This window comes from Columba livia, chromosome 3 (assembly GCF_036013475.1).
Source record: "Columba livia isolate bColLiv1 breed racing homer chromosome 3, bColLiv1.pat.W.v2, whole genome shotgun sequence".
Lineage (NCBI taxonomy): Eukaryota > Metazoa > Chordata > Aves > Columbiformes > Columbidae > Columba > Columba livia.
This window is the reverse complement of record NC_088604.1, coordinates 60,264,594-60,496,296: the sequence shown is the minus strand read 5'-3', so window position 1 is coordinate 60,496,296 and position 231,703 is coordinate 60,264,594. Positions and strand designations below refer to the sequence as shown.

Sequence of the window (231,703 nt, the reverse complement as noted above, 5' to 3'; positions counted from 1 at the left end):
CATCAGTGGTGACAACTATTTCTCACTTAGAAATACTTATCAGTCTAGAATGTCAATACTTCCCATATTTTCAATTAAACGTCACAAACATTTGTCATATTGCACATAACATAACATGGTCTGCAACTGAGAAATGAGAAAATGGAGATTAGAACTGACCAATAATATTAAGGAGAAGCAGTTACTGGAACTCAAACAATAGTAAAAGACAACTCCATCTTCTTTAAATACTTACACAGAGAAATGTTTTCCCTGGGGTATGAAAATTCTTCTGCTACATACTTAGGAGAAATATAGGGAAAGACTTTCCTTGCTGGTAACTCCAATTAAATTCCTACAGGAAGGCTAAAGGTAAATTTAGATAAAAGTTCTTCTCGGAAACAGTCCCCTAGGAAAGTGACTGTTGTTGGTTGGAAGGAGAGGCAGTGGGAGGATGGATGCAGCAGGACTTTTGCTGCCTTGTCAAAGCAGAATGTGTTCTGCAAACTAAGGATGTGCTTTCAATGAACTCGCTCGACAACAGAACTTTGGACACTTCATTTTAATTTTTTAATTTTTTTATTAGTTGTCATTCTTTGACATGATGAATACTTACAGCAGTATGTTAAAAAAGATACAGTTAAGTCTCTTGGCATTACTGCATAGCAGTCACAGCATTTTCACACAACCTAGTGCTTCCTTTCAGAATGATGCATATGGCATATATACGCACATATGGGGGCTGATTCTTGGTCCCGGTGAAGTTGGTGGGACCAGTGTTTGGCCCATAGAGTTGTATAAGATATATGAATATGTATATATAAAATGCTTTACAATAAACATGACATATACAATCTTGAATTCAAAGATAAGCAGAATATATTTTACATCCAAGTCAAACTTATGCTCTGCACTTAAAGTTTATGTACCTAAAATACTGAATGGATTATAGAAACAAACTATAGAATAGTAATTTGCACCAATCAAAGTAATTTGCATACATATTCATGGCATGAGCTTGCCTTGGGTTTTTGTTTGTGTTTTCAGGTGGCTTTTTTTGGATCTTAATTCAAATTTAAGTATTGTTTTTCTTCTTTTTGTGGGCCATGAGAGGGGATGGTGGCAGTGGCATCAGGAGGCAGATGGGAGTACATTATGGACAACTCAGCTGAGTGACTTAAAATAGAAGGCTATGAATCATGGCTGGTACCCTGACTGGTACCTGAAAATAACATTATGACTACTTGAGTGTTTCTCCTTTCCCAGGATAGTCCATTTGGAAGGGCTGGTTTGTGTTCTATTTTCTTGGAAACTTTTAATAGAAATTTCAACCAGAGATTGGAAAAGCTGGTGAGATAGCTATGCAGTGTGAAAAACAGGATTAGCTCATTTACTGTGGTAGCAGCCTTCTTACTGATCATTCAGGAGACTTTGATTTTCTTAATGAAAACCAATAGTTTATACAAAAATAAGTGACCCATGTGGTAGATTAGGTTAGATACAACTGCTGATCATGTGGGGTTTCTTTTCCTCCATAGACTCTACTTAATTTCTGCCACTCCTCTCTCTGTTCCTGTTTTTCAAAGGTACACGTTTTCAATAGTCCCTTTTTCCCCGTTTCAGCTGGTGGCTGGAACATTGACCCTTAAAAACCCAAAGGTAAGTAGGAAAAATGCGTATGTATGCATTATTTTAACCAGCCTGAAAGTTTCACTTATCACCACTTTCTTTTATTATTATTGTTATTGTCGTTATTTACATAGAACTTGCCTCTTTGATGGCATGAAATCTGCATTTAAAGAAACTAGAGTTTAGTCAAATGAATTGTATTTGTGGGCCATAAAAGCATTTAAACTCCCGCTTTTAGCAGCTTTCTCCTTCTTTCCTTGTATTAAAATCGTCAATTTTAAAGCTTCAGAATGTTTTAGCCGCACTGGCATAATAAGAAAGAAAAGTCACTTACAACGGCTTTCTGTAAAGTGGCTAACACGTCTGACATGGCAGAAATCTGTATTATCTGTGTAACGTTTTTCTGTGCATCTTGTATTCTGTTGGCATCATGAGGAGAAGCCCCAGTGCAGAAATGTTCTAGACAATACTAAATATGTATCTTAACTGCAATTACTGAGCAGTGGTGCTGTTGGGTTGGCTGTATTGGGTGCAGTTTGGCTTCTTCTATGGGAAATTAAAGGGTAGCATTTTGCATTACAGGCCCCAACGTTTGCCTAGAGCACCTGAGGCAAACCAGCCCCGACCTGAACTTGTGTAAAGGGTTTGGCTTCTGGGTACAGAAGCATTTGTGGAGCCACCCTGAGCCTATATCAAGCATTGTTTCATTAAACAAGGTGACTGAAGTCTAGCAGGTATGTTCAGTGCACCAAAAAACCCCACAACCTGTTCATTTTAAGAGCAGCTTTTCATGGCTGGGAAGTTCTAACTTGGTAAGAGCAAACTTGTAAAGGACTCTGTAGGCTCTGGTTACAGAACAGGTCTTGCTTCTCTTGGTTCTCTTGGCTCCCACCTCCACCATTGGGTGGTTAAAAAGAGATTTACAGTCTGTAGTTAGAAATAATTTTATTCTACTACAACTCTCTCTCTTTGCTTGTGATGGTACTGCTACTATGCGAGTCTCATTTAGAAGAGGAAGAAGAATGTTTTTTGCTGCTTATAGCTTAGGAAATGCTAGAGAAGAAAAACACCATTCTCAGGATGCTTTATGTTCTCACAGTGATTTCCACCTTCCTACTTCACTGGGTTTCAGTCTTTTTCTCTGAAGATACATGTCCAAGGAATTAGTAGAGTAACACATCCTTTACTTTTTATTTTCCTTTAAACATATTAGTCACCATATGAACACGAACACTTTAGCTAATCGAGTCGATATTCCCTGTAACTGAGAAAAATTCTATATCTCCCTTTGCGCTTTTATGAGTAAATATTCTCTTTCTCAAACACCAACTTAAACAGCTCTTTGTTGGCCTCTCCAAGGTATTCACAGCCAAACATGATTATATGGTCATATCTGCTAGTTCTTTTGGAAAATACCTATACCCATTCGATGTACTGGGGGTTTGCAACAACATTATACTTTACCTCAGTCCAATTAATTTTTCTAGGGGCAGAGGAGAAGGGGACAATCACACTGGTGCAATAGAGTAGTGGCAGAGAATACAATCTCATTGAAATGATGGGAACTTAAGTAAAGTTTTATAAAGACTATCCAAACTGAAGTTGTTTACGGCATAGACGAGGCCAGGTATCTTTCACAAACATGAGACAATAGAAAATCCCTCAGCTACTATGAAAAGAGGTTTTTTCTTAATAGCCTGACTACAACACATTTTTTTTTTCCTTCATTGAGTGAGACATCTAAAAGTCAATTGAAGTATTTTTTTCCTAATGAAAAGAAAAATACAAATGTGTTTTGATCCTGGCTAAGGAGGGAATGTGGGGGGAAAGAAATCAGCTACACAGCAACATCACTCAACAAAACAACTGGACTCCAGAACTATTAGAATGCCGAGCTTTGTAGATCACTAAGCTATTTAATAAAAATTCACACACTTGAGTAAATGGTAATCAGGTTGAACTGTCAAATTATGTGGTGTTGCTGTGGGTTTGGTTTGGTTTTGAACTTAAAACTTCAGGTTCTGTGAAGCATTTGCCTAGACTGAATGTGCAAGGTGCCATGGATTAACAACACGGACCCACATGGAATGTGCTTGAAGTTTTCAAGAAGTTATCCTGTCAGACTTAATTCCTTAATGACCTTTGAAACACCTTGGATAGTGGAAAGGCAGTTCAGAATCGTATTTTGTGACTGTATGATTTTGGCAGCTATCAGAAGATGAAGGATGCTAGAAGTTAAGGCTTTTATCCACAAACAATGGTGTATATTAATAAACTCTATACCATATTTACAAATGCTTTCTCTTGTATTAAAACTAACAGTATTCTGTTCACAGTGCCAATGTTTTTACAGGTAGCAATCCCACAGTACTCCAGTATTTTGGCATGGGAATCAGTAGCGCTTTGTATTTACAGAAAATGTACATAAATGAATATAAACATGTTACTTGAAACAGTACTCAAAAGATAGATCTGTTCGTGTTTCAAAGGTTTAGACTGTACAACACCTTCCCTTTCATTTGCGAGGGAATACTGTTCCTTGCAATGAGAAGATACCCATCTTTTATCCAAAGTGGCATAAAAACGATTACCAAAATGCGCCTTGTTACACTGGAGTTGTGTATACGGAGAGTAACTTCAGTCCAGGGTTTATAGATCTGTTGTTTAGTGCACAGAATACAAAAGTTAAAAAGGTTTTTGTTTTAGTTACTAAAATAACCAGACTCTCTCTGCCCTCTGTGAGCGCTGTCTCACTCAGCCACTGTCCTCTGGATGCTGAAGATGCTGGTGGTTTAATGTGTAGCCCAGCTGCCCACCTGGAAAGCGTATGGCGCTCTGGGCTGATACGCGTATGTCACAGTATGACTCGTGGTAAATGGATATATAACCAGGAGTGCCTCTCTCTCCTCTGTTCTCTCGGGAATCTCCCCTGCTCCCTGGCAGCCAAAACCGGCCCAGCTTCAGTACTGCTGGCTGGGACTCTGCGTCCAGGCAGTTCATGGCCAGAAGTGACAAATGGCGTCAGGCATGTGCAGAACAAAGAGAGGGGAGACGGGCGTGAAGCAGATCCGGAAAGAAACCCAGCAGACCCGCGGGCTTCTTCGCGAGGACCCTTACAGCTTCTGCTTTGCCATTTCCCCCCTTTTCACAGTCTTGACAACAGGCTCCTCGCTCCCCGGGATTTTGTTTGCTGCTGTGATCGAGACAGAGATAGCAGTGCTATAAGGAAAAGTGCAAAGCTGCCACTAAGGAGTCTCTTCTTCATTATAAGTCTGTTCTTGGCTGCCAGTCACTTGACCTGAGTGGTCATTGCTCCTACTACTGCTGTGTTGCTTGTGGAGCAAACTCCTCCACTTGGCCTTGTTCCTCCTGAGATGGTTTAGCATATTTTCAGATAGAGGAGTATCGCCTGTAAACTGGGCCCACCTCTCAAAGAGCGGCTCTACGATGTACGTCATGAACCCTGCGGAAACACACAAAGGACAGCAGGTGAGGAACAAATTCATTCCAGGAGCGCACTGCCCCAGCGTGCCTTGAGAGAATGCAGCAATTTGAGTGGCAAAAGCCCTGATGAGAAGTAACAGCAATGCCTCAAGCAGCCATCAACTCCTTTTGAAATGCACAGCTTTTCACTAGTGTACGTGACGAGATGTGGCTCTGTCTGTATGCCTAACAGTAAAACCTGTAAGAGACAGCATCCTTCCCTGATGAGATTTCAGACTAGAAAGTAACTGGTGTGTAATCACACGTGTTGGCTGCAATTTTTCTCCACAGATATGAAAATTACCCCTTTTTTCTCTATGCAATGACTCCTCTGTCTTTCTATTGAATGTATGGCTTGGATGGTTTTCTTTTTGAACATTTTAATTTAGAATGTGAATGGTGACTCTTATGACCCCTATCATTCTTATTGTTAAACCAACTAGAATGGGGGGTGAGGGGGTAGAAAAGAGAAAAGTTTCTCTTTGTGCCATACTGAGATCAACATGGTGAGAAGAGAATGAAACTCATACTTACCAATCTGTATGCTTGGTATTGTATCCTTCTGTTGATTACAAAGGGGGCTTATTTCCAGTTCAAATTTTTGTTCCAGGTCACCTGAAAAAAAAGAAAATAAAATAATTTGCTGCCACTTAATTCTTCTCATTCTTCTCTCCATACCTACGCCAGCCCCTTACAGTGACTGCAACTGTGTGGATCTGAGCAGATGGACTCTTGCACCAATGACGACCACGTTAAATGTCTAAATACCTTCATCTTTTGAACTCTTTCTTTTCTTTTAGGTATCAGGGACACTGATTATGCATACAAAGAAAATCTAAGGAAAGGTGACTTTGGAATGTATATTAAATCTGAGCACTTCCATGTTCTGAGCACCTTAATTTTTAAAATAGCTTCTCTCACATGAAAACTTTTAAGACATTCTAGTTCATCTACTCACTGTTCAAATGTTTTCCACGGGAAAACTGCAGAATATACATTTTAGCAGAAATGTATCATCATCTCCATTAGCACTGTAGTGTGAGTTGCTCCTGTCTGCTTGTGGAAATTGCTGTTAAAGGGCAGTGTGATGGAACCTGGCAAGTTGGCAGATGTGTCTGCACTAAAAAAACTAATAAAGGCCAGGGCGTGGGCTTGGGCAACGCAGGTTCATGTGTCAAGAGCTATGGAGTTCAAGTTATAAATGTGGAAAAAGGCAGAAATTAAGTTTGTCTTCTAATTGTGGTGTAGCTGGCATTAGGGCTACGCCTGTGCTTCTGCGCTGAAGTTAAATCACTAACTCCCCGGGTGGTCTGGGAAGTCCCCAGAATCATCTGCACAGGAAAGACAAGGCAGCAGACAGACCTGGAACAAAGAGATTGACCAAACTCCTGGTCATCTTCGCAGCACCGTATTTCACTAAGTGGAACAAGAGGTCTGCAGGTGCAAATCTGGGATGGCCCTGAAGGCTCCTACAGGCAGTTCCTGCTGTGACTGGCCCTGGGGTCTGTTTCAAGTTGTTGAAGAACAGCCTGAGTGGAGGATCTGCTCACTCCGGATGCCACCTCAGACTGATCCTGCTGCAGAATTGACTAAATTTGGCATCGAGATGATGCTTATGAACAGTCAGTGGAAACAACTGATGCGGAAATAGTCATGCAAGACAGTCTTCTGTACACAGGTAAGACAGTTAGGAGATGGTTTTATGTAGTTGAAGAAGATCAATAGCAATGATCATGCATATGCTGGAGTGGTCACAGCGGGCCACAGGCCAGCTGGATATAAGAATTCAGCAGAAAACCAGGTCAGGAAGTCTCAGCAGCGCCCTGTCCTGCTGGAGAGGTTGCATGTCCCCGTGCAATCAGTGTGAAGGTGGTGGTTTTCTTTTTGTTTTGTTTGTTTTTTAAACAAGCACTCCGTGAGTGCAATGCATTCATCCTTGTGATTGTTCTCCTTCTCCGAGGCACTGCCAGGGTACAGTGCTGGTCACTGCATGAGGTGCAGGCCCTTTCCTGTCTACAGTACTGGAGGGAAGGGAGACAAGCTGTGTGCCCGCCAAGCTGCACACTTGCCCTCAGGCAATAAAACTTCGTATATTTGATTTGCTAATAAGGATGCAGTGAGGGGTGGTTAGAAGAAACATTCCCATAAGAAAGACTGACCTGCTAGATCAGACAAAATGTTGTTTTCAAACCAAAAAGAAACATTTTGCTTTAAATCCACTGCTTTTGTTTAAAAGCTTTTTTCCCCACTAATAGACAGTTTTGACTTAAATGCTATTGTGTCACTCAGGCTCTGTAGCCCCATATAAAATACTCTGTGCATTTTTAAGCTTTGCTTTTCTTCTATCTGCAGCTTGCAATTGCTTCTTAAATGCAAGTGAGGGGAATATTTTCAGTTTTAATTAGATATTAGAAAATACCAGGGAATTATTTTTAGCTTCACAAACAACCAAAAGGAACAATTCAGCAAAGCTGAGACAAAATAACAGTTTACTATGTGTTCAAATGTGTGATTTGCCTATTCTCTTCTTCCCCTCTATCCCCTCCCAAAATCTTTGATCAAAAAACGAATGTCTGTCTCCAGTGATGTCCTCTCTACAGGTATCCCTGATGGAAAATGGTTGACCTTCCTGGCTTGAAATGTATCAACATGTTTCTAATCTCTGACAAGTCATCTAATTCACAAAAATAAGATTTTCCTTTGCACAGTACGAACTTAAATGATGGTCAATTTTCACGTTTCAAGTTGTTATAAAAGTAACTGCATGAATTAGTTGCTGAGAACCCACATGCTGGGGAATTGCTTCTAAGCAATTCTAAAATGTCTCCAGAGAAACTGATCATTAATGTTGCTTAAACATTAGCCATTTTCTTGAAACTCATTTCTTGAAACTCATTTCTTGCCAGTTCCAGTTTCATGTAAACAAATCAAGTTGTATTATTTACCCTGTATTCCTCTTTGACTTTTAAAATGCTCATCTGAGAACAAGTTGAAGTTTTTTCTAGGAAAGGGTCATGTTAGGAGCTGCAGGTACTCCCTGAAACGTACCTGAGTTGTATATTTTATTTGCTAACAGATGTAGTGTAGTTGCACCAGATGACTGGAAGATCTGAGTTTATTAAAATGGCATTAGAAACACTTGGTACAAACATTCTTAAACTTTGTATCCATTACAGGAGGACTATTAAACACGGCACTAATTCTGATATTATTTATCGGCCTCATGTATAGTAAAAAATTAAACCATAAACCTATGGTTTTCAAATGCTAACCTTAGCGACAAAAAATATGTTCAAGCCTCAGAACCATATGTAAGAAAGTAGAAAGGTCTGTAATAACATTCTTAAGTGATAATAGTATCTAAATACATGGCAGTTAATATCATCTTTTTCTATCACTTACCAGGACTATACAGCCATCAGTGACAGTCAGACCAGTGTCTGTACATTCTCCCACATGAAATTCTCTTTTTCTCCCTGTTACGCTTCTAACTGGTCTCATATGCTCCAGTGTCCCCTTTCAGAAGTATATTTTAGATGTTATATTAATAATTTTTGAGTCTTGGGGAAAAACCTTACGTTTGTAAGAGCTGAGAGCACTGTCTGTCTCAGCATAGTCCCTCAGTACACTAAAGGTGAGCTATCACTCAACTGGGGCCCCGTCCTCATGTGTTGAATACTGATTCTGCCTTGACTATACATCTAACCTAAACCTGCATCTGACAAGTTGGTTATGTTGCTTCAAAACCATCAAAAACATTTCACCAGCTTAAGCTGACAGTGGGTGGGAATTAATTAACCTGCTGACCTATTTGTCCTCATTTGTTAATGCTATGGACTAACTGTACTAGGTACCAGCTCGAATGTGGCTTAATTTTGTAGTGCAGAATTTTAAATGGATTGAGAGCTTCCTTGTGTGCTCTTCCAGTGTTTATACCACTTGCCTTCAGCTCTTGGGATGCTCCGAACAAAGAATGTAGCAGTGATTAAACTCTGCTGCACCCTGTGTTGTAGCACAGCACGACCTTGCCTATGCAGATAGAGCCAAATGGTGTAATTACTGTGTTTAAAAAACCCTGCCTGACTGCACTCTCTGCAGGGGTTTGAAAACATTTGCAATAGGTCCTAAGCTGAGCTTTGGATTGCCTACTTTGGCCCTTTCAACAGTATTAGAAGAGCTTGGCGTGCTGAGAACTGCATTTGAACCCTTTCTCTGCATTTGTAGGCAGAAGAATGTGTCATATTTGGGAAACAGCAAGGGTAAGGCTCCCATCAGAGTTGTTGTGGGAGTGTGAAAAGTGAGATAAAACACAGTGGAGGGCGGTAGGATTTTGGTGCAGTGTAGAGCTGGCACTGTTCCAGCTCAGAAGAGCTAATGGTGACTGGAGGGTTCTCATAGAAGAATCCAGCCATGGGCTCTCCAGCTGAATTCAAGCGCTGAGGCACAGCAGAACCCTCCCTCCTGCCTGACGCTGCTACAGGAGCAGCGAGGGCAAAAAAACCCACTTGCAGCTCTTCTATCCCTTCCTTTTCAAATGAGACAGAGCATCTCTTCAACAGCTTGTCTTTGAGGGACATTTCAAGGTAAAGCGCGCAGGCTGAACACTACCTCTGTCTCACTACACAAAAAGCCTGGAAAGCCAAGGTGAAAGGGGACCGGCTGCACATGACGGGGCTGACCTTGTCGGTAAAACTCCTCGCAGACCCGCTCACTCCACTGTTTGCTCAGGTCCCAGAGCCGGCAAGGGTTGCAAATGTCAGCACACTTGAGTGCAATCTGAAAGGGAAGAAGAAAAGCAGCAGTGAGAAAAGAAATTACTGTCTAGCAGTGCTTCAGCAACAAATCTGCAGGCCTCACCAGCAACGTTGGGATGGGTTAAGATCACGTTTTAGAGAGCCAGCCTCACCCAAATATGCCTTTTGAGGAAAGAACATTCATTTAAGCTGCAAACAAAACTTTCATTCAGCCCTCCGCGTTACCGTAGTGAGAACAAGAGGAGGGCCAAATTCCAAGGCTGCAAAGTCTTTTTGGATACTCCTTGCAAGCAATAAGCCAACAAAAGCCTCAGGCTGGCTCCTGCTGACTGCCTGGCTCAGCATCCATGGCTGATGACAAGGAAGAGCCAAACTGGTGTAGGACTATTTGGGCATCATTTCTCTGTGGTCTCAGTGAGTGAACTCGCATCTCTCTTCAGCTACACTTCATCTTAATGTCTGCAGATTTCTGTTTACAAAGCTAAGCACAGGGCTCTCCACGTTGCCCCGGCTTGGTTTCACTTAGTTAACTAGTACTTTTAAGTGTTTTGCAGGGGAATGAGTACAGGAGGGCAAGATGTTTTTAAAATCAAGTAACTGCTTCAGAAAAGTAAATGATATAGTGGCCTATCTGCCTTACTGCCTTGGAACAAGATGTCATGTGCCTCGTTTCTTCACAGATTGAACAGAGTCAGTTAGCCTGACACGGGTCAGAAATCATTCTGGCACCCGGGAGGAAAACAGAAATATTTCCTGTATAAAGTCAGACTGATGGACTGGAGGAGGGAAGTCTCCAAGTCACTTTTCTCTCTGGATTAAATTGATTAGTCTTAATGTTACTGTCCATTACAAGGACTTTTCAAACATTCTTTAACTTATCCTGATCAATCATGATTTCTTCATTTTTTTTTGTTCTTCTTCCACAGCTAATCCACCAGGTAAGTAAATCTCGCCATGTCTGTGCCCTAGCTCCTATCTTTAAGAAACCACATAATAAACTTTTTGCCATAGTTGAAATCTGTAATTCCTGTGCTTTTGGCATTTGCACAACCTTCTTGCCTGATCTGTCCAGAAATATGATAAACCCATTACCCTGCCCTGCATGGTCCATGCAGGAATCTGACAGAAGACTGTGTTTGATGGAGGGCAGACGCACAGGTTACTACATTTCCCACACTATTGGAGGGGGAAGAATTAACAAAACAGCACTTCTTTCCTTGCAACTTCCACCTTTCCCATAACCTCGACAAAGTGATAACATGAAGATGTTTGTTTTATTAATGATGACAATTACTTAAACTCCATTATGTATTTAAGAGCAAAATAGATGTCATTTCTCCAGAGAAGCATGTACATATTGAGCTACTTTAATCACAATAAAGCTTTAATAGGTAGAGGTTTATTCTGAAGAGCCTGTTAACAACTGCAGCTTAGGTGGAAGAACCAGTTTGAGTCTATTTGGTTTTAAAATGAAGCACGGTTTCTTCCTCAGCTGGGCAGATCCAACAAAGAAGCACCTGCTGCCATGGCAACAGCTGTCTCCGCAGAGGCAGTTTCTGAACATCCATCACAGGAATGGGACTCGGGCACCCAATGTCAGGCTGTCTTGGAAAGAACACTGACAAGGGCACTATCCCGCACGGTGCGGGAAATAACACGGGTGAAGTGACATTTGCCAGAAGAGAAAATATAATTGAAGCATCACCTGGCAAGACAAGCAGTGGTCTGGAAATAAAATAATTAATAGCTTATCTTATTTTCTCAGCATTTGAGACTTGCCTGTATCTGTTGCATTCACAGCTTTTTAACTCAAGGAAATTACATAAGGAAATACTGGAGGCACCTTACGCTTGCCTGACATGCCAGGCGGCTGAAGGAAAGTGTTTATGGTGGTAGGTAAGGAGGCGCTGATGTCCAGACACGCTATCATATGCTATTCTAACATATACTAAGAAATACTGTGACTTTTTGAAAAACGAATAAAAACCAGACATGAAAAAACATTTTTTCAAGTTACCTGAAGCATAAAATGTCTGTCTTGTGCATCCTCCAGCCTCAAATCCTGATTGTCAAGGTGAGATTTCAGACGGATCAGAAACTCGTTCTGTCTGTTGATGTCTGTTGCCAAGATCAGGGAGCCCAACTGCTGCTCAATGTCTTGTCTGCAATTAAGGAAAATAAACCCCTTCAATCATGGAACTGTTGAACATTAATAGCTCAAAACAACCTGCTATGGATCATAGCTAGCACAAAGCTTCCTCTGGCTTTATGGATCCAGTCCGGTCTGTTTGGTCAGTCTCTGCTGGGGTTTGCAAGGTACAACTGTTCTACCTGCCTAAATGGGTTCATGAGGAATAGAAAACGTAGAAGAAAAATGCTTGTTGGCATAGATGCTCTTAAAGCTTCTGAAAAGTGCTAAAAAGGTAAAAATCTCCCAAAACAACAGCACTGATGCATCTAGAGAAATGCTCACATCTTACTTCAACTGCTCAGAGCTGGGTGCTCAATAGAACAACTTTAAAGTTGCATTTGAAGCTGTAAAGGACTGAAGTCATTTGAAGCTTAGTACTTCCAGGTAATTTGTTTATATTCTTCATAAGGTCACCTCTAACTAAAATTTAGTATTACAGACTGTTCATTTGCTCAACCTCCATTCCTTGATGGAAGTAACACTGCACAAAACCATCAGGTAAAAAGGCAGCATCAACTTTGCCAAGGTGCTCCTGTTGCTGTTTGTTGTTTTTTTTTTTCTTTACCCAAAAAGACAGTGAAGACTAAACCACACCTTCTCAGGCAGGTGTGGAAGACACAAGCACTCTTGATGCTACTCCACCAACTCCTTCATTTTTCTAGTTCATGTTTTTTAATCACTAAATCTTTCCGTATTTGGTTGGTGTTATGTAAAATGAAAAATGCCAGCAATGGATCTGAAAAGGTCCATTCCTGCTGGGACTCCCAGTGATCCTGGTGCTGGCAGTGGCCATTCCTGTGCTGCAGAAGTAGCAAAGTCTTAGAAAATACTTCTGCTGTATAACTTTGTCTGGTCATTTCATACAGGCACCAAGAGAGCGCAGGAAGGTCAGCCTACTCTGAAGCCTGGGCCTTTCTCAGCATCATTTTATGAGGAGTGAAGGAACCCATGGCCTAGTTTGAGGGATGCATTTCCTCCAGCAGATACTTACGTCACCTCCTTGGGCAGATGGGCGAGGAGCCGTGACTCTCGAAGCATGCCTATCGTAGATCGCCAGTGATGATTTTCTAGCACTGAAACATTCTAGGGAGAAATAAAAGGAATAAATTCAAGGATTAAGCAGGCATCCACTGTACAGATACACATTTGCCGTATTAAATGATGCTTTGAGCTAGTTGGAAGTGCTGCAAAATGAGCCTGAAATGTGTGCTTTCTCGCCACCTTTTGGATCTGAGGAATTGGTTTGGATTTCTAGAATTAAGGGCCGTGTGCTTCTAAGTTTCCCAGCTAAGGTCAGCCCTAGAGTCCTGTTGTTCTACAGTGTGAGTCCTGCTGTGAACAGAGGAGCTAATCTCATCTGAGTGGGAGGTAGCTTGCATTCTAACAGATTTATTAACAAATAAATTAAAGCATGAGTGCAAAATCATATTTTTACCTCCTACTGATCTCAGGTTGACTTCTCAGCTTCTACAGTTTAAATGCAGAGCTGACAAGAAAAAGAAAACTAAACTGCCAAATTTCCATTGGAGTTGGGGAGCTGGAAGCTGCCTGCAGCTGCTCGGTGAAAGCGAAGGAGTATCAGTGTCACGGAGCATCTGCAGGCTTCAGCAACTTAGTCTGCAAAAAATTTTGAGTCCTTTTGGTTTGTTTGCTTTCAACTAAGCAGAACCAAAGTTAGGTCAGAAAAAATTCCTGGGGAACAGAAATCCAGCTTTATCGGTTGTCTGTGAACTACAACAAATGGCGTATCTTGTGTCCAGTGACTTCATATTACTATCCTAACACACAATGCATTTGCCCATCATCACTCTTTTAGTTCACAAACTACTTTCTACCACTGAAGAACTCAGAAATCTCACTTGTTCGGAAACCTCCAACACAGTTCTTGTAGTTCACAAAAACCTCTGCTTGCTGCAGAGAAGCAGCTCAGCAGAGCAGCCCTCCAGAGAATGGCACAGCCCTCAGTTATCCACAACAACATGCACAATCTGAATGAGACAACTGTCACATAGCCATAGGGACACTCCGAGGAGTTCTGGCATTTGACCCCTGTTTTGGGCAGTTTATAGCTTTTGCCATAAATGAGCACCAGATTAAAAAAAGCCCCAAACACAACTAGGCGGCAGAGCAGAGCAAGGACTCTACCCCATCGCTGCCAACTGGGAAACTAGAGTCAGAGTCCCTCTCCCTGGCCACTGTTGACCTTTGGCTCCCTCTGCACAGCCCCACAGCTCAAGGTGCAGCTGCATCGGTGCTGCCTTTCCTGCTGGACGTCAGGCACACTTCTCCAAAAGGGGCTGAATAGTATTTTCTCCTTAAGGCTTCCTTATCCTCCTTTGTAATCCCGTCATATCTAATGACCTGAAACACTAAACATTGCCAGTAACCAAAATCCAATTTGCATTTTGATCATCTTGTCAGTATTTTTCTTGAAATTTTGTGCTCAAAGTTAGTGCAAAGGTGAGAGTGCAAATTTGATTTATTTCCCATTACAGTATCTTCTGCAATATGTTCTGTTGCTTTTGAATTCACACAATTGCTGATAATTATGTGAATTGTTGTTGTTGTTTTTTGTTGTGTTTTTTTTTTCCTCCCTTTTCCCTTCCCTCTAATAGAAATCACTGATACTTGTAGAAAACAAACCAAACCAAACCAAAACCAACCTCAAAACTTTCCAACCATGCAAAGACTAAGTCCTTTTTCTTGGAAGAGTTGACAGACTTAGAACTCAGGATCAGCTATGCAATCTCAAAAGTACTTGAGACAGCAATTCTCTTCATGAGCCAACTTAAATACCCCCCTTCTCCTTTTGCCTAAATACCTCAGGATGGACTTTTGCAGCTCTGCACTCTGACCAAGAAAAATAAGGGAATGTAATAGGACATTTTTTTTTTTTTTTTCCTTTTTTCACCTCCCTCATCTCAGAGCTGAATCCTGGTCCCAACAGCCACCCCAAGTCCACAGGCTGCCATCTTCCTATCCTAAGGTAAATTACACAAATCCTGCCTGACTGTCACCTTTGGCTTTTGGCACGCTCACACTCATTTAAGACGGTGCCTGTGTGCACAGTTGCTGCAGCCCTGCTCTGTTCTTAGGGACCTAGTTTAGAGGTGGACTTGGAAGTGCCAGGTTAATGGTTGGACTTGATCTTAAAGGTCTTTTCCAAACGAAATGATTCTATGACTGCACTCTTGAAACATCCTGACTGAAGAGATCCCCCCCGGAGCACTCCATGCCCCCACATCCCTTCTGGCATGACAGCGTTACTTGCTGGGATGAGCTGCTTCAGCAGCACCTTCCTCAACCGGGGAATTACACTCCATGGATGCAGTTGCTCTTTGCCCACACTGAAGAACAGCCAGAACAGGGCTGAGCATGTAGGTATCCACGAACTTTCTTGCATCCAACTAATAGTTACTCGAAGGAAAAAGCAAACTCGGGTATCCATCCCAGAGTAATTCCACTTCTCTAAGTTTCTGCTCTTTGCCTGCTGCTATAAGGAGAACTTAAACCAAAGCTGCTGCACGGTCTAGTTTCCCACACTCAGAGTACACGGAGGAGGGAAAAGGTCAGGTTAACAAGCGACAACTGAGCATGAAGTCATATGACTTGCCTGTTAAATTCAAGCAGCCAGAACCCCTGAAGCTGCTGCCAACAATTAGTAGAGTCAGCTATTCCACTTCGGAACACTCTACTCCCTTATTAAGACTAATTGCCACGAGCTATCTGATTGCCTGGACTGGTGGGGGAGAGCCCATGTGCTGGCTTGCAGGCTGGGGTTCTCAGCTCTGATCTCCAGAGAGCCTGCTTCCTATAACTTTTGGTTTTATTTTTTAAACCTGCGTAGCACAGGTTTGCTTTACAGGCTGCATGCTAGGAGGCCTCTGTCAAATCTACTGCCTAAAATTAGCGGATTGCTCTGACACAGACTCCAGCTCTGTGAGGAAATGCAAGTATTTTTTTGCTTAGACTATCAGAAAATCTCCAATCTGGGACTTCCCCTGAGCCACTTAAACCACCCACTTGACATATGCATTTGGACAAAAATAATAACTTGAAGAGAGGAAGACTTGCTCTTGACTAGGTGCAGAGAAAACTTCAATTTTAATTCAGTACAGAAGGTGATCTAAATTTCTTTCAACCCAGTCATCTACTTTTAGTCATTGAGCAGTTGGTTTAACTACACAATATTAAATACCTGAAAACAACACTTTAATTAGAAATGGTACTTCTAAGAAAGAGTGCACAGTAGAGCTGCCCAAAACATATTTTTCTAATTCTACTTTATATACATCTATATTAAAGTTGTAAAGTGTTCTTTCATAGGTTTTTGAAACTTGTGCTATAGATGTTATATGTGATCATTCCAGACTTCTAAACTGTTACCCTTCATTTAAAAGCCAGACAAAGACAGATCTCAAGTCTCTATTACTGAAGTTATAAAATATAATTTTATTTATATCAACGCTATTTGTTTTCTTAGGAAATTCATAATTCATTCTCAGTAAAATCCAGCTTCTTTTTTTTTTTTAAAAAAAAAAAAGCATTATGGGCATTATGACTTTTTCTGGTGTTAGTTTTGATGTGGTCTTTTGGATAACTACAAGTTAAGATTGTACCAAGCTGAGCAACCTTGAAACGTACGGTGCTTTCAGTCAAAAGCAGCAGAAATAAAGTTGGATAAGTCAAATGTGTCAACCAGAATTTGAGTTAATTGTGCCTTTTAAGACTACGGTGACCTAATGATTATCTAGCAAGAATGAAACTTTTGTTTTTAGTTTTACTGGCCAATGGATGTTAGAAGTGAAGTCTGCATCACCCCACAAGGAATGCTGTTGTGCTCCTCCTCACAGGAGACTTAAGTGACTGTCAAGTCCCTACTGTCACCTTGTCCTTGTAATGCCAGAGACTGGAATGAGGCCCTTTTACTTTTGTAGAAGATTATGGTGCCTCACGTGTAGTAGACTCTTGTGGAAATTACACTATACATTAAAAAAAATTCTTTGCATCATAAAATATGGATTTAATTTGAAAATAAATATCTAAAGTTCTGAACTCCTTGGTGATGACATTTGATCTTCTTGAAACACGATTCTCCTTCTGAAGCTGTCAAACACTTTCAATCTCTGTCAAATACTGAATGACCTTGTTTGGAAAGCCCTTTCCAGATAATTCGTATGTAAAGTTCTAATTTCAATTTCCAAACAATCAAGAGCAAAGAGATGCCATAAACAGATAACCCTTAGTCTCAGTTACTTCTGTCTCAGTGACAGCTGACTGCCAGCTATGTTAAAAGTTACTTTCATTTGATCATTTTTCTGATAAGGCCCAGCAGTTCTGTGGCTCTGCTACTGAAAAACCAAAAACCCTAGAACTTCTTTGTTTCAGTTTCCTGCACTAAACTTGAGAAAAATATTTTATTTTTTTAAAGACTACTTACTGAACCTAAATTTTTGACTAAAATGTTTTCAGCAAAACATTTTTCCAGCATTGTTATTTTTATTTGCATTCATGTACTGTATACTACTAAAATCTTTGAAAACAATCTGGGATCAATTTCAGATAAAATAATGTAAGTCAAACTTGCCAGTGAATGTCTCTAAACAAGACACTTAAAAATCACATTTGCCGTTGAAAGATTGCATTTTCTGTATTGCCGCTGCCTTTTCTAACCAACATTTGAAAGTATATTCAAGCCCAGTTAGATGAGCAGAAAACCACCTCTCTGAGATACTAATATTTTACTTTAGCTAGATTTCTTTCAGATTAGCCTGAATTTTCAAACTAATTATATATTACTGTTTGCCACTATTAATTTGAGAAGGAGTTGTTTATACCTTTTCACAGGACCAGGGTTTTTGTGGAATGACTCTACCCACTCCAAAGGATCCTGACCATAACCTCCCTTAAGTCCCCTGGCTTTTCTCCATCCCCACTCAGTTGGCCTGACATTTAGAAAAGACTGGAGCAAAAAGCACCAGACATGTATGAGTATGACTTAATAAGCTGCATCAGCTTGTGACGAGGCCACTCACAAAGTTTTAAGTGTCTGAGCATCACTGTGCCCCGTTCCCGTATCTCAGGGCAGGACAGCTGCACCCTTACACAATCCACTTCTTACGGGAAAAACCCAAACGTTGCTTGAGTAAGGGAAAACAAGAGAGAATCTTTTTTCAAGTAGAAAGCACATCACTGCAAGCTCTCCATTTGCTAAGTATATGTAGGAAGGTACATATCTATGAGTGAGTCTTCAGTCAGATTAATTTTTAATTTGGGATATTCTGTTTCTGACACCTTCCTAGAAAGGCTGAAGTTGACTCTCCCAAAGGCTAGGAATCAATACCATCTCCATTTACTAGCCACAAATTACGGTTAGTGCAACCAAAATGATTTATGGCATTGCTCTGGTGCGTATGTGTAAGTATAATGTAAAGAATAGAGAAGCGCATACATAATAATGTATACAAGCATGCAAAAACTATACACGTGGAACCCTTGTAGATAAAATCCAGAGCTACAGTGACTGGCACAGGCCAAAACTACAAATACATTCAAAAAGGACCACAAAAATCAGGGCAGGATGGGCTCATTGATCATTACTGAACAAGAGGTTTTGCAATTTTATTTCAGAAAGTCTTCTATAATACTACTGCTTGCCAGAGATGGGAGGATGTACACCAGGTGAAGGACAACTCTATACTTATCCCAAGCTTATGTTTCACTCTGCGATCTTTTACTGGCTGCTCTTAGAAACAGGATACTAGTCTAGACACCCTATGGCGTGACCTACAGTGGCTGTTTTTAAGTTCTTTCTTTATATCTCTAAGCACATTTGTGTAAATATCTACAATTTTTTCTTTGTTTTCCTCCATCTTCTATTTTTTTTTAATTGCAGTATTCATTAAGTACTTAATTTTACTAGAGCCACATGAAGCAAAACTTTATTTTAATGCAATGCCAATTTAGAACATGCCTGCTGCTTACTTGCTCACTGAAGGAAGATGAAGTATAAACTGTCTCGCTGTGATTTTAAATCTCCTACCCAGAGTTCCTTACCCCAGATGATCTACAGCAGAAATAACCCAGGCAATTGTTTTGGCTTAAATGTCCTCAACAAAATCTGACATTTTCACTGTCTTTCTTGTGTATCAGCTTTACTGTAAGAAGAGACACCCAGTGAGCAGCTTAGCTGAAATTGTCCAGACTCTAAAGTGCAGGTTAATTTGATCAATATCCCCATTGCTAGATTTTGGCACTAAAGTTCACTGCAAATTGCTCTCCTTGACACCATTTTACATATTATCAACTTGATGAGCAGTTTTACCTGGTACAGACTGGCAAGGTGGTGTTTAGTTTTGATCAGAAAGGGCTGGTTGACCCCTGGGTGATCCACATCATGAGCCGCAGCAGCTAGCAGTCCAAGCATGACGTCCGACGGGGTGAGGAAGTTGGCAAGCTAAATCACACGTGTTAATCACAACAAGAACAGGAACAGTAAGCACTTTTTTTCTTTTGGCAAATAAAAAAACCAGCTGACATCACAGCACCGCTCAGTTTTGTAGGCACTGGTACACAAACATCAAATACAAAATCAATTTTGTGAGCAACGTTTTCAAGATGCCTATTGAACAAACATCTATAAAGATATCAGACTATATACTCATATTTTATTATAGCTTGTATTTCTTATCTCTTTATCACTCATGACAATATAAGGATTGTTGTTCTAAATGTGCTTGAGCTTACTCTAAAATATTCAGTTTAAAAAAGTAAATAAGTGTACTAGCAGGTTGGCATACATGATAAGAGTTCTGCTTCACACAGTATTTAGTAATATCAGCAATATATCAGGATTCATTTTTCTAGGACAGCCCTGTGCTGTAAAATGCAGTTTATGAACTTTTGAAATTTCAAACTTGGTTGTTAGATATCTCCCTTCAAATATAGGTATTTTATTAGAGAAGATAAATTACCTTTCTTACTTCAGACATGCAAATTTGAAAACTTGCCCAGATTTTTTTATTCTATACAAGTTATCATTCAGAAACAAATTTTGTTATCATTGGAAAAAAAAAATAATTTGAAAGTCTTTGCGTTTTCTGTTTCTGAAAGTGAGGTAGTTATTACAAGCCTGATAGTCTGTACAGGTCTACAAGCTGAAAGAAGCATCCTGAGATGAGAAATGAAGAGCAGTATGGTACAGATTCAGATGCTGGGTGTCCTCTGCACTTCAGGAGGTGGTAATACAGGAAAGCCGGGGCCTGCTCCTGTCCTCACTCACCATTACTATATCCTGATCTACGAATATGTTAATTCTAGCAGAACTGCCTTTTGTTTAAGCCAGGCCAGGAAAGATTAGTTGTATTCTTATGCTGTGGTTCAGCATTACAGGATGACAGTGCCTCCAGCAACCCATACAGCAACATCCCACCCTCTGGTTGCAAGGGGTGGTTGCAGCGCTCAAGGAGCTGCCGCTCGCTCATGCAGGGCAAACCTTTGCAACACACCCTGTCGATGGGACCATTTCCCCCTTTACTGGTGTTGCAGTGCCCAGTTTGGTCTTCTGAAATATTAATGAGAGGTGCTCATGCCCTGAAGGGACAGAGGCATAGGCATGCACTGGCTTCGCCAAGAGGACTGCAGCTGCTGGCAGATGGCTGCTACACATGGTCATGGTAACACTTGCCAATGCTCATAGGGCAGCACTTTGATATGTCACCCGTGTGCTGAGAGAGTGACTCCCATAGCTTGTGTGAAGTGTCTGTACTTGATTCTGCCACTGCCTTGTTGTTGACTTCAAGTACGCTATCATTTTCTGCCACCTACTTTTTCTTTTTTTTTTTTTTTTTTTTCCCAAACCCAGGAAAAAAGATGATCTGAAAGAAACATCAATGTGAAGGGTTGTCATTACCTTGGGCTCCCTCAGATAGCAGTGCATAGCTTGTGTGACATCAGCAGCGTGGACAGCGTTGTGGTACGGGTTTTGGCTATGGTAATCTTCTTGAACCATAACTGGGAACCAAAACAGAAAACAAAGATCCTTTTGTCTCTGAATGCCATGGCCACAAGTGGGAGCTGGATTTAAAATACAATTTGAGGTTTTACAGTCAGCTACCTAAGGAGTTTCTTCAAATACCTGTAGCTTACTTAGACTGGTACTCTTATTGGGATACCTTTAGAGAAAAAATGCATGAAAGGATTTGTGAGTCCCAAAGGGATATACTGAGTCTAGTTCATAAATCAACCCTTTCTTGCCTTAGTGAAGGCTCTCATTCAGGAGTAAAATAAATAAGGAAAAGAGGCAAATTTATCCGCAACAGAGTATAATTATTTACGCTGCTGTCATAGGGGAGTAATATGTCATTAAGGCAGTACCACCTATTTTGCAGTAGCAGGGGGTGAGGCCCTGATATCCTGGCATCATTTAATATTTGAGTGACTAGCAATGGTCAAAGACATCTGTAAGTCCTCCAGACAGAGAATCAAAAGATAAAGCACTGAGATACTCAGGAGCAAAAATCTTCTGTGATAATTTTAGTCGCGTCTATGTGTCCATTTTAAAATACCAGTCCCCCTTGTTTTAGTGTGCGGTACTGGAACTGGTCCAGCTGGAAGACTGCGCAACCACCTTTTAATGCTCAGTTTTCACTTGCACACAAAACCATCGAGGTGTGTGCTTCACACTCATCTGCTCCTTGCAGCAGTGCCTGCACTGTAGGTGGGCTCAGGGCAATACCATGTGAACACTGGAAGCTGCACACGATCTTGCCCAAAGCACTCTCCTAGACATTATCAAATTAACCAAACAGAAAGGTAACGGGCAAATCGCCCATGTCACTAGTCTCCAGCATGGGTAACACCAAAGAAAGCCCCGGCCTTCAGGTTGTTTCCAGCTCCACTAGTGTTTGACATTACAGTGTGTAATCCTTTAAATGCTGAATACCATGAGCTCTAATTATCTGAGTGTCCACTTTGTGGCGGCCACAGGAGTCAGAAATGGCAGGGAGATTTCATCTATCTCCACACCAGAGGAATGCTTTCCAGAAGCGAGAATTATGCAGTCTTAAAGAAGAGACCCTGACTCTGAAACTCCATCTGACAGCCTAACAAACCAGCATTCAGCTGCACTCAAAACATGATGCAAAAAGTAATTGATTTTGGCCAATTTCTTCTTTTGGTTCACTGACAGCATGGGGCTAATATTCCTGCTGGCAGTAACAGCAGCAGGGGCTTTCATCAACACTATTCAGTGCAGACAGCTTGATATAATTTGTTAAATTTTGCACATAAGCTTGTAACTGCCCTGGGTCTCAGCGGTCTATTAGTCACTAAAATAATGACGCTGCACCACAACTGTATTGTGTACAAATAGGTTCTGCAATGTCTGTCTGTGTGGACCTATTTGGGCTGCCACATCTCTGCATGGCACACTTTTTTTTTCTTTAAATTACCAGTGCAATTGTGATACTGGGATGCTTCAGCCCGATGAGGAACCTTCTGAAGTCCCTCCATTGCCTTAACAGCTATTGAATCGAGTACCTAAGTGCCTGTACATTGTGTGCGAATATGCATCACAGAAATGGTTTACTGAAATATTTGCAACAACATCATGATTTTACACAGATATGCAGACCAAGCCACTGACTTTTTTGGTGCTCTACTTAAGCTGTACGCTGCATTTAAAGATGGCTTTGAGGTGAGCACTTACCTAAAAACCTGTGTAACGTAACCATATCTAACTGGAAATGGTGAATAAGTCCATGCACATTGAAGAGGTGACAAAGCAGTGTTACAAGACTGTTTCCTAAAAGCAGAAAGGAACAACTCTTAGATTCCATAATACATAGAGTTAGAAACCAAACAAGGCTAAAAATCTTGGTAGTTTCCTAGCTATTAGTCAGCTCCTACCATATGAGCTTAGGTGGTACTCATATACTCAAAAGTAGCTTATATAAACTACTCCCATATACAATCAAGACTTGATGGTATGCCATTCTTGTGTCTAGATGTGACAAAGTCATATTCACTATGTCAACATGACCTGAAGGGCAAATTGACATGGATTCAACTGGAAATATCTTGATATGTTTATTTGAGAATCACCTCATCTTCATAATCCAGGTCTACTTCCAGAAATTATAGAAGAATGGCTTTTCTGCCATTTCAGCTTGCTATAGTGTACTAATTAATTAATTATCGAGAAATCAACAGTTTGTAATTTATTTTTTTATTTTGCATGTGGCTGTATAAACATGTAATTAACCCATACACCTAGCTCAGCTACAATTGCATCTCACAACGATGACAGAGTCAGGAAAAGAAGAATTGCAGCATTTACAGTCTCAACTTCACTGTAATGTTATGCTGGCCTTAATACGAATTCGATATTGGCAACACTGGCAAAATTGAGCCTACCTAGTATTATAAGATCAAATATACATACACACAGTGTTTTAATAAGTTTGCACTGCATAATTCATCAGTGATGTTCCCAGAAAAGTAGAAAAAAAAACCCCAAATGAACCAACCCATACAACCTATAAACAATGTCTGAAGGGGGACTTTTCTGATCTAATGTAATTCCGGAAAGAAAATAAATATATGTACAGAGAGGACATGGAAACTTATTTGTCCTTGGCTACAGAGCAAGGGTGCAGAAAAGTAATTTAGAAGAATTACGCTTTTGCTCCCCTTGCCATTTGCCATCCTTTCCACTCTTCGCTGCCAGCCATTCAGCTGAATTAACCTCTAAACCAACCTTTTTCTACACCTTCTGCCCCAGCCAAACCTAATTAGATTGGAGGTGAGGAATGAGGAATTTCTTATTCCTAAAAGCAACACAGAAAGGATAAAGCTGCGATCATGACCTTCCTCAGCAGTTCAGATCAAGAGGTACTGCCTAGACACTGGCATGTGTGTGGTGTTACAGACAAAAAGTTTCACAGATTTTTACTAACTTAATGACTTTTCCTTTTTTTTTTACTGCTGAACAGAAACAAGGGTATCTTTGGTTAAAAGAACTCCTCATCTTGACAGAAATGGACTCATTACGGAAGTCTGGATTTCGTGACCTATGGATCTAATAAGGAATGTTTAAAGTACCTTGGAATTTCCCAGATAAAAGAAATTGAAACACCTCAGTGAAACTAATAAGCACATCACAATAAAAAAGCAAAAGGTGACCATGACAAATGTATGAGATTAAATTAATAAAAACCCTATGATTTAAACATAGTATAGTTGGGAACATTCTGTGGAAAGACTGGAAATGTTCGAGGATATGATTCTAAGAGGAGTTAATTGTGTCCCATTTATATTCTGTAATCTTAACTGGAAAAGTTTAGCAATAAATTAATTAGGGATTTTTAGGTTAGTCATATATGAGACATAATTAAAAAAAGAAAACCTTTCTGTTTAATTACTTACCATTTGTCAAGCGGTCAAACAAGAATATGTCAAAATCCCACATTCCCACTTTAGATAGCATATGCTAGAAAGAAACAAATATAGAAAGGCAAATGACTGGTATGGCAAACTGTACAACGGATGTAAATTATCATTCCACATTAATCAATCATGAGATTGCTTGCTGCAGCTTTAAAGTTTTGTTTGGGAAAGCAATAGAGAGGTCTTTGAAGTATCAGACATCAGGAACCAAGTTTAGCTATACTGAATAAAATATCACTTGTACTTTTAACTGATAAGGTTTTGACCTTGGCATTAAAAATACCTTCAAATGGAGCTCAAAACATGGAATAACATAAAACAACACATTATGAAATTATTCCCTTTTACTGCGCAAGTTTTTTGATTGTTCTTTCATGTCCCCAAATCAATTCAGTACAAATTCTCTCAGGTTTTTATCACAATAAAGCACAGTCATAGTTCTCACGGTCAATATGGATTACATTTTGCTAAACAAACCAATACAGAGGAATAGCTTATAAACTCAGATACAGTGCTTCTGTGAAGGCCGCTCAGCCACGTGGAAAAATCCATCCTCACCTCCATATACAGTGTTTTTACATCAGTTCAGTCAAGAGACTGAGCCTGGACTAACTGTTTGACCTACAATGGCACATGTGTGAAAGAAATATGTGTTCACTCTTAGTCTCTATTCAAGCAAGTTCTGGATTCTTAATTACTTTCTAACACCTAGCACAAAATCTTCTCTTGCAGAGATTAAAAAGGGCATATAATCCAAACACCAGTAGTTGTGCAAGTTCTGTTAGAAAATATAATTCAAAGCAAGTATAAGAGATGTAAAGTAAGAGAATTATATTTTTATTTTAATGAAGTTCCTTGCAGTGAATGCTCCCTGTTTCCCAGCCTTTGCCATTATGGAGAGCTGTTGTGGATTGCCTAAGAGCTGTTCCATACCAGCTGAGAGACAGCTGTCTTTTTTCAAGCGGATGAGGTAAATCCTGTATCGAGGCTGCACTTAGTTAAATCAGTAGCTCAGCCAGGGATCCTTCATCCTTTAATAAATCCAGATTATAATTTCAGTTGACAGAATCTAAAAAATGATGAATAGATTTAGACATTTTCGTTTTGCTTTGAGACTAAGCCTTTAAAGCTATAACCATAAAAGAGGAATGGGCAGTCAGTCTGCTGTGAGGCGGGTAAGTAACGTGGGTCATTTAAGCCATACAGCCATACACTCCTTTATCTGAGCACTCAAAGAAAACTGACACTCCCTGGAACATCATTAAAAGAAATGGAGATCTGGAGACACATCTTACCCTTGCCTGCCCAAGGTAGTCCTCATCCAGTAGGTACAGAGAGGCTTGTGGTACAATTCCACGCAGCAACCGGGATGCATGGAAATATCTCTGGAAACTTAACAGTCTTTTAACCTTTTTCTTGGTGCCAATTTCCCCTGAGAGTGTAGTATCTGTGAAAAGCAATCAGTACAGGAACCATGAAACCCAAGATGAAGGATGACAGTCTCAATTATTTCATAAGAGAAATAGCAAAAGCTTAAAAATAGCGATACAAAAATCCTAAAGTTCATGTTTCCTGCCAATCCCCACGAACGAGCGGTAGCCAAACCCCTATACTTCAGGATAATATATTTGTTTATTTCAGAAAGAAAATATGTTCCAGTAATCACAGTACTACTAACACAAGACTTGGGAGATCTGAGTTCAGTACACTGCCTACCACAGGCTTTAATGTGATCCAGGCTAAGCCAGGTGGGTGATATATCACCTAACTGTCTATAGGGAGCCTAAATGATGAGGGTTAGGTATGGGAAAGCTGCTCTTCCTCTTCTGTGCTCCTGTTCTCTGCTTATACAACTGAAAATAGCATTACCTTGCTTTCTCACAGGGGTGTCACTGGAATATATTAAAACTCCATGGCACTAGCACAAAAGGTGATGCTGGATATAAAACCGAAAGTGACACCAAGAGAGACCTCAAAATACAGTTTGAAAGCAGAATGTATGACTCACTTTTGTAAAATATGAGAAAGGAGAAAAAGTAGTAACGATAGGTTAATAATCCCATTGTATTGTATGCTGTCATTCCTGTATAGTAAGGCAAATTAGAAACGAAGAAAATATTTCAGTTCTACTATTAGGAAAGCAGGTATAATCAGTCAATGCATGCATTTCTGGTTACAGAACAGGATATGTTCTTTTCACTAAGTACCAGGATAATTCTAATTCCCTAATGCCATATTAGAAGATTTTCATATAGGTCTAAATGTGACACAAAAGCCCAGGCAGCTTTTATACAGCAATTAAATCAGTAATTAAGTAATTAAATTAGATTGTTAGTAAGAACAAAATGCAGGTTTCTTACAACTGAAAATGACTTAGTTAATTTCATCTGAACTTTTAACAGAACCTCACATACAGTTGTGATGTTTTCATTTTGCAGCCTGGTGTAATTTATGGAAAAGGGAGGACAGAAATTGGACAGTTGTCATAAGGCGGTAAGATTGAATACAGTTTTCTCTGTAAAAGGAATCTTGTATGAAACTGAAAATTAAGTACTCCTTCTAGAGAACAGTTATTAGATAAGAAGCTGCAGAGCAGTTCACTGGATTTCAGGTTTAAATAAAAAGAAAAATATCCATGGACTGAAGATGAATCTCTCTATTCTGCTATTTCTTTTTACGCAAAAGTGCCAAATGTTTGTTTTGCTGTGAAATTAAAATATTACTTTGTATCCTGTTTTTACGAGTATTATTATTCTGAGAGGTTATTCAGGTAAGTCATTATGGTTTTTTTGGATCATAGATTGTTCAGTATTTGATTTCTCCAACAGCAGATGTGTAAGCACCTTCTGCACCAAGTTTCTTCCTTAAGTAATCCAACACCTATTGAGGGACACAAACTCAGTAACAACAACAACCGTACTTATACATAGAGTATCAATGACTAACGTATTTTCTTACACTTGTAAGTCTCAAACTTCTCGTGGGCAGTCCAAAGACTCCACTGAGTTTTATTAAAAGCACAAAATAATTTTATTGCAACTTGACAAGCCATGTGTTTTCAAGAACGCAAACAGTAACAATGTCATTACTGTACCAGCCTGAAGGTTAAGTTTTCATTTATGATGTGCCAGCACCTGCTGTAATTCTCTCACACATTTTAAAAGCTGGAACAATTTCATGGTCTGTCGAAAGAGTGACTAACGTAGGTGCTAACAGTTACCCAGTGACAGCGACATGTGGAGGAACTGGTAGACTTGTTTTCACATTTATTTTAATTTATTTAGTGCTGCTAAGAAGTGGCTGGCATTCAGGTTAATTCCTGGATAACAAAACATTCCTAAAACGAACTCATTTTTTAAACTTGTGTCAACTTTTTCTTGACTTCCCAACTTTCCTAATTCCATCTTTGCCCCCAAACTGTCACTGCTTTCAGGTAACAAGTTTAAAATTTAAAGTATGGAGTAGTTGCTCCAACCCATTTTTATCTAAGTTAATATCTGTTTTTTCAGTTCAAGACAGATGACTGAAATTACCACCTACTTTCTCCTAAACTGTCTTTAAAACACACACGTAGAGTTACTGTGGATGATCTGAAGGTGAAGCTTTGGCTCGAGTCCCAACAAGCAGCTGTACGTTGGATTATGAAGTAGTGGTTATTTTATCCTTTGGATTACCAGATTATTTCAGCAGCACAAATAATACTTACCAAACCCCCAAAACACCAGGATGAAATAAATGATTTCTTATTGTCAACCAAATTTTCTGAATTGAACTATCAAACTTGCTGCCACTCCTTTGTCACATTGCTCCACATGGTTGTCACAGGTGCCAAGTGAAATTTAATCACTGGCAGACAGCACCTTTGAAGCATGACTTGCCACTTCAGATGAGCATTGTATTACAATACATTATGCAAAAAAAGATTACCCACAATAATGTGTTGCCCATTCATAAGGGAAGAACTTCATAATACTGATAAAGAACAGTAGGAAGTGTATTTTCAAATCTGGACTCTTGATGGAAGAGCCCGAATCCCGCACTGCAGGCTATCCACACAGATATCGTATTAAAATCACGTTCTTTGGGTCATTTTAGTAATAATTGATTTGTCTATGAATTACAAGACTTGTCAGATCATTGCTATGACCCTTAACAAATTACTTTGTCATCCACTATAATGCACCTTATTATGATGTTGTCTTGCATAAAACTGGACAAAGACTTTGCCCCTCTCTGAGCAAAACACACTCCATAGTAGTATAATCTCATCAGCATTTTCTCCTTCCCTTCCCAAGACCAGTGTCAAACAAAAAGGAAAAGCACAACAACATTAAGTTGAGAGAAAAAGGACCATTAAAAAAAGAAGAGCAAGAAGTGAAGCAGCTGAAAGTGAATGCTCAAATTCTGTCCTCAGCTCAGCAGTTGCACTTGAATCTCCCAGCAGCACAGAACCGTTCCTCACGTATGGGATCCACCAGCTGACACAAAAGCGAGATGCAGTTTTAACATGAAATTAAACGCATATGTGAATGACTTACAGTAATACACTGAACACACCAATTCTTTATAGACAACTATAAATTTCAATTTAAATTGTAAATATGGGATTTTGATGATGACACCTGATGCAAGTCATATATTCAAGTTATTTCTAATTAGGTTAAATTGAGTTATAAGTAAATGAATCAGAAATATTGATGCAGATATCACTGAACTTCAATCCTGGAGCTACGGGTGCTAAAACATATGGTATACTGTTTAGCTAAAGAATGCAAGCTCCAAGTCTCACATTGGAAGAATTTGGTAATCAAGTGCAACATGACAGATGAACAAGAATGTCTTCTGTTTATAACCATAAAGCTTCCCCTGAGAACTGTCTCTGTCTTTAATCATGGTGGCAACTTCTGAATGTTTTGTTTACCTAAAAAAGCCATAATCTGTAGCTCTCAAAAGACACACATTCTCATATCTTATGGAGTTACTGCCTAGCACAGTGGTTGGAGAACCCCTTCTTTGTATCCTGAACAAAGTTATTGTATGAATTCCCTACACATACACATTTACAGAAGCATCCATATAAGCATCATCACAAAGCTTAATTTCTACCTTTAAAAACACAAGTGGCCGGAGCTCACACTGTGTCTCCTGCCATATTTCAGCAGGCAGCAGAAGCGGTTGCATTTCGTTGTGTAACTTGGCAGACACCTCACATATACACACTGTCAGACCATGGATGATGTCTGGACACTGCACGTGGCCCTCAAGAGGTTAATAAGCTACAGGAATCAGTGGCTGCCTTCTCTCACCTAACAAGGTTCCTCCAGTCACACAAATCTGCTCGTCCTAACATGATCTATGGCTCACTACACCCCAACCTCTGTTATTTCAGGGAAAGAGATTTCCTGCACTAGGAACTGCTACCAGTTTTCTTTCAGATTTCTTTCATGGTGTTGTGCTAGCATGTGCCCACAGGCAGCATGAATATAAAAATGATGGAGGTTATGTTAACAATGGTTGAGTTAACATCCAGAAACGATCACATAAATCAAATTTTGACAAGGACATACTTAACTCTGCACGAGACATTCATTACGCTGTTATTGTTCTTTCAAAGTAAACAAACTTGGTAACGCATTCAAACAAAGCCTGTGAGTTTTCCTTCACAGTATTGCCTTTTTTTATTTTATTGCACCTCAGCATACAATAAAAACAGGTCACCCGGCAGCATGAGTGGATAACAACAGGTTTATTAATTTTCAACAGCCAACGGATTCAGAAGCAGAAAATGTTTTTCTACTTCTTTCCAAAAGGATACAAAATAAATCAGGTCCTCAAGCACCCGCCTTTGACTCATGCGGTTTATAATACACTTTCCCCTCTTCTGAAGATGCAAAGACATTTTGTACTCAGCCACTGCTCTGTACAACTGCAGGCCCAAACAGTTGGGCAGAATTGGTGGAAAAGTACTGGAATATCTGAAAAATATGGTGAGAGGATCAGACCTGCAATTTACTGTCCAGACAACATGCAAACCACTAGGATGCTGGGAAACAATTTGTCTCTGGTCCTATACATTACAGAGGCAATTTCCTGTCCTGGTTCCTGGTTTGATAGCTGATTATAATGCTTTTATTTGAGAGTCCAAGAAACATGTAATTGACTGCTGACAAATAATTGGTGTTTGTCTATTTTTTTTTGCGTGTCAAATGACGCCAGGCATTTAGACCACCTTTACTGAAGTCTTGTTTGGCATACTCATTGCATAATTTGGTTGCTAATATCTTCCTACATTATGGATTTATCACATTATCCCAAAGGCAACAGCAGTATGAGCAGGGATTGCTGAACTGGCATAATTAATCTAAAAATTAATTCCAAACTTATCATTTTCAAGTTTTGGAGAAGGCACTGGCAAACTAGAAGAGACAACCTCTTCTCTCTGTACAGTCCAGGCTTTCCTGTTGGCTTGCACTTTGCAGTTCAAAAATTCTTTGGAAAGAAAGCGTTGCAGTTTTGAAGAAAGGCCTGAGAAAATGCACAAAGTACCAGAAATCTATGTAAAGGAGTTTTTGCCTGAAAGCTCTCAGTCTAGGGTAGAAGGACCAAGAAGCTCAGATGAATACCCCAGCTGTACTTCTCAGTTGTCTGTGGCTGGTGTGAGGAGATGATGAACAGGTTTGATTCCAAATTAGTGAGATTGTGCCAATATCAATTTTATCATCTGTATATATATGTTGGTCACCACAACTAAGACAACGGAGATGATAAACACCTTGAACTATATAAAATGTACAGCTAAACTAGCATTGCACTCAAATCTTGTAAATGTGGAAATCTTCATGAGGCTTCAAACTATACAGGAATCCAAAAATGTTGTGCTATAAACATTTTGTTTTCACTTGCCTCTCTAGTGTATTAAAAAATTATTTGTTCCTTGACTTTTGATAAAAGTCAATGTATTGGTCAAGTGCTTTCTGTTAGTTGCCATTGTTCATATTGGTTACAACTGCATTACTTCTCTTTGAATGGGTAAACATTTTTTTTTTATTAAGAAGAGTCTGTGAGAGAGAGTGGGACTCTGAACACATCAGGAAAAGCAGAAAATTAGAAGTAAACCAAAAGATCTTTAAAATTTCCCAATTTGAGTCAAGATCCATTCTTTAACCACCTGCACAAGTGCACAAAATCAATGCAAAGTCTGTTTACACAAGAGGTCCTCCTGTGCTTGTTTGGCTAATGTAGTTAATGAAATTTGGGAGGTTCTGGGACACCAATTTTCTAGGTCACCTTGCTATGTATTTTCCTCCTCTTTGAACATTACACTTGAGGTGGTGGTGGCTTGTAACAGCTCAGTTTCCAAATCAAAGTTCCTGCACAATTGTTGGCATGTTGAAGAATGCTAGTCATGCCACCTCCTCTCCATCCCAAAAGATACTCCTTTTGATACCATTTGAAAGAGACTACAGAACTTAAGAATTATGCAGATTGTCCCACTTACGTACCAAATTATCCCATTACACTAAGTTCTGGAGAAACTACGGTTAGCCTTAATAACAGGAAGAAGAATAGATTAAATCCAAATTTAAGTTGAATTTAGATGTGTTTCTCTTCTCTGCAGCCTTTATTTGGCTCATCAATCATTTTTATGCAAACAAACACCTTGGCATCTTTTATTAAGCCTCCTACAAGTTCTTAGGAAACAGCATATTGTGTTCTGTTTCACCACAAAGTTGTTATCATTTCAACGTGAACCTTCACTTTGCCACTTCAATCTTCACGCAGCAGCACAGTCAGGACCATTTTTTCCTAAAACTGCAAATGTTCTATAGCTGATTATAGTTTCTCTGACAGGAAACGGTACATCCCCTCCTCCTTCACTCCCCTTGAGAAAAAAACAACATAACCTGTAAAAACAGCAAACCCAACTTTCATTTATCATCTTAATGATCCCTTCTCCTTGTTCTTTCTTTTCCTCTGTTCATTTGGAAAGTATCCTCAGTGTTATCTTCAGTCCACCCTTTCCCTTTTCTAATCATGGAAAAGAAGGTGGGGTGGCTGAATGGGTCACGCATCATTTGGAAACTTTTAAAGGGATATTCTGAATCCAAAATCAGTGTTCAAAAATAAGTTACAATCCTGTACAATCACTAAGACTTTGTGTGTGAAGCACATCTAGTTTTTTGTTTGCTCTGCTTGCTCTCATGAGTTCTCCTCAAGTATTCATAACCCAAACTGCTGCATTTTGTTAGCATATGAGGGCACATGCATCAATCAGTTTTACATCCTGGTTTTCATTTTCTAGAAATGTAGTGTAAAAACTAAACACGGAGTATGAATGGCAGGAAGTATAATATACTTTTCAATCAACTTTGTTATTAAATTTTGCAGATAACAACTCTTAAAAACACTTAAAAATGCAAGCAACACTCCAAACAACAAAAAAATGTCTGTTATTTGATGTAAAGGGGAACAAGACTGACTTCCAATAACAGGAAGAATTTTTGAGTACAGTGACATATTACTGTAAAACAGAAAAATGTTGTGCTGAAACATTATTAAGAGAATCCCAATTCTTCCTTGAATGGAAAACTGAAAGCCAGGCCATAGGCTGACTTCAATTCTGGAAATGTTCTTCCCATTCAAACCTGACACAAGCTAACCAGATTAAGAAGCCCCTGTGCCTTTGGATTGTTGATGAGTATATTTTGGATGTGCTTATCCCTGGGGAACTAAGGGAGGTATCCTGTAGAAATGATGCAGACCTCGTAAGTTCTCTAGCTTTCTAATTTAATAACCATCTGGAACTTTGGACTCATCTCCATGGGCTAGGTTGGGATCCGAGTAATCCAATCAGCCTTGAAACTTCCTCACAAGACTTTTAGTGTCCTAAATTAACCTTGGTCAGAAATATCTAAAACGGCATCTCTCACTCCCACTTCTTCTAGCCAAAGGCAACAAAACAAGACAGTTAACCAAACTCTTTTTAACCTCACTCATATGGGTTCAGGTTACTTGATGGTTCAGTTCGGGGTTGGTGACTGTGGTTAAGTTTTATTTTCCCTGGAGACTGGCAGTACCTGAAAGCCCTGGAGCTGTTCAAAATCCAAAACCAAAAATGAATGTAAATTTTGCAAATCAACCCTTCTGTAGACAGGCAGAAACCACAGATTCAAACGTCCACAGATTTTGGTTCTTTGAGATGGAGACTTTTTCATGAGTTCATATCTTCCCTTACTTACCCTGACTACACTTTTCATTTCTGTAGTACCCAATTCATCCCATGCCTGCAAAGCATCACTTTATTTGCAAACAGACTGAAAACCAGATGATCTTGCTTGATTCAAATCAGACAGCAAATAAAGGACAGAGACTGAACGCTACCTAATGTCACTCTTTATCACCATCTGGTACTAAGAGGAAATCATCTATACTAACTTAATTTTCTAAGCTAAGTTTAAAGCAGGCGGGCTTTTTTTTTTTTTTATTAATCTTCTGCCTACATACTAATAGCAAGATTCTAGGTAATACACAGTTGTACCTTTGGAGTTCCTACAGACATGTTTTGACCTTTTACGTATTCTCAGATCCCACTCTGTTTCTGTTGTGCAAGGTGTAAGAAAACACTTGCTCTCTTTGGGTAACACTATTTTTGGTACAGAGATTTCACTTTGCAGGTTACGTACTACATCCTTCCCCTTTCCTTGTTATCTCTTCTAGATCAATATATAGAGAAAAATGAATTCTACCAGACACTGGAACACTATGGATGGCTTACTGAAAACAAGTGGGTGTAAGATAACAAAAGCTTTGGCATGACTGATACTGTGACAAAACCAAAGTGGCTCTAATTAAGATTTTTTTTTGTAAAAGAATGCAAGCAGAAACAATTTTAATTACATTACTCCATGACACGCCCATTTAGAAATAAGCAAATAGAGGCTAACAGTTTTGTCACTAGCAAGCAAAATCTCAACCCAAAGAAAAGCTTAGCATGAACAAGACGGGACCTAGAGAATCACTGTTTAAGTCTGAAGAATCTCCTTGTCTGCTGACTTAAAGCTTGACAAGCAAGTTTGTAAATAAAAACTTACTCCTCTCAGATGTAAACTGTGTTACTCTGTTATGCTACTTAATTTTACCTGGCAATCAAACATAGTATCTAATATAAATAGAGCAGGGTGAGGTTGTCTTGGTTATCTTGGCATGCTCACCCACAATTCTAGATTTATCACAAGGAATTCCCTCAAACTTTTGGTTAGTGCAATGAAGTACTACCACAGTCATCAGCACAACTCATCACGGGATAATGAAATCTATTTTAATCAATGCATATTAGTCAATGAAGGAATCTTGTTCAATGACTCACTCAGCAGCTTTGTCAATCACAGAACTAAATTATTGCTGCTTTACCCTATGACCCTTTATTTCTCATATCCAGGCTATGCTTTGCTAAAAGGAAATGGGATCAAGTTAATTGTCATGGCAGAAGGTTCAAATTCTGAGTTATTAAACTGTATTTATTCAGTTTAACTCCTTTTCTGTCCTGTGAACACAAAAAGGTTCATTTAATTAAAAGAAATGTAAAAGTGCAAATAAACTGCCATCATTAACTTCAACCTGCATTAGGTTCAGTTACAAGCTAGAGCTACTGAGATCAGAGAAACTTCACTCTTCACTAAAATTTGCGAGGTTTGGAATCATCCAATACACCATTTATACATTATATTCAGCTGCGTGATAGCACCTAATACTTGCCTATTCCATCCTATTACTCGTTCTGGCAAATAAGTTTCTAAGGCTAAGTCTTTTTTAATTCTGCTGTTGCCATTTTAAGAAGTGCCTTATTTGCACGAAGAGAAAACCCTCTCCCCATTTCCATGTAAACCTATGGGGCTGTGCAAAACTTATACCTTTTAGTTTAGGGGTTTGTAAAACCTGAATATTTGATCATTAGCACTCTAGTGAACGTGGAGCCTCAGGTCACCGTGTGCAGCTTATTTTTTTCTGGGGTATATCTGTGGCCACCAGGAGCAAGTGGCTGCCTTGACTTATTATGGTGGGATGGTCAGCTTGCCTACTGGGGGTCTTCACACCAGGCTGGCTAACAAGCATCGGCTGCCACAGATTCTCTGGGGAGAGGAGCCACCACGTAGCTCCCCCGAAGCTTCTGGCTTGAAACCATCAACACAAACGAGTATCCGGTTGGTCATGCAGGTCTCCACAAGTTGCAAGGACTGAGTCAGGATCGTGGGGCAAACATACACTCCTCACAATGCAGAACTGAGGAATTCTCAGTGACATGGGGATATACTACATTCACTTTTGTATTTCGGAATCATCTTAAGAGTCCCCAAACCCACCAGTGCAAGTACGCTTCAAGGACAGCTTGCAAGTAGGCAGGGAAAAGACAGGAAGATGCTAAAGCCTTGTACCTCCTCCAGACAGGATCCTGCAAAATCCTCATGGCCCTGACAGCCTGGCACTGACAAGGTAAATAGCACTCACTAAATTTCTATATATTGCAGAGAGGCACTGGAGGAATGTGTAGATGGCATCACAGACGTTAGCTCAAACAGCAAGAAGCCAACATTAATGCAGTTGGCTTTGATTAGGGCAACACAAGATCCCATTTTCAGAGCGCAGAAAGTTTTCCTATCCAGAAAGACTCCATGGTGTCTTAAGTTACACAGCGACTTTACTGCAGGACTCCAGAATAAAAAACCCAAAAGATATGGCCTACTGGGTGTTAACCCTTAATAGCCATATTAGGGAAAAATCCACTAGTTTGACTGAATCTGTAAGTATGTTACATTTAAGTAACCTTTAGTCTAACATTAAACAGCAATGCCCTGATTTTTTTTTTAAATGTCAGTTTTCAAAATGAATGTCAAGTCTGTTCAAGAAAGAGCTTCAGTGTTTTCCTCTACTTTAAAACAACGGTGGCACTGTTATTTGGAATAATATTTCAGATGGTAGAGGGAACAATCGCTATTTAGGCTCAGTTTGACTGAATTAGTGAGAAACTGGTTTAATGTTCATACTGCACTTCTTTATAACTTCTGAGGATATTGACCATAAAATTTTCTCTGCTTCATCCCTCCTTTACTGCAACAGCTTTCAGCATACAGCAGCTGCCTGTCAGTTACTGCCGCCAAACAAATATAATGTGGTGCTTAAATTTTAGTGCAAATATTAAATAGGCACTTTTCAAAAAAAGTTTGCAGTAGTGATGTTTCTGTATGTTCCTTTTTGATGTGCAGCACCATGGTTTTTGCTGCTTACATGGTATGCAGAGCAGAAAGGGATTTGACAGATAAATGTATATGAACAAATAATACAAAAACCTGTTTATTTCCTGGCAAAACACGTCTGCATGCTCTGACACTAAGCATCATCATTTACCTGGAGTTCACTGAGGGAGCCAGGCCCAGTGCACAAAACTAGTATTCAAGTGCCTAGAAATCTCACTTGATTTGCACTGAAAAATCAAGCGAACACCACTCGCTAGGCAAAAAGCAGTAAACAAAAAAGCAACTGAAAACAATGGGAAATCCAAAATCAGGATCACTGCTTTTCTTACACAGAGATCACGATTAGCCGGAGTGACTTCTTTCAGATTACAGAAAAGCAGTAAAACTAAAGAATAAGTCAGAAGTCCCTGAGACAGAGAAAGCAGGAACATAAAACCCCAGGTGCCCCACAGCTCCGTGGAACCAGAGGCTCATGCAGAAAGAAACAGGGCTTTTAAACGGGGCAGTTTCAGGACAGGGGCTGTGCTGAGTGCCCTGCTGCTTGTGTGACCAAAGGCTGAGCATCCACAAGCACATCTCCTGCCATGCATCTCTCCCTCGAGAGCCTACAGGCAGCACCTGAGGGATGGCCAAGATTCATCTACGAGGGACAAAACTGAAAGCCCTATTGCCAGAAGAAAAGAGCTGAAATGCTTTTGGTTTTTTTAACCAGGGAGAGGAACAAGTATACGATGAGACTTTTAAAGAATGTACATGTATTCAAAAAAGAAAGGAAGTAATTAATTTAGTCACACTTGAATGTGAATATATATTAACTTCTGCTTCACTAATGAAGTGCTTTGTTTTCTTTCCATTTTTATAACGGCATTTCCAGCTAGCCTAAACCAGATTTTCCTTCACAGTTTTCACTGATAAGCGAGGACTAAATGATCATCTGAGCTCTGCTCAAGCATTACATTATTCCCTCTTTGTCCTGGGAAAATTGCTAGACCCATTTTACTCCTTGTGTCTTTCTACCCTAGCTACAGCAAGCACCAATCGACTTAGGACCTAGAAAATACCTTTTATCAGCATGACTGAAAGCAAGCACTTTGCAAGGCAGCAGTAACTTTGCCAGCTTGTGCAAATGCATCCCATCAGAGCCCAAGTTCTCCCCTTCCTATCAGCCCCTCTTTTCTCTTGCCCCAAAGATAGACTCACCCTTTAGAGCTGGGCTTCTTCTCTCCTCCCTGCCATCCACTTCCCCTCCCCTTCCCCAGGCACTTGGGCAAGCACTTACAAAAAGGGGACGGAAAACTTTAGTTTGATAATTGCTTTTTAACGAAAAGCATAAACGTGTCATCACTAAACAAACAGTCAGAGTTTCAGTCTGTTTTGATGAAGACAGTCAATGATTTTTCTTTTTCTTCCAAAGGTTACATGTGTGTGCAGCACACAAGGACACATCAAGATCTGACCACATCTGAACACGAGTTAAGACAGCTACAGGGCCCAAGTCTAAGAGTTCTGTGGTTATTTAATTTTTTTTTTGCACACTGGCTAATGGGTCTGCATCAGTATACAGCATCCATCAGGTGGAAGTAAAAAACCAAATACACACAAACATCCAACAACCCAGGATCTTGATTTTCTTTTTTCTTTTAGTTTTGCCCTCCTTTATTTACAACAGTGGCAAAAAAACTTCAATCAAAATGAGGTTAAGATTATTTTTAACAGATGTTCACTGCTGGCCTGACCCAAAATCCATTGACGTCAATGAGAAGACTCCATGGGGCTTTGGATTGGGTTCTAATTGTTGGAAAAATTAATGTTATTGTAAACCACTGGTCAGTGCTGTCACATGCTCTCCTTCTGTGCCAATTCTATATGACCGGATAACAAACTCACATAAATCTGTTCCAACTGTTGGCTAAGAGGCTAAAGGACAGAGAGGTTTATCTTTTTAATTCTGAAGCACCCCCTACCCCCCCCAGCACACCCCAGGGCACTACTGTATTTACTTGACAGACTCAGCATTATGGACAGTATTCATACAATCAAAACATTTCACAGTCAAACACTTTGTGGGAATAATAGGATTATTAACGCTGACAGTATGAAGACAGCTGAACTTTAGATACGTATGAAATGAGATACTTTGGTTCATAGTCTTTCAAGACTGATTTTTGTTTCTTTTTTTTTTTTTTTTTTTTTAAATACAGACCTGAAGGAAGGGTTGTACTTACTGTTAAGAAGACGGAAGTCTATAAATGGGTAGGAGCCGCGGCGCTCGGAGAGAACCCCTGTCTGACCTCTCACCCGTGCATCTCCTGCAAAACACAAAATCCCCAGAGATGTTAGAAGGGGCAGCTGCCTTTCTCTGCTTTTAGATCTAGATCTATTTTCTATCCAAAGCGATGACGTTGAGCTCCTCCAGTGGGAAAAGTAAGGTCCAAGAAAATCATCTCCGATGACATCCCTGGGTAATCGGGTACAGAGGTTCAGCCGATCCTCTTATCCCAACAAAGGCACAAAAACTCCTCGTGTTTATCCTATTTCACGGCTTCTTGCCCACTAAGTAGACTCTCACTGCTTCAGGAGCGGTGTAGAAGTGTTTTGCCCAGACAAGACCAGTTGGATTCTAACTGTGACAACACCACACACAAAGGTCTCAGCCTTGGACGAGGCTCACAGTCCAACTGACCTCCAAAGCGGTGGGACTGGTCTCTAAATCATGAGTTAATGAAATAAATCTCCAAACAAAATATGAAGAGGTTTTTAAGGTTTGTTTGATTGCTTTTGCTTTACTTTCTGCTCTTTGAGCACTCTGGAAAATGTCAGCCTCGTCAAACACCAAAGGTGCTTCACGTAAGTGAAACCTGATGTTTTCGGACAAGCATTACTTCAGAGCTTTAGGATATATATTTAAATATCATAAAGTGACAATACCATACTTAGTATCGCTATGTAATTCACATTGATTAGTACCTGACTTGCCACGCAATATTGACAAAACAGGCAAAACTCACTTAAGGAGAAAAACGCTACTCCGGATGAGTAAGAGTTACAAAACCTCATTCCAAGTAGATTGGAAGCAGTGGGCAGCAGATGTCATTTTTAAATTTCCATAACCTTAAACACCTTTTTCTGTGATATAATAATTTCTTTATAGGCAAATAACAAGACTAAAATATTAAAAATTCTTAAATAAGATGAAGTTTGAAGAGGTTCAGGTCAGAGTACTCTAGTTCTTCACAATACCAGTTCCCCCCCTACAGAAACACAGGCCATGGTGTTGAAAGCATCCTCACTGCACTTCCTCGGACAGCTCACACTGTGGGCCTCTCAAACTTTACAATAAAATTATGAATTATTAGTTAGTCTGAATTGTGCTTCCTCTGGGATACAAATATAGCATCTGACTAATCTAAACAAAAATAAATTAAGAATTTGGCTGCTAGTGTTGGCTTCCACTGCTTGTGTTTAAAAACAAAAAAAAAAGCTTGCAGCATAAAAGAAGGACTTTTAAAGATACTCTTATTTTTCTTCTATTTAATGTTCACTTAAAATGTGCTTACAATTATGTTTAAGGGAATAAAGCCAAGTAGAAGTGTTAAGTTAAATATTGGAGGTGAAAAAAAAAATTCCATGCCCTTGAGGGATCCTTAGAGGTATGAAAGGCACAGGAGCACACACTCAAATTAAGATTATTTCAAACACAGTCACTTCTGATTACAAATAGAAATCTATTTTCTCTCACCGTTACTTTCGCTTTGCTTTTTTTGTTTCCAGAGAAAGAGCACATGTTCCCTGTACTCAGCTCCCGCTTGCCAACCGCTGCCTCTAAGGAACCAGTCCAAAACAACTCAAGCTGTTGTTGACCCCACTTACCCTTCCTGACAGCAGGGGCAGGAGGTGCAAACCTCTGCCTGCTCTTCAGCTGTTGCACTTCAAAGGTATCATCATAGCATGGGGCTACCTTCATCAGTAGCTTAAAATCACATGCAACTTGTAGCAATGGAGGTACATAAACCTGTTTCCCTGCGATCCTTCTGTGAAAGGGCAGAAGGGTGGAACAAATAGCTGGAGAGGTTGTAAAACACCAAAGAACAAGATTCATCAGCACCTGTGAGTCAGAGCTTGTCAGGCAGCACCTGGGCTTAAAAGCATTGCACAGGTGGACCCATCAGATTGGCTGATTTGTGTAGAAAGAGTGAGAATGGCAAGCATATGCTACACATTATGTAAAGCCAGAAAAATCAGACAGGCTTGAGCCTGTCACTAAGACAAGCAGCAGCAAATTAAGAACGGGTGTAAATTCGGAGCATGCCTTGGTTGAGGCTTTTGTTTTTCTGTGTGTACCAACAAATTAAGAGGAAACTGCAAATAATCCCCTGAATTAACACACTGGTAAACATGTCACTTGTGACTAAATCAACAGATACTTTGAAAAAAAAATAAGAGAAATTCAAACTCCAAAAATCGGAAAAAAAAACAAGACATATGATACTGTACACTGAGAAAGACTGATTTTCTTTCTGGACATGAAATAATAAATCAGATCAAGAGAAGTACCATAGTACTAGAGAATAACAAAATTATACACAGTTACATGTTGAAAAAGTCGCCTAATTCTTATCATAATAGTATGACCCCAAATTTTGAGGAAGTGAACACTACAGGTAGTTAGACAACTGGAACACAGAATAAAACACAGTGTGGGCTTACCAAAAGTAGACCATACAAGATAAAACTTGATAATTAATTACCCTGAATAAAATAGCTAACTGTTAGAAAAGAGAAAAAAATCGATACTGTGATGCAATTCAACCATATGGACTTTGTTAAACGTATAACAGAAGGCAAGAGATGAGTACAAAAACTGAGTTGGAAAAACTAAAAGATGATAACATGGTGCACTGAAAGGAAACTTGTGCTTGGGAACAGTTACTGCATGATCTTTAGAAGATTCACATTGGGATTGGTCTTTGATTTTTTTTATTGATGATCTTAACACAGAATTAGGAAAGCACTAGTGAGACTTGATGATAACACAAAGCTGGGAGATAACAGGTATATGCAGCTACAGCTATTTTGGATAAAGTTCACTGCTGCTGTTATGCTCTCTGCCGCAACTGCTCTATGGCCCAGCTACCTGCAGCTTCCACTTTCATTTTACCGGTAGTCCAGCTTCCTCTCATGGTGCTCCTGATATCTCCTACAGAACTGAAGACTAGCCAACTCAGACAAGTATGTACACTATTCAGGGAAGGTAACTTCAGTAAAGAGATGGAAAGTAAGGGAGGTATTGATGGCATTAGCCAAAGCACTTGATATAAGTACATCTGAAATACTTTATCTAGAAAGCTGAATTCCTCCTGGAAAAGTGGAGAGAAGGCCGTTTAGGAAGATGATCAGCACATTGAAGAGCCATTTCATAAAAGGAAAATAACCCTGGCGTAATGCCCACCATCGATAAGCAGCAGAATGGGGAAAGAACCACTTAGGTGATCAAAAGAATATCATTCTGAAGGAGGACATGAAAACAAAGCAGGCCATGATGGCATGGGCTTTATATATGCTGAAAGATGACCTGAAACAGTTAATAACTATGCATGGTGATTGATAAACTTGCTACCAGCTCTATGCTCTTCAAATTAAGAAAGTGTGAATGAGTTTTACTTAACCAGCAAAGCTGAGGACCTGAAGTCATGGAAAATTATTGATGATTCTGATCGGCTATTTGTGTCATTTTACACTTTTTACAGATAATAAAAGTTTGGGCTGTCTCTAGCACTATAGAAATCTATATGCAGAATAAATCTGCATCCCTGATGACTTAGTAAAAGATACTAAAATCTTTATATTCAAGGATTATTAACTTTACCCTCAGGGAAGGCAAGTTTCTGATGAGTCAATGATGTTATCAAGTAGCTCTACCTCCTGAATCTGCTATTTCAAAATACTTAGCCAGGCTCCACCTAGTCTCTTTCTACATCATTAGAGAAAGATTAGTTAGGAAGTGGTGGTGGGGTAAATCAACCACACCTGCTTTTCCCCCTTTTTTCTTGGCTCACTTATTTGGAAAACATTTATATTATTCCCTATTACTTTTAATTACCTCTAAGTACACTCAACAGAGATACTAAAAATATGGATTGTGCCAGATGTACACCACACCACATGACTTTTAATTTCTGAGAGGCAAGGGCCATTCATGGCAACACACCAACCTCTCTTTTTTGCTTTGGCAGAGGACTTTGAGGGTGACTTTCATCAGGCCACGAGACCTTTACATCTCTTTGCTCTCCACCTTAAAATCAAGCTAAACAATTGTTCTGACAACTTATGCAATCAGCAGTTTTAGATAAATAATCCTTTTCAGAGCAAAAGGAAGGATTCTGTGGAAACAGGGCAGGAAATTTTGACAGCTCATTGTGTTCCCAAGTGAAATAAACAGGGTGAAGGGAAACGGCAAGGGTACAGGTTCTCCTTGGCTGCTTTGGGCTGAAGATGCGAGGCTGGAACATTTGCAGCTGCAAACATGAAGGGCTGCACCCTTGCTTGAGCCAAGTCACCACAAGAGCTTCCAGATGGGACATCACCCAGGAGTTGCTGTCCTCTTGAATTTGTTAAAACAGACAAGAAAACAAACAAAACAAATGAAAGCAAGATAAAGCAAGATAAAGCAAGATAAACGAGGTAACAGGAGCCTGTGCAGTGCATGCTGTGACTGAGACACACGACTGCTTATAGCCACAGGAAACACCAATGATCCAGATGAGGGTATCGAGTGTACTCTCAGTAAGTTTGCAGGTTACACCAAGTTAGGTGGGAGTGTTGATCTCCAGAATGGTGGGAAGGCTCTACAGAGGTAACTGGACTGGCTGGATCAATGGGCTGAGGCCAGTTGTATGAGGTTCAACAGGACCTGGGGGTGCTGGTCAGCAGCCAGCTGAACATGAATCAGCAGTGTGCCCAGGTGGACAAGAAGTCCAACAGCATCCTGGCTTGTAGCAGAAACAGTACGGCCAGCAGGACCAGGGAAATGATCATCCCCTGTACTCCGCACTAGTGGGGCCCCACCTCGAATACTGTTTTCAGTTTTGGGCCCCTCACTACAAGAAAGACACTGAGGTGCTGGAGAGAGTTCAGAAGCAGAACAACACTGGTGAAGGGTCTGGAGCACAGATCTTATGATGAGTGATGAGCAGCTGAGGGAAACGGGGCTGTTTAGCCTGGAGAAAAGGAGGCTAAGGGGAGACCTTATCCCTCTCTACAACTACCTGAAAGGAGCTTGTAGCATGGAGGGTGCTGGCCTCTTCTAAGTAACAAGTGATAGGATAAGAGGAAATGACCTGAAGTTGCACCAGGGGTGGTTTAGATTGGATAGCAGGAGAAATTTCTTCACTGAAAGGGTTGCAAAGCACTGGAACAGGCTGCCCAGGGAAGCGGTGGAGTCACCATCCCTGGAGGTGTTTAAAGGATGTGTAGATGTGATGTTTAGGGACATGATTGAGTGGTGGACTTGGCAGTCCTAGATTAATTATTTGACTTGATGATCTTAAAGGTCTTTTCCACACCACGCAATTCTACGATTCTACAAAAACTGGATATGGGGAAAGAACCATGGTACTACTGCAGCCATAGCATCAGCATAATTTCAAGGTGGGCAGAAAGGTTAAGAAAAAAATGAGGCACCTCTTAGCTACCTGACACATTGGGAGGAAAGAGCCGTTTGAATGGAGGAAAACAGCTTCTCCGAGACTTGCCTGAAGTGACGTAGGATTAAATTTCACTGAGCAAGCACAACAAATTAGGAGAGAAAACAGGGCCATTGCTGTGGCAAAACAACAGAGCAGCTTCATGCAGCAGAAGTTAGGAGCAGCCGCTAAATTATTGATTTAGTACACAGCTCCGTGTGGTAAGTAAGGAATACCACAGCAAATTCACAAGAGGTTCCAAGTATTTATTCTAGTTAAGCTTTTCTACAATTTTCATCCAAATATATCTTAAGATGAGTACTTTCCATAGAAAACTGAGTGGCACTTATAAGGCCTCTCGTGGAGTCCATAAAGCCCCTGTCTCCTGCACTATTTTGGTTATGAAAAGGTTTGAAATTTCTGAGATGAAGGAAGATGAGTTATTCATGTTTTAAGCATCAGTCTGGTTTTGGTGGAAAGCTTTCTAAAAGAGAGAAGTGTTACTGTGTAAAAGTACAACCTGGGATGAAAGGCTAGGTTAAAAACAAGTAGAAGAATTACTGGAATTATTTTAAAAGACGTTTAATGCTTGTCCATGGTGATTTGTACTTGTTTGGATTCCTTTCATTTTGTTGTCTTAGCGTCATAAAGATTACTGTTGTAAATTCTTATCTGCAGAGAGTATTTTATGCAGATTTCTTCCTGCACATAAGATTTTCAGTGAAGATTTCCCCTGAACAGACATGTCAAGACTGATGTCAGAGGTACGGAGGCAGGACAAGTCTCCTTTCCAGCAGAGGTAACTGGGGGAGCCACCTCACTTCATCCATCTGTAAACACTGAATTTTTAAACATGTAAATATTCAAAAATGTTGCATTTTCTGTACCATACAATTCATGGTTCTACTATTTCTGGTAAGAGTCCTAATAAGCGCCTAAGTAGCGGCTTCATCCAATGTGTTCTGCAGTTTCATTCCAGAATGCTCTGAAATGGAAGGTAACTATTACTACTCCTTTTTTATAAAAACAGGATAAAAAGATGGTGCACAGAAATCCCTTCATTTTCCCTGCACTGATTCTAACCCATGAATGAGTTATTTTTATTTTTTTTTTTTAACTACTTGAATTTCAGCTATTCAGAATTCTGTCTCCAGATCAGCAACAGCTGCAGATGAAACATTTCACTCATCCGCTGTTTTCTTACAAAACTATATTGTGGAGTGAACGGTAGATCTTATGCTCAATACAAACTAATAGCACTGACTGTACCTGTCAGCTGTAATTTCTGCCCTCCTTTACTGACCATAATCCATATGAATGCTGCATCTTAATCTCTTAAACAACATTATCACCACTGCTTGTGCTAATCAGTAACATGCAAGAAACTGAAGCTGACCATCAGTTCACTAACGTCTCAACACTAAAAGTCTCCTGATGAGATCACTTTTGCAGTGATGCACAGCCTATCTGGATACACAGCCAGAGGAATACCCAGGATTCATGAGCATGCCTCTAACAGCTGGTCCATTCTGACAAATGAGTACCTAGAGTAAAAGTAAATTAATAGTTAACAGACACTCTTGAAATCCTCCCTTAAACAATATCAGATCACGCCAGTAACTCTGGAGAAAAGATTTTGAACTGAAATATCTTGAGGCAAAGCTACTGCAACATGCAGACTTTGGAAAAAGTGCTTGCAGACAATGGAAATCCAAGAAGATGAGAAAACTGACACAGAGAACCAGGTAAGAGCAGTCATCAGAAATTCAGATACTGAAGCAGTACCCATATTACCGTCTCCACAGACATGTTTGTTCTTGCATGAGGAAACACAGAGCCTGCAAAATTAAGTAGCTATTCAACTAAAGAAATAGAGTCGATTACGATAGACAATTATTAATGTGCTAAAGAAGGCAGTTTCCCAAAACGTTAATACATTATATTGCACTAGAAATGCTTCCAGTTATTTCTGTGTTTGATAATGGGCTACAAATTATTGCCTTAAGGTCAGATGCATTTCATGTAACCGTAGGTGTAAGCCAGTAGAGAAGAGTATGTTCCTCCACCCAGTGACTAACACTTAAAGAGACTGAATTGCCTTTCAGAGTTGCATGTTTTTGACTTTGAGTGCACTTCGAGTCTAAGACACCTCTGTTCCTAAATCAGGTGCTATGGTTATGAGCACAGCATACTGCAGGAAGAATCTGAGACCTTGCCCATGAGAATCGTATTCAGACAGCTAAGACCACACCAAACCTCTTAAGTATGCTTTTCACTGTGATTATCCCTGTGACTATTACTATTTCTTTTGTAATAAATATAATAGACGCATACACCTTCAGTTTGCACCAGCGTGGGTGCACCCTCAAAGCACGTACTATGTATGCTTGTATCATGTAGTATCATCCCACGGCTCAGTTAAACAAAAATCAACACTTGTTATGCAAAAGTAATTGGACTACTGTTCTCTATTAAAAGAAATAACTAGCTCCTTGATATTAGCGTGTGATACTTACTTAACTATCTGCATTTTCTAGACAAAAATACAAGCGTTTACATAAAACGCTAAACCACAGGACACAAAGAGAGAAAGGGAACATAAGAACACAGATAAATTACATGGATTGGTTATTCATATAGCAACTTCTCATTTTGGAGACATGAGAAATTCACACGTAATAGTTTGCCAGCACGAATTTTGCAAAATTCAGCAATGGCTTTCATATGCAGAAGAAACAATAGACAAACATTGGTATCTAGCAGCAAATAGAGAGTTGTTGAACTAAAAGGAGGAGACAGATCTTGGAAAAAAGAACGCAATGAGAAAGCACCGAGATTTGTACAAACATAGCACCGTAAGTGCAGAAGACAGAAATAATCTGTCACCACCTCCATACCTGAAAGGATCACCTTAGACAACTGTCTTGACTTTGGTAAATATTTTGCTTGAACTATACTCTAATGAGCCAGCATCTGCTATCCAGGGAGCTGAACTCACTAGTAAAAGATGAAAATGAAAGCCTGGGAGAACAGGCAGGAGGAGGAGACCCAATTCTGCATTTTTTTGAGTGATCCATTTATAATTCCCATTATTGCCTGCAGCTTGTAGTACTCACAAGCAGTAGCATACAACTGACGGCATCTTGAGGGTCCCACTGCTGCTGTGGTCCTGAATGGCAGCACTTTGGCTGACCTGAGGCTTATCAGACTGCTGCTCCAAGGGGGTTCAGGGTAGTAAAAGAGGTCCCAGGGAACTTTGCTGGATCAGGAAACCAGACTTGCACTGCACAGGATCCTCAGAGTAAAATGGATGTTGCATTTATAGTGTTAGTCCTAAGAACCACCTGTCTGTATTTTAAAGTTTTTATATTGCATTATTGCTGGGGCTTTAGTATTCCCATCTCCAAATATCGATCACTGACTTTCCAGGGAAAGAGCATATTAATATAGAGAGCCCTGAACTATCTTGATGATTCTTGTCTTCCTATAGTGTTAGATATCTTGTAAATTACTCTGTATTAGAGGATAGGAGCTATTTTAACAGGAACAGGTTTTCGCATCATTATCATTGATATTGCTCTAGAACCCTGCTGGGAAGTGACAAAACTGACTGTTTTTCTCACATATGAAATTGAATCTAAAATAACACCCTAAAAACTAAAGGATAGATCCTGAAATGTTAAATAGATGTAATAAAAGTAATATCAGCAACTACAGCATGTTCTCAGCAACAGGTATTGCATTACCATGGCAACTTGGAAGATAATATCTTACTGTCATGCTACTCTCATCCCTCTTCCAAATAAATTATGGCATAAAACCCCCACATTCTTAGTTATTTAAATTGTACTTTTTGGATTCTAGTCTTCTGCTACACTCCCAGCTACTAAAATAACCATGTATTTAATAACAAACTTCTACGACTTTTATGCTTCCAGTTCCATATACACAACTCTCAAAACCCGGTTAAGTAGTTAATTATAATGACTCTCATTTTGTATAAAAGCACAAAGAATACATATTTTGTCCAATGCAAATGTCAAAAAGAGGCATAGAGTTCAGCTCTCTATGTGTAGAGCATTAGGCCAAACTGCTCCTATTGCCAGCGCTCAAAATATATTATTTTCTTCACTCACAATTACACCTGGACTCTAAGTTATCCAAATTATAAATACTGTTTTAACTGTAATAATATTCTAGATATAGCTGCTCTTTCAGAGACCCCTTTGAATGTGCCTGTGTATTGCAACTTCAAACTGAATTTTCTCAAACATCTCCATCTGATTCTATTACTTGGATTTCTAATTTGAGCATTATCAACATTTCAGATGTTTCCACTGCGAGAACACAACCCGACCCCTTGAGTCTGCCAATGGGGGTTTTGCAGTTGAAGAACAGATTCTTTTTCTGCTGACACTTGAGGTAATTGTTGAACATTTATTCAACCAAGTTTGCTTTACTGTTCTGCATTCTCATTTCTCATCTACCTATAATAATTGTATTGATCTTTCTAATTAACTTTTTTTTCATTCTACATTTCCTCAAGAACTATTGTTTGTGAGTATATGCATTTTATGAGTTGCATTGATGAGTTACCTGAGCCACAAGGCATCATTCTAATTTTCTGCTAAGATACTATTATGCAGACAAGCAGAAAACTACTCTCCACTATGTAGACAGCAGATACTACACTCTGCGTGTAACTAACATAGCCATTGATCAAAATTTTAGATAATGTATATGCTTATTTAAAACAACAATTGATACGGCAAATATTAATAGAAAAATGCTGATAATTCCTAAGTGGAATAGAATAAATGGAGCTTGCATTGGGAAATGTTCAATAATTCAAGATTAACATTTTTATTTCTGAGAGAGGACTCTTGGAACTAAAACGTGGGATGGCAATTATAAGCCCTGAGCTCATTTCCTGGATTCCTATGGAACAAATAGTTTCCTTTCCATGCCTCAGTCTTCCACTTCTGTGGTTTGTTTGTCCTGTGTAGACAGTGAGTTCTCTACTGCAGGGCCTAAGTGGTTCAACAGCATCTTGTACCTGCAGTCCTAGTCATGTTTTCTACATCTCTGTAATACAAACTCTAATGATCTTTGCTTTTCATACTAACAACGGTTAGGTTAGACAACAGTCGAAGAAAATGAATACAGAGGGTTTTGCTCATACCATCAAACCAAAATTTGCTGTCAACTCTTAATAGGACCCTTGAGAAAACGTCCCTCTATTTCCACAGCTTTGCCCAAGAGATTTCTACATGTTCCCTCCCCAATGAAACTGAAAAAGCTATTTGTTCAAAATTACAAGTAGTAATACATCAACTGCCATTACACAACCCATCACATACTCTGGAAATGCATAACATCAGTCAAAACTGTCTGTTAACAGTATTTACACAAAGGTACTTTCGCATGTGGAGGAGCCAAACAGGAGAAGTGCAAGACCTTTGGGATTTTCTCCCTCTCCATTTTGTACTAGAACCCCATGGCTGCCGTTCACCTCATACAAGAGGAGATTCAGTCCGTCTCCTCATCTCTTAACACTTCTGTGTAAAGATCCTTTAAGGTACATCTGTACAATTGAGATAAAATAGTCTCAGTCTTATGCATTAACCGCAGGATAATCCTTCCTCATCAGTGTCTTCACCTTCTTCACCTCTTTTCCAACTCCCCTCTGCAATATACATATATATACATATATATTCCAAATATATATTCCAAACTGGGGTGTGACCCTTCTTCCTCCCCGTCTCTTTGACTCATAGAATCACAGAATGTTAGGGATTGGAAGGGACCTCAAAAGATCATCTAGTCCAATCCCCCTGTCAGAGCAGGAACATCTAGATGAGGTTACACAAGAAGGTGTCCAGGCGGGTTTTGAATGTCTCCAGAGTAGGAGACTCCACAGCCCCCCTGGGCAGCCTGTTCCAGTGTTCTGTTACCCTCACTGAGAAGAAGTTTCTTCTCAAATTTAAGTGGAACCTCGTGTTCCAGTTTGAACCCATTATTCTTCGTCCTACCGTTGGTTGTCACCGAGAAGAGCCTGGCTCCATCCTTGTGACACTCACCCTTTATTTATTTGTAAACATTAATGAGGTCACCCCTCAGTCTCCTCTTCTCCAAGCTAAAGAGACCCAGCTCCCTCAGCCTTTCCTCATAAGGGAGACGCTCCACTCCCTTAATCATCTTTGTTGCCCTGCACTGGACTCTCTCCAGCAGTTCCCTGTCATTCTTGAACTGAGGGGCCCAGAACTGGACACAATATTCCAGATGTGGTCTCACCAGGGCAGAGTAGAGGGGAAGGAGAGCCTCTCTCGACCTACTAACCACCCTCCTTCTAATACACCCCAGGATGCCACTGGCCTTCCTTGACACAAGGGCACAGTGCTGGCAGCAGGACACCCAGGTCTCTTTCCCCTCTACTGCACTCTAAGAGGTCATTCCCCAACTTATACTGGAACCTGGGGTTTTTCCTACCCAGATGCAGGCTCTACACTTTCCCTTGTTATATTTCATTAATTTTTTCCCCGCCCAACTCTCCAGCCTGTCCAGCCTGCTAAGCCAGCCTCCCCTCTACTCACTGCCTTCTCCTGAGGCTGGACTCCCACGCAGTTTTGTAGAAGGAAGCCCAGCAGTGTTGGCCACCAACTCCTCCTGATGGGGCTGCCCCAGGAGTCCTCATGGCTGGGAGAGAGCAAGGAAATGGGGAAGGAGGAGAAGGAAGTGCTGAGTGTTGGCTCAGCAGCACAAGAAGGTGCGTCACCACCTGAAGCTTTGCTCTGATTAAGAGCTTTATCTACACAAAAGACTGCAGGAACAAATGTTCGAGATTAATGATTTGACTTTTGTTTGTACAACATATATTGCAATGTTTTTTTTAATTCAAAAGTAGTATCTATGGCCAATAGCTGGAAACCTTCTTTCTTATTGGTTTTCAATTTAGTTTAGTTGCTCTGTGGAACATATAAATACCTCCATAACTCAGTGAATTATTGAACAATAGGCAGGAGAACTTTGTCCAAAACAAGCACAGGTAACCTTAGCATTATTTGCTTATTTGAGTATTTCCTGAGCTTGCACACATTTTATCACGTAATATTTCTTCATCAGAAAATGTTATTTTGATAAAAACCCCTTTTTCTTATGTCTTTCTCTCTAAGAAAAAAAAAATGGCATATGTAGATAACATAACTATTTGGAGTGGAACCTTTGTCATTTTGATGCTAGACACAGGAATTAAGCTACGTATAACAGAAGCTGAGTTTGACTGTTCCACCTCTTGGAAATTTTTTTTTTTCAGTTTTTACAATGTATTTTTCAAACAATTGGATCTTAGAGACCAAAAAAAAAAAAAAAAAAGACAAAACACTAAATCCAGAACCCTAACAGGCCTAGAATTTAGCAAATACGTTCCCTCTTGCACTTCAACAGATCACTGATCTGGATCATCTTTGCTATGTATTATGCATTTAGAATTTAAAACTTCGAAAAAGGGTGGAAAAAGAGAAAGCTCTGGATCAGCCTTGTGTTACTCGAACACAAGTCTACGCTCTATGCCCCACTCACTGTTATGGTTCAGTTACACTAAATACTTACTGTCGAAAGAGCAATTAAATAGCAGTTTACCTTCTTTATTTGTTGCACATTCTTAAGAGAGGTGAACATGAGCTGGCTCAAAGAAAAATAATTAGCTACATAGTTCTGTAATTGCAAAACAGTTGATAAACAAATCTAATTAGGTGTTTGCCATTGGCAAAGACTGCTGTTTTCCTAGAACCCAGTTTCGTGTTTCCCCGACCGGGATGCCAAGCAGCAGCAGGAGCAGCTGGCGCTCAGGCTTCTTCCCCAGCAGATGTACTGGCAACCCTGGCTTCTCTCAGCCCATCAAAGGTGCAAGCTGCTGCCAGGCAGCCTCTGCCCAATTTGTTCTGGTGAATATGGGTTTCTATCCCAGTTCCTTATTGCAGAAACTGCAAAAACCTTAGTATCTGAAAGGAAGAGCAACTACTAAGATATGCAGAGAAGATCTAATAGAGCTCACTGTAACCAGAGCCCCTTTCAATGTGGCTTTACATCACCATCTTCTTTCCTCATCCCATAATTACATACACCTAGTCTTGATTTCACTTGACAATGAAGTTCTCCATGGCAATGTCACGTAAGGGATCTGCACCAAACACCACCCTTTGGGAAGAAAGGCCAGGCTTACCTGAACAGAAGGGATCCCCGTCTTGCCCTGGAAACAGAAATGGATCATGCTTGGCCCCCCACTGAGGAGGATGGACAGATTAGGGGAGGGAAAATATTTTTCTACTTTTTCCTACTCTGTATGTCCTTCCACAAGTGGGAAAAAAAATCTGTTTTTCAGAGAGTGAACTACTCACTGCTTTGTTTAATAATCTTCCAAAACCACCATGAATGGACAGAAACACGAACCAACATTGTCAAAATCACACTACTAATTAATCTGCTAACTGACCTAACCCAGAAGTTTACATTCATGAACTACAATGCTGGAGCAACACTTAGAAGCCAGGTCTGCAATTTGGGCCCACCGCTGGTGTAAAGTTTGCCAAAGCTTTATCTAGTGTATGGGTGCCAAGAAGGCTGTGGGAGGCGATCCCAGGCACCTCGCACCCAGAGGAGCCGACCAGGCAGCTTTCCCAGGGTGCTGGCGGTCCAGAGTGCGACCCATTGCCCCATCCCAATCCTTACAGAGGCCAAGAGACCCCGTAAGACTTTACCATTTAGTGTCATCCAATTACCTCATCATTTAAGAAGTGTCACTAGTAAACATATTTAATTGTTATAACTACATGACTTTTTATTTGAAGTTAACTAAAACCCCTGTGAGTTTTCTCACTATTTTTTTTTAAATATAGAAAAACAACAAAATCAAACCAGCAAGAGAAATATTGTGAATATTTCAAAGGATTTTACAGGAGAAATGCCAATTTATCTCACTGACAGTGTACGCTGCAACACTGCCTTTCTTCACTACTTGGGCTGAAAACAGAAGCTGAGGTTTTTGCCTTCTGTGTTTTAACACGTTCTTAGGGAATTCAAATAATTGCTAAAATCTTTCAGAAAGAGGAGGAAACTGCAATCTAAAACCTCTAATACACAAACAAAGAGATTTTTTTGAGTGGAGGCAAAGAATACCGGTGATGTTTTTATAAATCCCAAAGGGACAATAAACTGTACCAACAATAATTAAATTTTGTCTCAAAATCTACCTTTCAATTACAGCTTAGCAACCCGAGAGTTCTGTCTTAGACAGTCATTGAACGGATCCTTTTCTGAGCAATCCAGGTCCTCAGGCTCCTCCTCAAATAGTTTTTTAAAGGAGAAAGAGCAAGAAAGCACTTCATTATTTGCTCTTCACAAACCCTTGTAAATTCCAAAAGAGAATAACTCTGGCAAACACTTTTTTGGCATGTGCGTGTGAAGGCTTATAAAAAGTACTTCTCGACTCATCATATTCTTGTGCAATTCATACTAAGCAGAGATGTTTTTCTTTTCGGGCTTTTCTGTTTTGAGAATTTTTGAGAATTGCAAAACATAACACAGAAAACACAGCAAGATTATTGCCTTTTTCTTCAAAACAGATCAGCTTGAATAAACAATGAGTATATCTTAAAGCAACATCCAGCAAACAAGATGTGTTTTTCCTAGACCCTACCTTAATAGTATATTCAGTAGCTAATGGTTACCAAAGAAAAATAAAGAAATGCATAAAAAACAATCTTGACTGATAAGGCTCTTCCCACAAATGATATATAATGCGATGTTTCTGCAAATTAGATCTTGAATTTATTACAGAAAAGCAACTCAGAAACTCTTTGCCAGAAAACTCACAAGAACCTTCTCTCCTCAAATATTAGGCTAGGTTTCACCAAACCTGTGAAACACCTTAACACTTGAAAATTTTGAAAAATTCGAATTTTCATTTGGCTCTACACTGAAGAGGAAGTCCATGAAGATTTGTAAGAATCTGCTCATCAGTATCACACTACTGAAGAATGTAATAAAATTCTGTCTGTAGTAGTAAAACTGACTATGTTTTGGACCAGGCTCTAAAACTAGATGTATATTACTAGGAAAAACACTGCGCTCTATTTAGTTCCCACACACGTGTAACAAGTTAGCATACACTGTATTCATGTATATTCAAGCACAGATCCCGTATCAAGCACATGGAGAAAAACATTGATTAAAATTCTACCAGCAGACAGAAGCATGCCTAAAATGCTAATGAAAGATGTATATTCCAGTTCACCTTAAAGTAAGCTTCCTGTTTTATTCCTTCCCAAAACCTAATGGCTCAGTATTTATCTCTCCAGAACACAACAGGATCAAGCAGAGCACAAAAAGATTGTTGTAGAGAAAAATAAATAACTTCTTCCAGCACCATCTTATTTGTCTGGCAAGCATACTGCAGCTGTGAGCTCATACTTCAGGTTTGTTGCTTCAGTATGAGATGTTCCTGTTCTCTCTGGTTTTATCAAATAAAGCTCAGCAAATGTTTCTTTATTTTTTCCTAGATCTAGGAAAAACAGTTTTTCCTAGATCTCAGGTATCAAGTATCGGTGCATTCAGTCCTTGCGTTGGCTCCTGTGGGTTGCTCTGAGATCTGCTGGCCCATCTCCAGGTGTCGCAGCAACCCTGGATGCAGGTGGTTGCTGGGCAGAGAAATCTCACAGGCACAAGGGCCCATGGAAGGGGCTACAAGTGGTTTCTCCCCACAAGAAGGTTGAACAGCCTGTCCCGCTTTTTCACCTGAAAAGACAAATCTCATTTTCTCGAACTGACTTTCCATGTGTATATGAAAGGGGAAAATAATTCCAACTCTATGGAAACAGGAATGGTGTTCTGGAGGTGACCCAGTTACCAGCCTGTTGCTTCATCTTCTCTGTGACCTCATCTTCCTGTCTCAATAACAGGTATCATCACTGAGGCTCCTGCAAAAGTAAATGTGTTGGTCTGGGGCAGTGTTTGGAGTAAAAAGAAGATAAGGACAGGTTGCCCTGGGCCTGCCACTGAAGAAGTAGCCCAGATGGTGCTCTCCCCAACCCCTGGGGCAGAGGCAGCAGTCACTGTTCCCAAATCTTACTTTTTTCAGAAACTGAGGAGCTACATCTGTATTCAGATGCTGCAGAGTCTGTAGATGGTGCAGGAACCACCAGGGCCAGTGAAAAACAACAGCTGTTGCAGGGGGTGAGGGGTGGAAACAATCTCAGGCAGAGTCACAGAATCACAGAATTGACTGTGTTGGAAAAGACCTCAGAGATCATCAAGTCCAACCCTTGGTCCAACTTCAGTCCGTTTACTAGATCATGGCACTAAGTGCCACGTCCAATCTCAGTTTAAAAACCTCCAGGGACGGTGAGTCCACCCACCTCCCTGGGCAGGCCATTCCAACGCCTGACCACTCTCTCCGTAAAGAATTTCTTTCTAATATCCAGCCTAAATTTCCCCTGGCAGAGTTTAAGCCCATGCCCCCTTGTCCTATTGCTAACTGCCTGGGAGAAGAGACCAATCCCCACCTGGCTATAACTTCCCTTCAGGTAGTTATAGAGAGTGATGAGGTCACCTCTAAGCCTCCTCTTCTCTAGACTAAACAACCCCAGCTCCCTCTCCCCATAGGTGTTGTCTTCAAGTCCTATCATAGTTATAAAGACACGCTATTCTGTTTGCATATTACTGAGGAGTCTTGACATTTCAGAGCTCATTTTCACTGAACTGGAAATTACAACTTGAAAAAATCACATGTATCCAAGATCTTGATTCACAGTCACAGAACTCCACCTCCTGAAAACAAACAGTGATGCCCAGCACTCCTAGGGCAGCCATGTAAGGCTGCAAGGACAATACAACAGAGACCGATATACTTTTTTAAAAAAATCCAAAATTCACTTATCAATTTTTTTTTCCAGTCATGTAAAACCTGGAGTGGAATAGACAGAAACTGCAAGAATTTTAGGTTAATATTTTTGTCTCTAAAATGGAAAATATGTAATCGTTAGTAAGAAGTAAGCCTTGCATCCATTCTCAACATAATAACACATACAAAGGAAAAATACTACGTTATACACTAATATATATTGAAATTCAGTAGATTCTGGATACAGAAAGTTTGTCCTTCAGATCTGGGTCATCTCCCCCCCCCCTTTTTTTTTTAAATCAGTCTAATCTGGTGAGATACGTGACGGAGAAACTGAACTATGTTTTAGCAAGCTGCAGGTTTTGGTAGGGTAGGAAGTTACTGCTTTCAGTAATATCCTGCCAAGCAGCTGTAAAAGGTGGGATATCACATTTTCTTTCTCTATAAAATAAGCTTCTCAGAGAAAAGCCCAGGTAGGTAAACCAGAATAGTACAGAGGGTGTTGAGTTCCTCCCACAGCTACAAAGTACTGAAAAATAATGCACCTCTGCCAACAACCTCTGTAGCACTACTTACCATCATCAGAAAGTGAATGATCATAAAGGGGAATATCAGCCACAGAGTACAAATGTTTGCTTTACAATACATTTAGGGGAGAGTTGAGGAGAGGAAACCAAAGACAACTATTCTACATCTTTCCTCACTGTTTAGTTCAAACTCCTTTCCTTGATTTTTTTCTCCAAGATTTTACTTGTTAAGTCTTATCGTATTTTCTGTTGAAATCAAATAGATCTTAGCTCTCTTGAAATCCTGTGCCATCTAACCAACTGTGGAGTACACAGTGTTATGAGAATTTTTCTATAAATATTAGCATTACATATAGTAAAAATAAACATACTGAAAAAAAGCCTCCTACTCCATAGGGTATCTTCAAATATCTGGAGAAGGTTTCATAGCCTGCTCCTTGCAGGGCAATATACACTCTGAATAAAGCAGGCATACACATCTGATAGAATCTGAGAATAAATTCTTTAATAACCTTAAGTCTCTAATCTTAACAAAAGTATGAAATCAGACAGGTGGTAGAAATATATATATTTCACTGAAAGCAATTCTGTACATCTGAGAAAGCTTCATCTCTACCCATTCTTCAATGAATTTTATAATTTTATACAGTATCATAAACTTCCAATAAGATCTTCTGTTTTTCTGTCACGTTAGTATGAATTCTTACCCTACTTAATGAATTTGAGGGTCTTTTCTCCTCCCAGTGTAATTTTTTCAAAACAGCAGACACTTAACATTTCAGATTTATCATAATTAATTTTATACTCAAAGAGAGCCAATGATATGTATTTTAAGAGGAAAAGGGGGTTTGTATAAACAGCCCTACATCATCTGCCTGGCAAGCTACCCGCTTCATCTGTGAACAACCTTTTAGTTTGGAAGTTCCTGCCTAATTGCTACAGACAGATGTTCTCCTGCTGTAGCTGTAAACATCACAGAGGTTCCTGCCATGTTAATTAACCAGCTTAAAGATTTTCCTTTCCTTAATTCAAAAGTCTAAGACCCCTTAAACACAGCAGAAATGCAAGGTCTCACCTTACCTCCAAAGCCACGTCTTCCTAAATGCAGTGTTTCAAAATATCCCTGCTAGCTGCCCAGTGGCATTTTCTTTGTCAGGAGATTCCCTCATAACTCACCTCCTATTATTCTGCATTTTATAGCTCACAGTAGAATTATTATTATCTGAAATTTGTTCCCCTACCATGAATCCATACTGCTCTAGGTATGACCTAACATGTTACTAATCTGTCAATACTAGTGAGAACTAGTCAATTTGCATGAGTGGCATACGTACAGATGACAAGCAGCCTCTTCTCTTCTTTAATGGCATTATAAATACCTTTGCTTTCTTCCAGGAGGAAAAGTTTCTCTCCCTCAAAAGCATTGATTAAACAAAGCTTGTAATGAGTTTGCTAACTTTTCTGTATGCTGCTTTGGGTAGCTATCAGTCACCTCTGTCGATCAAGGGCTAGACTTGTAATGCACCTACCGCCTTTCCCCTCCAACACAGACTGCTCAGGAAATACTTCCCCCAATATCTGGGGGAGAAGGGAATGCACAAAGCAGCGCTCCTCATGTTTTCAGATATCTCCTTCAGACCACTCTATAAATGCATGCCTTATAATGGCACTATAATATGTCTGTGTGCTTCATATAAAAAAGGGCTTTTCATCCCTTTAGCAGTTACTGAAATAATTTTTATTGGCTGGTATTTTCCACTATAATTTACTAAGCCTCTACCCTTTTATTTCTCTTTGTCTTCAGGACATAAATACCCTCATAAACATAAATCTGGACAATGCTTTTACAAACCTGTTGAATATCACCAAATGTAGTAGGAAGTTCATTGATGAAAACTGCCTTTTTTTCTCTGACATAAGAGTGAATCACCACCCAGGTCACTTTTCAAGTCTCTTTAATAAGGCCTCATCTTCTTTTACCTCTGCTTTAAGTTTTCACCTTAAAATGTACCACAGTAAGGCCCAGTCAGTTCCTACCTTTGTTAGCCATTCAGTTGTACATCCCACCCACCTGATCCTTTCCTCTTCTTTTCCCTTCTTTCACTAATGTGGAAATTCAGCCTCACTTGGTGACAAAGATGTTTAAACTCTCCTCACCCAAGCACTGGTCTCCTTTTCAGATGGTTTTGGGCAACTGCTCTGACAAACCACCATTGTACCATGCTTGCCAGAGGCTACTTTACACTAAAGTAGCCTGGGACAGCTCCTGAAACACTCTTTCACCTGCCCACACAATTTGGAAGAGTCTAGCTCTCTCCTGAATTTTCCTGATTTCAAGAAGAGGTTGCCCACTGAGGCTGTGCAGTTTCCATCCTCAGAGGTTCCTAAGACCTGGCTGGGTAAAGTCCTGAGCAACTGGGTCTGAACTCACAGGTGAGCCTGCCTGGAGCAGCAGGTTGGGCTGGAAACCTGCTGAAGTCCCTTCCACCTGTGTGGTTCTGGGCATTTTAACTCAGCTTGTTTGAGCAGAGGACGGCAGGGTTGCAGGCAGCTCTGTGTGGTTCTTCACCACTGCATCTGTTTCTGCTTCTTGAAAGGAAAAAATGTCTTGCTTTAAACATTTCACAAGATCCATTTTTTGCTCCACATTGGTAGACTTTTAAGTTACTACTTTCTTTCATGAATCTGTATATCCACCATATTCTCTGAAAGTTCTGCTCACAATGTTTATTCACATTCTCCAGGTCACTGACCCCACTAATCATTCTTTCTACATCACATTTAATCCCACCAAATCTCATTTCCGCTGAAGATTTTGAGTTCATTTCTGAGATTAACCTATTGAGACTATCTCTGGTAGCAATGTCAATTTATTTTTCATCTTTGCTTTGCCAGGAAGCAGAACAACATCTCGAACCCTACAAACCTCGCCTGCTGCAAGTTAATGTTTGCCCTCTTCCCCTTCTCTGCCCCCCATCCCAAATTTATTTTGGGGAAGCTGCTTTTCAAACTGTCCCCTCCTCCTGGCATCATCCCACACACAGAGCCAGCCCAGGCCGGTCAGGAGGCCGCAGGCAGCCCAGGCAGGCGCAGCACTGTGTACCATCTGTAGCAGTGGAGGCCTGGGTCCAGGCAGCCATTTGCAACCAGTCATAGCTTTTCTCCACATCAAAAAATTCAACAGCTTTCTTCTCTTCCCCCACCATTCATTTTTTTGTTCCTTGTAAATTCTTCCTTCAGACAGTACCAAAAAATGCCACTTTAATATTGACCCAGTTGCATCAGGAATGGAACAGGCTAGAAATCCTGCAAGAAATCTTGCTGAAGTGTTAACCTCTGCTCAGAGCCACTGAGCAGTTAGGCTGCCAAATTCCTCATGGAAGTATGGTTGTTATTCTTCTCATGGTATTCTATGGTTGTTAGTCTTCTCACCTACAAGATCTTACTTGAAGTTCTATAATTGCTAGTTTTGGGGGCACATATCCCACCACAGTTTAGCCTCATGTTCCCTGAGCCAACGAATGGATTTTTTTTGGCTCCATGAGGCATTAGGCCTTCAAGAAAATGCAGGTGGGTGGGTGGTGGTGTTCCAAGTCTCAGGCCCTGTTGCTCTCTAATACTACAGATTTTATTTACGTTTTGATTTTGTAGTAGCTTTCCCACAGCCTCTTGCATGTACTCATTGAACTGCTGAGCCACATGCAAAATCTTGCTATATAGGATGCATGTATTTTATTTCATAGGTATTTCTCACCTAGAGGTGTCTAAAGGGCAACTGATCACCAGTGGGACAAAGTTTTGAGCAACAGTTTCCCTAACCAACACAGCTACTGGAATCCACTATATATATTTACAGAAATAATTCAAATCTTGTGAAAAAAGTTCCTTCTACTCATCTCAGTTGCAGGACACTGAATCAGTAATTTGTAATTGGAGCTACTCAGCTAGCCAGATTTATGTCAGTAATTTCTAAGACTTTGAAAAAGAAAACATTCTCAGGTTCCACTTGGGCATTCGGCATCTTTCAGACAACACGCCATCATAAGACATTATACCACGCTTTGACCTGTGAAGTTTCCCATGCATGAAGTGATTTTTAGAATGCAATTTCTTCAGAGCACATGATCTTTTTTTGAACTCCCACAGTTAAAAATACATGCTTTAAAACCCTGAAATAGATAATATGTGTGATGTATCCAATAACAGGACTATAAAGATGAGCACACTAATCTCATCATAGGCTTGAAGTCAAAGACAATTCAAGGTAGCAGCTGGAGAGAACACTACTGAACTGATGTGTGTTTTACCAGCTTAACCAAGTCATCACTACCCTTCTATATATTATCCAAAAGTTCCTGCCCCTGAACTGCCTCCAGTGTTTTATTGCTGCAAATATCTGTGGGGCAGCCATGATGAAAACTGACTCACCTGAAGAGGAACAAAAGCAGTTAGGTACAAATTTGGTTCTCTCAGCCACATCGGCTTCCCAATTACCACTCGGCATCAGCACAGCAGTGAGAACTGGTGAAGTGAACATCGCCACTGGAAACATTTACATAGCAATTCAGCCCAGGAGTAAAACTCAAGTACTCTGTCCTTTTGTTTGTTAAACCACAGTATAGATCTCACACATGAATTATTCTAATGACAAACTATTAATTCATGGCAATGATTCAGGAGTTCTCTAAAGGCTATACTGGGAAAGCAACAAGTGGCAAAGCTGGCCATGAACTCAATCAGACTGGTGTAGCATTTAAGCAGCCATGTGCCGGAACAACCCTCCAACAGGAAGAAAAGCAGAGCACAAAAAAACAAACATACAAACAAACAACAAATTACATACATGGACATATTTTAAAGATTTTTAAGATGTGGCGTCTCCCACAACAGTGAATTGATGAGCTAGTCAATTATTTCAGAAAAAAATTTTAATCATGGGAAACAAAGGTTTAAATATTGCAAATATTTCAGCAACATGCTCCTTTCCTGAAATTTTCGCTTACAGTGCAATTCTGAGATAAAAGACTTTGAAGAAAAGATTGAAGTCAGGAAAATAAACTGTCCTCTCACTCTTGTTTACCCTTTTATTCACTGGGAAAACAGATGTTTGGGGATAAACTAAAGGAAAACACATATGCCCTGGGCCTGTTATGTCTTCAAGAAACACTGAAGATTTTTTATGTGACTAGTGATTAAGATCACAAAATATGCAGTTTTTTCAACTAGTATTAGGGGTTGCTTTCCTTTGCAAAACCCTCTACAAATGATCAGATGGATCCTTGACAGTGCAAAATGCAGGAAGAACACCAGCCTTTTCCAGTTAATGCAAACAAGACATGAATGTAATCTAGGCTCAGTTCATTCTTATGTAGCTGTTAAATATAAAATCTATTTCATAGATGGGAAACGGATACTGGAAACTGAAACTGACTTCTGAGAATCCAAGGTTTTTAAACCACCCAGTCCAAACTCCTTCAAATCAAACATCGCTCATCTTTTATCCAACTATTAATTAGAAGATTTAGTTCAAGATAAGATGCTTTGGTCTCCAAGAGACATCTGCACTTCAGGACAAAGGTGGAGAACAGGGTGGCTCCCTTATTTTTCATACCCGTCATCCCTACAACTGGCAGATGTGTGATATGCCCAGATGACTGCAACAGATGAACAAATGAAAACCATCATGATCCCCAAATGTGACTTGTTTTCAAGTAAATTAATGTTGAAATTGAAGAAGGTCCTGTATTTATACTCAGGTCACTAAATGATCCTACAACATAGCTCTGAGTTTCCAAAACACAAAGCATCACTATAACACACAGAGCAAGGTGCAGGGCTGGACCCCTGTTTTGGGATTCTCCTAATGCAGTCCAATAGAGGGGTGGTTCCTGGTTCTGGGCTCTGGTCCACAAATGGGCAGAGTTAAGTGCCATGTCCTAGTGCCACTTTCTTTTTCCACTTGGATGCAATAAAAGGTGAGTCTAATTGCAGGTGCAACTGAAGCCTTCCATCTAACGGGTCAATGCACACCGCCCTACAGTAATTTTTCACAATCCGTAAGGTAGAGGCAGGAGATAAGTGTCATTAACTAAAAACCACTCATAACTAAGGGAAGTGCTGATATGGAGAAGTGAAAAATCAGATGAAAATGAACAGAATAGCCAGAAGCAAATGGCATGATGTCCTTGAAGCAAAAGACTATTCAAACAGCATCTATTCTATCTTCATAAGCTATGGATATCTCTCACCAGAGTTTTGAACCTCAAACTACTAAATTTCATTAAACCTTCTCAGACCTTAGTATTAATAACACTGTAGAAACAGGATGTCTTTCCTCTATGGCAGGTATTAGTCCTGAGGAGGTCACATTCCTAAGTAGAACAGAAGTCACTTTGAAAAAGAACTTATGCATTTCCTAAAGCAAGACAACAGACAGCAGTCAATGTATACAGCACAGATCTCAAATGGCTGCAATGTACCCAGTAACAAGTTACTAAACAACTGCGCAAAATTAAAATGGTAACGTACACAACATGCCCCAGATATGTAGCAGGCAAACACCGAGTACAGATGGCTGCTCTAAAAGATGTAAATGCCAAGAAAACATCCCACTGCCTAGAACATGATGTTCTTGAGTGTGTCACGGCTAGTATGACATCTTTAAAAATATCTCACTTGTTAGGTACAAAAGATGATATGTAATTACTTCTTCACAGCTCTACAGTAGGTCCAACATCCTTCCTTCTTTGTGTGAAAAATCTATTACAGTCGACTCTGAGCCTCCATAATTGTTTTCCATTAGTAATGATTTACATGATATTACAGATGCCACTGAATGTCAAGGTAATTTCCGTGTTTTCTTTCTTTGAATCCTTTTAGTAATTGTAACATGTAAACATGTTCTAACAGAGGAGAATGGTAAAGAGAAAAAAAAAAACACTAAAGGATATGAGACAGTAATTTTGAAATATCTTGTCATTACAGAATTGACATTAATCCATTCTAGCTATGGAGACAGTATTTCTTTTTGCACCCAAGGAAACATCGTGAGGAGTGAAGAATTCATTCGTCTTATCTGACAAAGGCACCAGGACAGGGTGGGACAATCTGTCACTCCATTTGGAAAGTCAGCAATGTGATGTTTTTAATTCATGCGGCTTCAGTGCCCCTCAAAAAACTCGAAGTTTATTTTCGTAAAATGCACTTCTAGGGATTACATGCCAACACTCGCTTCAAGTTCTGTAAGACTGAAAACTGCCAGAAAGAGAATAGGCCATGAGTTGCCTCCAATCTCCAGTGGAAAGCCTGGAGAAGCAGCAGGCACTGGAAATGTGGGCTGTCTCCCACACCTGTCGTGCTGTTGGAGGAGAGGGGAATGCTGCTCCATGACACAGTAAGCCGGCAGAGCAGCATGGAGCTACAATGTCCTGGCTGTAGACATGCCTGTGAAACACCAGACCAAAATAAAGATGTAGCCTAAGTGTCCTATCATACAAGCTCTTCTAGATTACATAGTGTAGACCTGAACTTGGTGGGTACAAGAACCCAGGGTGCAGGTACAGCTTCTCGGCGGGGATGACTGATGCAGTTGATTATGGTATTGTTTGCAACACATTTTTTCAGACTGCCTTCTCAAACCCTAGAGGTCCAAGTTATTTCCTGCATTTCTTATTGACAAGTGTAGTCAGAGACAGCACTTTCTTCTAATTAGGAAGATTAAGATTCTGAAAGAAATACATATGACAGTGCTTTATAATGCCAGTTAGATATGGAAACTGAACAGTTTGGAAAACCATGAAAGGCAATGAGGATGTACTGGCTGACACAATTGGACCACTGCTTTTCAAATTGTTTCTAAAGCAAATGTAGACCCTGGCTGATTTTTTTAGTACGGGTAGCTCTTTAATTTACACTTACCAAAGATTACTCAGAAACTACTTGTGAAAGTGTAAGCGAACTTAAAAAGGAGTAAGATCTGCTGAAAATCTGCCCAGGGCAGATTTGGTTTCATTTTGAGTAATCCATCTTTCTTCCAAACACAAGTCCCACTGATTATCACTAAGGGGAAATCTGCTTTCCTTTGAAAAGTAATTAAGAACAAGTTGCTTTGCGTTCACTTTGCTGTAGCCAAGTCTCCGTGACATAAAGCAACCTCTACCATTTACATAGTGGGTGAACTTCTCAGGGGGATTAGTAGGGAGTTTTGAGGGCTCTGCTGGCCCAGATGATGCTGCTGTCTGTTATTCCTGAGGACTGTGCTGTGGATGAGGACAGAAGCATGCAGAGGGAGCTAAAACGGAACAGCTGCAGCCACCACTAGCCATGTTGTGACTGAGCAGAGCAATTCACTCATAACGGCTCCATGCCGTCCATAACCACCTATCAAGCGTAGCACATTCCACTTGAACAAAAAACCAAACCAAAACAAAAAAGACCAAAACAAACAAGCAAAAAAAGTCAAGTAGTAAGTTTTCAAACAAAATCAAAGAAATAGTTCTTGGAGGCTTCAGACCACATAAAACACTAAGTTTGTCCCTAACAACCGAAGTATAAGAAGTGGTGATCATCCTGCAATACTGTTCTGGGCTGAGGGAGACCAAGAGAAAAGCAGAAGGTTAGAACTGTTTTAAACTGTAATTCGTTACAGATTTAAACAAACCCCACACAACTCCCCAACCCACACACACAAAAACCCTAACTAGAAACCTCCAACAACTATAAACCTCCTTAATACTTTCACCCATAGACAGACAATACCATTTGTGCAGTATTAGGAAACTGTCCAAGGTCATGGTCAACATTTATACACCTGAAGTATTTAGTACTTATTACTTACAGACATCAAAACCATGGTTTAATTGTTAAAAATTACTTCATGAGAAGTTAAGTGACAGACACACACAACTGAGGTGAGAGGAAATTTCCTTTTGTTCTTTCTTTTACTTTTTCCTAGTCTTACTTTTTAACATCACACCAAAGGAAGGAGAGTTGCACAGGTCAAGAGATAAAAGCATTGGCCAAACAGCAAACTTCCAAATCCTGAGAACTTTCTAAAAAATTATTTTGGCCAAAATCGTTAAAAAAAAAACTTCGTAAGTTTCCAGGCAGAAGTGGGGCAAGCCAGGCAAAGTAACTGTGTAGTGTGCTGGGTATCACTGCATGCTGGGTCCTGTTTCACCTGCTGGGTCCTGCTGGACCTCTGGGACCCAGGCAGGATCAGGATGAAGCATGGTGAAGGACCATTCCCTTTCCCTGCAAGTGCAATGGAAAGCAGTTGGCGTAAACAGCAAGGGCTCTACTTTCTTGCCCTCTGCCTGGTTCATTTATGCTTTTGGAGCTTCAGGCCAGGCCTGCCACGGATGTTGTGTCTGGGGGCATGAGAGGGTCCTGGCTGCTCTTACTCTGGCAATGTAAGAATCTAGGCAGCTTTGGGAAGAAGGCCTTAGAAACTAAGATGTAGGTTTCTCTTGTTCTTCTGACCCACACCGCATACTGCTACTGAGGTCAATTTGGGGAACAGAGAAAGCCCCACTCACAGCCCCTAAATACCTCTGAGCTTTCCCAGCCCATTTTTCCACATACCCAACTGGTTCTCCCAGTGCTTCCACCCCTCTGCATGGCCTGACAAGTCCCACCAGCCTTTCTCAGGTTTTTTTTGTCCTGAACTTTTTTTACTGATTCCAAAATACTGAGCTCTGCTGCCATCACAGGTAATGACAGAGCATGTGTTCCTGTGTCTTTGTTCCTGGAATGGCCAAATTCACTTTTGCGTTCTCCATCAAGAAACCATGAGCTGGCTCCAGATCAGACCATCAGAAACTAACCTCACTGGAGTGCGATAGACCCTAAAGGCTGAGAGAAACTTGTTTCCCTACTTCAGATACTTAAATATAGGCATTTGCATGCGAGCTACATGTCTCAGCTCCCATTACAGTCAAAGCCATGAGAGTTGGTGGAGCCCAGAGAAGTGTTCAGTTGACTACATTTCCACTGGCTACAGCAGGAACTTACATACGTTACTTCAATACCTTCAGGCATCTTCACTTGGAGCTGAATCACTGACCCCTAGTGATGAAAAACAAAATCATCTAGGACTACAACTCCAGGACAAGCTATATAGAAAGGAGATAAACTGTGTTAAATGCTGGACTAATTTAGAATAATGTGTAAAATTCCATTAGATTCCCATTTTTTGTGGAAGGGATGCAATGAAATATTTTCACATGTTATCTGACACAAAATTAATTGGATTTAAAGGCTCTTAGTTCAACAGTAGCAAGAGAAAAATAAAGATATCTAAATAGGTTTTCAGCAGAAACTTATTTTCTGGATATTACCAAAGAACACCTTAGCTTTCACTGTGGTTTCTCCTTGTAAATTCATACTTTACCAGTCTTAACTCAGAAAAACTGTAACATAATGAAACATTCGCTTTTCATGGCAAGCTATGTTTAAACTTGACTAATTTAACTAAACCCCTGGCAAACAACTAATCGCAGTACACAACTATGCTTTGTGTAAGTCAAAACTCAGAAACAAGTAACGACCACAGTAATTATATAATAATTGTGGTAAAATTCATTGAGCTACATAGTATGGTGCCCGTATCTGCATATTTACTAACTTATAGCTTAGAATTGTAGAATCACAGAATTTTTTAAGTTGGAAGGGACTCACAAGGACCATGGAGTCCAACTCCTGTCTCTGCATATGACAACCCCACAGTTCACACCACGTGTCTGAGGACGTTGTCCAGTCTCTCCCTGAACACTGTCAGGCTTGGGGCCGTGACACCTTCCTGGAGAGTCTGTTCCAGTGCTCCACCACCCTCTGGGTGAAGAAGCTTTTCCTAATGTCCAACCTAAACCTCCCCTGGCACATCTTCCTGACATTCCCTCAGGTTCTGTCATTGGTCACTAAAGAGAAGAGTTCAGCACCTGTCCTTCCTCCTCCCCTTGTGAGGAAGCTGTAGACCATAATGAGGTTGCCTCTTCAGTCTCCTCCAGGCTGAATAAAGCGAGTGACTTTAGCCGCTTCTCATACGGCTTCCCCTCCAAACCCTTCATCAACTTCGCAGTCCTCTTCTGGACACTCTCTAGCAGCTTCGTACCTTTTTTCTACTGTGGATCCCAGAACTGCACACAGTGCTCCAGGTGAGGCCGCACCAGTGCAGAGCAGAGCCAGACAATCACCCCCGTCACCCAGCTGGCAATGCTGTGCTTGATGAACCCCAGGACACGGGTGGCCCTCTTGGCTGCCAGGGCACACTGTTGGTTCTTGTTCAACTTGCCGTCGACCAGAACCCCCAGATCCCTCTCTGCAGAACTGCTTTCCAGCATCTCATCCCCCGGTCTGTATGTTCAGCCAGGGTTGCTGTGTCTCAAGTGCAAAATCCGGCACTTGCCCTTGTTGAACTTCATGTCGTTGGTGATTGCCCAGTTCTCCAGTTTGTCCAGATCCCTCTGCAGGGCCTCTCTGCCTTCGAGAGTGTTGACACCTCCTCCCAGTTTTGTGTCATGGGCAAACTTAGTAAGTAATCCCTCAAGTCCTGAGTCTAAGTAATTTATAAAGATATTAAAGAGTGCCCGCCCCAAAATGGATCCCTGCAGAACCCCTCTAGTGCCTGGTGACCAGCCCGACACAACCCCATTTACTAGAACCCCCTGAGCCTGGCCTCTAAGCCAATTGCTCACCCACTGTATTGTGTGTTTACCCAGCTGTATGCTGGATATCTTCTCCAGGAGAATACTGTGACAGTATCAAAGGCTTTACCAAAATCCAAAAATATCACATCAACAGGCTTCCTTTGGTCAACTAGGTGGGTAACCTTGCAATAGAACAAAATTAAGTTTGTTAAACAAGACTTTCCCCTCATGAACCCGCACTGGCTAGGACCAATGACTGCACTGTCATTCAGACATTTTTCAGTAACTCCCAGAACAATCTTCTCCATGATTTTGACAAGCACAGAAGTGAGGCTGACAGACCTGTAGTTGCCAGGGTCATCTCTGTTGCCCTTCTTTAGATTGGGATAACGTTTGCCAGCTTCCAGTAATCTGGGACCTTTCCAGATTTTCAAGAGCACTGAAAAATCATGGAGGGAGGTCTCACTATGATGTCATCCAGCTCTTTAAGCACCCTTGGATGAATCCCATCAGGCCGCACTGACTTGTATGGATCTAGCTTGAGTAGCAAATCCTGTGCAAGTTCTGGATTGACTGGGAGTTTATCATTCTCGCAGTCATGGTTTTCTAGCTCAGGGTTATGGGAGCCCCCAAGTCCGTCATCAGTGTTGAAGACCAAGGCGAAGAAAGCATTAAACATCTCGGCTTTGTCTATGTCCGTGTTAATAAGGTGACCATGCTCATCAAGTGATGGGCCAATGTTATTTCTAGTTTGCCTTTTGCCAATAATATATTTTTAAAAGCCTTTTTATTGTCCTTCACAGTTCTGGCCAGCTTCAATTCTAATTGAACTTTGGCAGCATGAAATTCCTCCCTACAATGGCAAGCAGCATCTCTGTAGTCCTCCCATGTTGCCTGACCTTGCTTCCACTGACCATGTAGTTTATTTTTTCACTGTATTTCAAGAAGAAGATCCCTGCTCAACCAAGCTGGCTTTTTGCCTCACCTGCTAGATGTTCTGCATTTTGGAATTGCCTGGTCCTGTGCTTTTAGTAGGTGGTATTTAAAAATCAACCAACACAGATGGACACCGACACCTTCAAATCTTCTTCCCAGGGAATCCTACTAAGTAGTTCTCTGAGCAGCCTGAAGCCTGTTCTCCTCATATCTAGTGCTAAGGTCTTGCTGGCAGTTTTCCTCCCATTAGGAAAGATTTTGAACCTGACTGCTTCGTGGTTGCTGTGGCCAAGGAAGCCACCAGTCACCAGTTCTCCCACGAGACCCTCTCTGTTAATGAGAATCAAATCTAGGAAGGCACCTTTCCTTACCACAGTTCATTAACTACCATCTTATTCTTGAGTAGCAGCATGTGAGATGTTTTCAGGCTGTACAAAGCCATTGCAAGACATTGCATCCTTTGTCAGTTTGCCCAAATCTATACATCTTTGCTCTTTGAACTAGTGAATACTAATTTAAAGGCTCCTGTTGTCTTTCCAAATTCAGTTCCACAATGTAAAAATCACCACTCTTGTGAAGTACCTAATACTCCTACTTCACTGCACTGGAACAGCAGATATATGCAACAAGAGAAATTGAGGATTTTCAACAATAAGGTAGTAAAAAAAGCATCTTCTAAATGTGTGTGTGGGGAAAGTGCAATTTGAGTCAATATGACAGTTTACAGCTAACTGAAGAATGCTATGATCGCCTAGATGATATTCAGTGCATTTTCATATATAGATGAAGTTCTGCTTACTTAATGCAATCAGCTTTCATTGCTTACAGTTGTGCATTAATTTCTTGCCTTTAGGTGGAGGAGGCTAACGGAAAGGCAACATTTTTGGTCTCAGCAAAGAGTCACAAAGAAAGCTAAATCACATTTCGGCTGGATTTGAAATACTGAGGGAATAGTCCATCTCACAGTATTTTTTTCAGCTGCCACTAGATTTCAGGTAAAGAACTTTAATGCATTATGATAAAATTAAACCTACCTTGTTCAGGTCAGGTGTAAAATTACTCTAAGACATTTCTGTATGAGCACACAGATTAACATCTATGGTTATCACTATTCCATATATGTAAGGTAGACTGCTAAGGCAGACCATCTATTTTGGTGCAAATGCAGTCAAGGATCATGAAAACAAGCCTTGTATGATTCACAGCCTTAATGGCCTCAAAATAATACTGAGATAAGTCTTCTTTTCAGGTTTTTGTGTAAGCATTCTTCTCAGCCAGTGTGGGCCAAACCGATAAACTGTAGGGGAAATAAGTCAAGCACTAGGAAAACAAAACACAAAACAAAGCAGCAAAGCGAAGAAAACTTTCTTGCAGGTCTCAGAAGGCACTGTTCTCAGTATGTGGTTTATCTGTCTTTTTGGGCCCCCTCCTGCTATTTCTAAGAAGTGGGTCTAAAATAAGAAACACAAGAACAGAATATATTTGAGCCATGGGTGCGCCTGCGACAGGAAACTGCATTTCAATAAAAATTTTGCAAAAGCACATCTTGTGACAGCAAACAATTACATTCCTCTGCTTTTCTAGATTTTTCTGAAATTTTATGACAGAAATGGCAGTTTTTGAAAAGTGCTGATGTACTGACGTGTTATCGCCAGTTAATTACATTCACTAGCATCTCTGCTATTTGTAATTCTGAACAGATAAATTTCTATGGAACTACTAAGTGAATGAACCAAAGTACTTTCACTCATGAGTATTTTTATTATGTACTTCATTCTTCATAGTGCCATATCCAAATGAAGGAAAATGACAGACCTGTAAGGAAGGAAAGCTTGAGTTGTTACGTGACTATTTTCTGTGATTCTAGCCTTTACACTCACAAGAACTGTATGGAGAGGATGATGACTTTCTCATCATTGCTGCAAAGAGAGATGGGCACATGCTGTGCTCTGCTGGGGAGACTTTTTTACTCTTCCTGCTCTTGTTTTCAATCTAAAGCAAACTCTATGCTTAGTAGATACCTATGACCAGTTATTTTCTGAACTTCGTGGCTCAGTGACAAAACCTCTCATTAGAAGAAGGATTTTTTCTCTCATCAGGATGCTTTTCCATCTCTGACCTCCTACATTTCCTTTGTTCACCTGCCTGTCTTTTCAAGAGAGATGTATAAAGTTAAAAACATACAGCACTGGACACTCCTTTCTGCAATCTTTTTAGCACTGCTAGCCACTTCGCACCAACTCCGCACCCCAGCATCAGCACTATGGTGGAGACCATGAGGAAGCAAATGAGAGGGCAGAGAGCTTCTCCCACCTAATATGTTGTGTAAATGTAAGTTTGCTGAGCAGGTGACAAAATTTTTGACAGCTCAGGAATGACTAAAATCTCCAAGAACCTGGAATGTATCTCTGTTTAAGCATACAGAAAAAGGTGGATAAATAAAGCACTTCACGCTTACCCTTTAGCGAGAGTTTTTCTCTCTTCATGATTTCAGTTTTTGTAATCTTCCTGTCAAAAGCTGTTTATTTCATACGCAGGCACTACTGCACAAAGCCCTGCTAATCTTCCCTTGCCGCCTCCTCCTGTGCTTCAAATATAACAAAAGGTAATTTTCTTTCCTTATTTTTGTGTAATTGATTAACGTGAAGGACGTGTACTTTTCATTTAAAGGTTTCTTTACACAAGCCTGAAACACCATGTCTTAGATATAAGCATTAGATATTTATTGGATATAAACAAAAGTACTGTCAAACCTGACACACAAAACAAAAAATTCTCCTTTCCCTGACACCTCTCTCTGTTCCAAGCTACACTATTATTTGCTGTACTGAGCTTCCGACCATAAGAAACCTTTCTCATCAGTAAATAGAGTGTAAGTTTCCACCTCTTTTAGCATCCAGCACATCTGCTTGCCTAAAAGCTTTCCTTTCAGTGTATTTCATTAAACACAAGATCATGCAGTGAGGTGAAGCAGATTTGGAAATATCATGTTAATGCATTCAGGCTGGGTACATCACCCAGAGCATGATGAGAGGTTATAACTGCACTTTCAGAATTTCAGGACAGGAATAAGAGTTAATTGGGTAAGGCTGACTATCTCATGCACCCAGCCACTCTTTGATGATGCTCTGAAACTGGCTTTCTCCAGCTTTTCCTTTGTAAGAGCTGGTACCCACATCCACTCATGACCAGTTGCTGAACACTTAGGAAACAAGCAAAATCAGCTTGCTTGGACTGACATTTTAAAAATTCAAAGCCATGAAAAGGATTCACAGCTCAGAGTGATCCAATGGTTAGAAAGGACAGAAGGAAAGAATGCAACCTAAACCTTGTATGTGCCAGTTCTGGTTCAATCCCATTCTACCCTAAAAACACCTGCAGGCCCAAATCCAGTAGAGCTCTAGATCTGCAGGAGGGACAGGCCTGAAATGCACATGAACTCACCAGCCAAAGAACAGCATAACTATGAATTTTGACTAAGCCAATGCTTTCTCTAATTTAAAAAAAAAAATAATAATAATTAATCCTGCCCCAGTCTCTGTAGGATAAGTCAGATTTGCAACAGGGTGTTATAATTAAGGATTTGGACCCTGGGCTCTTAAATTTCTTAACTTTTTCATTTGCCATCTGTGTATAAGTATCACTCACTCCTGTTCTCAACAACTTACTGTTGTGTTCAGTGACAAAATACATAACCTTGAAAAGCCTCACCAAGCCCGAATTTCAAAAGCATTTCATAATTGTTTACCTCTTGGCCTGAACAGTAGTACTGTATGTACAAGGCCTCCTTGAACTTGTGTAACTCGAAACTGCTTAGAAACTTTCCTCAAATGATTCTGATTTCTTCAGGAAAAAAAGCGAACAATAATTATAACATATTCAAACAAAGAATTTTTGTTAGAGCTTTTTGTTAAAAATAAAAAAATTCTTTTTCTTTTACCCTAGAAAAGCAGTTTTCATTCCTACTTATTTCAAAGGAATGCCTGCAATTTTGCGGTATTATGCAAACCCCAATTAGCAGTCCACAAGGTGTTTTGAAAAACAGTGCCTAATGTGTTACAGACACATTTAGTGGCCAACTTCCAACAGCCTGAAAAAACGCCTTTTTTGAAAGAAAGTTTGGAAATTAAGTCACTTCAATTTTACTGGGAAATGCTGATAGAAATAATTCTTCCAACAGTTCATAAAACGTTGTTTTTGGTTTTTTTTTTTTTGGGGGGGAGGTTGTTTTTGTTTTCTTTTTTTTTTTATTAGTTGTTGGTTTATGTTCTCTTACAGGAACAGCGCAGGATATTTGTGGCAGTTGAGCAATTTGGTTTCCTTCAGTCTTTCCTTAAAATCCAGTTCTACAACTACTTACTGCTGAGCAAAGTAGTTAGTTTAACAGATTGTAGTTGTTATTTGTGAACAGTTCCAAACACACCCATTGATTACATTTGTTTATTTATATTTTCTCTACAGTTTTCTGGAACATCATAACTGGGGGAGTGGAGGAGGGTTAACCTATACAGTACCTAGCATACTACAGCAGGGGTATCTAGGCTGCACAACAGGGCAACCTCCATGATTGGGTTTTATAACAGTATGCACAGGAAAGGATGGGGAGCACTGTTTATTTTGGGAGTTATCCTGAGCTACCAGACTACCATTGAACAGAATGCCCTGCCTGACACAGCTCACCAGCATTTCAGAAGCAAGATCCCGCAGATTTAAAAGTAAGTGTGAAGTTACTGCTCATTCGCAGTGCTGAGGTTTTATTCCTCCCTTCCTCACCAGAACTGCGGAAATGTTTTATGGACACAGAAGTCAGAAGGAAGCTAAAGGATACAGAGGAGGACATTATACGCATGTGCATTTCAAAGACTTGTGACTATATTATGCCGTGTATTTCATATTCCTTAATTCTCTTCCCTGCACAGGAAAAAACCCTCATCCTGTTGTTAGTAATCCTTTACAAATGATCGCACCCTAGCCAACTCCAATAAGCACGTTTTATTACTCAATTAGTTCTTTATTTCTATCATGCCTAGGAACAGAAGCGAGATCTTCAAAAGTTTAAATACTTTTTTTTTGGCTGAAGTTCCACACACACTGTTTCTAAGACTCCTGTCCTTTCTCACTGACACATAAGAGTTTGGGGTCTCTCCTTTTTCCAGTTTCTAATCATGCCTCAGCTCCTCATGAAACTCCAAGAGGCCCTGGCAGGCGCCCATTCATTTGTTAGCACAAAGTGGGGCAGAGTGGGCCTGACTGGACGCATGGACAGAAGGGAGAAAGATTTACTGAAGTCACAATTGAAAGATTTTAATTATTATCAGGATAAACATGAAGGGAACAAGTATCTTATTCTATGAGTTCAGGAAAAAATGATTTAAGTTTAACATGTATCTCTAGAAACATCATAAATATCAGATCAGCAGTCTAGAGTTATTGTGAATAAGTATTTGATGAGCTGAATTAGACATACGAACTTGTGGTGATGAGTATCACTTAAATTCCTCTAACAGCACATCAAAACTCATTTTTGTGTTGGTTTACCTGAGAAGTCGGCTTTGCCAGCCAGCTGCCATTTTACTTTTCCTTGGTTTAAAATTTGCAACAGGAAAATAAATATTTAAATAAATGAAAGCTATAAAATAGTAAATTAAATGTTTTTGAAGAAGGATCATAGCTTCAGCTGAGTGATTTTTTCAACGCTGACTTGACTTTATGATTTACTGGGCCTCAAGCAGCCAAAATGGGGTCAGATGGTGAGAAACTTTCCTTTCTGGTTCACTTGGCAGTCTGGAAAACTGGGAAGGGTTGAGCCAGTTACAAAATACAGGGCCAAATCTCTTCTGTTGCAACCACCATACTGGTAGCTGGTCTTACGACAAGGCCAAAGTTTTCAAAAACACGAAGTCTTCCAGGCAGTCAACAACCTCAAAGTATAAAGTTGTCTTTTAAGGGAAGAAGAAGATTAAGCGATGTCACTCTGTGTATTCCTTTATGAAGTAACTACCATTCTGCTGAAGGTACCACCTCTAGCTGTGTCATGTTAGAGAAGCGTAGAAGCTCTCCGAGCCTGAATAATCAACTGTGGGGCAGTAATTTGAACCTACTGCCGTGCTTTCCAAAGTTATCACCCATCTGTACCCACATGCTGCGGGCTGTTTTTAGAGGCGAACTACATAGGACACTATGAGACAAAGACTGTTTTTACCCCACTTGTAGGCGTAATACTGGAGATAAGCACCGATGGCAAAGTAAATCCAGAATGACGAGAGGGTTTGGTGCACATCTTACCTGTTAACTAACATGAAGGCTCTCTCAGTTCCTCCAGTTTCAAGGCTAGAAACTCAACGACAAGATTATAAACTTCTTGTTGTTGTTGTTGAGTTACAGAAGTAAGAACGGCTGCCACTCTCAGCTTAAATAAAGTGCATTTAGGGCTTGGGCTCTATTTCAAGTTCTCATGAGCTCCTGGAAAGGTGCCAGAGCAGCCAGAGCTCTCTTTCCTAAAGTTGCTTAACTCCACTGCACAGAGGTCTGCATCTGTATGGAAAGAAGTCCGCTCCTTTTAATTCCACGTTTGTGGCCCTGCTTAGCTCCCTACAAGTACATTCTTGATGTGCTGAGCAGCCTGAGCCAGAGACGCAGGTCTGTTTTCAATCTCCACATCTTCCTGCAGCCCAGGAAACATAACCCCCTGCCACACAGCAAGAAGGCACCACCAGACCACCACTGATCCCATGCACAGCTCACCTGTGACACAGCAGCACTGAGCAACCTCTGAGTGCTTCATGCATAATTCATGCTTCCTTAAAGTGGCTTCTGTGTGTATTTTGATGGCTGACACTCCAAGCTCATTTCTGATCTGTTGCACACTGGAATCTAAGAGTTCTAAATGCTAGCTGACTTCCCCCAGAAGGCATTAAGTTACACACAGAATCTTTGTTCTCCACCCCCCCATAAAAAAAAAACAACCCTAGCACCTTTCCTGTAAACCAGTTCATGCCTTCAGTAGCTAAAAAGGAAACAGAAGAAAGTCAGTTCCCATCCCCCACCCTGCATCTTATAACAGACTCATACAGAAAAACCATGGCAGTGGTCACCCATCCTCCTTCTGCCTCTCCTAGGTATCTTTTCAAGCAGTGGAGACAGCTCTTTGAAAGCCATCTCTTGTGGAAACAGTTTGCAGATTGCATTTTCAGAGCCTGTCACTGGTGATTTAGGATAATCACAATCTGCGGCTCCCCAGCTTGCCTTCTTGCCTCTCAGATGGCCATGCTTTCAGGTGTGGCTTTCCCCTCAAAGCAAGCAGGAAGATACACCACTTGAGGCACAAGAACAGGAGCTGGCAGGCAGCTCCATTTTTTTTTTTTTTCCCTCCATTATTTTCCCCACGTTTCTTAATTTGTGGAAGTGTCCTGTAAACAGAGACAGCAAAATTAAATATTTGCCCTGCTCTTCCCTGGTTTCATTGTAACCTCTGTGTTTGCAGATTTTATGTTTGATAACAGAGAGAAGTAACAGAAAAAAGCATTTTAATTCTTCCATCTCCCTTTCTTCTACAAAAAAAACAAGTACTCATGTAGAATGCCACCTTGTTTATGCATTGCTGCCTCCCGTACACAGGCCACTTTCTTCCAATGCCTGTTACTTTAAGTTTGTCCAATGCAGCACAGACATTGCATTCACCCATATCAAGCCTTAAAGAACGCATTTTCTTACTTCATCCTGAGGGATGACAGCCTGCAGTGGAGGTGATATACATCCTTGCTTTCAAATAAGTTTTTGACTTACACAGCACTCAAGTAAAATGCGATACTTGTATTTGTGATGTCCTACAGCACTACATAAGTAATGTCTAAGAAGCCATTCTTTTCTAATTTCAAGGCTGCTTATTTTTGCTTTCTCTCTTATTTTTCTTTCTGATCCAGCTCAATTGCTGTTTTACCCTTTTAAAAGACTTCAAAACAGTCATTCAACTGTTCTGATCTCCCATGGATTAGTTGAATTGCCCCCTGCCCCCCCTGCAAACCATCTGTCTGGTGTTCATATTTTTACATGCTTTTCTTTTTACTATCATGCTGCTTCATATTATTCGATCTCTGATCCTTCCAATTCTGCCTCTGTGTGTGGCTCAGACGGTCCTGTGTTATTTTATCAGCCTCCAACTGTAAGAGCAACGTGGGACAGACACAAAGTTTTGCCTTTTTATTTCCTACTTGTGTTTGCTCACGAGAGGCTGAGGCCCTTCTCTTGAGAAAAAGATGTTTCTGGGAACAGGAATGGGAATTCTGAGTAACAGTATTAGAGCCAAACATGCTTCTACTGGCACAGCCTTACCAGTTCACCTGGGAAAGCTGCTGACTCCCACAAACAATATGGTTTTGGTGGTTGCAGTGTTTGAGATCCAGAAAATTAGGTCTCAGTATCTACTCTCTCCTGCTGGAGAAAGGTGAAAGAGAAGCTCCTCCAAGGCAAGGAACATATACCTCCTGGCTGAGACACATAATTTAAGTGGCTGCTGCTTGGTAGCATGCTTACCTTTGCATGCTGACAATCGTCCCAGTAGCTTCATTTACCATAACTAAAAGAATCTGAGCTAGATACTTGTGAGGCATTTTACAAGCCATTCACACAGTGATAGCGAAAGCTGTATTTGTAAAGGAGATTAACTGTGTACAGACTCCAACAGGATACAGCCTTCTCTATCATGTGCTCTCCTCTGGTCAAGGAGCAGTAAATAAAATTTTGCCTGTAAGAAGGAGGAGGGGGGGAACAGGGGATGAGAGAATATAAATCTTGTGCTGAAAGAAGCATCAGTGAGAATCTGCTACACAGAGAGGTGAAGGCTGCAGGAGGGGAAGATGAAAAAGCTATCTAAAATAGAGAAGAGGCAAATAAGACTGCAGGTGTGGGAGCCAGTTAAATTGAAGACAGAGATGTGCATTGCAACAGAAGAGAATTAATTTGTTGTGAGGTAGTCAGCCTGGTCAGAGTCATGCGAAAAGATGCTCAAAGGCACACAGTCTGAGAAGTATGCCAGGATAGACTTTGCAGTAGGAAAGGAGAACAAGCAGCTGTTATGAGAAAATGAGGGCTTGATAGTGATGGTGAAAATAAATCATGTATCAAACTGGTGCTCTGCCTTTCTAACATGGAGGAGAACTGGACCAGGAGACTGAATCTTCTAGCTGTCTTACATTTTCTCACCCTCATCTCTCCATCTGATCTAAAGTCAGCATGAAAATTGAAATCACTAAGTCTAAATGGGAGAACAGGAAAAAAAAAATTAAAAGTTAGGCAGATGACCAGAGAAACACAGATTTTCAACTATGATCTAAGCTTCAGTAGCTCTGCCTCTACTTTGTAATGTTGCTCTTAGCTCATACTGTTAACAAGGTCACATGCAAAACACTTTTCTGTCTGTATGACAAGACAGCTAAGTATAGAGCACTTTCCCCTTCTAGTCATTTGATCCTATTCAAAACATATAATCTCCCAGGTCTCCAGTCTGTGCAAAGCCAGACATCAGCACATTTTTGGCTACAGGGCACCTACAAAAAGATTAGTGACAGTCTTGTGAGGCTTGTATTGCAGATTCTGTCAAGGGGCCAACATTTAAATAAGGTACCTTGCATTTTCATTATGAGAATTCCAGCCCATTATTAGCAAAGTTAGTTTAACTTTTAGTCTGTTTTGCCAGCTACTAAGTACATATTTAATGATGTGCATTGCTAGCAATGGGGGAAGGGAGGATCTATTTTATTGCTGTTCCACTGGGAAATTAAATGAGCTTGCAGAGTCTGCTTAGTTAGAGGTTATAACTTTATTCTGAATTCCATCTCTCTAATGTAATAATTATTTAATAGCCACGCACCTTCAGTAGATGATCACATTTTACAGATCCTGTCTTACAACTCCGAAAACACTGCATTCTGTAGGTAGCTTAAGCATTTATCTGACATTAATCAGGTAGCTTCTTAGACAATTAAAGTCAGACTTCTATCGTAATGAACCAGAACTACAGACCTAATTATTAATGAAGATCTGAGCATCCAGGTCCTACCAAGGATCTGTCAAATCTTGTCAAAGATCATACATTTCTCATGAGTACGCCAAGTGGGTAAGCCAGGCAGACCACCCAGAGAACACACCTCATTCCAATTAAGACAGGAAAATCCTTTCCTCCTGATTGTCTTCTTTTGTCCCCAGGCAAAATAGGGTCTTTAAGCACAATTCTCTCTTAAGCTCCTTAGTATTTGCTACAACTTCACCTTGCATGCAGTATGTTGCCTGCGCTAGCCAGTGAAATCCTACTACCCATTTCACTTCTACTGTGGGTAAGTTAACTGGCACTGAGGAAGAAACAGAAGATACCATACTGAAACCTTCTGATTACTCATGAAGCTGAACTAGTGCAGTAACAGCTCCTCTACCTTCATGCCTGCTGCATGTCTTCAACATGAGCAACCACGCTGCTGTAACTTGAGTTAATGCCCCTGCTATTTTCTACACTTTGTGATGCATGAAGCTAGAAAAGCTGGTAGTTCACAACTCACAAGATGCTCCTTTAAAAAAAAAAAAAAGGGAAGGTCTCCAAGAGTCAATGCACAACTGCATCAAAGCCCAGCTTATCTGTGTCACCGTGCCCTTGGTCCACAGCTGCAATTATGGCTTCCAGTAAGAGGGCAGGACTACTTGACAGAAAGATGGTGGGCAGAAAGCTGTGTCAGCACTGATTGTTGCCTTATTCACAACTGACAAGGACAGAATTCGGGATTAAACGTGAGACATGCTACTGCACTGAAAAGCACTGAAGAAATTCCTCTTCTCTCCTTCCAACTCCTACCCTTCGCTGGTCTCCTGTAAGTGCCCACTGTTCCTTGCTGCTCTGCTTGCTTCAGAGCTTTCAGCTTCCTGACTCTAAGCAGGATGTTCAAACTGATCTCGCCTGGAACTGTTTGCTGACACTGCCTCACCTAAAAGCCTCGCTTCTCTGCCATTTTAGGGCTGTAGTCCTCAGCTGTGCAGTAAATTCTTCTCTGCTTAGTCTCTTTTCCAGTAGTCACAGAAAGCAACACACCTCTTTTACACACACTGAGCTGGAGTTCAAGAAAGGCCCTGAGCTGTTGCCAATACTCACTTATTGAGTTAGCTTTAGTTCCCAAATGAGAACATGAAATGTATGCTCACTACTGCTTCCAGGAAGAAGAGAAAGCAAGTGTAATAGCTGTGCATATATGAAGTTCAGAATCTCTCACATACGGTTTTCTGTTTCTCTCAATGTTTTTGAACATCATCTGAATCGTTAATCTGCAAGCAAGGCATACAGAATTCTTGCCCTCCACCCCCTTCTTTTTAATGAGACAAACCTCCATGCAAAACTCAGCAAGATCAAATCACTCTTTTTGACATTTCACAGGAGCCCAGTCTCCCTCACCCCTTTATTCTCCCAGTTCCATTTGGAATTAGAAATGCAATTGCTGAAAGGCAGCTGTTCCTGCAGCATATCCAATCAGGGTGGAAGCAGGAAATAAGAAATCTTCCATGAAAGCCTAGAATTACTAGATTTCCAGCTTAAGCTTTGCACACATGAACTGTTTGGGAGATGTTCGGATAAGCAAAGTTCAGAACACACAGCTATTTGGATAAGTACCTGGGTGCTTCATTGAACCAGGTCTCCTGATAATCAAGATATATGCACAGATAACCCCCCAAGGACTAACTGCTGCTAACCTTAACTAAGGAAAAGCTTGTTCAGAGAAGCACTTCTTATTAGACAAGGAAGGACTGAGCCAGCGGCTATTAAAACAGGCTAGTGGACTGTGTACTTAAGGTGTTTTCTGCACCTGTCAAAGTTTTGATGGCTTAAGGAATGTTCTGTGCCTACATTTTCCAATTGTTCTGTATGATTTTTAATTGAGTATTTACCTGGCACATCCGTGCAACACAGTATTTTTTTACTATTTTGGAACATAGTTCAACCAAACTTAAAACTAATTCCTTCTACATAGATGAGCCTTCTTCACAATTTAAAGAGCAATGTTCTAACACTACTGTGTAGAACCTAGTTTAGAGTTATTCTGGCTGATCTGTAATCGCTGCAGCTGAAAACAAAACATTCAATCTCAAGGTGGTGCTTAAGCAATGGGGAGTGAAGCAATGCCTGCCAGAGCACAGGGTGTTCTGAAAACCCTCCAGGATACCGCTTCATTTCTAACTGCACCTGCACAGAGCATCTGGTAAGCAGACCTTAGAGTTAATACTTCACCCTTATCTTAGGTCAGGGATAGGAGGAGAACACTGAGATAACAATATTTGAAGGGCATTACCTTCACACAAGCTGGAGATGGCTACAGAGGAAAGGATTTCATACTCTCCCAAGGGAAGCGGAGCTTTACACGCTTCCCTTTCAGAAGGGATCAGAGCTGGGGAAAACTTTACATCAATTTCTCCAGGGGAGTATGTATAAAGAGACACTGAAGAGCACACCTTCCACAGGGTTTCACCTAGAAGTATTACTGAACATCCCAGTTTAGAAAAAGCCCATTCATCTCCATGGAAAGACTCTCCCTGGCTTCAGTGCAACGTGAACCAGGTCCTCGGCCCTGCAGACTGGGGAGAGCTTCCACAGGACAGCACTCATGAGGATTGCCAGCAACCTCTGCTCTCTGATTTAAAAAAATCTCATTTTCTGAGAGGATTTTGGAGGACAACTGAATTTCAGGATATTCTGATCAAAGACCCATGGAAGGGTTTTGCCCCTTTATTGCCACTGTAATAAGGGCCAGATCTGACAGCCATACTCTCAACGATGAGCCTGCTAAACCCTTGTTGGCCCTTCCTCTTTGTACATACCTTAGACCACACTATGCTCAGCTTTGCAGCATCAGGAACTTTCACAGGATGATACCTCTTCCTAGTGGGTGACAGGTTAAGGCAGGGAACCTTCATCATCTTACATGATTTGAGGAGGGGAGAGGGAAAAGCATAGTTGGCTGTCCACAGAAGAGCTGAAAGAATGCTTCATCCAGAAGGTTAATAAGAAGTATTTATTCCTTCTCTCATACAGAATTTGTTTGTTTGTAGCCATAGCAGTAGAAGAAATTTTATGTCACAAGCTGAGGAAAAAATGAAGAGCTGAGACATTTTTGTCTTGTGCTTGCAAGTCTACACCAAGAAGCAGCCAAGTTCTTAAAAGTTACTGTAATTTATCCCATAATTAGGCAGGCTAAAATGCTCTTTTTGATCAAGGTTAGGATGTCTTAGAAAAAGTTTTTAGCAAATGTCAAAGCATGTTTAAAGCTGGAAGTCTCAGTGGGACTTCTTTTCAGTATTTGTACTTTTTAGGCCAGACCAAGGGACAGCATAAGGACTAGTGTGATTTACAGCATCATGGCCAGAAACGGATGCATAGTTTCTGTGAAAAAACAGCCTGAGGTCAATTGAGTTTTCTCAGTCACCCTAAAGAAGCTGACGCTGGGAAGCTCCTGCAGTATGACTCGGATTCACACAAGTTTGCCCATGTGTAAAGATGCCCCTTGGAAATGCGCCGGCAGTTAAACACCATGTGAGCAATCATAACTAACATGGTTTAGTATATTCTGAATGCAGGGCTCTGGGGAGGGGGTCAGAACAGATCACAGTGGAGAAAATGGTGACAGAGGCACCCTCTTCCTCATGAGCCAAACTCACACTTCATAAAGCAGGACTACAGAAAGCTGTCTGGGATGCATGTCTCCAAGCAAACAGTTTTAAGAAGTATGATGGACCACAAGCTGTAAGTTTGTTATGAACGAGTTCTGAAATAGCAAACAAGTTGCATACGATGCTCTACTCCTACTTTAGAAGCATTAGAAGTTAGATGCCTCCCACAGTGCTTTTTTAAATGTTTCTCTCACAGCATTTAAGCAATACAGAAAATTATCACCACTGGGCAGGCATGGCTAATATCACTGCTGCTTTCTATTGGTAGCTGTTTATCAGTTTAATACTTCACAGAGTATAAAGAACTTAAAAGTCAATCTAATAGAGATAAAAGAAAACTACTAGCTTTAACCCTAATGAAACAAACAAGCATAAAAAAAAAATAATCCCATTTGTATTACAGTTTAGTAGCTTTTCCTTTAGAAACACTATTTTTATATATAAAGTCACATCTTTGGCTCCTGGTATTTGGAAGAGCTCCATTGAAATCAACAGATCTTGCCACCATTTTACAGCTCACCGGAATTTGCTCTATTTGTGTTTACAGTTTTTAGCAGACTGCTGATTTGTGTCTGAGTCGACATATCAATAAAACCTCTGTCACTTTTCTAGCACACCAGCAACATTCCCTTCTGCCTGCTGGCCAACACGCAACCTGGGCAAGTACATTTTATCTGCTAACTTCATCCTGAAGTCTTAACTCCGTATTGTAATCTTTTCTCTCTGTTGTGGCTGTACATAGTTGAACAGCTGCTGGAAGAGCTTCTCCAAGTATTTCTGCAAACAATTTTTGTTTTCTGACATTCACAATAAAGCAAACAAAAATTGTGCCAGCAAGGCTGAACTGAAAAACCATTCATAAATTGTTGAGATTTTCAGATCATTTCTTCTCTAATGTTTATCCCCAGTTTACCTCTTATTTCCAAATATCCCAAATCCCTAACAAATCCACAACAGAAAATTTACATATGAATGAAGTAGGAGTGGTTAAACACTTAAGGGTAGATTTGAGTGGAAATTTTAAACCTCAAAATAAACAGAGAGTTTGGTTGACAAGCACATCAGCTCATTTTGACGTGTTCAAAACCAAAGACTTTTAATATTGGTTCAACTTCTCATTTTAAACTACATTTTAAAAATACTTGTAAAGAGGTGCTAAAAAAGGAACAGAATTCAAAGAGCGACCATAATTTAATGTCTCAGAATTTTTTTTTTTTATCTTTGAAGCCAATTGCCTAATTAGTAAAGTATTTCAGAAAAAAAACCCTCCAAATAATATGTATTACTAACCTGTGTTCAGTCAGTAAACTGGAGAGTTATGTATGAACAGCACTACCTACAGATGTGGTCTGAATTCTAAGTCTTTTATCACTTGATCTACACACACAGACTACAGAAGTGGTACTGCATGCAATCTAATTTCACTGCTCTTAATCAGACCATCTCACAATTCCACTGATTTAACCAGCTCTTCACAAGAATATAGAAGAGCATATTTCCTTTTCTCAGGGGTTGGAGTTTCAAGACAACAGTCAGAGAGCAATGAAGGTTGCCACTGGTAGCCTTGATCCTACCAAATTCATATTCTTTGTCCCTAGTAACTGTAATGGATGTAACAAGTCTCAACATTAACAAAAAACAAACAAACCAACCAACCAAACAGAAAATCCCACCACAACAAAAAAGAAAACAAAAAAAGAAAACCTAACTTTGGAAAAGATACAGCAAGATGCCCCTCTGCCTGCCGTGCATCTCTCAGTCTCAGTAGGATACAAATGAAGATGGTTTCAATCTAAGGAATAACACAAAAGACTGGTCAGATGATAAGACAGTGCCATTTGATAGATCCTGTGTTTTATTTATTGCTGGGTTCTCCATCTGTGGCACTCAACATCAACTACACAAAACTAGGAGCTTTCCACAGTCCGCCAAACCCCCATTTGGTTCTCAATAACTCATAGATTCAGATTTTAAGCATTTTATTATTATTAACTATTGCAGTGGAACTACGAAAGTGTGCATGAGTTCCAAGACTTCACAACTAAATAAGATTCAGCAAGTACATACTGGAACAGGTTGCACAGAGAAGCTGTGCATGCCCCATCACTGGAAGTGCTTGAGGTCAGGCTGGATGGGGCTTTGAGAAGGTGTCCCTGCCTATGGTAGGGGGCTTGGACTAGATGATCTTTAAGTTATCTATAAGTAATTATGGGAAGGGGAAGCATGAAGTTTATTTTAACATGCGCAGCAAAGCTACTTTACAACATGATTAAAGTTGTTCATTGCAAAATAAAAAGGAAGTAGAAGCCATGTTTCCTTGGATATCATGGAAGAACTGAGCCTTTGGGATGTCTTATGAATAACTCTTACCTCTCCAACAGGTATATAATGAGGTTGCTCAGCACACACCTATAAGGTTTGAAAGAACAAGATGAGTTTGGACGATGGCAAGAAGTTTGAATAAATTACTGAGTTGGAAAGGAGACAGTTGATTGAAGAGGAGAAGTAAACACGCACACCAATAATTGGGGGAAATTTTCCCAGCAGCAAACTGTAATAGGAGTGATGTGTGGTACTGCTTGTTTTTCCTCCTCATGGCAAAGGGACTCATCAGTCAATAATGAGCATGATGCATGCATGAATCAGAACCTACATTTCTGAGAAAACATCTACAGACAGAAAGAGATAGGTGGAAAAAAACATTCAGAGTTATTTCAAAAAACCCACAGAGATCAGTGTCTCAAAGGACCTTGATAATCCTATGTACCACTGCATCTTCTCTCAAAAGTCTTGAGTGTCTGCACATGTGCAAGACTCAAATAGTACAGAAAGTCTCGCTGTAGTTATCTGGGAAGATCACTGTAAATTTAAGAGGTTGCTAAAGCTCATAAGAAGACTCTTGGAGGCAGACCTATACTTGTTGCCTGATCAGGTTTGTTTGATCTGCAAAACTGCTGCTGAACTCTGGGAGAGGGCGATAAGGAAGTTAGGGTCATAAAGAGAACCCAGTTCCCTCCTAGAGATCAACATGGTTTCAGTTATTTGGATAACTCAATTATTTGGATAATTCAATTGTAACAATACCAACACATGCTGATATTTTATTTGAGTAAAAAGCACTGGCTTGCAAATGATCTATTTGAAACACTGTAAGGAATGACATTGAATTATACCCATTTCGCACCCAATGCTTTTCAAATTAATTATGTTCCATTATCACACTTTTTTACTATCACATGGCCAGCTTGAGTATGTGAAATGGCTTCTGGCACAGCCAGAGAGTCTTCACCAAACTACAGTTTTGTGCTGATTTGGTCAGGGATTGAAACCGGGAAAAAAGAGTTACTAAGCAACAGCAGGCCAGGAGCAGGAAAAAGGTCTGCAGCCTTAATTGATACTAACTTTAAAAAGCAGTGCAGCAATAAGAGAGGGCTCAAGATGTGAATTTCGCTGCTTTGGAAGGAAAAACAAAACCACAAGAAACCCCAGGCAGGCAGTCTCTATGAAATCTGGATTCTTCGTTCATACCAACTATTTGCTGCATGTTTTGCAGAGACATAGGGTAGCTTATTCTCAGTACTGAACAAGAAGATGAAAGATCCAGATATAACTCTTTTATTTGGGAACCCAGAACACATAGCTTTGCTCTGTGGCAACTCTCTACTCCTACCTCAGGACAGAGGAATGTGGTATGTATTACGGCTATATGGGTCCCCAAGACATTGCCATCCAAAGAACTGACATCATGTCCAGATATAGCTCTCCTTCCCCATCACTACCTATGGTTAAGATAGTTATTCCTTTCTAGAAAGCCAGCCCAAGTGGCGTGCAATCACTCAGGCTAGTACAAGAGAATTTGCTTAGCTAAATCTCTATTAACATGATCAAGCGAGGCAGAAATCCTGACAGTTTCCTTCCAGAATCCATATCTATTTCCTCCTCCTCTACTGTAAGCAAAGTAGTTTCATGAGGATGTGGTAACAGAACACGAGTTATCACATGAACACTTACAAATTTAAATGAAAAAGTCCTTGATGTGGAAAGTGCTGTGAACTCTACTACTGAACAATCAACCTTTATTTGCCTAGCTAGCAGTACCTTCAGCTGAAGTTATTTGCTTTAGCTTCACCTGAAGAAAACCTGATTTCCTATTGAAGCACTGCCTTTTTGTAAGATGTAAGTTATACAGCTGTTTGTTTATTTTTTATAGGAGCCAAACACATGCAAAACACCATACAAACATGATGCTGAGTACCTCATACTACTGATTAACTATTATCTTTTCTTCCCATTTCTGCATTCTTTGATTTTGCACTTATTTAAGTATACTAGATTTCAGCATTTACTGGTTTTCCCACATTCTCCAATGTACTTAAAGTGACTAAAATGAAACCGCAAGAGGTAAAACTACTAAGATGACTGTTGCTGAGGAGGAAAAACCAGCAACCCAGGTCTGGTTCATTCAAACTGTCTGATGATTAGTATTTAAAGTGTTGAGAGTTAGAGTCATCTTCTGATCTGCTCTGATCTGTATTGCTGCAAGTCAACTGAGCTTATGAAATAGGATCTGGCACCATGAAGAGGACTGTCCCTTCACAGGATACGAGTAATAGCCACTTGAGTAAATGCAAGTTACTCATATCCTGCCAGTGGACTAATCTGTCTCTGTACATTCATGCACATTTTTAGTTGCCTCCAGGAATCTGAAGGCGAATCTCATTTGTTGCCTAATGAAACTAATTTCACCAGATACAACACAAGCATACTGAAAAACCACTATTACTCATACATGAGGTGTAACCAATGCAGCATTTCTTAACTTCTGTTTGATTAGGGTCCATCTCTGAACACTCACCACCACATAAGCCTCGGTCTCCCTGGTTGGCTATGGTACATTCCCAGATGATTTGCTTTAAGTCTTAAGGAGCAATTTGACCTCCCCTTTCTTTATCCACAACACTCTTACTTGTTATTCCTTTAAAGTGAAGTGACTGCCAAAGAGTGGGGTGTCAGGTTGTACATTTTCCTTGGAGCCTGAGAACTTACCTTCCCTTTTTCAAAACAGAAGTGAACCATGCATTGCTTAGCTTAACTGCAAATGTCTGAAATGATGGACATACAATGATCAACCAATCAACCTTGGCAGGCATCTAAAAGTGATACACAGATACTTACTTACTGTTCAAGTTTATATATACAGTTACATACATACATAGAATACCTACATACATACACACACACTTTGAAATACCTCCAATGAGGTTATGCTACATATTAAATTATTCTGGTACAAAATAATGTAAATTACAGGTCTTGATAAAGTGTACAGCAAAGTAAGATGGAGGCATAATCTTTGAAGACTGAATGCACTGGAAGAGTTTAGTGACCAGGCTGCAGAGATGAGATAATCCAGAGTTCTGAAGGAACAAGCCACACACTTTCAGTAAGTCTACGAAGTCATGGTATTATCACGACAAGAGAATAATAAAAAATATCATCTGAGACAATCAAAGGCCTATGAGCCTGACTTTAACAGAAGTCAAGAGCTTTTGAAGGACACAAAATGTTGCCTCCAACAGAAGGCAAGAGGTTTTGAACCACAGGCCACGTGGTGCACGGGATAAGATGATGAAGTATCAACTAATCAGAAGAAAGAAGTACCATGCTAACATGACACCTCATTTTGACAAAATGAAAATGCAAGAAGTCTAATCTGGACTTCAGTAAAGCACTTGGTATGGTGCCATATGGCTCCATGAGTGTTAGTGAGGTAGGAAAAAACCCGACATGCAAAATTTATGCAGTTAATAAAATGCATGTGAACTTTAGCCAGTAATATATGATGTTCCAAGAGAAAGTAGTGGGATGAGGCAGTGTTACTCCAAGAATGGTTCTCAACTTTTTAATGCTGGGAGCTAACAACACACAAGTCGTAAGGGTGCCGGCTCCTCTTTGCAGATGGGAGGCACGGGAAGATCATGTGAAATGAACCAAGCACGCTCAAAGATGAAGGTGAAGTTTGGCGGCGTAAGAGGAGAGGCCTTTCTGAAAAGCCACAGCGGAAACAACCGGGGAAGCCCTCCGCGCTGTGGAGGACGCAGCCAGCCCGCTCCTGCAGCTGCCGAGCAGCCCGGCGGTCCCGGGGCGCCCCGCGGCCGCCCCCCCCTCACCTTGACCGCGGGGCCGCCGCTGCGGAGCTTCGTGGGGGCCGGGGAGAGGCTCCCCCGCGCCGGCACCAAGCCCGGCTGCCCTGGTTGAGGTCAGCCTGAATGCCGCGGAGCTACTTGCTCTAGTTTTAAGCCAAGCTTTTATCACCCCGCTTATAAAAGCACGCAACAGATTGCAGGGGAGAGCGCCATCAGCAAACGGATCTGGATTCCAGATCCGACACAAACTCCGCGTGTGTGTGTGTACGCGGGGGGACAGGGTGAGAGCTGCCAAGCCCACGTTTTTAAGCCCGGACGCCCGTGGGGCAGCGCTCCCCAGCCCCACACCCTTCAAACCCGCCCCGCTCCGGCGGCAGCAGCCCCAGACCGCAGCGGCTCTGCCGCGCGACGGGACGGGCCACCCCCGGCCCCCAGCCGCGTTTGCTCCCCGGCTCCCCCGAGCAACGGGGCAGGGTAAACCTACCTGCCGAACCGCCCAGGGCATCCTCGCTCTCCAAAACCCCTCTGTGCTTCGCCCCGCGGAGCTCCCCCTTGGATTTCCAAACGAGCTTTACCATCTTGATCATCTCGGGCAAGTCCCAGGCCAGGGTCCCCTGCTGATAACCGGGCAGGCTGCCCATGGGAAAGGGCATCGGCTCTTCCCCCGTCCTCCTCCGCCTGCCCGGCTCTGCCGCGGGGAAGAAGCGCTCCAGCACCGGCATCCTGACCCGCGCCCCCCGCCGGGGAGCCGCAGCCACCCCCCGGCCCGAGCAGCCGCGATGGGCATCCAGAGCGGGGCGGGGGCACCCGGCCGCCCACCGCCGCCGCCCCACGCAGGGGGCGCGCCCCGCCGCCGCCCGGCCTCGGCCCCGCTCCGCGGGCGGGGAAGGAAGGAGCGCCGGGCACCGGCCGCCGCGCTCACCGGCTGCTCGCCTGCCCTCTGCGCGCCCTCAGCCTGCCGCCAGGCGCCGGCAGCCGGGGCGAAAGGGCTGGCGGGCAGGCGCGGAGCCGCCGCTCATGCCGGCGCGGCGCAGCGCCGAGCCCCGGGGGCGGGGGTGGGGGCTCAGGCCGCTGCTGCTGGCGGCGGCGGCGCGGCACGGGGTCTGGCGCAGCCCGGCAGCGGGGCTGGGCGGGCAGAGCCACCCCTCACGCCCCTCTGTTCACTAAGGAGGAGGGCAGGGTGGAGGTGGTTTGACTTTATCTCTGTCGTGATGCCATGGGGCAGCCCCTACTCCCCACGCCTTCGCCTCGCCGGGCTGGCTACGGAGCCGGTGGGGGTTTTGGTCTCTTAGTCAAACCCCGCGGTAACCTCCGCTGCCTTTCTGCCGGGATTCACGTCCCGTCGCTCGCTGCGAGGGCTGGGAGAGGGGCACAGGTCCGCTGGCGGCGTGCAGTGCCCCCGCCTGCTCCGCTTTCGGACGCCAACTGAGGCTAAGTACCCGAAACGAGCATGCAGAAGGGCAGCGAATGTGCTGGGGCTTGACGGGCCCGGGAGGAACGAGTTGCTGAGATTACGGGTTTGGGGAGGGTGCGAGGTCTGTGCTGCGTCCTCATCGCTTTGGCTGCAAAGCTCCACCTGAATAGGTTCACGCTAGGACACTGCCTGATGGCAGCGATCACTCACAGACTCCAACGAGAAGACAATTATTCCTCGCTAATCTTTAAAAACAAGGCAAAGCCGCCCGGGTGAGTGCTCTGTCTCATGCAGAAATGAGGTGGCGTGCCGGGGCTCTGCAGCCGCCAGCAGTGCTTGGGGCCTGGCGAGCGCTTCCCTGAGCACGTTCAATGCTGCCCTTGGCCAGGCACCGCAGCAGCACCCGTCCCTTCCCTGGGCTCCCTGACCAGGAGACGCCTTGCGCTTTTCAGAACTTTCATTTTGCCTTTTTACAATATATCCTTTTTAGCCTGTTGTTGGTACTGGTCTTGTCCTTTAGCCATTAGTTCACAGAGTGTACAGCAGAAGGATGGGGGTGGTTTCTTGCACCAGCACTTAGTTTTCAGTAAAATTGCAGAAGATTACTTTAGTGGGAATTATAATATTTCTCAGCAGGTATAATTAATACGTTTGTCTTCTTCAGGTTACACTCAATATTCTACCTTCTCTCCAGATGCAAAAATAAACTTGCAAACAGACAGAATCTTCCTTCCCAGAGTAAGAGAATACAAGAGAATGGACTGGAAGTTAACACCCTTACATGTAGAAAACAAGGTGCACAAGCCTTTCCTTCTCATGCCAACATCAGTAGGGGAAGCATGCTGTTTCCCCTGTTCTAGGATCCTCTGCCATGTCTTAGTGTTCCCACCTCAGACAACTCTAATGCTTTTCAAAAAGTAGCCATATTTTGAGTATAGGCTGAGTGCCATACTGTTAGCATACTGTACTTTCAGGTGGCTGTCTCAAAAATTGTGAAATGCTTCCAAAGTATTATACTATTGTTGTTGTACTCTTATTTTGCAGAGTGCTTAGCATCAGGATATCCTGACTCTTGGAACAAACGGGTTAAGAATAAAGAAAACAAATACATGATGTTCAGTACAGTAGCACAAGCATTAACACATTCATACAATGTATGGTTGTAATTTTGTGGAAAGATAAAATTTATGGGTTTTAAGTTCATATGGCTTCTTGTAATACTTAAGGTTTCTCATATTAGTTCATGTTGTGCAATTACATTTTAAAGCCATGTTGCTACTGTTAGAGAGGGATAAACTAGGCAACTGAAGTCCAAAAGACTTAGAAGGCTACTTACCTGCTGGGTGAGTTAAACTTTACACCATAACTACTTCATTTTGGTTTTGAGCTACAAGGAGTTGCTGTAATTTCTTTTTTTTTTCAGTTATTATTTTTCCTCTTTGTTTACCTCTGCACTTCCTGTTCCCCACTGGGACAAAAAGCAGAAGTGGCAGAGACCTGTGAAAGGAAGGCTATCCCTTGTTGTGTTTCCAGCTTCACTGGGTGCATAAAGTACCAGGTATTTTGGAAGAGAATGTACTCACAGATGCCCAGCCCAAATTTAGATTAATATCTGAGCACATAGGTCTTTAAACAAACTTAACCACCAGTCCTCTGGGTAGCATCTATGGCAATCTTTTGAGTTTTCAAAATCTGCACTACCTTTTTATATCCTTAAAACCATGAAAAGTTTTGTGCTAACTGTAGCTGGGTCACTTGGATGTGTACCTGCCTTGTGAATGGGATCATGCAGTCAGAATCAAAGCATTAATTCTTGTATTTGTTTTCACTCTCAGTTCTACAGGTATGAAGCAGGAGATCAGTCAAAAACCAAACTGAAACTGTGATCTGTTGTTGTTACAATTTTAGTGTTTCAAGAACCTATGTAATAAACCTGACAGTATGTATTTTTTTCTGGGAAAATTAGTGTCAAATGAAAGCAACTGCTCTGGATAGCCTGGAGGTACTAAACTTGTGTTTCACAGTTGTTTTACAATTCAGTGGCTACTTTTCCTTAATTATTCCAAGATTTAGCTATTAATGATTGAGTTTCCTTTTTTTTTATTTTTTTATTTCTTGTTATAAGAAAGATAAGAGCTGCTCACAGGAAAGCCTGGAAAATATGTATTTGATAATGAGGTTTTCAGCTCAAAAATCAGCTGTAACATCACTCTCAGACTTTTCACAGGCAAAATGCTCAGATTTTGCAGGTTCTCTGTTTCTCTGACTTCAGTTGTGCTGTGATGATTTTACCCAACTTAAGGATGTGACCTCAACATAATGCTTTTCATTACACTTGAGAAAATCTGTCAGAATTAAAACACAACATACTCTTGCACAGCAATATACCCGGCCATTTGTGACTGTGTTTTAAACAGTCCTTGACCAAGCTTGGCTCGCCTAAAGATTCTCTTTTGCATTCTCACTGCCAGCCAGACTTGAAGGAAAACTTTCAGTAGAGATAGATGACTTTATTGCTACTAACTGCACTTCTCTCCAACTCCAAGTCAAAGAAGCTTAAGTGATTACAAGAGAAATATAAATGTATTAGCTCTGGCCCTCGTTCATCCTGAGAAGCAATGCCAACAAAAAGGCGAATGGGATCAGATCTGAAAACCTGACAAGGCAGTGTGTGTTTTCACAGGTAGACATGAGAACTGGAAAAGACTTGAGGAAAATACTGTGGTGGGAGAAAAGGCAAGGAGTAAGCTGACAGATTAATAGCTGGTGTTTCATAATTGGTGTCTCTTAAAAAGTTTTACTTGTTTGCTTATTCACTCCAAAGTTATGTACTCAGAGCGGCAGCAGCAGGATTGCATGCCAGATGGTAGAGGAAGTGCCTCGTGTATCTTTCCAGTCTACTGAAGCCTGCAGGGCCGTTGTTAACCCACTGCTCTGGTTTTCATTGCAAGTCCCTTTCTTCCCCCTTTTTTTCCCCTTCCTTCAAAGAAAAAAGAGGGAGGGGGAAAGAGAGAGAGACAAAAAGAAAAGCCATGGTTTAAACTGGCAATAGCACCATCCTTTTGGCTTTGAGCTATCCTGTCCTGTGCCAAATATACTGTCTCCAGCAGCTCTCCCACAACAAATCAGTCCAGACATACAAAAGCTGTAAAACAAGAATGGTGAAGAAAGATCCTTGATTCTCCCCCTCTGTCCCCACCAGCCTTTTCCTTTTGCTTCCCTCCCCAAGCTTCATTCCCCAGCAATGACCTCCTGCTTGCCAGTACTGTAAGTGATATTGGGACCTCCAGCCTGCAACTTTGCTGACAGCTTCCTTGGAGTACAGGCGTCTTTGCCTTTCTGTATTAACAGAGGATTGTAAAGGAGTAGTTACATTCTATTATTCCTATTACTTCTATCTGATAGCCAATGTTTGTAAAAATGGCACATAAATTAGTAGAGTGGCAGATTCATTACTGTTGGTAACTTTGCCTATTCTTTCAGCTAACCCACACCACTGGGCCGTGTCACAGCTTACTAAGAGTACATCCCAAATAGATATCTGAAAAGATTTGATGTTGTCTATTTATACAGCATATTATTAAAAAAGCTGGAAAAAGACTACCAAATTTTTCAAAAGTGATAAGCAAACATTAGGTACTCCAAATGTAAAGAACACCATAAAAGACTATCAGGTACGGATTTTTAGAAAGTGTAAAACACTTGTCTTGAGATGGCACTTACTAGTGGAATCATCTTAAATCAGTAGTCACTTACGAAAAGTGGGCCTTTGCCGCTGTCCTAGAGGCGACAGGGTCATGCAGAGACAATAGGCTCAGCCATTGCCTAGGAACAGAACCAAGTGATGACGCCATTCCTGGGATCAAGCTTTAGAAGGCTTCAGGGGTGTGATGTGAGTTTAAGATAAAAGAGAAGACTGAGAATGCTGGGGCACTGTCATTACACATAAAGTAAAAAACCAAAGATGCTGCATATTTGCAGGGCAGCCTACAGAGAAAACAAGAATGTGAGTGAGTAACTTCTAGATGGGACAAGGAAACAAAGTGCCTTATGAAGCTTTGACAATATGGCAAAAGAAATATAAGCAGGCAGAGTCATGCAGAGCTTGCAAGAATTTTTCTAATGGCCTCCTGGAAAGTTTCTTTCATTGCTTTAAAAATCTTAGCATAATTTTCATATTCTTTGCCCCACATTTGTATAATTTCAGATGTCTATTATTTAAAACTTTATTCTTACTAACAAGAACAATTACCCTTAGTTATCTCTATTGTTGTCATTACTTTATGAAATATGAATAATTTTGTATTTATTGGGGGATAGTTACTTTGTCTTTGCTCTAGACTGGACATACTAAATTCTATAAACTCTGTCTCAGAACTTTTTTCCAAGCTCTGACATTAATATTTTTACTATGAATTCTCAACAGTTTACTAACATTTTTTTGGTGCGTACTCAAGGTACACAGTAGGAGATTTTTCTATCTGTTACCATCTCATTGGCAAGAGTGGCAAAATAAATTTCTAAGGGAATGGTGGGATGCACTATCGGTCATTGCCTGAGCTGTACACAGCATTTCTCCCTGAGAGCCTCACCTCCTGGGAAATGTTGAAGATGGGCAGTGGTGTTCTATGGGTTCACAGTAATCTTTTGGTTGCTGTCATCAGTCAGTCAGACTCCTTGGAAAAAGGTTCTGGAAACGGAGGAGTGAGGATTGCTTGAGCTCTAAAGAGCAAGGAGCCAATTTCTTTTTGATTCTTAGCACATGTGAGATAGCACATTTTTATGATTAACAATTTGTACTACTAACTAAGAAAAAATGTTTGTGGTAAAGGAATAAACAGAAGTCCATAACTAATTTGAAACAGTGGGGTTGTGTAATTTTTCCATTGCCTGCTTTGGAATATTAAAAGTTCAGCATATTGAGCATAATGCTTAAAGTCTCCCACAGTATACAGTGAAACTCTATGTGGCTTTAAAGGAAATAACAGATAATAGACTCACCTCACCTTAATGAACCATAATAAGAAAATAATACTGATAAGCAGAAGGAGCGGTAAGAAGGGAATTGCCAGCATTGTAGTTAACTGTGTTGTACAATGTATCTGATGGACTTTGTTAGTTTATCTCTTCCTTCAATTCTTTCGTGTAAGTGAGATTTACCTGAGCCAAGGTAAAGTCAAGAGATTTAAGAAAAACTCATTACCATCCCAAAAGAAGATGTTATGCAGTGATTGTTGCAGCAGTTTGCAGCAGATGCCTAATAATGATCTAGGGTGATGGAGCGGGAGGTTAAGAATACTGCATCTAATAGAAAATTTAGGTAGAATTCAGGTAGGCAGAAAATAATAACCTATTATACAAGACAGTGGAAATGCTAGTCATCATCTTTACATAATAACCCTATAACAAGAATAACTGCAGCATCTTGCAGGATTCCCTTTTGTGAATAGGTAAAAAAAGAGCTAGTAGGAAAAGGGACTAACCAGATGAGAGACACATTTCCTTTAAATGCAGAACTCATATTAAGTAATTGAATAGTCTCAATGAATTCAAAAGGATTACTGCCATCTTTAAAGCTGAGCATGTGCATGCATATTTTATCAGTTGGGACATAAGTATCTAAAAATTATGGCAGCAGTTTGAAAGATGAGAGATGTGCCACATTTGAAATCTTTCCTCTTTCACCTGTTACCCTAATGAGATGGCGTGAGTGGCTGTATAGCCTATGGTATCCTTGCCCCTTATGGTATATAGAAAAGACTTGCAACTATGATTTAGTCTTTTCCTGTCTTTTGAAATTACACAAATAAAGCGAGTAGCCAAAAAAATCTTCATTAAGTGATATCTAGTTTAATCTGTTGTCAAATAAATTGTAGTACAGTAGGAATAAATGGGACATAAATATAATGATAAATACAGGGCAATAATGGGGCTTGCTCTTTCATTTGTAAATCAGATGTCTCAAGATCTGATAACTTAGTTTTTCCTTTTAGATTTCAAAATGGAGAGGAAATAATATTTGACTAGGAAAATAAACATTATTTAAAATAAAATTAATACATATTTCTTAACTTCTAAATCTTGTTAGATATTTGATGACTGCACATACTAATATTGCAGAATATCTACTTGTTAGTCTTCAGTTTTTGTCTTTTTGACTTTAATGATTAATGGTGAATTTATCTCTGTGCATATTTAGACCCTATAAGGAGTGTTAGGATGGCATAGGTTAGGGATAGACCTAGTGCAGACCTCTCCCAAGTTTATTCCTATTTGCAATGCAAGAGTAAAGTAATACAAATGAATTTGATTTTGCCCAATGCCATGTACATTCTGATTGTGGACTCATTACTAGCAGTGACCAAATAAGCTTGATTGTTTGGTCAGGTTGAATACCTAGGCCACTAAATTACAGCCGAAGAAATTCAAATGATTCAGATGTGTATTTTGGATGAAATATCTGTGTGCTCTAATGCCATTTCTACATACATGCGCATGCTGTGTCTGCACATCAGCTTTCTGATGATGTACGTACCCCAAAGCTGAGGTTATTTGCTCTCTCACAGAAGTGCTATGGCTTCATTTCCCCACTTTGCATCTTGCATGACAGCAGTGAGTGCGGTTTGCTGTGGGGATGCACAGGAGATACAGCTGGGAAGTCGTGGGAAAGGTCTAACAAAGATGCACAAACATTCTAGTGATAAACTAAGCTCCCTCTGACCTAGTTTCTCATGACTGCAAAATCAGGCCATATTTACTGTAATCAAGCTCTCTGCATTTCTTACAAATATGTTCGTGTAAATGTAGCTCCAATGGGATCAGCAGCTTTGGAGCTCTGCTGTCACCCTGGGCTGGCATTTTATTACCGTGCCATTGATAACCACGCAAACACATGTTGGTTCTTTTCTTCACTGCAGCTTCCACTCAAAATGTAGTCTTGCTGTTGATGTCGCAGAAAGAAAAAGACTCTGAGTAGATAGCTTAGGAGGAAAAGGTACCTATAACTGGTTAAAGGCATCCACTAGATCTGCAGATGGAGGGAAGGCTTTCTGGAAAAACTGTTTCTCTCAGATGTATTTGGGCAGGCTGCTCTCAGCAATGCAGTTCCAGCTGCAGTATGCTTTCCAAGATATCCCTGACCATATGTAATACCATAAATGTTTTCCAGTGTTCCCTGAGATATCTTTTCTGAATTTTTTTTTTCAGTTCAGGCAATCACGCATTATTTTGCAGGGCTCTGCACTGCTCTTACGATAGCAATATTCATTTAGATGCCTAGTAATTGTAAGATACGTTATTTTAAAAAGTCCATAATTGATCAAAAGCTTAGTAAAAGAGGAAAGCATTGAGGTTGTTATGGTCATGCAGATACTGTACTGTGTATACAGATTTTTTCCCAGACAGTAGCCACGCAGTGAAGTGTGAGCTTTGGTCATGGTGTTGACATCCATAAATGTCTCTTTCCATCAGTAGCAATTTGATATTAGAAGTTTTCAGGTGGAATAGGACAACGTTTCTGTCTCCCTTTCACTATCTGTTCAATACTTTGCAACTCGGGGACTATATTTGCCAGTGCTTGATCTGTTTTTCTGAGGTCCACAATATCATATGTCAAGCAAATTACAAGACATCGCTGGTTACTTAATCTCACAATTTTAAGACATTTGGGTTACTCTCCTTAGTTTGCCTTCTGCTGAGAGAGGTCCTGTAGAAACAACAACAAAAAACTCCTTTTCAGCCACCTTTGGGTGGGATGAGAGAGATAGCTGAACAGAAGTGATTGCTCCCACAAACATTTTCTGCCACCCACAGCTGCAGTCTGAAGATACTTAATTCAGAAACCAAGCTGAGATCCTTAGAATGCCATCTTCTCTCTATAAGCATGTGCTCAGCAAAGTGTCATCCTTTCTTTGCAGTCTGCAAAGGATGGATCACGCTCAGAGAAGGTGACTGAGGGAGTTTGCTGGGTGTCCCTGTTAGCTGAGGAAGAAATCTGTGGTGATGAAGGCAGCGCTGAACTGTCAGGGGCAACTGTGCTCCCCAGTTCTGCATTCAATTTCCATAGAGCTTAGTTCATGATTTTGAGTGTTTTGAAAAGTGGAGAGTTTACAGAGTGTTTGTTGCTGTGTCCTAAAAGCAGAGTTAAAAAAAAGTCTAATAATGGTCTAAGTCTATCTTCTTGAAAATGCTGGTTTGTTTTTAATGGAATATTATGCATATACTAAAGAAGTAAAATGGTTTCTGTTATTTTTATCAGGAACTTGTTATGCCCTTCAATGAAATCTCTTACATAGTTTTTGCTCTTATTTTTTAAAGTATATTATCAATGTCCAAGTAATACCAGATGAAACTGGTTTCAGCCACCATTAACTTTGGCTTTTCAGAAAGGGAAAGAAATCCTCTAGGACTTCCAACTTCAGCAGGAACATTGGCACAGGAAACAATTTAGTGGGGCTAGCATGCAAGGAAGTGATGTAACTTTTACCAGATTTTGTGACTGTGTGGAAAAAAATCAAACATCAGTTGGCCTGTCATGCTGTTAAACCACTGGTTTCCTACACTGATGAATTAGAAAATGAACTGCACCTCCTTTGCTGACATTTGCCATCTACATCAGCTTTTTGTTTTTTTAACAGCTAAATCTCAGATTTGCAAGTATGCCATCATGTGTGCTTCTATAAACCCAATAGGAAATACTTATTTAAGTCTCATTTTTGCATGAACATAAACTTCCTTTTTTAGTCACAGCATAAACAGATGTCCATGTTCATCTAGGCCTCCCTCCTGGAGTTTTTTCTTTCAAAAAGCACAGTTCCTTAGTTCAGAATACCATTGCTAACATAATAAAAATAATGTTAACGATAGCAGAATTTGTCTTATAAAGAATTTGTCTTATAAAAATGTCAAACTTTGTTTTTATTACAAATTAGAATTTAAAACCAAATGTGCATCAGGCAGAATTTAAAAATTTGCAGTAAATTACTACTGAGAAAATGTTTTTTTCCTTTCGTTGCAGTGAGTAGTCTGTTGAGATGATAACTTCAAAACATTGCATTAGAATAACAGATCCTATAACCTGATATTTGAATAACATTTAACCTGGTATTTGAATAACATTTGAATAAACATGTTAGAATATTAAAGTCTAAATAAATTAACAAAACAATAGTGAAGGAAAAAGGTCAGAATGTAATTCTGGTTGTTTTCTTAAAATGAGAAAATAGAAGCAAATTTCCCTTGTGAAAATACATTAATAAAAATATTTGTTTAGAAAAAAAATAGAACTCTGCCTTTTCAGAGGCAAAATTACTCCACTAAAAACATTTCAGCTTGCTGTAGCTATCTTATTGACCATTTTTTATCTGAAAGTGTGTGGAAGCAAGGGCAAGCACTGGACAGAGTGAGGATGCATTTGAGTAAAGAACTCAATAGCTTGCAAGTGCTTTGTATGTGGCACAGAAGACAAAGGAAGACCTGTCAGCATCTCTGTAGCACTCAAATATCTTTGTACCAACCGTGGTAAAAAACCAGCCTTGGCAGCTATGCCCTTTCCTGTGGCTGAGATCAATGAAACGTGATGTACCGTGGTAAGAGCAACAGGCAGAAATTTCCCTGCTGAATCAATGATAAACTATGGAGACATAAGCAGGAGTGAATGAATGGTAAAAGAGAACTATATACATTCAGTAATTGGTAACTATTCACTACAGTTAATTACTTTTATTTTATAAAAAAGGTAACAAAAGGAGAAGACATTTAAAGCAGGTGATAACTGGTCTAGATAAGATGAAAAATACTAACTTTGTAGATTGTGTATTTAAATCTTAACGGCCAATAGAAGTATTATTTAATATGTGCATCAATTTTAGGTTATTTTTCTCATTTCCATGAAGCATAAAGCCAAATATAACTTTCCTAATTGTCTTTTTTTCCCCCTTTATTAATAAATGCCAATATACCTCAGTGTGTATGTGGGAGTACAAATCATTTTTGAGTCGATCAATTTGGTAACATATGTCTGTGTGGTTTTACTAGATGTTATACAGACAGGTCCTAATTATCATTCAAAGGTCAATGTAAGAAACAGGGAGACTTTTACAATGCCAACTTTAGATACCCAGCTTAGTCACTAACTTAAGTAGGAATGAGACAGTCACCAAGAGTACAATTCAAAGTACCCAAATTAGCCTTCTACTCTGAGTCACTGTATCACAGAGCCTGTGTCTTCCCTTCGACTCAAAGAGGAGCCTTGGGAAAACAGCTAGATAATTTAACCAGCCAAGATTTTGCTGATATTTGGGCAGGCTGCTTGCACCCTAAATTACAATAATGGACAGTGGAGTAGCATTTGGCACAGACCAAACACCCTAAGTTGTAACAATTGCTGTTTAACAATTGTTTAGTAGAATCCATCACGTCTTTGGCAGAAATCCAAACAACGAGACTTTTATTCTTTTTGTTTGGAGGTTCAAAATGTTCTATTGCTTTCTAAATAAATAAATATTGGAGTCAGCTGTGCGCCTCAGCTTCTGCTGAGATCAGAAGTGGAAGGATGAGAACAGTGCAGAAAGTGCTACCCTTTAGTTGTTTCCAGGGAGAAGAATCTCATGAGAAAATTCTGATCTTTGGTTTTCTGTCTGAATTCCCAGATGCTAAGATAAATTGAAACAAACATTCAGAATTTTAAATATTTTTTTTTAATAATGTGGTATCACCAAGTCTTTTGAGTTTTGCCTGTTACTTGCTTAAACATATTAAGCAGTATTGCTTGAAAAGTATAGATTTTGTAAATTCAGGCTTCGAAGCTTAAGAAAACAGCAATAGTAGTGGCTGTATGAAAATTCATAAGTTAAGAGAATATCCAAACCAGTCTTATTTTCAGCAGTTTGACATTATCTATTCTTATTTATGAAGTTTTACTCTATTAATGGTATTCACTTCCCACTCCCCCAGCCCGCACCCCCCCTGTTTATTACAGTCATTATGGGGGAAAAAAAAAAGAAAACGAACTGTGCCTTTGTAGTGGGCTTACATCTCTACAGATGTCAGCTCAATAGTATAAAAAAGATGTCACACATGGCACATACTCTTAAAAAGTAACGTACTTCTTTTCTGAGCAGATATTAATTCAGCTCCCTGGACTATCACATTGCCTGTGCAATACTAACAAATTAATCACTTTGGCCATATCTAAGCTGCCTAAATGGAGGAGTTCCTCCTGGTTCCAGGGTTGGCAATGTGAGATAACTCAGGGCTGGGGTGAGGTCTGGAGCCTACTCATCCTTTCTTTCTTGCCCTCTGATTTCTCTGGGAAGAATTCCAGTGATGTAAGGTGCAAAAGCACCGAGCTGCACAGGATAATGTTGTTTGATTAGGAAACCGGACGTAAGTGGCTTTTTGTGCCTTATACCCCGACACTGTATAGCTGTAACTATTTTCTTATGGCTAATATGAGAAATAGTGTTACCTTTCTTCAAAGGCAGAAAGCAAACATAAATGTTACAAATAAAGAACCTTTAGCATGCTGCAGTAACAGAGGCCTCGTCTTAGATACTTACAGGTATCTACCTCCAACATAGTTATTCTGTACTATCAAGATTTATAGCTATCTGGTCACCCTCAGGGTTCAGGTGCAATTGGCAAGACCATACAAATAACAAATACAGGTTGAAATGTAACACTGTTAGCCAGGTTCAGAAACGGTGTTTTTTTCAGGGAGTTGAGTAGGAGTTTGTCGCTTTGCAATGCCTGTGAGTCATGCGTGGTAGCACGGGTAGCCCAGCATGACCTTGCAAAGTGCTGTCTCCCCAGATAACCTTCAGGCCTGAGTGTCTCGGTTTGCAGGACAGGTGAGCAGCCTTCCCCTGGGCCAGGTGTGCGCAGGGATGGAATACTTGCAACCACCCCTGGAGTCCTCAGCAGGTGCAATGTTCAAGAGGTGTTAGGTAGGTCTAGCTATCTTATTGTCCAGTCCACTTATTATTGACAAAAAAGTGTCTTGCCTCTGTAATTGCTTTTATTCTGAAGAATTATTGAAAGTATTTTTTTTCCATCCACATTTGAACATGTTTTTATCTTTTATTATTTATGTTGTCTTGCCAATTACATCTGGGCTATGAGGTGAGGGGACAGTTGCAAACTATGGTAATAGCTATAAGCTCTGCTGTTCACCAATGGCTGAATTGTGAACACTACTGAAAAGGATTGGATATAAATGCTATTTGTATCTATGTAACTGGAATATATTATGAGGGAAAATTTAAAAAGTTGCAGCCAAAGCAATATTTTCATCAGAAAAGTGTGATAAGAATCAATTCTGGTCAGAAAAGCAGAATAAGGACCAATTCTAAGAATCACCTTTCATAGCCACAAGGAACAAAGTCTCAGTTACTTATCCCCTATAATGTTCGGGACAAGGCATTTCCCTTAATTTAACACAGAGAAGAGTCCTTACCAAATTCATCTTTTATTTCAGCCCCATTGTGACTGAACGGTCACATCTGGCAGCCGCAGCCCACACTTGCAACCTGGCCCATGTCCGGCCAAGCCGTGGACCCAGCTGAAAGCTGAGATGCTTTGGAAGCGAGATGTGCTCAGAAATTGCCCTGCCCGGTCTATCGCCAGCGCTGCGTGCTGCGGCACTGAAATCAGCTGCAACAGATGCCCACCTCTCCACCTACCTACCGAAAAGTACTGTTGGCATTGAGACAAGCCAGTTTGCTCTGCATCCTAAGTGAAGGGATGTGCCTCCCTGAGAGGAGCTGGTGCTTAAATGCTTTTCAGCATAAGCTAAACTGTATGAGGAGCTGTGAAACAATGAGATAAGGAGACAGAAATTCATATGTGTGATTTTTCTGCTCAAGCCGTGTGTGGCCTTGAGCGAGAAGGAGATCTTCCCATCCTATCCTGAAGTAACAGTGTCTTGTTCCTGAGCAGAACTGATGTGCAGTAATAGAATTTGGAAAGTTGTCATTATGGATAGCTGTAAGCAGTTTCCATGCATTTCTTTCACATATGCTATTTTCCATGTTACAGAAGATACTTGTTTCATTTTATTAAATTTTGCCAAGAATTTCCATAGAACTCCTCCAATTGTGCTACGCTTAAAAGTATTTAAATGTATTAATTTATTTTTCATTATGAATCAGGATGTTTTAAAACTTAGAAGCAACAGGCTTCTAAGAGGACTGCTGATTTGGGTGTCCTGATTCCAGACAATCCAGTTAGAAGAAACCAAAATTAATTGATTTTTAGGAACTAATGAAAAAGTATAATCTGACTAAGAAGGTTATCTTTTTAATATGTTGCACGTTAGTATCATAAAATCATAGCCTGAGGTTCTAAGTTGTGCTTGAAAAGATATAACAGCAAAGTAAAAGGCATCATCATTCCTTAAAGAGCCAAATTTCCTTTTTAAAATATGTTGTATCATGTTTCTTGGCTGGACTAATTCCTTCTATGTCACGGAACATACTCTGCATTCACAAAGCATGTTCAATTTAGTGATTTTTCTCTATTATACTATATAAAATGCCTTTTGTTTACACAATATAGTACCTTACATTTGCTTAGTACTGCACAATGAGCATTGTATGTTTTCTAGAAAACATCCACTCCCACTGATGCTAGTGTGTATGGAGTAGGTATGTGTGCAAACATAAAAGACAAGGTGAACATAGCCACTGCCACACATGCACATGTGGGTCATAGAGAATTAAAACCATAAATATCAGGCAATACGCAAGTCCCTCTTTATGTCTCTGGCTGAATTACTTGTGACCATTTTAAAAAAATAAAGACTGGACACCAGTTGCAACCAAGTATTTTAAAATTCCTGTAAAGATTCTATAATCAGAAGTGGCTGTTTCTAACATAGCTCCTCAGTAGAAGGGCATGAGAAGGTTTGAGCAGACAAGTGAAAAGTGTCTTCATGTCTGATTCTTCATCCATGTGAGCACTCTCAAAGTCTCACCACCCTCTCTTATTCTAATTCCTTCTCATGGAGAAGGAAACTCCTGAGCTAGTCATTCTCAGGTCCTTTCTGGTTAACCAACAGAAACAGTTAATTTGATTCATGTGAGGTATTTACATTACTATACTATGAGCTGGAAAGAGCTCTCGAATGCCTGTGTCTGTTGACTGTCAGGAAGCCTTAGAGATAAACATTTTATTGTGAACATATAAAGGTACAAAAGAGATAAGGAGAAAGCACAGTGCTCCCCCCGGTGATGCTATGTGCTGTCTGTTAAGAGAACTTGCCACTCTCAGTATTGTGCAATATAAATTCCTTGCTTAGATCTGTGATCCCTCATATATACTCTTCAACCACTTCCTCCAATGCCTTTCTGCTTGCCTTCTTTCCTTTTCCTAAATGAAATGCCTTCTTAAGCAGGAGTTTAGTGGAGTAAGAGAAAATACTAAAAAAACTCAGAACTAGGATATTTTTTATTATAAAGTTCCATAATTTATTTTGTAAATTCATTTAATATATCTATGCATGAAAAAATATGCATGAAAATATCTTGGATCTATGCATAAAACATGACTAAACAAGCCTAGGATCTATATGAGTCTTGATATTTTGGCTCAGTACCAGTCTCTTACAAACTTTTTCCCACTTCTCTTAGCAAAAACAATCTACAGCTTCAGCCAGGGTTATCTCTTTCCATGTGCAGCTTATGACGGGAAAAGAGCTTACAAGTGTTAACAGATATTCCGTAATGATAAGACAATGAAATTAAATACCTCCAAAGAACTCCAGTAGAATTTTTTTCTGTATATAATCCTAAGGAATTACATCAAATCCCATTTAGATAGCCCAAGTTTCAGGGGACAATTAATGACAGAAACAGTAATTACAGGAAAGGCTACCTCAAAGAGCCCGAGTTCCACATCAGTAACGAACTGTTACTGATGGATCAAGAAGATAAGGCCACCTTTACGGAAAAACGGGAAAGGGTCTAAAAACAGATATTCCTGTTAACAATGGGAAAATATCTGGAGAAAAGCCAAATCCTTATTATTTGTGCAGCCTTTAGGGAGGAAAGATTTGTAATGTATGGTTGCCATACTATGAATATGGAAAATTAAATGAGCAACCAAGAAGCTGTTCAGTCAAAAATCTATCTTGAAAGGTAGCATATAGCATTTATGTGAAGGTTTTTTAATGCTTATGTGATTGGTTTGGGGATGTGTATAATAAGAAACACAGAAGTGTGCCTTAGCATATGAAAGAGCAATTGAACACAGAAGGGAGTCTGACTTCCTATCACATGGTTGAGCAAGGCACTGAAGGAGGTGTATCAATTTTCTGGTGCCAAGAGATATGAGGGAGAATGCTGCTGGGATCTGCAGCTGACCCAAGCCAGAGAAATTACTTTGTTTGGTATAACTTTGTGAGCTTTCATGTGCTTGATTCCCTGGGGGCAGGAGCTAAAACATGTTGTGATGTTATAGTCCTTGACTTCCTGGAAGCAGGAGGTAGCCCACCAGATGACTGATTGCCTCAGCACACTGAGGTGGCCGAGCCAGCCAGTTCCTAGAATCTCCTGGGTCAATCAATGGGCGATGTGATAAAAACTCCCATTACAGTTCCAATGGGACAATTAGGACTTCTGGGATGCAGCTGTAACACAATTTCAGCAGAGGGCCAGCTGATTAGCCAAAGAGTGGAAGCAGGGATGGGAGGTAAGTGAGGACAGGAGGTAAATGAGGGCAGAAGTAGCAGAATGCCTAGGTCTTGTGAGGTTTCCCATCATTTGGGCAGCCCGGTGTTAGCTGAGAGTGGCAAATTCAGGCACAGTTAATGATGGACCCCCACTGTACATCAGCTGGAATTTTTATTGCACTTGTAGGGTGAAACAGGCCAATGTGTAGGCTAGATGGCAATAGCAGGTATTCACTACAGTTGCTCTCTGCTGGCTAGAGCTAGAACTAGACCTCCACATCTGCTGGGGGATGTACATGTTCCTCGCTTTTGTCAACTGGTAGCTTCCTGGACTTCTGAATTAGGGGAGTCTAAGCTTTACTCAACCATAGCAATGAAATTCCAAGAGCACGGGTCTGTAATTTAACAATAATCATGAAACCAGTAAGTCACAGCTCTGTTTAAGTAAGATCTGGTTAGGTCACTTCTCTTAAAAGTAAATGAATAGGAAAGATTAAAGTGGATTCAGTAGTGAATGATTATCTTTGACCACTTATTATCAACTAGATGGCCTTATGCCTTTAAATCTGGGATAATTACGGTTTTCTCCAACAATATTCAATTACGTGACGAATAACCTTGGCATCTAAGGCAGAAACCTCTGATATGCGTCACTTCTTACCTCAAGAAGACTGTTTTATCAGAGTTATCAGTGCTGGCTGCTGAAAAATCAGCCTGCTATTGTTACATTTCCATTCAGAGCACGCTGTCTTCCAAAACATCCGAGCAGACCTGACAGACTGATGGCTGGGAGTACTTTGACATACTCTACCAGAGGGAGCTCCTGGGGGGAATAAACTAACTGCATTCATTGCACTTCCTCCTTTATAGTGTGTGATAATATAGCTGGGGAATGCAGGGCCAGTCTTTCCCATGAGAGACCAAGCAGCAAATACATACAGGAAATATTCAGTACATATTTCTGATTTGCACTGATTTCATTCCAGGTTCTTGTTAATGCCAGTAGCTGCAAAGTACAAAATCAGAAATGTCTTGCACTGGGAGAAAAATGTCTTTTATATAATGGGATCAATCACTCGCAAGCGCAGTGAAGCATTAAATTTCTGATTAGCCTTAGATCCCATAAGCAATAAAGACTGAAAATTGTTATTAGAACAACAGGTGTCATCATTAAAATTCTTCCTAAGAATAGATTAGAAGGTAAGATGAATGAAGTTTGTACAGTAACATCTTGTACTGTCTTAGAATAAGAACAGTCTCTATAATGGAGAAAAACAAGGCATGAATTTCATTATAGAACTGTTCAGGATATTCTTTAATAGAAATAGCTATTTGATATATTATGTGTTTAGCAACTTAGCTATATAATGTGCTAATTATCTGGGGATTTGCATTTAATATATTTAAATATGGTTTACATTTTTAGTTATTGCTTTTAAGACATCTATAATCATAGAAAGAAAAACTGTTTTCCCAACCCTCTGCCAGAAAAAGAGAAGCTTTTGACTCATGGCTAATACAACTTTTATTAATAATTAAAGAATGTTGTTGATTAGAAGCAGCCTTCAACTGCTATGCATGCATCTTACAGATGAGACCTATCAGTCTCTGATTCTTACTGAATGTGAGAACATGGCATAGGTCATCAAGATCTTAAGGACTAGATCAAAAAAATGTTCCCAAATCAGGATTTAGGAATTTCAAATAGGATTTTGTGTTTAAATCCAAGGGAGAGACCCTGAAAACGTCCACTTATCTGTTGTTTGACATTGAAAATGCTTCAACAGTGTGCCTGGTGTGAACTTCTGCCTTTGCTTGATTGTTTGCTTTTTAACCCAATGAATGACTGAAAGATCTGAGTGTGAGCATGCTCAAAAGCACCTCAGGTTTGGGCAGAGCTCAGAAACCACTGCTACTTTAATGTTTCCATCCTATTCACATCCAGATATGAAGGATTCATCTCCTAAAGTCCCCTTGTGTTCATGCCAGGCAGTGTGCTCAGCACACACCATGTACCGTGTGCAGCTCATTGCAAACTCTAGTGGTGACCATTACAAAATAGGACCAGGAGAAAAATAAAAGCCTTATCCTTATATAAAAATAAAACTGCACATGGAATTTATATAGCAGTTTAGCATTTACATGGGTTATCCAGCAAATGGGTGGGGGACAGGTTAAATTTCATTGTCTGCTGAGGGGAATGCTTCTTCCACAGCTTGTAGCTCCCAGCAGAACGCCTTGCCTGCAGCGTTAGGTGTGCTGAGCAGGAACAGCCTGTCTATGCAGAAAAGAATTCAGGGTTTGTTGTGTATGTGTCTGCAAGAGTGAAATGGCTTTGTAATGTAATGGTTATGACAATCACCTAGGATGAGAGAGAACAAGGGTCTTGGCTATGCTTCACAGTCTGCTCTTGGATTTTGTTACATGACTTTCGTGGGGACTCCTGGTTCAGAGGTTGCAGTGTAGGAAAGCGTTTTCAGTAGTCTGGGATTTCAATTAGAGCAGATTATGCTGTAATTTTAAAATGTAATTTATTTTTGGCTTTTAAGACAGTCTTTTCTCATTTAAGTTTTTTTTTTTTTTTTAATTTAAACTAGGTTTACAGTAGCTCTCTGTGGTTTGACAGTTGGTCAGGTAGTTGTGAGCCAAATCAAGTGCAGAAGTGAGAGTCCTCAAGTGAACAGGGACTGTTTGTCATTAGTTTGTCCATCTTCGCTTTCTAATTGGCTGATAAGTTATATCCAGATGCTTTCAAAGGCCCACTGGAACTGAAGTGACATTTTTAATACTTAAAAAACTATAGAAGACAGAACCTGCCATTTCCCTTTTCCAGTCTTGCTGCTTTATTTAATGGATACATATTTGAGTTCCCCCTTTGAATTGACATTTGCACTTCTCAGGCACTCTGACTCTCAGACACAAATTGCTGTGATATTTTGCCTGGAGAAATTACAAACAACTTGCTGCAAAGCCTTGCGTTACACACCAGCCAACACTTCAGCATAGCTTTATGAAGACAGGGAAAATGAAGACAAAAACTTTTCTACCAGGACAGATGCAATCATTTTGGTGGCTTGGCTTTGGGAAAGGAGATTAAAACCAGCTTGTCATTGTTACAGTTGAAGGGTGACTGGTGAGTGTGCACGAGCACTCATGGGAGAAAGCAGCCTGAACCATGGAGGTGTCGCATTGGCTGACCTGAAACAAGGGATGACTAAAACCCTTCTTCAGTCTCATCCCTTGCCAGATTAAATCCAATTTAGAGGAATGTGTTACTGCACGTTGCACCAACAATTAAAGGGAATAAAAGACCAATGTACTTATTTTACAACTGAAGAAGTCCTTTTTTAGAATACCAAAATAACAGCTCTTACAAAAGAGATGCCACAGGATCACCAGTGAGCAGAGGATGTTAAGAGCAGAGTTTTGGATCTTGTCAAGGAGGCAGCTCCTCCATCACCAGGACACTCTCACAAGCTACACAATAGCACCAGTCTATAGTTGACATAGGTACTTTCTACATCAACTCTGTCACTCCCATTATGTCATCCATGTCTGTATGTCAACCCAACTCCATCTTGCTTTATGTCAGGTAAGTTACTACCACAAAGCAGGGTCACCACATTTGCATAGAGATCTTACTTATTAGACCTAAATTAATTGGCTTGGTCAAGAATCATGGTGGAAATCTGGACTTCTGGCTACAAAATATTTTTTTCAAAAAGTTTCTGAATTCCACAGGGATTACTTCTACTTGTCAGAGCAATTTAGTGCTCATTTTCTCCCACAAACAAAATTGCAGTTTTCATCTGGAAATACTGGATTCAGAGATGCTGTAGGAATTCCTCAGGTGAGCCTTAGTGTGTCTGTCTCGTTATTTCATTTTCCTCTGTGACTGAGGTTGCTCAGCCAAGCTGAGCCTGCTTTGAGGTGTCACCAGGGACTCCTGTCATATGCTGGGGTAGCTCAGTGAGAGATGGTGTGATGCACATCCCACATAAGAGACTGAAGTGTACAGACCTTCGACGGCTATGCCTGTAAAATGCAACAGCAGCTATTCTGAATCTGAAGTTTGTTACCGGCCAAGGTTTTCCACTAAAAATTATTGGATTTGGGTCTCAAGTTTTCATCTTTTACTGAAATGTAATTACAGGATCTAATTCGAAGAAGACTGTTTTGTCAAATATTTCTGAAGAAACTCTTCCTCCAGCCAGCTTAGATGCAAACTTGTTGTCAAAGTCAGGCAAGTTTTTGAGTAGAAGACAAGCAGGCATAGCCTGCTTGAGAAATAAAGACAGGAGCTGAATGATGGGCCCTGCCTATGTGAACCTGTACTTCTGGTGTACTTCCTACCGGGGGAGTTAAAGGTGTCCACACCGAGAGATCCTGCAGCACATCTTGTTCCTCTTGAGGCAGTTTCAGCAAGAATATAAAAACCAGATGGACAGAGGTGCTAGTAGCTTCATGATTCCTGCAGATGATCTTTCCATGTCGAGGAGGAAGTTTTCTGGCAGGACAGTGGCAGAGGGATTTATGCTGTTCTCTGTTTTGCAGAGGAAGGGCTTGAGGCTGCACAGCTGCCAGCCTAAAACCTTTCTAGATTTACTACTGGAAATTCACTTAAAATTAAACATCAGCAACACCCGCCCCCAACAAAGTAAGAACAAAAGATGTCAAGCAGGAAATGTTCAGGGTGAAGAGAAAATCGTAGTGCTTCTGATTAAAATCAAAATCAAACTCTCTCCCATCCCATCCTAGGATTTCAGAAAGCTTTCCAGCACACATCTGCCTCCAGTTCCCTCTTTGTTTATTCAGTCATCAATTATCAAGAGACTTTTTGTTTTGTCTCAATGAGCTGCACAATTTGAAATGACTGTGGTATCTAAGACGGTTCTGCCTAAACCAAACACAGATTCCTTCATTGCACAGAGAATCTGGCTTGGATTGAAATAAAGATATCCTGAACCAACCGATTTTTTTTCTCTAAGCTGTTCTGAGAGTTATTATAATGTCATTTTTTCCTCAGTGAAACAAATAACACGCATACTTCAAAAGCCCTCAGTGTTGTTCTCAAACAACAGAAAATGAATGAGATTAGACATCATGATTTATGATGATTCCATCTTTTCTTTTTAAGATAATGGAAATATAATAATAGTTAAAGTCACATGAACTTTTGACTCCTAAAATACTATGACATGCACTTGCCTAAAAAACCCTTTAGGAAAAATGTAATATGACAGCTATTGCACTTGCGCCTTGGAAGTGGTAGCTCCCTGGACTTATTATTACCTCTGATTAAACCAGTGGATTAATGCCTGTTGTTAATGCTCTCTGCTGATAGCAAGAAATTACAATGGAGCATCTGCCATTCATCTTCCCGTTCCAGCAGAGCTCTGTCAGTGACTGCTATTGTTGCTACATCATGTAGCTACTAACTGAGGACTAGAATAATTTATGCTACCCCTTAGCTTACTTTCACATCTTCACAACTCCTTCCATAGGAGCAGTCTTGTGGTGTTTTTAATTGAATGTTCACAGAATGACTGGGTGTATTGGCAACTCTATTTGACATTTTCAAAGCATAGCAAAATAATACCACTTTAACAATTATTTTGTTGCATGGCAGATGCTGACCTGAGTCTGTAAATCTAAAATGCCAGAAACCAATAGGTAAAGCAATTAGGTTCATTAGAAAAAATTTTGCAAGACAGTTAGAGCTGAATGAGGTAAAATTTCTGTCTTTTTCTTAGACAAGCAGTGACTTGTCTCTTGACAAATGCCTGTCTCAATGATCAAAGTCCCAGGGCACATTCTGGGTCTTGACAAAGTGCCCAGACATGTATCTTAACTATAAACTTGTCTTTCTACTTTGGTATAAACCTGAAATACAGCTATGGAGTGAAAATGCACAAGCTTGTTTTAAAGATAGTGTTCAAGATTTCATATAGTGTTTAGTAACAAAAACAACATAAGACAAAAATGCTTGTATCTATATGGGCTATCTTTACACACTGTTATCTGAACAACTGAAATACACTGAAAATAAGTATTTCTTCTTCTGTCAGCATGGTAATATGTTTCTTGTTATGATAATGCTATACAGTTTTGATATCAGTTTCTTACACTATTTTCAGATGTAGAAGTCAATTCTAGGCCACTAGTCCTTTCTTGCTTCTAGGAAACATCTACTAATAAAGAGTATGATGCCAATATTTCTGTGTTCCTTTCATTAGCACTCTCTCTTATAAAACAAAAAGATATTACAATATTAATTTATTAATTTATGCCTTGTATATGCATGAATAAAATGTGAGTATCTTATAATTTTATGTCAATAAAAAAACCTCTGGCATATTATTAATTCTACTAAATTAAATATTAAATTTGCTCTGTATTAATCTATAAACACAGTCTGAAACCATGACCTAATCCTAAAAGCCATTTTACCTTAAGTTTCAAAAAGGACAGTATTTCACATCTTACTTAGTCACATTTGCCAATTCTCATAAACTTGTTCTCATATCAGAGTATAACACCTGATAGAGTTTTAGTTTGCGTGCACAAATGGATGGCACATGTACTGGAAGTAGGCAAACAATATCCCGGAAAACACACGCTTACAACTTGTCATAAATTACAACTTATCTACATCCTACGCATCCTCAGTGAAACCTTAGCTGAACTAACTGGTGCTGAAGGCAAGGTGTGGGGACAGAAATCTGCACAGTTGAGCAGCTGTTGGGTTGAAGTCACAACTGGTGTTGACTCTCTAGCAAGGTTGACAGAAGCAGGTAGCACAAGAGGACCAGATTGGTATTGTTAAAGAGCCACTGCTGAGAATGCAACACCTGCACTGTATATGCTTTGGAGGATTTGGTTTGGACTAGTTATAATCTGTTTCCAAGGACTAAATGTCTAGTAGGAGACAGAATGCACCGGAGGTGCTCCCAGAGCACATGGATTGCTCTGTTTCATGTGAAAGTAACCCAGCTTGTCTGTTCTGAGACTGCTTCATAATGCAAACCAAAGTTTGCAGTAACTTGGGACAGCTTCTAAAAAACATACTCCTGACCTGACCTAAAACACTAAGGTAGATGTACTCTTTACAAAGAGAAGCTATGAAGTACCCTCTTCAAAAAATCTACCATGGGATGAAATGTGTACTTAAAATTATATGAAAATCAAAACCATATTTCACATATTAATGGCTGAATTTAGTCTTTGCATCCAAACATTTCATGATGCAGTCAAATTTTCTACGCACCGGACAGTGTGACCATCAGGCCAATTGGGACCCCTTAAGCATCTGGAAAATCTTTTCTCATGCATTCAATTTACTTTGTTCAACTAAAATTCAGGAGCTATTCAGATGTCAGAAGTAGTCCTGCAGTATGTCTCAGGGTGAGAGAAAAATTAAGACTTCACAAAGGCAAGGAGAAAATAATTCAATTAATAAAAACAATTTGTTATCTACAGTACTACAAATATGTTGAAAACTTAGAAATTTATCTTATATTAAAAACCAATAAATTATCTTACAGATTAGTTTAATTAGCCTGATTTTCTATTATCCCACATACTTCAAAGCTTAGAGGTTTAAACACTATAAAAACAATGTCTGTGCTCTAGGAGTAAGATTAATCTCCTTCAACTGCTCACATCCACACTTCAGCTTCCTTAGCAGTGAACAGGGGAAAAACAGCCACTCTCTGAGCAGGGTTCCTCGGACAAGTTTTAGATGTCTATTTTGCAATAAGCTGAGTGTGAAGGAAATACCTCTTCCTCATTCTTTTCAGCTACAGAATAGAAGATTGCATGATGGCCGTAGCCTTAAAACACCCCAAGAGTTGTCTACAGACGTTGTCAGATGTGAGATGCAGAGTGAGATGAATGCCCTATAAGGGAAATCCAGTAGGAGTGGTCTCTTAACTTTTCTGTAAGAAATACAGTAGTCTCTTGACATGGCTATTCAAGATTCAGAAATTCCGTTTCTTGTTGCTAAATCAAGTTCCTATAATTTACTACCAATATCCATAGTCACACTCCATGATTTCATAAGCCCAGAGCCTCAAGTATTGGGATCAGGTCAAGGCTTGAGCATGCACAGTGTAAGACACTGTGACTGACCCACGGGAACATATTCCAGCCTACGCATTTTTTGGCTTCAATGAAAATATGTAAATACATACTTAAGTAGTTTGATGATCAAGGTATGATCTAAGAGATGAACTTAATATTTTAAGAAGTATGAGATGTACAAGAAAACACCAGATTATCATTAAAAATGATAATTTATTAAAAAAAAAATAGAAAAAAGGAAGCTAAAGCCATCAAGGAAAGCTAGCTACCTAGCAAGGCCAAAGAATAGCAAGTGTTTGATTTTGTGGGTTTTTCTTTTATATAGTAAAGGCAAAAAAAAATCTTACAAATAGTATACGCACAGCTCTCAGCAAGAATAGTAAAATTATTAACTACATTTCAGAACAGCATTTTTTTTTTAGTTTCAGAATATGAGACACCCATTAGAACACATGGCAGAAAAGAGTATAAGAAAATGCATTCTTACACTGAGAAGTTTACGAACATTTACAGGCAGAAACTGAGTGCTCAAAAGTGCAGGAACTCCATGGCTTTCTCAGATATAAATTGTTCTTACTAAGGGTAACTACACAGTAATCTATAGCAAATTGTAGAGCCTGTGAAATTGCAAGGTCTCACCAAGTAATAGTTAAAGAAATAAAGATTAGTTGCTAGAGATGAGCTCAAATGACAAAATACAAATTTGAACCATTTAAATCTAAGTCTGGAAGTTTTACATCCACAGATTTTATTACACTATCATGAAGGGATGGCGAGCTGTAAAACTGTGCCTAAGTGTTTTCTTTTCCAATTTGGTCCCATTAATAGATCTAATAATGGCTCCTTACCCCTTCTTCCCATTTTCAGAGAGATTGTTGTTACAGCAGCATGGTTAGTCACAGCAATTTGCTGTACAGCAAGTACTTTGGGTGAACACATCCCACTCATACCAGTCTGGACAAAGAAGATGGGAACTTACATGAATTTAGTCCACATTTAGGCACGAGGTCAAGCACGAGGAAAAATCAAACTGTGAGGCAGTAGACTGAATAGGCATTTGAAATCTTTTTTCCAACAGGGGATCAGTAATAACTCATGTGACAAATACCATGAAATAAGATACTAGATCATCCTCAGTAAATCAATCAAGCAACTGTTTCTCTGCTTTATCTAACTGCCTAGCTAAAAAAAAAAAAGTCTGGGAAACAAAATTCAGGATTCTCCTTATCTTACATGTGTGTGCTCCCCCAGATGAAGTGCAAGCCATAGGCCTATTTGCAATCCTCCTGGAGCCATACCCAGGAGTTTTCCTTGTGCACGGTCAATAGGTGGAACAGAGAGTTCCTAACCCCAACCCGTGTTGTCTTTAGTTTTGTAGGTAAGAAAAAGGGTTCGGTGGCTTTTAGCTACTTAAGGGCAATGGAAGTCCAGAATTCAAAGTTTAAACTTTCACTGGATGATTACATAAATGGGCAGCAGCATGCAATCCGTCTGCAGCATGCTTTGGATGAAAAGGGGGGTGTACTTCTTGTCTTCCACTGCACTAAGTTTGATAGTATTAGTAGCTAAGCTTTGAGTGCAGCTGCTGGATAGGACCTACAAACCTGTGTTTTTTTTCTAAATGTGATATATGGTGAGATTCTCAGCCAAGCCAAAAAGCTTTTTTGATAGAAAGAGAAACTGAAGAGTCAGGGGTTTGGGGCATTTTTAGTTGGGGGACTGGGGCTTTTCAGTCATGTCTTAACTGTATTTCAACTGGATCCCATGGTCCCAATGAATGGATTTTGTACATGTGGGCAACAGAGCAACTCTCCCTTCTAGAGGAAGTCATCATGGTGTGTTTGCATCATATAGATGATGTTAAATTCTCATTATTGTGTTATCTCCAAGTCTCCTGACACCTCCATTTCTGTCTCGTACTAGGCTTCGACATAGGATAAAACTATATATGGTTCAAGTTAATGTTAAGCAATAGAAAAAAAAACAAAGCAAAACAAAACTAGAAATTACATTTAAAAAAGTGTTTTGTATGCCTACTCAAAATGCCAAGGCCAGTTTTTGTCTCATTCAGCACCCTTTTGAAAAGTAGAATACTGCAAGACAAGTGTTTTCAGCCTGACCTGATTTACAGGACAGAACAGGATAAACAGGTGGTCACTGTCACTCAGCCACCAGGTTATACAATTACCTAAAATAGTAATTAAATCAAAATTACTGGAATAATAAGATGGTATTAGAAAACTGCTCTTTAAAATATACTAAGGGCATCAGAATTTTCAATTTATTTTAACTTATTATAGTCTCTTAACCAAATAAGTCAAATAATAGTCATGAAACTAGAAGATGGATTTGATATTAAAATTCTTTACGGTTTTGGGCACAAATGTCATCATAGTAAAGACAAAGAGTTCCTACTTGTTTAGCATGAAATCAGAACTCAGTGATGAAGTGGTACAATGACAGCATCTGCACACTGTAAACTCCTTGACAAGGGAGTCTCTGTTGTGGCCTCATGCCCACCAGTGTGCCACTTTCTGTTTCAAAGCTACACTCAACTGTAGGCAACCTGGCATTTTGACTGGGGCCTTCCAGGTAAAGCATGGGGCAAGGCACCAAGGCTTTAGCCCTCTCTGTAGCACCATGGTGAAAAAATCATGAGTGTTCTTGGAGAAAACAGGTGAGATTTAGAAAGTATTGCATTTCAGGAAGAGGCAGTCAACAGTGGGAGAAGGTCTTAAGTGCCATGAAGGAGCATAAGCCTCTATTTTGGTGGTGGTAAGGTCAAAGAGATATCACTTTTTAAAAATGAGTTTACAGGCATGGTTGCAATGTCAGGAGTTAAGTCTTATTTTTAAGTTGTGTTAATATACTAGAATGATATTTTAGAAAGAAAAAAAAAAAAGGAAAAAGTATTAGAAGTTATTTGAAAACCTCTACCTTTTGTCTGCTCAGCTGGGTAGAACTACCATTCCAGAAATCTTATGTACATCATACTGTTCTCATCAGAATAAATTGTTGGTAGACTTTCATTGGCAGTTACAGTATAAAATATAAAAAGCTTATAGTGTGGACTTAGATGTTTAAATTTTAACTTATCTGCATTAAAAATATTGGTGAAAAAGAGACATAGTGTTTATCTTTCTGTATGCATTCACATCATTGCTTTATAGTGGAAAAAACCCTGCTCCCTTGATCCTGTGTTGCAAGCTAGTCATGGAATAGAAGACTGTCTTTTTGTAGCAGATATCCTAAGCCTCCCCCTTCCTACCGCTATAAAGTTCTGAGTAATCCTGACAGGCAGCATAGCGATGAGTGTAGATTTCTTGCTAGTCACTGTAGATTTTAGGCCTTTTCCCCATAAATATATTGCTTAACTTTACAAAGATTAATACATGTGCTTATTTTCATGTCATTTGCGTACATAGAATCCTTAGTCTGCATAAGGTCAAGTGCACGTGTAAGTCTTTGAGTGACCAGGATATAAATAGTCTATATATATTTGGCTATTTTGAACACCATTGCTCATGCATGCCTATCAGTTTCACTAGAAGCTTTACGTATGCAAGAGATATAGGGTCACATTTCAAATGATGTCAGTGAGTGCTCCAGAAAGCTTTGCAAAGCTACAAAGCTTGACCAGTGCAGAACCATTTGACTAGCTGCCTCATTTCTTTCTCTCTCTCCACTTCAGGGAAAATTGACATATCTAACCATTCCTCAATATTTATTTTTCCCACTGAGTTATCCAGTTGTTTACCTTATTAGGTTTCTCAAAGTACGTTTACATAGATTTCTCCAAGTACATTTCCATAGATTTTTTTTTTCTCCAGTGGAGGTGAATTCAATGGTTATGCAAGGCAGAGGCCAGCCAGCCACAGCCTTGCCAGTACCCCCCAGTCCTGGCTTTCAACACAGTTGTTATTCCAGTAATGTCTGCCTCTTGTAAGCTGCAGCTGCCAACTGTGTTCAAATGTGTGGTGGTTTTCTACCGTGGGCAAAGAGCCACCAAGACTGAAGCTGAATCCATGAGACTTATTTCACGGCTAAATGCCGATTCCTTTGACCATAATGGCCTATAGGTAATAAATGGTGGAAGTATGCCACAAAGCAGCTTTTTTGGGGTGAGGGAGGTAGGCACATCTCTGTGCTGGAATATGAAAAAAAGTCTGTTGCCCCAAAGCAACAAAGTTATGTCCTAGTAGTCTGGGGAAGAAAAAGAAGATGCCATCCCCCACATTTGTTTTTGGATTTTTTTTTCTTGGATGAATTTTAAATAGCTATTTGTGAGGAAACTACTTTTATTCCAAACAAGGATTCATCTGTCTGCTTCTGCAAGGATTAAACCTACACCAAAAGGGAAACAAACCTCACCCACATTATTCCTGTCTGCGTGGAATTTACAATAATGAAAACACCTCAGCTACTTGCCATAGGGTGTCTGGAAGGCTTGTGTTTTCATCTCATTAACTAGCTCCTTAAGGAAAGCTATTCACATTTCCCCTGGAAAAATCTCTGCAGACAGCAGAGCTGGCCAGCAAGACATGTGACCTCTTCAAAATCTACCCAGCATTTCAGTAAGGAGGAAAGACCTTATATGGTGGTGGAAGACTGATTACTAGAGTACCAAACTAGGTAATTTGCTTTTATCATCCATTCCCCTTACTCCACTATCACCAGTAAGGTTGAACAGACTAAAACTGATGGGATTATTTAATTTTATATGTGTTATGATTGCAGCTGCCTACTTTCTGTGTAACTGTGTCTATTCTGTATAAACTGTATTTATTTATGCACTGAAGTTTATCTTCTAGTTGGCAGACCTTTCTCCTTTTGTACTAATCCTAGAGCCTGATATGGGAACATTATTCTTTCTGGGATAAAACTCAGCGTTCTTGCATGTAGAGGTTACTGACTTAGCTTTAGATGGGCCAGTTAGAAGGTAAGAACCGGTTACCTTTGGACTCATCCAAGCTAGTATGCAATTCTTTCCAGCACAGCTAATTAGCTTAGCCATCCAACTAGCAATTTTCACAGCAAACTAACCCAATTATCTATGCATGATATGACACTGTGTCATGTCTGAGCCCAGAATATGTCTGTCTACATATGGGAAAAATTAACCACAGGTTGTGCCATTGAAAATAGCAGTGGATGCTCTAGGGAGAGGGATAGTTCCCTTCTGCCCTTATAATATAAATATCTGGACTAATAACTGCCTAGTGAGTACCTTGCTATCTGCTCAGGTTTTGTGTCAGCTATCATTTTTTTAACTCAAAATCATTATAAGTAAAGGGCATGAGGAGCCCAGGGTTCTAACTTCCAGAATGCGGCATAAAGTGAAAGCTTTTTGACACTCATTTCAGCATTATCGAGCAATTTTGTTGCGGTTGAGTGCCCTCACTAACTTGATAATGGTGCCAATTTAAGCAGAACAGCGCAGCACTGGAAATGCTGATGAGCTACCAGTAGCTGCAGAGGCACTCAGAGATTCAAGGGAAACCTCTGACAACACACTTTTATTGACAGTGTGGTATCTGTATGACCTGCATCATTATAGTACTTCATCTTCTCATTGTACTTATAAATTTATTCTTGTTGTTCCTAAGAAGTGAGGAAGCACTTCTCCCATTTTTAAAATGCCAATTAATGTGCAAGGATTTTTAAAACCTTAGCCAATGCCAGGCTCAAGAAATCTGCAATAGATTTAGGATTTGAACACTGGTCTTCAAAATGCTAAGGTGAGCCACTGACCAACTTTCTTCTGTGACTGTTACAAAAGTTTTATTGCTTTAACTAGCGTCACATTACAGAAGTGTAAAGAAACAAACACAATACAAAGCATAAGAACTTGCGTACATATAATTACACTGATACTAAGCAAATCTTGGGCAGCGTGCATAGTTATTATCTATTATATCCTTAGGAAGCACTGCTAAGTGACCATTTAATTTAGTTGTTCAAGTTATTTTTCACACTTGGATTATAAATATCCATCACTCCAATGATGAAAGACAAGGCATTAAACTGATTTTCTTGCTCTTAACCTCAGGTTGAGTGATAATCTAGTCAGTCCACTGAAAAGTTACCTATTTTCACTATAGCCGTTGTTAACGTTTAGGCATCCTGTTTTCTACCAAGAAGATAGGAAAAGAAAAAGATTTTCACTGCAAAGCTCTCTTCCTCGACCTTAATTAGAGAAAGGACTTCATCCACATAATCCATGTTACCTCAAGGGACATGGGCTCACAGTAGCAAAAGTAGCACTAGCCCTAAAAACCTTTAAATTTGAAGCTAACCTGGAACCAGTAGTATAACCCAGACACAGACCTTTTCTGACAAAACCAACTGTTACCCTTTAGGAGTATTGCTCGACAGTGTACAGTTTCAAGTATGGACTGGTCTTGCATCAAAGATCCCTGAAGAAATACAGTCAGTACTCCATGTTCCTGTGTTTCTTTTCTAAGTAATTATCCTCTTGGAGTTGCCTGGACTTGCCCTCTAGATTTCTGTCAGCACTGTGTCACTGTTATAGTAAATGACAGCATGGCTGTTTTCAGCATATTTCAAAGACCGCACAGTCAAGAAAGATGTCCTTCTCTGAAGGTACATTGTGCTTTGTCCACTAGTTACACCCACAGATGTTATGATGTCAGCTTTGCATTGATCAGTGACAAACTTTGTGTTTCGTTCTCATGGAAATTCAATTACCTTGTAAAATCTGAAACTGGATACTACATGACGCATTCAGCACAAAGTCTTAGACCATTTAGGTTGCGCAATTTCTGGCTCCTGCTCTTTTGCACAGAGTCCAGTATGAAAGGAGAGGCTGAGAATTGACACCCTCTGGCTTTATAGCGCTAGCAAAATCACACACAGTTCTGTGATAAATCAAGACAGTGGAGTTTGTCTCCAGTAGCTGCCCTCAGAGAAACTGTACAATGCTATTTTCTACTTCTCATACCACTTACAGAGCCAGTTGGGGATATTTACTTGTGCTTAGAATAATCTCAACTCTGTACATGATTTGAGATAGCTTGGGGTGAAATGTAATATCCTATATTACATATGACAGTAGAGTCCTTAATTTGTTTGAGACACTGAGGAATAATAATAGCAGGTGAAATATTTTTAAATACTCTGAGACACAGTCACACCTTTTGCATGTCCCATTGGAATAATTTTTACAGTCCCAGCAGTTTCCTTACAGAGCACAGCCTATGTTCTCATTCTTGCACATGCATATACTACAAGATATAGATAAGAATATTGGTAATGGAAACAAGATCTTTTTCTGCTCACTGCTTCTAAAGAATCATTTACATTAAGGATGATACTAAACTCCCAATTTTGGACTTACTTGTAATAAAATGCCAAACCAAATGATCAACCAATCCATGCAGAAGACTAATCTTCAGGTCATTTTTTCATTCTTCCCTCTCCCACCCCCCCTTTTTTCCCCTAATGGATAATAACATTTGCATGGGTATAACTTCCTTAGAACTTGAGTATTACGAACTCAATGGTATTTAAGCTGTAGATTATAACTGGCATGATAAAGGATCACAAGTGTATCTTTTCTGTCAGCTGTTTCCATTAAGAACCTCTAACCATGGATCATTGATGTAACAGATCATTATGGCCCATTGTGTCAGTTCATCTGTTAGGATCTGTGCACTATAAGCATGACAGATTTCCTCTGCAGCAATTATAGTCTATTGTGACAATAAGATTTAATGAATATAAACAACTAACCACATAATCTGTTATTACAGAACATAGCTATGCACCCAGATGGGAACTGAGTTCCTAGACATTGCCAGTTGGAGTTTTTAAAATGGTGACTATTTCTGTCTTCATGTTATTAGATACAATGCTCTAATACACAGCATACATTTATCTCAACCCTGTCAGGTGAAAAGTCTTTAGAATTTAAAGCCTAATCCTGCCAGTGTTCAGTGATTTAATTTTTTTCTGAGTCAACATTATCTTTTAGGTTTTTGGACACCTACTCCATGTCTTTCATTGTGATACTAGTGGTGCTGTTAATGTTTCAGTACTGACACTGTAGATGAAACAAGTAAATACAATGAAATTGGTCACAGAAATTAATGAAACATAGCAGAACATTCCTGTATTGTTTCCCAAGTATAGACAGGTCTATGTAATATTATTTTTTACAAATGATGGGCAAAGTGCTAAACCAGTGCAAATCTGTAAAATCACAGTGACTGAAATTTTGCTGATTGATGCAGCTGAAGGTCAGACCTAGAAGCTTTTGATACAAATTTGTGAAATTAATACTCTATTTCAAAGTACAGGTTTACAGCTTTTGAATATGAATGCTGGACTTGAGTACATCAGAGGTTACAATTACAGTACAGCTGTATTTTCATCTGTGCAGATGGGCGCTACAGGGATACATACATAGATATATACACACACTCTGTTTCAATAACTGAAAATTCACCGTGAAGAATATGTTAATAAGGAATACATTTGGATGAGTTATGTAAATGCCATTGTGAATCATCATGGCCATTATCATGTCCTTTTTGAAAAGAAATCCACAATTAAACATACTTCCACACATTTATTGTATCAAAAGGGGAAAATATTCTTACCCTTACCTAGCATGCGAACACATTTGGCATTCTGGTCAGGACTATCAAATGAGATTTCTCCGCACCTCTGGAAAAAAAAAAAAAATATATGTTTAGTTAAATATACTGTGATAGTATCCCCGTTCTTGTCCTCAGATAGCTCTGTTTATGTTTTGAAATGGGAGATGTTAAAACACACATTGTAAAAATGTCACAATCAAAAGATTTTCAAGTAGCCGAAGCCTGAGGAAGAATGGACATTGCTAATGTACAAAGATGGGTCAACACTGTATCTTCACCAAGAAAAATTAAAGATAACACTTATCACCTTTGTATCTATGGCTTAAGCTGCTGCTTGATCCATGTTACTATTTGTTAGCATCAGACCCATGAAAAATAATATTCACACATACAGATAAGGAAGATGGGCCATGAAGATTTAGGTTGGACATTAGGAAAAGGTTCTTCCCCCAGAGGGTGGTGGAGCACTGGAACAGGCTCCCCAGCAAGGCAGTAGTGGCCCCAAGCCTGACAGTGTTCAAGAAGAGACTGGACAACGTCCTCAGACACATGGTGTGAACTGTGGGGTTGTCCTGTGCGGGGACAGGAGTTGGACTCCGTAATCCTTGTGGGTCCCTTCCAGCTCAGGACATTCTGTGATTCTATGATTATATGATTACCAGGGATGATGTTCTGTCCCTATACAACCCCAGTGAAGGAACATCATTAGAGTTAGGATCAGAGTACAGAAGTGTTGGGTTGTTTTCAAAGATAAGACATCATTTTTGAGTCCTTTATGCAGACAGGCATGTTGGTTTAGTTGCCAGGAGAAACATAATTGATGTGGCTCATGGGTCTGATCCAGCTCCGATTAAAGTCAGTAAATGTGCAAATCCCACTCACTTCAGTAGTGGTTGCTTCAGGTGCTACAAAAAAGATTCAATTTTGTATCACTACACTCAGAACTCATGATGGGAGCTTAAATATAGCCTCATATTTTATAGGTAAAAGTGGTCTGTACTTCCTTATCTACATATTTGTGGTTTTGGTATCTATGACCAAATGGGAATAAAAGCACAGTGGTTCAAGCGCTCTCCATTTACCTTTCTCTTCCTTTCTCCCTCTTTCTTGTGCTGTTTCCCCTCTTTAGCACCTATGGCTTTCTCTCTATGTAAGACAAAGTGGTTAGTACGTGGGGTTTTTTTTCGTTTTTTTTTTTTTTTTTTTTTTTTTTTTTTTTTTTTTTTTTTTTTTTAGTAGAAGTCATATTTGTAGCAAATATTGAAACCAATAAAGAATTGGGTAAATAAAAAACCTCAGAGCTTCAAAGAAGATGAAACGATGAAACACAGCAACAGTTTCATAAATGAACAACACATTTGGAACTCACTATTTTTAAAAAAGCCTTCACCTCCCTCACACCAAATAAACACAAACAAACAAACATGCAAAAGCCCATCTCCCACTCAGAGTCTTTAAATATATCAGTACATCTAAAAAGAGCAAACAGACGCTTGTATTAACCTTCCTAGGTGGGAAGCAAATAATACTGAAAGATTGCAAAAGAAAAACAACACCTAGTATTTCAAAGTTAATTTTACAAATGCTCTCATACCACCTCCCTTTCAGGAGACACAGAAATTTGCTACGGGAAGAATGTTAAGATATGGGCATTCTTTTCACAGAAATCTCCCAGCTTCTTCTTCATGACCATAAGTATACTTAGACAAATACAGATGAAAAAAAGCATGTCAAAATTCACTGCCCGCCTCCCCCCTGAATTTTTGCTGCTCTTTGAAAATTTTTGGTCATTTTTTTTTTAGTTCCTCAGAGGTATTGTGTGTTCCAGGCATATTTATATAAACATCACATTTCAAGCTGGCAAGTGATGTCTTACAATATTTAACAATACTCACCAGTCCCAGTGCTATGAAATTTGCTAATGTTCCCCAGAATCCATCAACATCCCACGGGATCCATTAGGATGATGGATGAACTTTGAAAATTTTGCAAGTAAGATTCAGATAACTGTATTCAAGTTCATAGCCTTATCTGGTTTCACTTAACCCCTGCAACCCACCAAACTGGCTGCAAATCATGCTACAACAGTCAGCCTAGGAGATTCTTCACTACTACCAGTGCATCTGGAAATACCAGGAGACAAAGCTTCTGCAGCAATTTAATTTCTGATGCCAGTAAGAGCTCTTAGGTGCACATCAACGCTCAGAGCATCTGAAAAAGACTTAGTTGGATCCTGGATGTGTAAAGTGGCACAGAAGTGCAGCAGGGACTCATTTTTGCTTATCCAATAAATAGAGTAATTTTGGGCATTTTTGCTGTCAGCAAATGTTTTCCGTGAACAAGAAGTAAGGAATGAGTTCAGGATTTGATCTTTAGGATTAAACTGAGACTTTGCCACCACTGCTATGAATTCCTGCCAGAGATGGACAACCTTCTCCTGTCCTTTTCTCAGCCTGTCTTACTTCCCTTTCTGTTTTGGGTTTGTTCTGCCTGCTTGGATATCAGAGCTGATACTGAGAGGTGAGGTCAAGAGTCTCTTTGGTCTCAATCAATTTCCTAACTAGTTCTAAAGCAGCTGTTCATTCTCTAATGAAATATTCTAAGTTGGCTACAAAGTCAATAGTGGACCCATCAGGGTCAGGAATTTCACATTAGACACTGGTTATTCTAATTTTTAATTTCAACCAGTCAAAAGACAGAGAGGAGAGGAGAGGAGAGGAGAGGAGAGGAGAGGAGAGGAGAGGAGAGGAGAGGAGAGGAGAGGAGAGGAGAGGAGAGGAGAGGAGAGGAGAGGAGAGGAGAGGAGAGGAGAGGAGAGGAGAGAAGAGAAGAGAAGAGAAGAGAAGAGAAGAGAAGAGAAGAGAAGAGAAGAGAAGAGAAGAGAAGAGAAGAGAAGAGAAGAGAAGAGAAGAGAAGAGAAGAGAAGAGAAGAGAATAACCCTGGACGTATCTGCTGCATGTATGCATATTTATTGCACATGTGCAGATCACAATATATGTCTGTTGGGGAAGCTGAGAGAGAAGTATGACATCTCTTTTAAAGGCTGGCTACAGAGCCTTTAGAAACTGCTGCTTCTAAGCAGCACTGGCTTTATTCATAGGAGTCAAGTCTGGAAGAATGTATCGGTTTTCTGTTCCCATTTTAGAGAAGCAAGAGTCTAAATGGTGAGCTGTAAAGACCCAATATGTTATCCAGTTAGGAAGAGCAATGAACTGAAACGGGAGAGTTGCCTCCGAACATAATTTCTTGAAATCTATGATGAGATTGGATTCTCAGTGCCGATCTATATTTGAAGCTCATTGAAGTTCCAAGGTTTCACTCTAAAAATCTGATAAATCTTATTCTTGGATCTAAATGATCCCTGAGTTTGGGATATTTTAAATCTCAGTTTGGGCTTTGTGGTTAGGGCAACTACAGTACTACTAGATTGCCTCTGTCATATATAGTCCTGGATGTTGGGCTGGTGAGTTTACAGGGGCAGCCTGGCTGAAAATAATGCCACAGGTTTTCACTTCCTCTGAAGTGAGAGAAGATTTGCTTTTTAAAAATCTTTAAACACTGCTGTGTTCAGAAGTGGTCAGATTTAAGAAACAAGTGGGTAAATACAAGAAAAAATCACCCCTCCAAATCTTTGTTATACCTTCATATCTCTTGAATCACTGAATTCTGGACTAGACTGTGTGATTTCTTCTCTTTCTTGTGAAGAGGAAAGTATAGTTTCTTTCAGTTAATAATATTTTCAGTATTATGTATGTCTTTCCACTTAGGATTGTAGCCTGCAATTCATTATGCATGTGAGAAAGTATTTGTATTTATATAATAAAATAAATTAATATATTATCTGTTCTCAAGTCCCCTTTTTGGAGATTGGATGCGTGCCAGGATGTTAAGTCTGTTGCACAAGCTGAAAAGTAGTGAACTAGAATGGGACTCACCAGTCCCCCATGGAAAAAGAAACCGAATCACAGAGCAGCTGAAAGTGTAGCTTTAGAAAAACAAACAAACAAACAAACAAAAACAAACCAGAGTTGCTGTTAGAGAGTGAGGACAAAAGGACATGATCTTCAGAAGAAATGTGACATGAAGCCAGGTCCTTTTATAAGTAAACTGGACAGCTTGAAGCCATCCTGGTTGGCTATGATGGCCCAGTACCACCTGTTGGAAAAGACAAATACCGTATTACACAGGCACCATCCTCCATAGCAAAAGACTGCTGAAGGAGGGTGTTCTCAGGCAAGATGACCTCTTTGCAAGATACCATGAGGAGTACACAGGAGAACAAGAAGCCACAAGGGGCCCTGTGCCAAAACAGTGTAAGCAAAACTGCAGAAAAGCAGGGCACAACTGGCAAAAATAAAAAAGGTCATGCAGGGAGTGGATGGAAAATCTTCTCTAGTCAGTTGTACTAATTCAGTAATGCATCTCATATTACTTCTCCAGTATTACATGATCATTCATAGGTTGGGTTTCCATTTCCAGCATGCCTGGGCTCACACCACCTGCATTTGAGGATTTGAGATATGTAGCAATAAACAGGGTGTATATACACCAGACAGAATATGCCCTTAGTGTTTTTCTTTTGTGTTGTGGAGAAAACTTCATCTACAGAAACAATGTTTTTGAAGTCATTCTATTCAATGTCTATCTGTATGGTAAATTAAAGCATTACACATTCTAAGAAGAGAAATACAAATCAATTGAAATAAATAGGGCTAAATTCTTACTTATGACTAAATTCAGCAAGTAATGGTCTGAAAGTTTGTCATGAGAATTGCAGTAAGTGGCACGGTAATTTTCTGCTTATTAAATGCATATAATTAACATTTAACAATTTTAATAATTTCAGAGTGTATAGGGTTTAAAAATATAATAAGAGTTTTTCTGGCATGAAATTTGAACATGCACAATTTTAACCTTTTAAGCCACAGACAACCAAGTTTAAAAGCCAGCTTAGTCAGTCAAAAAGTTATTGGAGTAGGAACCATATTTGTTGTTGTCTTTACTTTGTTCTGGTCTGCACGTCCTGAGTATGGTGTTCAACACATATGTCTCTTCCAACGTTGCAATAATCAATGAGGTACTAGATGTACATGATCAGTCAAACATGACAATAAAGTTGGGATAATATTGTTTTTGCAGGAGGTGACAGGGATTATTAAACCTCCAAATAGAGGAGATATGTTAATTGCACATTGAATGCATGCCAGGTACTTTTAAAGGATCCATCTGTTTTCATTTTTTAAAGGAACCTTATGTTAATATGCTTTGCTCTTACCAATAGAAATAAGTAGAAATAAGTGCATTCTACATAACAACGGTGTTTGGTAAAAGGGTTTTTTCTATCCTTTCCCCCCACCCTCCCCAGAGTACTGCATATAATTTCTCATTCCTTTAGAAATCAGAGTTAAAAGATATACTTGTAGACACAACCAATTACAATAATTCAAGGCAGAGCAAACAGCTTCTATGCTTCTATGAAAAAACAGATCTAAGAGGCAAAAAAATGCTACTGTTATTAATATTTCTCTTTTCCTATTATGTTCCTTTCTACATCACTTTTAAAAAGGACTTGAATGAAGTCCTGTAGTATGTAAAAGCATAACTGTAGTTGCCTAAGGATTTATAGATGTAAAGTTTGTTGGTGTGAAAAGCAACAGTACTTCATAAGTTTTAGCAATCTTTTATAAAAACAACTGGCCACTCGTAACTCATATAAATAGCTGAAAATTAAGGGCAATAATTCACAAGGAGTCAGGCCACATGCTTTTTGTCTTCAGGCTGCCTGGAAGGAGATTTAAGGTAGATTTATCTCAAATGCTGATGAAATATCAGAGTGTAGGAACTGTAAGATTTCCAATGCCTTGTTACACTTGTGGTATTTCCAGTTCTGTCTCTCCTCTCTGACAGGGACAAAAGAAAGTACAGGAACTACCAGAGCAGTCTGACATATGTAATCTGTCCTGCCTGCAGACTTTTCACAAGCACCACCCCAAATTGAAAGCCTTGTAATATTATCTGTTAGTGATTAAATCAGTGTTTATGTAAAACAAGGAAGTTCCCTACCAGTACTCTGCATAATCTTGAGATGCACTGAAATGTCAGATACTTCTGCATTTTGCTGAATCTATACAAATGGACTTTGTTGGCATATAGCTAAGGAATTAAGCCATTGTTTTCATTTGTTTAGAGACAAAAGCTTATTTTCTCTGTATCACACCTTATTTTAAATTTAACAGGCCCGTGTTTGATCAATTTTCTCTGGAGCGAATGACTGCAAAAAGCTCACTGTAGTCATATAACCTTGAATTGCCAACTTTGAATCCTTCAAGAACTTTACTTAGACTTTATTACAGGAAAATATGTTAAAAATGAATGCAACTTGAGAATCACATGTATAAACATTCTTATTGGTAGAAAAGACCACTAGAATCTTTCAGATAATGAAATTACCCAAGATCTATAAAAGCGCCTTTGTCCCCAGGCCTTATTAAGAGTTCATGTAATGATTGTAGATAAAATATTATACTTACCTGAAAATTTAGACCTACCTTTGGTAAGGTACGTGTTCCACTAAATTAAGCGGCAAAAAAGTACACTTATCTTGAACTGGTATGTATTATGTTTATATCCACCCATTTATAAATATGGTGTAATCACAGCATACTGACAATTGCCTTTAAAATACATTTGCTGCTCTTAAAATTACTACTATTACATTGCAACTCTACCACATTTCGTGAGCAAAGTTTCCAGCTTCCCTATTTAGTATCAGAATTGAGGCATACTTAAACTGAAAATTCAGGTTCTATTAACATCTGGATGATTTTCTGCAGAGTAGAATAGCTATGTCTGGGAAGACTTGCTTTGACAGTTCCTCCCTTGCCAAGCTTTCCCAGTGAAAGAGGTTTCTCTTCCCTCCAGGAAGTTAAAACATGTTGCTCAAATAACCTTTCAACACTGTCAGTGTCAATCTCCAGTCAAACCTTGGCAATTCTTTTCATTATGGAATTTACCACGCTGTGGCTCCTCAGCTAATCTGAACAGAAGACTCAGCAAAATAAGTAATTACAACTAAATTGAACAATAATTCCCAGCCAACCATTGTTGCCGGTAGTCAGCAACTTGTTTGTGGGCTAAATAACCTGAGGTGAACCTTTAGGCAGTTCATTTTCTCACAAACCTGTGATTTACTATGGTTAAGAGTGGTTTGAAATGGATTGATGTTGCTGGAAAATGGACAGAGCAGCTTAACTGCTTTGTTTTCTTCTAGAATTAAGGAAAAAAAAAAGTTTAACAGTGTGTGACTTCATTAGGGAGGCTCCAGTAGCCTTGGCCCCCTTGAGAATCTGTCAGTGTTTCAATATGGCATCCCTACTTTTAAGTGTTTATAACAGGGGCACTGGGAGCCAAGTCTAGAATTACTAAGTAATAAAAATGCTGGGTTTTAATAAGCAATAAGTCACAGTTGAATGCACTGACAGGCGAGGCACGACTTGTAGGCATGTTCTGAGGGGGTGCCATCATCCTACAAATGTTAAAGAGCAGACTAATTTTTTGCTCTCATGGGATAAATCTGTATTACAGTTCATTTGTTAGTTTACATTTTAAAGAATGTAAAACATCTGTAGATTACGTAATGAATCCTTCCACCACAAAACCAGTTCTAAGTGGGAGGGAAGATGAGAGGAAAATATCAATACTAGGGAAAAGGCAAATTTGTTGTCTCAGTTTGTTGTTGCTCTGATGTGAAACATCAAAGTTTTCTGCATTTAAACATCTTCTGGACCGCATAATTGTCTTTCCTCCTCCTTTCAGTTACAGAGTGGGGCTGTTCTCCTAGCTGCTTTCCATGGTTACTGCCATTCTAACTTTCACTTTCTATTGAAATATCTAATGGAAGGAAAACATGGGATTAATTTGTGAAAATTTAGATCTCAACTTCAACCACGTGTTTTTCTCACATATGTCCCACTGATCTACTGGATCAAAGGAAGGGTCAAAGCCTCAGAAGTACCAACTGACACACCACTCTTTCCAAGAAGCAAATCAAAGGCCTGTGGGAGAATAAATCTGCTGAAACATCTCCTTAGGCTATTCAGAGCAACATGGGATGAATTTTGGCACCTACTTTTTTGTGTGTGCCCACTGCATTCCATACGCTTTGCATACAAAAGTACAGCCTCAGGAAGGACAAGAAGACAAAGCTCCTGTCAGCCAACACAGACATCGGGTTCCATGTGTCTAAGACTGTCTCCCTGATCACTTTCTGAGCAGTACCAAGCACCAGTGGCTACCTGCTTCTCAAGAGCTGGATGTTCTTTGTTCCCTGAAACATCAGCAGGCAGCAAGTCAGTCCTGTTTCATCCTTTCTGGGACTTCATTTTTAAGGAATGGGAGTTGGTGAGAACAAGCCATGCCAAAAACATACCAACAACTACGTAATGTGTTCACAGGTCCACTGCTTTCACTCACCTTCTGGCATCAACACAGATTTAGGTAACAGAACAAGCACTGGACCAACAAACCAGGGAGGAGTTAGAAGTCATCAAACACACCTCAAAAACATACTTGTGGAAGGTCTGGTCAAGCAGATAGCTTCAGCAGAATTGAATACAGAGCACTTAAAGGTGGAAGGTAGGAAACTACTTCTCCATCGTTCCTCACTTGTGCACCACACACTGCTTGAGTCTGAAGGTAGTAGGGCCCCATGATCCAATGACTGCAAAATTGGTCATCTCCTTAAAAGTGAGCTTTTCTCTTTCTCTTTTCTCACTTTCTCTCCTTGCTCTTTCTCTAAGATAACTTTGAGTTTCACTCTGCAAATAAAACTTTGTAGGAACAAAATCCTTTCTACAACACTGTGTCGTCACACCATGCCCTGAGGAAACCTGGGTCCAGCTGCTGTGCAAAGAGGACACAACCAAGGAATGGCCTCAGGCCTTGTTTTCTCTAGCTGGTTGGATGATTTCGATGTGTCACAACATGAAGGCCTCACTTCGGACTGTATCTCCTGAGCTTACCACCAATTGCTTACCGTTTTACTCCCAAATTTGATTCTGGTTATTCTTCCCAAACATTTTGGACCCTCCTGCCATGTACTTATTTTTAAACTATTTTGCCACAGTAAGCAATCTTAATATATAAGCACTATCTTCAGTTGTTCTGTGCCAATGGCCTGATACAAAATTTTGTGGGCATCTGTCCAGCGTGATACCAAACACATACTGTAAAAATGGGCTTCTTTAGTGGTATTTTAGCCAGTTAACACATGCTTCTACAGTCACAACTATCAATTAGAAATGATCTTATACTAGTGCAGTTTGGAAAAAGAAATTAAAAAAAACAAAACAAAACAAAAAACTAAGTAACTTTAGCACTGCAAAAATGACTTTCAGAACTTCAAGTACAACCAGCATACATCACGTTTCTACATGCAGAACATATGGAGCTAAAAACCAGCAAGTGTTGTTTTGAAAAGAAAAAAAATGATTTCAAAAATTGTCATGTTAAACATTGGGGAAGAACATTAGAACATTAGAAGTCATTGATACTGACATACTTTTTATACAGCTTTCAAAGTGGGATCAATAACATATCTGGAGCCATACAAATGTCATTATTTTCAGAAAATATTATTGCTACTGCAATATTCACTATGAACATACTTCAGCTACAGGAAAATCCATGTTTTTTGAACATATTAGATACAGTTTCCAAGGTCATAGTCTTTTGGAGCAATGCTAAAAGGACTAATTTTCTCCCTGAAAATAATTCTCAGAAGCATAGAGTTTCTTTTAGAGGTGTGTGGTGGAGTTTGTGGTTTTGTTTGTTTGTTTGTGGTTTGTTTGTTTTTTAAATGTGTGTAAGCATCAGTTCAAAACAGGTGTATTGTTGACAAGTGCTGCACAAAGCTGTTCTTTTCACTCACTTCTTAACAGCTTCTGGTTATAATCTCTTAGCTAAGACTACAGCTATGCCTGTCCTTGAGATAGTAAAATAAAAGGACAAAGCTTCTGCAAATGTTTCTTTTACTTTTGAGGAAACTCATAGGAGTTTACACAAGGAATTAATTGCCTGGGTAGCTTCCTTCTTCTCTTGCAGGCCCAAGGCCTTCTCAAGTGATGTGAATCTTGATTCCTCATACAAAAATTATAAATGCATCTCATTCTAAAGAGGCTTGTTTTAGACTGCAGAAACAACTGGAATAAAGAACAGCAAAAAAACCTCCATGGAAACAAAATGCCCCATAGGTCTATACTCAAAGTCTTCCTGCGCTGCCGACCAACAGTCTAGAGAAAATTAAACCGTGATAGTTTCATAGCTATCTACAACTGCCATAATCCTATTTTGAGAACAGGTGTTCAAACAAGTCTGGAATGATATTATAGAATTAACTTCCATGTGTAATCCAAATAAGATCCTGAGCATATCAGAAGGTAAAGACCTCTTAAGGCACCCTACTGCAAAAAATTTACCTGCCACACTTCAGTTTCTTAATAAGTTTTCATCACTAAGGAACATGAAAGTATTTTAGACTTAATTATGAAGAGCTATATTTTTGCCAAGAAAAAACATCATGAACCTCACACATTAGATAATTACAACATACAGCAAAGCACATTATATAAAGGTAATTTTTAGTAAAAAGCAGAGTAAAAATTAATTGCATAGAATGCCTCTGTACTAAACCTGCTTTCTTCGTAATAGAAACCAGAAAAAAGGAAATAGTTACTATTCTTTCAGGCATTGCTAATAAGAGACAACACCTACTATTTATGGGAGCTAAATTAAAGTTAGAAAAGGATTTGGTCGAATGTGGTTCCCTCACTTCATCTGGATTTACCTTCTGAGTATAAATTCTCTTGAACAGACATGTCCTCCTGTTGTAGGTAGTGAACTGCAAGTACTCTGCAAAAATGGCAAGGCCATGTTTCTTGTTACTCCCTATTCATCTGGATGCTGCTTTTCTGGGGGGAAACTGAAAACTGTTCTTCATCTGTAGAAGAAAAAAATGTTAACCTGTTAACCTCTTGTTCCCGTGGAGATAATATTACATTGCCTTTTGGCCTGGTTTTGCTCATATCTTCCACTCTTAGCTGCCAGAGTCAACACGGAGAACATACTACTGGTACAACTTCTGTCACATATCCCCTACCCATCTGTACAAAACCAGACAATGCCTTTGATTTTTAGTGTTAACCAATTTGATTCTGACTAATATGGATGGCATCATTTCTATTCAGTGTCTATTACCAACCTTATCACCATACGTCTGAATTTGTTGCAGCAGACGTATTAAGTAATGTGACTAATATCTGCCGTATATAGTTTGTTCTTTATCTGGTTCCCCGGGGGAAAAAATAGGTGTACAACATAGCATTTTCTTTTCAAAAGATTTTATTTTTGGACGTGTTTGGTTTTGTCTTGTGCTATTTAAGTGTGATTGTTATTATGTTATTATGTTAAAGATGGAATTGCAAAACAACTCATAAGATCTGTTGTTTTTAATTTTTTTTCTTGAATTCCCAATTTTTACAAGATAGGCTTCAAGAAAAATCGTTCTCCCTGTGTATTTTCAGACAATTGCCAAGATACTGGATGTCTTACCTAGTTATTTCTTTAAATTAAGTCTCCATCATATTTAAAACTATGGTGGACTCTTTTGAATCTCACTTGAGGAAATTTCTAGAGATTGATATAGACCACCTGATTACAGAGAAAGCCTGCATGTCCAACTCTTCATTAATTAAAGTCAGAAGGATTTAGTCAGCTCTGAGCATAAACATCTGCTGTACATTTGGACCCTAAAATCAGTGTTAATCCTGAATGTTAGAGGTGACATTTGCATGACAGAAGAAATGCTCTCCCAGCAGCCACACGATGGCCAACAAATGGCTGGCAGTTAAGCAGAAATGATGAAATTGCGAATGGTTTCACCAGGACATGTGGAATATACAGAACATTTAGTTAGAGGAGGGAGGCCAGAATGGACTGTTTAACAACTCTAGATTAATTGTATTTTTGTGAAGAAATTAAAAAGGTGTTTTTAATACTGTTTTGTTCATAGTTATTAGGACTAATTGACCACTTGGGAAGAGTACAAGGTGAATAGCACAATACATCTGTCAGGCTGTACAAACAACTAAACACTAAAGGAAAACGTGCCATTTTCTTCACAGTAAACAGAACGCCTTTTCTGAAGCTATGGGTAGATCCTGTTATTTCCTCTTACCTTTAAAGAAATGATAAAACAGTAGGGAAAAGAATATTTCTGGTTTTCTTATTTTTATTTTGTTGTATACCTTTATACATAGCACATAATGCTTACAATGGAGTATAAAATACAGTTATAAATTTTGGGGGGTAAAGATTGCTGAGTGAATTTTACTTTGTGGGAAGCAGTGGTATGTTTAGAAGTTGCGCAGTGCAATGATTGAGAGAAAGGAGCAGAAGCATTTTCCTTGTCAGAATCTGAAAGCACCTGTTATAATAAGTTCTCCTTTAAAAACATTAATACATTATTATGGTGTCTGTAGTGTTTACACGTGGCACTTCCCATTCCTCACAAATGAGTTGGTTACCCATATATTGCAATATACCTGACCCACTGACTGACAAAACTGGACAAGTGGTCCATGCCTATCATTTTACTAAGAAAGAACAATGAAGTTTTTTACAGCAGCAATTAGAAACTTTGTTTAAGCTTATTTTCCTAGCATTTACAAAAGTTATTTTGAAACATAATTTACATAATACATAAATTATGAAGTTATATCTAATTATCTTGGCTAACTTTATTTTAAAACCAAAAGGTACTATTCATTTTATGCCACACGATCCTAATTAATAAGCCAGGTGAAAATGCTGCTCAGTGCGAACAAGTTTTTCAGTAGAAAATTGCTTGTGCAATTAAAAGAGATTTTGAAGTACCTCCTGTTCATATGAAAGCATGTGAAGTTTGAGTTTGGATTTAAACTCTTGTTGCTCAGACATCTGTATCATGGATGCAGACGCATTTCTATTATTTGACTGCTCTTAGTGCAATGCTGACATACTGACTGAAGCAACTGCAGCAAAACTCATGCTGAGACAAACACAATGGAATGAGTTTTTAACAAGTGTCTGCACGTGGAAAATGTTTGATGTCTCTGTGATTTTGTTTAGTTTGCTTCGTTTTAGTTTTTCACATTTTTATGTTAATTATTTTTTACAATATTATTTAACATTACCCTTGAGGCAGGCTATGTTTTACAGTTAGATACTGTACAGATGGGAAATGGAGGAAAGGACTGATTACATAAACTTACTAAAGGTCGCCAACTCACTGAAAGAGCAGGGAGTAACATTCCAGTTGCTTCTAATTCTGTGTACTATTTCTTACATTAACAGTATGACTACGTTTATCTTGTTGAGTAATGGATAAGTAAATACAGGAAATAATAGTGCAGACTGATGAGCACTCTCACCTCATAAAGTCGGCTGAGCAACTTAGGCCAGAAAAATAAGCTTTCAGGAGAAATATTTTGAAAACAAGTGTCACATTAGATCAGAAACACTATCAAGACTTCTGAAAGGCACCTCAGTGCCTCAGTTATTAAATCAGCCCTGTGCTGGTTGACCATTTGTTTTTTCCCTATGCACTTGTATGTAGTAAATCCAGTACATACAGGTAACGCGCTGGTGAGCATTTGAGAGGTTCCGTTTTTCTTTGATCTGCAAAGGAAGTAAAGACCCTGGCTGGTACAGCAGCGATTCTTTAGCTACAGCTGGTCACCTCCACCCCTGCTTCTCCCTCCCCATCTGGAAGCCACTGGATGAACCCCTGGAGTATCGGTAAGCATCATACTTTGACAGCAACAGGAACCATGATGACACATCTAAAGGAGAGGATGAGCACTGCCAGCTCTGCATATCAGATGGTCTGTTCTGTATTTGATATTGACATATTCATCTGGCATTAAGCTAACTGGATTTGTAAAAAAAATGTGAATGAGGATAGAGATTAAAACTGCCTTCTCAAGACTTCCCTTCAAGGGGAAACATAGAAGGGTTTATCAAAATGAAATGCTTATTTTGGAATAATCAGACTTGGTAAAATATTGTAAAACAGAAACCAAATAACTTCTGATTTTGAAACAATCACCAAACAAAAAGTCCTTAAATGAAAAAATATCTAAGTAAGATTAATCTTCCCATCTGGGTGTACAGTAATCCAAGAGAGGGATAACAAAGTTATTGTGTGGGTTTTTCAATGTTTTTCTTGTGTTCAGTGTGGTATTTCACAACTGACTGGGGCCTCCTTCCTCAGTACATTGAGAAACATTGATTGCAGTATTAAATTCTATAAATGAAAAAAAACCAACAGCTTGCCATAAATCTAACTCCTGTAGTGTCAGAAGTTGGGTCTTTGAGTAGCTCAGTTTCCAGCCATTGTTAAATTATACAAATGACAGAAAGCCATCTTAGACCACTGGAAATCATGCTCCAGCTGAACTAAGGGGTCTACGACATTGGGCTAGTGCCATTTAGAAATTCCAGCCTTCACAGACAGTAATTGCACGAGGGACTGATGTGGACAACACTCAGCCTCCCCCATGAGCAGATAAATCATGTGGCAGCCATTAACCCAGATCCTAAGCATGATTCAACCCTGTCTTTCTGAAGGGCAGAAAGGCAGCTTTCCTTTCTACACGTAACACCTAAGCCATCATCATTGAAAAAAACTACTGTCTTCCATTTTTTTTTTACCACATTTGAGTTAAATAACAGGCCCTGTTCATCACTGAATATCTATCAAAAATTGAAGCCATCACACATCCGTGGCATTCTGGACATAACTGTGATGATGTAACCCTTCATACAAGGCTGTGCATTCACTTCTAGTAGACCCTAGCTGTTTAGCTACAACTGAACTGCTCTGGTGGTGTTCACTAACAACAGCATCTTTAAATATGACATAGGCCAGCCTGGTCCATATTTTGAAGTATACTGGTGTTGCCACAGTTATATTTCATGATGAGAGAAAGCTCTGTCTTAAGTCCACCTCCCTTCTCAACAAGGAGATTTGACATTGCTTGACCGCACATTTATTTTTATCTGGAGACTATATGGAAGAGATTAAAAAAGCCTATTGTAGTAACACAGAAGCCTGGAAAAAGATTAAAAATGTGTCTTTCCCATGGAAAGGATGTTAATCCAGTATCAAAAAGTGTTTAGGCTGTGATATCTTTGGAAGCTTACGGATGTCACCTTACAATGGTGTGATAACTATGAAGGGTCAGGCTGGAACCAAACAAAGCTGAAATTCAATGTCATCCTGCTTATCCTTTAAAACATTATATCACACTAAAGCGGGGAATTTCAAAACAGTAAATCTCTATAATCCCAATGGGAAATCAAGGATGGAGAATTTCCTGTCCTTTGATATTTAAAATCGGAAATGTTGATGTTTTCTTTCAACTTACTTTTATTGGTTTTGCATAATACTTGAAACAATACATAAAATAAATATTTTATGATTTTGTTCCTGAACATTTTCACAGAACAAACACAAAATATCACAACCTTGTCTACTCTGTTGACCTTCGCCACAAGTGTCCAGGACATGAGTGTCTCCGCCCACCAGACAGCTACATAAAGGATTAATATGGTATTTTTAAAGGGAAAATCAGGAGTGTGCAAGGATTGCTTGAGAACCCATAAGAAGAGATAGTGTGGGAAGTACACCGTTAGGATGTTCTCCAACAACCTTTGTCAAAAATGCAGAACACAGTGAAACCCCAAAGCTTCTTTTATAAAGAAGAACAGTTATTTTAAAGTTCTCGGCCCTCTAGACTAGGCACAGTGCAGTAGTCATAAAAAGTATATCTCTCAGGCTTTTTCTAACCATCTCTGAAAATTTTGTCTAACCATAGTTTTGAATCCTGGCAACCTGTATGTTACATCTGATATCTGGTGGACCTGATATTTGTCACTTAGTAAAAAGAAATGAACTATCTTACCTCACCTCCCGCAGAGAAAACTAACAAAGAACACCAATAGCCTTCATACCAAAACACTGATACTTTCAAAGTCTGCCAGAAACACTCTTTATCCCACGCAACATCACATCAAAGCAGCTTTACTCCCACAGCAAACCTTCAAAGAAGCACTTCCCATTGACCTGTCCGCGTCAATGAACTGTGCTTCCAGAACACTTAAATTACCAGATATGTTCACTTTCTTCCAAATCAGAAAGGATTAACATATTTTCAAACCTCATTATACATAATTCAAAATGAAATGAAAATATTTTGCGCAGTACACAGGATGTACACGGACAAGTGCAAATTCACACATGAACACATGAATAAGCTACAGCCTCAGTTCTTCAGTTTATAATGTGTAATAGTCCTTCAGAAGAGCAAAACAAGTGATTGATAGCACCAGCTCTGCAATACAGAAGAACTGGAAAACAGTGGAAGGAATTTAGAATAAGGACCTGAAACAGGAATTTTAATCCTCACTTTTTTGAAAAGTACTTTCAAATCTCTCATAATCACAAATAATTAATACTTTGCTATACAGTATTTTTACATCCGTTTTTAGGAGTTGATTAGTGCTTTCATCAGAGAAAAATGTTGTCTGGAAAACCATTCTTCGCACAGATTTTAGTAAAACATCATTTTCTGAACTTTCCAGTTTGGACATAAAGGCTTTGTCTATACTAGCAAATTAAAAATGTCAGGGACTGTTCTTTAAGGCCAACTGGCACAGAACAATTCACATCCATCACATTAAATTCTGTTAGTCTCCAAAACTGCAACCAAAATGCTACTGGATCCCTGGCCAGTGTGAACTCCTCTAATCATAGCATGAATTCTTTCGAAAAGTCCCAGTCAGCCCTGGCCAAAAATGCACCCAGTTATTGCTAACGATTTAATGATACAGTTGACAAATCCCAGGACTTTTTCTAACACTAGTTTATTTATTAGTATGTGTATAGCCAAAAATGGGGTTTATGCCACCCAGCTGTAGGCGTCTGCAGCTGAGTAGTTGCTACAGTCTCGCTTTAATAGAGTCAGTGGTGGTTTTGTTTGTAGCAGATACTTCAGGGGTCCATTTAGGGATGAAATGGAGTACCCTACGAGTGTCTGTTTCTCTCTGCAGATTAAAAGCAGCCCACAGCAACAAACTGAGATCAAGCCCACCTGAAGATTATACTGCTGTGAATCAAATCAAACCCCATGGATTAGCACAGTCCTTGCAACTACTAAAATAAAGAACTAATAAGAAATGCCTGAAACTGTCTAAAATACCGTAAGACTGCTTCTCCCTCTAACCCTGGCAAGAAAGCCAAGTTCTGAGCCTCCCTTTCCCTGTTTGCAGTGTGAGGTTTGTGTATTTAATTACCTCACAGAGATGCTGTGAGGCCCACCTACATAATGTTTGCAAAGTAATGTTTGTAGAGCGCTGTATGGTACATGAAAAGTAGGAAGGCGAGCCAGGCACTGTGCTGGAGACAGAGCAGGGGGCTGAGCTCTGGATTGCTAGGTTTTTGTTCACTCCTCTGCCAGCTTTTGCACCATGGCTGCAGACATTTAGGTAGCTCAGCCTTGCAATTAATTAATTATTTTCTTGGTATAAACAGTATTGAGAGCTCCTGTATAAGATTATTGTTTACTGATAGCTTACGAGTCGCTGCTGTTTTCTACTGCATTTTACCTCCTGGCATAGCTGCTGCATTTGTACACACAGAGTGGCACAGTTTTTCCAGTCAGTGCTGATTCTGGATGGTTTTAGTTCCCAAGGAAAAGGCTTAGGAAACGTGTGTGAAAACAGCACTATTAAGGGAAATAATACCTGTCTGAATTGTAACAATCCTTACTGGTGATTACTATAGTGATATTTATGCACATGTGCAGAGGAATTCACTGTGGGTTCACAGCACTCGGGGAAAGCCAGAGCATCTAGCATGAATGGTGGCTGTTTAAGCAAGGCACAATATTGCTACTGTTACAGACAGCTGTGAGGAAGTCTTAGAGGGGCATCATGGTCCACTGACCGCACACTTCTGTCTGACAGCTTTGAAAGAGGCTAGCAAGAAAAATCTATGCCTATTAAGCAGTGGCAAACCCTGCTGCTCCCTGGGGAACAGTGAGAGCTGGAAGACAAAAATTCAGTTGCCTTAACCATTTCCTCCAGAAAGCAAAAATATCCTACAATTTAAAGCTCTGCTTTAGCTTCTCTACGTTGACTCAAATATGTTAAAAGACTTGGAACTGCAGAAACCTGGTCTCTGGCTTTTCAATCCTGAGACTCAAAGCAGGCAGACACGCAGCTGTAATCTCTGTGTATGTCCCATTTAGGCCATTTGGCTCAATGAATCTCAGAACAATCTAGCCTATTCCTGGCATTTGAGCACTTGTAAAATTCAATCAGTACAGGAACGTAAGACTGGTCCAAATCCAGTTTGAAAGTGTGCAGTCCAGAAGGTGTGAGCTTTCCTCCCTCATGTCATTAGTACTCAAGCTAGGCAGCCCTCTCTGTTCTTTCTTGTTACATATGTTGTTACAATACAACTTCTGTGCTTTAAAAGCAGCAAGCATTGCCGGGTGACCCTCCAGGAGATGGCTGTCTCCTGTTGTTTAATTGTACCATTTCCATTGGCAGAGACTCAGGAAAGCCAAAGTCATTTTAGCCAAGTTTCAAGGTGGAAATCAGTGTAGAATTACACTCAGGGCTACAGCAAGAGCCAAGAGGGAGAAGCCTCCCTTCACTGCCAAGTTCTTCAAAGGAGAAGGACCTTTGAGAGTTTAGGATGGTGCCAGCTGTTGATGGTAGGTAATATGGCACAAAGGAGAGGCTAAATTCACACTGGATGTAACAGCCCTGAATCAACAGAATTGTGCTAATATGAATTTAGTTCATCTTTCTATGAATAGTGTCTACATGAGTTGATGTAAACTCTAGAACGCGTTTCGTTTACCTAGCTCACTTTCTCCTTATCTGTTCTTAGGTTATTGTGTTAACCATCTCACCCATCATGTACATCCTGCTTCTACCCTGAAAAACCATCAAGGCTGCTTGAATAATCATTATTTTTACTGGCTATAGATATGATAGTTTTTAAAGTTAAAATGGTGGTCTGTTCATAAAAACTTTTATGTAATCATGGAAATCTGCAAAGATATCTATGTTATTATTTCATATTTACAGTCAGAATTAACTGTCCATAATGAAGGCATAGATATGAACGTGAAAGAATGAACTGTCCATTAGGAAGGCATAGATATTAATGTGATAGAATGAACGTGATATGAGAGGAAGGCATAAAGAATATAAATAAAGATGAAATAGTTGTTAAAAGTTTGAAAGTATGAAAAAATAGCTTGCTCCTATAAAACATAAAGTCTAAAAAAATAAAAGATACACTGATTTTCTATTTTCAAAACTGAATTTTGTTTTAAGAATAAGAAAATATTATGAAGCATATATTTAGCATAAAGGAAACCCTAATGTATACAGCATTAAAAAAGTAGCCAAATTTTTACTGTCATGGTATAAAAGACAATTTCAGAAATAGATCTGGACTTAAATAAATGTTTGCTTGTTGATGTCTTTTTAATTTGTGGAAATTTAAATTACTGATACAGAAATCTCAGTATTCTTAGCTTGTATGGAACAAAGGGAATTTTATCTGCATGGGTCAGAAATAGTATATCATGGCAATGTCTCGCTGCTACTGAAAATACAGTTGCAGGGAAAGGTTAATAGCCCCCAGCTGCTGTCCTTTGGTGTATATTCTCTATAAGCATATTCTTTTAACAGTTGCTCACAAACACACAAAAAAAATCACCGTATCCATAGAGAAAGATGCAGTTACTTTGCAGACAATGCTGCGTGCCGGTGTTTGCCCCTACCTTTCGCTTTCTTTGAACTTCAATAGTTCCAGAAATAGTATGGATTGGTGAGAGAGGGGGATGAGTTAATGGATTGTGAATGCACATATTGACAACATATTGCTAAAAAGATAAGGAAGTGCCTTTTTTGAATTTTTACTCCATAGGTACAATTTTCACTGTCGGAGAGTGCAGCCAGTGTTCTCCATTAATCACTGTTTAGTGGAAGGAAGTGCCTGACATCTCAGGCTGAATAAAGACTGAAGGTTTGCTCTTCAAGGGTGGCATGGTGTCTGGAGACTTTAACAGTGACAGGAAAGCTGGTGAAGGTGTCAGCAGCATTCCAGGCAGTAGCTTTGTACATCTCAGAGTTGAGGACATTGCACAAGCAAGGCCACCATTTAAGCTCTGGCATTTCACCAGTGAAGTGTAAAAACAGCCTTCATGCATAGCCAGGAAGACACTTTCTATTAATATGTTACAGCTTCCAGTTGGAGGCAAATCCAAGATGCTTCTTTGAATGCTTTTCCTTTAGAAAGGGAAGACTGACCAAACAGGCAGCATGAGCTTTGCAATCCAACCTGTAAACATGAGGATAGTGTCAAGCTGAAATCCTTAATGATATGAAAGTTTGACATTATTTTAAGGAGGAAAAGGAGATGATAAAGGAGAATAGTCTCATTCCTACAAAATGTGGCATATATAGAGTCTGACAAACAGGGCTGAACCTCCCAAACCTTCCTAGATGAAAAGATAACCACTGGAAAGGCCAGCTTCACTGAGAAGATATAGGAGAATGACTGGACATCATATCAGTGGGGAAATAGCCTGAGTATTGTAGAGGATAAATTGTGTGGCAGGAGGAACAGACATGAAATTATATGGCAAACTTATGGTATCAGTAAGGAAGAACACTGAAAAATTCTTCCTGCAATTTTACAGCCAGGTACTCTGCAAGTACAGTAAAGGAGAACCCTCTTCTTTCAGTTCAAACAAGAAATCTTGGAGAGAAAATGGTGAAGGGAAATGCAGATCTAGATTTTTGGTTTCATTATTGATCAGGTGCAAGCGTTCTTGAAGTCTGTATCAACCTCTGGACAAGGCCAGAAATACATGAGATGGGAGCTGAGGTAGTGGTATAAAGCTTCACAGCTCTTGAAACTCAATCCAAGGAAGTATTCTTTTATGAATGAAATATGCTGACAAGACTAAATCATCATTCTTATCTTTGGTAAGTAGAAGCTGGATCCAAAGCTTTGGGAAATATCATGAACGCTCAAAAAAATGGATGGCAGAACCTGATACTGAGAGAGGTCCCAATTCCCACATAGATGCTTCCAGTACGAAATCTTGATTTAGACATGGAGGTTCATGACTTGCTGACTGAATTTTGCGAATTATTTAAGGAGTCAATCATGATAGCATTTTGAACTTGAGAAAATACATGTACCATTCCAAGCTGATCACAGCACTCCAGTTTTCCTTTTTATGTGTGAAGTGTTAGTGGATAAGGCCTAAAGGAAAAGCAAAATGCTGTCAACTCACACACTTTTCTTCAAAGTAATTTTGAGAGGAAACAAGAGATCAAAACAGGAGGAACACTCTGCTATTAATCATATTTTATAGAGAGATGGGGAGTGCCCTAACCTAGGTTAATAACCCTCAGCATTAGGAAGCAAAAGGTATGACACAGAAAATAAAGAAAAATAGAATGTAAGAATCTGAGAGTAAGACAAAATTAATAAAAATTTTCCTAATCCCAGTGTGCCAGAGGACATTCAGCTGATGCTGGAAGAAGGTCAGAGTCCTAGTTAAGTGTTGCTGGACTAGTCAGTATTTTAGAAGTGAGGTGAAGGTTTGAAGGTTTCCCCTCATGTTTTACCTCCTGCTTGTGGGATATTACAGTGGTATTGATACTGCTGTCTTGTTGCTCTGATCATCTATGTCTTGTCAAAAAAAACCCAATGTTTTTTGTTTTGCCTGGAAAAAGAGGTGTTGAATGAATCAGAAGGTGCACCAACAGAACAAAACAGGTCTTTTTAATTCTGTCAGAGCCTGAGAAGCTCATGGACTTCTTCAATATGAAGTTTCAGGGATAAAGCTGCTATTTGGGAGCAATGTATTACTTAAAGCCATTATAAACTGAGCACTTCCTAGGACATGCTCATCTTCCTCTATAGATAGCATGGAAATCACTGGTGGTGAAACAATTACATATAATGTACCACTTGAAGCCTATCCAAGAGGCATTAACAGCAAATAATTCTTTGAAAGAAGGATCACTCAGCACCTGTAAGGTGGAAAAAATGCCTTGGTAGAAGCCTCTGAAGACAGGTATGGAATTCTGAGGTGTTCCGTGAAGTTCCGACTTGAAAAGAGATTAGTAATGAAGATCAGGATTCACTAAAACATCAGACATTGTTCTGATTTCTGTACTGCCAGGCAGTAGAGGTAATAATCTCTCATGACTGCATCCAAAGCGTCAAAGGTTGATGAGCTGGACAAGATAATAATGAGGTGAAATATCTCTGGCTAACAGTATTTTGTTAGGTATATCCATACATGAATAAGCACTTGAAGAAAGACTGGGGAAAGAACTGAAAAAATAAATTTGAAAATACTGTAGGTAGTAATTAGAACATAGTTAAGCCTGAATAAGGAAATCACAGTAAGTTTAGCTGAAAATATGTGGAAAATATTTTAATGCAGTAACTTAATTTGAAAAACTTATTCACAATTTATAAAACCATTTTGTAGGGTTCAAGTATAAAAGAAATATTTTAGACATTGCTCCATAATTCTTTCACAATCATTGAGATAAAATATTTCAGCTGCAAAGATTTTATTTTCAGTGTTTCTTAATTTTCCATAACAGACCTTAGAAAAGAATCTTTGGAAGTAAACATTTAATTTTGAAAATGTCCAGAATTTTTCCCAAACATTCTAATTTTTTTAAGGTTGTTCCTGGGTTGTAGTGCCCAACTTATTGTCTTCTTGCTTAGTTGCAATTTGCTATTGTATCAGCACACCTCTGATTTAAAAGGTCAGTTAAATTTACCTTAGAAATTTAACATGCAGAAGTGGCAAGTAAGGTCCTTAATCTTTATAATAATTTATCTATTAATTTAATAGTTTTTTAAAAATATATTGCTGTTATTTTGTGTAATGGTATATGTTCATGCTTGTTCAGGGCTGTATTTCTTCTCTTATTTTCCCACAGTGTTGCAGCTCTCTCTGAATGGTTTCCCTTCACTCTCCTCTGTGTACAGTCTGCTATACTTTCTCCTAATACTGCCATCCTCCAACATTTCCTAATATGTTTCTTGTATCTCCACTCTGTGAGTCTCCTCTTTATCTTTTACCAACTTGGATATAAATCAACACAAATTGCCCTAGACTCATGTCTTGTCATTTACACTTTGAAGAAATTGCAGTAAACCACAATTTACAGAATGTGCCAAGGCAGAACAGCTGAAATTAAGATATTTGAATATGCCAACATCAGACCCCCTGTTCCATAATTTTTTGACAGCAACTTCTCCTCTCTGCTTAAAGGTGTGTTCTGGGAATACTTACCATTGCTAAGTGGTTTACCTCTGTCTAAGGGTATACTGACAAATGCACATCAACCTGACATGAACTTGGATCTTCCTCAAAAAATAAGAGATTTCTAGATCTGAACATGGAAGAGAAGGAGGAGAGAAGTTATCTGAACATGGAGGGGGAGGAAAAGTTATCTGCTGAGCCAGCTTTGAACAGAAGTATTCCTGATAGATGGCAGTGGTGACAAAGTATTAAACTTGCTGAAAGTAACCTTTTAGAGCTTGTTCACAAACCTGTTGTGATTTAATAAGTGGTCTTACTGGACTAGATAGAATAATTTCCAGAACAGCCCTGCCTTTCTCATGTGGGAATATCTCACTTGAGAACTGCAACCTTAAGTCCTTAAGGCCCATTCCAGTTCTTAAATGAAACATTCCCACATGTGCCCTGAAAGGTCTGTGCCTTGGGCATATCTAAATATATCTATGTACCTTGTCCAATACTGATGTGGCTGCCTGGTGTGTCACAAAAGGGGATGAAAATATGCGGGTATCCCTCTTTTACTGCAGTTAATGGCCAGTTAAGGGTATCAAAGTCAGTTGAACCACTGCAGTGGATGGATTGTGGAGTACAGAGTCAGAGACTGGCTTCCAATTGGAAGAGAGCAAATGTGCAACGTTTGGCACTTAGGGCACCAGGAAAGGAAAGGCTGGTGTTGAGATTCCCAAATCTACTCTGTATTTTGCATTAAATAGCTATTGATGAATAAATACAAGCAGTTCACAAAGCAAAGACCACAGATCCTTTGGCCCTTCCTTTCCTAACACAGCTATCCAAATCATAAAGGAAGGGAACCGTTCTCACTTGCACTTCTGGCTTTGGTTCACTCAATCTTTAATGGCAATGGGCAAAGAAGAACAACTTCAAGAGGTCATATGGAGCATATCCAGACTGCAAACAGCATGTGGTCTGGTGGCTGTGACGGTAGAAGATGTCACACAACAAATCACTGCTCTTAGCAGTAGGCCCTTAGCACTATACCATATAGCATTGGTTGCAATATTGCAGCAATGTTGTTGTAATGTTTTCCACTGCTCATAGAAAAATATGGTTATTCAGTTTCTCAACTGAGGCAGGATCAACTAACAAGCCGACGTATCATGCATCCTGAACAGAGGTATATGTCCATGAGCTTAGGAAAAGGGTGCTGTCTAAGAGAGACATTTTTGTTACCTATTCTATTTTCTATCTGGAAGTGCTGTTGTCTCAGTTTATGTAATTGGCTCGACTTATGTAAACCTCAAAATAACTATTTGAAGAGAATCAGCCCTTTTTACTAGCATATTGAAATGCTTTCAGATATTTTTCTGCTAGACATCCATGCTGTGGGAAGATTCAAATGCAAAATTGTTGTATAAGAAAAAAGAAGGCAGAAATAGTCATTACAGCTATGGGCAACACAGGCATTTTAACAATTACCTAGCAACTTTTAAGCAGCCACATTTGGGCAAATGATTTAAGAAAGAGTTCGGTGGGGCAGATAGATGCGTAATTTAGACAGAAATAAACAAGAGGTCACTAGAATATAATAGCCCTGAATGTTTGTTTATTAATAGTGGGAAAGCACAGTTGCACAATACATGGACACTCAGTTCCTATAAGCAGCACAATCCATATGAAATAAATTTTGCAAAAACCAACTGTAGATTAATGGCCAGAGTTGATATTTTGAAGTATTCAGCAGCTGATTCTGCTCGTCAAATCAACCCTGTTACTCTCTGGAAAGATGCTGTAAGGAATTCTCTTCAATAAAACTAACATGTTATTCCTAAAACATTATTTTACTTGCGTTTCCCATACTGCATATGTGTTACTGGGTAAAACATGTGAGAATATGTTTGCATGACAGATGCTACACGAAATAAAGCTGTACCCTGTACTGTACTTCTGTTTGCTGCTAACAACATCTTGGAAGTTGGGAGATATGCCAATAACCATGAGGCAGTTATGTTGGAATAAACCACAAAGACTTTGCAAGCTTCTGCTATGTAATTTTTCTGCAATTGTAGTTAACAATTTCATTCCCGTAGTAATGTTTGCTCATTCTTACAGCTGACCTGATTTATTGATGAAAAGGAAAGGAAAGGAAAGGAAAGGAAAGGAAAGGAAAGGAAAGGAAAGGAAAGGAAAGGAAAGGAAAGGAAAGGAAAGGAAAGGAAAGGAAAGGAAAGGAAAGGAAAGGAAAGGAAAGGAAAGGAAAGGAAAGGAAAGGAAAGGAAAGGAAAGGAAAGGAAAGGAAAGGAAAGGAAAGGAAAGGAAAGGAAAGGAAAGGAAAGGAAAGGAAAGGAAAGGAAAGGAAAGGAAAGGAAAGGAAAAGAAAAGAAAAGAAAAGAAAAGAAAAGAAAAGAAAAGAAAAGAAAAGAAAAGAAAAGAAAAGAAAAGAAAAGAAAAGAAAAGAAAAGAAAAGAAAAGAAAAGAAAAGAAAAGAAAAGAAAAGAAAAGAGAAAAGAAAAGAACACAAATAAGTAACAGTTAAGTGAAAGTTGTGGAGTTCCAAGCAAGATATGGGCAAGGAACAAGCTGCATTTGGTCACCAGTGAGATTTCACAAAAAACAAGACCTAGCTAGGACCAGTGCTTCCCTCTCAGCACTTGTTCTTTTCTCTGTGAAAATCACTGGAGGTTTAAAAATTATTTCTCAGTTGGATGCAACCTTATGTTGTGCTCATTTCATCCATTGTTCAGCATCAAAGCCTAAACAATGGAAAAGCAGTTTCACGAGGCCCTTTATGATAATGTTTTTTAGAAAATCTCTTGTCCTGTGGCTACTGGCACCACACATTTGTTTATTAGAACATAAAGTTCAACAGAAATCCCACATCTTGTCAGATGCTTGCTGATGGAAATTTCTTACCATGACTTTCTGGGATGGTTTCAAACAACACGCATGGTTTTCTTAATAAATGGCAGTGAAAGAGATGCTAATCTCAAGGACACGTATTCTTGAATATGTTAATCTTTTCTACTTATTAATAAGTAGATAAAGGCTTTCTTTTTCCCTACAGAAATACCAGTTGTTCAGGTGTAATGTGTTTATATGTGTCCATAAAGAAACCATCCAGGTACAAGTGAACATATTGCAGAGGACAAGGAAGAAGCAATTTCATTTACTTCATTATAAAGGGATTTTAAATAGAGGGAAGAAAGACAGGGGGAAGAAACAGATGTTTAGAATTAGATTAAACTTATTGAAGTTGTACACAATAAGAACAAAGCAGGTCAAGAACTGAGTGGCAACCTTGGAAGAGCAAGAACATATAGGCTGTATAAATACATTCTCTTTTAAGCATTGACTTGGAACCTATCCCTAAAATGTAAGCAAAATAGCTGGAAAAAGCATTTGGTAATTTTTTTCATATAACTTTTGTGGCTATTTTGCATAGATGACAAAAGTTGTGTTACTTTTAGCTGGACTCATTACAGGTCCCAGACCTGCTAGCAGATCATATAGATTCCATTTAGCCCAGAATTTTTGTTTCTTCTATAAAAGCTGAGGTAAAGTATATGATAAATCTTTGCTAAAATAATGTCAAAGAGTATGTAATGCCATTAAAGACTGTATAATACATATGCATGATGGAGGCAACCTTAAACCTTGTTATTTTTTTAAGTAAATGTAATTGCTTTCAAGATTGTCAAGTTTGCCATTGCCACCAAGTTTGAATCTTTGCCTTTATGACTTAAAGGTTTCTTAATTTCATTTAAAAACATCTAATGACACAGGGAATTTAAAACTATGGTAACAGGAAGAATGTAAAAGAAATATATATATGGAAGTATGAATGTGTATTTTGCTTCTGGATTCAGTTGATGGCAATGTTAATTGGAGCTGTGCTGCTGCAACTATTTAGATGTAATCAGAACACATAAGAGCAAAGGCAGTAGAGCATATACGTCTAAGTCTAAGAGGAGGAGGCTCTGCTAGTGATCAACTGTGTCCTCATGCCTATATGTTTGGAATAAAACTTATTTCTTCCAGAAATGTTCTCAGTCTTTATCAATTATTGATATTCAAACACTACAAATCTTAAATGAAAGATACTTTTCAGAATTAAAAAAGTCTTATTTGCTTTGTCATCAGGGGCTTCTGGTCGCTGATGGTTTACTGCAACAGTATGTAGAAGAAATGCACATCATATTGGGTCAACGAAAAAGATGCTACACATGATATGATTAGACAAGTCACTAGCCTCTAGATTTAAACATACCAGCTTTAAGTCTTATGGCTATGGGTTTTTTTTGTTGTTGTTGTTCAGGCTGTTATGTACTATTGCTACTGCCTGGACTATTTTACAGTGAGATTTTTGTGACCAGGAATCAAACCTCTATCCACGTATTATGATGTAGTCAATCTTAATTTTGCTGCATGTGAGTTTATGTCTGCTACCATATACCTGTCTTTTAGTTACAGATGAAGCAAAATACAGATAAAGACATTTGGTCTCGATCCAGATTCTATTTTTTCTGTCTGGACTGAAGCACAAATGGACATCAAGATTCAAAATCAAAATGAAACCACGCACACATACACACACACACAAAAAGTATGGCACAGTGGCTAACTTTCATTGAAATCACACATGGACTTCTGAAAATATTTTAGTTTGCATTTTAGTTTACGTTTACTATTGATCTCATGATATTTTAATTCGCCAGGAACAATTTTTCCTTGAGAGATAGACTCTTTACAAAGAAGGAATTATTTTGGTGAATCCCAAGCCATTCACCCTTGTCCTCCAAAGTGCACCTCAGTGAGGTATTTGTTATCCTCTGCTAAAATAAACTGATCTCCTCAGCTGTGATGGTGTCATCACCGATCTCCAAACTAGGTTTTACACTGCAGTATGAGGCCCATGACACCACTCCAGAACCCTCCAAAGTATGCTTAGGCTGTATATTTCACCGCCTTGTTTATACCTTGTAAGAACAAATTGCACTATAGGTGTAACAGCTTCAGATCATGACCACACTAGTTATTAGTCAAAGTTATAAGATAAACAATTAATTTACTTTATCACAGTGAAGGCGAAGCACTTGTGTTATGTTTAAACAAGCTACACCAGATAAAATAACACGCACTGTATATCTGATACTTGTGTTCTATCTCTAGCAGAGTCTCCAGATTCCTTCTTGCAGGATCTCACCCATCTAGGAGAACCAGAGATTTCCTTATCTGGCTGGCCACATTGCCAGAGCAGTGCACTGTAAAAGAAATCATCAGGATATTGCATAGCATGTGGCTATGGACTTAACTACCACAACATACCTTATCTGCCACAGCTTCTCTTTAAAATAGCTGTTCTAATCTTGACTTGTGGTCCTCTGATTATACCTACCCCATTGTCCCTAATAAAACTCTCATTGGTGTAGATGAATGCATTGAAAACTGGCAATCAAATTTTAAGAAAACCCTATTCATTCTACTAAAAAGAACAGTGATACCTGACAACCCAGTTTTCAGAACATCCCCCCGAATATTCAGTATTTAAACATACCAAGATTTTATCCACCCAACATTCACACACTAATCCATTCTCCAACATTATGCCTTAACAGAAAAATTTTGTATCATTTACACATAGACATATACCATACAGTTTTACAATTTTCTAAACTCAGATAATCTCAAAAGGCTATAGAACCCGAAAGTAAAATGAAAAGGGCATACTTGTAAGTGGGTTATTTTGTCTATCAGTATCAGGTAAGCCCATTACTTATTATAGTTTCAGTTTTGGTAAAAGAATAAATTATTATTCTACACTTTGTCATGAAGATCTGTGATAGCTAAAATACTACAGAGGAAGAAAGGTGATCTAGAGGAGTAAGTTCTGTCCCCACTATATTTTCAGAAGACTTTTGCTAGGAAGTGGTTTTCAATAAACTTATAAAAAGGACTGTTTCCAGTCTTGCCTTACAAAGAACTACTCCCAGAGATGGCTGTCCTTCATGTTTTCTAATTCTATTGTTCTCTTGTTGTCACAAGAACACTTTTGGTTTGTTATAAATTTGCCGATGTTGCTTTGAGCTCCAAAATTTTCTGTAGCAAATATTTGCAGATGAAAGTATACAGCCTGCCAGAAAAAATATTCAACATTTCAACACATCCACTTCCCACCTAAACGTAGTACAGCTTGGACATACCCCATCTAGTTCCAAGCAGAAGAATTGTAACATACTATTTCAAATCTGATCTGTCATTTTTTCTTGGCTACGAACATTGACATAGGCTATTTTCTTTTTCTCATAGCAGAAATAGTATGCCAGAGAGCCGATGTTTCCATCTTAAAGAAAGGACATGGGGAGGACTTGGTACTTACATTTCATATGTGGGAACGGATTGTTTACTGTAAAGTGCAATCTTAATAGAAAAAAAATATTGATGTAGAAACTTATTAAAAGGTACACAGACAGATTAAATGAAAACTTGCAAATCTTTATGCAAAAAAGAACTCTATCTGTGCAGAAGACAACCACTAAATATAAAATTCTGGTAAGACTTTCTTTTAGGTATCTTAATAAGCAATGGTCAAAATATAGCCGAAGTCCTCAAGCAACATAACTGGTATGGTAAAAGAAGTGAACTCTGCAGTTAATTTTGAAATGCCTAAATTGAGAAATAGTAAAAACCTGTTTATTTTCCATTTAACATTAGAGTGTTTGCCAGAAGATGTGCTCCACTATATTTTCCATTTTAAACGTCTGATGCAATAGACTTCCTTTCTTTGTGATGAACGTTCTGACAAAGAATTGGTGGTAACAAAAATATGTGTATATATGTAGGTATTTCTGATGTTAACATTTTTCAGACAAGTAAGACTGCCCATTTTTCTCAGTATTCCACCACAGATGTGTTGGATGGAAGTAAGTCTGTGCAAAACCTTCTTTAGAGGAGAAGTATCCAAAAGTATGTGCCTGCCCACTATGACGACGACAGTAAAATCTCGTTTGGGCATACCAAAATAATGCTGCTGTGTATAGCTACTTACCAGAGGCATAAAGTGATGCTTATTCTGTTCATCTAACAACATTTACTTTATGTGATGGAACCACAATGAGGAAAGCAGTTCATAGCAGCAGGTCTCTGCTGAATCCCTGATGTCAGGGGACACTGGGTCCCTGCAGAAACCTACTGTGGGCAGCAGCTGAGAAAAGTAGGGTAAAAACAGGAACAAGTGCTTTGCAGTCCAAAGGCCTGTCAGGGAAACAGAATTCCAAGGAAGAGAATAGTAGATGCTGTTACCAGATATTCAAGGGCAGGTTAGATAGGCATGAGAGAAAATCATCCAGACTGCAACAGGCCAAGTGATTTGAGGTCTTTCATGTAACTATTTGCTTTGTAAGAGTTCATGTCTAAATAATTATGCCTGCGAACATCTATAGATGAAGAACTTTCTCTAATTACAAACACTGGAATTTATAGACTCCAAGTGAGCAGTAGAAAAGTCAATGCAAAATATATTCTATAAAATACAATAGGGGCAAAAATGAAAAGAACAATTGGAGCTCTTGTGCAAAACAGCATGTTCTTTGGTGTCACTATTCCTTTGTTAATTGGGAAAATAGCAAAATGACCCAACTTAACTTCAGCCCAGAAAAGGATGGAAACACAATGCAGCTGACAGCTATCCAGTCAGGCCTATAAACAAAGAAATCTAATTTTCAGGATCACATTTGCATAGCATATTCAAGCACGCATTTGCCTATATCTATATTACACATGCACACGATATTTTGTATAGATACACAACATCCCATTGTTAGATTGAATATGACAATATATGGTAAATATAAAAAGTAATACAAAAAATGTACAGAATTCTTTAAGAAATAAAGTTGAGGAAAAAAGAAAAACAAAATCAATGTTGCTCTTTAGTTTAACGTGTAAATAATTGTGATTTCTGTAATCTCTGGGATTTTTTGGATATTACAGAAATTTTTTCAGAAAGTGTCACACTAAGCTTTGATAATTAACTGTAACAAAGCCGTTCTGGTTTCTGTTTTGGATCTTTGACTTTCTGGTTCTGCTCCAGTAGCACAAAGTGTTACAATTGGTTTCATCACTTCACAAATCTGCTGGACTGTTAAAAATCAAAATCATTAAATAAAATCCAATATTGCCAAGTTAATTTATAAATAGAATAACAAGCTGTGTTAGCAACCTAACATCCAGAGATTTTCAAACTATTAACTTTTCCATCGATTCTGCCAATAAATTGTAAATAAAGATGACTTAAATATGTTAAAATTATTCCTTGAAATTATTTATTTTTTAATAAAATAATTTCATATCAAGATGTGTTTTGCATTTTTTGATCTATCACTTATATTGTTACTTATTGAGAAAAGACTAAATTTTTTTCTCAACAAACCAAAAATAATTTTAAGAAGTGCAATTGGTATTTCTTTCACAAATTTAAATGAACAGAATAATTATTTTTCCTGTCTCCTTTCGAACAGAACTGTGCACATGAGACCATTATTTCAATAATTTTTCATATTTTAGCACACTTTGCTTTTTTCTCCTGCCTTTTTCAGATAGCAAAGTGTCAGAGGGAAGAGATTAGGAAAAAGACATAAAGTCTTGAAAATGTAAAGACATCTTTACAGGGTTTTGTTTGTTTGTGTTTTTTGTTTGGTTATTTGTTTTGTTTTGTTTTCAAAGTAGAAGATCTATTTTGCTAAAATGAGTCTTGTGCAAAAAGCATCATTGACCAAAATCGTAATTTTGAAAGAAATATTGGAAAACATCAGCCACCCTTCATAACATCTCATTAAATGTATCTCCTTTTCTTATTTGGAAAAAAATAGCTGTCCTTCATTTTGCACATATACTTTATTTAGCTGGTCTCTTCTTTGTAAATCTGGTGACCAAAGAGTTAATGAGTTTTTGGAAGGCATGAAGGCTGTGCTGGGTTGCACTGACCAGCTCAGAACTGCTCTAAGCAGCTGTGGCTCCATGGAGCTCCAAGGAATTGCAGCCACTTACACTAGATCTAAATATATCTGCATCTGAAGAGTTCTTATTAACTAAAATAATCAGGCTTCAAACAAAGATGGGAATTTGCTGTGATTTCTGTATCTGGACAGTCCAATTACAGCAGTCCCCTGAGATTTCCTTGAGAAGAGCCAAAACTAGCTTGGTCCTCACCTGTGACAGAAAATGGTTTAGGTTTTGGTTTTCTGATGAAGAAGAAAATAAACAAACAAACAAAACCCAACAACAGCAACAACAAAACCCAAACAAAACAAGAAACAGTCAAAGAAAACTGACATTTTCCAGTAAAATCTTTCATCAAAATGTAAGTGAGCAGGTGTGTCATGTGAAAATGATATATTTCTATTGCAAGTTTCTTCAGCAATCTGTTTTTTTTTTTATTATGTAAATTAGCTATAGAAATAAATATGAACATTTAAAACATTTAGTGACTATAGCATGTCGTTATATGAAGTCCTGCAAACTAGCAGCTAATCACTTAGTCGGCCTCTTGACTAAGCAGTGACTTCATTATGTGTGGACCACAGACAGGATCCTTTGTCTTTTTCTGCTTCTGTCCACTCTGTTAATGTAGACCACACAAAAAAAGCAGATACATAATAGCCATAGAATGTTATCATATTCTTCTGGGTTGCCTCTACAAAAACTAAACCAGGAAGGGCTTTAGGAAAGGAAAGGAAGATCTGTTCCCAACACATTCCCTCAGACATTGGGTTTGGCTAAGGGCAGAACATGATGGTACCAGGATAGCTCTGGGCAGGAGTTTGGGACACAGCTGAAAGGGCAGGCTTGTTTTGGGGTCTCTGAAGTTTACAATTGCTCTGCATGGCAGTTCATCCCTGTCTATGTCTGCATCTGAAGGTACAGCAGTATCTGAATCAGATTCTGCTCACAATTAACAAAAATATAACCAAACTGGATCACATTAGAGATCCTTCTGCTTTGCAACTTATTTTAACAATGACCAGCAACAGATACTGAGGTAAAGACCATAAGAAACAGAGAACAGGGGGAATAAATCTCCCCTGGTAGATGTTCTGTTTCTGAAATTCAACAATACTGGGATTTTCTGAGCAGGTTGCAGATGGGCCATCTTGTTTAGCAGCACTTAATAGGTCTATTCAGCAGGATTTTGCCTTGTTTCTCTTTGAACTCATTTGTACTTTTGGCCTCCTCAACATTCTGTGGAAATGAGTTCCACAATTTAATTACACATTGAGTGAAAAAGAACTTCCCCCTTTTGCTTAACTCTGCTGCCTGACGCATTCATTTTGTGTTCCCTAATTCGTGTATTATGAAAAATAGTGGATTTTCATACCTTTTGAAACTTCTAGATCTCTGTTGAATCCTTCCCTTTCCCACTTATCACTCACCTCTCTTCTCCATCACTTTTTCTGAACTGGACTCCAAATCCATTTATGCAGTAATGGTCAACAAACCCAACCACAAGAGAGAAGGTGGGCTGCCTTCTGGCTGGACTGGCTTCTTGTCACGGCAAGAAGGAATGTGGCCAGGATGGATCTGTTATTTAAAACACTTTTCTCTGAGATGCTAGAGTGCCAATGTCCATCATAATTTCTCTCCACAAGGGAGGGTTCATATAGAAGGGTTTTCACTTTTCAGTACTGAAGTGCAGTTTGGTCATTGGAAATCGCTTTACCTTTATTTTTACTCTCCAGTTTGGGTGGGAATGGAACTTTACCTTTCCCTCTCTTTCTTTAACATGTTACCAATTTCTAAGGTAGGAAACACAACCCCTAAAAAAATAAGGCCAAATACCATCCTTGGTTATACTTTAATAATATCTTCCAATGTCCACAAAGCGACAAACTCCTAGTCAGTGCCTAATTTGGTGTCTGGAGAAAGGGGCATCTCTTTCCTTTTTATTCTGGGGAAGTCTTCCTGCTAAGTCAGTGTTGTAGCTTCAACTGTCTGGAATTGTCATGGTAGTCCATTTATACAGGCTTGAAATGATTTTCTGTAAGGAATTTTCTCTGGATTTACATGAAATTTCTGGCATCAGCTAAACAAGTACACCATAAGATCAGTTTATTTACAGAACTTTCACCCCTCCTGTCAACACACAGCTGCAACAGAACAGAAGATAGACAAATACAGCCTATTTGTGAGTCTCTTGAGAGAAATGCATTAATCGCTAAGTCCGATATGAAAAGGTACAACCAACTTCTTAAGCATTTTCTCTGCTACAGTCCATGTTTCACTTATATTGCTGGCATCTCTGAAACACATGTTATAAGGAAGGAAGGTGAGACTGTCAGCAAGTACAAATCTTGAAGTAATTTCTGGTTGCACAAAAAACTGGGCTGAGTAATTATCAACTGTTTCTGCCATCAACGTCAAAGAAAGCTATAATAAAGTTGATATGGTTGTAGAAACTAAATGTTTTCCTGGAACTAATCTTAATACTACTCAGAGTTGAGAGACAAGCTGCCATAAGCCAAGCTTTAGGAACTTTCTGCTGTGATACTAAACTTGTAGAAATCTGGAAGAGCAGCAGATTAAACTCCCCACCTTCTGCTTCAAACACACAACATCAGCATATTACACTCTGAAATACATGGACCTCAAATCTCACTGATGTAGAATGCAGAAAATAAAGAGAAATAAGAAAATACTGAGATCATGACACAAAATTTTGTGTAAAGTTTCTTCACAAATTTAGTTTCTTCACAAGGAAGTGAATACTGAAGAAACGTGAACAAGAATTAGTGTGGAGGGGAAGTGCTGCCAATCAAATGGAAGGGGCCATGTCAAAAGCTTAGGCACAGTATATGTTGAAATTGGTTGAACTTGAGAATACCAGTCTAACAGAGATTAAAACCCCAATGCAGCAGCAAGAATATGTACTGACTGTAACAAAGCAGATAAGGTTGGTATTTAACACAAAAAATAGGAAACAGGTAGGTGGGTAAATTTGAGGCTGCTGCAGAATCATCATAAGTTCTACACGAAAGGAAGTAAAAGAGGAGGTAGTTCTTAGAAGAGAATTGGAAAAGAGGAATCAGAAAAGAGGAACTCCCTGCATTGCTCAGAAAATCTGATTGGCAGTTACCTGTAACCGCTGGAAAGTAGATGATGAATCAGATAAGGAACAAAACAAACCTAAGGCAATCTGTAGTGCAGCCACAGAAATACTGGCCTTGAAAACAACAGGACAGAGATGAACAAAAGGGAAAGGCAACTTTGCAAAGAAACTTAAAACATAGTGAAAATCAATCATACAATTATCATAAACGATGCTGCTAAACGTATACCTAGGATGTGTGCTTAATCTCTCTGTTGCTAAGTAATTCAACTAGAGTACCTCAAGAATATTTAGGAAAACATTTATCTTTTAACTTTCTTGTTATTTTTGACCTTTTTTTTTGTCTTTTGTCATCACAAGAATTTAGCTTATACCCCACCAACATCACTTTAGCCTCACTCAGCTATGCTTCAGTCAACTGGTTCTCATGAAGACCTTAAGCACTAGGCTAGAAAATTAATGTGTGAACTGCATAAGAAGACAAAATAGAAATACAGTGCTGGTTATCACTCACACTTTGCACTTCAGACCACCTTCTCAAACACCCCTCTTAAAGATCCCAGCACATGCTGAAAAAGGAAGGAAGACAAGATGGACCTCAAATAACTTAATGTCCCTCACAGAAGAAAAAATCCCCCTATGACTCTCTGAAGGTATTTTGACAAGAGAAACATTCCTTCTCCAATAAAGAAACTGGTCATAATCAAAGACATCAAGAGCATCTGTCAGATCAGTTTAGGAAATGAGGCTCAGTTTTCATAATTGCTAGATTATCTGCTAATGCAATCAATCCCATTTCAGTTCCAAGTATGAGTACAAAACTTCTGCATGCTGCAAGAAGTTGATATTTCAGCTATCTGTTTGCTTGCTATCATCTTTGCTACATCATACAACGACAAATCATTTCTAAATGCAAAGCTACATTGGACAAAGAAGTTCTTCAAAACCTTAATGCTACTTTATTTCTTAATGCTACTTTATTTCCTGTCACATGTTAGTTCAGTCTTAAAGTAAGCAAGGATTATGCTATATTTTAATTCTTTCTAATTTGAAATGGCTGAGTGGCACATAGGACATGATTTTCTTATAGTTACAGTCTGGCTGTGCTGCTGAAAAAGTGAATTAGGATCTCAGCGGATGAATAGAGAAAAGCATGGTAATTATATAGGGTGGTTTTGAGGTTTTGACCTTTTTTTTAATTATTATTTTTTATTTTTTTGTGAGGAAAGAATTGTATTTGTGATATGATGTTGTAAAGACGTCCAAGCTTTTAGCCAAAAAAAGTTGAGTACCTATTAATGGTGAAAAATTGCTGAGTACCTAGTAATGCACAGGCAGCTGAGGTCACCATGAAGGGCAGTACAGATGCTCTTCGAGTAGAAACGCTTCTGCATGGTTAATGGCAGTCAAATTCAGCATGGCTAAGGCTGAGCTGGCAGAAGAGAATTTCTGTCAGCTCTAGCAAGTGTTGTAGTCTAAGATGTTATGAAACAAAACAAATTCTCCAATGCCTCTTCCAACTAAGAATGCAGTGATATTTAACACAGATCCTTTTCAGGGGAATTTGTTTCCAGTTCTGTGGTTGATTTACAATGGAAAAGATGCCTCTGTCCTCAGTCGAACAATGAATAATGCATGTGTTCCCAGATTATTCCACCTTGTTCTGTGAGCAGAAACTTGTTTCTACAGAGCTACAATATGTCTACTTCATTACTAAGTCTCTGTGTCACTTAGAGTTGTGGTTAAACCACAGTACCTGACTTTGCATTCCTATGTCCAAGTACCCTGTCTCTTTACCCTGTCACAAACAGTGGAGGTCACAACATTTCCCTTCAACAGACAAGAGCAAAGTACATTTAATGTATATTTAAGCCTGCCAGTCACATTGATTGACTTAGCAGGCTGCCAGAGGCATTAACGTGAATCTTTAAAAATGTGTACATTTCATTCTGTTTGTTCAATCTATGGTGGGACAAGTATCATTGCACATGAATCATTTATACTTGCCAGGATCCTGCAAATCAATAGTAACCTTCTCTGATCTGCTGCTTTGAACTGGATGAGTTCATAAAGCTGTACTCACCCTAAATACACAACAGCCATTGTTTAGAGGCTACTTAAAACAGCCACAGAGCATTAATAAAATCAAGAAGAAAATGTTTTCCCCTGATATCTGAAGAAGTGTTGCCTGTCACTCATTTAAAAGATTTCTTTGCTTCTTCAGGTATTTCATACTGGAGGAGCTTTAGGGGACACCCTACTAGCATTGAAACTCTTTTAATAAAATGTTATTAACAGAATTCTCACATAAGCATTGCAGGCTGCACTATTTTGTCCCACTGCTACAACAAAAATTTGTAAAGAAAAGCCCTGTCAAATTTGAGGAAGAGAACAATTTATTTAGTTGAAATGAAAGCACAGTAGTCTGTGAGAGATGATTCTGCACTGGATTTATAAGTACACTACAGTGATGAGTACCATAGCTAAAAAAAGTGAAAAGTCCAACCATCCTCTAGAGTCATTACATGCTTAGACAGCAGCAATGGATGAACTAATTAAATAAAACTGAATTAGACTCGAGCCATTCTTGGAAAAATACTTGGCTAATGACTTTAATGAGAAAATGTCAACATACATTTACAAAGTATTTCCAGCTTAAAAAATCAGGTAGTTAGAAAATCCTATTCCCTTGAGAAATTTCTAGACCGGTTCTTCAGATTGCAGAGACAGCAAACAATATTCCACACTTCCAAGTTCATAACAAAGCTTAGCTACAAGTATTTTCAGATTCTGCCTTTTTTTTGTGTACATTTTTTAAAATGTTAATATAAAAGCATCCAATGTCATAGCATCCAATTCTGATTATGCCATCTCTTTTCTAATTAATGGATATCATTAGGCAACATAGGAAGAAGATAAACTTATGAAGAGAATCATGTAGACTCAACATTTTCAGTAAAACTCTACCTGGATTTGCTGGAATGGTTCTTTTTTCATGTCTTCCATTTGCAACATGCATGACCAAATTATGGGAGCTGAATTATCTTTACAATTTAAAACTAAACAGTACACACTTTCTCTACAGTAAGATCTGAGATTCTAATTTGTTCCCACACATTAAAGGAAAAAATATGTATTGTGTGCAAACACTGTGTGTGTATGTATGTGTGGGAGGTATTTTGCAATGTAGATGCAGCTGTTACTTTGTGAGCTGCAGCTAGTAAAACTAGAATTATGAGCTGAAGATGTCCACTTTTAGGTTCCCCTTGTGGAATTACAAGCCCCCCTTACATTTTTGATCCTGCTATCAACAAATAGGTGATTTCCATGAAAGATGAGTAGCTATTCTATTGGCTGTCTTGGAAACCTAGATACTGCTGTCTTGCTGAATCACTGTCATAACAGATAGAAACACTGTTTCTTAAGTTTGGTGGTGTTTTGTTTTGTTCTGTTTTTCTTCTCTTTAAAAATGCAGGAATCTGTCCTCCTTTCTCTGTTAAAAAACCACAAAGACTATACTATCAAGCATTTAAAAAAGAAAAAAAATGATCATTTTACTCCAGTTAAAATAAAAATACACACCTCCCCCCACCCCACTCTCCTCTGAACCTGTATTCTGAGAAAAATCTGACTTTACAACCTCCTGTCTTTTTCACGCTGGACCTCTAATTTATCAGGTAAGTGATGGTGCTGAGCATTAACCATCATTGGGTCCCTGCTGCTCCCACAGCACTCCTAAGTTACACTAATTTAGTGACATATTGTTAGTTTGTTTCATAAAGATGCAAATAGGCACCAATGGGGATTTAAAGATGAGATAGATATACAGTAGTTTTAGAAATGCTGGTTATAAATTTACATTCATTACTTTCTCAGGGCCCAAAACCAGCTGATGGGCCCTCATTTAAGAAATCTAAACATTTTCTTCTAGGGTAGAAATCAACACAGATTTCTTTTTATTTTTTAACCTATAAATTTTTACATAATACAAGTAATTTGCAAATATAAGTCCCAAGCATTAAAAATTGGGAAAAGCAGACTAGAGGATGCTCAGCTTTAGTGAACATGATTATTTGCCATCTATGAAGATTATGCTTCTTGAACCTTATCTGATCCAGTTTGATTCAGATTTTACAAATTATGTTAAACTACTGATTAGCTGATCTGTTTACCGTTGAATCTAACCTGTCTCAGGAAGCTACAGGCCTGGTTAGGTGAGCGATAACTGACTACTTACATAGCTAAGAAATGGGAGAAGAAGTAGAAGAACAATAATTTCACAATAAAAACCAGGAAGACAAAGGAATTTTTCCTGCCCAGCAATCAAAATATGATGGTAACAATACTGAAAAACAAATTGAAATCTCAGAAAAAATATGGGAGAATGTTTAATAAAATCCAAAAATAGGATAAATTATTAAATATTATAACTATTAAGAGCACGAAGGACATGGAAAAATTGACAGCTGACATATACTGATTGCCATGTAGAAGTATTTGTTATACAGAACAAGATTCCACAGTACTAGCTCATATTTAATGTGTCTGAGTATATATCAGGATACACAGCCCTGCTGTTAGCATTGAGTAGCTAGCAAATGTGTATAAAATGTGCACATTCTCAAAGAACTCTCAAGTACACAGAAACAGAGAAATACAGGAGTCTGGAAAAAAAAAAAAAAAAGGCAAGCTAAAAAGTGAGACCATGAACCCCCAAAAGAAAAAGTTCTTGTTGCTATTGAAGGCAAGGTATATAAACATAAATGCAAAACTTCCAACACTGCCAAGCACTTATGACATAGTAGTAGACATCCTTCCTTCTTTACTTTTGAAAGTCTTACTGCCACTAAACACTGATATTTAAACATGCTTGAAGGAAGAATGTACAAAAAGTTGGTGAGACCTTATGGGCCCAAACAAGAGGTAAAGGTCTCATTGTTTTTGCATGGGCACTCTTTTACAATTCTTTATGGAAATATATAAATGTTACATGGCAAACATCAGTGTTAATGCAGCCACAAGTGGCAAATAAAATTGATGTGTCTAGCATAAAGTGTTATTATTAAGTTGTGCAAGTACGGTAAATGATAGTACTTACATGTCATTAACAAATGACAACTATTAGTAAGAAGAAATATAAATACTGAATAGGTACTTTTTCCCTACCACGAACCTGTGAGAATTAGTCAGACAACAGTTGTAATTCAAAGTTTACTGAAATTGAAGAGAGACTTCCCTTGTATTTTAATGGACTTTGGATCTACTCTTAAATTACAAATAACATTGCAGCTGGGAATAAGAACTTTACTCTAAAGAGATAATAACAGTTCATAGAATAAGGCAATGAAAATTATTAACTTGAAAATTACGAAATGCATTTTCTTATTATGGAATGATTTTGTCTATTTTGTAACATTACTGTATTCTTCTTTTGTCTCAATCAAAAAAAGGAGACACTGCTATACTGTATATTCATAACAGCAGATTTTCCTGTGTCAATGAACTAACCAGGAGCCAAATAAGAGTTTACAAGCATAATATAATTTTAGATTCCTCAAGATGACAAACACAGTCATGCAAGGACCACAAATATATGTAGAACTTAAAAGCCATTAACAGCTCTAGTATTAAAAGTCTGACTCATTAAGAACTAGTAAGTTTATCAATGTTAGTGTCAAGTCTGACATCAAATATTCAGTGAATTATCTTTTCTCAACCTAGTACGGTTACAGGCCTAGTGTTACTGTTATTACAACAACTGATATTTACCCCAGAAAAATGAAGAATAAAAATTTCTATCATACACATGTATTGAGATGCTTGATCAACACATTTAGAATATTTCGACCTTGTCAAACTGAAAACCGCTTCTCATCAGCATCCAGCTAAGCTGTAGAGTGTTTCAGAAAACACCATTTGCACGGAACCTTGTGCAAACAACACAGCCTTGTGACTTATGAATTGTTTTGTAACTAGAATATGCAGTCACAGTTGAAAGGTTCAAGTATTCTGTTGCTAAAAACACACCGTAAAAGCTTTGACAGAAAATGCAAGAAAGCCTATAACAAAATCTCAGTTGTTGCCGATATTAATCTGATGAGGTTTCAATGTATGTCTGTGTTAAATTAAAATCTCAGTAGACTATATAAATAAAGACAACATATGAATCAAAACATACTCATTCACTTCAAATATATCAAATGCTGAACCAATTTTGGTTGCTAAACAGAAAAGAAACATGTTCCCAGCTTCTGATTGGCTGCATCCTCTAACAGTGTTACAAACAAAAAATACTTCCGTTCAACACTTAACCGAAGATAATTATTGCCAGCAGGTGGCTAAGAATTGGCAAATGCAATTAATTTATATCTTGTAATGAAGTTTAGGAAGTAAGTTCAGCAGTCAGTTCATCACCTAGATGTGTGATTTCCTTCAGATGTTTCATGTAGGTATATTTTTAGTGTATAGTTACCAAAAAAAGTCTATGTCACAACACATAAGTGTCAGAATGTCCTCGGTTGACAGTTTCCACAGACCTATTTGTAGATCTGCATCCAGATTCTCAATTTCTTACGTTGGTAATAAGTTTCTTGGCTGACTAGTTACAGTGAAGTCAAAGAAGAGGTTCCTAACAATGGGAATTTGGACAGTATAGCAATCAGCTTAGAGAAGAGAAACTGCCTAAATAGATAAATAATTTTTACTTGAGAACAGAACAAATCCCACTCAGATACATTGAGATAATAGATATAGAGCTCCATGTTACCAGAGTGTAAAATAATCTTGTTCAAAGATTCCTTGCCCTTTCTTGATCAAGTTAAATCACATGTACTAATCAAAAAGGGCAGATTGGGACATGTCAGAAGACTTAATAAGTTCTGCAGAGTTTTGGTTCCTATTGTGCTAGTTCCTCATGGTTATTGTGATATTCTGGCTCTGGCTGGTCCACAGGAGATTTATTACCCAGTTCATTACATTAATTTGATACACTTTAATTAAAATATTAATTAAAGATAACTGTAAAAAGGGACCTGGAATGTGTTGTGTGAGATCAGTTTAACAGAATGACGTGTTGCTTCTCATCTTCAAATGTAGACTTTTAAGCAGGGCTGCCACACAAAAGCAGGCTTTCCACTTTATCTGTTGATGGAGACAACATACCGGGTTTTCCAGGTTTATTCCTAAACTGAGAATTACTAGGACTTTTTGCCTTGTAGTAACCTTCAGTTTTTATTGGTTAAGAGTCCTTAAAGTTTTTGGGCTTGTAAATATCTGAATTCTAGGTTATGATTCATTGTTAGCTATATAAAAAAAATTGCAGCAGTAGGCCATTAGAGCCTACATGGAGCCGATGCTTCTCTATCTCTCTGTCCCTCTAATACAAGCTGTTAATCAATGGGTTCAGAAATATTCTCCCTTGTGAATAAATCTAGCAAACATAGGCAGCAAACATGCCTGAAAAAATTAGAAGTTGTAAAGGTAAATGATGTGCAAATTACAATGTGGCTTCCCTGTGGATTTAACTGCCTTTGGAAGAGATACAAGTAGCAATGCCCGGGCATGTGCACATACATACACACAAATAAACAAAATCAGGCCTTCAAATTACCCGTGGTAGAAATTATTTGGAACATCATAAGAAATGGAGCTCCCACTCATGTTCTAAAAGCAAAAACACTAAATGAAAGCATGTTAGTTTTGAAACATTTACTATTGTGTTTCTTCTGAACTCTAATAGTATGATAATGGATGTGCCAGAAAAATATCAAAGCACAGACACCCTAGAATGCCCACTGGCCAAAGGGTACCTTATTGAATGAGAATTAATGGATAAGATGCACTGAAACAGAATTTGATTTGACTAATAAAAACAGCAACACAGAATATCCTCAACATATTCTGAAATATAATGGAAACAATTTTTAAATAATTTGCACTGTTTTGCTAAGGAACTGAATATGTTAATTTCTACATTTCCTTGAAATAATTTGTCAGCCTGAACCTTCCTGTTACAGAAAACTTGTTAATAGATGGATGTTCCTCCTGTCCTCTTTCTAAATTATACTATTGGCATTTACATTTACAGTGGGTGCCTGCTGGCAGTCCTATCACATCTGTAGGGCTTGGCACTCTACTGATTTTATGCGTCATATCTGCTGCTCAGAGTTACAGAATGGTCGAGGTTGGAAGGGACCTCTGGAGATCACCTAGTCTGTCTCAATCTTCCTAATACCCTCCATCTCCTACTTCTACACAGTGATGAGATCTTTGCTGAGCCTTCTCCAGGCTGAACAGTCCCCACTCTCTCAGTCTCTCCCTGCATGACAGATTCTCCAACTCCTTATTCATCTTTGTGGTGCTTCACTGGACTCACTCCAGTAACTCCATGTCTGTCTTATACTGGAGAGCCCAGAACTGGATGCAGTGGTCTAGATGTGGCTTCATAATATGGATTTTAATAAGCTGTTAATCTCTAGTGATATCAGTAGAAGTTGTCATTAATGACTGTGTCTTAAGAAGGCCTATCAAGTTTTTGTTCAGAACTCAATCTATCTTGGCAAGCATGCACCAAACAGTGTAAATTCGAATAAAGGTACAGTTTTAATTTCTCAAAAAGACCAATAATTTCAATCATATTTTTACTATGAAGTAAATATAAAGGATAACATCTAAATCACCAATAAAAATGTGATATCTGAAAAAGTTCAGCACTTCATTAGCTCATTTTAACATACAAAAATTGAGATATCAACTTATGCAACAGTTTATCAATGCAAATATCGACTCTTGTTCTCATATGATCACATTGCTTCTCCTCTTTCATTTGCTGCACTTCACTGTTGTTTCAAATTAAATAACCGAACAAATGTCTTTTTCTGTTTGTGGGGCACCTTGATTACACAGCAGCTAGCACAATGGATATGGCAGAGGGAAACAGGCATAACTGTAATGCAAGTAAATAAACAGAAAGTAAAAACATAGGAAAAATACTGAAAACAAATATTCCCTTGTATTTCATGCAAGTCTGTTTTTAGTTTTGTATTTTAAAGGTAAGCCAGACTTTGTTATATTATGAAACAATTTAGAGATCATATTTGGCAAAATTTGGTGTAAAAAAACACCCAGATTTTGTCACAATAGAAAGGTTCACTGGTTTACAAAAGTGTTGATCAGATTATTTCTATTTGATTTTTACCGATCATTATAGGAGTAGAATCAGTTTATCTGACAAATACTTCTATATGTCAGAGCTAAGCTGTCCAGTAGAGAAATAACGTTGCGTTAAGAGAAGCAATAGCAGATGAGAAAAACATCAAATCATATGTCTGATTGCCAGGAACAGGAAATTCTGACTTATTAATATAAAGATATAAATTATCTATTTGTATATTGATGCTGATGTTGTGGCTTTGAAATAGATAGCTCTTGTAGCAAGCTGCTGATAACTGTCATGTGGCCATCTGACATTGGTATTTGAATTATGAGAAAGTGTTCCTGAATAGCTATGGGAAACTAATTTGACATGATTTCGATGTATACAGAAAACCAAAGATAAAAAGGTATAATGGAGACATCTGATTTTGTATGTTCTTTTTATTCTGTACTTGAAAATCAGCACTTTAGGCTTTCTACATGTTGTACTAGAAAAAGAATGCTATAGATCAGTGATTTTTTTTCTTGTAGTGTTCAACCTATGCCTAGTGACACTCATTTTTACAAGAGTTTTGCTCAGTTCATTGATGTAAAAATTCCCATTTGCGTTCTAAATTATCTTTCTGTTCTAAGTAACAAGTCAATTTATAAAATTTAATAAGATCTCTAAGTGGGTCTGGAAGGCTAGCCTAGCTAATCATGGTATTGACAGGGATGTATATATTTTAAGTTATAGTATTCTTATATTAATGTACTTCCTCGAAATCTTTACTTCTTATGGATAGTTTCATACAATTTTTAGAAAACTTTGTATTTTAGGGAACAAACTGATATCCAGCTCTCGTATTGAAATGAAAGGAGCATAATTTTCTTCTTTACTTAAAAGAGAGAAAAGTAATATTGTGATCTGTGTTGTTCTACATATTGGTATTAAGGATCAATATTGAAGGATCAAGTACAAGTCAAAGTCTACTGAGTTTGTCCTAAGAAGAATCACCAATACAGTCTGAATTAATGGCACCACTTCAGTTTTTCTGTATTCACCCCTGGCATTTGATTTATTGATTCCTTTCTCCATCCTCATTTTAGTGAACGTTGATCTCTGAGGTTACTCAGCAATCAATGTTCTTCAACTGAGTATCCTAACTCGCTAGTTCCTGCCCCATCAGGAAAAAAAAACAAACATCCAAACAAAAACCCAAACAACTTATGAATAATATTAAGTAGACACTGCTAAAAAAGAGCAGTGATATACCCTGGTATATTCGATGACCCCCATCACCCATACCATGGGCAGGACAGTCCCCAGGGATAGCCAGCAAAGGCTAACAGAGGTCACCAATGGTACCAGTTGGCATGCTTCGTGACTTGTGACCTACACTGCGAGGCACAGCCAGACAGACTTCTCGGACCAAGTAATGGTCTGAAGGCAGGCGAATCAGGGAGCACGCTTTGTCCACAAACAGCCTTCAGAAGTCTGTGAAAGACATAGCTAAATGGATCTGCAGACTAAACTTCCAGCAGGGAGAAGTACAAAATTGTGGAAACTGAGTATCCTTCTTTTTTTTCTTTTCTTTTTATTTTTTTTAAACCAACAGAAATACATGTATATGTATTCTGCATATGTGTTGCTTCTTGATAGGATATTTCTGTTTACAAAGAACGACAAGTTTGGCTGTGCAAAAAAAGCTGCTGCTTGCCTACTTTTGGAACAGTCAGTGAGAGTAACTTCCAGGCTGAAGTCAGTCTCTTAACATATTAGAATAGCAAAGGCCTGGAAATGTCTGAGAATACAAACATCTGAACTTTATTGAACATTTGGTTTGTTTCCTAGCAGTTAAACTACCTAGTAGCATTTAAACTATTCTGTGCCAAACTGTATCTTTTATCAAGGGTGATACTACAAAACTAACACATAGGTAATATTTCAACATGGCTCGTATGAGTGGAGCTACAAGTACAGAGAAAATAAAGAATGAGACAGACTGCAAAGCCTAGAGGCCTCGTGCATTGTTTGTTGTCAAACACTAATAGTCCAGTTTGGTGTTTCTGAGAGTGATGTAAAACACAGGGTAACCTTTGCCCATTCCTTACTCTGGAATTCCAGTGTACCAAATGCCACCGAGGCAGAGCAGCTTCCCTGGGACGGCTGCCAGCACTGTGAGTACAGCTTGCTGAAAATAACTTGGTGCCAAGAAGATGCAAAGGGCAATTACTTAAAGGGAAAGATGCCATCAGAGGATTTAGCACAAGCAGAAAAAGACTACAGCAACTGTGAGAGAGGAATATACGTATTTCAAGTGACAGCTAAGCAACAATTGCAAAGCAACCACTGTAGTTACTAGAATTTGTTTCATTAGTTACAATAATTTCAGATGCCTGTAGGCAAATTTATTTTAAATTCATACTGATTTCTTCAGAATGATTAAGAAGCTGGAGTCTAGACAGAGGTGTAGCCTTATTTGCTGATGTGCTTGTGACAAGATTAGATAATTTTGCCAAACTCATTTATTTATGGACAAGTGTTTGTTTGGACGATACGGTGAAGGCTGCATAACTGCAGTGTTAACCATATTATATCAGAATAAAAGTGAGGGAAGGTATTAAGAATGAGGCAGATCCCAGGAATACTTGAATGGATAGGTGTTTTGGTCCTTCAAAATAAAATGCAGTAGAGATTAGTTGCCAGAATATTAACATAAAAATTATGTAAAACACATAAGCCAGCAAGGCAACATTAATAAAATAGGAGAGCAGGATTTTTCTTGTAATCAGATTCAGCTACAAACTGAATACAAAAACTGGAAACAATACTACTTTCTTTATGTAACATACATAATCCTCTTCCATACATGGAAGATTACTGCAAAGCCAAGCAGACTTCTCTTTGCACATATAAGAAAGGAATTTGGAGTATATCTACTAAGTTTTCTGTACAGTGCAGTTTTTCAGGACCCCTTGACAGGTTAAACATCCAGTCACAGATCTGATCTTTCATCCTGTGAGTTTCTGTTAGATCCTATTTTTTTTCCACATCTGTATTTAATAAGTCACAAACAATTCATAATTCAAAACTTTTATACTGTCATAAAATTTAGACGGTATACGAATATATGAAATCCACAGATACATTGGCATTTTTTTTAAACAACTATTGAATACATATTTTAGATAATTTCTGTAACTCTTATAATAATTGAGTAATCAATTGCTGGTACTCTAAACTGCTATTGTCAAGACCTGCAGAGACACTGGAATTTGCTCAATATTCAGACGCTCCTACATGTAAAAACATTCACATGATTAAATACATTATTAGAGATCCCAAACACTGAGACTATTTAAAATCACCATTCTACATACGACAAAATATGTGTGGTCATATTGTTGTTGTGGAATACATTATTTGCAGGCACTGCCATAATGATTTTTGTTTCACATATTAAGTAAAACTGCCATAATATATTATCAATGAATGTGTGAATGGTCCAGATATTTATACATAATTAGATGGCACAGGGTGAACCAGTGAGGTTAATAAATGTTCTGGAGTAAATAAATAATGGTCCTCACATCTTCTTGTTTCTAAAAGTCAGATCTTTAAGTTACCAACACTCTTCTCAATTTTTTTCTATTTTACTCCACATCCTCAAGGGTGAATACTTTCCAGTACTGCGTAAACTAGGACTATCTGTTCTACATGATTTGTTATGTCAATTATTCTCTTTTAAATACTTAATGATTTCTTTGAAAAACTGCAAGAAACATGTCTTGCACTTGGAAAGGGAAGTGTTGAGAAATATTGATAATCCTCAGTTTGCTCATTTTGAAATTTCACAGAGATGTCTGCTATACAAACAATCTTTATCCTGATGTTGGAGACAGCATTTATATCACCTGAAATGCATGGTCAACCATCGTAAAGAAATCTGCATGAAGCTAGACCCAAGCCTCGAGTATCATGATGTTGAATAGACTAAATATTTCTATGGGCAGCCAGTGTAGAAATACTGGAGATCGAAAGATCAAGACTTGATGGAAAGAAGGAGAAACAGTGATGAAATAGATTTGACATCAGCAATTTTATAGTCAGTATTGGATGGGTGAATGTGCATTGTTACAGATGTTTAAGATAGGAAGACAGAGTGCAACTTTCTTCCGTTGTTCTCTGTACCGACCTGTTCCCAGTTCTTCCTCCTCCACCCTTTCATTCTCTGCCCATGCCCTGCCCACACCATGGAAAGCAGAGCTAGAGCTTTCAGGTGAGAGATGACAAATTCTCTGAGGGAAATTCTGGTTGGAGTAATGCAGCCTTGGATGTAGCCAGTGATGCTGAGGAAAGGTGCATGGTTAGCAGAGCTATGGGATTGGACACCTGAGCAGTCTCTGGTGTGGGGGTGTCTATAGGGCACATAGCTGCAAGGTATGTAAGGGTTCCACCCTGCCTACTGAAATTAGTCTGTGCTTTGGGTTCGGCTGGAGGCAGATACAGGTTGCAGTTGGCGTGCATACAGTAAGTGAACTGAACCCTTAATTTTTATCATTGAAAAAAAAAAAAAATCGAATAGATGCTTGAAGTCATTCCATCCCCAGTTTGCGAAGAACTCCATATCCCTAGGATACAGAGCAATTGCCCACAACAAATTATTTATTTTATGAAATGGCAAATGTCCATAGTAGAAGACTCTATCAATATAAACCACTTACACAAATGTTTGGCTGTTCTGCAGTCAAATAACTAGGTTCATATACAGAGAAGACCTAAATATATTTAAACACTAAACAATTTCTGAGTAAATAAAAGAGAATCTTCTGATTTAGAAAATCTGGAGTGACAAAAGCTTGAATCTCCAACTCTTAAAAGATATTGAAGCACAGATAGAGAACCCATTTCCAAAAAGTAGCCTATAATACATTAGTGTTTCCTGAGTTTCAATCTCTGGGCAAAAGAGATGTCTTACTTAAATGAGTCGTACTGATCTGACTAATGTTACATACAATATTTTCGTACTCTGCTAGTACTGCAACACGCTTTGCAACATAGAGTAATAGCCTTAAATAATCTCTTAATACAATTTTTCCAAGGTTAGCATTTCATTTGGTATGAGTCTCAACATGTGATCACGTTCCTATTTGGGATCCAAAGTCTCTGAGACCATCTCTGCTTGCCTTTCTCCCTTACAGTCTGTTATCAATCCTAATCAGAAATGTTTCTGAAGTTCCGTGGTAGCTGAGGATATATCTTTCCATTATGCCTGCCTACAATCTGCCTCAAGATGATGCATTGACTTCCTGTAAGGATCTGCTCAGAGTTCAGAAGGACAGTGTAGTTGTAATGGTCCACAATCAGAAGACAAAAGATTATCTTTCTTCAATATTTAAAAATTACCTAGATATAAAGTTTTTTATCCCTAAATGTAGTAATGTTTTCTGATCTTCGTTTTTCTACTCTCTCCTAAAAAAAAAAAGAAGGAAAAAAAAAAGATAAAAGAAAAAAAGTGCGGTTTTTAGAAGCAGGAAGCAGCTGCTATGAATGTAATATAAAATAGGGACAGAAGAGGAAATACTGCATTAAGAAAAAGCTCAAGAGTTTAAAGAAAAAGAAAAAACATATGTTAATAAGTTAGAGAAAATTATTTTATATTTCTGAACAGTGATGGATGTAAACTGTTTGCCCCAGCATGCATCCTCCGTTTCTTCTACAAAGTAGAGGGTTACCTGAAGATAACTCTGCCTCTCCTAGAGAAGTACAAATAGCATTAATTTTACTTGTAACGTTAATATTATAGTAAAATTACAATTAGGTTTAGCTATTCTAGTTTTACAATGTCCAACCCATTAAAACTGGCCTACCATTTTGTTAAGGTCTACCATAGCATGGCTGGAGTGATGTATTTCACATTTTGATTTTAAAAAATTCTGAGGATCTCACACATACAGCAAAAACAATAGGAACATCAGGTGCTCCAGAAAGGCACAGGTTACAAAATTAACTCCCCCAAACATTTTAAAGTGGAAAATTTTGCAAATACTGGCTTTAGTCCTGAAAAGAATCTTAATTTAAAGGAAAAGTGTTGGAGAGACCAAGTCAAACTAAAATTTAATTTCTATGCCTCTATTTGTAAAAATAATAATTGTAAAGCCTCTCTTTAAAAAACCCGAACTTTATTCGTTGGCATGTTCAGAACCACTAAACCACACTAAATTATAGTTTTTGTTAATGAATCCTTTTATACTAGACTCTTCTAGAACAGTGAATGTCATTGCAAGCATGAAGCATGAAAAATGATTTATTTCTTATACCATACATGATAATGCCACAGCTTGGGTTGACTCAATTTCATATCTGCCTGGGCTGAGGCCAAGGTCATTCCCTTTTACGTGGTTGACTTTCCAATGTGTTCCTCTTCCAGCCCAGAGGAACTGCAGGAACACTGCCTGAGGTTCACGGGCAAGATGCAGAGGAACACTAATGAGTAAACCACCTGCATGCTCTGCAGTATTTGACTCTGAAAGGCAGTGAGAACAGCTTAAGGGACCAGATGAAAACTACACCACCACTGGTGATTTTGGTAGAAACAGCTAGTGGTGGACTGACTCCTCACAAAAGCTTTCCTGATCTCCTTGTCACTGAAATCTAGAGGTATCCTATATCTCAGAACCACCCTGTCATGCTCTACCGTGAAAATTATTTGTTGCCACCACAGACAAATCGGTAGTGTGTCAAATGTAAGGGTAGAATATGTTGAATGTCATCCCTCAACAGGAACCACAAGAGCAACTGTGTTGATAGTGTTATTCATGTTTTGACTTTTAAATGTAAATTAGCTAAAACAATTTTTTCTCTCTGCTGCACTCAAGTGGCACTTCTCTGTAGAATTCAGTGGTATTGCAGTTCAGATCCCAGTTTGCCACAGAGGCTGACTTACAATAGTGACTTTATAAATTAATTATTGTCTTGTACATTCACAATATGGACAAGAACTCTCTAGTTTGTTCAAAGGCATTAGATTTGCTTGTGTTGAACTTAATAAAGTGTAAAACAGTTTAGGTAATAAAAAAGTTGTTAACATCAGGTTGTGACTAATTTTGTGTCTGCTACTAGGAGAAACAGCATTAGTTCCTGTGCCAGAACCTATAAATCAGTGTGGTGAAAAGGTAGTTTTTAGACAAGTGTTCTCAGGAGAAAATGTGGGCAATGGAGAGTCAAAAATAAGAAATGCCCCATTAATACAACCCTTCAAAAAAATGTCTCTAGAAATGTATAAAGTAACTCAGAGGCTTTTGAAGTTCTCCTAAAATCAGAGCTGTAGAAGGTCAACAGATGACAATTAAAAGGTGGCTACATAGCACTGAGATGTCACTACAAATTGTTTTCTATGTTTTAAACAGCTTGGCCTTTCGATACTATTTTAGAGTATGGTTTGTTTATTTGCAGTCTAATTCTCATCAGCTATCATAAAAAGTTGCAATGCCAAACACAGATTGACTTTAAATGCTTTTTGCTTTAATACTTTATGAAATATGGATTAGTTTTTACTAAGACTTAGAAAAGAAGATAATTCAGCTCATGCTTGTTCACATTAGTAGTAAACATGATTAAAAGGTAAAAAAGAATTAGCCAAGTGATGCTTTGCAGGTTCCTAAACTAAACAGTGAACACCAATTTAAAATTCTAATGTAGCAAGGCATTACTACAGTCACTTATTAGGTGGCCCAGATTAATGTGAGGCTGCCTTTCAAGAGGCTTTCTGACCAGCTGCCATGTTTAAACATTATAATCCTTCCCTTCTCATACTATTGGATTTAAAATAATGTCTCCTCTCCTATGGTGTTCAAACAAACAAACAAACAAACAAAATATATATATATATATATATATATATTTTTTTTTTTTAAAGCAACAACAAAAAGCCCAAAACAAACAGAATCTCACACTCCTTCACTCAGCTGGAGAAGCCCTAAAGACCTAAATTTGGGGGAAGGATGAGACAAAGATGAATACATTTGTGATGCATGCATAAGCCTCTTTTTAAAGCAAGTGTGTTTCACGGATGAAAAACTGTAACCACAACAAGGAAATCTTAAAGCAAAGAAATAATCTCTTCAGCACTATATAGTTATATCTAAAGCAGAGAGTGCTGTTATTTTTTTCACTTATTTTCAAAATATGAAACAGAAGTAGTACTTGGTTTATTGTGAGGATGAGAAGGTCGTTGCTGAAAGACTTGGAAATTCAAGGCTTCAGTGACCTTTGGGCTTTCCATTCAGGCACTATAAAATAAAAAGATCTAAGCAGATTTTTCAAAATTGTCAGTGGTTTGGAAGAAGATTTTCAGTCATGTCTGCCCACTAGTAGGCACCCAAAGAAAGCAGAGTCTCTGTGCCTTTCAGTCCTCACAAGCAAGGTGGGAATTCTGTGGTAGTGAACACAGGGTTCAAAATCAATATATAAATATAACATCTTAAAGTCGAGAATTAATTGGAACAAAAGCCAAGCAGGAGGAGGTGCCGATTGGAAGGTTTCTTGGCTTCAGGACAAAACTCCTGGAGTTGCAGGTGGAGATCTGCCTGAAGCAGCCTTCATATGTCACTTCAGCAGTGGAGAAGCCCCATTTTCATGCTGGAGCTCAGTGTGGGGCAGCGAGCTTCATCTGCGAGGCCTCATGAAGACAGTTTTCCACTTTTGGTGGACACTGAAGTAGTAGTAATTCCTAGCAAAGCCAACACAAGCAGAGAAAGAACTCAAATGGTTTTTCTCCCCTACCCTCCCAAGAGCACTAACCACAGGCTGTTGGCTACTTCTGCCTGAGGTAGAATGTGACATCTCCGAGGCAAGCTGTCATGCACACCAATTTTTCAGATCTGGTCATCTCATTTAGACATTACAGAGGTTTCAAGCTTTTTTGAAAGCCTGACCAATTCTGTAGGCTCTGATGATAATATATAGCATGAACTTCATTCAACAACCTCATGTTGGAATTGTTTTTTGTTACCATACTATTACAGAGGTTCTATTTTGGTAGTAGATATTATTATTACAGTTATAGTTTCATGGTTCAAAGAGACAGAATGTTACAGCCTTATTACAGGAAAAATATCCTGGAATAAAGTGCAGTACATGTTGGTCCCTAAACAAAATTACTATTTCCGTGTTATTCTTCAGCTTTTAAAATTATTACTTACATGGCTGTGTCATTGAAGCAGATCATGGTCTAATACTGAAAAAACACATGAGATCAGCCCCCTCTGTATTACAAATATATACACTTTTGCAGGTCCTAACACACGTAAGATAAAAATTAACTGTGAGGTTGTGATTTCAAATAAAATCTGTTTTGTTTTTTCTTTTTGTTTGTTTGTTTGTTTGTTTTCTGTAAGAAAAGGAAGGAGAGAAGGGAGGTTTAAAAGGAGATGGAAGGGAAAGAATGCATCACAGCTTCTGGGGAGCCATCAAAAGCAGACTGATGGTACTGCAACCCTGAGAAAGTTGTGGAAAGCTGCTATGAAAGGCATATGCAAAAGGCTAATGAGCCTAAAATTTGATCTAGCTGGTGAAAAGGAGTGTTTATAAGACCTGAAAGCTCAGTGGGTCTGCTCTTTCACAGATACAAATTGATGGAGTCCTATCAGTCTCAGTGGAACTGTATCATTTTATGTTCTCATACACCAATTTGAGTCTTCTTTTTGTCTTTCAGTCTTTCAGCTTTTTAAAGCAGTGCTACAAAATCAAAGTAACTGTGCACTTGAGGAATTTGCTTGGTGAAGAAATACATTCCAGTTGTATCTTTCTAGCTGACACTTATAGTTAGTTCAAGAAAATGAAGTTTTTTTTTTTTAATAACAGAATTTTTGAATTTGGAAAATATACTTTCAGTATAGCAGTTTTCTCTCTATGGTGTTTTATTTTCCACTTAAGTAATGTAAGGGCATTTTCAATGTACAGAGGGTTTTTGAATAATAGTGTTCTCAGGTCTGCTAAAGCAGAAAGCAACTCACTGTCCTCCCAAGCCTTGAATAGGCAAATCTCCCTCTTCTCCTTTGCTGATGCATGCAAGTTCTCCTTTATTAATCAGGACTAATTATTGTTTTCCTGGCTGTCTTACAGTCTTCTAATGACCATATTGATTAAACTGGTGATACACTGCCTAATTAAATTTATGATGGCCATTCTGATGCCACTTGAACACTGTTATTAATAGACACTTAGATATTATGGCAGTGTGAAAAAGAGAAATGCCTATGAATAAGTAATACAGAGCCAAGACATTTCCCAACATTTGAAAGAGAAAGGGGTAGTAGCCTGTTTCAACATGGTCGTCAGTTAACACAAGGCCAGAAGTGTGCTTTATCTATGAAGATGTCATGCATCTGCTTTCATCTCTCTCTAGGTGTTCTCTGTGAGGTCTTCTCCTTCCCAGCAGCCTGGTACATAGCAAGTCCTCGCTCTGTCTAACCTTCTCAGAGGCTTAAGGCCAAGTATAAGTGGTAAGTTGAGGTAAAGGTGTTACCTGTACTTAGTGTGCTTCAGCGTGAAGCTCCATACGTAAGTGAAGTTCACAGCACTGCTACACCCTTAGTTTCCTGTGGAAACAGGTGCTCTTCTACAGAAACATTAAGCGAATACTGTCCTTTGGGGCTGTCTGAGCAGAGGTTGCAATTCTCATTCTGCACCGGGATCATGTAGATAAAGGGGAAAATAGCTGAATGCTTGGGAAAGTACTAAGGCATTTCATGTCAATTGTCTTTGTTCCTGAAGCACAGCAACCATCTAGGAATTGTCATCCCTCTTTCCAAGGGATGAGGCTTTGCACACTCATGTTAGCTCTATCACCCCATATTAGGAACAAGCCCCAAAGCTCAGCCAGTCCTCACAAGCACTTTAGGAAGTGTGCTATGTGACAAAGTTTGGGAAGGAGAAAGAAAGGGAATAAGAACAGACCCTTTCAGAATGAAAAAATGGCTTTTTTCTGAAGGGAACAGAAGTGATTACACAGTAGCTCAATATCATCCTCCAGGAGTTCTCTGGTTGAAGCTGAGGTTCCTTAATTTCACTTTTACAGATGTATATTTCTCTGAGCTATCTCTGAGTTGCTGCATATTCAAAACATGTCTACCTCTCACTTTATTCTTGGAAAGGTAATGACTGTCCTTTCTAAAACATCTTTCCTACATCCAGATGGGTTAGTATCATACACTCTGCAGAAAATTGTATACAGGTCCTGACAGCAGTCACCTTAAAAGTGTGTTTTTCTGCCTCTGTGACAATTAGCCGAACTTAGTTTGACAGAAGGTTCTGTGCTCTACTTTTAAAAACCTTACACTGCCAGTGCTAAAACATGCCATAGTGAGATATTAGTTGGTGAGTTTTCTCATACCAGGAATTTTTGTGGGTAACTAGTATAAACCTACCAGCTAAATAAAAAAAAAAAACCTTACCTCTGCAACTATCTTCTTCTAAATATTTGTTTCTTATTTTAAAAATAACCTACTCAAAGAAAAATAAATCTTGCTGGTTTTGTCTCTATGCAGTTATTCTTTAGCTAAAGTGTAACAAATTTGTCTCTGTTTTTGACTGGGAGAATCCTAACTACTCATCCGCACCTATTAGGAGTGAGAGATCATCAGCTATGTTTATCCATCCAGGCAACCTGGATGTGTTATTTGGCTGGATAGTAAGCTAGCAGAAGGATATAATATACCACCATGAGACTATATGGCTTAAATAAGTAGCTAAACTGAGTTCTCATCCATCCTCACTTCTCCCACTGGGAGGAAGAATGGAATAAGAAAATCAAACTCAATAAGGTCCTTTCATTAGTTTAATTTCTATAGTTCAACACTATTTACATAATAAATTTTTCACTACGAACAGAACAAGGGAAAAACGTATATCAAAATTACAGCTTCGATGAAATGCAGATACCACACCACTAAATGTATGCAAAAGAAATGCTTGAATATTTACTGTTGGGTTTTTTTGAGGATTGTCCCTGTCCCAAAATTTTCACTTAGAGTTTTGTCACTGAAGTCTGGTTTCTCAAAACATTCTCTCTTCCATGTCATCTGGGTCTGAATTGCTAATATTCTACTTTAAAACTGGAGCCTTTAAAACAGATAGCTACTACCAGCCCAGATCCGAACACTGTAAACCCTAGCAATAAATGTCTGGAATCCCACAGTCTGTTGCAGGAAAAGAAAAATGACAAATTCAGAGGTTCAAATATTGTTTTCTAATGCAATTTTCTTGGAATGCTAGTTCAGTAAGAATAATAGTGAAAATAAGATTTTAAAGTGTTCTAACTAGTTTTAAGGAAGATACAGAAGAATTCTTTTTGCTAAGAAATCTTTCAGAAGTTGATTTTGCATTTTAAATTTCTATACATTAAAAAATTGTCTTAAACACAACAAATACATTTTCTCTCTCTAATAATTACACTAAGCTAATCCTTCAGACCTGACAAATATTTACTAATACCAGATGATGCATTTTTTGTTTTTCTCTCATTTACTGTGAAATCACAGGAAAAGGTTACCAGCCACCCTCATCTGATTGCGTATGTGATGTCCAGCTTTGTGGCCCAGCTTTTCAGCTACTGTTGATCATCTTTAGATGCCTAAAAAGATGCACCTTGTGTTGACCGAGAAAGAAAATGCATTGGAACTTTTGAACTGCTTTAGACACTTGAGCTACGTGTCTGTGTGTCCCGGTGCCCACAAGATATAAACTCTAAATAAAATCAGTTCCACAACCTGAAGATTGTGATTGAAAAGTGCAAATTTCACACTAGATGTAAAGCCAACATTTCACTGAAAGTGTAAAAAACTGGTGTCTCTGCAAGGGTAAGCTTGTTTTCTGGCTGAGGAACAAGAAAAATGAATGCTGTAATTCCGATGTAGAGAATCCCATCTTTCAGCCAATATGGATGTGGGAGCAGAAATACTGAGCCATCATTTCATTACAAAAAACTTAATTTTGTTCTGGCAGCTGGTAGGACCCCAGCTGTCCCTTTCACTTTCACCCTGTGACAAACACATGGAGCGCTGTAATAATTTCAAGCACAAAAAGGAAGAAAAGATGAACAGTAACGACTTGCTAAGAATGCTCATTTACAAGGGATGTCTTCCCGGCTGCCCCAAATGACTTGTTTTTCTGTTAGCCCAACTGCATCAAGAGCTTTTGGCCACGTATCTAGCTTGATCATAGAACAGATTAAGTCCTGAATATTTCTTATGATTAAATAAAGAGGCGAGCGGCTTTAGTCTATTGACAATAATGGTTTGGTTAGTAGCTGGCATTTGTGCTTCATATAGCTCCTATAAAGAAATTTAAAGTACAAAAGAAGGTGTTGTGTTTTTTTTTCTATGAGACTGAAAAATTACAAGAAAGCCACATATATGTCATAAAATATCAATTTTCAGACTGTTGCTCATTAAAAAAATGCTTTAACTATTGGTAGAAGAACCAGGGGTGAGTGAAAAGGAGTTACATATGATTTAATGTCTCAACTGCATTTCATAATTGCAATGAAGACAGTGGAAAATCAGTCTGCTTCAATGACCTACCTAGAGGTAAGGGCAGGCAAAGGGTTGGGTTTCAGAAGGGAAAAAGTACATAAACAGGGAGGAAGGGGAGGAAACAGCTGTTGGTATAATGGTGTATATATATATATATATATTAGTTTACAGAATTAAACATCTCACATTTTAAAAAAGTGATCTGCAGTACACTGGATCAGATTCAGCAGAGTATGCCTTACTCTGCTGGAATCACTAGAACTTCTTTGGTTCCAGCTCTTGTCCACCCTACAGAAATAAACTCAGAATGAGGAGCCATTCTTATCCCATGAAACTTCTGCAATACAGACTATTTTTTTTTGAGACAATATGACTGCAAATGTCAGTAAGCTTTTCATCCACTGCAGAGAAGCCAACCTTAAATTGTACTTTTTGTTTTGCTGAATTGAGAATGTTCAAAGAAAGCATTGCAGCTTAGCCTGCCTTACTAAAGTAGAAAAACAGTGCCATTTCCTCAGCTGAAGTCCACTTAGCATATTTACTGTAACACCAGCAGTAGTTGCTACAAAACACAGATGCAGCAAAACGTGTATTACAGAGCTTAAAAACTAAGCACGTCTAAAAAAGTTTATCAAAATAAGGGAATAATTTAATTCTAGGTAATGTTTATAAACAAATGTCTCTGAGATTGTCTTTTGGAAACTTCTTTATCTTCATGTAGTTACAGGGCTGTTCCTTACAGAACTTACTTATAGACTGAGTCTTCTCTTTAGTCAAATTTGCTAACTAATTGTTAACAAGTACTATATTAACCTTTCTAAACTTGGGGCTAGAGAAACAGTGCTTTAGTTTTTTGAAATCAGCTGGCAGTTTATATAGTAAGATTTTGGGGAGGATTGGGGAGGACAGAATGGCTTGGAGATTACAGAATAACAGTTCAACTAACAAAGCTTGACTTTGGGTTGTTGGATGACATGAAAAAAAAATATCCTCAAGTGTCTCCAAAGAGATGGAGCACTGAAGAGTTTATCTGTGACAAGCTTCTTTGTTTCTGCAGTCATCAGTGAAGATACAGCAGAGGAAATGGAGGAGCTGCAGTTATGCGTTTGCAATACACAAAGTCCTTGTTTTCCCACTAGGCACTGCAGAATAGCAATTGTCCATTCACAGCACATATCACATCCTCTGCATTTCAGAGCTAATATTTTTGCAGTCCTTAAGCTAGCATGGTTCAGCCTAGTGTAGTTAATTTTTGTAACCCTTCGAGGTGCAGTGCATGAGGTAAGTGTGCTCATGTTCTGTTCCTTGTTGTATTAATTACTTTTTCAGATATATTTTTTACAGTTAAACTGAAATATTTTCCAATTGCAGAGGTTTTATATCTACAGCAATGTCTCAAACAGAAACATAAAAAGTCTCATTTCACAAATTGGGAAAATATGAAGATTGCTAGTCATTGAGCATATCTGTATATTAATCCAATTAGCAATAGAAATCAGCTGTGTTGGCTGAAATGATTTTAAGACCACTCATACACGCACACATGAGCTCTGACAAGTGGCTCCTCCTGTTACATTTTAGAATCACACTTCTGAAAACACTGTTAGTTTTATGCTAGCTGTTGCTTTCATTTCCTGCAGCACACACTGTCCGCTGTAATGCTGCAATATTCATTCAAGACAGATGACTAGTTGAAATACGAATTGAACCTATAAGCCATCAAACAGACGTCAGGCTACACTGTTTCAACTTCCATGCAAATTTCCACTCTTCTCTGTTTAAGTAGCAAAAGCTATCTGAAAACTGGTGTTGATACAAGACAATCAGTTCCCTCCCTTCCCACTGAGGATCTGCTTATAAGTCAAAGTGCAGGCTGCTTCTTAATTTTGAACTTCTGAACCCAAAGCAAGTAAAGCAATCTTAGCATGGAGGAAAACAATATTATGTGGTACATGTACTCCTAAAAATGAGGCTGATGCTCTTTTTTGCTTGACCTGTTTATTTCCAACTCTCTCTGCTCTAACTCTCAGACAAACTCACAATTCCCTCAGGATAAGAATGAGTTTCTGCTTTCTTCTCCCTTTCTCTAAGCCAGCCAAGTCCCAGGTCTCCCCTCCTGCCACAGAGTACTAGGAAAACATATAGAAAATGCAATCACACTTTCCTCAGCAGGGTCAGAAAGGACTACAATAACAGATTCTTTCTGCAATCTTCTTTTGCCATCAAACGGTTAAATCAACACAAGTGAAAATTTTCATCTAGTTTGAATAAAGAGAAAAAGGGAGGAAATTCAAAAACCGGTTGCTGTAGTAACGATCACCAGTAAAAATCTTTTCCACTAAATAATAGTATTATCTCCCTCTCCCCCTCAGAATTTTAGTTCCCCTTCAAAAATAGTCATGCTGCCTCTTTTAGGTTTGCTGTACATACCTCAACCATTAAACAAGACATTTAACCATAGTGGCAGTTCTGTGACCTTTGAATGCCGTGAAATCTCTAAGCGGTGCAGCTTGTTCATGAAGACTTGTACTGCAGAATCCAGTAACTGCATCCAGGATTAGGAACAGAATTAAGTAACAACAGCAAGCAAAAATATATATAATTTTTTTTAAAAAAAAATAAAAAAATAAAAAAGGAAAATAAAACCTTCCCAAGTCCCCCAACCCAGCCAATAAAACCACCTTAAGAAGCAAAACGACTCGGGAAGAGTGTGCACTTTTCTGCCAGTGTCAGGCTGGGGTAGAGCGGCGTTGCTGCAGTCTGCCTGCCTGTGCTGCGAGCCCAGGCTGGGCTGGGAGGTGCTGTCACCGCCACCGGCGCGGGAGAGCAGACCAACAAACCAATCCCCGGCCGCACTGGCAGCTCGGTGGAGTGAAGCCTTCGCTGTTTTCATTTCAGGAGTGACGTCAAAGGGTTTAGTTTTTCCTCTGCATGTGCTATTAATTTTAAGCGACTACTATGGGAAGAATGTGGCAGTGATTTAGGCAGGCTCCCCTACTCGAAAGAAACCAGAGTTGTAATTTATTTGTCCTGAGTTTAGCTTAGAAATATTTTTTAATGAGAGGTACTGGAAAGATCAAAAATATTTTCACAAAAAGAGGCAAGTCTATAAATATGTTTGTATAAATATACCAAAGATGTTGCCAGTGAGACCTGTTATCTGTATGGGCTGTGTTACAAAAATCAGACCTGATTCCGACCCTGCCCTGAAGTAAATCAGGAACTGCTTCTCTAAATTCAGCAGTGTCACGCCAGTGTAAACCTGGTGAAAGAGATAAGACTGAGGTTACAGTACATATCCCTTTATCAGCCAGCACTAGCTAGATTGCAAATTAGCAAACTTCTTTCATTACTGTGTCAGAGTCACCGACGCAGTCACCCTTAAGGTCTGCTGCTCTGTGCAAACACCCTTTCGTCCCACCAGCAGATCACAGCCCAGCTGTGCTTACCTATGAGCTCTGCTGTGGAACACCACACAGGGTTTTATTTCATACGAAAGTCCATGTCAAAAGGCAAGAAGCACTGGTAAAGCCAGGGTTCTCGTGTCACTGCATCTTTGTCAACAGAGAAGCTATGCAGCTGAGACTTCAGAAAACAAGTAACATATGTCAAGGTCAATTAACATGGGCAACAGAGGCCACAACAGCACAAGATAGGAGGTCAGTTGACAACAATAACTGTTTAGTTATCTTAATCATTTTAATTTTATTGATTTGCTCTTCTAGGTGTTCCTTATTGGTTTATGAGGCACAGTTCATTTCTTAAAAGTCTTAACAGTCTAACATATAATTTTAAAACACATATTAGTGCTTTTGAAAGTGGATACAGCAGCAGGTCTGGAGAAAGAAATTTCTCAATGATTCACAGAAGAGATACAAAAATAATAAAAATATTAGGATCTTCTGCATGACCACCAGCTAATGCTACCAAAAATATTACTCGTGAGACCCAAATATTTAACGATTTTTTTCTCACTGAGAAGACTGACCGTCCTATCACTGCTAATGTAATCAGCTTCAGCAACAAATGCAGAGGGTTATGGTGTTGTAAATGCTGGAATAACATGTTAAAAATTATTAAATAAGTTAGAGATTTACAAAATCAATTAGAGCTCATTAAGTTCATCTGGCTGTACTTAGAGAAGTGTATGAAGTGATCTGGAATGCATAAATAGGAATATTATTTGTAGTACACAGGAAATCATCACGTTAATCTTCACTCAGCATTGGTGAGGGGGCAGTTGAGTATTGCATTTTGGGAATTGCACTTCAGGGACCAGTTTTGGAATGTCAGTTGAAAACAGTGAGACTGATCTGGAGCCTGTGAAGAAACGCTGAGACTGACAAGGTTTAGTCCAAAAAAAGAGGGTTGATAAGAATTATTAACTATATAAAGCATGCATTTATCTACAAAAAAAAAAAAAAGAATACCAGAGTTTGTTTTGGCCTGGAGATATTATCTGGCCTTTAATCTCTTTTACAGCCTTTATGACAACATAGTTGTGTCTGAGCTGGTAATAAGTCTCAAACTGTGTTTGGGAAGTGATTAAGCCAATGCCCAAACTCTGTGAAGGCCCATTCTAGGAATGTGGCACTGTAGAAAATCCACGTCCACCATTTGGGCCTGTGTTCTGGCTCTCTTTGTTTTACCAGTATAGATTTAGGCAACTTGCACAGAATAATAGAGTAAATTTTTCTCCATGCTAGTTGTGGCTAGAACAAATAAATTGCAACAGAGGAAAGTTGTTTGACGTGGGAAAAACTAAAGGTAGGAGAGTGAAGCACTGAATAGATAGGCTGTGATAATCCGCAGTGTCCTATTACTGGCTATTTTTAAAAGTATGGTTAGGCAACCCTCGTACATGAGCAGTTTTGATAGAAGTGATCCTACTTTGGAGTATACACCTAAGAGTAAGGCATTTCTGAATGTCTATTCTGATTGCATTTTTTCCACTTTCTGCATTTTAGCATCAATCTTATTAATAATATCACACTGTGTTTCATGAATTAGGTACATTCAAGTTCTTCACAGTCTTACATAAGTATTGTCTTTTCCTAAAAAAGCTAGAGGTTAGTTCAGACTCTAGGAATCATGTTGTGCTCTGACAATAAGTGGTCACTGTGGTTTTTGAGATGTAAATATTTCTTGGGTGAAAAGATGGAGAGGCCTAGAAGCACTGATGACTGCAGTTTCTACTTAGAGATAATGTCAAATGAGTGCATGTGTGTAAGGATGTGCACAGTGTTACAAGGAAGACCTTGATTTCCTCAGCATAACCATGTGTTTCCATGATAGGATGGGATGGACTGCTGAGAAGAGATGGACTCCATTTCGGAGAGGAGAAGGAAAAAGGAAAAAGGAAAAAGGAAAAAAAGGAAAGAAAGAAAAGAAAAAGGACTTCAGCATTTGCTATTCTGATCAGATATGCACAAAAATATCCTGTCAGGCTGGTGACATGTGTGTCCAAATAAACATGACCTCAGTGGCCTAGACAAAAATACTGAAAAAAATGAAAACTGTATGATTCTTTTAAAAATGTCACTGGAGAAAGAAGAAGAAAGCAAACAATTGATGTTCAGCCTAGATGTGTTGATGCTGATGTAAAAATGTATCAAAAATAATAGAAAGAGCTGGAAAACTTAGTGCAAGATCAAAATGACAACTTAATTGACATAAGAGAAACTTGGTAGGGTGCAGTCATGTGAATATGTGACTGGAATACTAATACCAAAGAGTATAGCTTGTTCAGAAACAACAGGAGGAAAAAAGGTGAAGGAGATTATGCCATATATCTCACTCAGTGGTTCAGAATACAGCAGGAAACACATATTGAAAGTCTGAATGATAATACAGAGGAAAAAAATATAGGCATTGTTGGGGGATCTGCTGCAGATCCAGACAGATCAAGTGGATAAGTCTTTTTGTTAGCAATTAGCAGGATTGTCTGAAGCACAGAACTTGGCCACAATGGGAGAATTTAATCATACACCTCTTGGAAAAACTGCTGAGTTGGACTCAAACACCTTGGTTCATTCATTCATCAGAATAACTTCAGAGTACATTTGGGAATCCCTCAAATTTATGAGCCTGTCTTTTTGAGCAGCCCTGCTTGACTAAGTAATTTATTTTACTTCCTTTTATAGTTCTGGCTTAGCACTGGAGGCACTTTAATATTTGTCTTTAGGTATTCTCCCTTCTCAGCACAGGTGGCACACCAAGACATGCTATCTTCTACTACGGGATGGCATTCCTCTTCTCAAATCTTCAACTCTTCCATTGTGGTCTTTGGAAAGGAACTTGGATATTAGAGAGAATGCTTAATCTGCCTCACCCAAACCACAGTCCTTACACACAGACATACTCCCCGAAATCTAAAAAATAAATTCATCCAAATGCCAGTAAAAATTGTGTTTGCACATGACAGAATGGAAAGCACTGTGCACAGAGAGCCAAAAAGATGTGTCCTTCCTAAGGTACCTTCCACTTCCTTCCCTCCTCTTTATTTCTGCCCTGGCCATCATTAGGAAGGGCTCCAGCCTGGGACCACATATTGCTCTTCATATTGCTGTCAATGACATCTGAAGCAGTGCAGTAGTTTCAGAATGTGGGAAAAGATGCATCTGTTGTAAGCAGCTGCCAGTGCTGAATGAGTTCATGCCTGGCTCTTCCTTTCCACATCCCTCAGCTCCCCACAAAATTATTCTGAAGTGCAAGGTTGTAGATGTTACAGTAATTCCCAAATATATTGCTACTTTTCCTTAGAGCATGAAGACTTAAGTCTGCAGATGCTGAAGACTGTGATGAAACTTGTACTTTGCTAAGTCTGTTGCAGCTTTCTTCATCAGGAGAAAAAGGTGAAGAACTAGTGCAGAGGCACAGTCTTCTGCAGTCATGAAGAGAAAGGAAGGAGAGGTGGATATCCACAGTCAAAAAAACATAGTGGCAAGGAAGTGAACACTTGTCTCACCCCAGGTTGACAGATACACTACTCCTGAAGGTGAATTTATGTGTTACACTGGATATATTGCTGTTGGGAAACTTTGTAATGCAGATTTCCCGAGGCTGGATCATGTGAAATGGCTGAATAGTAACTAGATGTGGGTGTTCTCTTCTTGTTTATTTACAAATTAATTCCCTCAGTTAGCTTTTTAATCTTGTTACAGAGGCAATGAATGGCTGGAAACACCCCTGCCTGTGAAAGAGAGTCTGTTATGGTTCTCTTCTTCACCTGGAATCTGTGCAATGTTTTCAGTGTATTACAGGCAGCCTACGTGAACTGTCAGAAGATGTTGGCTGGTGATTTGCTGAACTCCAGGGCTGTCTGCAATGACCCAAGGCCAGGATGCATAGGGCAGTATGACTCAGACGAGCACGAAGATAGGTAAGGGCATGGTGTTGTTCAGAGCAACCTCATCCCAAAAGGACACGGATTGCTGATATGACTATAGACCTCATTTATCTGAGCCAAAAAGCTGGTGTGTTGATGCATCGTTTAGACTTCTGGGCTTGACTTCATCTGACAAAGTGTTGTCATAACAATATGACACTGCTTCCGAGAAAGGTGTCTGCAACAAGATGACACCCTCCAGATCCCACAAACTTGTCCATGCATCATTCTATCTGGCTTTCTAGCCTTAACCTACCTATATATTGTCAGACACCTTTCCCAACACAATCTAGAAATTCAACTCTTTCTGGCAAGTAACTTCCCTCTAATTGTCCCCTGAGCCCTATCAGAGTTTCCAATTTCTCTTGCATTCAACATCTGCTCTATTTTGAAATTCTGAGTTAAGGAAAAAAATAAAAAAGTCTTTCTGTATATTACTTTGTTTCTTGTAGCTTTCTCTCTCCCTGGACAGTACAAAGCCAGGGACATATGCAAAGGAGAAAGGTTCTTCTCTTACAGCTTTTGTTGCTACTCAAATACAGCTCAGGAGCCTCAGTTTGGAAGTGGCTGTGAACAACAGTTGTGATCTGAACCAGGTGTAATAGTGGGATCCTGGGAAATTTGGGCTGACCTTAGACATTTTCCTGGCAAGGGAGAACATCAAAGGCATTTGGGCAGAGGGTCAGCATTGTAGATGTGTGAACAGCATCCTATTTCACAGGGCAGAAAGGGAAAACTAGATGTACAGAGCTTTAGGCACCCATGCATAGGTACCCTCAAAATTTAGGCAGGTCGTGTACTGAAGGAAGAAGGCAATTTACATGGTAGGAGTGGTAACGAGTGGCACAGAAGTCTCTAAGTAACAACAGCTTAATGAGGTATGACTACGTATATATTACTGGTAATATTTTTTCTATCAAGGCCAGGGAGAGAACACCTAGATAGAAGGCTACTTGTGTGGTTTATACATATTTAATATGTCACATTACTGCTCTATAAAATTTATATTAGCCGGTATATTAAAATCTATAGGAAAGGAGTAAACTTCCAGAACTTTAACTTGGTTTGGTTTAACATAAGAACATTTGGAATTACATAATGTTATTATATTTTTAGAAAACCTCTGTACTTACTTCTATATTCTTATTCATAGATTTTAGTGACAGGAAGGATCCCTAATAATAATGATATTTTTCTATCATAAGAAATATTTTTTAATCTACGGGTTACGTAGTTCATAAAGAGCATTGGATAAGCTCAAAAAGCATCATATAGGATGATGAAAAGCATCAGGAAGTGAGTTTCAAATGCTCATTAGCTTGGGGCGCTGATCTAGAATATAGTGCGGACCTTAATTTTCAGCAAACATGACTCCTGAATTAAATAAAGAATAACTGCATACATGAATATTATGAACTAATTTAGGGTCCAGCTATAGTCTGTGGGGTTTTTTTTTTGTTTGTTTTACAGCATTTCCATGAGTTTCAAAGGGTGTCAGTGGGCTTGGGAGTGCAAAGGACCACAGCATGGCTTGCTCTAAGAGTAAGGTTTCCTGGCCGGTAGTGCAAAGAACAGTGGAAAATCCCCCAAAGTCAGAGCTGAGCCATATTGGCAGAAATGTAGTTTATGCTGCTGCTGCAAATGTTGTACACAGACACAAAGGACTTCACTATCTGGAACAAAGAAAATGACATGCAGTTCCCAGACGTGGAAAAAGAAGGGTGAGAAAACATCATTGTGAATGACTCATATTTGTTTTAGTGATCAGAACATATGTAAAAACATTTGTTTGCTTCCTAGTATGACATTTGATTTCAAACCCAGGAAAATTCAGAATAGAAAGGTTAAAAGTTTAGTGTTTTCCCTTACCTGGCAGATGACAAACTTTCTTTTGCTTTGGCCAGTGCTCGGTACTTTTGTCTTCACTCTGATCACTCACAGGCGGGTGGCTCAACTTCCCTCTAAAATCCAAACATGTTCAAAGAAAATTTTCAACCTTAAAGAGCAGCAGGGTCAGCAAATCCAAAACGTTATCTTTTTAATACTGTTGCGGATACCTCTCCAAATTCATCCAGCCCTAATTTGAGCAAGTCACTTTTTTGTTCATCTCCTTCTTTCAGACAGTGAATTTTTTAAAGGGGCTCCTGCTATTTAAGACAGTTAAAAAAAGAAGAGATAAACCAAAAGCAATGTTTTACTATGCCACAAAGGAAGCTGAAACGAAAGAAAAACAAACCACATGCAATTCTGCACTGAAGGGTTAAAAGCAGTGTCAGAAAGGTTAGTATATTGCAAGAAAAAAGCCACACCTGTTTTGTTCAATTGAGTATCTTATATTCTATAGACAATGAGTAAGGAGGGATAGGAAAAATAATTATATAGTCTTTTTCAATTCAAAATATCTTTTTTAATATTCAGAAATTTCTACTGCATCAGTGTTTTACACAGAAAAGCATGCAGGTAAATGTTTTATTGAAAAATTCTGAGGAAAACATTATACAATTCCTAGATTTTAATTTCAACATACATAAATAACGAGGAGCTTCATTCTTGCTTTCTCTCTATTCTTTTTTTCTTGATTTCTAAGAAATTTTAGGTGCAGAAGGACTTGATTGTTGTTTAAGAAAATCTTTGAGCAAAAGTTGGAATTAGATTGTAGACTTGATTTTGTAGAATAAAGCACATTTCAATGTATTTTAACAGTTTTACCACTTAGGCATTTTGCTCTTTTTTTCAGAATTTGAAGGTTTTTTCTCATTTACATTTTGGTTTCCATGAAATACGCATTGTCTGAAGTGAAACTGAGGCAAATATTTTTGGAAGAATATTATTTAACCTATGAAAGGAATTTTAGCTTTTGCATGAAGCTAATAATGTTTTATTTTCTTATCCTGTTGAACTGAGATGTGGTAGTGTGAGCCAGCAGATACAGGCCTTTTAGATTAAAAGTACATTGAGATGTGCAAGTGAAAACTGGTAAAAATAATTTGGTTTTGCTCATCAGCTAGTACTCGCACACAAATGATGTATAGCTCTCAGTAGTATAGCTGTCCGCCTATTTTCTTCCTCCTCACCTCTCGCTCCACAGTGTTCATCACCCCTACATTTTGGAATTCCCATAGAGTCTGCAAACATTAAATGGGCTCTCTTTGAACGACCTGTGTACACCACAGCATTGTAGTTTTTTCATTATATGTTTTGTCTTTAATATACAGAGCTGATCAAAAATAATTCCTCCATTTTATGTGCTTATTGGGAAAAGGGAAAGAAGAGTAAGCGTACAGTGTAAAGCACCATTGCCATGGCCAGTGCCCCTGCCCAGCACTGTGACTACACGGACTAAGTAGAAATACTAACTCACCGAAGCCTTCAAGCATTTCATTATTTTGTTTTGTTGCTTGAAATTAGCCAGTGCAGTGGTAAAAGTAGTCTAGTCAGATGGAGAAAAACACTGCAAAGCCAAGAGAAAGGGATGAATTCTCTTACAAACATACAAGAGTCATAAATTCTCAGCAGATCTAAGATCTCAATGTTAATCTTTTCCAGACCACAAGTGTTGAGTCTAAATTTTTCACCTTTTTTTTTTTTTTTTTTACCTATCTTGTTTAAATTATCTCAGTGCTATGCTGTCTGAAATTAAAGCCCAAACACATTTTTTTTTACACAGAAGAGGAAAAGCATTGTTTGGGTCATAAAATTCCATTTCCTCACCATCTTACACAAAAACATCACTAATTATTCTATCGTCACATGCATGTAAAGCAATCTGCAAAATTAAAGTGTATGTAGTAATGTGCAATCAATAGCATTCATGCAGTAATAGACTGGTTGCTTTAAAAAAATAATGACTTACAATGGTTTTCTATGCAATTTGAACCTATAAAGAAATCATAATAATACACTTTTTGAATAAGTAAGTTGATACTGGTCTGAATTCATTCAAATGCTAAAGATGTGAATGCTAGGTGAAGTAGGTAAGAGTCATGAAAACAGTCAAAATGTATTAAGATGCATAATGGATAAAATATTTGTTTGAAGTCAATGGGAGTTCACCGTTCACTTTAGTGGATTATTCCTGCTATACTTCATGATGATATTCTATGAAGAATTGTTGACAGTGTTGACAGTGTAGAGATACTTCAATCATGCTAATCTTCACATTTTCTTCATGTAGATTCAGAATCTTGATAAACAGGCAAGATAGTTATGTAAGACAGGAAATATGTGTATGCACTTATGAAGGCAGATCCATTCAGGACATATACAGGTTGCTTTGATGTTGTGCATCTGCAATTTTGTAAATTACGGAATACAGTCACATTTTGAGACAACTTGCCTTGGCAACATTGACAGAGGACAAACCATTGATTTTCTGTCAGCTGCCTTCCTCCTTTTTTAGTCCTCTAATTCCAAGCATCTCTGATCCACATCTTCTCAGACCTTAACAAAGACCATAGCTTCCCTCTGGTTTTGTAGGCAATAGATGAAGTGATTCCCTTAGCTCCTCAGCACACCCATCACCTGGAGGCTGCCTCCTTTACACTGATGTGCTTTTTGGGGCTGTTTCATGTACACTTCAGTTGCTTTTGATGTGACAACAGTGACCTCCAGAAGAAGCATCTCCTCCAGCAATCTGACTTCATCTATTTGATGCTTCAATACATTATGTTGATTTAAAACCTAGGATATATAAGAACCTAGGTTACTGGAAATTATGGGGGACTGCATATAATATTGCATATAAAAATACTACTTTAGCGTGTCAACACTCTTTTGTAGGCAGAGATTAGCTCACTTAACACTTAGATTTCATTTATGTTTAGTGCCACCTAATTTATACATATACTCCAGACTTGCAAGCACATATAAATGATGATTTGAAAAGTAGGTTCCTTTCCTATAAAATGCTATAAAACTTAGGATCCATATTTTTCATGTTTTTCGTGTAGAAGTGTTATCAGTGAATAATTCTTGTGGGATATTGGAAAAGTAATCTCCAATAACTTAAAGGGATTATATACCATTAGATGTAAGAAATAACAGGTATACTTTCTTCAGGACTATATGCAGTGCTTTACGCATTCAGTAGGAACTTCTAATGATACAGATGTGGTTCCAAATAGGAGAGAATAACAACTACAACAGTAACACACTGATCTAACAATATGAATATTTCTGTTAACTAGCATCAGAGGCATTTTTTAGCACAGCAATAATCACAAAGTTATTGTGGCATCCAGCCACTGAACTACATTAAAGATAGGACATAGCTACCCAGGGTCCCTAGATTTTGGAGCAAAGGACTCTCTTTTAGAGTGATTTTAGGCTGAATTTTAGTGGCATCAACAGCACCTCAATTAATGTGCCCTGTTACTGCATCTGACCCACACTCCTCCTGGACACAGTTTTGTTTTATGAGCAGAACTCTTTCCCTGTGACTTCAGCAGATCCAACCCACCAAACAGATACCTGGTGTGTCTCCTTTGCACTCTTAACACATGCTATCCCCTTCCTGGATGCTTACAATGCTGAGGTATGTACAGTGTAGCTCTCTTTGATTTTCCATCTGTCATGGTCCTTCTGTTTGAATTTCATTGTCAGAATCATTAGGTTTGCTAAACACATGGAAATAAGTTTTTTTCTGACTATTATCCAGGAGTAACTATTAGGAATCACAGTCAAATCAACCTAGGGGATTGAAGCGATCTCCTGAAGGTCAATAAATACATATTAAAACAGTAGTTAAATAAAGTCTGTTAAAAGTAATTTCTTTTCTAAGCAATCATCAGGTATGGCTACATATCCTGTGCTGCTACAGTTTGGTTCACATCTGAAACTCCAGATTATTGTTTAGCGAAAACACTGGATCACAATGCTAGGAATTGCAGCTGTCATGCTTAAAAACCCCCAGCAACTCACACTGAAGTGCAATTGCCCTTTATCTAAGATATTTTTCTAGGTGATATTTTTCTGTGATGACTAAGATCCCTCAGTACTGCAAAACAAACTAAACTCTAATAAGGGCAAACCTGACATAAATGGAAACTATTGAAGAACAAAAATAAGCAGAAAAGAGAGAAAATTTTTACCAACAACAAGCATTAAGGAGAAACAACACATTTTTATATGGTCCTAAATCTTTCCAGTGTGCTTAACTTTAAATCCTAAAGGCAAATGTCTCACCCATGAGATACATAAACAGGCTAAACATGACCCAGATTAAGGGCAAAAGCAAGCATGTGGCTTGCACTGACACATAGAAGGAGATGAGCTCAATGATGCTCAGAGATTAACTCAGCTACATAAACAGTATCAGGAGAGATTTGATAGCTGATGCCCTGCTAAAACAGCGCAGCATCACAAGGCACTCTCACACACTGACACGTTCATTTCTCTGATCAGGATTGTGAAAAATACTTTGATCTAATCAAACTGGCTGACCTCTTAACATGAAAGGTGATTTTTACTTCTGAAGTCCCAATTCAGACTTCACTATCTACACACTAAATCCTCTCTGGACTGCAGCCCTGTATACTCATGGCCACATACATCCATGCATTTCTTGTTCAAAATGTCAGCATCTACCATTATAAAATCCAAGTGATCATTATGTGTTCCAAAGAGAGAAAAATATGTTAGGCATGGATGAAAGTACCTGTTTTTTTACATCAGTTAGTCATCCTGTGGAAACATTGTTTTGTGAAAGTCTCCTTGTTTAGTTTTCGGTCGGCTACACTATTCCGTTCCTGGAATTTCAAGGTCAGAGGAGAGCAGGATAATTTCTTACAAAGTTAGCACATGTTGAAAGAGCATTAGTTCAAAATTAAACTTCCTTTAAAAATATTTGACATTGACTGAAGGAGCAGTTCTTCAAAACAAGATACTGTTACACCTTGTATGAGAAGGTCTCTTTAACTGCACCTTCTCTTTTCACTGCTGTCTTGCTTAGATTAATTTGTAATTACCAGATAAACATGGATAGAAGCAACAAGAAATTACAATTATTATTTGAACTAGTATTAAGGAACAGAACTAAATGAAACACTGACATTGGAGAAGACAGCTGAAGATTTGGTTGGTATAAAAAAATAGGAATTCCGACCAGGGCCTTATGTTTTAGCCACAACGTGAACCAAAGCCAGACAGTTTGTGTTTATTATTTGTTAGGACTCAAAAGTTATGAGAAAGATTTTCCACTGTGATCGGGTGCAGACGCACTAGAAATCTCCTGAGAAAGCATCTTCTGCCCAAACATGAAAAACCCAAGAGACTTTCCTCACTGAACTTGGATACAGCATTATAAATAATGAGCATGTGTCCAAGAAACAATGCTGCATGTGATTAATCTCTAGCCCCCCTAAAGAGCTATAGGAGCAAAAGAACCTACCTCTCCAAAGTTTGCCACCATCCCTGTTTCAGAAGTTGTGCTCATGCATTGTACTTGAACGTTTTCGTTTCATTGCATACAATGAATCTCATATAGGTGCTGTTCTGGGAAAATTAAAGTGTCTTTGCTTATTGTAGTAAATGGACAAAGGAGAGAATGAATAAGAGCAATCAGTAGGCAGAGGAGTGTGGTGGATTCAGCCTAGAACTTGAATTTGTCTGTTACACGACTGCAGGAAGATCTCACCATGCTGCTCTTCTCCTACTCCTACCACATATATCTGTTCATACCACTGCTTTGTTCTTTTTATTAAGATGCTATGGTGCTTTCCCAGGCTTCCCAAGCACTGTAGAACAACAGGTGGGACACCTTCCAAACCCTCTGGAGCCTGCGGATCACATTTGCCTGTACCACTTCGTAATTGCCTTTTCACCTTCCCTCCTCCACAGCAAATAAATTTGGGTGGAAAGGAATTCTAGGACAAAAAGCAAAGTACAGTGGGAAGAAGTAGACAGTCAGGTCTCCCTGGTTTCTGTATAGATCTGAAATTAGAGCTGTCCTCTGCTATCTGAAAGACAAATACCTCCTGGAGGTCTCTCAAGAACCAGAGGCAATGTTTTCAAATCATCAATATACCAAGCATGGTGCTTCTTGTCTCCTTCTCCAACAGAGATATAGTGTTTTCTGTTTCTCCCCAATTCCCAGTCTCAAGAAAAGAGGAATTAACAAGTTTCCACAGTTTGAAAGGGAATGCTGTGATGTGTGTGAGGCCATGGCAGCACAGACCAATCCAGACTACCCACACTGGTTTTGCCCATGTTTTGTGCAGTTGCTAAATGAGCCAGCTGAGACACGGGAATCACAGATATGCTTACAGGTAGACAAGACCTATATACAACACCCAAAGTGGGACTTTATGACTTACTGTGGCAAGTCATAGAGCCGCTTAGATCTTTGAATGGCACCATATGGCTTCTTATGGACCGAGTGGCTGTTTTTCTGAATGATGGCACTAGCTGTGGCTCAGCAGGAGCTGCTGTCTTCCAGAGGGGCAGGATTCAGCTGGGGAATCAGTGGCTCCTTTGGAGATTTTGCAGAGAATCCACATTGCTGTAGACAACTGTTTTCCAGTAAGAATCACTGAATCTAGCAATAACTATGCTCAGTGTGTACTAATGATGGTGAAAGGCTGGAACAGGGTTTATTTTTTTTGATGATGTACTAAAATACTGAAAAATAGTTTTAAAACAAAAAATATGTGCCATTAGCACTATCAACAACATGAAACTGTTTACTGTCTCGGAAAGAATGTCACATATTTTACTTGTGTTTGCTCAGCACCTATCACTGTAAAATCCTTGTCTATGACTCACAGAACAGCAGCAAGAAGCAGACATTTCTTCTTGAGCTTCCCTACTGCATTCTCTTATTGCACTATGAACTTTTTGAGATGATGAGTTTTTCCTCAACATTTACTAGTTAGAAAGAATTTCAAAGTGTAATAGGCATGCACATTTGACACTTTATTAATTCTTTTGCCGTTTAACATTTTACTGAATATACCTATTAAGTAAAGCAAAGGTGCTCATGCAATTAAGTGACTGCAAAGCACAGGGAAATGCTTTATGCATTGGCTCAATGAAAGTGTGAACTACTTTGATGGTAAGACACAGTTCACTTTGGCTGATGTGCTCAGTTCAGCTGAATCACTTCCATCAGGTGAACCATACTTTTATTCAGGACCACAGGAGAAAGCTACTGATTTATTAGATGTGTAAAAACATTACTAGAGAAGAGAGGAAGTGTTTAAGCTTTTGCCAGCATAACACATGCTTTATAAAATCTGAAACTCACTGAAGTGGCTATTGCTCTGGAAAAATAAAGCAGGATGATGATAATTACCAAAGACACTCATTATAGTAATCAAGAGTGGTAGAGGTCATGCAAATGAACATTGTCAGAGAACAGGATATGAGCCACTCTAACTTCTCAGGAGAGAGGACAGGGAAAGAGATGGCAGAAAAATGTTAGAGGGGAGTAAAAGGAAGGAAACTTGAGAGAGAGTGAAAAGAAGGCCAGTCCATATAATTTATGTCAAAATTGTCTTAAATAAGAGCAGCCAGGAAGGTATTTCAGACTTTTTCCATTCCAATGGTACTTACATAATTTACGTATGAAGTTTGTAAAGAATCTTGGTTTTAGAAAAAACACAAATAATTGAAATGTATAATTGTTTAGGTTGGAAAGGACCTCTAAGATCATTGAGTCCAACCATTAGCCTAACATTGCCAAATCCACCACTAAACGATGTCCCTGAACACCACATCTACACATCTTTTAAGTATGTCCAGATACGGTGTTCTGGTTTCACCTGGGACAGAGTTTTCTTCCTAGTAGCTGGTATAGTGCTGCGGTTTGAATTTAGCATAAGAATAATGTTAATACACTGATGTTTTAGTTGTTGCTATGTAGTCAAGGACTTTTCAGCTTATCATCTTGTGCCAGGTGCACAAGAAGTTCAGAGAGGGCACAGCCTAGACAGGTGACCCAAACTAGCCAAAGGGATATTCAATACTGTATGATGTCAAGTTCAGTGTATGTTTTGAGGGAATAAGAAGGAATGGGGGGGATGTTCAGAGTTACGGCATTTGTTTTCCTAAGTCACTGTTAGGTGTGGTGGAGCCCTGCTTGCCTAGACATGGCTGAACACCTGCCTCGTGATAGGAAGTAGTAAATGGATTCCTTTTTTTGCTTTGCTCGCATGTGTGGCTTTTACTTTGCCTATTGAACTGTCTTTACCTCAAGCCACAAGTTTTCTCACTTTTACTCTTTTGATTCTTTCCCCTAACTCATTAGGGAAGGTGAGCGAGCAGCTGTGTGGTGCTTAGTTGCTGGTTGGGGTTAAACCACGACAGATGGTGACTCAACCATTTCCCTGATCAGTCTGTTCTAATGACTGACAAACCTTTCCGTGAATAAATTTTTCCTAATATACAGTTTGAACCTGCCCTGGCACAACTTGAGGCCATTTCCTCTCATCCTATCACTTGTTACTTGGGAGAAGAGACCAACACCCTCCATGCTACAACCTCCTTTCAGGTAGTTGTAGGTCGTGATAAGGTTTCCCCCTCAGCTCCCTTTTCTCCAGGCTAAACAGAAAGGCTGAGGGATGCCTCTGCCTATAAACTTCTATCAGGAGTAGATACATATTTTGATACATCCTGAAAACAGTGTTCATTATATTAATATATGCCAGCAGCAAATCATTGTTATATGTATTCAAGAAACTTCCCTGAAGTTTTCTTCATGCAATTCTGTTCCGTTCCCTGAGCTGTAAGACCAAAATCAGAGGTGTGAGGGCAACGTCATGATTTACCAGGCAATTTCTCAAACATGAAGTCACAAGCATGATTTTTACTTTGCTTATTCAATTCAGTTTTTCAATTCAGTGTCACAAAAATAACGAGTTTTTTTGGGTTTTTTTTGGGTTGTTTTTTTATTTTATTTTATTTTATTTTATTTTTTTTTAATTTATTTTAGTTTTAGTTTTCCAGTTAGGTTTTTGTTAGATGACATTTCTTCAGGTTGAATTCTATACTGTAAATGAGGCTTAAACAACAGTTATTTTCTTTAATGTTACTTTGTAAAGACATGATTGATTGATCCTGTCTTGCTCTTAGTTAAGTGATAAGTGGAGGAGATTAGTGACATCCTTTATAAAGAGCCAAAGGCTGTTATGCTAACCACAGTTTAGATGTAAAGCTAAAGCCATTGAAATTACAGGCAGAAGTTAGACCAAGAGTGTGCATAGGAGTTATCATAATGTCCTAATAATCCCTCAACGCAAGAATATGTCTTAGGGAACTATTGCCTCAGAAATAGAGAAAGTATGCATGGAGATAGAAATGGCTATATTCTTACTGTCTTCAGTGGGAGCACTAAGATCTCAGGTAGAGGTACGTTCATGTTGGTTTTCTTGTCATAATGTTGATTCCTTTTATCTGTGTACACTCAACAAATAATTTGTAGATTATCTCTACCATTCTGCACACCAGTGCTTAGTGCACTGCTTAACATGTGCTCCTTTTTCCTTGCATCTCATCAACAGACCGTTCTGGGAGAAAAGCTTATGAAAAAAACAGTATATTAATTCAGCTCTGAATATTGTTCCATTCTGAATCAGCTGAGAAAAGCTACTACTGTGCAATTGATCAGTTATGTATAATTACAAGACTGAATATTTCACATGAATTCTGCTTTACCTATCCATAAACACACATTAAAATTATGATAAAACATCTACAGAAATCCATGTTCCAGAGCTCTTTTTCAATTGATTCTCAATGTATATGATTCCCCTTAAACACCAAAAGTTAGCCATTTGTTAGTATTGTTTTCCACAACAGGAAGCATCTGATCTGCTGTAATTAGACAAGGCAGAAATACATGTTGTCACTTAGCAAGCTGAACAGCAATTGACTTTCATGATTGTCTGCCAATCTTTGGGTGTTAACAGGAAGCCAACATAATTTCTTTTGATGTAATCTCTGTATAGTAAATGGGGCACATGTGAAAATTTGATGGGCTTCATTAAAGCTTGTGGAGCAAGAGAAAAAGAAAAGATGGTGCAGTGTAATGGAGCATAGCCTTGGGACATTGTATTCTGTGATAGTAGAGAGTTGCCAGGGGAAACTGCAAGATACAGATTCCAAACATGTTTTGTAAGGGAAGAAACACACATAGTGGAACGGTGTCCTTTCTCTCTCCCTTTTCTATGTCTGACTGCAGTACATGCACAGAACTCATATTGAGTGTTCATCTTATGCCTTCTGTACTTGAAAGACTGTTCAGTTTTAAATCAAGTGTTGATGAATGCTTAGCAGAAGTTTCTTAGTACCAAGATAGTGCATGGTTTGCTTGACAGCAGCTTGATTTTCAAACGTAATGCACCCAGCTTCATGGGTGCCGTGACTCACACTCGGCATCCTCTAGACAGAGCAAGAAGAGGAGTACAGTCAACAAACTTTCCTTCCTCTTTTTTATTTTATTTTATTTTATTTTATTTTATTTTATTTTATTTTATTTTATTTTATTTTATTTTATTTTATTTTATTTTATTTTATTTAAAAAAACAACCCACCACTATCTGATTAGATCAGTTGTATTTCTCCAAGAAATGCAATCAAATTTCTGAGCTGGATTTGCTAGAAAATATAGAATCTAACCTCCATCTTTTACCATGTACTACACTAAAGGTAGGGTTTTCAAGCTAACTAGAAACAAATCTGTTTTCCCTGTGCTTTGTAGCCAAATCAAGTACCTTTCTGAACAAAAGTACATATGTCAGGAATGCAACTTAAAGCTCTAAGTAGATCGATCAGCAAACTCAGATAATAACCACAGCTCTTCTTTGTGTCTCTTATGACATATCTGACTAGACCTAGTAATTGCACTTGTTCAAAACAAACTCCTCCTTTGCACAGGTGAGCAAAACAGAGAGAATAGGGCAATCTTCCCATGCCTGGTATAAACCTTATATCTGGGTCAGCCAACATGGCAGTTAGTGATATTACCTGAGCATGAAACCTGCTTTCTGTGAGCATCTTGAGCAGTCATTTTCAAGAAAGAGGCAATGAAGCAGGAAGCCCATAGCTGAGAATTTAAATCACTTTTTTTTTTTTTTTTCAAATGAGGCAGCAGAAAACTTGCTGCCTTTGCATATAACAATATTTCTGAACAAAATACCATACATATACACTGGGCAGGGCACACTGGCATTGCCTAAGTGCTGGCCAATAGTTAATACATGTAACTAAGCCTAAAACTCAGTTAAACCTCTGGAAGAAAAAAAAAAAGAAAAAAAAAAAGGAAAATCCCACCCACTCTCCTCAAGGCGAAGTGAATGAATCCTTCCATTTATATCTAATGTGCTGTCTGCCCCAACATACACCAGTCACTCCTGGATTGCCAAAACCAAGTCTAGAGTTTTTTATACAAGTGGTTTCAATTTAGAGTTGCATTTGTGAATAACCCCACAGCACCAGAGGAATCCTTCCTTATAATTAGCAACTCTGAACATAGCTTGTAGAATACAGCTGCAAACCTTGTGATTTTATCCTGTCTCTGAGTAAAATCATGAGGGAAGATTTTTCCCTTTCTTTATTTCACTGTATAAACCATCTAGTCAGCCTGCAATTCATCAGGTTATGGCATCTGATGATGAGACATGCTCTTATGCAGAAATTAGATTTAACAGATGATGAACTGAGCTGATCATTACAATGAGAAATAATTAATCCATTTTCATTAAGTCAGCAAACTTCCTACTGAAAAACAACTAACACTTTAAAGAGATAAGAATGGGTTCTTAAAGTCAAAAGTACCACTTTCAACTTTGGTATAGAAAGAAAGCCAGTCCAACTAGGAAGTCATGGATGTTTATAGATCATCCCTACATTTGAGGTGCTCTGTGGTGTTCTGACTACCATGGTCCTGTTTTACATCCCTGTTTTAAAATACATTTATGCTATTTTTCCCAGTGCACATAATATCTAGCTTTTCAACAACACTTTTATTCCAAACTATTCAGAGATGCTTCTTTCTAAATACTATCTTACTGTCTTTGTGTTTTACAGATTGGGAAAGAGTCACAGTGCTACAGTGATTTATCCAAAACAGTGAATAAGGTGAGCCATACAGATGAGTGTTCCATCCAGGAAATTTGTTTGCAGCACACAGGCACAAAGCTATACATTTCACAAACAACAACAACAAAAAAGAAATAAAAAATCAATCTATGTATGAAATACTGATACAAAACCAAAACACCATTATTAAACAAATAAACAAACAAAACAAGCAAATCCCCCCCCCAAAAAAAAAACCAAACCACCCCAAATGAAAAAACCCCACCACAACACAGACTAACACATGTGAAAAAGAACAGAATGCCTAAAACAAGACATACTCCTAAATACGCTATGAATGCTTATTTAAATTGGAATCTGGGGAAAAACTAATTCAAATAAAGTGAAAAGAAATGTATCAACTTTCAGCCATTTCACCACTAGCACTGGAAAATGAATAGAATACAAATTCTTTGTAGTGACTGAAATAGCGTATTTGTTCAAACCTCTCTGATTTACTCAGGTACTCTGAGAACATATTTAATCTCTTGGATTGTCTTATTACTGTGTATTATGCAGAGGCTTTCAGCCTTTAACTGAAATAAAAGATTCACAGACTGAAAAGAATTCAGAATAGTTCTACAAGAATTATTTCAGGTCTGGAAGTTATGGCTCAAAAAGCCCTGTCTTCCCTATATCAGCTAGCTGGGTTAAGATGCAGTTTGCTCTTGATTGGTAAGTACCTTCGCAGAAGAGACATTTCTGAAAGTAAATGCCTGAACTGTTTGAGGGAAAATTAAATTTAGTGGTTATTTGGATTCAGCTTCCAATCCAGATGCGGAATAAGTAAACACGTAAAGATACCAGTTTGAGATTAAGGCCCCTGGGCTACTAGCATGCTTGTAGTTTGAGCTAGGTCAGCAGAAAACTTGTGGCTGAGAGGATCAAGACATGATGATTTTAAGGTAGGTTTAATAGCAAGAGTTAAAAGAGTCTATTCCATGCTATGTATCATGATCATCTTTGAGAATTTCCCCTTTGTCTCTCTACCAGTTTCACTTGGGAAGACCTCTTTAACTGTCAAAGTGACCTTTGATCATATATTGGCCTCTATAGGACACGATACAGACACTAAACTGTAACTTCAGGAAAATAAAAATTATTTCCCCTTTTAGAGTTAAAAATCTAAAATGTCTCCAGTAACATGTTTTTCTGAACAAATGGAGCTTCTGTATTTATAGGCAAAACTGAAGAGTAAGGAACTAGGTTTGTACCTATTTTGAAATGCATGTAAGATTGGATTTAACTTCATATTGCAGGGTTAATATTTACTAGCCTTGCATTATTTAAAACTTCTTTAGGTGGAACTTAATGCTCTCTGGGAGAACATCAGTGATGCTCCTCCTCATGACTTTCCAAATCTCTCAAATTCTTACAAACACACTGACACACTCTCTGGATATATTTCAGGATATACATACTTTCCATGCCCCAGATTACTAGAATTTTAGACAGAGGAAAACTGTGACTTTTTTCTTACACATGACTGACTTAAGTGGAGCTCACTGGGCAATGCCAGTGACCTCAAACACAGATGACCCATCCTTATTCATCAGAAAAGCAACAATGGAGAAGTTCCAGGGAAGAGGAACTAGCTAGGCTTTGTTCTTAAAAAAAATCCCTATCAGCTCTGCCCCTTCTCCCCATCCCCCCACCCCCCAAAAAAAAACCAAAACCAAACCACTAAACAAAACAAAAATAAAGTAAAAGGAAGAAATCTTGGCTTCCCGTTGGCTTTTCTGGTTATGAAGCTTGTTAGTGGCCCTATACTGGCCCCTAGGCATGCTGTGACACAAGGTCAGACAAGATGCAATCTGGCTGGTCACTGATTAGTAGAGGTCCAGCTCTGAATAGTGTTCAGTTTGACAAAAAGATAATCTTGGGCACTTAGAATGTCCATCAATGATTTAGCTTGTAAATTAAGCTCTTTTTCAGCCAGGTATAATTTTCTGAAGAGGCTGAAACAGTGGTAACTGTTCTCTGTACCACCAGAATTTTCCCCAATGTTTTATAAATGGGCATATGCCACAACAAAATTCCTCAGGTTGATAGTACAAGAAACATTAGCATGTGTTAATGTATGGCATGCAGACAACAGTTTTATAAATATTCAAGCAACTTTATATGAACATGGTATTCGTTGAAAAGACCACATACCTGTATATTTTTGGGAGTGACTGCACCATGTTCAGCTGTGAGATGATTATGACAAAAAGTGGTTTGAAAAACAGCTTGCAAAATACATAGTTACTCAAAATTAATTTTTGTGAAGCTTCCTAAGGTGCTGACAGAAAATAAAGCCAAAGCAACAAAAGCTTAAGTAAATCCTTGCTTCTGGGTTCACTATAGAGGAACTTGAGAGAGTTAATGCTGCAGGGCTTCTATATGGCAGACTATCCAATGCAAATTGAAAACTCACTAAAGAAGATTACAGAACAAACTATTAAAGTTTATTTTGTCAAATCGCAAGACCCAGGTGGTACTACTTGAGAGTTTTAAAGAAACTCAAGAAACAGCTGAAAGTCACTGTGATACGTAACCTACTGCTTAGAACTGCTTTGTGTCTGATGACTGGAATCTAACCAGCATGGCATCTACTTAATGAAGTGATTTTAGGGGTGCTTTGGGGAAAGTTTACAAAATGCTAATTTTATGTGTGTCTTAGGTAAATCACTAGACATTATTTTAAAGAAGTAAATAACTTGGCACTTCAAAGAATATGATATATATGCTACTGGGTATTGTCTTTGTTTTTTGTTTTCTTAACAAAAATATTTTGGTTAGGCAAGATGTATACGGCTGCTCAAGTGATGGAAAACTTTCATGTCTCCTAATGTCTACAAACCCACTGTATAACTTGGCCAACATTCCTCCTGTATCAGTCAACAGGCTACTTTTTGCTGTATTTCAAAATGCTAATTTAGATGGATGGCCCTTTGGTGTAATGTAGAACAGCTGTTCTTAGTTAAAAAAAAAAAAAAAGTTTTCTTACATCTACTTTTTGCATATTAAATGAAACCAAATGTATAATCTTAAATTAAACATTTTTTTTCTTTATGAACTTCAGTATATTATCAAATATCTATATATCACAATATAGGCAGAATAGTACTCTTTATTCTGACTTCAACCTACGTGGTTTGTATGAATGGAGTACAAATAGATTACGTAGCACAGAAACCAAGAATAATCTGTTACTCTGGGGACTAGTAGGAATATAAAACTGTTTATAGAAAAGGACACACAAGGAATTATTGGACTACTTTATATGGTTTAACACAGTTTAGATTTTATTAGTTTGATACTTTGCCACAACCAATTTTTTAACAAAAACTTCTGTAGGCTGATTTTTATATTATGATTTTGTGTAGCATTAAGTTACTACTTGTGCAGTATAAAGTCACTACTTACCTTGCTAAATTCTTTGTTTTGAATATTTCTATTCAGATATCAACGTTCCAGACATGAAGTCTCATAAGAGAAATAATAAGGCTACTTTCTGACTGCATAATACCATTTCTCCCTCTAAATCATCCCCCTGTACTTGCATTATATCATAATGCTAGATTCAGTTATTTCTCAGAGGAAAGTAAAATTCTTTAATTATTTTTTAATAACTTTAAAATAACTTTTAATAGATTTAATAACTGTGTAAGTTCCAGAAACTTTCAGTCATCAAGTGCTTGATAACACTTTATCAACTGACAAAGCCACCTTATCCTTTTTGCACTCCTTACAAATAAAAGGGTTTTTTTTCCTTTTATTTACTACTGTAAACAAATTGTGATTGATAAAGGGTATAATATTTTGGTGATACATATTATGTTAATTGTTTTGGAAGATATCCTACTAGAAGATATAGTTCTAATATGCTGTTCTATGCCACACAGGGCACTTCAACCACACATTCACGTTTCAACAAATTTATGGGCTATATGCTTATCTTTAAAAAAGACTTGCACCAAAAAAGTATATATTTTTTCCAATCTGACTGCCTAACCATCCACACTGCTTAAGACCACAAACTCTTAGTAAGAGTACAGTACTACCCTATTTTTAAAGCATGTTTCCCTGCTTTCTGTTTTATAGGTCAATTTCTATAGTTAATGATTTCCAACACAACCAGTAGGGGTATCACAGAAGTGTTTCTTTTTTTCTTTCTCTTCAGCCTGTCAGCTACATATAAATATTGTCAACAGTGTTAACTTATTCTGATGGAGAAACAAACTGTTTTCTGAACTGAAAATTGACCTTGCTTACTTAAGAGCAGAGCAAGCAATACTAAGACAAGTTTATAAGCTGAGCAAATGTCTGTGATTACATTTGAACGTTCCTCCATTGCCTGTCTACCAGATAAAATCTCAACACACGTAACTTGGCTGGACATCCGAGCTCTGCATGAGCACTGCTTTGCTTCCTGGAGGAGAGGTAGGGATTTAGTGTTCCTGTTGTTCTGATTTGCCAGATTGGATTGCTCTTCAGCCCTTCCTGCACTGTAGTTGAGAATGATGACTTTTGGATTAGTTGCTAAACTGTAATATATAGAATTCAAGTGCCTAAGATGGCTGGTTAACAATGTGCAGATGATCTACTGGCACCTGTGACTATATTTCTGTATCAGAAAAATGTATAGGTAACCTTCAAATAATTTCATGTTTGTTTGGGGTTTGGTTTTGGTTTTTATTGACAGACTTCTCTCAACTTACACTGTTTTCCCAGTACCCCATGTTAGGGGTAAGGAAGGTCACTTGGCAAAGGAGAGAATTATTATCTATACAAGCCTCTTTGTTATTCTTTATTATCTCAGCTTTTACTAATAAAGTTTGTACCTCTTGGGTGTTCAAATAAAATACTTCCAGTGTGATCGAAGTATATCCAACATAACTAATTTATAGAATATGCAGAGAGATTAAAAAAGAAACCATGGTCTGAGGTGCGAACAGCCCCATTCATTGCAAGACTGTTAACTCACATAAATAGTATTTTAAAATATCTTCACTCTTAACTATTTTGTTACAGCAAGTATGTAAGAACAGATGGGAAGCACAATATGAAGACTTATGCAATGTGTTCTGAGAACTGTTCATTTGAGAGAGGCTTTTAACAACACATAGTAAAAGGAGAATTTTTATTTTGTTTTAAAAATTCTGTTAAAGAAACAATACCCAGCTTTCAAAGTGTTAGCTGTTGCTTGTGCCTTGTCTGTTTTCCATAGAAAGCCAAAGCAGACTGGGCACAAGTTCCTTGTGCCACCTTCTCAGGAGCTTGGGCAATTAGGGTGTCACTCGCCATGGGAGATGCTCTGCCTGCTCCTGGCTCTGCAAAGGGAACTCTGTGCCTTTCCAGCTCCTGTGCCACCTGAATGGAGCCTGACAATACTGCGCCAACTACCCCTTCCCACCCCTTGTGGTAAGGGCTGTGATAGACATTGCTTTGCAAAGCCCTTGTATAAATAATAGGGGATTGCCCAGCAATCTGGGACCTGGAACTGACTCAGCCAGACCAAGAGAAGAGGGAGACTGTCGCTGTCCTGACACCTTAATTCTTTGCCTCAGATTCTTTTTCTGTTCAATACCCTTCAGAGCCAAATCAAGCCTCAGTGCAGATGAGAGCAGACCAACTACAATTTCACTGTCCTGGGAGAAATATAGGATTACTTCCATTAGTTATATGCTAAGTGACATGTCAATATATTCAAGGCTATAGGCATGCACTAAAGGCAAACTGTAAATTTTGCAGCCCCTTCTATTTAAGCAATTAATAACAAAGGAATGTGTTTCACCTCTTTGTATTTGAACTTTTCTATCCTTCATGAATTTGGGCCTTTCTGACTAGGGAGATGTATTATAAAGTCTTTAAGTTGTAACTCTTCAAATAACATCTGACGATCTGTGACTGGTGTTATATTCTTGTTCTGAATAAATCAGAAATGTAATTATTAACATTAGGGTTGTTACTTATTTCTAATACTAATATTTCAATGTGCCTCAAATTCTCTAGTGTGACTCCTACATCACATCTTAGTTTTATTTGTAGCATTTCCTCATAAAGACAAACATCTGTAACAGTTAGAATATGAATGTTAATCACCCTGCTTTCTATATATATAATGTTGACTTTTTTTTTTCTGAAAAAAAACCAATGAAACAAACCCAAAACAAGAAAAACAACAACAACAACAACAACAAACTCTAACCTTTAAAAATTATCTATAATTTGGTTTATACACAAAATAGAAACTGTCCTTACATAAGTAGTGGTACATGGATGTTCACTCCTACATGATCTTTACAGAACAGCCACATACATGTTGTGACAGGACCACAGGCAATCCTTGCACCTTTACTGTGGTTTTGGTGGCTTCTTTCACATTTGTCCCAGCAATTGTTACTGGCTGTTACTTTAGAAGCTAGCATTCTCTTGGGTAACACAAGCTAGCTACCTGAGTAGGGTGATAAAGACCCCTGTAGCCAAAATAAACCAAAGAGTGAGTTAAAGTAAGGTTCTGGCTTGACTGAATGGTAAGGGATGAAAAAGGTAAATCTAACCCAATGGTACCAACTGCAGATAGAAGAAAAAGAAAATACATACTGTGATACATGGAGTTACTGCAACTGCCAAGCAGTAATGCCAGAACAATCTTATTGCTTTGCAAACTCAGGCTTATTGCAAAGTCAGGCACCATGCAAAGCATGGCTTAGATCTGCCATGATTTACCTTTGGCTTCACCACCATCATGGGCTAAATATCAGTATTTGCTGTGTTCAGTTCTGTGCAAGGTGTAAATCTTTTTGAATATTATGCTATTAAAGGCACATCTCACTGTGGAATACAGAAACAGCTGTACTGATGCACTAGCACACAAACGTCTTAAAACTTTATATTTGTATTTCCTACTATCTCTTGTGACTTCTGTTACTGATAAAAGACAGTTACAGCCTTTTGCTTCCACCAAAACAGGATGATTTGCAAATTTTCCAAGACCAAATTTGTTCTTGCCTAATTTATACTTCTAGGAATTGCCTTTTGGAGTTTCTTCTTTTTATGTTGTGGTTTCAGAAAATAATAGCACTTCAATAAGTTGAACCCACTGACAGTAAAAGACCACTATGAAGAGGGTTTTCTGCCTCAACTCCATCTCTTTAACTTATTTAATCATATCTCCTTAAAACCATATTATATATTCATCAGCCTCTCATACTTTTGCAGGAAAGTTCACAAGGATTAAGAGACAAGGCCATGTTTAGGTATTTTCTGTAAATGTATTTAACTGGGGTCGTAAGCAGTAAATATAGCATCTCCTTTCTCCGAAACAGGAAAACCCAGGGATGAGCAAAATTAGGACTGTACCAAACTATTTAGCAGCACTCCTTGCATGTATTAACTAAAATACGGTAATTTCTTTTTCATCCCTTACACAGATCTGTATGGTTTTAGATGTATATTTTAGACACATGTGGCTTCTATCTGACTGGAAGGGTGCCTGATATACTGTTATATAATCAAAAGCAGAAACTCCAGGCCCCATATCTGTGGTGATTTTGACATTAGGTCCTTTTGCTCTTTAAATTAATGCATGGTTTTTGAATCAGACTTTTTGTTTTTTAAATTTGTGTATGAAAAAGATGGGTTTTACAACTGCATTTTAGCACACACCTATTAGTTTTAATGCACTGAACATGTGAAACATTGATTTTGTATCATTCTCACTTCTTAGCAGAAAGTGTTATTCTACATCAGTTCTCATGTTTCACAGAAACTTAAACGTAGACCGTCAACGGCATTACCTTTATAAGCTAAACTTAACAACACATTAAAACATGTAATTTTACAAGTCCTATTGCCCAGATACTCTCTTTATAATTTTAGATAATTTAAAAATTTTACGTAATTTTATATAAATGACTATAATTTATATAAGCCTATTTTAATTGAGCTTTTCCCTTGTTTTTCCCAGGATTTATGTTAGTCTGCCAGGCCCATTATATCCTGAATTACTTATTTTGCTCCTTTAAATGCTGCTTCATTTTTCTTGCTGCCTTGTTGGGGTTCTGTGGCATTCTAAGACAAGTCCTACACACTCTTCGTGGTGCCTGCAAAGACCTCTTGCAGTCTGTGACCAACTTTTTCTGATTCTTCTCTGCTCTATCAGGACACTAACAGATACAGCTGGAAATTACTTGCAACAACAGAAATGAAAAAGTTGGGCATTTCCATCAGCAGTTTGAAGTGATGTAAAAGGTTCAGGCTCCTTTCTCCGCTGGAGAAAGTGATGTTCTTTTCCTTAACACTTCTTTTTCCTCTGCTCCCATTCATAGTGGCTCCTATAAGCACAGAAATGAGTCACTGCCCCTGTCTCTACCACTGTATTCTATCACTGAAAACAAAGGTTGCTCTGGATATTCTAGGAACTGGGTATTGGTCCACACATCCAAACATTCAGTAAACACTTCAGAGAAGGAAACACAGCAGCTGCTGTTCTTGGAAATCAGAAGGTACTATGAAAGTGGTATTTTTTCAGTGTAACATGCAAATATTTTTCTTTTATTTTTTTTGTCTCTGAAGTAAAACTAGGCAGAAAAAAATGGATGTACTGCAGAACTTCGTTGTTTATTCTCTCTCTTCAGACTTATTCACACAGTGTCATTAATAATCACAGTACTTCATAGACAATGGCAAGATTAATCTAATGGTCCAATCCTATGAACTGTTCATGTTAGATAGACTCTTGAGCCATATTGACCAAACTGTCCCTTTTTGAAGGGGCTGAGATCCTGGAAAGTCCTATTAGCTCTGAGGACTGACTGTCAGAATATGTGTGAATCATGTACTATGAGGATATGCTTAATAAAATGAATAATAAAAATAAATTACCTCAAACATTGGAGGAAGAGACTGCTGTACGTTTTGGTTCCAGTAATAATTTATTGTGGCTGGAGAAGCACAGATTCTATTACAGAAATTTTTGCAATGTTAGTTTGATGTTTGAATTCATGCTACTCCCTTCTGCCTATAATGACTCCAATTTTTTTGTACTTTTGGTGAATGTAGCTTGCTTGTTTGTAATGCTCTACCTTGTGTTTAACTAGTTATTTGATGAATACAATTCTGGCCTCTGAACTAAGTGGCCAAAGAACATGTAGCAAGGATTTTACCTTCATTGTGAGCGAAAATTATAGGGATACATTTCCAAAACTGTTAAAAAGACAGTATAACAAAAAACTGCAAGTGTCAGTTTGCAGTGGGAATGCCAACAGGCTACACAATTACCAATTGCCACTATGTTTACAACATCTACCACACGAAGTGTGACAGTAATTGTTAGGAGTGCATATGGAACCACAGAATGCCCATAAAACTGGTTTATGAACTGTGAAAGCTAGACTTTGTAAATAAAGTCTCGTTAATGAAGTGCCAAAAGGTGACAGGACTATGTTGTCAAATATCACAGTATCACAGTATGCTTGGGATTGGAAGGGACCTCAAAAGATCATCTAGTCCAATCCCCCTGCTGGAGCAGGAACGCCTAAGTGAGGTCGCACAGGAACATGTCCAGGTGGGTTTTGAATGTCTCCAGAGTAGGAGACTCCACAACCTCCCTGGGCAGCCTGTTCCAGTGCTCTGTCACCCTCACTGAGAAGAAGTTTTTTCTCAAATTTAAGTGGAACCTCTTGTGTTCCAGCTTGATCCCATTACCCTTGTCCTGTCGTCTGCCACCGAGAAGAGCCTGGCTCCATCCTCATGGCACTCACCCTTTATATATTTATAAACATTAATAAGGTCCCCCCTTAGTCTCCTCTTCTCCAAACTAAAGAGACCCAGCTCCCTCAGCCTTTCTTCATAAGGGATGCACACATGTGTGAAATCCTGATTAGTTTTGACACAACACCAGGTTAAATGAGCAGATAATGGCCGAATCTATAAAGCAAGAACTGCAGAAGTGGACTTAAATGTTGGAAATATACACAATGGTTGCCTTTTTTCCTGTTCTACACGTTATGAAAATTTGATTCCCTTTGCTATTTGAATTCTTTACATGAGTGTAAAGGCTGGATCAGGAATAAACATATACCAATTAATTTAAACTTTACTGGTTAATAATCTAATTAGATTGAGGTTTTCACAATAGAGCAAGTCTTGAAACAAAGCAAGACTGTTATTAATTATAAACTTTGGCTAGTCAGGTTGTTATTATTTAGAGTGTCATGCTCACATAGTTACTCTTCAAACTCACTATGTTTCTGCTTTTGCGAAAACATACTTCACATTTTTTTATGTCACTGTTTGTCTCTGTTGTTGTAATTAATGTCAAGATAACTTTCATTTGCAAGGACCAAAGTTTACTTGGTAATCTTTGGGATCCTTCTTAAAATGGAGTAATGTACCTTCTGATCAAATCGGCAAGATTGAGACAACACTAAATCACAGATTTATGCTTTCATTACAAGATCGAGTAGTAAATAAGATTTATTTCAAGATGCCACATAATCAGGTTGTAGAGGAAGACACTTTCAGCAGGTACAAGAAAGGATTAGACACATTCGTGGACAGCAAGTCTGCAAACGATCTCAGGAAGAAGCACAGTTCTGCTCTCTGACATCCCTAATACAACAACTGAGGGTAATGGTGGAGTAAAAGAAGAGTGGATGGATGACTGAAAGTGGCCAGGCTCGGATGTTCTCCCTAAGCCACATTCCCTACTGCCATTAAAGTATTAGGATAGATGGATCATTGAGCTGACCAGGTATGGCAATTGTTACGTTCTTATAACATGAAATGTAACTGTTGAGAACAGCACATTAGAAATTAACCAACAGCACATTAGAAATTAAAATAGAAATAAACAAGTACAGTATAACTTGAGATTTCTGTGCTACTGTTTTTCTACTATTTATGACCCTAACCCTAGCCCCCTAACCCTAACCCTTTATCTTAAGTGAACAAATGATCTAGATTAGTTGACGGATAATGTGAAACCGGTCTTATTAAAAATCTCCAGCTTGACTTCACATGCTAGGTGCTGGGGTCAAAGATATAACAAAGTATTTGAATCCAGTGCTTCCATAGATAGAAGTGTTGAGGATCTTATTTTCCAGTTAAGTTCAGTAGTATTAATGCTCACTATTCCTTTAAAATAATCAGGTATGCAAAGTCAAATGATCTAACACACTGGGCTACGTAAGCACTGCTTCATTTTAATTATCGGAATAACTCCACACTTTCATTCATTTCATTGTATTTAAAGTTAATAACATTCCACTCATTAATTTTGCTTTAAGTATAGTTCTGGATACTTCAATAAGCAGAGCGGTGAGGATTAGCGAAAGAGGATTTGAAGAGCTGTTATTATTTATGAACTGGGAAGATTTTTATAATGAAAGACTGAATGAACTAGATACAGATCCAAGTTCTGTTCTCCGTTATACTGTTGTAAATCCAGAAAAATTCTACTAATGTCATTGGGCTCTGGGGTGAGAAAGATAGAAAAGCATGTGATTCAGTACAAAAACCTAAAAGAAAACTTAGGTTAACACAGGATATAACTGGACAAAGTCACTGAATGTTTTTTGTTCCAGACAATGAGCAAATACTTTTCTCTCCTTCCAAGTCTGCTCTAATACAAAAATGCTAGTCAAATTACATGTCCATCCAACAAATTTCCAAACAAGAAAACGTGTACATGTGTCTACAGCCCATTTGCACCATTTGGAAAGAAATTATACAGCTTTTACATGCAAAGGATGATTATAAATGCCAACCTCTCCCTGAAAATTCATGGCACACATAACAGGATGAGAAGGAAAGCTGTGCAGTACCTGATGCATCTCTTCAGTCCGATCAGTCTTCATGACAGTTGCATGTGTCAGGTTAGCCTGCTCTTCGGTGAGAATTTAGACTACACATAACACTACTGAAGTCATTCTGGATTTATATTGCTGCAATCAAAAGCTTTCTAGACTTAGAGTAAACTATGAAGTCTGCTATGACAAGAAGTTAGAAACTACAGGCAAAGACATCAAAGAGATATAGGACTTAGGGCAGACAATAAGACTGAGTGCTATCTCTTTGGAAGCATTATTTAATAAAAGACATAGAAGGACATAGAGACCATCAACAAGAAGAGTTGTTCAGAGATAAAAGGAGAGAATTAAGCTTACCTTTAAAGAAAGACAAGCGGCTGCTGAACATCATGATAAACCTCTTTTCTTTGACTCTGGAGTTCATATATACATTAAAGAAAAGTGGACTGGACGAAGCACTAAAAACATGAGTATTAAGGCAATTCTGTGGTGGAAATGGGAATAAACTGGGTTACCTAATAAAATACCAGAAGTATAAATGATGTGGCTTCACAATTTATAGCAAATGGTGTTTGCCACATTTAATCCATCAGAACTTTTCCAGTCACTTTCTTTGTCCTCAATTAGTCTATTTGTAACCTAATAAGAGGCACAGGTCAAAGCCCTCAAAAGCAGTAGTACTCTTCTTAAACTCCATCATTAAAATGATTTCTTGCTACATATCTTCCCCAATGAAAAGTACTTATACCATCACTATTGCTAACAGTTCAGACAGGTGTAAAAGACTATCCAGACCTACAGGTTTGACCTGGACAGTGTAAGCTTCAAGGGTTTTTCAGGTGCCTGGGGCAAAATGCAACTATATCATTAAAAACTTGTTACACCTGACTCACAGCTTGTGCAGCTAAACTTGTGCACAGGCAAGATGATTCGCTCCGAATGTCACAGTGGCTCCCAAGGCACTTTTGGCTTGAACCAGTAAGGGAATATTTTCAAGCTCCCAGTGTCATTTCTGCACCACAGATTTGGCAGGAGCCAGGCTTGCTGCGATGAGGTCTACAGAGCTGGAGAGAAAAGAATTAGTGCTACCCTTGTTTTGATCTAATCTGATCTGGTAGATCTGCCTCACGTTAACTTGAGAAGATTCTAATTTCACACACTTGTCAGTCTATTTCTATCAAACTGATTTTAGACAGTGAGTAAGCCTTGCTGCAGTACTTTTCATCCATTCAAGATGCTTTGCAGATGAAATATTGTCAGTAGCTTCACCTCATGTCTGTAACATGATTTTAAATAATTATTTTACCATTTAATTTGCATATTTTAATAAGCAATGACTAATTAACTTGTAACAGCAGAGATTTTCCAAACACTTTCCAAACACTTCTTGTTTAAGAATATTTGTGGGCTGTTTAGAACTTCCTTGCTTATCTGTTATTATATTACAGTAGTAATGAGTTAGCTTCTTGTTTATGTGATTATAGTAAAAAAGTTATTCTGAAGCCAAATCATGTAAGGACTTTTTTAGTTATTTTGTCTTTTCCCAAGCTTCTTACAGAAGTTATCTCTTCTTGACCTATTGTCAAGTCAACACATTAAGTATATTGCAATCTCAGATGTGAGAAATTACTGTTGTATTATTGAATAAGACATTAGGGACAGATATGACAGTGAGATGAGGAGGTAAAATGCTGTTTTACTCATCTGCAGTCGTATAGTCATAGAATCATAGAACAGCTTGAGTTGGAAGGGACACATAAGAATCACTGTGTTTAACTCCCTGCTCCTTGCAGGACTACCTAAAACTAAAACGTATTACTAGGAGTGTCATCCAGAGGAGCAAGTCATAAAAAAATACCTTAGGTGTTAAGGATTTCAGGTAAAAATCCGGTTGATCAAAAAAACCCCAGGCATCTCTCTGCATAGATTTCATGAAGAGCTGAGTTTGCTGACTATGCTCAGAACATGCCTTCATCTAGCACTGAATGCAGGTTAAAATGTGTGATGACTGTGATGATCTTCCACATACTAGAGGAGGGACAAGAATCCAGGATTCAGTCCTTGCCAGCTGTGTGCTCAGACTGCAGGACTGGTCTCAGACTTCAACATTGGTGGCTTCCCTGCCAGCCTCATCACTTTTGTAACCTGGCTGCGCCACAGTGAAATTCAGAAGGAGCAGCAAGCTACCCCATAGCCTGGGGTACCACATGATGCAAATGGAAAGAACTGTCAGCATTTACAGTATTCAAGAGGACTGAGTTTGACTCCAAAGCAGAACTTGAAATCCTACTTTTCAATATGAGCCACTTTTCCGTCCTTGGCCTTGCACTGCTGGTAGGAAAGCTCTGGTGTTTTGATTTAGTTTAAATGTTAGTTAAGGCCTATCCTCATGGTAATTCATCTTATATTTCTCAGAAAAAGGTCCTCACTTTGGTATATGATTTTACAGTGGAAAAGTGAACCTTTTAAAGTGAAAAAAGAAGAGAGTTTTTTTCTAGCTCTGATAACTAGCGCTTAGCTGTGCTAATCCTGTATCTGCAATAACATATAACAAAACAGCTGAGCATTCCTTACAGGCTTTTGATGGGGTGTTGAAAGGCAGTCTCAGGTTATATCTTTCTTTACATTGAGATTTTGTTATTGTTGTTAATAAAAGCTACTTAAGCAAGCAAACAAGCTTACAAATCCACAGCTCCAGAATGAGTTTTAGAAGATCCAGTCCTATACATTATTAACAACAACTGAAATTTTTGGAAATGTAAGGATTCTTAACATGCTCTTAACTTTCATTGAAAGTAAAAATATTACAGCTAATGTCATTGCCCTATACCATCAAACCATAAAAATCCAGTGAATCATGATGGCAATAAATGGGTAGAATGGTACAAAAATCCCTAGTGAATAGCCTGATGTCAGTGAAATCAGTGAAAGTTTTACTATTCAATGTGACAAGGTTTCACTGAAGCAGAATATTTTGTTGTTATTTGTTTAGTATTTATTATTTATTTATAGTGTAGTGATATTCAAAGGCTTGGTAGTTTATTCATAGAAGACTTGTGAGTCCTAAAACTATTTCAAAAGTTTACACAAATGAACACTGGTTGCATTTTGTCTTGTTATTCATTATTTATTAAAATTTTCCTGTAGCAATGTCATGTATCAACTCAGAGGACAAAAACAATAATGTGACTCGGTGAGTGATACCATATTTCATGTAGGTGAGCACAGAAAAAGCTATTGAAAAGCTGAAATCTGTTTGCATAAATTATTTGGTGAATAATTATGACTAACAACAGCATTAAAACAAAATCTGGATCATTGCAGAAGATGACAAATGAAAAAAGCAGCCAAGAACAAGATGAATTAGCCCATGGAGAGCACTGTAATATGACAGCTGAGCTGCCACTTGGTCTTCAAGCTGTGTCACATCAAGCTAGCGTGGGGACTTCTCCAAGTTACTGCTGTCTTGTCTAAATAAACCATTTACAATAAACAATTCAAATAATTCTAAATCTCAAAACACAACAGTTTACTGATAGATGCTGACTCCAGTGGTTTCCAAATGTCTGTCCCTCCTTATTATGCCCTTTAACTTATTTTTTAATTAACACGTTTAATCATCCTAATAACATAGAGACAAACAATGTTTTACAAATGTTTGAAAACACAGAAAAAGAAAAACGAAAACAAGAATGTGTGAGTTACTTTTTCTCCGTGGTACTCTTGTTTGAAACATGCAAGGAAATATCAGGTTTAATTTGCTGCTAGCAATTTCATCATTTTTTTTCATTCTGCCCTGGTTTCTGTGTGGTTGAAGGGTGGTAGTACAAACTAGCTTCAGAAGGAAGGACCACAGTTTTGAGCTGTGTGATGTCATGCTGGGTTTTCTACAGGGAATTGCTGTTCAACCAAATCAAATACTGTCTAATAAATCCAAATACATTTGAAATATTCAGCCCAATTTCCATATTATTGCAAAGAAACACTACCATTTGCCTCTTCTGACTGAATTTAAAAGAGCAAGGAACCTTTGCAGAAAATGAATGCTTTTTTTGGGTGCTACAGAGAACACCGCCCCGCTCAATTTCTGCCACTGGATATCACTGGGTATTTGACAGAAAGCAAATGCAGAAAATAGAAATCTTTATTTTAATATTTAGAACCATGGGAAGGAGAGATAGAAACTAAACTCTGTGGAACATGAAGCCAGAAAATACTAGACTTTTGCTTTACTTTCCTTTTTCTTTCATGGAACATAAGCTTAATGTAGACTAAGATCATGACAAAATAGTTAAAGGCTACATCTTCTGTTGGGTGTCTGCTTTCACTTGAGAAGACCTCTTTACTAGGAAAAAATGCTGACAATTTGATCTGCTTTGGGATCCACTGAAGACTACTTGTCCAGGTTTTTCCCTGAATTCTAACATTATGGATGACCAATTTACACAACAAAAGTGGTGATTTATTTTGGAGCTTTAGTTTTTAGTGGTTTTGTTTTGTTTTGTTTTTGTTTGTTCATTATGTCTGTTTGTTTGTTTTACTACAATAAAACAAGCAAGGTTTTGAATGAGGAAGTTTCATGCATTCCTGAGAAAAAACAGAGCTTTTCCCTTAAATTACTCTAACTGGTGCAACGTTTGACTCACTCTGTTTGGGAATTAGCTATGTTGAGTGAACTTGCTGATCTACTACAAAACATATTTAAAAAACTCAGCAAGTAGCCTGGCTCTACAATGCTTCTGTTCCCTTATAATGAAATTGTAAAAGTATTTCTCTATCTAGCAGGGGCTTCACAAAAATGAACACATCAAAGACTGAGGATAATGTAAATTACAGTAGAGATAAGACAGACAACAGCTTGGACAAAAAGTAGAGGAGAAAAAAGCTATTTCTGTGATAGTGCCAAAGGGCCCGAGTGAATTCCATTCAGAAGTAGGTTGAACTTAATTTCCTTGATTTAAAAGGCTCACTGAGAATTTATGTAGATTTCAGTGCTTGTTGTCAATAGTTTCAAGTGGTCATGTCCTCCCAAACTGCAAGAAAGTTTTAGTCATGCAAACACCTTTTTTATTTTCACAATCTAAAACATAGTCCATACCATCATATACATAATATTTTAAAGGACAGAAAGACTCATATGTACTTCAGAATTTTGTAAAAGTAAACTTTTGAAAAATTTCAAATGATTATAAAATATCAATAAGATTTTTTTTCCCCCAAATGCTAGTGATGGTCTGTATACCTTATAGAAATATATTTATATAATGTAATAAAATGGGCTAAAAAACCTTAATCCAAATGTAATGAAAATCACAGATTTTTCTACGGCAAGTTTGTTCAGCTGCTGTCAATAAAGTCACTATTTAACTATTTTCTAGATGGAGACAGTTTATCTTATGAAAAGGTTTTATTTTGTTTTTTAAAGGACATAGTTCAACTTTGGCTTGGCTTTTGCAGTGGAGTACAGCAAATCCTTTTTCTACAAACAAAATGTTCTAATTTACTGCCCTTGATAAGATCCCCAGGCTTGCTTAAATTTTTCAAAGTGTTAGAGGTGTAAACTATGCCAAAAACTATACTAGAATAAATATTGCATGTATTTTCAATTTGCGGGTGAATGTAATGCAAAACAATTTTGTTTGTTAGGCACATTGCAAGCAGGCTCTGTGCAGGCTTCCCACACACATCGCTACCAAAACACTTCAGTCCTGACAGTTAACACCATATGATATTCCACTCTTGAATTACTGTATGAGCAGCAACTGCCAACTTGGTCTGCAAGTTCTGGAATATTTGAACCCTATAGACCTGATGACTTGCTGGTTTTTTTGCTTTATTTTCCGTAGGACCATAATTTTACACACAAATGCTATGAATATCTTCTCACCATGAGGGCTTTCTACTGCATACTTAACTTTGCCTCCTAGAAAGCCAATTTTCCTCAACTTACTTTCACTCAAACTCATGAGCCACCTTCTTTCTAAAAGAAGCTACCGGATTTTGTCTCCAGCTTCTATTAATATAACAACCTTGTGTTTATTTGGAATGTGAATATGTAAATCGGTCTTCAGCCTTTTTCTACAATTTCTTAGAGCGTGAGAAAATGGTTAACAGTCTGAATAAGTTGACTCACTTGACTATTAGAAAAGATACACTCTCTAATTTGAAATGGGAATGGCTCAAAAAGTGTCTCAGATGAACAAAAAATATTCTTCCTCCAGCAGTACTGGAAAGTAAAAGCAGCAGGTTGTGGGGAGAGGAAGGAGAGCTTGCCTGGTTTTATGCATTAACTTAAATTTATGTTGGCTCATTCTGTATTACACACTAGACATTTTCCAGTTTTGTTCCACAGTGGTCAGATGAAGAAATCTTGGAGGATGGAGAAAACAGGCAAAGTGAGGATAAGCTGCTTTGGAAAGACACTGAAGACCAATAAACACTTCCTTTTATTCAACCTTGACTCTGTCATTTGTACTATGAGAGCTCAGCATCGCATGTGGCTTTGGAGCATTTGTCATAGCAACCAAACAAATTTGTACATGCCTAACAGACAAAGTGTTGTCCAGTCCATATTTCCTTCAAAATCACAGAATCACAGAAGAATCTCACTGTCAAAAAAGACTTATAATAAAGACATCTATGACTATAGTCTATCCACACATATTTCAGAGAGAAACTTAAAAAAAAAATCACCATTAGTGCATATATGTAGAAATACTGTTTTGTTTATGTGTTTTGGAAATGTAATCCGTACACCTGTAGGGCTGGAGAAAACCGTTGAATTAATCATGTCTGAAAGTCTACCTACCACCCGTCCACCAGTAAAATAAAAAAGACAGAAAAACTCATCCAGCTGAAGCACTTCAGATAATCGTAATTTTATTCAACAACCAAAGTATTCTGTATGAGCCTAGGATCCTTTATATTTAACTGGGAGTCAAATCAAGCTAACTAGGGATTAAGGGTGTTCTCAGAAACAAATCCTGCTGCAAGGTACCACCAAGGGCATGCTGACTTTTGGATTGGCATTCAATTAAAATTTAAATACATGATCCTCTTTAAAATGTAACGGCTATAGAACACATCCATTTAGTTCATCTGCTACATGTGTAGCTTTTCCTCCCTTCTTTGCTGGTCTCACTACGAGAACCTCTCTGCTTTCTAGCCTTATGCCTCTCCAAGGGCTGGAATAGTGTAGTTGTTATGCAGCTTAAGGTTAGATCACAGCACATGTCCACTACACTTAACCAGCATGCCTATTGGGTTCTGCTCTTTCCATCTGGTTTTGGGAGGCATGAAAGGGGTGAACATGTCAGTTTGACAGTCTAATTGTTCAACGTTGCCCAAATAGGGTTCATTTCTAAAACTAAGCCCAAAGTATTTACAGAAAGAAAGTAAAGTAATAGCATGCTGGTTTTATTCCATCTACAAACACCCTGCTTAAACTTATTTGTTGGATTCCTCTGAGCAGTTCCTCTGCTCTGTTTCATTTTGAGGTTTTACCTTTGTTTGTTCAAACCAGTTCATCAGGCTCACCAAGACACTGAGCCCAACCTTTTCAGCCCAACAGTTATGTCATTAACAGTGCACATATGTTTGCTGAGGTGTGACTGATTTTGAATACATCATCCTTCCTCATTTTTAAGTTTAACTAGAAGATTTTATTTGCAAAATAAACACTTCATTAATCCAGTCAAGTTCGCTGCTCTGTTCAGGGCCTCAACTCAGACCTACTCTTTTTTACTCTGTCTTGCCCTCTATCCTTAATAATGGTCCTTCTCATCTTTCAATCCCTTTGTTAACTGATGCCAGTCTTCAGTTTGATTATATTTGGTCACTGTTTCCATGGACATACTTCAGGGTAAGAAATTCTTGTAGGTGGATGCACTCAGGTGGATATTTGGCCATCAGCATCATTCACCCCTGCTGCCTTTTCAGAGCAGCAAGGGAAATTAAGTAAAATGGCAGAGATTCTTCTCCCTTTCTTGACCACTGCTGTACTCATTACAGGTCTGTGGAATTTCATCTTTACCCTCCCTCATTCTTGCCCCTTCTTCAACTACAAATACTGATAGTAGATGCAGCAAAATTGTGCCACTCGCATATTCACCACAAGTACATACATTAAATGAGAGTTAGTCATCCACAGAAAATCATTCTCATGCACCTTGTTAAAGTCACCAAAGGGAAGCAGCAGACATCTTAGCTGATCAGACAGTACTGCCTTAAATGGCCATCAGAAAATGAAGAGTGGACTGGAAGAATATTGGTTATGTGGCAATTTAGGAGACAGAAAAACTGATGTACTCTTCATGTTGACACAGTTCAGCAATCTTCTCTACATAGTGTGACAGCCATTCTAATCCTCTGTGAGAGCCTGACAGGCTTCCCACATAAAAAACCTGCAAAAAGATTCTGAGTGAAATAAGCTTTTGTTACCAAGTTGCTGTTTTGGGGGTGCATCATACCCAGCCATCCTTCCATAGGAAAATATGATCATATTCAAAGACAATAACTCACCAAAGGGAATAGAACAAAGCATTCCTGTGCCAATTCCCATGTTAGGCTGTCAAGATACAGCAATGCTCATATAGGTACGAAAGAAATTAGAAGTGCCATTAAAGAGTAAGAAATTTTTTCATTTACCACTCAGGAAAAAGAGCTTTCACAGAGGAAAAAAAAAAAGCTTTTCTGTGGTGATCTGATTATATACAGAAAGAAAATCCTACCTGTTCTTGGGATGGAGTGAAAAAGCAATGTAATTCAACTGTAGACAATAAATGAACAGGAGAAAAAGAGTTGAACAAGGAAGTGATACACTACAGGAATTCTGTTGTATTATTATGCATTTTGATTTAGGACAACTGATGAAACATAATTCAGTTGCAACAAGATTTGGTATGTAAATTCCTCATGGCAGGGATCATTGTTTTTTGTTGTTTTGTTGGTTTTGTTTGTTTGTTTGTTTGTCTTTCTTGTTTCTTGTTCTTTGGGTTTGGTTTGTTTTTGTTTGTATTTACACAGACTCCAACACCCTCTGCAGTTTCTGGGCACTAGTATAATACAAATATTATTATTGCTAATACTACTTCTACTGTAGTAAATGCTACAAAAAAAAATTATATTAAACAGAAAACTGATAGAAATCTTCTGTAAAGAAAACTAAAATTTAAAAATGTCTGTAAATCCATTGAGATACACTGAGATTACATCACTTGGTATTTTGTGGTTCCTTTCTCCTTTGGACCATTGCTGAATTAAGCTTATAAGTGAGATAAAGGGGCTAAGATTTGATCCTGTTAACATCGGAGCTGAAATGTTTCTTTTTTTACAAAAAGAGGTTAAATGATGGCCAGTGGAGATCTGTTCAGCCCAGGCTAACATGCTACAGCCAGCACAGATGGCATAGCCGTCTCACAATTCCTGGTGCAATTCTGGTATTTGGTGCAATTCTGGTATCTTCCCCTTAGTCTTACACGCAACCTTTATTCCCTTCCCCCTCCATATTTCCTTGCCAGCTTCCAATTTGCTTGCTAGCTTGGGTTTTTTTTCGTCCTTCTTGCACACAGCATTCTGCTGAAAGCTTCTATGCACCTTTTTGGATGCAGAAAACTGTAACGTTCCACACACTGCATTGCAGTTGTGATTGAGAAATAGTCTGTAAAATACAGTGGGCCTCCCAGAAGATCTGAGACACTATTATAAATATATCTAATGTTAATATCCTATCATAATGTTTATTTAGGAATTATATATGACATTAAAGAGTGGTATTATTGCTCCCCACAAGAACTTTATTCTCCTCCTTTATTTGAAGAGGTTCGCTATTTTTGTATTTAATTTCCATTTGATTTTCATGAAAACAGCTAGCAGCTTATTCCTTGGCGACCACTTTCTAACTGAAGAAATTGTTGTGTAACAATACGCTTTATGACCGAAAGGCAAAGCTTGTCTTCAATCTGAGCCCAAGTGAGAGGAATGTCCACCTTAGGATGGTTCTCTGCTTTCCTGGCAAGTCCATCCTGTGAACCATCACTATATGTGATGTAGCAGAGCTCACAAAAAATCTTCTTGGTAACAACTACCCTAAAGTATAACTCTCAAGGGGCCTGAAGAATAAAGCTCAGGCCATTACAACAGATCAAGAGGTGGATATAGATAAATAATGTAATTAATATAATGTCATGCTCTCTGATTTTCTCCAAGCCAGGGGCTACAATGACAGGAGCCACCAAAGCAATCACCTCACTTAACTGTGTTGCCAACAGATGAGATTTTCGCATTTCCTCATAATTGTTTTTCTAACAATATGGATATCATCCTAACAACTGAGCTACCCATTATATGTTATTTTTAAATGGATTTTCTTAATTGTTTTTCAGTAATTTAAAATGAAAGAGCCACAGCACGCAGAGGAACAGCACTAGATAGGTGTCTTGCTGGAAGAAGGACAGGAGAAGGGAAGGGAGAAGGAGAAGAAAGCAGAGAGAGGAAAGGAGGGAAGAAAAAAAATTCCCTCTCTTCATTTCTGTCTCTACCCACCCCCGCTGAAGTGAGGGTGATGTAATACTATTTTTTTTTTCCTTTTTTTCAAAAGACTTGCAATAGATTTTTTCTTCCAAAAACACGCATACCAGCTCTACAGAGGACAGTGTTATCATAACAACAGAATTCATGACATAATCTTCTTTCTATATTGTCTATTTGAAAAACTAGCTGTGCCAAGAACTAGTTTATTATGTGAAGAAAGTGCTCACTTTATTTTCTGGCTAGACACAATTTATCGTTTTCCTGTGGGTGATGACAGTTCTTCTCTCTCTTACAGCTGAGATCTGGCAAACAGCTATTTGATGCTGTTAGGAAAAAAAATCTTTAAGACAAGTAAAGAAAATGTAAGCCTGATTTAGAAACTCCTTTAGAAGGTGAAAAGCAAAAAGGTGTCCATTTACAGTCTAGTGGGGGACAACAAATCAAGGTTAAATGAAGAGTATTTCAACATTCACCTGTTTCTTAATTATATCAATAATTTCAGATGTGTCTTTGTACGAGTCTGTTACAAAAAGCTTTCTGAAAGCAAAGAATAGTTTGGGCTTTGGTCTCTTAGGGCTAATAGTCCCTGCCTGTAAGAAGAAGGCAATTATAGTTACATATGTCATTGCAGTATTTTATGTTAATTTGATATGGTACATTTTACATTCATTTCATATTTATGCATATGTGCATCTATGTAAAAGCCTCTAGGGAAGACTAAGTATTACATTTCATGTTCTATATTGTGTTTCATAATCTTTGACACTATGTTCCTTCTTATTAGGTGATGAGCTGTTCCTGAAAAAGCCTTGAAAAATCAGGAAACAGTTACAGGGGGACTGTGTTAAGGGTAATTCGGTTATGATTCAAATTCTGAAAATCTTTTAATATCCTATACCTGTCCAAAACTGAGAACTATCCATGACTGAAGATGACTATAGAAAAAAGAAAGGTGAGCCTTTGATCTACAAAAAAATTATTTGTTTTGTGTTAGCTTTATTAAAAATGCTTCATAAGTGAAGTGCCAGGGTGTTTTGCAATTAACAGATAAAGCAGAATTCTTGGGCTTAGTGCATTTGGTATGAAGGTTGATGAAGGATTCACAACTAAATTAGCAATACTTTGCAGAAGATATACCAAGCATTCTTCATCAGGAATAATGTACTTATTGAATTCTGTAGCTTCCTCCTTGAAGGAGAGGTGGCGGTGACACCACCTCAGTAAATGCTGACAAATCTGCCTTTAACAGTTGTTTTCATTTTGAAAAATTACAGTGTGGTTGGAATAACAGCAGTGAAGCTACAACAGTCTTCTCCTGCTTTGTATTCATATTGTGAAGCCAACATTTGACACTGATTTGAAACAGATTTCCCAGAATACTTGGAAATCTTGCCAGGTGTTTATCATCTTGACCACACCCAGTACAGTCAATCAGAAAAAATAAATTGTATTTGATCTTTTGATTATTCTCCTCTTGAAGAAGGATTCTGGTCTGGGTGGCTTGACACCCCCTTTTCTGACAGTTGTTTCTTGGGCCATATTCTGCAGTTGTGTGCTATATAAAAGCACAGTATACATCAATGAAGCAAAATCAAAACACCTGGGATCTGAGCAAATCAAAAGGGTGGTGATTAAGATCGTACAAGCAAACAAATAAAACAGGTATATATATTTTTTCCAGAAAATATTTGCTCCTATAATTTAATATGTATAAACCCCCCCCATTCATACTCACTGCCATATGCAACCGGAGCTGTAAATCCTGTGGGAAAATATGTTGTTTGACAAAAACAACCAATATTACTATCCTGATATTTTGCATGGATTCTGGCATAAAAATGAAAAAAAAAAAAAAATGCCCCTTCACCCACCATTTTTTCCCCAATTTGAGCACAAAGTTGTTATATAAATAGAAGATGACACCTATAGCCAAACAAAAATACAGTTAAACACTGTACACAGATAATAAAGACCTCAGGAAACTTTTTTTCTGTTTTTAAATCAGGAATGATGCTTTGGGCAATATTTAAATATCCAGAAACTGAGAAGAAAACTTGTCTAAACACTTTTTCTTAGTTATTCTACCATTTACCATTCTGAAATTATTATTCTAACCAAGAGGACAGGAAAAACCTCTTCCTTACTTTCCATCCTGATTTATATCTAAACTCTAAAGAGAGACTCTGAACTTTCCTCCTTTTCCCTACATCATCTGTGCTCATATGTCAGCCTCTTAAACCCTAACTTTAGTAATACAGTATGCAGTCTGGATTTTTAACACTTTTTTGTCATAAACTCTCCAGATTTAAGTGTTTGGGCAGGAATTTTCCCTGCTGAGTGTCATCTCTGGGCTGAGTTTTCAAGTAATGAAGTTGTGTGGGAAACCAAATGGTCTATTATTTCCTGTATTTAAAACTTCTTACAACAGTTATGTTCAGAATTTTTTTTACCTTCATGCTTTTAAATGGAGATGGTAGGTTAATTCTCTCAGTGTCTTTTTGCTCCTAAAGGAGGACCACTTCAGCTGGATAAGCTGTAAAATTCTGAAAAAATGCATTTCACGTATGTTTAAAATTGACAGAGTTCTTTAGCTTAATTTTCTAAAACTTCTGCCTGAGTTGATCATACTCAAAGCAACACAGAATTTTCCTGAATTTCTGCAGACTGTTGTAAGACCAGGCTTTAGGACTGAGATCAAGGAAAATAGCTGTCACCTTAGACTGCTCCCCTTGCTGCGGCCCAGGCAGGTTGGAAGAAAAATAAACTGCTTTGGAGGAGAAAAAAAAAACTTAGTCACATGATCCTATAGTTAAGACTTACTGTAAAACATACACAGAAATAAGCTAGATTATGGGCAATATCTACTTCAGTGTTGTTCATCAGTTTTGAGCATCTTTTCTGAAGTTTTATTTTCTTCTGACATTTTTGGAGAAGATATTATTGATCAGATTTCGTTCTTCAGTTGTCTTCCAGGAATATTCTTACTAGTTTCACTGCAGAAGCACTATGGAGTAAGGCCCTCTTCTGTGGATCAGTGAATCATTCATATACATGAGCAACTTAAAAAGCAATGTATATAGATTTAAGTGCATAGCACCTCAAACCATCTACAAGATATTTCTCAGCACAGAAAGCCAGGTTACATATGCAATCTTCTCTGTGACTCTGTATACCCCTAGAGGCAATGGATGATGATGTGTGGCTAAGTCAAGACTTAGAAGGCACTGATACTAGTTTGTCTCACCCTTTTATTTCCCACTATAACTCCAGTGGTAGGCTCTGTATTCACCATTGTTTGCTCTTAGCAAACAAAGAAAGTTTGCTCTTAGCATTACTGCCCTACAAAATGACATAATCTATTTATGTTCTACCCTTATATGAAAGTATCAGTATAGTGTTATGCTATACCATGAACTCTAATAAACCCTCAAAATACTTGAAGTTTTCATGGGGCTTATCTCATTAATGTGAAACAAATCCAGGGTCTCACATCAAGACAATTAGTAAGCTGAACTTTTGGTCCTGTTTAGAGTCACAGTTCTTTCAGACATATTATGCATAATTTTTTGAAACCAACTTCTTCAGTTTCAACTACAAGCACTTAACATAAAGCACTGACACCAAGGAACAATTTTTCAGTATTTTATAAAAACCCAGTTTCCTGCACACATAAAGAAGGGCTGCAGATACACATTTTTTTCAATCACAAATACAGGCAGCAAAGTTTGCCAAAAATCAGTTCAAATGTCTTTTAATGAAAATAAAGTGATTGAAGCATGGGTTTCCAACTGCAGCTCCTTTAGGAACATGAACTGTAGCATACTTTCACAAAACATGCATTAAAAAAATAAATAATAAAAAATAATCAGCACTGTGCCTAAAAAATCTTCAGCAAAATACATTTTCAATTCAGTTCTCAACATTTGGTAACAAAATACATGATGAGAGCACATCAGAAAATCACTGGATATAGGCAGATGTTGAGTTAACTATTTAACCTGACTAATTATAAAATTGTTAGTGTCATCTGTGTTTATTTTTACAACCTTGTTTTAACACAGAGGAAGAGAGAGTGAGAAGGATGAACGGGATAAAAGACAGTTTTCTACTAAATTCAGCATTTAATGCTAATAAATATGCCATATTAATGCCACAATAAAAAACCCAGCATGCAGCGCTTTCCCATGCAAAAAGCAGCAGACCAGCTTTCCATGGCTATTGCTCTTTGCCTCTCACACCCACCTCATCTACCAACTGGTTCTATCTTGAAGGAGAGACCTTAAATTCCTGTGAGCAGCCTGCGAGGCACATGCAGTAGCAGCAGCATACTGACATTTGCTAAGCACCAGCGTCCCTCAAGTGACTGGGAGCGAAGCCATTGACGTCACTAAACAATAGGCAAAATATTTCCTCCTCCTCCATAGTCCTGAACTGTAAACACCCAGCCTGCACACAGCAGGCTGAACATTTGGAGAGAGGCGGAGAAGGAGGATGTGAAAAACTCTCAAGTGATGCTGCTGAAAATAAGCAGCTGTTCCTGCATAACCAGTCTCTCCTTATTCCTTCCATTTTGCTGTGGAGGTTGCTGGTGTCCCCTTAGTGTAGGTCACATGGTACACAAGATAAAGCTAGAATAGACTATAAATAAAACTGCATCTGCTGAACTCACAAGGATTTTCTGGAAATAAAATGTCTTAATATTCATCACAAGGAAACAGCACTCTCCCTTTTTCTGTCTCCATTATGCATAGCTACAGTATTGTAGCAGCCATCCATGTACTTCGGGCAAGGTCTGGAGGACTGAATGTAAGAGAATATCTATCTCGGTCACCGTCCCTCCATGCACCTGCATTATTGCAAACCAAAGAGAAAAACATCAGAATTATAAGTACGAAATCACATAGATAAGTATACGCTCTAGATTCACTATAAAGTCTAGTTTAACTCCTTAAATTGTAGTGTTATGCTTACAGCACAGACAGAAAACAAAAAGACAGAGTTAATCCTGAAAATGGAAACGTAACCACAGCTTGTGACTGTATCTTAAAAATACTGATACCTGGATTTGTTAGGATGTATCAGTTGTTGAACAGAACATTTTACACTGGTATGGACAGTAAAACAGTGCTGGCAAATAGTAAATGCAGGGGACCTTATTCAGCTCTTTCTTCTGCAGCCTCTTGTGAGCAGCTGCAATTCTGCAAGTCATAAATCCTCCCTGTTTCCAGAGCATCCCTGGGAAGATCCCTGGAGTAAAGTAGAAGGAGACCACTAGAAACAGGGTGTAGTGCAGGGACAAAATGCTGTACCTCTAAAAAAATCTGAAGGAAACCACTGAATTAGTGAGCCCTGAAAGCTGCTGTAAACTACCTCAGAGAATAGACTGGATTGTTTGGTCCATAAGTGTAAGCTAGAGAAATTAATCTCACTTGGTGTCCTCAGCCTTGGATTTGAAATCCAGCATTGAAGAAATCCTGAGAAAGAGTTCCATAAAGCAATAAATTTTGTTTTTAAAGGCTTGTCTGAAAACATCAGCTTAGTGTGCCCAGAGAGAACCTTGGAATGCCAAAGAAAATACCTGATTGCTAATTGAATAGTCGCTTCCATGGAAGTGAAAGTGATCCAGGTAACCATAATTTCTATCTTTCTCTTGCTTCATTTAGTTTTTGCTCACTTTGTCCATAGAAGGTGTTGACTAAGCACCCTTACATCAAATTTCTTATCTAAACAAAGACCAAAGAATCACCCCCATTACCACTTTCTGCAGAGGGCAGCATGTAAGAGCCAGGGAGAGAAACCTTTTTTTCCTGTCCAATGCTGCTCTCTGTTGAGTGAAGCTGTAGGTGTCACATCACATTTGCAGCATCTATTGATTTATTATTTCAAAGTGCTGAACAAACAACTCATTTTTTCCAAACAGACCACAACTAATTACTCATTATCCGCCATTTAATCCACAGGAAAAGTAGATGGGCAAATAACCTAGTTTGCTGTACAACTAATCTACTAGGTCACAATTGACTAACGATGTTGCTTCATGTTCAGCTGCTCTACCCGTGCTGAGTTAGCAATACTGCTGGAAGCATCCAACTGAAGAATGAACCTCATCACCTCTTCAGCAGGTGCAGCAACAGCAAACACAATTTATTACACTTCTGGGGTCTGACACCCATAGTGCACATGTTTTGTCCGGCTAGTCAATGTGCTGATGCTGAACATCTGCACCCTGCTTATGCTTTCTCCACAGTAAACAACATCTGAAATGCAGCATCTCATCTTCCCAGGGAAAGGGCATGGTGCAAAGTAACACTGCTGGATTGTTTTCCCTTTCTTCTTTCTTCGTCGTTTTTGTCTTTGCATGGACTGTTATATGGTCAAATTCCTCCTTTCTGCTGAGCTACATGGCAAAATCAAGCTCTGGAGAAAAAAATAACCAGATTAAGTGAATAAATGGCTGCTTAGCATGACCAGTCAGACAAGAATGTGTAAAACTAGCATAAAATGCTGTATTTCTGACCTGATCAAATCTCACACTTGCTTATACATAAACAACTACCCGCAATGCAAAGTGGTGTGCTGTCTTCATTCATATACATCTTGTTAGAGACTGGGAAAGCCTTGTGCTGCTTTGGGAAGCCAAATAGGCCGAGGTAAGTTTGGAAATCTGTG

At 38.7% G+C, this 231,703-nt stretch overlaps 1 protein-coding gene across 5 annotated transcripts; it reads right to left on the bottom strand.

The window, feature by feature from the left end:
* Nucleotides 1-526: 526 nt before the first annotated feature.
* On the bottom strand, nt 527-190,591 carry PDE7B (phosphodiesterase 7B). Of its 5 annotated transcripts, XM_005509406.3 has the most exons (14): nt 183,925-184,108; nt 183,674-183,788; nt 123,055-123,115; nt 38,960-39,043; nt 25,779-25,930; nt 24,463-24,526; nt 22,745-22,840; nt 20,948-21,048; nt 19,361-19,492; nt 13,028-13,119; nt 11,863-12,007; nt 9,771-9,867; nt 5,626-5,706; nt 527-5,071 (listed from the first exon to the last, which is right to left on the bottom strand). In XM_005509406.3, the coding sequence occupies exons 2-14, from the start codon at nt 183,692-183,694 to the stop codon at nt 4,854-4,856; spliced, it is 1,344 nt and encodes a 447-aa protein (XP_005509463.1). In that variant the 5' UTR covers nt 183,695-183,788; nt 183,925-184,108; the 3' UTR covers nt 527-4,853. The 5 variants fall into 5 exon arrangements, with proteins under 5 accessions (XP_005509463.1, XP_064913192.1, XP_021152800.1 ...); XM_065057120.1 differs by lacking the exons at nt 183,674-183,788; nt 183,925-184,108 and adding an exon at nt 190,500-190,591; XM_021297125.2 differs by lacking the exon at nt 183,674-183,788 and having other exon boundaries at nt 183,925-184,145.
* Between the last annotated feature and the right edge of the window lie 41,112 nt (nt 190,592-231,703).

Excerpts from the sequence above, each read along its gene's own strand:
- PDE7B (XM_065057118.1), bottom strand. The coding sequence starts at position 89,986 with ATGCCGGTGCTGGAGCGCTTCTTCCCCGCGGCAGAGCCGGGCAGGCGG. Across the intron at positions 39,044-89,748 it reads TGCCCTGGGCGGTTCGGCAG|GAGATGCACGGGTGAGAGGT; the intron begins GTAGGTTTACCC and ends TGTGTTTTGCAG. Across the intron at positions 13,120-19,360 it reads ACCTTGCCAGTCTGTACCAG|AATGTTTCAGTGCTAGAAAA; the intron begins GTAAAACTGCTC and ends ATTTCTCCCTAG.